The sequence below is a fragment of the Magallana gigas genome, chromosome 7 (assembly GCF_963853765.1).
Source record: "Magallana gigas chromosome 7, xbMagGiga1.1, whole genome shotgun sequence".
Lineage (NCBI taxonomy): Eukaryota > Metazoa > Mollusca > Bivalvia > Ostreida > Ostreidae > Magallana > Magallana gigas.
In genome coordinates, this window is record NC_088859.1 from 6,435,046 (window position 1) to 6,723,403 (window position 288,358).

Consider the following 288,358-nt stretch of genomic DNA (forward strand, 5'->3'; position numbering starts at 1 on the left):
CATGTTGGTATTAAAACGGGGGAGGGGAGCACTGAAACAAAAGCGGCTGTTGTCAGCGCTTGACAATCACCATCCTCGGTAAACGAGGAGAAAAAAATACTTAACAGTTATTTTTATAAATTTTTCATACAGGTAATTCATTTTAAAATTAATTATGCGGTTTAATATTTCGATATTGACTGCAAATTTGAATAACGAAGACACAATATCCCAGGGCTCTTTTCAGCTGCAAGCTGTTTGGATTAAATGTCATCCGAAAGAACCTCGAACTTAATGCTACTTGTGTCTACAGATTACCAGCAATAATTCCTAAAAATGACAAACACACATAAAGAATTAATTGAGATGATAGTTTTATACGTATGTATATAGCAATATAATCGATGCTGGAGAGCGCTTGTTGCACGACGCGCGGTTGATAGTGCTGACACCTACCGGCCAGTTTGTCTACATCAGCAACGCGTCGTGGCGCGTGCAAACAGTCGTCTGTTCGTGGAGGCAGGTGGATAAATAGGAGCACCATCAGAGGTAAGAAAAACCAGTCAAACATAACTGTTACATAAATATTCAATACTTTCTATCGATTTTTTTTTCCTTTGAAATAAGATCATTTCAATTTCATGCACAGTTACCGTACTAGCATACAAAATAATAAAACAATCTTTTCAATCTTTAAAACTAGAGCTTTTAGAATTAATTATTCTCGATTGAAAGTAGAAGAAATTCTATAAAGTTTCAGGGGTTTTTTCCACGTTACTCAAGGAGATTTTATTTATTTGGCGCGAGACAATGCTATGGATTTTTATTTCTATAGAAAATGATTAGTAGTCTTATAATATCTCAGAAATTAACACTACCAGAAAATCACTTGATTTCAACAATGTTTCATTAAAAATTAAAACTGTTTTGACGAATAACAGTTTACAAGGATGTAGAATTCACAACCAAATATGGATATTTTTAAGATGAGGGCGAGTCGTGACTGAAAAGCGATTATAACGCAATTTTAGTCTTGAAATTAATAAACTAGTTTGACATGAATATTGGGATTTTATATCTGCCGGCAAAACATTTCCTGAGGTAAAAACACAGTAGGCTTCATCTTGTATGCTCAAAAATTGGTTTTTGCTGTATAATTATTCCAACGCAATTTAATAAAGAGCAGTCAATATTTGTGATCTGAATTCAACTTTTTTTTCTTTCATGGAACTATATTTTATCATGTTTTTTTTTCTTTTCATACTTAATAAACTGAAGTTGGGGTGGGAAGGGGGATCTCCATCGCCGTTGGGAATATAAGATTGCCTGTTATATGTATTTACTTGTGGGCTTGTTAGAATCACCAAGACAACAAAGGCCTGGCAATTCTCGTTTTAGAGTGTTCATGTAACAAAACCGGACAAGGGACTCTTGCATTCCTCTAGTGATTTTAACCCTCTAAAGCATCCTGGCCGGGATATTATCGATATCCCATCATCTTGTCTTTTTCTGAACAGTTTAAACAACGTCTCTCTCTCTCTCTCTCTCTCTCTCAGAAATTACGATACAAAATTCACGTATGTAATACTAGTAAGCTCTCTCTCTCTCTCTCTCTCTCTCTCTCTCTCTCTCTCTCTCTCTCTCTCTCTCCGTGCAATTAAGGTTTTCATCTCTTGTACCCACATACTTTCCATTGTGTAAAGCGTAGTCAAATATGGTGCAAAAATTGACCTTAATTACCGTTGCATTCTCCATGCGATCAATGTTCGTGAAAGCGATTGCTGTCGTTATTTTTTAATCATATCCAACCTTCAGCGCATCGTTCTCTAAGATTTAATGATGTTTTAAAAGTTGATATCCGTCGAAAACAAGTTTTTCTTTTTAAAATGTCCATGAATCTCTGTTAACCGCGAACTGTGGATTTCCTACTGGATAGAACAAAAGGTGTTAAATAGATTGTAATGAAGTCAATTATCAGCAATTTGGCGTTATATCCCCCAATTTTGTTCATGGACAGCTGTCGGAAATATCGGGCCCCGCGACAATCAATACAAAGATAAAGGACAGGTATCTTTCTAGTGTCGATACAATTGCCGCGGTTTGGGGTCTCGGGCCTTTCTTACCTGTTTATTACAGGTTTTCCATGTGATTCTGCAATAGTTATAAATCAAAGCGTATGACGTAAGACCCACTACTGACTGAACTGTCAAGTCAATCAGAAGGTCAAGGCCAAATGTCGAAAGGTCAATGTTGTATTTTTTTTTTAAATGGCGGCCATGACAGCTTTTTAAGTAACAACATTAATTTTGTTATAGACTTCTCTCCATGAAAATATGCAGTTATCTTGAAAGAAGATGGGGGAATAAGATGGGGCAAATGCCCATTCGGTTTAGTAGTGAAATACAATTTTAAATTTATTTTTCCCCAATTAAATCTATTCAAATATATTATAATACAACTTTGCAAAAGCAAAATTTCTAACTATAGTCAGTTTTTAATATATTTAACAAAAAATAAGAAAAAAAAAATATTGTCGGAAATTTTGGTGGTATCGAACCCGTAACATAAAAACCCTAGATATATACGGTTAGCTTATGCCAGGTACTCTAACCACTGAGCCATTTCAGACACAACAACGGCGGCTTTTTAAATATTATGTGTGACTAAGGTCACGAATTACTGGACTTGTTTTATTTTTTCAATACGTTCAGTTGTTGGGATACAAAATGATATTTTTAATGTATAGTGGGTCATCTCTCCACGTTTTTGTTGATCGAAATCGGTTTGTTTTCCATTAGACCTTAATTAGACTAAGAGAAAAATATGGAGCACAGACCCACTCTATAAAAGAAAATGCCTTGAAGTTCTAAAAAATGACAATATTTGCAGATTTTGATACGTATACGCCTGTTTGAGTCAACATATTCCAAGTATTGAACATACCTACAGGTTACAAATCAATGATTCGTTAAATATATATTGTTTTAAATGATTTAAAAAAAAACCCATCAGATTTGTTGATACTTTAATTTTTTAGTAGCCTGTCCGACTGCGTATGGGCATTTTACACGCCTTATCCACCCATCTTCTTTCTGGTACTCGACAAACCCAAAGCCTTGTCAGCCTCTTCACCCTTATCAACATTTTGAAGACCTTTTTAAATAAGAGATTTTACGGAAAGAGTGATAATACATGTTTATGAATTAAAACAAAACTGCGCCCCCTTCTTTGAACCCTCAATTAATTGATGCATCAACCATTACAAAATGTTCTGGCTGTGTGGAATATGTTCCCTGACTGTTATTTGGTTCCGCTGTCTGTACCTATATAGAGCGCTTTGTTTTGTCAGAATGGATTGACGAATGGCGTGCTCGTTTACCGTGGTTTGAAGTGACTTCCATGTTGATTGAAAAGAATATGATGTTATATAACCATTGGATCATTACATTAGTATTTTAACCCCCATTTCAGTAATTGCCCGGATCGAATTGCAATAAACGAAAAGTGTTTTTGACTCTGTCTTTTCATGTTCACAAGGAGATGACACAATAAAAATATCGATGATAAAGTTTTGCTTGCGTTTAGGTATGGAGAAACCAAGGTAGGGTGGGGGTAGTATCAAATCAACATATTATCAATATTATATTCTTTATCTTTGTATTTTTTTCAAAACACAATATTGGTTTTACACCTCATGTTTTAACCGGTGGTTTTTGCATATAGGAAATTAAATTCATCACAAAGGAGATTATGACAAGTATATTTAATACTACTTTGTGGATACTTGAGAGAAAAAAATCCATTATTATTTAAAATCAATGACCTTTTCCGATGCTGAAGATTCTTTAAATCTATACAGCATTCTTTTATAGCCATGCTTGTTCTGGTTGATCTACATGACTTTTCATTGTTTTAATACCATTCCATGTTGTTTGCCCGGACAATCTATTTCTATTGCCCCTTTTGCACATTTCCGCATCATTCGAATACACTTCTGACCCACAGGAAGTAAGAGGCATTTTGTCAGGTTGATTTTGTGGAAAGTTTGTTGTCTTTTAAGTGTTTTTCATTGTGTCTCAACGTGTTACATTATCGAGTGAGAATTTAATGTGTCACATAATGCAGTCCCTATTGAGTGAGTTCCTCTTTTATACAAGAATCGAACACCATCGTACTACAAATACTCTAAACGCATTTGATGTTTTGTATTGTGCTAGGGAGTGTTCTGATCATATCAGCCTTTGATTTCCAGTTTTGCACAATCACCAAGTGGCATGAGAAGGCCCAATACAAGCACGCTATCATCCTCTATCGCCAGTCAACTTGTGAACACAATGCACAAATTACGTAAAGCTGTCCATTTGCAAGTGCCTTGCGTTAGACATATTTGGGCGGTAAAATTGTCCCCTGTGTGGATACTAGTGCAGGAGAACGCAGTCTGGCGAGAACACTTAATTTCTCAGACTCGTGTGTGTGAGTGTCGAAAGCAATGCAATGTTAATTAACCGGTACCGGAACAGTCCGGTCGTTAGCATTAATTAGAAGACTTTCCAAAGAGAGTGTTCCTAAATAGAGCTAAATCCCGCTCTGCATTAGAACTAGAGTGCCTAATCCCGGCCATGCCTTACTTAATGGTGTTCCGAGCCTCTCGGATATAGATCGGCCTGGAGGATTTTGGCCCTATTGATTTCATATATACAGTAAAGACGTCTATATTCAGTCTTACAAATGTTTAAGTCTGCAGACCTTGTAGACAAAGACAACACATACACGTGACATACCTAATTTATTGTTGTGAAGTACATCGGTTATGGACTGTGGCGTGATGACGTCATTGTCCTTTTTGTTTCCTTGCAAAATGTTATCTGTGAAACACCTGCTGTATAACATTAAATGAATCTGATAATGATAATTGATCAGTTTTTTGATTGAGACTGCTCATAAGTTACAGCATTAATCTCGTCGACTGCAAGACAAACGGTGTCTTAAGGAAACATAGCAAAAATCGCGACAGTCATGAAATATCTAGAAAAACCCCCGACAGTTACATGTATATGTCTTGTGTCAGAAAAAATACATAAATGACATGCAACACTACATGTATATATCCAATGTCACATACAATACGACATGTGTCAGATACTGTACAACATGTGTTTGTCATGTATTTGATGATCATGAACGACATACGTCACATGTGCAAGCATGTATGTATTCAAGCGTCAGGAAAAACCCTACATTGGTATTGTTTCAGATAAAATTATTCTTTGTAAGAGGAAATAAAACTTTTAAACTTTAACATTCAAATTTAATGGCCAAAAAAACTTCTAGTGTAGATAAATACAACAGAAACAATAGAAACATATGCAATCTAATGTCAGAAGGTAAAACGGCAGTCATTGTAAAAGTATATGCGTGAAATACAAAAGTAAAATGCCGATTTAATTAATAATTTCCGAGTTAAAGAAAATAAAATAAATATACAAATGTAAATGTAATATCAATATATTGAAAACCAGTATATATGTAATAGTTTGACTGAAGCTATAATGTCCAAACTAGTATACATGCATACCTAAAAATTATTAAACCTTCGAGTGCGTTACCATAGATGTTCAGTGCATGATTTGCTAACATATAACTTATCGGTAGAACACAAAGTAATATGATACTGCCATTTTAATCCGTTTGGAATAAGATGTGTGATTTTCGAGATATAGAAAAACAATACAGGATATTGACACTAGTATTGTCTGGGCGAGATAACGTCACACCCACTGAAGCAAATAGGAAGTCCGTAACTTAACATGTAACCCCAACCCCCGCCCTTCAATTTCCTGTCTTGATAGGTTTACTAAAAAATCAAACATATTAGAAGTCCATGTTGCCAAGAAAAAATCCCCAGTCTTGATATTTTAGCAGAAATGAATAAGGAATCATTCCTTGGAAGACATTACTAATGTGAAGCAGTTTGCTTTGGGGTCAATGCGACAAGCACGTCAATTTCGTGCAACAAAGATGGGCATATTCTTATTAAATATCTCTAATAAACCTAATCCTTGTGGCTTAAGTTTTCAGTATATAATAACATTTAACCAACAATTTTCATTTTTTTTTCATGATAAAAAAAAAATTGTTTTTTTTTTAAATTTTTATTTCGTCCACATGCATTCTAAAACTGTAAAACGTCGTCATTGAAAGGTTGATGGCAAATCGATATTCAGAAAATGTTGAGGTAAAGCCATCAACTATCAAATAAAGCAAAGACGTAGAACGGGGCATCAGGGAAGCGATCGTAAAACCCGCCGCCATTGTATTCCACTCCCAGGTGCGTTCTCTTAACTGTGCCTACCCATTTCCGAATAAGGTTGACATCTTTTTCAAAGTTGTGCATGAGAATTTCATCTAGTGAACTGCATACTCTATGAAACCAAATCCAAAATCGAACGAAAATTTATCAGCATTTTATACAATGACGTCGGAAGCAAATTGAAAAGGGGGGGGGGGGCTAGACATATAAGAAATTTTTACAAAAACGATAATGTGGAGATTGTTGGATGACGGTGTGCAAAATACACTAGAAACATTAGTGTTTTTGCACACTGTCAACCAACTATCTCCACTACGTCAATGGTTGTAATGTTATTGATTCATTGATTATTGTTTAGCTTCCCGTCGAGATTATATCACTTGTAATAGGCCTAAGGCGTTATCAGAGGTCAATGGAAACTTGGCTCACAGGGCCAGTGAAAGGTGGGTGGGGGTCGTTATCTTGTCAGTACATTCTATGGAACCTCCGATTTCTCGGTCTGATCCGAAAACGCGAGGAAAAACTTGTTATTTTTGGCTTTGAAGGGATACTGCACATCCTCAGCGACGTGAATTTGTGTGAGGATCATGCAAGGTGTTATATAGATATATTTCTTGGCCATACACTGACAAATAAAAATATGAAATTACGGGTAAAACCTATTCTGCAAATTTAATTATTAATGCTTGGTTGTTATTCGAGCCTAACAAAGATTTTTATTATTCGGAAAGTTTCTATTTCTGTTATGTACGGTATACCGAATGCAGTAGGTACACGCCGTTCAGTTCTGAATATCTTTAACACAAGAAGAGGTTACTTTTGGAGAGGGTTCGTGTACCATGATCACAAAATACATTTGTCTTATTTTCTGGAACTTGAAGTCATGACTATAAGAATGTTATTAATAGAAATTTGCGTTTAAGATGATGCCGCAAAATATAGCGAAAATAGCTCCCCGCAGAAAAAAATCTCGATGAGGTGCCTTAAAACTTCACTGCATCATCGAACGCACAGAATAAACCAAGGGAATTACTAATCTTTAAAAACGAATCCGTTTAAATTGAATTGAAATCCATGACGCTTCTTCTTTTTTCTTGTTATTGATCATAAAATTTCATTTAATGTCGTGAAATTCGGTAGAGCGAATTATAAAACAATATATTGATATCGTCTATAGCGGATTAACTATTGACGCTCTTTGGAAACACATAACGATAATTTTAAAATCGACTTGTCAGTAAAATCTAATTTACATCAGCTTTTAATTCGATTGGCTGAAGTTCCAAGAAATTCATATCTGACTTAGCCATTCTAGTAAGCAGATTTAGCGGGGATATTCGAAGATATATCATGCCAGGTGTAGAGGCTAAATGTTGAAAGGTCGCACGTGCGACAGAGAAAATACACGTGAAGTGTACAGCTACAGTGAATATAGCCAACAGTAACTGTACTCGCCCAAAGTCGCACTGTAATCGCACCCCATCAGCCTATTTCCATGGAAATAGATTTAAAGTGTTACAATCTGAGTATCCAAATCGATGAATTGACTTATGTTGGTGCAAACACAACATGAAATCTGATAGCGATTTAATCCGATGTTGGCTACTCGTGCAGAGTAACAAACAAGTTTTTAGTATAAAAAGGGTGGGGCTCTTTCAGTTTATTTCACCATTAAGTGTTGATGAAATTGCGGCAGATGAGAATTTAAACGACGATCAATAAAGGTACTTTAAGTTGCGACCTTTCTATACCAAAATATGCTTCCCCGTGCCTGATGCTTTGCGTGTTCATAATTAGTCTCAATTAGACGAAAGCAATCTTCAGTAAGAACATTTTCTTCTCTTCCTTTTCAGAACGACTCCCTCTCGTGGTGGCAAGGAGTAAACCCAACTGTCCGAATAATGTGAACTGAACAATGGTGGACGCAGAACATCGCAATAGGATAGTATTCCTGGGAGCCGGAGGGGTTGGCAAGACCTCCATCTTGAAAAGGTTCCTCAATGGGGAATACTCCGATACCTACGAAGAAACGGTGGAGGACCTTTATCCAGCAGAATATGACGTCAGAGACACCCATCTATTGGTGGATTTTCTGGATACGGCGGGAAACATCGCGTTCCCAGCAATGCGCAGACTCTCGATAGCCAACGCTCAGGCCTTCGTTCTTGTGTTCTCCATTACGGACATTTCAACATTCGAGGAAGTGAAACAACTGTGGGAGCAAATCAAAGAAGTGAGGACCACCTATGAGACCATTCCTTGTGTTATTGTCGGCAACAAGTTGGACCTAGAGAACAACCGGCAAGTAGAGAAGTTCGACGCCTTAAATTGGGCGTACAGTGACAACCTCGGCAGTGCTTTTGTGGAGGTGTCCGCCAAAGATGACGACTCCATTAAGGATATTTTCAAAATGCTTTTGGATCAGCTAAAGACTCCGCGCTCGAAATATCCGAACAAATTCATGATCCGGCGATCCAGTACAAATTCTATCGAGCCCGGGGTTCACGAGGAAACAGAGACCGATGATCTCAAGATGCAACGAAGTCGTAGCCTTATTCGACGGGGAAGCAAGCCAAAAATGAAGCGGTCCTCCCGTGGAAACAAAAATGATTGCTCTGCATCTTAGTGTCTGCAGCAATGCACCATTCACTACCTTTACTGATGCAGTAGATGGGAAATGGTAGTACCCCCATAATCAGCGGCGAAACATTCCATTCTTTGTCCGAGCTCTGACTTAACTGTGTATAGAACTGTGTTCGTATGGATAATTTTCTCGTTTTCAAATGTACTGGTGTTTTTTTTGTTTTGTTATTTTCACTGTTCAAGGACCATGAACGCTGCGTTCATTTTTTAAATGTATTTTGTATAATCGATGTGATTTTATGTATTTCAGAAGGTTAATTACACAATTTACTTCTTTATACGGATTTGTAACAATTTTAAACTTGCCAAATTAAATTATTGGTTCATCTGGGAATGGTTGCATGATTTCAGCAAATACAAGGGCAAAGTTTCACGGGACACGTATTAATGTGGAGACACTCAACAAATATTGCTTGTATCCTACATCGGATTACTATGGCGTAGGGGTATTTTGGTAGACGCCTTTCAAAAGTCTGGACTACCTTTATTGGCGTTTTATATTTTGACAGTTAATCAGTTCATAACCTAGAGATGATGGCGTTTATTTTTGGCATTTTATAATCAACCTGAAGTTAAAATTTAAGTGTGCGCCAGAACCCCATACATGCATTTATAATATGTAGCAGAAACTAATATACAAACGAATATAGGCACACATTTTTTGCACATGTATGTTTATGCAAGACATTTAGCAATGTATTTGTTTTAGCGGAAACTTTCCCGCCAAACAAAGATACGCTAAATGAATATATACACAGCAAAATGCAATAGTTTTCGGTACCTTAAGGCCAGAGGAAGCTCATGATGGACAAGGATATGGGTCGAACTTTAATGATAACCTTTGCACCAACGATTCCTTTCAAAATCTGTCATTATTTCTTGAAACTGCGAGTAAATCTTATTTTAGTTACAAAAGCAAGTAGAATCAAGATGGAATCACAGTTTTGTCCTTATTGCCGAAGCTCAACATTTGGCTTTGCATTTAATAATAGAATAAGCATCTTGCCATCTTAATTTTTAAACTTTACAATATCTAAGAGTTACCATTTAACAGGCTTTGAACCGAAGAAACAAAATAATTTGGATTCAACACCAACACATCTAGCTATACCCCGGCCCCGTAATAATGAAAAGAAAAATGTTTTGTAATTAATTCTCAATTTCTATGGTTAAAAAAAAAACAACTAAACTTTTAACTCATTCTTTAATAGATTTGATATATGCTAAATACACAGTTTGTTGTTTAGTTTTCCTCACATTTTACATATTAAGAAGGATTCAACCCAATGTTTATTAAACAGAGGTTTTCTAGCAAGTTTCCTTCTACATTTATTTATGTAAATATCACGTTTGCACAGTGAAAAAGTAGAAAAAATATCAAGTTCGCCATATAAATATCTACAATTTTTGTCATCAACATTTTATGGAAATTGAGTATATATACTGGTATATATAAACACATCTAATGATTTATTTACTTGTTTATTCATCAGTTATCTTGGTATTGTTCAATGTGCTTCACATCTCAAACAGAATCTTTTTTATATTGGATTTTCAGGTCTTTGCAGTCCGACATTGATTTTGGTGAAGTATAATAAAATAATTCAATATTTATATCAGACACTGTATAATAGTTAAGTGAATAGAAAATGATATCTAAAATAAATAAAATAGCAATGAGGATGAATAATAAATGAAATTCAATGCTTGGTTCTGGGTCCCTAGTATGATACAACTGGTTGTGAAACTTACATAAGATCAATAGAGACGAAATCAACAAGTCAGCTGATGATGAGAAGGACTGGGTTTTTTTTAACAAAACAGATTTTGTTGTCAATAGAAAATAAATCACATGATGTGACAGGTGGAGCAGGCAAACAAATCAGATTCAGTGAACATCAAAGGGACAAAAAAAATCAACAATTCAAGCTCAAGGAAACATGTACACAAAAATAGAGTCACACTGTGAAACAATTCTAATCTTAGATGAGTTCTGCAACATCTGCTCCTCAATTTATTACGCGATCTTAAAAAACGGATAGAGAGAAAAAACGAATCTGCATAGCAGCATTGATGGGATAAATAAAGAAAACTAGATCATAGAATACCAAACATGTACTTTAACTTTGTGTAACGGTAAAAAACTATCTACGAAGTTAACAAACTGGCAGCTGGCAAATGTCCCTGTAGCGACAACACACACACAGATTGGGGATGGAAGGATATTAGTATCACAGTATACAACTTGTTGACACAGCTTGTACAAGCACTCTCAAGCGGCATCATCCAAGTTCTGGGACGCAAATTGAAGAGCATCTCTTATCTTGGAGCGGCTGAAATCATACAATGAGATAAAAAAAATTCTTAATTATTTTCCATAAGGAGACATCTGATAAGTAAATACAATAACCGTTTCTTTTAAACATGCACAGAAGTTGTATGGAAGGATTTTTAAAAAGGCACCTTTTTTAAAGATTTTTTTATAAATAAATAAATCAAATTCGATAGAAAACTTGTCAAAAATACATGCATGTAAGCATTCATATATTTAAAAATCCCAATCAATGGATGCCAATAGTTTTCCGTCATCATAGAATTCAAAGTACTAATTCATGGAACATTCAATTCATTTAAGTGACTTGGTATGTAAAGCAATGTCAATCATGTTTGTTACATCTCTATTGTGTATATTGCATGTATCTTATCGATAAAGACCTGTCGGTGTAAATTTTTGACAAATAAAGGCAGTTAGTCAAATACTGTGGTTTCATCAACATCCGTTAAATTCCACCTTTTTGTGGATTTCATTGTTGAGTTGAGCCTCATAATTAAATGTTAATTAAATAGTAATTTCTAATACATGTAGCACATTGTATTTTAATATCACTGTCCAAATTAATACTGTATAAAGGAAACTGTTCAACCCTGTTTAATTTTTGCCCCATTCGCCCTCTTGGTCTGCAGTTGAATTTAAGACTAGCCTCATTGCTATGACTCAAACTATCTTTCTTTATTCACAACTTTGTTTTGGCCAATTCAAGACCGGGCAAAACCATTTGCAAGTGAAAAGATTCGAAAATAGCACTGGGCAAAAATAGCCGTGTATACAGTAGGTATCCTTGAAACTGTGATTGTGAAATCCATGAAGAATATATATGAAGCACAGAAAACATTTTGAAACATTGAATGCATAGTACAAGTGTTCATGCGACAACATTTTCTTTTAGCATCTGTATATATTCATGTAAGTCAAACAGTTACAGACTTGACCATAATTTCAAATGATGATGTCAGAAAAAGCAACTATCTAATTCTAGAGGAAGTTGTACATGATTTTTACATGGAGGCTGAAGTTTTATAATAACATTATCATGAAATGGCATTAAACTGGCTATATATGGCAACATGATGTTTTTCAGGGAACTCAACCTACTTAAATAAGTCAAGGACATCATTTATTTAGATATTTTATGATTACCCTGACAATTGGTTTGAACAGATGATTTGTCGTATATTATGAAGCCATTTTTTTGTGTAATTTGATATTGGTATAAGTACGATACAACATGCACTTTCCTTTCATGCATGTAAGTGGTTATACATGTCTATTTATGTGTACAAAAAATTTAGAAAATTTAAATGCCAACAATGCCATGTATATGAATAATAAAACTATTCATGGCAATTAACTGGGAATATGGGCTATATTTATCAATAAATTCTAAAACAAAACATGGCAGAACTCATTACTTGCTACAGTTTGAAAGTTTGCATTTGGAGTTGTCCATCATGATTAATTAATGACTGTTGCAAATACAGATGGCATTGTACTATAAATGAAATGACAGATGGTGTATTTTTATACCAATGTCAACTTTTCTTTGCTATATAAAATGGCTACCGTATATAAACATCAAGTAAAGGACCATACTGTTAGTAAGTTTGTGATCACTCACCTGCTACTTTTACTTGAAGGTCGTTGTGAGGTCAAGGACGGTGCTGGAACAGGATTTCTAGTTGAGAGAGGTGAACTGTTGACATCAAGGCCACATGATGACCTCAAGGACTCAAATCTAAAACAAGATGTGGAAACTACATAGTAGTTAATAGTTAATACACTGTAATATTAAAACCATACTCCTCATAACACGAGAGACATGTATGCAATGCATAACCATGGTAACAAAAACAGATGCTACAGAAAAGCCAAATTAATACCATTTACATGTAGGCTTGACCAATAGATTTGTTGTTCACCTGTACCAGTATTTAATTAATTGCAATAAAATCTATTGTTTCTGTTCCAGTAATATGCTTTGGTTGACAGTTTGTGCCAATGCGGCATGTGTCGTAAGAACACTGGCATTGAATTGTGCCGAAGGACACGGCTGTGGCCCTTTGGCACATCCCTTTGGATCTAAAGCCGTTTCACTGCTGACAGGAAGATAATGGATGATAAGTGAATACAGAGTACTGTAAATAGATCAAATGACAATAGCCTTAGTGTTTGAATTTATTTAATTTCCTTTAAATGATGAAATAATTGATCCCCGTCCTGCCTTTGATTGGTGCGTTTAGCTGTCCAGATGTTGTGATATTGATTTCACATTATACCATGATGAGCCCTGGCCTTTTTTCTTGTTATTAAGTGGGCAGGTATTAGAGAACCTCTGTGTATCAGATGGTGACAGAAAAGTCACTTCCTAACGGTAAACATGTCTTTTAAAGAGAGAGAGAGAGAGAGAGAGAGAGAGAGAGAGAGAGAGAGAGAGAGAGAGAGAGATGGAGAGAGAGAGAGAGAGAGAGAGAGAGAGTGGTTTCATGTACAAATATCCATGCAACTGGGGTATATTCATGGACCCCTATTGTTGCAGAATCAAATTTCTAGCTAAATGTACACTATCTGCACTTGAGGTAAACCATGGGAGATCTGGTGATGCCAGGCAACACAAGTATGGGCCACTAGAGACGGTAGCCAACTTGATCAGGATGAGAGTGGTTCTAACACAACCACTCCAGATTCAGCATTTAAACAAACCATGGCAACTTGACAAGCAGATGTTGCAGGATAGATCCTTCTCGTTAAAACAATCAAAACATGGGATATTTTATGACTATCAATAAAATTTAACTGGATACAAAAACTTCTAACATTAATAAACTGATTGGACATTTCTAAGCCAGCAACTGCTATCTGTTACCATATTTACCCTAATCATTGCCCTAACCACTTCAATCACTCTGTGTATTGTAAGAGGAAATAGTGAAAAAAGGAAAGAAAAATTCCGCAAGCTATTCAGGGAATAAGGAGCTGCCAAAAAAGGGATTCATGATATGCAAATGTAGATTATTAACCAAGAGATATAAAATACAAGCTTTATAATTGAATTTATTGACTAAACTGTTGAAACACGAAAAATCTATTCCACAGAACGCCTTGATGATCCAGCCCTGACACCCTCCCTTCTATTGGAACAGTTTATTCTTGTTTCAAAAATAACACCAAATAACCCCTCTTCTGTACGACATTTATCGATGGGAAATACTTCAGTTCTTTCCAGACTGTCTGAATAAAAAGAAGAAAAGCCTTATGCATGCGGCACACTGATTACAGAGTTCCTTCAGGGAAAGACTGAGAGTGATCAACTGAGCATATGATTTCCTTCACTCTAACCAATACTTTCTTACTGGAATGATTAAATTACATGGACCAGCAAATAATACAAAAGACTTTCCAAAGATGTATATGCGGCCAACCTCTTAAATGTGGCCATGTTCAGACGTTTTCCTCTGGTAAAACATACTTAATGACGATATATCATGTCACACTCGCTGATACAAAAAGTACATTGGGTCTGGGTCTCTCTTTCCTCTTTCTCTTAATTTCCTTATAATCTGGCTAAGATGTTGGGTGCTGACACCATTAACCTGTATGAATTGATGACTTAAATCTGTTCATCTACACAGAAAACCATAAGTGAATCAAGCAAGAAAATCTCATCTTCTACCAGTACTTGACAAGCAAATTCACTCAGTGATTCATACTCCAATCGTTCATCGATGCTTTTCTTCCAATGTGCTTATATTCACGTGAACGTGATTTTCTTTTTGCCTATAGAATTGTCTGTACTTTCTACGACAGGAAATTGAGACAAAGGTGGCTTACAGCTATTAAGTTTAATTCTTTAAACAATTTTTTTTAATTGTCAGTGCATGACATATGTACGGTATATACGCTGCAAGCATCTATCAACTTTTTTGGTTGAGATGTATAGCTAAACCTTATACTGGGAATTCTTTCATTCACAAAGTCTGCCATCTTGACAGAAATTTCTTAAAAATCAATTATGTGCTTTTGATAACAGGATAGTCAAACCTGTTGAGAATTCTTGTTTTAAATTCAGCTGATGAAATGCAAATGCTTGAAATAAGAAATAAAATCCTGACGCAATCTCCTAAATAATGGCAGCTCAGCGCCCAAAACTGGTCATTTTTTTCCATCAGTATTTTCCGAAAAGAACAAAGTACCATACATAAATTCATGCAAATTATTCCACTGGGTAATTTGAAATCAGACAACGTTTAAGCCCTTTATAATGAAACACTGCATCATACTACCGGTAAATGGGAAAAATACATCGAAATAACTGCACAGGGCGAAGAGGCTAGGTCAATAAAGGAATAGGCCGTATTAATCAAAATAAGCGTTAAAAGGGCAATCATGGTATCTGTTGTCTATTGAACTGTGTATAAAACCAAATAAATGTACAGTTTTTCTCACTGTCATTCTAGATACATAGAAGTTTATTGAGACCTGTTGTAAGGAAAAAGTGCTTAAAATCAATCATACAGATCTCAGTGCGTGGATGTACAGAAGTTTAAATATCTTATAAAATCACTATCATTTTGTGTTTTTGCTTTATACTCATACCTTGTAGCATTAAGTTCATATTAACTTTATCTTCACTTTTTAATGACTTAGACCTAAGTACATCACGTTCGTTTGTAATCAATATCCAGTTTATCAATCAAAATCTGATGGGATATATGTCTATTGATCCTAATTATATTCCATTATTCAATTTGCACTTAGAAGCAGTAGATTTCTTTAATCTACAAGCAGCAAAATTCAGACATATTGAATCCATCTTCAAAGGCGATCTATCCTAAACACATAAAGTAAAGCCGGGCTATTTAATGCAGTGCATGGAAGCTGCATGATAGATTATATTCTTCAATGAACTACAACACAAATTGAACTCCTCTTAATCTGTTAATTTGTGATTTCTTATATCACTGATTCTCCCCTAACTTTTGATCCAAAGCTTGACAATAAAATATGTTGTCCTAAAAGCAGATTACTAAATGTGAGATGCAAGTGATAAAAAGATGCACTTGAGTTAACTACTTCCTGTTTTGATCTTTGACATCTATAAATGACCTTTAACTTTACCTGATCTCAAACTTGCTTATCACTTTGATTCACTTCCTGTAAACTTTGATATGTAATTAATGGGTGTGTCTGTCATTTGCACATTTTTATTCTTATTACTCCTTTTATTGTAATACTGTCAAACTTCGTTATCTCGAATTAGATGGGACTGTTTAACAAGAGGCCCATGGGCCACAAATCGCTCACCTGAACAATAGTCCTTGTATCATTTTTTTTCGAAAGGGTTTATTATGAAGTGAACTCTGAATAAATATTGTAAAACTCATATATTTCAAGATTTTGCCATATATTAAACAATACACAAAAAGAAGAAACAATTTTATCTTTGGCATGTTTATATTCATAGTTATTTTACACATCAAATGAGATTGGATTTTAAGCTCTAAAATACACATTTCCAGTAAAAAAAAATTCCCATTTCACTGAAAAAATTGAAAAATATTCGTTAAATAATTAAAAGATGATATTGGCATCTCTTTTGTATTTCAATCATTAAAAGCTTTTTTATCGATTTTATCAAATAAAAATATTGCAGGTGTGATGAGGACATTAGGCATGTTAGATTTTGCATTCTCATCGATCATCTGTCTTATAGACTAAACTCAAAAAACATGAAAAGTCTATATATAGTTGATAAAGTCTATCAATGATTCCTACTTTTTTTCCATAACCATTTTTTATATTTTGTTCCTTTATCTTTCCTTACTGTGTGTTTGTGAATCAAAACTTCGTAAAAACTAAGATCCACACCTTTTTGAAGTTGTTTGAATTTATGATCTTTGATCCCGATCACTTGGATCCCGATATGTGAGTAATTGATGTCGGGATCGAAATTCCAAAAAAACAAAAAACTAGTCGATAAACATAAACATGCATTTCCAGATAATTTAACTATGATAAACTTATCATGGAAATTTCTTTTTTCTTTTTTTTTTTAATACTTCTTTTAATAAAAAATGATTTAAACAATTTAGAATCTGCACTATCTTAGAATGATTGCATAGTAATCTCACAACTGTAGCATTGTAATTCTTAAAAAGAACAGTTTAAAAACATTTTCCCATTATATAAGTCTATGTTATAAACTTTGAACATATTTTGGAGCCGTACGTAGTATTAGTCCGGGGATCACGGTTTTCACAATTTAGAATCTACACTATCTAAGGGTACTTGTATAGTAATCTCACTAATTTTAGCACTGTAGTCCTTGAGAATACATTTTTAAAAACATTTTCCCCCATATATTTGTATGTTAAATTTGTCTTTTTTAATCAACTTTGAACACCTCTTGGGACCCCAGTATTGACCCGGGGACCGCGATTTTTACAATTTAGAATCTTCACTATATATACAAGTTTTGGTGTAAATATTGGCATATCTGGTGCAGTGGTTCTTAAGAAGAAGAAGATTTTTTAAGACACCCACCCAATTTTCGCAATTTCGCAATTATCTCCCTTTTAAAAAGGGTTGTGCCCTTTATTTTAACAATTTAGAATCCCCTTTCCATAAGGATGCTTTGTACCAAGTTTGGTTAAATTTGGCTCAGTGGTTCTAGAGAAGTCAAAAATGTGAAAAGTTTACAGACGGACGGACAGACGGATGGACGGACGGACAGACGGACGACGGACAACCGGTGATCAGAAAAGCTCACTTGAACCTTCGGTTCAGGTGAGCTAAAAACTAGAGATATCCAAGTATTCTGTGAAAGTATATCACTTTGACATATCCATTGTATTATAGATATCAGTGTTCAAGGTATCGAAGTTCAACTGTAATAATTATGCAGTCAATGTCATCTGATGTTTGCTTCCAAATTGTGCATTTCATAAACACCAACAGATTACCTGGCCTAGCTTAATGATACATTAAAGTTACTCACTCAAATCAACAATTGGAGCTATTTTGAAACCTGAGATATCAGAAGCTGTCCAGTTAAAGAAGTGCTCCATCAGATAACTTGCATGACAGAGTGACTGTTTATGTATGATGTGAATTTAGACTTCAAGATTATTGTACAGTTGAACTTCGGTATCTCAAATACAATGGATATGTCAAAGCAATTTGTAAGTCCCAACCACTATACTTGAAGAAGTTAACTCTTGATATCTTTAATACTTGGACATCTCAAAGTTTTTAACCAGTCTCATCATGTTCAAGATAACAAGGTTTGACTGTATGTGTTAATAACATTTGAGACCCTTAATCTTCTTTGAAATCAGTGGGTTATTGAAGGTTTCTGTATTTGATACTCCACAATATCTACCTTATCATTTACATAAAAAAATGTCCCAGGCTGCTGACTTACACTTGGTATTTCAGGAATTAGTTTTTGTGCTAGCCTTGTTTTACTGTATACCCATTCAGTAGACTCTTGATAATCTGGAAACCTTTGTACCGAACCAAATTATCTTGAATATTGAAGTGCTTCTCAATAAAAGAATAACTAATTCTAACCTTTTTTCAAGTAATTTTAGAAATCATACTGCACTATAATTGTCAGGAAGATTTTTCAGAAAAGGCTCAGGTAATAAATTACTGCCATTCCACTGTATTGACAAGTTACCACAAACCAATTTATTTCAAGATTCTATTTTAAATTACCAAAATGTTTTTATATCACTGTCCCATATGGCCTGCATGCCAGTCACTCAATGACAACTACTATCTCCTGGGAAACATTTTTTGTGCAATAACACACATCTTCTAAAAATGTTTTAAATCATATTTAGTGTGTGAGAAGTTGTCAATAGTTTATCAATAACAGCTTCTCAGAACTGACAGTAAACCAAATTTTATTCACAACGACTTTATTTTGCAATTTACCCGAGATGAACTGGTTTGCAGTGACTTAACTTTTGCGACCAAGCCTTATCCACACCTGCTTTTTTTTTTAAAGGCAAATACTGGTCCTTGGCAAGAAATATTTGTGACATTGAGGCTCTCGCAAGCCTCACATAAATTTCTCGCGTAAAAGTTGGTTTACAGTCGTGACAATTGAGTCACTACAGAGTGAGTTTGTTAGTACAAGTATTTTCTTATGTGTGTCGCATTTCGTTTAGTACCTGGACTGTCAAGATTTTTAATTTTACTGTTCCTAGCCGATTTGACAAGCCTTGAACCTTTGACTTGTATGTGGGTTTTGGTAAACCCAGGCCATAAACCTAAGGCCTGAAGTTTTAGAGCCAGTATCTGGCCATATCATTTGCCAATTTTTGTATATCAGATGAATTGATTCATACTTTACAAAATTCTTGTCTTGCACCCTCAGTCCATTTAACGGATTCACGTACAACTTAGCTAAAATAACAAAGGAATGTAAGCATAACCAGAGACAGTCTATGCATTACCTGTCAAGGATATTCTTCTCAAAAGACGCCATCTCGTTATCCATGGCCTTCATCTGGGTTTCTACTTGTCTGACACTGATAACTATCAACATAAAAAAAATTGAAAAAATAGCATTAGATCTACATCAAGTACATGTACAATTTTTTGTTTGAAATACCATCAGGTACAGTTTGAGGTTCGCAAAGATAGAAAATTCTCATATTTCCTAGAATAAATCAAACATTGTTGTGACATGATTCCTTTGTTCTGGCAGTCAAGGAATTAACCCCTTGCAGTCTGATATTACTGAGTATAGGGTCAGTCTGATATTACTGAGTATAGGGTCAGTCTGATATTACTGAGTATAGGGTTGGTCTGATATTACTGAGTATAGGGTCGGTCTGATATTACTGAGTATAGGGTCAGTCTGATATTACTGAGTATAGGGTCGGTCTGATATTACTGAGTATAGGGTTGGTCTGATATTACTGAGTATAGGGTTGGTCTGATATTACTGAGTATAGGGTCAGTCTGATATTACTGAGTATAGGGTCAGTCTGATATTACTGAGTATAGGGTCGGTCTGATATTACTGAGTATAGGGTCGGTCTGATATTACTGAGTATAGGGTCGGTCTGATATTACTGAGTATAGGGTCGGTCTGATATTACTGAGTATAGGGTCGGTCTGATATTACTGAGTATAGGGTCAGTCTGATATTACTGAGTATAGGGTCGGTCTGATATTACTGAGTATAGGGTCAGTCTGATATTACTGAGTATAGGGTCGGTCTGATATTACTGAGTATAGGGTCAGTCTGATATTACTGAGTATAGGGTCAGTCTGATATTACTGAGTATAGGGTCAGTCTGATATCACATTAATATCAGATTATTGCATGTATGGTTTGGATTTTTCGAAGAGGATTAAATTTTATATATGGCTGATTATAGGTTCCAAAGATGGCTTTTGTGTCAAATTATCGCTTCAAAATAAATTAACAACAAATACTTTGCATTTGCTATAGTGTGAATCTGCGAATTCCCTTCTGGTGCAATAGAACTGTCATTATCCTATAGAAATGAGTTATGATTGATTTTTTTTCCCTGGCCAAATGTGACAATATTCATTTTTGTAATTGATTGTCTTAAAATTTCTTAGGCCCCAGGGATTGCAGCAGGTTTTCTTTTTATTGCTTTGAAATGAGGCAGAAAATGTAAAATCCATTTCACAATTATACTTTTGATTGATAATACTTGATATTCATATTTTATCACAGCGGAAACAATTTTTGAAATAGATGAGGACATTGCCAGATTTGTATGATTAAAGGAACAAAGAAACTGTCGGCAGCTAGCTATCATTAATTATATGAAGGGGTAAATTCTTAGGAAATAATAAGTGACAAAAGTTTATGGTTTCTTAGACATTGCAGAGCCATGATTGAAGATTTTACAACCAAAGTTTTTCCACCAGAGAACTGCCTTATATAACATCTTAATTCATTGGTTTTAAAAGATAATACACATTTATTAAATTGGAATTTGCACAAATTCTACTGTTTACAGCAGCTATATAAAATATATAATCTGCAAAATGAGATCAGTTTTAATACTTGATGCGTGTATCTTCAAGTACAGTCAAGCTAACTGATCTGAATTTGGAATTAGACCCCTACTACAATCAAAATTGACAATACAATTATTAAGCTATTCATTAACAAGTGAAAAGCCTGTCAATGTGACAGCAAACCGGGTTTTCTTTTATGTGAACTGTATCCATAATCCATGTCAACACGTATCCAGTGAAATGGAGTACCCTATATGCAACATTTTGCCGAAAAATGACTAAGTTCAAAAGCTAGTATTTTCTTGATAAATTATCGGAAATCAAAATCCTAGAAATATGCACACCTCTAAAATAAGTACAATTGATCTGCAAAAGAACAACTTCCTATCTTGAAAACTGTAGGAGGAGTTTTCCGTACAATGAGGGTACCCTATATGCAATATTTTGCCAAAAAATGACTAAGTTCAAAAGCTGGTATTTTTTTCATTAATTATCGGAAATCAAAATCCTAGCAATATGCACACCTTTGATATATGTACAATTGATCTGCAAAAGAACAACTTCCTATCTTGAAAACTGTAGGAGGAGTTATCTGTACAATGAGGGTACCCTATATGCAATATTTTGCCAAAAAATGACTAAGTTCAAAAGCTGGTATTTTTTTGATAAATTATTGGAAATCAAAATCCTAGCAATATGCACACCTTTGATATATGTACAATTGATCTGCAAAAGAACAACTTCCTATCTTGAAAACTGTAGGAGGAGTTTTCCGTACAATGAGGGTACCCTATATGCAATATTTTGCCAAAAAATGACTAAGTTCAAAAGCTGGTATTTTTTTCATTAATTATCGGAAATCAAAATCCTAGCAATATGCACACCTTTGATATATGTACAATTGATCTGCAAAAGAACAACTTCCTATCTTGAAAACTGTAGGAGGAGTTATCTGTACAATGAGGGTACCCTATATGCAATATTTTGCCAAAAAATGACTAAGTTCAAAAGCTGGTATTTTTTTGATAAATTATTGGAAATCAAAATCCTAGCAATATGCACACCTTTGATATATGTACAATTGATCTGCAAAAGAACAACTTCCTATCTTGAAAACTGTAGGAGTAGTTATCCGTACAATGAGGGTACCCTTTTGGCAGCCGCCCACCCGCCCGCCCGCCATTTTCACCATTTTAATAACCGGATATTTCCGTTGGAAAACCCGGTTAAAAAGGGAATGAATGATGAAATTGTATCTTTGATAAATTTAAAAGAAAGTTGGTTGTAGACATCAGGAGATAAACTATGAAATCAGAAATTCATTTAAAAATGGATATCTTTTCAAATAATGCTATATATACCCGGTACTAATATTTATGAATAACATTCACCATTTTAAGAATTCATTTTTCAACATACAAGGACAATTCCTCAAATTTTTGAGTGATGTCCTGGCCTGGATATAAATTGTATAGAACATTGAAATGCTACCCTCATGCTTCTCTTATGCTTGACTCAGTAATCCATAAAAAGAAATTGTCTCCATGGTTGCCATAAAATGATGGCATGTTTTGCCGTAGAATATGGAAATTCCAATTATTTGCAGCACTGGTATCTTCTAAATCCATTCTTAAGAAGATTTTTTTCACTTTCAATACACACTTTACATGGACCACTATCGGACTAGATTGCAATTGAAATCCCATCATTCAAATCTACTGTGGATTCCATATGTTACGCAAGTTCCAAATTCTACGACTCTAATGTTAAATGTCAAATTGCGAGGGCATAAAATCATGAGAACTGAACTTTTATTAAAAAATAATGAACTTCACAATTTACTGATTAAATAATAGCAAGATTTTAAATTCTGCCAAGGGTCCTTCTCAAAATTTAAGCAGATAATTCCTAGCGTTTTAACTAGGAATAGATTTAATACTATAAAGTATCAGGGAGTGAAACTTACTGGTAGAGGCAGACATGGGTCTCATCAGTGGAGCCCCGCGCTGGGTGTGTCTCTTTATGTGGGCCTACAAAGTAAAACAGTCAAATAAGAGCTCAAAGAGGAAGCATTTCAGAGATATGGCCTCTAATAAGACTCGAATTAATTCTTACATATATATACAGTAAGCTTCTCATGCATTCATGTCATTTTCTCTGTCCACCCTAGGGCAATTTCTTGTCATTGATTGGAAATTTTCAGTCTGATAACTAATTTGAAATGAGGGGTTGAATTACACAGAGTTAAAATGATCTTTTCCGACAGTTGGATTTGATGAGAGAACATACATGAATACCATTACCCATTCGACAGACTTCATCATTTGTTTCTCACACGTGATCTTGAAATTTTCAAAGCTGTCTACTGACAAGATTTATAACTACAGGAATACGTACTGTTAACCCACTTTTAGTTGCGACAACTTTATTTCGCGATTTACTGGAGATAAACTGGTTCCCAAAAACTATTTTCACCACCACGCTTTATCCACACGTTTTGATATAACACCCATACCGCAAAGACTAGTTTTGCGGCGAGAAATATTCGCAACGAAGAACCTCTTGAAAATCTCACGAATATTTCTCACTTGAGGAAAAAAGTTGGTGTACATGCAGTATTAGAACCATCTCCATGTATCAATTTAGTTATTATAATTTATAAGTAAATTACAATTTTTCATTATCTTCTGTGTTTTCAAATAAATGTATATTACAATAACAAAACTTTGAAGTATTCAACACTTGTTTTTACACATTCAATCCCATATCTGAACATATATTATAATTACAAGGAAAATTCTATTACCATATGCCTATTTATGAGATTTTGCCTAGATCTGATGTTCAAGTTTGTCTATAGTATATTTAAAATTATTTCATAACATATAAGATTAAATCAAAACCAATTTTGATAAAGAGGAGGAATAAAATAAATACTTGTTTATCAAAACCAGTGTGTTTACAGGGTTAAACGGAGCATGTGGTGTTTTGGTATGTAGAAAACATGGACCTTACATGGTAAAAAAGACTTGCCAATTGCTTGAGTAATGAATAAGTCCATGGCTGTGCAATCTGTGACATAGACACCTGATTATGACAGGAACCTTAATCAAACAAGAGGCCCACAGGCCTTGACAGTCACCTGAGCACAATATCCCTTGATATAACATGCCAGAGTCTCATGTTTGCTTTTTAAGCTTGATTTTGAAGTCTAAACCCTAATCTGAGATGCCTCTTATTGTTACCTTGCTTTTATTATCATTTATTTGGTGTGTGAAAAACATCAATTCATGAAAATGTGTGTGTGTGTGTTTGTGTGTGTAGGGGGGGGGGGGGGGTTTACAGGAGTTACAGTAATCACAGATTATCCATTCCTTAGCTCCAGGGGCTAAAAATTGTAAACTTTTTGGTAATGAAAGACCTGCAGGCCTTTTATAATAGTTTTACAATTTCATTTACCATATAATGCATACAAAATGCATAAAGCTTTTTTTTCTCATGAAAGTATACAATGTATAGGTTATTAAAGTAGATTTCCTAAAACAGAACACATATTTAATTCAATTTTGCTGAGTAACAATTAATTTGCCATGTTGTTATAAAGAATGAGTTGTTAAAATTGCTATGGATGACAAACAACAATTAACTTAACATGTTCAATATATGGACATATTTTTCAACTCTACCCTAGGGCCTGAACCCCTGACCCTTGGGCCATGAATTTCTTAATCTGGTAGAGGGTTTCATGGACATCATAACCATGCGTTAAGTTCCCCCCCCCCCCCCCCCCCCCCCCCCCCCACATATGTAGGAGTAGAGAAAAAGATTTTTGAAAATTGGACTATTTTTTTTGCATAGTTGTCCCCGCCTATGGCGCCCTGGGGTGGTAGAGCCACGAATTTCATAATTTAGATTCCTCTTAACATAGAAATGCGTCACACCAAAAATGGTAACAATTGGTCTTATAGTTTAAAGGAAGAAGTTAAAAATGTAAAATTGCACGACGAACACGCAAGACAATGGGCAAAGACCAATTGCAGTAGGTAACCTGAGGTGACTCAGATGACCTAAAAATTGATTGATCATTCAATCAATCAATCAATCAAAAGATCAATCTTATTCATTTTTTAAAACTCAGATAGCTCTAGGAAATAACATAGATACATTGTATATCTGATGAGGGAGAGAAAAAATTTGCACATTGATGGGGAGTTGGTGCTTTCAAGTAAGTTACTAAACATGTAATGTCCTGAGTAGTCATCAGCTTCTGTCTCGAGCTTGAATCCATATTTTCACAGTTATCGTCAAAATATTTTCAGCAGAAAATATGGTGATTGTATTATTAGTATGATTTACAACCTAGCCTGAATGTGAGTTATTACAACTTGACATTTAGTTTGATTAAAAAACATCTAAGTGAAATAAACAAGGGATCCAGGATAAATAAAAATTGTAGTTTTCCTTTTGATTCTGTGCATTCGTTATTATGATTATCCATCGTCAACAAACAAATAAAAAAACAATAGTAAAATAAATCTATCTCCAATAAGATGAAATACTTTCTAATGTATTTCTGTCACTGAAGCTCCATATAAAATTGGATAAAAAAGATCTCTCTTCATTGCACCAAAACGAGAAAAAAAAATCAAATGCCAATAAATGTATCTAGCATTATCGTGCCATCTTTAACAAATCTAAAGGGTTTAAAATAGTATCAAAAGCTAATCAATGATTTAATGAGATAACGAGCGCTGATCAATCAGCCATGGAGAGCTGATGCAGTGTTTAAATGATGGTAATCACAAATGGAGATAGCTGTATGATTGATTTCTACCCAGACTATTCGCAGACAGTTGACTTTCTAATGCATATTACCAATCTGAAATTGATTCAGTTGTCTCATCCTTTTAGCAATTAGGTTTTTTTCTCTCTGCTGATAAAACTCTAAGTGCTGTAGTTATAAGGGAATTGCATGAAAATAGCGTTTTGATATATTTAGCATTTAGAGAGCTGAAATTGTTTAGTTTTTTTCCAAATAAAGATAAGGAGAGAAGAATGTGAAGCAATAAAGAACATTATCTTTAGTTTATAGACTTGTACATAAAATACAAAGCAGCTAGCAAAGGAATGAAACAGATCACATGATATCGTAACAGTTGCATTGGTTGCATCAAATATGATACAAAGGAAATGTGTTATATGTTCACACATGATACATGGGGACCTAATGCATTACAAAAAAATACACAGGATCTCACATGATATGCAATAGTAACATCAGTTAAATTTCCTCTTCCAAGCTGTTCTGAGGTTGACTGTGCAACATTCCTAGCTTGATCATCACAAATCATGGGAGATTCTTGTTACAATATGTTTTAGCCTGCGATATGATTTATATGTGATTGTAAAAAAATAAGAAAATTTTTGTTAATTGCCTTTGAAATCCATAACACTTATGTTATTTCTTCAGCATTGTTGATGAAACACTTTAAAAACATTGCTAAAATTACATGTGTGTATTAAAATTCCCCACATTCAGACTGTTGTTTTTCAGTATCATCCGTTGTCAAGTAATATGACCTGTTGCTACATAATTTCACTCTAGAGTGAGTGGTTTTGCAATTAAGAAAATTCTCATCAGCTAGGTCAGATTCAGTTTATTTCTATGAAAAGTATGATAAATGATATTATTGTAATAATTTTTAATGTATAACTGTGAAACACCACAGGGCATAAGGTCAAGACCCCTTGATATTTTATATGTACTGGTATACACGTCCCTGTATTAGTTGGTTCCCATGCATGATACACTATAGCTGATGGAGTGAATGGGTCACACAACAAAAGATATCATATTTACAAATCATATGTGAATCCTTTGCAATAAGGATTAAACAGTCTGTGAGACAAAGAATTCATTGTCCTCATAATTTGGTATCAGCCATTATACCCAATCTAATATCCAGATAATGATGCTTCATTTACGACAGGAGAAAACAGTCTACAGGGCATACAGAGAGTCTTTGAATGAAAATAGAGACGTGATTATCAATGGAAATAAAATGCTGATGGTTTCTTTGAACTATCCCTTGATCTGTATACACAGCAGTATATCTATCCATTAACCACTGTCCTTTTACCATTGCTAAAAAGTTATTGAAAGAATATTAATTAATCAAAATTACTTATTTAAATAAACCTTCATTTTAGAGATTTTGTTTGGTTATCATTTCCCCAAAAATTTGTGTGAATAAATTTGTGTGCTATTTTCTCTAACTGTAACTTTAATTGAAATTTCTTTAAGTCTTCATGTTATGTATACTATGTAACTATTCTAGAAAGTCAATGAAAATTAACTCATGCAGTAAATCACGAATACACAGGTGACGATATGATACGCATATCGTGGGCCCTCACAATCACCATAATCGATATATCGCAGTATCGTTACAGCTCTAATGATACAACCAGCTTTATGGAGTCATATACAAAATATCTGGACTATGTAGTATAATACATGTAGATCCTGTATAAATAAAAATCCATTCCCCTGGATATTCTTATTTTCAATATCATTAGTCCCTTTTCTAACAGGATAATTTTATAGTCATGTCAAACATTGAGTATTGAAGTTCTCAAAAACATGACTAACCCCGTCCAAAATCTCCAGCTGAGGAATGACAGCTTGGACCTCGCCCATGTAATGGGAGTGCTCCGCCCCGGGGGCACAGAAAGGGTTCTCATACAGGAACAGCTCTGCGATATCCTCACACCTCTCCAGGACACACTACAACAATACCAGTATATTAGATGTTTGTATACCTATTGCACTCTCCATCAATGTTAATTCCACTCCAACAACAGCTGATTTCATAACTACTGCCCAAAAACTAATACATGTACAAATATAAAATGGAGGTCACAAATAGACAAACTGACATTGACTGTAAATTAAGTTGGTATTCATGTTTTATATGTTTAATGGAAATGCTTATTTTTACAATCAATTTATAAAGTTTGCAGGGGAATCACAATTTAATTCATTGAATGTTGCTCAAACTTCACTTTATCTTTGTTTGATATAAGGTTGAATTCTACTGAATGGACGTTTAGAGAATTTGTTTTAATGAATATGAAAATCCTACATACCACTTCATCCAGGGATTTTATGTTGTTACAACTGATGTTAAATATCTCAAGTCGAGGGAAAAAGTCGGGGATGAAGGAAAGATCAGATATTCTGTTTCCTGAGGCATACAGCTCTTGTAGACTTCTACAATAAAAAGATAGTGTGTTTAATGGCCATGACAAGTGATCAGGAAGTTAGCACACAATAAGATCATAAAATAGGAACAAAGCCTTCACATGTGACAGCGACAATGCTGTGGAGTAGTCAATAGTGCCAATCTTTGATGTTTACAGAACGGATTGTAAAACATCACACAATATACTGACTCATCCCGGGAAAATATGCAGGAGCAACTTACTTTGACTTTCCTAGAGGTTTCAGGCTAGCTATCTGATTGGATGAGATGTTCAAAGTCTGAAATAAAATCAAAATGGATTGACAAACTGTCGTTTGAAATGAATAAACATAAAATTTACTGCAATTTCAGGTGTTTTTCTAGAGTAGACAAAGGGGACTAACTCCCACACTGACTTGGAGGTTGGGAAGACTCTTGATTCCAGATAAATCAGTGATCCTGTTTTTAGAGACATCAATGTCTTGTAATTTTTTACACCGTGAGAGTTCAATTGTCTTTATTCTATTCCCTGCGGCATAGCACTCTTCCAAATTAGGCAAGTAGTTTAAAGCCTGAAAGTACATATTACAGAAAGTGTAATAACTTGTTAATTTCTTCCAATATTGAGATAATTTGAGCATAATCATGGCAGAAATCTAAGATTATATCTAAGGGGCATAACTCTGCCTTAAAAGCATTCCAATATAAGAAACAACAACGTGAAATTTATAATGCCAACATTAACTGGTCTTAGCTTTAAAGAAATCTCTGTACAAAATTTAGAATTGAGGGAACTCATCAATGGTTAATTTAAAAACAAATGAAAATAATTCTCTAAAAAAATAAAAAGTAAACTGCACCCACAGACAAACTATCCACCAAGTTGTAGCTGATATTGATGGACGTCAAGTGAACACAACAGGAGAGCTCGGCAGCATCGAGTCGGAGAATCTTGTTACAGTCGACCCGCAGGGTCCTCAGTTTGGTCAGGGCTGTTAGGCCTTTACCTAAAACAAATCCAAATAAACCTCCATTATTCTAAACAATTTTTACTTTTCAAAAGTGTGTGCTACAATTTCTATCAAAATAGGATTGCACATTGTATGATGCTTTGTACCAAATATTAAGTTTATAAATTTTTATACTGTAGATTTCCTAATTATATGCGAGAAATAAATATCTGCATGAAATCGCAAGAGTAGAACATCTTGCAAATTTTAAAAATCTCCCTTTTATTTTTCAGGCATATGTAAATTACATGAAACTAAGATAAAAATTCAACTTTTGCGATTTTATGTTCTCGCAATTTGATGGAAAACAATAGAATCGCAGAATTAAATTCTCGTGTAAAATAAGGAATCTACAGTAAGTAAATCATTAGGTTTATGCAGTATCAACATCAGAACCACAAAAGTTCCAACATGGTTCAGAAGTAAAAAACAAACCATAAAAATCAGGACAGGAATCAATTAATTATGGTACCTGTATTATAATAATATCAATGCAAAATATGAACCTACCTAATTGTTTTAGTTTATTGTATTGTAGTTGTAATGCTACTAACTCTTTCAAACTGCAAGAAAGTACAAACTATTACAAGTACACGTAAACAATTATGCATACATTGGCCTAATAAATTAATCAATCAGAAATCCAATAAAAAATAATTTCACTAAAAATATTACTTCAGACATTCCATATGTCACTTACTTTTTGAGATTTTCTATTGTGATAATTCTATTATCATATAGTTTCAGTTCCCGAATGTCCTTAAATTGAAAAAAGTACAATTATAATAAAAAACCTGACTGTTCAAAAGTAGCAGTTCTTTAATTAAAAGAAATAGAATATTTAGACTGTCTCTCGTATAAAGTCTCTATAAACTTACCCTGGATTGGTCCAGATTTTCTATTCGCTCTATGTAGTTACAGGATAAATCTAATACTCTTAAATTTGGAAACTGAGAGAAGAAAAGTAAGACTACATTAGTCCATAATCTGAATGGTGCACTCATATTATCAAGCAATAGTTGAATTCTTTTTGCAATAAAAATTTCGTATAGATCTACTGGAACCCTTTAAATTACATTGGGTTGGTACAAATAATCTTACTTGCTACTGTATTTTGTTATGCACATGGAAATGTTTATAAAGAAGCGATGTTGAAACATTATATCCTGAATCTAGATGAAAGTACTTTAAATTTTACATTTAAAAAATTCATGGTTTTCACTTGTGCTTGTTTTCATCCTCAGTTAATCAAACAAACTTGACGTTGACATACCAGTATCTTTTTTGACCATTTAAAGGGGCATGGTCACGATTTTGGTCAAATTTTATTTTCTGATTTTATTATTTATAATGCTTTAGAAGTGCATTTTTAATAATGAAATGAAATTTGAGAGTCAGTCTTAGAGTTATAAGCATATAAATAAACAGCTCCTAATGTTTAACATATTCATTATAGGTCTAAAACGAGGATTTTCACCTTAACAATCAAAATATAAACAAAAGCTTTGTTTACATAGCAAAGAATTGTAACCTCTGTAACTTATAACTCAACGAATGACAGTCAAGTTTTGGTTGCTTATTAAAAATGTCTTACATAAGCATTGTAAACATTAAAACATTAAAATAGTAAAAATAATTTTTGACCAAATTCATGACCCTGCCCCTTTAATAATCATGTTCACTGTAAAACAATGTATTTGACCTAAAATTCAGCCCTTGTGGAATACATTTCAAACACATAATTTATTTTCCATCTCCAGTGCTGACCAGAAAATCCCTACCTTCTCTAACTTGGGTACCACAGTTAATTCTGCAGCATGTAAGTTAATGTCATAAATTCTGCTAACATCTGTCTCCTGGTTTTGGTCCAACTAAAAATACAAAATAAGTTTCTAGATTCCATCTAGGTTTATCTTTCCTTTGACAATAATGATTGGTTTAAAAATAATCAAATCCTTTTACTGTATATATTTACATTTTCCAGTGTCGTTGCCTGTGATATCGATTTTGTAATATATAACCCATAATACAAATGACGCCAAATTGAGGCGCAAGCGGGGTTTGCTTATTCATATTTAAATATTTATTCGTACAACAGTTTAAAATTATATAAATATAAGTAATAAGGAATCATTCTTTGAATATTATGAGGTGATAATTTCGTCGTGGCGTGATCACATCTATCATATAGCCCTTCGGGCTTAATTGGATTTGTTCACGCACCGACCAAAATTATCACCTCATAATACTCAAAGAATGATTCCTTATTCCTTATATAATAACAAAAACAATTCTATCTTAAAATATCATAAACAAAATGAGGGGTTCATTAAATATTTCATTTCAACTATATTTGGCTCCCCTTACAATTTCTTGCTCCGTCACAGTTTTGGATGGTTTCTTTTCCCAGAATTCCTCCTCTCGTTCTGTCTCAATATCAGATCTACTTGCGGTACTTCTAGCACTAGACAAAGTGTCCTTGACCTTTGCAGATGACCCTAGTGACCTCACAGACCGAGAAGAACTTGGTGGACTAGGAACATATTTTTTAGACAATGGCCTTGAGGTCAAGTCACTAGTAGGAGGAGAGGTTTGTTTTACTTTCACTTTTCCTGATTTGGCACTTAGTTGGTCGTTTCGTGTCCTTCCGACTGACACAGTATTGTCATTTAAAGTAGCAGAGTTAGCTTCACTGTATTGCACCGGGCCACTAGACACATCTGCGAATTTTCTTTGTGGGGGTGGTGGAAGGACTTGTCTGCAGTAAAGATCAATGTTTTTATTTTTTAAACTTCAAAAATAATACATATATCTTAATTACTGTAGAAGCAGAAATATTCGATGAGGATTTAATTTCGTTATTTTCGTTGGCAGTATAAATTGACGAATTTAAATCCATGACGAATTTTTAACCCGAGTATCAATGAATACAAGAGATAACCATATGACGAAATTAAATGTCAATGAAATTGTGTTTGGTTTAAAAACAAAGAAGTTTTGACCCAATGAAAATATGTGCTTCTACAGTACATAGCCATGTTTATCTCAAATTCACATTCCTAATGTTATATACTTCTCCATAAAAGAATTTTCATAAGAGAAACCTCAAACCCCAGTCCCCTGAGAAAACTGTTTTTTGTTGTGTGTCATGTTGGGATACATAACATTTTAATTTCAAACAAAGTTAAAATCGTGATTTATTCAAAATTTTGGAAGTTAAGTTTGAAACAAATTACCACAAAATCAATGGCCGCTTGTTTGTTCCCTTTTCCCGATAATATTACTATATACTAGTACGTATCCCCTCCCCTTTTTTTGTTGCTCAAACTGCGTTAACGTGGTCAACCACATGATTCCCTTTATTTGCAACAGAAATTAAATCTTTCAAATGATCTGATATGATTCGTAGTCATACTTTATTGAATTGTACATCCAATACATATTAATCAATAAACCTATTATTAAGCACAACACTGACTTCACTATAACAGGTGGTTGATGAGGATGTATGACATTAATGACATACCTAGGATTTGGTCTTCTTGCTCTAGGCGGCGGATTGCCGACAGGTAAAACGCCGATTTGTCTTCCAAGTGTTGATGGGATAGACCCAGAGCTTCTTGCCTTCAATCTTCCTTCCATTTTCACCTTAATAACTATATGATTTTCATTGAATCATTTCGTTGTTTACCTTGGAGCTTGGGCGCCATGTTGGAATTTTTTAAATCGATATGAAGTTGTATATCGAGCCCGATTCAATTTCTGAGTCGAAATATTTTGCAGTGATAATTTCTCTTTTGATTGCCCATGCTATCAATTACACAGTAATATTTGTAAAATTTTTATTTTCAAATCAAGAACCAGAAATAATCAGCAAGAGCAAAAAAATGTTGGCCCCATGTTAACTTTTGATTCAGAACCTTAAAAGTTACAAAAATTAAGGCTATTAAATAATAATACTTACATGTACAATTACATGTATTCAGATTTTTATTTAATCATTTATATTTCACAGTTTTTCTCCAATTTTTTAAGTAAGAAAATAAACACCGGGATGTGTATGAAAAAAAATGATTAAGGATAGATAAATATTATTGTTTGCATGGACTTATACCATAAAAAAAAAATCTTAAGGTGGAATAACACACCTGGAAAAAGTCACTCAAATTAACAGGAAATTTTTTGATAATGAAAGATATAATGATAGATAAACTATACAAATGTAAAATAAGCGAAAAATTTGCAGTTTGGAGATAAAAAATGAATATCTAAAATAATTTTTCCAGTATATACCAACAAAAGTTCCTGCCGGATTCAAACTCTGGATGTACAGATCACAAGTCCGACACTTTATCCACTCGGCTATGGAATAAGTTACATGTTTAAGTCCATAAAATCCTTTTAATAAAACGAAATGTTGTTTCGATCAGCGGTCAGCCATTTTGTGATGATGTGTTATTCCACCTTAAAATATGTATTTTTTACATAAAGTTTGAATAAATCTCTTCTGATTAATGTAATCTTAATACAAACATAAGGAGAGGGAGATACAAGTTTGGAAGTTTGTGACAATACCATTGTTTTAACCCCCCCCCCCCCCCAAAAAAAAATAAAATAACAGGCCAAGGGGCCACATTGCTCACCTGAGTAACATCAGCCCCCCCCCCCAAAAATCAGCATTACAGTATCATCTCAAAATATCGCAACAAATAAGTACCCCAAAAGTTATATTATAGCAATATTATTCGAAAAAATGACAAAGTTCGACAGCTGGTATTTTTTTTCATTAATTATCTATAATCACAATCCAAGTAATCTCCACATCTCTGATATATATACAATTGATATGCAAAACAACAACTTCTTATCTTGAGAACTGTAGGAGGAGTTATCTGTACAATAGGAATTCCCCTTGGTGGCCCCCAACCCGCACACCCAACCGCTATTTTCACCATTTCAATATCCAGATTTCCTATGGAAAACCCACTTTAAAAAAAAATATTATATGATTCAATGTCATATATATTGAATGAACAATATATATGACATTGAATCATATATATTAAATGAACAATATATATTGAATGAACAGTATTTTCCTGGTCCAGAGTTGTTTGAACCCTGACCTTAAAAGAGGTCCCCTACTCCAAAAAGGGTATCAGTGTATCAAATAATTTATAAGATCTTGGAGTGGGTAACTTTTTTATGTGATTTTAGTAAAACAGTATTTGCACTATTGACTTTAAAAAGTTCTACACAGAGAGTGGACAATATTTAAGTCTACTCATAATCAGTGTTGTCAAGAAAAGTTTTAACATTGACTTTTGACCTCAAGGGGGCTGGGTCATCTACAAATAAACCTGAATTGCTGTCTGTACCATAAAGGGTTCTTAAACAATGATCTGACAGCACAAAATCCATGAAATGACTCTTGGCTTCTAGGGTTCTGCTCAGAAAATAATCAACTTGGTAGGTAAAGAAGATTAAGAAGACTACCAATCATTGGTTTATATTTATGTTTAATTTCCAAGATTCATGATCTATCACAGATGTTTGCAGATTCCATGCACGGTGATCAATGGTCAATGAATTCTTGCTGCATAAGCACTACCATCAAAGACATAAATAACATACTGATTACATCTCTAACACATACGTAACAAAACAATGAAAAGTGAAAGTAATGCCCATAAGGAAATGCAAATAACACAGAATGTACTATAAATATCGTCGTAAAAAAGGGGAGGCAAGTTTGACCCACATCGGCACGTATCTGTCCGTTTCTTGGAAAGTTTCCTCATTTGTTTCAACTCCATTGGCGAAAAAATTTACTTGCTCCTGTTTGTGAAAGAAAGAAAATATTTAAATTCTTAATGATATTGGATATACATGGTACAGGTATTTATTGTTTTATTTATTCTCTAGATTTTTACCTGATGTAGCTGCGTCTGTAGTTGCTTGTTCTGGGTAACTAAAGCTATCTGACATTCTATGTCTCTATGCACAGATCGATGGCCTACAAAATAAAAAAAAAAATTTGGATTAAGAATTCAAACAAACCATTGTATAACCATCTTTGTCATTCAAGGTGCACAAAATATATCATTCTGCGGAATCATTAGATTTCGCGGTGGCTCAATTTTCGTGGGATTTGTGGGTACCTCTTATCAATGAATTAACATCCCCCACGAAATAATAAATTAGGGTTATAAAGTCATATTTCTTTTGTAGAAATAAGATAATGCACGAAATTACATCCCCACTAACCTGTAAAACTTGAGCAATCCACGAAAATTGGCTCCCACAAAATTTAATGATTCCACAGTATATGTCAGGTTTAAACACCATTACTACTTTGACAAAATTCTTAAGAGATATGCTATGATGCCTTGTAATCAATCAAAGAAGAAAATAACAAGGAAAATACCATAAAGAATCACCAAAGCTAGATTTTGATTCCTTTTTTTCGGTGATGCTTTACTGTCCAATTAAACTGATCAAGTTAAATCTACATAAAAGAAATACAGTAGATTCCCAATCAAACGCAAGGAATTACATGTAATATCCGCGAAAAATCGCAAGAAGCACCTTTCGTAAATTTTAAAATCTAGCTATTATTTTTAGAGAGTTGAGAATTTTAAGAAAAAAAAAGTCGGCGTTGGCGATTTTATATTCTCGCGAATTGATACAAAACAGCAGGATTGCGGAATTAAGTACTCGCGCAATATAAGAAATTTACATCAGCTCACCAAAGTTGGAGGATCCCATCATGGAGAGGAAGGGGAGGTTCTGGTTGGGCAGGTAGTACCAGAGTCCCTTCACGTGGTACGTCCACTGATGGCGGTAGTACTCATACAGGTGGATCCGATGTTGCATGTTATAATACTTCACCAGGTGGTAAAAGCTGGAGGCGATATACGTGTAAGCATCAGGGATGTTTCCCATTACACCCCTTGCTCCATAAAACCCGTTCACCTGAAAGGAGAAAACAAATCTGTGTGGTAACTATCATGGCAGAGTAAACGATTTACATGTACATGTAGCCATGTAGTTGGAATAGTAATGCAAATTCTGAGGTTAGGGGTATGACCAAAAAGATTTCATATTACTCTCACATAGTTTTATTCAAATGCTGTCGCCATAAAAAAAGGTGTTTAAACAAGTACCTGAGGAGATGCAATTAAAAGATTGAAGTTTGCCAAAGACTCTAGCACAATAATGTTCTGGTATTGCTTGGTCAGATTGAAGTATCCTGTTGCTAGGGAGATTTTAACCCCATCACTGGCACTACGGAATAGTTGCTTCACAAACATCTCCTCTGTGTGGACACCAAACAGTGCCATCTGAAGGAGTGGATACACATAAGTGTCAAATTTAATTTTCTTCTTTGTCTGTCTATCTGCCTGGTCATCAGTCACAGATTTAATGTATTTTGAAACTGTTTTGCCTGCTGCCTCCTTGAAATCTTTGTGATCTCCTGAAATTGAAATCAATCATTACATTTAACAAAAATGTTTTCTACTTGAAAAATATGAAAAATCTTTTAGTTAAGGTCCACTTAAATACTGGGGGGGGGGGGGCAAACCATCTTAAAATGAATATTTCTCCAAACTGTAAACTACCCTGTAAACAAAAAATGGACTGTACAAATCTGCTCATTCACAATACCTTCATAAGGATGTATTTCCCATTCTGGATGAAGTTTTGTACTGTTGTCTGCAGTCAGTGATAAACTGAAAGTAGACACAGTCTTCACAAGTCCTGAGAAAAAGTTGCACATTTCTGGACAGTCATTGAATTGTACGTAGCGATCCTGGCGATTTGTGAAGTAGTTATCACTCAAGTTGGCTCTAAAAATAAATATCACATTAATATGCAACGTACAACTTTAAAAATAACAATCTTTAGTTTCTTGACCCAATACACTTCAAAACAGAAGGCATGGAGCATTAACTGCAGAGTTTCTGTTTCTACTTTCTTAAAAAATGAGTTATTCCCCTTTTCAATCTGATTAAATTTTAAAAGCAGTGCGTGCCAAAGAAACTTAAATTTAACAACCTTATACATTTACTTTATCATTATTATTCATAATAATACTTTATTTCAGTGTAATGATTGCTACAATATCTGAGTTTTGTTTTGCAAGTTGACTAAAGACATACACTACAATATATGTATTGTACAACGTCAAGTAAATCTTTCAGTCTAGCTATCACATTTGAAGAACTGTACATTAATATTAGTAAAGGTTTAACATATCAGACCCCTGATAACCATTGTTTGTTAACAACCTGTTTATCTATTAGTTCATCATGTAACAGTTGACATAACAAGATGTTTCTATCTTTACAACAGCTGCTTAGACTGAGCCCCACCCTATAGATGTTTATTTATTTTTGTTATTAAAGATGTATTAAGGAGGCTGAATGGTTAATAAAGTAACAATCAGATCTACCTTAAATTTTTAGAAATGATGTTTTAAGCAATAAACTTCTATTTTGTAAAGAAACACAAATTTTTAGAAATGATGTTTTAAGCTATTAACTTCCATTTTGTAAAGAAACACTAATTAGCTTTAAAATTTGATTTTTTTTCTATATCTTCATATAGAGTTCTTCTTTTTTAGAAGCTTTTAAAAATGGCGACCCCTCTTGAGTGGAAATTAAGCTACAAGTCTTAGCAGATGTCACTTTATGACCATATGAATTATCTTTCTCTATGAATAAAAAAGAGATGTACAAAAACATGCTCAACAAATAGATATATTAGATGTTTATATTTTTATATAATATTTTTTCTATCTCCTTTATAAGACTTTCAATTATTCTAGTTATTCTAGTTAAGTGTGGATTGAGAGACTTTTTGATGTCATTCTGTATCAGTAACATATTCTGTCAGATCTCTTTGTTTTGTGAGTCATAATAAAAGTTCCTAAGTGTATTATACCACAGCAAGTGGGTGGGTTGCTAATAAGTTGTTTTTTTTAACGTTTGTACATTTTTCTCAAATAATCAGTTATCATGATCAAAAAGGCAAAAATTCCCATTAAAGAAACAGAAGAATACTCCTACTAATTGTTACAAATAAATTTAATAAGACTGAAGTGTATTCATGTGCAGTTGCATCCTTGTATGTGTATGTATAGACTTGAGTACAGGTACTACACATTATATAAATCCTGACCACAAAATTAGCATCAACTGTCACTCACCCACTCATCACCAGACTGTCATCAAACAGGTACACCTTCATGTGCTGCACCCCCACGGTTTCATCCAGCTTGGGGGGTAGGTACTGCTTCAGGTAGCCGCTCAGGTCTGGGGTGTGGTACAAGGATACCTGGACCATTCCCTCAAATCTCTCCAGGAGGGGGGTCAGCATGGTGCGGGAGGATACATCACCCCCTCGGGACCCCCTGTTGTAGTCCAGCAATATATGGACCTCAAAGTCCTTGTTCCCAGATGATTTTGCCCTCTCACATGCATATTCAATGCCATTCACCTAGAGACCAAAATTTGCAAGAATCAATAACACATCTAAATAATGATTATACTTTCTTAAACCTTAACATATTTATTACATGGTAAGTGTTACTGTCTCTCTAACTCTTACTGTGAATCACTTAAAAGTTTTACACATGTGTATTCCTGTACATAATCCAGTACATTTTTTTAATTGTCTTTGAAATTTCAAATAAACAGTAATTATTTAACTTGCCGGTATCACAATTTATTTGTTCATTCACAACTAATACATTCTTTGCAATTATAATAAATTACATATACCGGTAAATATATTTTGCTCTTATATCCAAGGTGGCATTTTCAAATCAAAATCAAAGAGATACTTATAATTTCCTATTGTGCTGTTGTTTCTTACCAGGTCTTGCTCCAACTGGCCAGTCCCCAGATAAAGGGAGGCAATCACAATCCTCTTCTTGGCATTTTTGAAATTTGTCTGGACACAAATGTAAAGATTTTTGGATATGTAACAATAACTTTATAATTTGACATTGATAAGACATGTAATATCAACATTCATGGTTACTGGGTACATAAAAATTTGTTCTAAAACATTTTAATGGTAATATGTGCCAAATTATTCAATATAATATTACTACCAGGTAATATGATGTGGAGATTGAAGTTAATGATTAATACCTGGTTCTGTTTTCAAAATAAAATCATTTGAATCAATGTTATCATTCTTACCTTCAAAGTCTGATAAAATTCATCTGGAGTATTAAGAATCTCTACAGAATTTCCATGTATACCAAAGCATGGTGCATAATCCGAGACCCACGTGAGGGCGTCACTGCAGGGCCGTTCTTTGGGGTGAATAGTCTCCTCTGCTTTTACAGCTGCTGTACCATAGGAAAGCAGTCTGTAATAATATCAACAGACATTTTCAAAAGAGAGATTTAAATTCACACAAATAATTGTTAGAAAAAAGTATTTTAGTTGAAAACCACCTGGAAAAGGCCAATTAACTTGTAAAATTAGGATATATTTGATCAAAAGTAATTTAAATGACAAAAATAATAAAAAAAAAAAAATGAATGCCTGTAAAAATAATTTGATGAATAATAAACAAACAAATAAATAAACCTTGATGTGAAATTCCAAACATTAGTAAACATGGTAAATTTATCAGTATTGATCCAGGATGTTCTAGTGAGGAGAGAAGAAATCAAGTGACATTTGTAAGCAATAACAGTAGATGGTAAAAAGGATCTGTTTTGCTGCAGGCCAGAGTTGATACACCCTAGGCCACGATCAGCGAATCAGGAAGCTTGTTAGCTGTGCTGACTGTCCCTTACACTGTATAGGTTCAGGAACATTATCACTCTGTGTCGTACATGTATGTTTTCTTGTTTATATATGTATTTTTTGGTGGTGAATGAGGATGGACAAATAAGAACTTCCAGTCACAGATACTGTTATTTTAATATTGTATCACTCGGACCTTTCATCAACTTCCCCCCCCCCCTAATCCCCAGTAATCTCATTCTTTGTTTTTTAAAAGACAAATAGTAAAACATTCTACATGTTCTACATATTTCTTTTTTATTGAATCATTTCTGAAATCATTTTGCTTTTAATTAGGTAAATAATTCTTTATATGATATTACATGTATATATATTAAATAATTTTGACAGGATAAATAGCTGTTATGAAGACATGTATGCCTGGTTTATATATAAACACATCTATGATATAACAGAGGTTAAGGCTCGAGTTGTTTGTGAATATCATTACCGGTAGTATCAGGACACGAACAGGTTAGTATTCTAACCTTACGTAAAGAGGAGGCTGACGTTTACATATAATACTGTAAATTTATATCTATAGTAATTTATGTATTCAATACATAAATTACTATAGATATAAATTTACTACAGTATTTTGTGTCTGTCTAACTTTCAAATTTTTAAGAAGAAAACGTGGAATTGACATGCAAAAATAAATTGGGAAACAATTCATATGAAGAGTGATTTCAACAAGATTGCTTTTACCTGACCATGGATATATTAATGAATATCTTGTTTCAATCTGTATGATAACCTCTGGTTCGTTATTGACAATGTTAAAAAACCTATACATTTGGAAATATTTCATTCTTTTTCAGTTTGTAATACTGTAAATTTCTTATATTACGGGAGTACTTAATTCCGCGATCCTGCGGTCTGGATCAAATTGCAAGAATATTAAATCGCGATCAGGGAATTTCCATCCTTATTTCTTATAGTTTTTAACTCTTAGAAAATAATAGCGAAATTTAAAAATCTGCGAAGGGTGCCTCTCACGATTTTACGCGGATATTAATTCCTCGCGGTTAATTAGGAATCTACAGTGTCTATGTCACTGCATGACCTGATCCAGAACCATTTTGAACACTCAACATTGATACACTATCACGTAGTATATTTCATTCTCAAGAACAAAACACATGCATACTGTGGAATCAATAAATTCATGGAGGCCAATTTTTGTAGATTGCTTAAAATTTACAGGTTAATGTGGACGTAATTTTGTGTACTCTCTTATACCTACAGTACAAAAGGAATTATGACATTATAACTTTAATTCATTAATTCGCGGAGGATGGTTATTTGTGGACGAGAGGTACCCACGAATTCCGCGAAAATTGATCTGCCACGAAATCTAATGGTTCCACAGTAAATGCCAAGTCAGTTTCATGTCAACTGTTGGTTGTGGTTCTCATGTACAGGCAGAAAACAAGTTTACGCAACTCTGTAACATTGTACAATGTACCGTATTTTTCAGGGCATAAGCCAATATTTTTGTTCTCTGATACGCGAGCCTCAGCTTATACCCTGGATCGGCTTACCGTAGGCTCAAAGTTGAAAAAATTAAACAGAAAAATACAAAATCCAATGCTTTCATGAATTACATATATTATCAATAAAGATCAACAATATCATGCAGGTATAGAATTCTTACACTGTCCGTTATAACTTTTGTACTATGTATCTTCCTCACTATTACTGAAGAGAGATGTTACTTTTCAAATATTTTTTTTAAAACTCTTGTCCTTTTTTTTTTCCCTTGCCCCTACTTCTGCAGCACCTATATAAGCCTCTGACTTCTTCACTGTTTGAGTATTTCTCTGAGCAGACCTAACTACATGTATGACCCCTATACCAGATTGGATCAAATATTATATTGGTATGTCAAGCCACCTTAAAAAATTTCAGCAACAGAAAACCAATAAATTGCTCTCTCAAGTTAATAAAAGTTCAGACCCTTGTATATTGTATCCATATGGTACGAAGAGTTGTTTCAAAACAAGATATCTGTGAGCCAATGCTCACTAGTGATACCCCCGCTCTGATGTGAATATGCAAAATAAGCAAAGTCGACATTTAACAGAAAGCTGGCATCTGATTGGTACAGAAATATATCCCACAATATGGCATGCCTAAACAAATAGTTGTTAAAATTTCAAGCATCTACGATAAATAGCTGCTGAGAAATCTTTGACGGAAATTTGTTTGAAAATTTTGGCTAAAATAAACAAAGTCGTCATATAACAGGAAGTTGATATCCGATTGGTACAAAAATATATCCCACGATATGGCATGCCTATACAAACACTGTGTAAAAATTTCAAGCATCTGCGATAAATAACTGCTGAGAAATCTTTGACAGAGATTTGTTTGAAAAAACAAAGTCGTCATTTAACAGGAAGTTGACATTTGATTGATACAAAAATATATCCCACGATATAGCATGCCTAAACAAACACTGTGTAAAAATTTCAAGCATCTGCGATAAACAGTTGCTGAGAATTCTTTGACAAAAGTTTGAAAATTTTGGCTAAAAATAAACAAAGTCTTCATTTAACAGGAAGTTGACGTCCGATTGGTACAAAAATATATCCCACGGTATGGCATGCCTTAACAAACACTGTGTAAAAATTTCAAGCATCTGTAGTTGCTGAGAAAAATGCGACAGAAATTTTTGTTACGGACGGACAGACAGACGGACGGACAGATAGACACACAAGGGTAAAACAGTATACCCCCTCTCCTTTGGAGCGGGGGTATAATTATTGGTAATATACAATGTACTGTCTCATCTTTCATAGGTGTTCTATATTCAATATATTCAACCAATCAGTATTCATATATTGCAAGCATTTGAGATTACATAAGTAACAAAATAGAAAAGTTTGAAAACAAGAGGCTTTTCTGATAAACTGTAGATTGCAACTGAGAAGCTTTGATGATCCTAGGTCTCTTGATAACAAAAATTAGACACTGCATTAATAAATTTTAGAAAAAAAGGAGTAAAAAGTTGTCGCGGGGACCTTCTTTGGAGTCAATTTAACATACCGGTATCCGGAGTCCTAAGATACATCAACTGACAAAATCAGATGATTCTAGTCCTCTAAATGTCAAAGATAAAAGATGTAACAATAAATAGTGATAAAGAGTGAAATGTAGTTAACTGTGCCCTCATTTTGGGAAACCATATCTTTATGTTGTATGATGCATTAACTAATATATGCTTTGACAAATCTAGGCCGCATCTTGCCTAAAAAAATGCATCTTAAACAATTTGTAAAAAAACACTTGTAGGTAACAGTTAATACCTAATTTCGGGTCAACATATATCTTCAGGTCCTTAAAATCAACAACTTGCAAAATTTGATGAACTTAGTCCTAGTAGCTGGCAAAATGTTAAGCTAAACATGCAACAAGTTTTAAATATCTTTGTTATGAGTTAGAATTCAGTGCTGTAATTTACAGCATAATTAAGGTAACTTTTATAAGTAAACAAAAACATGCATTAACCCTGTCATTCAAAATTGACGCAAATTGGAGCATGTATAGCTTTAAAAGTTTTAAGAAAATGTCACTTGAGGTCAACTTTGAGGCAACCTTGAGGCTTGAAAGCACACATTTTGCCTTTGGGTAATGTTTTGAACAATATTAATCTTTATTTGTTAGTTTGGCAATAATCTATCCTCTGGTTCTTATGAAACCAAAATAAGATGTAAAAATGATAATGTCCTCTTCATTCTTTTTTTAACAGTTTTATATGGCTTTGTGATGGCAATATAGGATGAATAAACTGAAACATATTTATGGAATCTCGCAGCAAAATACATTTGAAAATGATATAAAGAAGAAAGTAACAAATTTCTTTTTTGGCATGTCTCCCCTCTTAATTGAAGACATTGGCAAATATCTCACAAAAATTATAATGCAAGATGTATGTGATGAAGTAGATTTACCATCAAGTGTAGCATAAAAAATAAGGCATTTCAAAAAATTCCAGTATGGCATTATATTGTATAAATATCATACTACAAGAAACTAATCCTTGTTGATTTACTTGTTTATCTACATGACAGGGATGAAAGTCATATCTTTATACAATGTAACTAAACCATGTCCTTCATATATGCTAGTATACTATCTTGTATATCTTGATATCTATTCAAAGAAGTTGACAGTTGCATCTTAATTGCTAACCAGCTATCTAGCATGTTGAATTGACAAATATGTGAGCAGATTTAATAGCAAGCGCAGGATAAAAAATTAAAACTCAGATAACAACGAAGAAAACTAAAGAGAAATAATACTGACGACCAATTTATTGTTAATTTTATTCAAATCTTCTCCGCTATAATAACACATGTATTTGCATGAAAAACAAACGACTTTGTATTTATCAAAATATTTATATCAGCCTTTTTTACATTTCATTAATGCAAGTTTACTCAGTGGAAGTTGATTAATGTTATATCCTGATGCAGTTAACAATGATGAGATATTATATATCATTATGTGTAGGTCCTTCTGTGCTGCCCCAAAGGTCATATTTATTTACTGTTTTAAACTATCCTGTATATCTTTAAATACATCCACTAATACTGATTGGAAACTTATTAAATATATATATATTGCTCAAACTTTACAAAATACAAAGTCATTAAAAAATGAATTTCTAGAAATCTCTAGAGAAATCTACATAACCATAAACATCAGTATTACACACAAGTTTTCATGCAGAATTTTAAATAAACTATTTTTTCTATATTGAAAAGAAAAAATAAAATACCTAATTCCTTTCTGTAACCCAAGGTATTTAAGTAAACGGCGTCCTGATCGCAAGGAACATCGAACTTTGCACAACATGTTGTTCATATAACATGATCTACTGCATGATGAAATGGAAATTACAGCAGCACGATCCCGATGAAAATAAAAACACTATCACAAAAAAAAAATATATCGATACATATTTCATTAAACCAGTAGATATACCTCAAAAAATGATTGAGATGAATTGATTGTAAAAAATTTTTAAAAAAAAATCAAAATGTGTAGAGTTTCATTACCTTTTGGACACTTTCGGGTAAATAGTCAAATTTTGCAAGGTGCCCATTCGGCAAACTCCGTCATATTTACGATTGTTTCCGAGCACGTGTTTACGTAGCAACGTATAGATACAGCCGACATTACTATTGCCATTGGTGACTCGTCGAACGCGCGGGTTGGACATAGGGAAATGTTCGTGTAGAAAAGAACTTTATTCAATAGAGTTCGTTTAGAATTAGAAATATGGCATCGGAACTCGAGTTAAACGATACTCGGGTGGAGTTTATCGCCGACTATGTCATCAAAACGCTCAAAATCAAGCCGGACAAATGGTCCAAAATGTACAGTGTTGAGGACACAAGACAAATGTTTATGGACTTCTTTGAAAAGCAAGATGTACCATGTCTTATCGTAACTGCAACTGCAGCAGGTGGACTAAATACTCAATTTGAATGGCCCAACAATCCGAAGGCTAAAGCTTGCTATTTTGTCAAAAAAGGGAGAGATGCTATTCAGAAGGAAACCAACTTTAGAAATGCTTACCTGTATGGTGATATGTCCTATCAACCGTTGGACCAACTGTCTGCATTTGTTGATGAGGTAATTATTTTGCAAATGATTGATTATGTGTGTAAGAAAGACCAATTAATGTTTAATCAGCCTAATTTATACATCATAAAGAGAGTTTTAACAAGATATTGAAAAAAAATCTTCAATTGGAAGAAAAAATGTCAATAGTTTTCTTCATATTTTAAGTTGACTCTTTATATAAAAAATAATGTAACAACAAAATTACAGCATGAGATAATGATCACAATCCAATTTGCCCCCCCCCCCCCATCCATTTTATTGCTGGGAATTTTGCAGACATGCAGTTGCCATATAAACAAACATAGGTTGCTGAGTACTTCCTTTTGCTGACTTTGCTTTAATTTAAAATCTAGTTAACTGAATTAAATATCATAGGCTATTATACCATTGAATTACAATAAAGAAATTTGCTCACAAATTAATATAATAATGAAAAGAATGTGCTTGTTCCGATATATTCATTTACATAGAAATGAGAAAATGCATTTAACTGGCAAAAGTTCAACCTGGGGGGGCCAAATGGTGACTCATGTCCTTTGAAAGCAAGCATTATGCAATAGCCATTTTCTCCAATCTTTGCCAATAGTTTAATATTTAAATGAAAAAGACTGCCAAGAATTTTTTTCACAGAATAGTGATGATTAATTGCTGCAAGGGGATATACTTGTCGTGTGTGATTGTCTTTAAAGTCTTTATACTTTGGCAGGGAGATTTTGATTAAAGATTTTCCATCATACCCATGCAATGTTAATGTGGCAGTCTTTCAAATTGATAAACTGCAGATATTCATGCAAAGCTCTGAATAATTTGTAAAACATATGACCTAGTATACTGCAGTTTATAATAACCCATTCTTCAATCTTGAATCAATATATTTATAATACAAAAATAACATCAGTGGATTTGAAATAAATAAAAAAGGAATTTTACAGATTATCAAAATGAAATACAATGCATTAAGAAAATATTATCACTTTTAAGATTACTTGTATTTTAAAATCGTATATATATATGAATTTTGAAACAATTTTGATTAAAAAAAAAGAAAACTCCCAATGATGAATACCGGTAGTACTTATTATTTAATTCTTTTTATAGGTCTTGGTGCCACTTCTGTCCAATGATAGAAATCACGAGCAGTGGCCTCATGTTGTCTCCAAGGATGTCACAAGACACGTCCATAACTTGAAGAGCAATGTGTACGTGGTGTGTGGTCAGGCAAAAGGCAAGACCCTCCTCCCCCTCCCCGTTGGGGCAGAGAAAGTGGAACAGGTGGAAGATGACAAGTAAGTTATTGCAACAAGGTGTAGAAATCCCAGCAAAACATAGCATAATGTTAAAGTTTGATAAATAATTAAGAGGGAATGTTTATATTTTTTTTTTTTTTTTTTTTTGCAGAGACTCACTTGACAGAGCCCTGATTCACGCCATTGAGTCTGTGATCATTGACTGGACCCACCAAATCAGGGATGTCCTGAAGAAAGACTCTGCTCAACCCCTACTGGAGGGACACAACCCCACCCCCTTTGTAGAAATCGAGTTCTGGAAGAACAAAGCAACCAACTTGGAATGCATTTATGACCAGGTAGAAACAATCAGATTTTGGCAGACATGTTATTTGAATAATTATAGCTAGGTACTTAAGATCAGGTCATAAGAATTTCTCTGTGTGAATTTCCAGCTAAGAGATCCAAAGGTCAGGAAGATGGCAGAAATTCTTGAGAGAACACAGAGCAGCTACTTCCCTACATTCAAGGACATCTTCAGAGATGTGGTTGCAGGTATAGGCATAATGAAATATTTAACCACTTTGTAACCAAACTTTTGTCGCTAATTAAAGGACTTAGTCACGTACATACATAGCAAGTATCTGATATTTGGGTTTGTTTTTTTTTTGCAGCTTTAACTGAAGCTCAAGACATCAACATTTACCTTAAGCCCCTGCGTCACCACTTTGAGGATTTTGAGCAGGCAGAGTTTGATGAGAGCATTCCTTTACTTGCTCCAATGATGCACACCACCTGTCTGACCTGGGCTAACTCAGAATATTACAACACACCTGCACGCATTATTGTACTTCTGCAGGAAATGTGCAACATGATCATCAATATGGTGAGAAAATCCATCACTTAAGAAAAAGTATTCCTTTGTAAATGTTCTGACACCCCCATCCAAACCCCCCCCCCCCCCCACCAATTAAAAAAAATCTTGAGATTTATTTACAATACATGTACCAGAACATCTTAATACAGCTGTCAACATGATGTGCAAAATAATTTGGAGATCTATATTACAGGCAAGAAACTTCCTTGATCCATCTGAGATTTTCAAAGGAGAAATTGAAGAGACCATTGAGAAAGTCAGGAAAGCTTGTAATGTTCTAGATGCCTACAGGAACACGTATGAAGACCACAAAGAAAGACTGAAGAGCTACTTCCCAGAGGGAACTGAACCCCGGCTCTGGGAATTCGCCCCCAAGCTGGTGTTTGCTCGCTATGACAAGTTTGTGGAGAGAGTTAAGACAGTCAGGGTGAGTTTCAGGAGGAGTTATAAAAGTTGCGAGTCTATTGTTTGGGAGTTATGTTTTGAATTAAATGCTAATAATGGTTTTTTCTGAATTTTTACTTAATGGAGATGTTGATTTTTCTGATTATTTTCCCAGGAACTGATGGAGACAGCTTTGGAGTTCATGAAGCTGGAGAAAGTTGAGCTCGGTGGCATCAAGGGAAAACTGCTGAGTCAGCAGGTGGTTCAGCTGCACGAAGAGTTCCAGGAACAGTATGGAGTGTTCACCAACAAAACCTACGACTGTCTGGACCCAGGCAGCAATGTAAGAGCTCATCATCTTAGCATGGTGGACTTGAGATCTTGTAGATTGAAGGTGATGGATAATGTAACTGGATTTTGTTGTCTATATTGCAGGAGTTTTTAGATGACTACCAGGCTTTCTTGGACAAGATTAGTGATTTTGACAGAAGATTGGCCACCATTATCTGCCAAGGATTTGATGATTGTTCAGGCTTGGAATCAGTATTCAAGGTATGCAATGTCTTATAGCAAGGGAGGTTTCAACATGGTGTTGGCTCTTTAAAAAATATGATGTCATTTTCATAACCTTGTATAAAATCTAACTGGTGTTGTATACAAACTGTTTCAGCTTTTGGACATCATGGGTTCCTTGCTTGAAAGAGAACTGATTAAGAAAGACTTTGATGAAAAATATCCACTCATTGTGAAAATGATAGACAAAGAATTAGATACAGCTAAAAGTATTTATGATGAACAAATGGCAGCTAAAAAAGAAGGTGGAAAGGCAGTTCTTCATAAGAACATGCCAAAAGTGTCTGGCAGCTTGAGATGGGCACAAGAACTCAGGGAAAGAATTACAGCCCCAATGGGCAACTTCAAAGCATTAGATCACAGGTAATTTTTTTTGTATCTTCATGAGACTTTTTTGTCACAACAGTGTTTTTATGTTGTTTTTTTTTATGTCAAGAATTTCAATAATTATATCATGATACTTCTTGCAGATGTATGGAAGAGGAAGGTGCCAAATTAGTTTTCACCAAATATGAAGAAATGTGTAATCTTCTAAGTCAGTAAGTACAATTTTTTTAGTTCTTCTGCAAATTTTTCCAAGAATTACACTTTAGACAGATAGCTATGGGTTGTTGGATGGATCATAATCTGTTTGACTTTTTCACCAGGTGGGATGAAGAGATTTACAAAGAGTGGGCAGCTGGAGTGAGCGAGGCCTGCTCGTTCAACCTGAGTCAACCTCTGGTGGTGAGAGACGAGGAAACCAAACTCATCAGTGTTAACTTTGACCCACAATTAACAGCAGTCTTACGGGAAGTGAAGTACCTAGAGTCAAGTAGTCAGGAAGACATTCCCGCGAGTGCCGCAGAGATGTACAAGAGTAATGACACCCTATGGAAGTACCTGACTAACCTTGACCTCTCTGTTCACCTGTACAACAAGGTCAGAAACACCATCCTGGAGGTCGAGTTCCCCCTTATTGAAGGACAGTTACAGGACATTGATGTCCAGTTGGAGCAGGCTGAGAAATCTCTGAACTGGGAGAGTCAGGGAGTGTGGGAATACATCGAGAAGACCAGGGACCAAATTACCGACCTTGAGAAGCGAGTTCAACAGGCCAAGGACAATGTGGAGGAAGTCAAGACACTAATGGCAACCTGGAGTAAGCAGCCTTTGTTCGAGAGGAAAGAGGACAAATACGACACACTGCTGAACCTCGACGACAGGAAGGAGAGACTGAACAAACGTTACGAAGAAATCAAGAACATTGGAGAAAAGATCCATGGTCTTCTACAGGTTGGAAAACATAAGCTAATTTGTGATTTTTGATAATCAAAGTATTCATTCACATCTGAAATCTAAGTTTCTGACTTTTTCTCTTTGATATTTTTCAGAAAAATTTAGAGTTATTCAAAGCAGATGGAAATGCAGACACATGGAAGGCATATGTGGATTATGTGGATGAAATGATTGTAGATGGATTCTTCAACACAATTCATTGCAGTCTTAAATTCTTGTTAGATCAAACAGACAATAAGAACAACCCTAACCCCCTGTTTGAGGCCCATCTTGAGCTTCAAGTGCCAGAAATGGTGTTCCTACCTTCTCTGGACTATGGTGTAGCGGATGGGTTCTATGATTTGGTGGATGGTCTGGTTGGGGATGTTTACAAACAAGCTTCTCTGATTCGAAGACTGGCCGCTCACAGTGGACAGGAGCACTATCAGCCTGATCTGGAAGATATGGAAGAGCTGTCTGAAATGAGGCAAGAGCTGATGGACAGGATACAGAACATCATGAACAAGGCCTGTGAGTATAGGAACACCTTTGACAATTACTCCTACCTGTGGGTGGATGATAGGAATGAGTTCATGCGGCAGTTCCTGTTGTACAACCACGTCCTCACCACTGAGGAGATCGAGGCTCACGCTGAGGATGGAGTACCAGAATGTCCTCCTACCCTGAACCAGTTCAAGGAACAGATCAACACCTATGAAAAAATCTATGACGAGGCAGAGAAAATCGAACCCCTCACCATCTTTGAGCACTGGTTTAGAGTGAACTCCAAGCCGTTCAAGCAGGCCCTTCTGAACACCATCAAGCGTTGGAGCTTCATGTTCAAGCAGCATCTAATTGACCATGTGACCAACAGGTACGAAAAATTCAAATTTTATGTGGAATTATTTTTCCTGTTAGAATTTTGGCAGTTTGGAAATTGACAAACAAATTTCCTAAATGTTGCTTTGTTTGACAGTTTGAAGGAGCTGGCCGAGTTCATTAAGACCACAGATTCTGGTCTGATGAAGCCAGTGGAGGAGGGTGACTACACTGGATTAGTCGATTGTATGGGTTACCTATTTGCTGTCAAAGACAGACAGGCCACCACTGATGAAATGTTTGAGCCACTCAAGCAGACCATTGAGCTGCTCAAAACATATGAACAGGAGCTACCTGAGGAGGTCCATCAACAACTGCAGGTAACAAAACTTGACTGAAAGTAAACTGTGAAAATAATTTTGTTGTAAATTTCGAAAGTTTCACAAAATTGATATTTGAAATGTTTTAACAGAATGATCATATTTGAATACTCTTTATCAACAGGAATTACCAGAGCAGTGGAACAACACAAAGAAAATTGCCATCACTGTTAAGCAACAAGTTGCTCCTTTACAAGCAACTGAGGTTGCTAACATCAGAAGGAAGACAGCCACCTTTGATGTGTCACAGCACAAGTTCAGAGAAAAGTTCCGCTCCATTCCTCCATTCAGATTTGACTGTGATAAACCATATGCACATCTTGATAAGGTAAGTTTTATTCAGCTCTTCAGATAATTCTAAAATTTATTGACTCATATTTTGTAAAATGAATAATTTATTTTTGGGAGGATCAATTATGACTTTTAATAAAGAGTATGAGAGAGTTTTTTTTTCCAATTTTAGTACCATGAGGAAATTTCAGCCATGGAGAAGGAGATGGTAGAACTGATGGACTCGGCGGGTCTCTTTGAGGTCAACATCCCTGACTTTAAGCAGCTCAAACAGTGCAGGAAGGAAATCAAACTTCTGAAGACTTTGTGGGATTACATCATTATGGTACAGAGCAGCATCGATGACTGGAAGACCACCTTCTGGAAGGAGATCAATGTGGAGCAGATGGATATGGACTGTAAGAAGTTTGCTAAGGACATCCGTGCCCTGGACAAGGAGATGAGAGCCTGGGACTCCTACTTGGGATTGGAGAACACAGTCAAGAACATGTTGACCTCCCTCAGGGCCGTCAGTGAGCTCCAGAACCCCGCCATCAGGGACCGCCATTGGCAGCAACTCATGGTGGCCACCAAGGTATGCACTACTTCAGAAAAGTATAGATTTATAAAATCTTCCATCACACAGTTTACACACTTATATTGAGGATGTTAATTGGATGCTGACTTTCTATTTCAGGTGCGCTTTGTCATGGACGACAGCACCACTTTGGCTGATCTGTTGTCGCTTAACCTCCATAACTTTGAGGACGATGTCCGTGGTATCGTGGACAAAGCCGTCAAGGAAATGAGCATGGAGAAGGTGCTGAAGGAGTTGGATGCCACCTGGACCACCATGGAGTTTGAACACGAGCCTCATCCCAGAACGAAGATCACCATGCTGAAGACAAGTGAAGAGTTGATTGAAACTCTAGAAGACAACCAGGTGAGTAAGCCTATAGAAATCCATGTCAACTGAAGAAAAGTCATAATCTTACATAATGGTGGTATCTACATGTATGTTTCATTGTTTGATTTTACTATACAGGTTCAACTGCAAAACATGCTGTCTTCCAAATACATTGCCCACTTCTTGCAAGAGGTGTCCCAATGGCAGAAGAAGCTGTCCACGGCTGACCAGGTCATCTCCATCTGGATGGAAGTACAGAGAACATGGTCTCACTTGGAGAGTATCTTCATCGGATCAGAGGACATCAGAAACCAGCTGCCTGAAGACTCCAAGAGATTTGATGGCATAGACACTGATTTTAAGGTACTGTTATGTAAAAGACACCAGTTGTAGGAATCTTTAATCAGTACATTCTATATTGCAATGAGTAATGTGCATTTTTATTATTTATTTTTTTTCCTAACCATTTTAGGAACTGGTGACAGAGATTGAGAAGTACAAGAATGTGGTGGAAGCCACAAACCAGCCCAACCTTTATGAACGTCTTGAGGGTCTGCAAGGGCAGTTAACTCTGTGCGAGAAGGCTTTGGCTGAATATCTGGAGACCAAACGTCTGGCCTTCCCCAGATTCTACTTTGTGTCATCCGCAGATTTGTTGGATATCTTGTCCAATGGCAACAATCCAACAGCTGTAAGTGAAAGTTGTTTCCCTACCTTTCTGGGTTTGCTTTTCTTCAGTACCTGTAAACATGTAATAAAATCAGTTGCATATTTCATTAAGATTACGTTATTGATGACTGTTTTAGGTTTCCCGTCACTTGACCAAACTGTTTGACAGCATGGCTAAGCTGAAGTTCAATGAAGACGACAAGGGTAACGACACCAAGATAGCCACCTCCATGTACAGTAAGGATGGAGAAGTGGTGGAGCTGGATAAACCCTGCGACTTGGCTGGACAAGTAGAACACTGGCTCAACAACCTCCTGGATGCCATGAGGAGCACAGTGAGGCACGAGATGACTGAGGCGGTAGCCACATATGAGGAGAAGCCCAGGGACCAGTGGTTGTTTGACTTCCCTGCCCAGGTGGCTCTTTGTGGCACCCAGATTTGGTGGACCACAGAGGTCAACATTGCCTTTGGAAGACTGGAGGAAGGTTATGAAAATGCTTTAAAAGACTATAACAAGAAGCAGATTCAGCAGCTGAACAATCTGATCACCCTGTTGCTGGGTAAACTGACCTCGGGAGATAGACAGAAGATCATGACCATCTGTACCATTGATGTGCACGCCCGAGATGTGGTCGCCAAACTGATTGCCACTAAGGTGGACAGCTCCCAGGCCTTTGCCTGGCTGTCTCAGCTCAGACATAGATGGGATGATAATGATAAGGACTGCTTCGCCAACATTTGTGATGCCCAGTTCCGCTACTCTCACGAGTACCTGGGTAACACCCCACGTCTTGTCATCACACCTCTCACTGACAGGTTGGTCTCAATATTTCAGATTATCTGGCTAAAGTATTTTATTTTGAATTTTTTCATTTGTACATGTATATGATATGGTCTTCTCTATTTACAATAATTATCATGACATTTTTAGGAAAAAAAGTCTTGAAAAAAATATTAATTCACCTCATTTACAAATCATTGACCTCCTCTCTGATAGTTAACCACTTTCTTTAATATTCTTGTATTGTTTTGCCAGGTGTTACATCACATTGACTCAGTCCCTTCACTTGATCATGAGTGGTGCACCAGCTGGACCCGCAGGAACCGGCAAAACAGAGACCACCAAGGATCTGGGGCGTGCCCTGGGTATCATGGTGTATGTGTTCAACTGCTCCGAGCAGATGGACTACAAATCTGTGGGTAACATCTACAAGGGACTGGCTCAGTCCGGCGCCTGGGGTTGCTTTGACGAGTTTAACCGCATTGCTGTTGAGGTGTTGTCTGTGGTGGCTGTACAAGTCAAATGTATTCAGGACGCCATCAAGGAGAAGAAGAAGGTCTTCAACTTCATGGGAGAGACCATCAAGCTCGTGTGGACCGTCGGTCTCTTCATCACCATGAACCCAGGTTATGCTGGGCGTACCGAGCTGCCAGAAAACCTAAAGGCCCTCTTCAGACCATGTGCTATGGTGGTGCCTGACTTTGAACTGATTTGTGAAATCATGTTGGTGGCTGAAGGCTTCTTAGAGGCTAGGCTGCTCGCCAGAAAGTTCATCACCCTTTACAGTCTGTGTAAAGAGTTGCTCTCCAAACAGGTAGGATGCTGAACACCTTGCTATGTACATTCTGATAGAGAAATTATGGATTTTAAAGACAGTGACTGACTCATCTGTTTTGTTTGCTTTGTAGGACCATTACGATTGGGGTCTCAGAGCCATCAAGTCTGTGTTGGTGGTGGCTGGTGCCCTGAAGAGAGGTGACCCTGACCGTCCTGAGGACCAGGTGTTGATGAGAGCTCTGAGAGATTTCAACATTCCCAAGATTGTCATTGATGACTTGCCAATCTTCATGGGTCTGATCTCTGATCTCTTCCCAGCTCTCAATGTGCCACGTAAGAGAGACATGGACCTTGAGAAACAGATCAAACAAGCCACTCTGGACCAGAAACTGCAGCCAGAGGACAACTTCATTCTCAAGGTATGAAACAGGCCTAAATAATACAGCTTTCAGCATCTTTTTTCCAAAGAATTTATTTACCAGATCTAATATGATGATTTACTTGTGTTATAGATTGTACAGCTGCAAGAATTGCTGGATGTCAGACACTCTGTGTTTGTGCTGGGATTCGCTGGTGTGGGCAAGAGCAAAGTGTGGGGAACCTTGAACAGGACCTACAAAAACCAGGGCAAGAAGCCATCGGCCATTGATCTGGATCCCAAGGCCGTGACCAACAACGAGCTGTTTGGTATCATCAACCCATCCACCAGAGAGTGGAAAGATGGTAAGCACAATTCAAGCTGGGGTTTGATAAAAAATATTCAAAGAAAGGTGGACAAATTTAGATTTCAGTTGCTGTGTCTTTTCTGTTTTATATGTGCGTGCTTTGTACATCTGCAGGTTTGTTCTCTGTAATCATGCGTGATCTGGCTAACATGAGTGGAGATGGACCCAAGTGGATTGTGTTGGACGGTGACATTGATCCTATGTGGATTGAGTCATTAAACACCGTCATGGACGACAACAAGGTGCTGACCCTGGCCAGTAACGAGCGTATCCCCCTCACACCCTCCATGAGACTAATATTTGAGATCAGTCACTTGAGAACTGCCACCCCAGCTACAGTGTCTCGGGCTGGAATCTTGTTCATCAACCCACAGGATCTGGGATGGATCCCGTAAGAATCTCTGATAGCTTTCTCTTCCAAGAAAATAAAAAGAAAGGAAATTATATTCTTCCTTTTACAGCAAAAAAAAAAATAATTTATAGTGGATGCATCAGTTAAATTATGGAATTGATATCTTTTAGGTACACTCAGAGCTGGATTGACAAGCGTGAAGTCCAGTCGGAGAGGGCCAACTTGACCATCCTCTTTGACAAGTACGTCCCTATGTGTCTGGAGACCATGCGCACTCGCTTCAAGAAGATCACACCTGTGGCTGACAACAGCCATATCCAGATGTTGTGTTACCTGCTGGAGTGTCTGCTGACTCCAGAGAACACCCCACCTGACTGTGCCAAAGAACTGTACGAGTTGTACTTTGTCTTTGCTGTTGTCTGGGCTTTTGGTGGTGTCACCTTCCAAGATCAGGTTTGGAATCTTTTTAGTCACAATCCATTGATTTTGTCAACCACTGTTGGGATATATTCTTGTAGATTTGAGAATTAACTCAAGATTCTTTAATAAGTAAATCTGTCACTAATTGAGATTTTCTGTTTACAGTTGGTGGATTACAGAGTGGAGTTCACTAAATGGTGGACCACTGAGTTCAAAACAGTCAAATTCCCCACCACTGGAACTGTGTTTGACTACTACATTGACCCAGAGACCAAGAAGTTTGAGCCATGGACCAAGATGGTTCCCAAATTTGAGTTGGACCCTGAGCTTCCACTACAGGTCAGTTTTTTATGATTTTTATCAACAAAGACTTGAAATCATCATTGATTAATTTTCCACATTGAAAAAAACAAAGTTTGAAATGATTTGTGATGCCAAGATCTGTGTTGTTTGCAGGCTGCCTTGGTACATACTTCGGAGACCACAAGAATCAAGTACTTCTTGGACATGTTGGTTGACAAGCGTCGCCCAGTGATGTTGGTTGGAACCGCCGGTACTGGCAAGACAGTACTGATGGGAGACAAAATGAACGGTCTGTCTGAAGACTTCATGGTGGCCAATATCCCCTTCAACTTCTACACAACCTCAGAAATGTTGCAGAGAACTCTGGAGAAACCATTGGAAAAGAAAGCCGGCCGAAACTTTGGACCTCCTGGTACCAGGCGTTTGATCTACTTTGTAGACGACATGAACATGCCAGAGGTAAAATCAACTTCAGACTTCAGTTGTTACTTGTAAATATCTGTGTCTTGATAAATTTTTTAAGAAAGTTTTCCAATTTAAAATATGACAAAGATGTTGATTTGATGGTTCTAAGGTTAAAGAGGCTGGATGGTCAACAAATTGACCATCAACTCTTCCTTAGATTTTTGAATATGAATTCTTAAGCTATAAACTACATATCATAAAGTAAAGAACAAATTGACATATGAAAGCTTTGAAATGTGAAGATTTTGCTTAATCCTTATATGGAACTCTCCTTCTTAAGGAGATTTTAATAGACTAAAAGTGGCCCCAACTATCCAGTCCTCTTAAGCACTCTTGTTTTTACCTGTGATTGCTTTGTGACAGGTGGACAAGTACTTCACAGTACAGCCCCACACCTTGATCAGACAGCACATTGACCACAGCCATTGGTACGACCGCGCCAAGCTGACCCTGAAGGAGATCCACAACACCCAGTATGTGGCCTGCATGAACCCCACTGCTGGTAGCTTCACCATTGACTCCAGACTGCAGGTCAGCATTCATCTATGACTTTAATATTCTTTTTTATGCATGCATTAAGTAAAATTATAGATTTAATTGAATAATTAACATCTTTTTGCTTCTTCTTCATTTTACAATTGTTCTGTTAATTATTAACATAAACCAAGTATCATACATGTGCAATAAATGTATGTGAACTTCACTAGCAAGCAATTGCTTGTAAATATTTAATACAAAATACAGTAACAAATAGAAACAAATGCAATTTTGGCAGAGAAAAATAATGGTATTCTAAATAAATAATTGACAAGCTATTTCTTAATTTACAGGTCATATAAGACCTTCAAGTAAAAGTAAATTGAATTGCAACTCTCAGTAATACAGTATTTTGTGTCTTCTTGCAGCGTCACTTCTGTGTCTTCTCCATCAACTTCCCCAATGCCGAGGCCCTGGCCACCATTTACACCAGCATCCTGCAGCAGCATCTGGCCATGTCTGGCTTCTCCCAGGGGGTCCAGAAATACTGTAGCACCCTCATCAACGGAGCCTTGGCTCTCCAGGCAAAGATGGCAACAACTTTCCTGCCAACAGCCATCAAGTTCCATTACATCTTCAACCTTAGGGACATGTCCAACATTTTCCAGGTGCTTTTCTCACTGAAAATGTCTAAATCTCCCCTCTTTTCAAGATGCACTGTAATGTGATTCAGTGAACATTCTTTTAATTCTGTTGTTTCCTTATTCAGAATAATCTGTCGAAGTTAATTCTATGTGTTTTTATTTGTTGTTTTGTTGTTATATAGCAGAGCTACATGTGGCTAATAGACTCTTTCAAATTATAGGGTCTACTGTTTGCTCAACCAGAGTGTGCCAAGACTCCCGTAGAACTTGTGCGACTGTGGTTACACGAAGCAGAAAGAGTATACAGGGACAAACTCACTGATGAGAAAGATATGGAAACTTTTGACAAGCTTGCCAAGGATATTGTCAAGAAGTCCTTCGAGGTAATATTAATTTCCTGCAATTACGTCAAAAAATATAGTTTTTAAAGGGATAGAGATTTGGTGATTGAGAGATTCTATGTGCAATTCTTCTTTTTCAGGACATTGATGAAGCTTTACTCTTCAAGCAACCGCTTCTTTACTGCCACTTTGCCCAGGGAGTTGGTGATCCCAAATACAATGCCGTAGAAGGATGGCCCGAGTTAAACAAGATCTTAGTAGAAGCTCTGGACAGTTACAATGAACTGAATGCCGTCATGAACCTTGTCTTGTTTGAAGATGCTATGATGCACGTGTGTCGCATCAACCGCATCCTGGAGTCTCCTCGTGGTAATGCTCTTTTGATTGGTGTTGGTGGTTCTGGCAAACAGAGCTTGTCCCGTTTGGCCGCTTCTATCAGCAGCTTGGAGGTGTTCCAAATCACCCTCAGGAAAGGCTACTCCATTGCTGATCTCAAACTAGACATTTCCCAACTCTACATCAAGACTGGTCTGAAGAATATGGGCATGGTGTTCCTGATGACGGATGCCCAGGTTGCCGACGAGAAGTTCCTTGTGCTGATCAATGACTTGCTGGCCTCAGGAGAAATTCCAGATCTCTTCCCTGATGATGAAATTGAAAACATTATCAATGGTGTACGTAATGAAGTAAAAGGCCTGGGAATGGAAGACAGCAGAGAAAACTGCTGGAGATTCTTCATTGAAAAAGTCCGCAGAACACTGAAGGTGAGTAAGGAAGCCAATGAGGCAAGGGAAGGCAGAACTCCTTGCTCTACAATCAACAGTTTGAGTTGTTGAAGATGTTTGATCTGGTACTTCATTGATCACCAGTTATCACTGTGCATTATCTTATTTCAGGTGGTGCTTTGCTTCTCCCCGGTTGGATCCACCCTTCGAGTCAGGAGCAGAAAATTCCCTGCTGTCACCAACTGTACCAGTATAGACTGGTTCCACGAGTGGCCAGAAGATGCTCTGAACTCAGTATCAGCTCGTTTCTTGGAGGAAGTCGAACTCCTGGCAGTAAGTGCTAACATTATGGATTTTTTCTTAGTAGATTTTTACCAGACAATATTAAAAACAATATTCCAATTACATGTACTTACAATTTTGATTATCACAGAAAAATTAATCATTGTCACCTTTTTTTAATAGCTGTTAAGTTCTATTTTAGGGTGAGTTGACATTGTTCTCTTTTTCTTTTTAGCCTGACATGAGAATTTCTATTGCCAACTTCATGTCCTATGTACACAAGTCAGTGAACGAGATGAGCTCATCCTATCTCCAGAACGAGAAGAGGTATAACTACACCACACCAAAGAGCTTCTTGGAGCAGATCAAGCTGTATCAGAACCTGCTCAACAAGAACAACAGCGAACTACAGGCCAAGATCATCCGTCTGGAGAATGGTCTGGAGAAACTCCGCAGCACTGCCACTCAGGTCAGTTTATATCATTATTGTTATTACAAAACTGGATTGTGTGAATTCTCCATGTGTTCCAGTCACAGATAGCTTACAGAATCTTTGATAATGACTATGTCTAAGCCAATGATTGTCATTAATGCAGATTTTAACACTGTGCAAAATTCCTGTAACAGATATTAAAACATTTCAAAATGCCTTCTAAAACTGTTCTTAATGTGGTTATTCTAAATACACAGGTAGATGATCTGAAATCCAAGCTGGCCTCACAAGAAGTAGAGCTGGCTCAAAAGAATGAAGATGCCAACAAACTGATTGCCATTGTGGGTGCTGAAACAGAGAAAGTCTCAAAGGAGAAGGCTATTGCCGATGATGAAGAAAAGAAAGTAGCACAGATCAACATAGAGGTCACCAAAAAGCAGATGGACTGTGAGAGAGATCTGGCCAAGGCTGAACCTGCCCTGTTAGCTGCCAAGGAAGCCCTGAACACACTGAACAAGGTATTATTTCAGAAAATCTGAAGAGAAACGAAAAATGAGCTTTATTATTCTCATGATAATCTGTATTAGGAATGGATCCCCTTACTGTATGTGGAATAATGAAAAATAGTAATTGTTCACATGCACAAATGCCCCCCCCCCCCAAAAAAAAAAATTAAAAAAAAATTCAAACTAATGAAATTCACATAGAAAAATTAACCTAAATTGCCTTAAAAACAACCCCCACCCCCCCCCCCCCTACAGGAAAAAAATTTCTGGATCCATGCATGGTCCAGATTGAGATTGTTCTAATGTTCATATTCATATGTTCATATTTAGGGCAACCTGACTGAGTTGAAATCCTTTGGATCCCCACCTTCTGCTGTAGTCAATGTCACATCGGCCTGTATGTGTCTGCTAGCACCTGGAGGAAAAGTGCCAAAAGATCGTAGCTGGAAGGCAGCCAAGAGCTCCATCATGGGGAAGGTACCATATTTTCCTCATTTCTACCATTACTTTGTAGTCCTGAAATAAGTTAAAAAGAAAGATGATAAATTCATTATATGTTCCAGATTGACCTTTTCTTGGACAATCTCATCAATTACGACAAGGACAACATCCATGAGGCCTGTCTAAAGGCTATTCAGCCATACCTGGACGATCCAGAGTTTGACCCCGAATTCATCCGAAGCAAATCATTGGCTGCAGCTGGTCTCTGCTCGTGGTGTATCAACATTGTCGGATACTACCGAGTCTACTGTACAGTGGAACCTAAGAGAATTGCCTTGGCCCAGGCTAATGCTGAGTTGGCAGCTGCCCAGGAAAAACTCCGTGTGATCACCAATAAAATCCAAAGTTTGGAGTCTGATCTTGCAAAACTAACCGCAGAGTTTGAAAAGGCCACCAATGAGAAGCTCCGTTGTCAACAAGAGGCTGAAATGACAGCCAAGACTATTGAACTTGCCAACAGATTGGTGGGAGGACTGGCCTCAGAGAATGTCAGATGGGCAGACTCCATCAAAGATTTCAGGAAACAGGAGTTGACCCTCCCTGGTGATGTGCTGCTTATTACAGCCTTCGTATCATATGTGGGATGCTTCACAAAGCAGTACAGATTAGACTTGATGGACAAACATTGGGTGCCATACTTGAAGGGCTTGAAGATTCCCATTCCAGTGTCTGAAGGGTTAGATCCACTGACTTTGCTCACAGATGATGCTCAAATTGCCTCATGGAACAACGAAGGTTTGCCCAGTGACAGAATGTCCACAGAAAATGCCACCATTCTTACAAACTGTGAGAGATGGCCCTTGATGATTGATCCTCAATTGCAGGGAATAAAATGGATCAAGACCAAATATGGAGCCGACCTTAAGGTTCTGCGTCTTGGACAGAAAGGCTACTTAGATGCTCTGGAAAGAGCTTTAGCTTCTGGAGATGTTGTCTTGTTGGAGAATATTGAGGAATCTGTAGACCCTGTACTAGACCCCCTGATTGGACGTAACACAATTAAGAAAGGACGTGCAATCAAGATCGGTGACAAAGAAGTAGAATATCACCCAGATTTCAGACTTATTCTGCAGACAAAGTTGGCCAATCCGCACTATCAGCCTGAAATGCAGGCTCAGACCACCCTGATTAACTTCACTGTCACCAGGGATGGATTAGAGGACCAGCTTCTTGCTGCTGTTGTGAGGAAAGAAAGACCTGACCTGGAGAAACTGAAGGCTGACCTCACCAGACAACAGAACGAATTCAAGATCACGCTCAAGAAGCTTGAGGACAACTTGCTAGCCCGTCTGTCTTCTGCGGAGGGTAACTTCTTGGGAGACTATGCCCTGGTAGAAAACCTGGAGACCACAAAGAGAACTGCTGCTGAAATTGAAGTCAAAGCTACTGAGGCCAAGAAAACAGAGATAGACATTAACTTGGCTCGTGAGAACTATCGTCCTGCTGCTGCCAGAGCATCACTGCTGTACTTCATCCTGAATGATTTGCACAAAATCCATCCCATGTACCAATTCTCTCTCAAGGTAAGTGGGTCCCAGAACACAGATTTCTTTTATCAAAATCTTACTCATTCACAATATTTTAGCTCAAAAAAAGGTTTTTACTTCTTTATTGGACCATTGTTATTGTTTTTCAGGCATTCAGTGTTGTCTTTGAGAAAGCCATTGATCGCGCTGAGGCAGCTGAGGAAGTTAAACAGCGAGTGTTGAACCTGATTGACTGCATCACCTTCTCTGTGTTCACATACACAGCAAGAGGCTTGTTTGAGAGAGACAAGATCATCTTTACTTCTCAGATGACATTCTTGGTGAGTGGTTTGTGAAAGTTGAAATTTTTCTTGCCATTTCATGATACGTTGTGTCGAAATTTACATTCTTTGAATTTTTGATTGATTTCTTCAAATTGATACTTTTCAGATCCTGATGGCCGCGAATGACATCAATCCAGTTGAACTGGATTTCCTGCTTCGTTTCCCTGCAGTTCCCAATGTAACCAGTCCAGTGGACTTCATGAGCAACAACAGTTGGGGAGGAATCAAAGTAACTTACCTTTTATATATCTGTAGAATTTCATAAGCTGGTAAACTTGAGTCTTGTAAACTTGTGTCATGTAAAATCTTATGAAAATTCCTTATACTGTAAACATGGTAATTTACGCGTGGGGTAAATTTACACTAGTTACACAATAAGCAAAAAACCATGTAAAATAAGCTTATTGTAAAATTTAAAAATCCAATGTTAAAAATGGTAAATCATGCAATTGCATATTTAATACCCACGCATATTGTTTGACTATAGAAAATCTTACTTAAACACAAGCTGAAATAACCACTTTTACAGTATCTGATTACCCTTTTCTTTTTTTAGGCGATGGCCAACATGGAGGAGTTCAGGAACTTGGACAGAGACATTGAAGGCTCTGCTAAACGATGGAAGAAGTTTGTAGAGAGTGAGTGCCCAGAAAAGGAGAAGTTCCCCCAGGAATGGAAAAACAAGACCTCCCTCCAGAAACTGTGCATGATGAGGGCTCTCAGACCTGACAGGATGACCTACGCTGTCACGTAAGTCAAAATTGTACAATCTGTAACCATAAGGAATTGTAAAAGTAACCAAAATTGTCTATAAATTAATCTGACAATATTATTTATCTATAGGAATTACGTAGAGGAAAAGCTTGGAACAAAATATGTTGAGGGACGTTCTGTGGAGTTTGCCAAGTCCTATGAGGAATCTGGACCAGCCACTCCCATGTTCTTCATCCTGTCCCCTGGAGTGGACCCACTGAAGGATGTAGAGGCTCTGGGTAGGACTTTAGGATTTAATGAAGACAAAGGCAACTTCCACAACATCTCCTTGGGCCAAGGTCAAGAGGTCGTTGCTGAGGCTGCCATGGATCTGTCTGCTAAAGAGGGCCACTGGGTTGTCTTGCAAGTAAGACATTCTAAAATATTATTCTAAAAAAAATTACTTAATGTAAAATTGGTACCAGTTAAATTATTTTTCCTATTTCTTAATCATGTTTGTAACTGAATTTGTTTTCTTTCAAGAATGTCCATTTAGTGGCCAAATGGCTGGCAACCTTGGAGAAGAAGTTAGAACAGTACAGTGTAGAGAGCCACGAAGCCTACCGCGTGTATATCAGTGCTGAGCCAGCAGGCACTGCAGACTCCCACATCATACCACAAGGCATTCTGGAAGCAGCCATTAAAATCACCAACGAACCGCCAACTGGCATGTTTGCCAATTTGCATAAGGCTCTGGATAATTTCACTCAGGTACAGTACTGTACTATACACAAAACACAAGACAGCTAAATGAATGTCTTTCTGATCTTTTCATTGTTGCATCGTTTAATTTGCAGGATACCCTTGAGATGTGTGCCAGGGAGACTGAGTTCAAGAGCATCTTGTTTGCTCTTTGCTACTTCCACGCCGTGGTCTGTGAGAGGAGAAAGTTTGGAGCCCAGGGTTGGAATCGTGTGTACCCATACAACACTGGAGACCTGAGGATCAGTATGATGGTGCTGTACAACTACTTGGAGGCCAATGCTAAGGTTCCATGGGAAGATCTGAGGTACCTGTTCGGAGAGATTATGTACGGCGGTCACATCACAGACGACTGGGACAGGAAGCTCTGCAAGACCTACCTAGAGGTCTATCTCCATCCAGACATGGTCAGTATCTACCACATGTTGGAGTTTTCTGATTGTTGGTGTTCTATTCAAATCCGAGTCTGAATGTTTTATCTGCCATCTTACTCTATACTGAAATTAGTGACTAAATGTTTAATATGCCACCTCAACCTATCAACAAAACTTTACTCATGAAAACTTACTGGATATTTGATTTCTTTGCATTTCACCTTGTGTTTTGTATTTTAGTTGGACGGTGAATTATACCTTGCTCCCGGCTTTCCTGTTCCACCAAACTCTGACTATAAAGGATACCACAACTACATTGATGAATGCCTTCCACCTGAGAGTCCCTACCTGTACGGTCTTCATCCAAACGCTGAAATTGAGTTCTTGACAACCACTTCAGAAAACCTGTTTAAGACAGTGTTGGAGATGCAGCCCAGAGATTCTGGTGCCTCGGCTGGTGGTGGAGTCAGCAGGGAAGAAAAGGTCAGTCACTCTGATTTCTTAAGAAAATCTTAAGGGGGCTGGGTGGTCAGCTAATTACCCATCAGACATTATGTACATGTACATTAAATTATGAAAATGGCTTGTTTAGCTACTGTAGAAGCACATACGTTCAATGGGTTGAATTTTCGTTTTCAAAACAAATAAAATTTTGTTGGGATTTAATTTCATCATGTTGTAATCATGTTTCAACTGTTTGGATTAAAATTCGTCATTGTTGATTTTGTTGATTAATACTGCCAACAAAAATAACAAAATTGAATCTTCAACTATTATTTCTGCTTCTACGGTACCGGTATATATATGCTATATTTAGTAAAGAAAAATTGCATATATTTTAGTTTAAAGTTTTGAACCTTAGTTCTTCTTAAAGAGATTTGTAGAGTCTAAAAATTGCCACAACCATCTAGCCTTTGTCATTACTTCTGCTGCTGATTTAACTTTTGCAACAAAAAAGTTATATTTGTTTATTATACTTGTAGATCAAGGGTATTTTGGATGAAATAGTGGAGAAATTGCCAGAAGAATTCAACATGATTGAGATTATGGCTAAAGTCCCACCAGAGGAGAGAACTCCGTATGTACTAGTTGCTTTCCAGGAGTGTGAGCGAATGAACATGCTGACCAATGAGATCAGACGATCACTAAAAGAACTCGACCTTGGATTAAAGGTAAGCACAGACAGGCTCTGTATTAAACTTACGTGGGTACACTCTGGCTCTGTATTGGACTTAGTTGGCCTAAAATCTGATTGTAAGAGGGATATGTTTTTAATTTCCGTTTTATTGTCTTATTCCTAGGGTGAATTGACCATCACATCTGACATGGAGGACTTAGGAAATGCTCTCTTCATGGACTTTATCCCAGAGAGCTGGAACAAGAAGGCTTATCCATCCCTGTACGGTTTGACTGCATGGTATGCTGATCTTTTGCTGAGAGTGAAGGAGCTGGAGACCTGGTCATCTGACTTCCAGCTTCCGGCTGCTGTCTGGCTCGGAGGATTCTTCAACCCACAATCCTTCCTCACAGCCATCATGCAGCAGATGGCTCGTAAAAACGAGTGGCCATTGGATCGCATGTGTCTGCAGTGTGATGTCACAAAGAAAGCTCGTGAGGACATGGCAGGCCCGCCCAGAGAAGGTGCTTACGTCCACGGCCTGTTTATGGAGGGAGCCAGATGGGACATGCAGACGGGCATGATCAATGAAGCACGACTGAAGGAGTTGGCGCCTGCAATGCCTGTCATCTTTATCAGGGCCATCCCAGTCGACAGGCAGGACACTAGGAACATCTATGAGTGTCCAGTCTACAAGACAAAGACCAGAGGTCCAACATTCGTCTGGACTTTCAACCTGAAGAGTAAGGAGAAGGCCAGCAAATGGGTCCTTGGAGGAGTTGCCCTTCTTCTGCAGAGTTAAACCCTGCCAAACTGACATTCAAAAAAATCTTTGATGAAGTAAAAGTTTCAAACAACAACAGAAACATTTTTATATCCAAATGAAGTATTTTTGAGTTTGTATGTGTGAATGACTTGTTGTGGACCAGTCTGAAGTTATACATGACTAACTTATAATATGTGATACGATTTATTTTTTCAATGATGAAAACAAAAACCTGTGTCATGAACCGTCCAAATTTAATGTATTTAATAAATTATATATTTAAAAAGTTTTACAACTGTTATGCAATTAAAATGAATGAATGCTGAATAAATTAATTGCAATTAATATGCATGTTTTTATTCTTTTCCATGTAAATTCATGAGGTTAACAGTCAAATGTGTCTACAAATTAGGAATGCATTGACAGTTTTACCACATACCATAAGTGAAATGCTCTGAATTGAGAGTATTAATTGATTGCAGGTACACTTCAGTACAAATCATGCTACCAAAATATTTTAACAAATTACAGTAAAACATGCAAATTTGAAAATTGAATTGAAATTTGAGGATTGAATTCACTTTATGCCAATAAATGGCTATTATCTCAAATTTGGAACCAATCATTTCCTATGTAGGACAGTTAATTATGAAACAATGCCCCTAGATCATAAAGCAGTCTTTTACAGAAGTCAAAATTTGAAACATTTAAAAAATTAATAAATTAACATTTAGTTTAAAATGACACCAAGACATAAAACATGAACACTTTCATAGGGGAAACTTTTGATCTTTTGCAAATACCGGTACATGTATCATGAATCTTCAATGATAAAACTTCTAAGTACAGATTGATCATAGTATTTTATGTTGATTTTATATGATCCACAGGCCAAAAAAAAAATCCAGACTAAATTTCTACATGTATTGGTAATTAAGTTCTTTTTCTTTCACTTTATTATATCTACTTTTTAACCAAGACAACTGCAACTTCATACTTTGTCATCTTAAGGGTCAAAGTTCAACATTTTTACATGAAACTTTCATTAATCTTCATGTTGCCTTACGTCACCCAAACCTGAGATTTCACTGTTTTTCAAGTTTGCAGTGAAATCTGTCAAAATTTTCATTTTATCAAACAACTGAATGCAGATATGAAACGCAACAATTTATACTCCATGTTTAAATTTCAAACACTGGCATTTACCAGATATTTATATTTTTGTGAAGGTGGGAGGGTGGGGTGGTGAATACATAAAAAGTAAATAAAAGTGCATTTTATGTTGGCAGAGGAATGTTTTATATATGTACTGTTTATTAATTATCAAATTGGTTTACAGATGTAATATTTACTATGTTTGTTTTACTAAATCTGTTAAAAAAACAAGAAGCCCATGGGCCACCACATTGCTCACCTGAGGAACAATAAAGGAACTGATAAAATCAGCTTAATGGAGTCAGAATACAAACTATCTGGACAATGTTCAATAATACATGTTGATCCTGTATAAATAAAATCCATCCCCCCCCCTTGGATATTCTTATGTTTATAATCATTAGTCCCTTTTCTAACAGGATGATTTTATAGTCATATCACGTGTTTAGTATTGCAATTCTCAAAAAGATCCTTTACAATTGTTTATATATGGGATATAAACCTACATCAACTCTGAACCTTCTTGTGAGACTGAAGAATTGTCCTGGGGTCAGTCTTAACAATTATAAAGAATCATCCGGCTGATCAGTTTCTGAGAAGAAGATTTTTAAAGGTTTACTCTACATATTCCTATGTAAAACTTTGAACCCCCCCCCCCCAATCCATTGTGGCCCCACCCTACTCCCAGGGGTGTCATTATTTTCACAACTTTGAATCTACACTACCTAAGGATGCCTCCACACAAGTTTCAGCTTTCCTGGCTGATTAGTTTTTGAGAAGAAGATTTTTAAAGATTACTCTATATGTTCCTATATAAAACTTTAACACTCCCCCCCCCCCCAATGTGGCCCCACCTTACCCCCAGGGATCATGATTTTCACAACTTTGAATCTACACTACATGAGGATGCTTCCACACAAGTTTCAGCTTTCCTAGGCTGATTAGTTTCTAAGAAGAAGATTTTTAAAGATTTACTCTACATATTCCGATGTAAAATTTTGACCCCCCCCCCCCCTCCCCATTGTGGCCCCATCCTACCCCCGGGGGTCATGATTTTCACAACTTTGAATCTACACTACCTGAGGATGCTTCCACACAAGTTTCAGCTTTCCTGGCTGATTAGTTTCTGAGAAGAAGATGTTTAAAGATTAACTCTATGTATTCCTATGTAAAACTTCAACCCCCCATTGTTGCCCCACCCTACCCCTGGGGGTCTTGATTTTCACAACTTTGAATCTACATTACCTGAGGATGCTTCCACACAAGTTACACTACCTGAGGATGCTTCCACACAAGTTTCAGCTTTCCTGGCTGATTAGTTTTTGAGAAGAAGATTTTTAAAGATTACTCTATATGTTCCTATATAAAACTTTAATACTCCCCCCCCCCAATGTGGCCCCACCCTACCCCCAGGGATCATGATTTTCACAACTTTGAATCTACACTACCTAAGGATGCCTCCACACAAGTTTCAGCTTTCCTGGCTGATTAGTTTTTGAGAAGAAGATTTTTAAAGATTACTCTATATGTTCCTATATAAAACTTTAATACCCCCCCCCCCCCAATGTGGCCCCACCCTACCCCCAGGGATCAACCTTCAAACCCCCATTGTTGCCCCACCCTACCCCTGGGGGTCTTGATTTTCACAACTTTGAATCTACATTACCTGAGGATGCTTCCACACAAGTTTCAGCTTTCCTGGCTGATTTGTTTTTGAGAAGAAGATTTTTAAAGATTACTCTATATGTTCCTATATAAAACTTTGACCCCCCCATTATTGTGGCCCCACCCTACCCCTGGGGGTAATGATTTTCACAACTTTTAATCTACACTACCTGAGGATGCTTCCACACAAGTTTCAGCTTTCCTGATCTTATGGTTAGTGAGAAGAAGATTTTTGAAAAATTTTCGAAAATTTTAATAAATTCCTAATTATCTCTCTTTGCAAAAAGGCGAGGTCCTTAATTTTCACAACTTTGAATCCCCTTAGGCCAAGTTTGGTTGAAATTGGCCCAGTGATTCTTGAGAAGATGTTGAAAATGTGAAAAGTTTACAGACAGACAGACGGACGACAGACAAAATGAGATCAGAATTAGCTCAGGTGAGCTAAAAAGGGATTCATTCAAGTCTGCGCCAATGTTACATTTGTAATACACCAATGATGCATTCAAAATGCTCTTCTGCCATTTACAAATGATTTGGTGGAGACAAATTTAAATCTATCCATACATTAACTTTCTAAATCATACAAATACTCGCTAAAGTCAAGAAATGAAATATTTAATTGGAATATAAAATGATTACAATGTAAAATGCATATAAAACAGCCGTTGAACACTCACTATTAACTTCAGTCAAAAGTAAACTTTTTTCCCAATTGGAACAAACATATATAAAGTGTATACCCGGTAGCCAAAATTTACAGAGCAAACACTCATCAACCAAAGGCAACAATTTTTCCAGCAAACTAGTGAGTTAATATACTGTAGTCATGACATTCCTGCAGCACAGTTAATGACAGCTTCCACCCTATCCACCAGAACCATGTCAGTGTCTTAAGGAGCCTCCCCATCAGTTTTTCATGGCACAGTCTTCAGGAGCCTCCCCGTCAGTTTTCCATGGCACCGTCTTAAGGAGCCTCCCTGTCAGTTTTCCATGGCACCATCTTTAGGAGCCTCCAGCGCCTGAGCCAACTCCTTCATATTGACTGACTCAATGTCCACGGCCGTGTTTTTGCCTTTCTTGGTCTGGTGCCAGTGTTTCTTTGGGCCTTTATTTCCCCTCCCCCTCCCTCTCTGGAACCCGAGGGCTGACCCTTGTCCAAAGCAAATTTGATTTGGTACTCTAAAAAAATAAGATAACAGTTCATAGAAAGTAGGAGGTTTTGTTTATCTTTGTACATGTACTTTCATACTTATTTGGGTTGTTATAACTGATATTCTATATTTCAACAGAAAAGAGATTGGAATGAGATTCGGGGTAAAAATTTAACAAGAATTAGTAACATCCAAGTAGTTCTGCAAGGATAATACTTAAATTGCTTGTAAGCTGAGAGGTGATTTATTAAAATGTCTGTAATCTCCAGTGAATTTAGATTCTTTTGTATGTCTGCTCATTTCCTTTGTCATCATAAGAAAAAGTTTCTATGAGTCGCTATGTTCCTTATTTAGCATCTGATCTTTTAAGTTAACAATAGTGTACGTTGTATAAAGTTAAAATATACAAAATCAACCCAAGACATCTATCTGAAGGCATAGTGAAGAAGAAAGTCTGGAAAAAACAGCAATGACAGACAGGGAGAATAGGGCCAGCACTACATGTCTTAGCCATATACATGCAATTGCCCAGAAATTGCCATAAAATCAGACAAAGTTTTCTTATACAGCTTTAATTTCATATATTTCATAACCAATTCCTTGTACTTACTTGTAACTGAATACCCTACGATTTTGTGAGACTTCTTCCCTAGATGTATTTACTTCCATATTCTCACCGTCTTTTGACCTGAAGAATAAATAAAATATTGCATTATAGTTAAATAGTCATAAGCAGAGCTAGAAGTCAGCTATCCAGAAAAAGACTGTCTTTGGTTTTTGCAATTGGACTTTCTTCCAAAAAAGTGTGCTCAGAAAGCTTAACTAAGAACAAAACTACCGACTTTTCTTTGTTAACAAAGGGATTGTGTTTGTTAAAACACTTTACCTTTAATGGTACAAATGCTATATTCAAGTACCAGTAGGGTGTAGATTCAGTCTCAAGCATTCTCATCATAAAAAATTAAAGGAAGAAAGCAAAAGGATTCCTTTAAACAGTTCCTATTTTGGGTAGATAATGTGGAGCACCTGCATCAATACAAGTCTATGTATATGCTTACTCTGTTTTTTGTCTCTTCTCTCTTTCAAATCTATAGTTAGATGGAAACTTATGGCACTTGATCATGTGGTTTTTCCTGTCTTTTGAATTCCAGAATTTGTCGCCACACAGTTCCAGCAGACATTGGTACTGAAACAATCATAACCAATATATCATATTTATTTTTGTTTGGAAACACAAACCAATATAATTTTGTTATGAATACATGTACATAAAATACTGTAGATTCCTTTTTTGAGTGGGTTCGAAATTCCAAAATTCAGGCATTTTGTATCAAATTGTGAAAATGTGACATCCCAAGTACAGAAGCTTTGTTATTATTTAAATTTCATATACCGGTAGTTCATGAATGCCTTGAAAATGATAGTGAGATTTTAATCCCCTCAAGAGGAGCTTCTCTCGATTTTATGAGAATAATTACTCATTTTCAGTAAGAAATATACAGTGAATGTTCCAATCTGTGCTTGTAAAGGTGTTGCATTTGTAAAATATTGGGTAATCAAAGAAGCAGATTGAAGTTGTTCCACAATGAAATACAAAAGGAATAAAGTTTTTTCATTGAAATACCGGCATGCTTTCTACTTCTGTCATCTTTCTCCAAAGTTCTTACCATTGGAGACTTTGATGCCAACAGATCAAACATGGAGTCATGCCACTCCAGGAGATGGATGTCCAGGAGATGAGAGGTCGGGAAGTTCCTTTTACACTGACTGCAGGCATTTCTGTGTGTGCTGTTGTAGTGTAACTCGTAGCTGCATATTAAAACATTGAACCTGATTAAACAATTACTGTCATTCAAAATCAAACAGTGTGTGTAAAATACTGTGTTTGTGAGGAACCAATGTTCGTGGCTTTCACATAATTTTACACCCCCACGAATGTATATACAACCATTTGTTTAATACCTATTTACGAAATAGAACTTGCTACCAAACTAGGTTCCCACGAACCAGAGAAATTTTGGCAACCCACGAACATTGACCCCCACGAAGAAAAATGATTCCACAGTAGTTGAAGAGAAAACCCTAACCTAGTCAGGGAATCCAGAATCTTATTGCAGCCTGAGATGCCACATGGAATGCCATTGGATTCACTGTAAAACAAGGTGTAGTTGTACCATACATATACAATTACATGTAATTTGTTTGTTAAAATGGCAGGCTAGCCCATTATTGCAGTAGTTTTGATTTTATGAATGTTTAAGCCAGAGATTTAAATACCAAATCAGAGAGGTATGTTAAATTGAGTCATTATTTTTTTTATACCAACCTATCATCCAAGAACTCTTCATCTGCTGCCAAATCAAAAGGTAACTGTTTTGCCAACATACAACACAAGATATTGCCTTCTTCAAACAGTGGATGGGAATGTTCTAGGCACCGTTTTGAATGAGTCCATGATAATTGATAATTTTCACACATTTTGATATTCAAATTCAAAGTAAGTCTAATGTCTAAAATAAAAACTCATCAGATTGAAATTATTTTTCTGCTAGCGGAAATGACAGTTTGTCCATCAGTCCATCAACTTGATCTTGAAGAGTTTCGAGAATGTCTGCTGAGATGAACAAGTGAGTGTCATCCAAATCTTTGATAACAAACTTCCTTCCAAGGGCTTTAGTATCATCCAGCTGGAGGAGAAACTGTTTCATGGCCGGGTCACATTCCACAAGAATCCCTTTATCTACATTGACCATTGTGTCCTATGTAAGAAAGATCCAATATCAACATGATGTTTTTTATTATCACATGTTTCACACCAAAGGTTAAATACTGAATACTTGCAGACTATTTTTTTCATACTAAATAAAATTTACTCCAAGCATACATTGTACCATCATCAAAACTCATGGTCAGTTTCGCTTCTCTTGAGGTAACAGAAACAAGACCAACTGTGGGTTTCCGACGATGACATGGTATAAGAATAATGATACATATGTAAAACAATGCAAGGAATCTAACTTCAAATACAACAATACTCTGGTTTAAAAAATGGAGATATTTTCACAAGATGAGATGCAATGGCAATTGAAATCTATTTAGGGCAAAAATTCTAAGATTTCTTCATGCACAAATTCCCTCTTAATAACCAGAGAAATTCACAGAAATAAAAATACATATCTTATGTGGATTCATACTGGCCCGGGAAAATCGAATGGTTATGTATTGACACTTGCAGCAATAGAGGGGGTGTTTCAGAAAAAAATTACATTTTTCATTCTAGTGAATTAATGTACCGTAGGTAATATGGACAAAAAGTCTAAGGTTAAACAAACATTAGTTAAAACTGAAACTTGGGACAGAGAAATTTTCTTGCTCTAAAAAGAAATTGGCTCATTTCAGCATGATACTCTCTCTCTCACATGAATTGCGCAGCTTTGAACAGGTTGGACACAGTTCCCGATAGAGGAATGATTACACTAAACAGGAACTATTCCTCTTTTAAGTAATAAAAACATTCTGGCAAATGCAATATTTGGACACATTTTTCCATTTACATGTACATCTTGTTTTTTTACTCCGAAAAATAGGCGCAAGAATATTTTTACATTTTATTAACAAAAAGGGCACAGCTAAGCGGAGCATCCCCTCGCAACATGAATTATTGTGTGGGGTGCATTATTTATGAATAAACAGTTATGTAAATGTGATTGATGAGACCAAATTGTACTCGCCCTTCATTACAACAAAAAGTTTTTTTTTTACCTGTACTAGTTTTAAATCCCAAAATATCAAGTTGTTGATTAGAACTGCTTACTTCCACTTTAGTTTCCCATTAGTGAAGCAGAAGTAGTTATTGTCAAGTCGTACATAAAATTTCTGTTTAAATTTGTGTTATTTTATCAATATATTAAAAAGTATTCAACTAATTGACTTAAAAATTAACAGTGTTTTTGTCATTTTACCATACAAGTGTATGAAGTTTGATAAATATCCGTGCAAGGGTTTTCGTTAAATCCTGCTTCCAAGCTGAAAAAGACACACATACATACACACACATGCACAGCAGCGATGCTATATCCCCTTCACAACAAGTTGCGCGAGGGGATAATAAGGACCCACTTACTACGTATATGCTTCAAACTCTGACATTTACAGCTGCGTTTCAGTGAAATCCAGTAAGAAAATAAATCTATTCAGCAGATTTCTTACAGTAGCCTCTATGAATAATAATAATGTGATTATTCCGTACACATGTTAAGGCATATATACACAGAATTATTTGTTCAATATTTTATTCGTTTTTATTGAAATATGGTACTTTAATTTTTATTAATCAATAACTTTTTTCTGAATAAAGATAGTTTTATATCATTTTTGTAAACAAATGACATATGTGTTAAAAATCATTGCTGGTACAAGTTTAAATACCCTCGTTACCATTGTAACCCCGTTTTAGAGACCCTGTTACAAAACAGAGGAACATATAGAAACAAGGGTCTGGGCCTGTTTCAGAACAGACATACAATTATATAGAAACAAGGGTATGTTACCCTCGGCACCCTTGTAACCCTGTTTTACAGAAGACACAGCTAGTTTTATACAGAATTTGAAGAATTGTTAAAGTTTAAATAAGGACGGGTGATTATCACATTGGTCTGGTTTCATTTTAACTGGGTTACTGATTTGCCATACAGTGGCGTCCGAAGCAAATTGAAAGGGGGGGGGGGTGTGCTAGACTAATCCTCAGAAATCTTGACAAGCAAAATAAAAACATTATTCCCAAAATCATGAAAATCCTAATCCGTGGGGAGAGGGGGGGGGAAGATTACCTGTAATTAACAAAAATTCTTCCCTACCAAAAAAAATGTTTTTCCCCAAATCATGAATTTACTGATCCGTTGGGGGGGGGGGGGGGGGGGCTAGGGCTAGTATACGTATACCTATGACTCCAACTTCTCCATTTTTCAATCTTTTCAAGGTAAATTTAGGAGCAATTACCGGTACGTTTGCTGCGAGGAAAAAGTGGGGGGGGGGGGCGCTGAACCTTCTGTGATGCTATGTGCCTAATGGTTGGGTCTAGCTTGGCAAAAAAAGTGGGGGGGGGGGCTAAACCCCCTAACGTTCCGACGCCTATGCCATAATGGGAAACTTTACTGTATTCTTGTCGTACTGTACTTGAGAATCAGATTCCCTCCTTTTTTTGGTCGTCTAGTTGACACAATATAGCGTGTTTAACCTGTTAATCGTAAAATATGATGATGATTTATCATGCTGACCCTACTTTGACGACAATAAGTCAAACTGCATCAAACAGAACTCTGTATTTAGTATTAACCGGTAGGAAAATGATTACCTGACGGCTGATGATCAATGAAAATGTTCAGTCATAACTGGAACACACTTGTTGATCAAAAAGTTGAAGTTGAAAACGGAAATTCATAAGAATCCGGAAAAAAGTACTTTACCACACATTTTTGTAGACGGGGGAGGGGGGTTACATATACATGTGATAAATTTCTGTAGCACCAAAACTTAAAAAGACCTCTGAAAAAATAATTGAGTTTTGATGAAAAAACTGTGCACTCCCCATTTGAAAACTGTACATAATTCGAACAATAATAATCAAATAAAGTTCACTTTATTGCTGTACATCAAATGTTGAAGTATCATTAAAAATATGCATATAAAAGTGAAGTATGTGTTAAATATGGTAATTTCCTTTCTTCCTCATTCCTATCAAATTCGGGGTGCGTCAAGGAGACAACTGATTTGAGCCCCACATTATTAAAATGTTTAGAAATGACCTCCCATCATATATCTACAGGGTTGTATTGACTCAGTCTATATATAGTTATATTTAAAAAAAACATAGACTGTTTAATGTATATGCTGATGACATATGGGTTTTTCATCATCACCAGGAGGACTTCAACATTGGCTAAGCTTGTATTATACAAAAAGAGATTGAAAGTTGATTTCAAACTACAGAAACATTTCTTTAATCTATACCCCGGGAAATCCCATAGTCCCTACAAATCGAAATACGTCATATGTCAAACGGCTTACTCATAATTTGATATACCAAATCACTAACGAAATTGTTGTGTCAAATAACTAAATTCAGTGAAATCATTAGTAAATATGGAAAACTGTATCATATTATAATATTTATTCATATTGTCACCCCCCCCCCTCCCAAAAAGAACCCATGAATCTGGGTTTCTCTTCAGACTTTACAAAATAAATCTGCTTTGCACAAAATACCTGTCCCGTGATGTGACACCCCCTCCCCTCCCTTTAAAATCGGGAGTGAGTGAGAGAGAGAGAGAGAGAGAGAGAGAGAGAGAGAGAGAGAGAGAGAGAGAGAGAGAGAGAGAGGGAGAGAGAGAGAGAGAGAGAGAGAAATCTTGCAGAATTTTAAGATACAGAAAATTCAACTCTTTTAAAATCATACTAAATATACAGATAGATAATGTGTATTCCATGTGAGCCGCAGGAATTGGACATTATTAATTGTCTATATATTTTTAATATTTTAGAGGTATTTTCCGAATATAAATAAAAATTGATATCAATAAATTTAATTACTTATATCAAATAATAATAACTGATATCAAATAATGATTATTAATATCAAAAACCTATTCTGTGATATCAGAAAATCATTTTTTGGTTGTATAAAAAAGTCGAGTTCTTGATATCAGAAAATCATTTTTTTTTTTATATAAAATGAAAAGTCATCATAGTATTTTCTAGCTGCAATAATGTAGCCTCTCCAGTAAACATCAGATATAAAAAATCGGAGAGGGCTACATTATTGCAGCTCAGTATTTTCTGATATCAAAAAATCGATTTTATACATCATAATTTCTGATATATATAAGAGAACCATTTTCTGATAACAAAAATTCGAATTTTTGATATCCTGATATCAGAAAATGCCTAAAAAGAATTAAAACGTAAAAATAATTGTTAATGCGTATGTTGTAAATATAACTGTGTTTTTAATCTCTACTTATACAAATAAAAAAAATGAAAAAGCAAGATTTAGTTTGCTATTTCATGTCCATCCTCTCTACCTACTTGGTCCAATCAGAATAGACATTAGATAGGTGCATCGTAAGTGTAAATGGGGACATAAAGGACACATTGTCATTTACGAAAAAAACAAGTCTTTTTCTTAGACAAATGCTCAGGAAGTGGATACATTTGCATAACTTTTCATAGATGATTAAACAGTAAAAGCAAAATAAACTAAATTTGGAAGAGGGGGTTTTAACATTTTTAAGGAAACATTGTGAAGTGTTGCTATATCTATATCAGGAAGTCGGAATCGAGAATCTTTTCCCATGTAGTGTAACTTCCGCTTCCTTCGCCAAGGTGTATCATTCCAAGGGTTACCTGAGTATATGTGAATTACCGGAGTTTGAAACAATTTTACAGCGATATCTGGACTTTTGAATTAGCAAGGATGCATAAAATATTCGGAAAAAAGAATAAAAGTAAAGATAATCTGGTCGAATATTCTCAAAATTCAACGGGAAACGACGGACCCCGCCCAGCCGAAGGTAACAACACACCTGACACTAATGGCACAACGCAACAACAGCAGCCAGCGGTACAGAAAAATGACCCCCCGGCACAGCCTCCTCGCCCGAAGCTTGTATTCCACTGTCAACAGGCTCATGGGAGTCCCACGGGAATAATTTCTGGCTTTACCAACGTAAAAGAACTCTATCAAAAAATAGCTGACTGCTACGATCTACCTGTTTCAGAAGTAAGTGCTGTATATGAAGTTATAATGTTGATGTCTAATTTGATCTTTATCGTATCACATTGTGTTTGTTGAAATTCAAGGGGCCAGTATTCTTACCCCGGTCTAGTTTGTTATAAATTCTCTCATTCCATTGCATTTTGGGTGCTGTGCCATTACCCCTGGAACTTGGAGGTTAACTCCTGCAAGCCTAGTGCAAGGGGAAAGAACCTAAAATGTTGATTCATCAAGGACCAATGATAATTTTTTATAGGGGAGAGGAATGTGACGATCAGGCTAGTTCGAACACCTTCACTTCATACCCCTGTAGCTCCTGATCAGTGGGTAGAGCTGCTAGAGCACCTACCTGACAAGAGATTTAGGGGGCCCTGGTTCGAATCCCAGTCTGATCTGTCATCATTTCTCCTATCCCTTACAATAGCTATCCAACAACTGTACATATGATCAGTAGTTCTCGTGACGATCTTAAATAAAATGTGTTGTATGAAACATTAATGCAGTCAGTAATATAATACATATGTATAGGCCTACTAAACCATTTAATGTTTAAAGACTCATGATAGATACATATACATTCAGGTACAAATACAGTAATTTTGTAATTAACTTAATATTTATAGTTACTTTAATGTTCAAAACTTGTACTTAATTGTGTTTAAACAATTATGTATTCAGTTCCCACAGAAAATAAAGCAGATTTTACGATTCAGTAATGTATTATAAGTGCTTGTCAAAATTGTAATACTTTACTTGTTCAATGTTGTATATATAAAGCTACATTCTAATAAGAACTAATAAGTTTTCAAGTCATGGTACTGCAATTAAGATAACATGAAAATAGAATGGGTACATTTTGAAAAATAGAATTTAAAACCTAATATGAAGGAAGCTGAGACCAATATAGTAAAGCAAAGAGGAAATTATACATATGAGTGATTTGTACCACTGGGAAACATGAAGGAAAAGAAATTACAAAATAAAATGTATGGCATAATTAATCTATTTGTGACGGTTTTTACCACTATTTTGATTCTCATGGGAAAATTTTTAAGCTAAACAATTAACATTGATTCTCTGTAAAGAACTGTGTTAAACCTTTTACAAGTTCCTATAGTATTGTAAATTTATAAATGGAGCTGCCTTACCCTTATATTAAGAATATGAGCAGTATTAAAAGGAAAAAAATGCATAAAAATCAATAAAGTGTGAATTTAGTTTCCATAGCAATATCTGATGTACTCTAGTAGCTAAGTCCACTATGATGAATTTTCCTCTTTGTATTGTTACTAATACAAGTTATTAAAAAAAATCCAGTAAAAGTAAGTCAAATTGAAAATAATCTATTGATAAATTGTAACAGAGAAATATGAGTATACATGTATTAGAATATCCTTAGAAAATTGAGTAGAAACATGTACCATATATTTTTCAATGGCCATAGGTTAATTGAAATAATCCATTTCTGGGTTTATGGATTGAATGACTGTTCATTTAGCTGACAGTTTTTGCAGTGAATGTAACAGATTGACAGACTAGCTAGGACTACACAATGTATCAATAAGGTCACATCTCCACAGATTAATTTCCCATTGATTAATTATGGATTGTGTCTGTCTGAATCAGATGTGTATCCTGAAAAATGCACACATGTAGGTAATATAGGTTGAGGTAGTTTATGGGAACTGATGTGTTACTGGCTGGCACAATCTACCTTTGGATAGAATCATTAAGAGATAGTGAGAGCTCATAGTAGTGCCGTACCTGATCATGCATTCAAAATTTTGAAGTACAAATTGCATTTACCCATGACCTTGACATGTTTATATTTCTAGAAGAATATTTAAATAATATTGAAAGATAAAGTTCTCTAATGTAATGTACCAGGTAATAGACTACTATTAAAGAACCTCATTGCTGTTTTAACTTTTTCTTAGCAACAATGTATGTGGTTCTTTTGTTAATATTATCTCTCTCTCTCTCTGTCATCTCTATCTCTCTCTCTCTTGCTCTCATGTGCTCTCTTGCTCTCATGTGCTCTCTCATTTCATTTTTTGCTTTTTTTGCTGCTACCAGTATATTAATATTGACTTTTGTAAACATGGTTAAAATACATGTATTATCTGTAGCTGTAAAACTGACCCTGTACTAATTTTTGTCATTTTATTTGAACAATTACAGATACTTTTCTGTACCCTGAACACTCACAAGGCAGACATGTCCCGACTGTTAGGGGGACAGATTGGTTTGGAGGACTTTATATTCGCCCATATCAAAGGTCGTCCGAAGGAAATGGATGTGACCAAATCACAGGATGCCTTAGGATTGACTATTACGGACAATGGTGCTGGTTACGCATTTATCAAACGAATTAAGGAGGACAGTATTATGGACAAACAAGAACTGATTTCTGTCGGTGATCATATAGAAAAAATTGATGGCAAAAGTTTAGTGGGGTGCAGGCATTTCGAGGTGGCCAAAATGCTGAAGGATATTCCAAAAGGAACTACTTTTACCATACGAGTTGTTGAACCCATGAAATCAGGATTTTGTAAGTTCATATGTATTTATATATACATAAGAGGTTGATATGATTTGATAGACTTGAGTTTCTCTAAACCCACAATTGGTAAGGAAATTTGGAACATCTAAATTTATCAATAAATAGATTTGACATAATCAGATATTGGTATTTACCAGTACTACATGTTATAAGTGTGTAGTTGCAAAGAATTGATAATTATAAACACAGATCTTTATTTTGGATGAAATTCTGCCACACCAACAATCGATAAATTTTTGAATTTTTACCTGGTTGGATTTTTGGTGATCTTATTTGTATTCTGTTTTTAAATTAACTGTCCATCAGATTAAGTTGTATTCTAAAATGATGAATTCATGGAGTATTCAAATGTTTAATGTAATTTGTCATTCTCATGCAGCAAGTATGGGTAAACATTTGTTTGGTATTGTGCTTTTATTTCATACCTTTTATTCATATCAATTTTACATTATTTAAAGCTCAAAACTTTACCTAACTTTCTAAAACACTAAAAGCAGAAGTATTTGAGTTGTTGCATTTTGAAATTATTGATGCATTGCAAAGTATTTATCATGTCTACTCAACTGTAGTTACATTTTAAGATTTCAAAAAAGTCATAAAAGTATAAAGTTATGTTGAGTTTTCAGTTTACTTGGACACAGAGATTAAGTTTCAGTTGTTATGAAATCTTCATTAGTTTTACCTACACATCTTAAAAATCTGCTTGCAAAATCACTTCAGTTCATTTGAAGGTTGTTGTCTCACAGAAATGAAAAATCAATAGAACGTACTAGCTTGTTCTCCAGACAGTATAAGCTTCTTAATTAGTAATCTGATATATCATGAAAAATAAACTGATTGTAAAGAAGAAAGCTCATGAGCATTTATTGTGTATCCACACCCTGGATGTTGTAAATCGGTGTACAATGTCACCAAAAATTCAACCCCATGCTCCATAGACTTGTCTTTTGCCTCCGTGGGTCCCTATTATGTTGTCAATGTGTCAAAACAGATGGATCTCTGTTATCAAGTCCTTAATGAGGTCTTTATAAAAGGTGCAGGTTTATTGAATAAAACGATAGAAATGATTACCATGAGTGATAAAACTCAGTTCTGACTCGGTGGTAAACCTCACTCTTTTTTCTTTGATATTTCATAGCATTCGTAGAGAAATCCAGCGGGAAGAAGGGCAGTGGAAACTTGGGATCAGGCAAGCAGACGTTACGACTACGGTCCTCAGGACCAGCCACAGTTGAAGTCGTGAGTACATAGATTTTGTGATTGTTCATTGGATATGTATTTTAACCGGACCATTTGTTTTGAACAAAATCATGGTATGATACATGTATACCAATAATTATACTGCTGGTATTTTCATTTCCTTGTTGAATAGTCTGTAGGTATAAAGCAACAGGTTCAAAGATAAAAATAGATGATTTTATAGTACATCTTTAACTAAAGATGTGAAGTACAGGAAATGAAGGGAGATGTTAATTAGGTAATTAATCGGTTGATTAAATGACTTTCCTACAGACCTTTTGTCAGACCTATAGAGAGAGAGCAATGTTCCATTAGGGAGGAAATGTTACCCTGTGTTCTACTCTCAAGATGGAGAGTGATACATTATTGAGATGATAACGGTGTTTATTCATACCTTAGCTATTCAGGTAAAATAATCAGGCTTAGATAAAAACAGGTTTTTCATTGGACTCTTGGCAAAGTCTTCAACAGAAGCAATGAAAAAAATACCAATGACTACCGGTCATAAAGAAACAGCTTTGATGGACATATTTATTGGGAGCCAAGTTCCTTATTTTGGTCTAACATGAGAATTATATGAGCATGTGATCTGGGAGTTAGGTTAGGGAGGATGAAAAGTTAAAGGCTGTAGACTTTAAGGGAATTGTATAATATAACAATGTTGATTGTAGCTTTACAATCACTGATAGCTTGCCTCTTGACCTTTAGTTTATTATGACAGTTTATCAGATATTGTGGACTGTTATAAGTGATAACGGCCACATTGTACAGCCATGTTGTTGTAATCTCGGCTCCTGTCTCCCTATCGGATAACTGTCAATGATAGGTGATACTAGTACATTGTTGGAATGTAACAATCTACCACAGAATATATTTACACCCACAATATTTAGTGATGAAATTGATGTTTCACTAAACTTCAAAAGCTGTAATGAAATCAGATCTCATTATGTTATAGGTACATGTATATGCAAATCAGGACTCATGCAATATTTCATGTACATCTGGTTAAAAACTTTGATGGTGAAATACAGCAATGTGCAAAAAATCAGGACATTCCTGATGTATGTTGTGTTACTAGCGTTGTGCAAGAATTTATCTGCAAAAAAATATCAGCCCAATCTTGATGTCTTTCAATTTAATAGCCTATATAACTTGTTGTAAATCAAATAAAAGTGTTTGTAAAACAGGAAAGCTCAATGGCAGCAATAGTTTGAAGAAACACGTTTTCTGTCTCCAAGTGTAAACATATCACTGTCACATACACCAGTTGGTCTTGTATTTATTCTTTTAGATTCATGCTTTTAGTAAATTTTAAGCTCAGTGGCAATAAAAGTTTGAATAACAAGTTTTCTGTCTTTCTAGTGTAAACGTTTCACACATATATCAGTTGACAGCATATTTATTCTTTTTGATCCTTGCTTCTAAAGTTTTGCTACTGGCCTAAGACCAATTCTTGCCAAAAACCATATAAAGTTTTATGTGTTGACAAAGTTACAAAACAATGCACTAGCAAAAAATGTTACTTGGGAGAATTGGTCTTTGGCCAGTGAAGATAACATGACACCGAGATACTGTGTAATGTAGTTAACTTGTTTTTGTTGTGTCTCCACAGTCGTATTATTTTTGTTTTTGTTGTGTCTCCACAGCCTGATGACGTGGTGAATGTAGCGGTGGATAAGGTCAATGGACTGTTGGAGTCCTTCATGGGCATCAACGACACAGAACTAGGTAAGACTCCCACACACTGACACTATACGACCCCTCGTCTCCCAACCGACCACAGAATACTGCGTAGTATCACGAAAATACCTCATGGTTCTTATTATTGCTATACACTGTATAAATGCATATCAAAAGACCATAAATGACGGAATGCACTTCAAATGGAAAAAAATTGTTACTGAACTTGTGAGCATTTTAAATGTTTATCGATGCAGATCAGGAGAATGAAACCACCATGATTTATATATAGTTAAAATATCTTGAAAACTTAGAATTTTGATCTTCACAAGGAGGTTTTGTTTCTAGGAAACAGTTTTATTATTTTTAAGGCAAAACGAACATTAGGTCTTGTAGATAGTGTAGATTAACTCCTGTTTAATGAAATTGGAAAATTAATTAGAGACGTGTTTTACAGCTAGTGTTCATCTCATGTCAAATGAATTTAATGAGATCAGATGCCCCTGGCATGAGTTTTACTTGCATCTATAGCCCCAGACAAGAGCTGATAAACTACTCTCTTTAAGCCAGACAGACATCAACTTTAAAATCTCCCAATACAATTCAAATTTACCTGAGGGCTATTCCAAGTGTGCCAGTGATTAATCAGATTGTAAAGTCTTCAATTAGACTAAGGATTTTTTATTCTTAAGACCTGTGTTGATAGTAAAATATTTATCTTCATTAAAAACAAATACCTCGTAGTGCATGGACTCGATCCAATAAAAAAGTTTTGTTATTTTCTAAAGAGAGATTTGAAAGAATTAGATTGCTTTGTCTTGATACAAAGGAATTCAAATCATGAGCTTTCTCCAACCTCTTTTTAAATGCACAAAAAAAGTTACATGATGGATTGGCGCTAAAAAATTGTTATACAGAGTGGCACCAGAGCATGCCTTGTCTGATATTACTAGTAAAAGCAATCTCATCAAGATTCTGAATGGTTTTTGTGTTTTAATAAAAGATGGAGGATAACGAAAAACGAAATACCTGTATTACAAATTCGTATCTTCATCTGAAAGATTTGACCATTTGTCCGAGAAACTTGATTTTGAGATATGAATTAAGTTTTACAATAATCTTTGAGTAATAGGATATGCTATTTAGCATTTATGTCCAACAATGTCCAACAAGCCGTTTTGTCAAGGATCATAGCTAGAGCACATACGTATTATATACATGTAATATCTAAGGTCTTTTTGCAAGTTAAAATGTATGTCTTTAAATGACATTATTTAAACCATGTTTTCATTTAATAACCATAGAGAAGGTAATATCCTAATCGGACTGAATAGGATGATACATTCTCGGTTATCAAAGGAAAACCATTCCCCTTCCATTGCACCCATCAGGGTCTGTCAGGTATCGATAGAAGGTCATCTTCATGCGACCTTTACTTCTGACCAATCAGGGCTATAGAAAATCTTTTGAAACTACCGTTACATGTATTCAAAAGGAGAATACTTAAAAAAATTAATTCATGTTTGTTTTATATGTAACCCCCAGTATTGAAGAGTTACACCTCTTTTAAAACATCTGCATGTTTGGTTGGGGAATATTTAGATTTGTATGCAAATGTAGAGGCCGTGTGAAGATGACCTTTCATCGATACCTGTCAGACTCTGTTGAGTGTAAGGAGATTGGGGGGGGGGGGGGGGGGGTTGTTTTAATCAGACTGCATCCTCTTATCAGTTTAACAATTAAACATTATTGGCAAAGTTCATTTTGACTTGATCACAGTGGAATATTAAAAATGTTATATCATAACTGATAACAGTGATATCAAGTTCAGTTGAACTTCGATATCTTGAACACTGATATCTCGAATACAATGCATATGTCATTTTAAGAGATTTGTAAGTCCCAACCTCTTACCGGTATTTTTTAAAACTATTTTATCCTAGCTCTATCTCCTATATCTCAAATACTCTGACATCTGGAAGTTTTTAAACAGTCTTGTCTAGTACCAGATAAGGAAGTTTGACTGTAGATACCTGATACTCAATCAAAACTACGATGAAATGAAATGCATGTACTATTAACCAGTGCATTGTTTTTTCACCACAGCTCAAACAATATGGGAATTGGGAAGCAAGAAAGACAACCCAAGTGATTTTGCAATGGCTATGGACAACAGTGAGCTCAAAGACTTTGGTTTCACAGATGATTTTATTTTCGACCTGTGGGGTGCAATATCCGATGCTAAGAGTGGAAGGCTTACAAAGGACGTGCAGGAATTTAACGAGCAGTTTTAAAAATGATTACATACACTTTCTTTTTACATGAACTTACACAAGTTGTGGTAATGTGTTGTGATAACTGTTTTGTCCACATTCCCCCTCCATCCCTTAAATTGTTTTTATGATACATGTACTTTCACATGAATACATATCACCATGTTCACATTTAATACTTATAGAATTGAAAGCTGTGCTTTTAAGTTGGTTCACATGTTTGTGAAAGTTGTGTACATATATTTTTTATCAATTACCTTTTCGCACATATTTAGTCTTAACATTCCTCAATCATATTCTTTGTTGAAAGTTGATTTTTTTATTTAAGATACTATAATTAAAATGTTATTTTTTTGCAAATTTTTATTGATTGTTACAAGCTGATTAATTGTTTATAATCATACAGTTAGTTATATGCTCGAAATGTGATCTCAATGCTCCCAAAAGAATATTTTGAGAAATATTTGATTCATTCACCTCTGGTTGAGTCAGTATCATGTTTTGATATAATTGGTATTGGTCACGAGTGCCTAATTTATGATAGTATTCTTTTTTATGAAAAGAAAGAATCGAGTTTTATAGTTTTCAAAATGTAATTACAAAAAATGCATGTTTTCAAAATGTAATTACCCAGGTACAAAAAACTGGATGAGGACGTTGTCTCAGCCAATCAGGGTGAAGTATTTGTAAAATAATTACTGGTACACTTCACATTCACTTTCGTAAATGTACTGAATTCCTGCAGATTTTAGGAATGAAATATTAAGTCATGCTAGTGTGTCACTCTATACAATGAACTTGTACAGGTTTTTTCCATTGATGCCACTTTTGAACAAAATGTTATTGTCTACACATGATTGTCCGCAATGCATGGTGCAAAATGCATTGTCATAATTTATTTTTAACATGGGCAACCTAATATTGTGTTAGGTTCGCTAAGTTTTCCATGCTTTTAGAAATGACTTCTTTGAAAAGAGAACTGACATATTTTTCTATAAATGAATATGGTGCCATTAATCCCACACTTTAATGATTTACACACACGTAGATTTTAGTATATACCACACAGTCCACACCTTTTACAGGGATATAGTCTAAGCTTTCCTATATGTTACACTGAGTGCAGTGTGTATACATTGGTCCAAATAGCTTGATTCTCTTCTGATGTTTTTTGTTAACAAACATTGCATAGACGTATATTTTTCCTCGACATTCCAATGATTTGCATCAATTATCTGCTCTATGGAGATGCAGATATCTTGTTTTTTCTTCAACATTGCCACATAGAAAGAAAGCTTTACCAGTATTTTGTAAAGAATCGATATCATCAATCTCTAAGCATGTTTGCATTGTCATTTGAAGGACAGAAAATTTATAATGAAATTACAATTTAAATATACAGTACAAGCTATCATTCCAGCAGACATTCATTTACACTTGGGTTTTATTGACCATTATAAAATATCTACCATAGTTAAGCCAGCTGAAAGTTTGAATGGATACAAAAGATTGCACTTCTGTAACTGGTACATGTATCGCAAGAATTGTAATTTATTCTGCACTTTTCCCATGTGTTTTGGTTTTTAAGGATAGGTCTAAATGAGGTATATATGATATTGTGTTCAGGACAATAGTATTAGCATGCACTGTGATATGAAATCCAACTTGACTAATTAGCATGTCTTACTTCCTTTGCTGTAGATTAAAGCTTTAAGTTCTAACACGAATAACATATTATTAAAGCTAGCTGCAAATAATTTCATTACTTGGAAAAACTCCAGGTTAGTGCCGTGTGTATTAAAACTTTAACATTGATAGCTTTCTAGATTTCTTTAGTTTAAAACTTTGTGTTGTGAAAGGAGTATGTGATGTTTCATCATCGAAGGTGGCTTAGGATGTAAGGAGAATTCTTTTGTCAAAACAACACTGAATTTATTTTTGAATTTTCATCTAACCCACTAAAAGATGTTGATAATGAATAGACTTGTGAAACAGACTTTGTTCTGTATTTTAGGATGATCTAGCCCCCATCCTCAGTGCGCCCATTCCAATGTTGTCTGAATGTCTCTGTGATCGATGTATGTTAAGTGTTATACCTGTAGTCATATGTCTTGTTTAAAATCATTCTGTTTTTCAACTTCTTAAGTTTGGAATTTGAAATATATGATTGGCATTCGTTTGATCATTCCATCTTATTGGCAGACAAAAAAATCTTCAGTCTTGAGAGGTGTAAACCCTATTTAGCAGATGGAATCAAGTGATTATATAATTTTACTTATGGGTAGACATTTACCTCTATACAATATATAGGTACGTGTACTTCCAGTTCGGAAGGCCAGCTAGCAAACAAAAATCATCACTGGATCACTACATATGTATTAATATTAAATATTCATCAAGGTTATATATAAATTCTAAAATGTCCTTGTAGAAATATGAGCATCTTTCTCTACATTTTTTTTTGTGAGGTCATTTTTTTATATCCATTCTTTTATAAGAAAGGCTTATCTAGTTATAGTTAATCTTTTATTTAAAGAAAAATGCATATCATAAGAATGATACATCAAACACCAGTGTTTGCTAAGAAATGAACTTATGCAAAACAAAACACGTACATTGAATCAGTTATGATTTTTCATCAAAACATAGCGAGGGTGGTGTGATTAACGACCCCTAACAAAAGCATGCTTTTTGCATCAGATTAAAGCCATTTTAAACAAAAATAGTTTATACCGGTTGTGACTTTTAAATTTTTAGAGATTTTAATTATTTTGTACATTTGGTAGACATGAAGTTAATTTATTCAATGAAAGCTGTAAGGAAGTGATGATGCTGGCTCATCACTATGTACAATAAATCTTTTCAATGAAACAACAGCTGTTGTGTTATTTATTCTTCAAGCAGTGGATCTGCTGAACTAATAAACCTATACTGACCGTTGGCCTGAATTACACTATAAAAGGGTCATCCCTTGAGCCATATTGGACCAAGAGGAGAGATATTATGATCCAAACAAGAATTGATCACATAATATATACTATAATATATAACCTTCACCTAGAGCTTCTATGAGGCAGCCCTGTTAAATATGCCCTATGATGAAGTTTACTCATAAGTCTTCATCTTCATATAAAAATTCCCAAGAAATCTAAGTCTTTATATTTTATTTCACTCTGGCTTCCAAGAATGTTTTCTTATGATGTTATGTACAAAATAAAATCAATATTACACAATGTACATAAGTTCTATGTGATGAAATTATATGTATAGTTACAGGTTTCAGTATCAAATATTCATAAATACACATACAAAATACATAGATATTCACAAGTACAGTCTTCACCTTCTCTTAAATACATTACTGACTTATACTATGAAATCCTGGTGTCTAGGCACCAAACTAAAACCATCTTTATTATTTTATTGTATAAACATCAAAATAACAAATATGAACTAGACATGTGTTACTGACTTGATATTTCATGAAATTACCATAATATATAAATGTTCAAATCCATTAACAGATGAATATTTAAAACAATGTAAACCACAATCAAATGACCACATATATCTCAGATGATTGTACATGTTGGCTGTGGTTTACGATTATGCTGTTACAATAGCTCTTCTGTAAAATCCCTGTTATGAAGGATATTCTCCCACAATTAGCTAGTTAAACCACCATTATAAATATGAGTGTAACCCCCCCCCCCCCCCCCCCCCAAAAAAAAAATCAAAGTACTGAAGAACTGACGGGAGTTGATTTTGTCGATGTTTATTTATTTTAAAATCAATGATATGTTATTTTGCATGACAAGTTTCTAATTTGAATTACGCACATTTTTATAATATGAATTTTTGGACTTTTTCGATGAGAATGTCGAGAAACCCCCATAGCAATCATGTTTAATTCAATCAAGCTACATGTATGTATCAGTAATAGAAATATTTCTCGAAAATTGTATGGATCCAAGCAATATTGAACTCTAGTCTCGTTCAACCAAACGCTCAGCTGACACCGTAAATCTCCGACAAGGATTTACGGAGACAGCCGAACGTCGAGTTGAACGAGATTATATTGAACTCTGGCGTAGGAATACTTACGAATACAAAAAATAGTCGTACCATTTAAAATCTGACTATTTTCAAGGTATTTATAGATAAGTTTCCTTGAAAAACAATGCTTTAGCATACATACATAGAATTTATCAATTTTTTTCAAGAACTAAGTCTTGTCAGCAGCAATGATTTGTGCTGAGGTCCAAACACTGTTTCACTTTCGGTTTGTCTGAGTAACTGCATAGGAGAGTTGATTAAAATCAACTCCCAAAAAGGAAGAAAAAAACTAATGAAATCACCAAGTTTAACTACACAAAGGCATGTATCATCTGAGTAGGTAGTGAGATGGCCATTCAATTTTTTTTCCAAACAATTCAAAGGTATTCATGGATATCTATCTTCAAATAATTCTTATTTTCAGTGTAATGCATTGTTATGACATTTAGGGATATAATGAGTTGAAAATGACAGATAAATTTAAACATATGTAATTTCAAAATCTAACCACCTTTTGACCACACTTCAGAGGGAACGCAAAAATAATACATGTGTTGAAATTAAAAATAGAGTTGCTGACAAAGCATAAATAAAACCTGAAAGACATCTGCTTTGAAACTGTATACATGAACAAGGTAATACAGGGTAATTCAAAAATAGAAAGCAGTCAGGGTAGACATCAGCACCTTTTAGATGATCTGGGAGTTTTCATAAGAAAAAACAAAGAACTTAAAACAATGCATTTAAATCATGTCATTTATCAAATCACATGCTGTTTAAAATGCAAGATACACATTTTTTAAAAATATTGAATACATATAATCATCATTTTGTTAAAACAAAAAAAAAAGTGAAATAAACTACATGTATTATAAGCTTTAATTAATATAAAAAACTAAAAACTTCCTGACACAAATAGGAAATCAATATAAATGACACTAGCTGTAAATATTCAACATTGCAGTATGACGTGGTCCCTACATGTAGGTAGTCATCTTCAAAAGCAAGAACTGAAGCTTTCCACAAAGTACTGATAATAACTGCTTGTGTATCATTAATCTGCTATGTCTGTGCTGTACCAAGAGCACATATATGTAAATGTAGTAAAATGAACAGATAAAACAATGCTTCTCTACTGAATAGTGTGATCATAATATTACACAGCAGGAGTTGGTCTTCCTTGCCTGTAGAAAAAAGAGAGTAAATTATGAATTTGTAGAGAACAGAGCAAATAATGAAATTTATCTAAATGTGGAAAAACACAGTAAGTCTCTAAGCTTTGTTTGAGAGACTTTAAAAAATTAAATAGATACATGTAATTTAACAGCATGCGTGATAAGTGCTTTTTTCCTGAGACAAGATTTGAATTAATTGTGATTATTGAAATAAATTTATAAAAGATTAATTAAATGGTAGGTACTATGTTTTCACCTTAAAACTTGACCTTAGGAAACCTGTGACAATATCCCTAATCGACAGCATGTCACAACATAGAGATTTATGTGTTTTATGAAATTGTTTAATTTCTAAATCTGAAGCTTAGCGAATATGACATCATACTACTGAACCTCAAATTCCAAGTTCTAATACAACCATAACTTGTTTTCATTAATGATGATAAAATAATGAAATTCACCCCCCCCCCCCAAAAAAAAAAAAGAAAAAGAAAAAAAACCTTTTTTCTATCATTTTCAAGTTGTGCTAATGCTGGAGTGTAAATTCTTTAAAAAAAAAAAAACCACACTTAAAGTTTGAACTAATTTGAAAGACTTATTCCGAAAGTGTGGATGACCAGCTTTTAAGAAATAATATAAGAAATGTAGGCAAACTTACTACTTGGAAAAGAGCTTTGGCCTGCATGCTGAGTCTATCCGACTTGTCCACCATATCTTCGAGCTTCTCCCCCCGCTTCAGAAACTTCTCTATCGTGTCGTACTGTCAAAATGTCATCATGAAATATCAATATAGCATTGAAATCATTAAATACTTGCATACATTAAATGTTTCTGAATGTGTAACGTTGGTACACCTTTATCCATACCTTTCATAGAAATACTAGTAAAGTACTACAGTAATGCTTCTTTAATCATTACTTGGACGAATCCATTGCATTACAAACTCAAAAACAGATATCTTTATTCACTGATCCACTGCTAAATGAAAATACTTTTGATTTGTATCAAAATTAATATTAACTTATTCTGCAAAGGATTGCTTGTGCAAGGGAGTGTTAACTACAATGGTCATTTTCTTGAATGAATTAAATCACCTACCAGAATAATTTTTGTTTCATCCAATTCACTCTGAATTTTGGTCATTGAATCTGCTTGCTTGGGATCCTGGTATTTCTGAAGGTAATCGGCTAACTCTCCATACACTATCCTACTTAAAAGGAATAAACCTAATCAATACTTAAATATCCGTATAAAATCAATATATTCTAGTGCCTTATTCATTCAGAAATGCTTCTTCTTATACAAACATGCAATTTCATAAAAATAATCCCAATTTTCATGGGACAGGAAATTGGTGCATTAATTTAAACACTCGCACAACGCCATACGCATTTAAACAATAAATATTTATACAAATATAATCATAAGAGAGAAAAGATTGCATTATTCATTGACAGAAAACCAGACAAAAACATAATTTTCTATATATTTACATCCCCTCTATTTCTTACGGAAACTTATACATGTTGTTAATTCATAGCTCTATAGAAACAGCCAGACTGAAATCTGCACGCCCCGTTTATGGATTGGTCGAAATTTACAGCGGCTGAAGCTGACAAGAAACTGACAGGACAGAAATTGATACGCCCTGTTTATCGATTGGTCGAAACCTACAGCGACCCCAAAAAAAAAAAATCGAGAACTGCACGAAATAATCATGGTGATGTCAGACTCAAAGTATCACAGGAGACGATTTGGCTGTTTCTTTTAACTAACGTACTTATGTACATTAACAGTAAATAAATGAATTTTACTTACTTTTCATAATCAATCCATTCATTAGCTAAATGAAAGATGTTAAAATAAAATGCTTTCTTTGGTGATTCATCCGAGTTATGAAGGTATCGATCATTGCAAACAATATTTACATAACCCGCTAACGCTAACGCGGGTTATATGTTTTTTTCTGCAATGTGACAACCTTCATATCTCAAATGAATCACCAAAGAAAGCATTTTATTGTTTAATTGAAAACATGTCAATGAAAAACCACATGAGATGCGGTAAACCATAAATATTAAAGCATCATGCAAATGCCAATGCTTCAAACTTCATACTTGGAACAGTATCAATGCACTCTGCAAAACAACTACCGGTATATCACAGATATAAGTACCTGTGATAAATAACCCGATATCATAGAAATAAGAAGTCTTTAAATTAGCCTAAGGGAGAGAATGACAAAGGTGACAAATCTTAACATCATGACAGCTCTCCCATTTTTTGGTCAAACTTTTTTTTTATTTTCAAAATTCACCTTAAACATATTAAATAACAACCATAACTTTAAACTGAACACCCATTTACCTCTGATTAGCTGTTGGCCACTGTGACTTAGGAACTTTACCTGTAAATTCTTCCAGAACCTATTAAATACATTAAAAGCATTAATACATACATGTTCTACATAATTGTATAATACCACATCTGAGGAGAAAAATGCCTATGTAGTTTATGTACCTGGATATTTTAGGATAAACTATAAATTTACAATAATCTTCATTTCCCAACAATTATTTATACATACTGTAGATTCCCAATTTTATGTAATTACTTAATTCTGCCGATTTGTATCAAACCCCATGGATATACATGTAATATCAGGATCACCAAAACTTTTCTAATAATTCCATATAGTTCAGGACTGTTAAAAAATGAAAGCCAGCTAGATTATATAAAATCCTAAAGGGTTCCTTCTTGTGATTTACCATAAAAATTATTCGCGTTTAATTAAATGTCAATTGGTATTGTTATACTTTCATGTTAAATACTGAAATCTGATTGGTTAAGACGCAGTTAATAATATTTTCTATTACCCTCAGCGTTAGTAACGCCCTTAGCAACGGGTAACATTAAAAAATGTTAAATGCGCGAAAATTATGCGCGTACGGTTCGCTGTAGAATTCACGTTATTCCTATATAAAAGCAGTAAAATTTTCTTAAAAAGACATTCAGTATAACAAAATAAATAGTGCCTTTTTGGGAGGATAACAGTTGAAATTGACACCCCTCGAAAACCATTGTCAACCTCCGCTTCGCGTCGGTTGACAATGGTTTTCTCGGGGTGTCAATTTCAACTGTTACCCTCCCAAACAGGCACTATTTATATATTATAACATTGTTACTTTAAATAAATATAAGATTTTATAAAGCTTTCAGGTGGTTTCCTGCAGTTTTGTAAAAGGATAGACTTTAATTCAATGTTCTAACATACCTTATTGATAAGAGTGTGGGCCACTCTCTGTGGGTATTCATGATCTGCAATCACTAATCCCGTTAGACAATCACTTCTGACATATACGTGGCAAATGTACTCTGAAAAATATTTAATACAACATCATTGTGGTACGTAATCTTAATTGTTGATGTCTTAAGACTCTCAATACATATGAAGCCATTAAACTTTGATATATTCATATCTTCTTTCTTCAAATTAAAATTTTCTATCTACATTTAAAAAGTTATATGTTATTCTCCAAAAAATTCAAAAATGGTTGAAGATCTCCCATTTTTTGTGTTTAAATACAGAAATCGTATTAAGAGGGGTGTGCGGCCATCTTCAATGATCTTGTAAACATTTCTTGAACTGGTTTATTCTGGCCGAAACTGCATGAGCAGAAGTGTTGCCAACAGATATAAAAGCAATAAATATGAAGTCCTACATATCATTTTGTTTGAAAAGTATGCATACAAGATCAGAACAATGCCCTTTCAATAACTTAAAACAGCTGTCGAACTGCGCTGCAACAGACTTATTTTGAAGAATTAAACATTTTAAAAAATATGAAGGAGGTTTATTGGTGTCCTCTTTACAACCGTTTGTTGAGAAAAAGGTCTAAGCTTGCTTGTTTAAGTTGTAACTTTGTCTCAAAGTAAGGTACCCTGTTCTTAAAATGGACCTCAAAAACCACAAGATATATTTGTCCGTGTCTATGGAGGTACGTTGCAGATATATTTTCATTGCAATATGTATACTTTGATTTAGACAATCACTTTTGGGGGCCCCGTCCCCTAAAATCTCCATATAACACACATGGGACAGATATAGAGATGTATATAAAATTCAAAACGTATTGTTTTGAATTGACATTAATTTTTTTCTATGAAAATATAACGTTAATGTGTTTCCATAGACACAGGAGTACTAAGTTTAGACTGGATTTTTCTTGTTCTAAAAATAGATCCCATGCCGACTGATATAAATAGGGTACCCTATGATGAGCCAAAGTTACAACTTAAATGAGCAAAATTCAAATTTTTCCTTAACAAATGGTTGTAGAGAGGACACCAATGAACCCCCTTCATATTTTTTCAGATTTTTAAATCTTAAAAATAAGTCTTTAGCTGTGCAGTTCGGCAGCTGTTCTGAGTGATTATAAAGGCGTTGTCCTGTTCTTGTATGCATATTTTTCAAACAAAATGATATGTAGGACTTCATATTTATTGTTTTTACATCTTTTTGGCCACATATTTGGCTACTTTCGGGTAGAAACAAGCCAGTTTAAAGAATGTTTACATTCTTATCCTCAAATGTATTAATACAAGATGGCCGCACATCACCCTTAAGTGAGTGAAATAAGAAATGAGCCTTGACCAAACCGTGTTCCTTCACAGATGCTCTAGATCCAACCATTGTTCTCTCTGCCACAATTTGACATGTGAAGTCCATAAATTCTTTTACACTGTTAAAATAAGAAACAATACTATATCATGCATAACCCATTAACCCACCCCTAAAATAAAGACATAAATGAAATTTCTGAATTTCAACTATTTTTTTTCTCCGTACTGAACATTTCTGTATAAATTAATATTAGTGACTGTAGAAGATATTAAACTCCATGATTTGTATATTGTTCTTATTAACATTATTTACATATAATGGCATAATTTAATATTCTCACAACAATCTGCAAGCACCGATTCATAAAATATCCACACATGAAAAATATGTGTACCTAGATCTTTGAAAATATCCAAATGATGATAATTCATGTGCTGAGGCCAAGGGGTTCACTTTTGTCTCCCCTTTATGAAGAACGGCTATGCAGTAAAGCTTCATGGTGGCTTGATCCTTTCAGATAAATATTGTACTCAACTGATGTCTAAATCTGAAAATACGATAAGTATGAAAATATCATGAGAAAGACTGTCAATTCTATGGTGGCATATCTCTGCCCCTTGTGTGCAAGTTTTTTTTCTATCAAATATGTCGACATGCAAGATAGATATGTTGACATGCAAGATAGTTATGTCAACATGCAACATAGCTATGTTGACATGCAAGAAAATTACAATCAAATAAAAATTATAAAAAATTTCAAAAAATCTTAAATATTGCCCACATGTGACATCCAAGATGCTAGATGCTACTTATTTATGTCGACATGCAACTTATTTATGTTGACATGCAAGATAAATATGTTGACATGCAACTTATTTATGTCAACATGCAACTTTGTTATGTTCACATGCTACTTATTTATGTTGACATGCAACTTAGTTATGATGACATGCGAGATAAATATGTTGACATGCAACTTAGTTATGTTGACATGCTACTTATTTATGTCGACATGCAACTTAATTATGTTAACATGCGACCTCCGTATGTCGACATGCAACTTATTTATGTCGACATGCAACTTAGTTATGTTAACATGCAAGATAAATATGTTAACATGCAAGATAAATATGTCGACATGCAAGATAAATATGTTGACATGCAACATACTTATGTCAACATGCAACTTAGTTATGTTGACATGCAACTTATTTATGTTGACATGCAACTTATTTATGTCAATATGCAACTTTTTCATTCTTGCATGCTGCTCGTTTGAAAGAGGGTATAGTTTAATCAAATCTGTGGTTGCAGTGATAGAGAAACTAACATTTTGGGACGTCATCGATCGTGTCTCTCCCACAACCGACAAGGTAAAACTCTTGTTTTAGATCTAATATAAAACTGATATTTGATGTAATGAAGATCTTTTGATTGAGCAATCTGGTCTTTTTTTAATCCTACCTGATTATTATTCTTGGTGTTAATTTCTCTTTTGGTCAGTGTCTAATTCTTAAATGATATGAGTACTTCTTGTAGCCATTATATATATATAATATAACAGCGCTTTTAGTACTTCACTACCTTACATGTTAATTTTATTTAAATTGAAAATTTTTGATATAATAATAAAACGCTTGCAAGCCAAATCGTGGTATACTAGTATTTATAGAATTACTTAATAGTTTGATGTACATTTACACATGTAGAAACCAAAACAAAAAATTCACTGGGTATAAAGTGTGTGTTTTATTTTACTTTTTTCAGCAAAAAAATAAAGATACAATGGGTGAAAATATCTATACACCTGCTATGGCTCAACGTTTGGTTGTGGACGGACTACCCCTCAGTAGAAATGATATGATTGCTGTTTATTACCACTCTGGTTATACTATTCAGGAAATCATTGGATTTCTTGCGAGCAGACATAACACTGCTTTAAGTGCGAGACAAATTCATCGAGTTTTAAGGGAAATGAATCTAACGAGACGAAATAACCAGCCACGTTTGGAGGACATTGTAACGGCTATTTTACATGAACTTTCAGGCTCGGGCGGTGACATTGGCTATAGAGGAATGAGGAGACGTCTGCTAGTCGACCATGACCTCAATGTGTCTTGTGAATTGGTGCGCCTTGCATTAACTGTTTTGGACGCAGAAGGTGTAATAAGACGTAGACAACGTCGTCTTCAGCGTAGAAGGTACATTAACGAAGGGCCCAATTTTTGTGTTCATCTAGATGGCTGGGACAAATTGAAACCATTTGGAATTTCCATTCATGGTTGTGTAGATGGCTTTTCAAGACGTATTCTCTGGCTTAGAGCTTGCAATTCTAACAAAAACCCTGAATATATATCCAGATTTTATATAGACTATATCAAAGAAATAAACGGGGTTCCTGTGGTCGTATACGCGGACAGAGGTACTGAGAACTGCATAGTTCGAGATTTGCAATACGCTTTGCGATGGAATCACCAGGATCCTCTGCAAGGACTATCAAGTTTTAGGTATGGATCGTCATATAGAAATACAAGAATAGAGCGATTTTGGCGGTGTTTACGGGAAATGTGTGGCAATTTTTGGATAAATTACTTTAAGGATATGGATAATCTGGGTGTTTTTGACACATCCGATGTAGTTCACCTAGAGTGTGCTAGGTATTGTTTCTTACCAATTATCAACAGGGAATTGTACAGAGTTATACAGCATTGGAATGAACACACAATTAGAAGAAACCGCAATGCAGATTGTCCGTCTGGAAAACCAGATGTTATGTATTTTCAGCCCGAAATTTACCAAACAAGAGATTATAAAATGCCTATACCTGGTAATCTGAATGGCATAGAACAAGAATATTGTGCCTACCCTCCTGCAAATGGTGTTTCGATGGAATTTGAAGTTATTGGTACTCAAATAAGAATTGAAAACGGTTTGAATTACCCACCAAACACAGTAGAAGAAGCAACAGAACTCTTTATCCGTATAACAAACTATGTAGATCGCTTATAAATTACATGTATATACATAGATTTGACTCATGTGGTTATAAGGAGGTATCTTTTTCGTATGTTATAAATATTGTTTGATAAAGGAATTAGAAATTGTATCTTTGTGAAGATTTTTTATTTAATTGCAAATTCGAAGTACTAGTAAAGTAGGACAAACTTGTAATTTAAGGTTAAAAATTTTTAAAAAAAAGTTCCTTTTTAAATGAACATGTCATAGATAATGCATTGTTAATAATAAAATCTCTAGATCTATTCTCCCTCATTCAGAACATACCTACTTGACATTAAAAAGGACATAGTTAGATTTTGGTCACACTTTATATTACCATTTTTATTGTTCAAAATATTAAATTAATTTACTGCGCTTTGCCTTTATATCTTGAAATTGTTCAAGAAGAACATCACTGAATTCATGAATGCTATGTTATATATAATTGAGATGGTGACCATCTCAAAGGGCCCCGCTCAAATATGGACAAATAATAGAATAAAAAGTATTTCACAGCATTTTGCTTCGACATTGACCTGTAACTTAAAAATTGTCCTGTTTTTATTATTCCAGTCTCATTACCCTTACCTTAAGCATTTATTTTTGGTTCTGAATAAGATTAAGCAAATAGAAAATATTATTCAAGGTCAGAGTACATCCTTTAATCACAAAAACTATGTGGGTGAAATATGAGCCAGACTGGACGAAAAGAAGAAAAGATGTGCTTCGGACAAAGATTTTTCATTTGTTTACAATTCTGCTATAACCTTGATCTTAGAACATAGTTTAAGGTCACTGTATACCCTTAAATGAGACCTCGGATGGACAGATGGACGGACGGACACACCAATTACGATAGACCGCCCGCAGAGAGAGGCCCTAAAATGTTTCATAGTCTACAGTCACGTTTCTCAATCGCCATGACATTTCATCTAAGGAAATGCATATATACCTTGTTGTCCACCTAACATTAGAGAAAATTATTTAAACTGCAACATCAGATTTAATGAATTTTCGGTCATAAACATCAACTTTACCAATGTAAAAAGACCCAAGATACGTGCCTCATTGCACATTGTCTTGGGTAGTAACAAATCTGCAGGCACGCACAATTGTTCAAAGTTATGTATCACACAATTTCTTTTGCATTCAAATTTAATCATTTGATTCAAAATTTTACCATTTTTAAAATCGGTCATATTTCAAAAAAGTATTTATCCAAAATGAAATCACAAATTGATCATATTGCCTGTGAATTTTTTGCCATTCCTGGGTCTTCTGGCACTTGCATCGATTTGTGATTTCACTTTGGTTATTTACTTTTTAAAAATTACACGCACACTACTGCTTCAGTGCGATAATAATCCGATAATTTAAAGTCAATATCATAATTTTAGGAGTGTAAATGAAGGCATATCAATGCACGGAACAGATCTATGCATAATTCATTGAATGAAATTTTTTTTTACAGATTTGGAAGCACAACTCATTAAAAAAAATCAAACATGGGTTATTAAGATTTATTTAAAAAAAAATTAAATGTTGCTTAACTATGATAAATTACAAGACTAACTGAAATAAAATACAAAAAAATGTGTTTGTTTTTTTACATTAATTTGCTAATTGGACTACTACAACCAAATAAAAAAAAATGGCAATATGGGGAAAAAATTAAAATTAATGACAATAAATCATACCAGATCACTTAGATATATCTTCAAGTGTCTTGATAAAAAAAATCAACTATTTATTTATGTTGAGGTAAACAAGCAAAAAAATTAATAATAATTGAAAATCATAAAAAATAGCTTAATTGTTTAAGCTATATGAGTCATTATAAACTGTTACTGGTTGCAGTCACTTGACTATAAACAATAATCATGAGTCCTTAACTTAACCTGTATATCAAAACTGTCTTCATAATTCATATAATGATCCATAGACATGCACTGTACCAGTATGAAATTTGCATACAGGTTAAAGGAAAGCTGATGAATTCCATGGCAACCAAGAGCATAAGGGGAGGGGGTTGCTAAAATTGGTGCTAGATTTATTAACAATAGAAGCTAAAAAAATTAGGTTTAGAAAAAACTTTTCAAATAATCCTTGAAACAATTCTTTTCTTTTTAAAATTATCAACTTTACATATTAAAAGCATGAACAGTATGTGCCAGTTTGGTAAAAATTTGACAAAATATGCATTAAAATTTCAACATCCTTTGTTTCTACATTTATGTGAATTGAAAAGCAATCCATAGCAAAGCTAGCACATGATGGAATCTTTTATTCACCAAAACACTATGCAATATGAAAAAAATGCATAAATGCATAAAGATGTTATAAAGAGGCTCTCCTTTTCCTATCAAAAAGATCACAACCTTACTGCTTATACTCTCAATATTTTATGTCCAAAAATTTCAAACATGATACATGTATTTCCTAATCAAATTGTATAGCGTTCTATACAGTCTACATATAAATGTAAAATATTGTTTTGCTCAAATTCATAATAAAAAATTTAAACAAGAGCATATTAGCTCATTTTTGGAGAAGCTAATATTTTTTCTGTTGTCATAGCAGTAAGTTAAGTTTTTTTATTTCGAGTTATAATTTTTTTCTCTCTTCAAATCTGAATTTCAGAGATTGTGAATCTAGAATATTAGTACAACCTCAACAGTATATTAAAGTAAATTTTGCTTGTATATTTCAACCACAATTAAACTCTATTTGCTTGACATTATTTAGCCTAAACAATTGAAATTCAGTCAATTTTTTTTTAACATCTACACTTAATCTAATAAAAGAGTTTTGAAGTTGATGTAAACGACTCTCTGCAGATGTGGCACTGACTACCCCGCTCCTCCAGTTCAGCAGTACACACTGCACAAGCGATGTGGCCGCATGGTACAAAAAATGTATCGCAGAACCGATCTGTACATATTGTGCAGGTTGGGACTTGTGGCATTCTCAACACCTAGAGATAAATATAAATATTCATAACATAACTGGACCAGTTAAGTCTGTTATCAGTACAAATTTACCAAGTTAAACATTTAAAATGAACAAAATATCTGTGAGCTATCTTTCACTCACTAGTGATATCCCCGCTCTGATTTGAATATACAACATCAGCAAAGTCGTCATTTAACAGAAATTTAACCCCTAATCATTACGTACAAAAATGGATCCCATTATATGGCATACGTACCTAAACAAAGTGTGTTTTGAAATTTCAAACATCTGTGACTATTAGTTGTTCACATGAGAAATCTGACGAAAATTTGTATGAAAAGGATGACTGCACTTAAGTACTAGTGCATGCAATATTTGCAAGAAAATAAACTGTTGAAAGAAGAATTTTTCTTTCAATTGCAGAAATTGTCAACACCCAAACTGCAACTTTACGTAATTGCGTTAAATAAAAGTATATTGTTACCAATTACGAATTTGTTTTCAAAGGTGGGGGTCTTCATGATTTCTTGAATCTCCATAATTATGATATTAAATGAGGACAACCATTTTTATAAATAATTCATACAAAGTCAGGACATGTTTGTCTATTGTTCTCCGTTAAACAGTAGTTGTATACCAAGGGTATTTGCATTATCTAAATTGTGTTAAAGGGAGATTAATCATAGACAAACATGCTCTCATGAGAAAAAACTGCTTCATCTTACTTTTGTTTTCTCTGTTGTAACCTGTAGGAAAAATACATGATTTCTCACCTCAGTTAACTTTGTGAATACTAGTACAAAATTATATCACATGATGTGTAAGGTAGCATGGTATTTGCTCACTATATAGGATAATGAACACAACAGAAGCAACCAAAAGAGACCCAAAACCCAGCACTAAGTGCAGTCATCCTTTAAGCTAAAGATAAACAAAATCGTCATTTAAGTTGACTGCTTATTGGTTCAAATAAGGATACAACAATATGGCATATTTGTTACGCACAGACACACAGACCAAGAGACACACACATAAGGGTAAAACAATTTATTTCCTATGTAGCTTCATTTGATAGGCTAATAAGCCAGGTGTAAATTTCCAGACACCGGCCATACTCGAGACGGAGGAAAAAAAAGACATGACATCATAATGCATTAAATGTGACATCACAATGCATCAAATTGAAATGCGTAAATGGCATACCTTAAAAGTGTATAACACCCTTGATTGGACATAGGAAATAGATTAATTTGATTTACATAGCTGGAAAATAAATTCTTTATAGTCAGGGACAATCAAGGCCGGTTGTATGGGGATTTACCCCGAGTTGGTACCTGATACACCCTTTGGCCTCAGGGTGTATGGAACACAACCCAGGGTGATTCCCTGTACACCTTGATTGAACGTAGATAACAAATAATATACCCCCTCTCTTTTGGAGCTGGGGTATAATGTTATGCTACATTGCAGTTTTAATGAAGTTAAAAGAATACTTACAACAGGAGATTGAAGATCAGGAAGATCCCAACTGTTTTCTTCATCCTGTGAGGGTGAATAAAAGCAAGACACTTTTTATGAGTTCCTAAACTTTTTCCATTTAATTTTAAGATACTAGATGATGCACTTAAATGTTATGAATATTTTTCCACTTCCTTTACAAAATTTGGATTGTGAAAATATTTAGCTATAGCTATGTGTAGTAGCAATATTTTATTGGATTAAATGGACCACTTGGATGTCATCAAATTTATTTGAATCATAGTTAGTACATAATATGTTCGTTCCTGGAAATTTTTATCTACAATTCTCATTGACACAAATACTGAAAAGATCCTCTTTTCAGAAAAAGGGTATGAACTTAGTTTATAGAATAATATATATGCAGTTACAAGAACAAACATCATGTGTTTTTGTTCTTGTCTGTATGTTTGTCTATAATATTTGTTTATTAAGTGAACTCTATAAAAAAGTTTCGAACTTAAATCCTAGATTTGCCAACAGAAAGACAAACTGATTTTTAATTATCCAGGTATAAATACCAATTTATTACTAATAGAACAAAAAATTAGGGTAAAAAATACTTGTTACATTTTGAATTGATTCCTGCTGATGTGGTGTTGACACTGCTGGACTGGGTGAATTAGCTGGACTTTGTGGATTCTGAGTTGAGACTCCTGGCGCATTCAGAATGGAAATGGGTGGATTAACATCCACTTCTTCCGCAAATTCCCAGCTTTCATCCTTGTATAAATAAAAAAAATAATAATTACATGTGTACATGAAAGCCACATTGCTAGTTATCTGCAAGAAACCAAATATGATTGAAATGGTCAGACCATCTTAACCATTTATTTTTTAGATATGGCCCGGTTCACCTGAGCAACATTAACCATAATAAAATCAGCTTTATAGAGTCATATACAAAATATCTGGATAATGTAGTAGAATTGATCGTGTAGTCAGTACAAAAAGGTTTTCAATTTGTCTACTTTTACTTAACATATATAGCCCCTTTTGCAACACAATGATTTTATAATCATATCACATGTCAAGCATTTTGGTTCTCAAGAAGATCTTAAACTAATGTTTTTATATATACATACAATGTACATGCATGTATATATAAACCTACATCAGATTTTGAACCCCTTGTGTACGTGTCACAAGAATTGATCAGGGGTCACATTGTAAACCATGAAGAAATAACAATATGTCAAAATGTTTGCATATCTAGGTAAATACTTGAATCATAATATTTGATGTTTTTCTAATAATTAAAAATCTTCCGTAGTGTAAAAATTCAACCCCTATTGTGTCCCTACCCTACACTCATGCATGCAGGGGTGATCATGATTTGTTTTAATTAACTTGAATCTACACAACCTGAGGATCCTTACACACAAGTTCAAAATGCAATTTTCTCAGGCCAAATGGTTTTTGACAAGAAGATTTTTTAAAAGTGTTTTCTCTATATATTTCAATGTAATACTTTGACCCCCTCCCCCAATGTGAACCCTCCCTACCCAGTTGTTCTGAAGAAGAATGTGAAAATGTAAAATGTTTACAAACAGACAGATGGGCAGATGCCTGACAAAAAGTTATTGAAAAGCTCACTTGATCTTTCAGCTCAGGTGAGCTAAAAGGGTTTGTACAAATTGAGAAAATTAGTTTCATTTGCTGTGGAATCAATAAAATTCATTATTTTTGTGGAATTCGTGGGTAGCTCTCTCCCACGAATTTAAATCCTCGACGTAAACAATCTTTAGTACTGAAACAGTAGGCTACGCATCCACGAAATTACATCCCCACAAATGAGCAAAAAAGTAATAATCCACGAAAATTGGCCCCCACGAATTTAAATGATTCCACAGTATCTTCTAAAAACTCATTTAAATCAATCTTCAATTCAGAGATAAGAAAAATTTGCAATTAGACAATATTTATACCTCATTTTCTTCATCTTTCATCTTTGATAAAAGATAGAGCCGTGGCTTAACTGTCATATTGCATGCTTTCATGGAGTTTATGTATATTTGAAGAGTGAATCCATCTTGGGGAATGGAACGGCCCTGAAAATCCCCAAGGTGGTGATCGAAATCTTCCTTCTTTCCTTTAATATTGGAACCTATAATTATATAATTGAAAAAAAGGCAGTGAATATTATGAAATGATCTACAGTCTAACACACAAATCACGATTTTTAAAAATTAACCTTGAATTATAACCAAAGCTTACATTAACTTGACTTTTCTCTCTTTCTTATTTATTTTTAATGCCCACAAACTGACAAAATTTAGTTAATTATGAAATGCCAAGTAACAATTTAATATCATCTATATGCAATAAAGTGGGTGGGTGTAATTTTACACAAACACAAAGAGAGAGAGAGAGAGAGAGAGAGAGAGAGAGAGAGAGAGAGAGAGAGAGAGAGAGAGAGAGAGAGAGATTGTTTGTTAAAATGAAGGAAAATAATTGTTGTTGATAGGTTACTGCAGTTGTTACATATAACACTTGAAGCATATACTAATGATATGGATAATTAATCTAATTATAAACTCAGAATTCACCAATTTTCTGTAAGATGTAAGTTGCACACATGCATTGATATCTGGCAGATTCAAAGATTTCTTTGAAATAATCAATTCTAAATATTGAACTAGCTACTTTACTATTATTCTAGTACTTTTTCTTTCTATAAGAATATAAATTGCAACTAAATTTCTTTTTAGTCAATATTTTTCATTCCAATATCACAATATTCTTTACATTTGATATTAATCTTTTTCTCTTACCATTTGGAAAGAAAATTTCTATCGCTCTATTTTTGATTTCCGCATATGTTGAAGCATCTGCCATTTCCACAATTCTCGTCCCCCCACCACTGGAGGTCCGCACTTGTGTAAACTTAGTACCTGTATGTAACATCCACCCAAGCTGAACTTTGTGGCACGTCATAGATGTAGACTTCTGCTTTTTCGATGGTCTCTGCTGAATTTAATTTAACTAAGTTTTTTAATTGCACAAATAATAATTTTCACTCCCTATTCACCTCCTTTTTTTAATGTAAAGTTTGAAAATTTTTCATATTAATCGCTAATCTACCAAATATCTTGGAATCCTCTTTGTTTTCACTTCTAAATAAGACATTGCTTGATACATGTTACTTCTAAATGTAAAACTTGTTAATTAAGTGTTTTAGTTGCAAGACCCTGTATTGTATGTCATTAAAATCTATTTCCATTTTTACATACATGTAGACAAGCAAAACTGTAGGAAAGCTCCATTTAAATTTAAAAACTAAAAAAAATCACTATTGATGTAATAACATTCTTACTTTCGATTGTTTTGAACGCAGTCTTTTTACTAATTCAGATAACTGTTCGCTCTTTGATGAAGGCATTCCTACAAATAAAGTAATTTTAATTATGAAAGGATTGATATCTTTTACAGTGGTTTATATATAGATATAGATACACTTGTGCATATGTATACAACATGTACATCTATGCATTAAATTATGCAATTTAAATTAAATGTAAAAAGTATAATTTGAATGTGAAACTCCTTAATTTTTAACTTTATTTTATTTCATGCATGTGCAAAGTCCTGTTAATAAAATATATTGTGCTACAAATCAATTAAGTTAATTAAGTTAATCTTTACCTTGAACACTTTCCATAATTATACCATAATCATTACTCATTTTGATAATAATATGCCAATTTTAAGTGTTTATATCCCATGATATTGAATAATGTTATGAACATTCTTTAAATCAACTGCATATTGCAATTGAAACATTATTGAGAATTCTTGAAATAAACATTTAGGAATGCATGCATGGCAGCACTCTTCCCAAGACAAGTTTTTGACTTGGGAAGATACGATTTTATGCATATTTGGAACACATCACACGTACCTGCTTCTGACCCTCCTGATGCAGTTGATAATGCTTGGGGGATGTTTAAAACTTCATCTGCTTTCAAGACATACAGTTCGTTGCTTTCAAGTTGTAGAAAAACATCTTCGTCATCTATTATACACCCATCACTTAAAACAAGTCGAATATTTCCTGTTTCTTCGCCCAATTCAAATTTTGTAATTACTGAAATTGAAAAAAGACTCGGTCATACTATTAAATAGAGTGCATATGCAGGGTTGTCTCTAAGAACCGAGGGGCGGAGAATTCCCCCGCCTAAAATGACTTAATTACCCGGCTATTATTGCATTTCAAACACAATCTAGCTATAAGCTAGACCCCCTGTCTTCTTTTACTTTTTAATTTCCTCATTCTACTTCAATTTTTAGAGACAACCCTGCACATGTACATATACAGTACTCTAGTACATATCATTATCAATAATTATTACGGTATACATCTAATTTGAAAGTAATTAATGATGAATCATTAATATATAGTGGCAAATACTAGAATGTAGTTTAGATTCAATTAAAAAAATCTAACCTTTGGTCTTTAATTCTTGAAATTTGCTGGCCCCCAACAATCGCCCCTCTGTGCGATTGTTGTTCCACACTTTAAAAACCTTTGTATTCTCCATCTAAAAGAAGTATCAATTTATGTCCTTTACTTATAAATAGGTCTTATTCAATATCCTCTCGGATGCTTTGTTAGGCCTAACTTTGCAACAACAAAAAGGGGGGGGGGGGGGGCCTAAGCTCCCCCTAATAATTTTAAAGTATTTATAATGCATATTGCTGCAAATATTTTCCCTATTTGCTTTTATTTTCATGGCAGATTGGGGGTAATTTCAACATGACTTAAAGTATTTATTAATCATATAAAAATGGTTCACACCTTGGAGAGGGGGGGGGGGGGGGGGTTGTGTTAGAATGTGGAAATATTTAACAATGTGTCTGTCAATTACTATGATATGTCTACAAAATTAAGTTTTGATTATCTTTTGTTTTTATTGAATTAGCTATTGGTCGTAACTTGGGTTTTTCTTGTTTTTTAGAAATAATTCGAAATCTGGGTACGAAATGACATGGGTTCAAGTAGGGCAGACTACGATTTGAGATGAAACCTGAAAAACGAAAGTAGAAGAAAAAAATCGTGTTTGGTGTTTTCAAAAAGTAATCTGAAAGCAAGCTCAATTAAAATAAATTATGTTATTTGAATAACAATGAAATAAAGCTGCTTAATTGTTGAAACACGATTTTTTTGGTCCAATCAGATGTCCTGAAATTTATTTGATCGGATCTAATGCATCTGTTGAAAGTTGTAGGAAACCGAAATTTGTTTTCTTAATTTAGAGTTCAGTTTTTCATCAAAAACACACTTAATAAGTCTGAATGTATTTATCACTCTTTAAACAAAGTTGATAGATTATCACCAAACGTGAAGTTTGTACGAGATCCAAATTGAACATGGAAGCCGTAGATGTCACTGCGCGTGTAGTGATCCTTTTTTCCTCCATCTTGGAAAAGTTTTTGTACTTCATCATGTTCATTATAAGTGCATGGGTATAGAATGTAATTTCAATATTTGGGCATATGTACAAGTGTTATCTGTAGGGAGAGCTTCGCTCTCACGGGCCCGTGAGAGGGCTTCGTCATTTACGAATAAATTAGGCTATATTTTCAACTTATCATCTACTTTTTTCTTCTTGTTAATAACCTTAACACGCAGACTCAAAATTATCTGGGTGAAATATCATGTAGGCTTAAAAACACATAACGTTTGCCAAGTCAAAATATATCATATACAGAAGTGAAAAAGATCAAACTACTATTGTGGTAATAAGAATATAAGCTTAAGTTGAATAAAATTACTTACGACAGTCCCATATAACATGCATTCACGAGCGTAAAGCGAAATAAATTATAACATCAAGATTGGTGGTTGGTAGAGAGTAAAATTCCGATCAGTTACGTTGGATGGAGTTCTTTGATGGATAACAATGTGAATAAATATTTTTATGATTTTTTTTTATATTTAAAAAAATATCTTAATATAGGTCTACGATTAGGCCTAATGACAGGTGTCGGAATTTGAAACCACTTAATTTTGTTTAAAAAATATACTCAGCACTGGCGTCGGAAGCAAATTGAAAGTGGGGGGGGGGGGCTAGACTAATCCTCAGGAATTTTGAGAAAAAAGTAATTCCCAAAATCATGGAAATCCTAATCCGGGGGGGGGGGGGGGGTATACCTATTTTTTTTTTCCAAAATCATGAAATTCCTAATCCGGGGGGGGGGGGGGGGGGGGGGGGGCTAGCATGCTTCTGAATCTAACTTCTCAATCCTTCAAGGTAAATTTAGGAACAATACTCTTTCCTGCCAGAAAAAGTGGGGGGGCTGAACCCTCTATCATGCTATGTTTCTAATGGTTAGGTATAGCTTTGCAAAAAAAGTTGGGGGGGGGGGGGGGGGCTAAGCCCCCCCCCCTAGCCCCCCCCCCCCCCCCGGTTCCGACGCCTATGCTCAGTTGTATATATATAATGGTGTACTCATGTCCCTAATGCGAGGGTATTCGACATATAAGCTTATAGCTTATGCTAGTTTTTATAAATTTATATTTTTACAAACTAAAATTTTACTAATGAACAAAGGTCCACTCCACATTCGTTTTTTGAAATCAATGAAGGAAATATGGTTTTGAGTTAAGTATTTCACTTACAAAATCGATTAAAAAGGAAGTCATTGCACACATGACAAAATAGGGGTAAAGGGTCAGTGGAAATAATAATGTATTTTACATTAATAACTATTAAAATGTACTGTTTAAAATATAAACTATCGAGATCGAGTTATCGACTATAGCTATTGTACGGACCAAAATAAATAAAATCACATACCTTGTGCTAAGCTTGTCACATGGATTTAGGCGGCAATTAACTTCAGCAGACTTCGTACGTCTTCTCTTTGGCGGTTGCAGATCAACATATTTATCGCGCATGTCTACATAAATAAGTTGCATGTAAACATATTTATCTCGCATGTTAACATAAATAAGTAGCATGTTAACATAACAAAGTTGCATGTTGACATAAATAAGTTGCATGTCTACATATTTATCTTGCATGTCAACATAACTAAGTTGCATGTCAACATAACTAAGTTGCATGTTGACATATTTATCTCGCATGTCAATATAACTAAGTTGCATGTCGACATAAATAAGTTGCATGTCAACATAAACAAGTTGCATGTCAACATATTTATCTTGCATGTCAACATAAATAAGTAGCATGTTAACATAACAAAGTTGCATGTCGACATAAATAAGTTGCATGTCAACATAATTATCTTGCATGTCAACATATATAAGTTGCATGTCGACATAAATAAGTAGCATCTAGCATCTTGGATGTCACATGTGGGCAATATTTAAGATTTTTTGAAATTTTTTATAATTCTTACTTGATTGTAATTTTCTTGCATGTCAACATAGTTATGTTGCATGTTGACATAACTATCTTGCATGTCAACATATTTATCTTGCATGTCAACATATTTGATAGAAATATAACTTGCACACAAGGGGCAGAGATATGCCACCATACAATTCAATACCAATTTCACCTTAAATAAAATTAGTAATTAATACTACAAATCTACATGTCAGATGATGTTTACATGTTTGGCCTTACACCGGTAGTTCCTTTTCTCACCACCACCTAATTTTTTAAATTCAACTGTGACACTTAAAATAGGTGAGAACTACATAGCACACGACCAGAATTGGTCCTATATTCTCTGTCCCACTTTACCATGCATTACCTTTTTGACAATATTTAATGAAAATACACATACCTGTCAAAGAGTTGCAATTGAAATTGGTGTAATGGAAAACTCAGAGATATCTTCAAAATATCATCACCCGAAGAAATTAGCAAAAGTTGAAAGCCAATTTCTTATGAAGATTTATGAAGGCAAAATCTGACATATCTTCAATACTTGTTCTCGGACACCTGGCACATTTGTCCTGAACTTATCATCCCAGTTTTTTGTTTTTTTGTTTTTTTGTTCCGAGCCATGAGCAATGCAAATTCTTTACAAGACTTTTCGTAGTTAGCCACATTCTTTAACCAGATAAGATAGAGGGGGTGTTCCACGGGAGAAATCTTGTGATTTTCATTCTTGGTAATCAATATCGACCACTCAAACTCTGATGTTTTTATGAGTATATGTATAACAATTTAGAACATTGTGCTGCATAAACATCTTGGAACATCTAGTATATAGGTCAGTATAGTCAATTGATAAACCTGCTTTTCCTATACAGGTAATATGGAAACCTCCATAGTGTGACGTACTTCCTAGCTATTGAAATATGCATATATCGGGTATTCAAACAATAAAATGCTTTCTTTGATGATTCATGCGGGTTATGAAGGTAGCGACATTGCAGAAAAATACATAACCCGCGTTAGCGGGTCGCTTGTACATGGTCGCTTCCTGTATCAGCCCCTTTCAATTAATTAATTAAACATACAAAAAAAAACAACTTTGAAAATTAAAAATCTCGAGACGTCTTTAAGAAAAGGGGTGGGGGTGGGTTGTGGGTTAATACAGTGTATGCAGGTACGTAGCATCGGGGTGGGGGGGGGGGGCTTTTTGCGCAACAAAGATTTTTCAGAATTTACATACAAAAAATTGAATTAACGTGGATAACATGGAGTTGCCCCCTCCCTCTTTATGGGACCATGTAAAAAATTGAATTTAAAATAAGGAAAAAAACAGTAAAAGGTGTTTTGACAAAGTCCGTCGAATTCTCTTGACTAGCAATTAATATTATCTTTGCTATCTTCCGCCACGAAGTAAAAAGGGAAATTAATTAAAAATAAGATTTTGAACATTATTGAAACTGATTATGAAAATTATTCATTTAATTATTGAAATTACACATTTTTTATATTTAATTTAGCCTGAACAAATATAATTCCAGGAAGATAAGCAGCTCCTCAACATATCAAATTAAGTACCCGGTATCTAAAAATGGCTTTAAAAAATCTTTTACAACAAACTTATCAGAAATTAGAGCACGATTTGGAAAACGCACGTTGCGGACATCGTAACATGGCTGCCTTAACAGTCATCCATTCCACAAGCTGACCGAACACATGCGCGGATCCAGAAATTTTTTCCAGGGGGGGGGGTCCGAAGGATAATTGTGTTTGCCAGGGGGGGTCCGAGGCATATTTTCGCGATAATTTTACTATGTAAATTTAATAAATTTTCATTTTCCAGGGGGGGTCGGGACCCCCCCCCCCGACCCCCCCCTCTAGATCCGCGCATGGAACACATGATTTTATTATACAATTATTTGTCAGTTAGCTTCATTTTACAATGTAAACACCATGATCTGAGCTATAGTTTTTCAGTGAAATTAAATTTACTGCATCTTTTTACTTTTTGGTGCTGTAATTATTCCACGAAAAAAACCCAATCTCTATATTTCTGTAAAGCTTTATAAAGATTTCACAAAAAGAAATGAGCTGCCATATTAATATCAGAAGCTTTAATTGTACAACTGTAGTACATTAATTTCCCAATATATTTCAAAGTTAAACATTGAACCTCTCCTGTAACCCCCAAGATTAGTCCAAGGTCACAATTCCACGATTTAGAATCTATCCTTTCTAATTATAGGATTGTACTTGTAGCACTGTAGTTCTTGAGAATAAGATTTTAAACATTTTCGCTACATATTTCAATGTTAAACTTTAAACCCCTCATGGGGCCCAAAGTATCAATCGACGATTTCAACAATATTTGAGGATGCTTGCATAGTAATCTCACAACATGTAGCTTGCAGTTTTTTAGAAAAAAGAATTTTAAACATTTTCCCTATAAACCGGGATTTCTATCTGTTATCTCACAAATTGTAACATTGTAGTCTTGAGAAGAAGATTTTTGAACATTTTCCCTTATACGTATAAGGGAAAATGTTAAAAAATCTCTTCTCAAGAACCAATCTGATTAAAATCAGATCCTTTGATCCGCTCACTTAGATTGTGTAGCGATCTAAGTGAGCGGATCAAAGGATCTGATTTTAATCAGATTGCTCAAGAACTACAATGTCCCTCGTATATGTTTAACTTTGCGGATGTGGGTTATGTATTTTTTTCCTGATATAATCGCTACTTTCATAATCTGCATTAATAATCAAAGACAGCATTTTATTGTTTATATTTACATCTTTTTTTGAACAAATTAATAAATTGATCGTAAAAAATAATTAAAATTCACTATAAAATTACTGTCAATGTACATCAGAACGTTAGCTAAAAGAAACTGCCAAATCGTCTCCAAAAGGAATTTGAGTCTGACATCATTCATGATTATTTCGTGCAGACCGTGATTTTTCTTACGTCGTTGTAGGTTTCCACTTTTGACCAATCAATAAATGGGGCGTGTAGATTTCAGTCTATCTGTTTCTATAGAGCTATCATTTAACTATAAGTTTCCGTAAGCAATTGAAGGAATCATGTTCGGTAGTTGTAAATATATAATTAACTAAGGGGTAAACTATATCACAGAAACAAGTGCCTGTGATACCAAAGTAAAGAGTTATATGTAAAGTAATTCCACAAATATTTGAAAATGGTATTTGAAGTTTTTTTATTACATAAATTATATGACGATCAATGTTGTATGAGGTACGTTGTTTAATTGTCAAGAATACAAATCGGGTTATCGTACACCATTTGTAAGTTCACTTTAGGTCCAATGAGTGTTCGGATGTCGTCAATTTTGTACTTGATCATGGTGGGCCTGTAAAATAAGGGAAAAACGATCAAAATATTTCATAAATGGCTGTCCTCATCTGTTCCAGTGGTTGTTTCGTTTTCACTTTATGATCAATTCACAATTATCAGTAGATAACCCTTCTGTTAGATTTAATAATATATATGAGTACCTTTCAAGTGATAAACCCCAGGCTATCACAGACACATTTTCTGGAAGTCCCATGGGAAGTAACATTTCAGGTCGGAAAATACCAGAATTTCCAATTTCTACCCACTTTTTAAGTCCTAAAAGAAAGGGAAAATGTTATATAAAAGACCATATACCGTAATCAAATACATATAAGCAAGTAAAAACTCTATTGCTACATGTCTGCCTGGCTATTCAGATTAAAAAATTCATGTTATGTCCACGTTGAATAGATATATTGTCATAAAAGGTCCTTGGGTGTAGAGGTAGTTAAGATACAAACTAAAAATAAAATAATTTTACCATTTAAAATCCTTATACTATCAGGTGAAACATATTCTAAATTTTATTATCCTTAACCCTCTAAATGTACAATGTATATGTATTATTTATACAATATTAAATATTGGGATTAAATTCCATGTGCAAGAAAACTGGTAATTACATGTATTTAAACATTGGAAATATATATCTTTTACCTTCATGGTAGCTGAAGATTTCCATGCTGGGTTCTGTATAGGGGTTGTAGGCAGGTTTGAAGCGCAGTTTAGTGATGCCCAACTTTTTGAAGAATTCCTGTATGATTCCCATGAGATCTCCGAGTGTGAGTCCATAGTCTGCCACGGAACCCTCGATCTGGTGGAACTCTGCTAAATGTGTGTCATCAACATTCTCATTTCTGAACACTCTGTCTATTGAAAAGTATTTCACTGGTTTGAACTCTTTCTGCAAAAAAGAAAATTCACAAGAATAGCTAAAGTACAGTGTAGTATAGGTTTTATTACATGGGGTCATCCTTTTATTTGCTGTATCAATGTTATCATTTTGTTAAAATGTACAGAGCTAATTTGATTTTTCAGTCCAATGATTTTTGGACATGCTCATCAAAAAAATTAAACCCTCCTCTCCCAAAAAATAGTGTCGTAAAATTCAATCCAATAAATTACTTGTTTCCTCAATTTTTTAAAAACAAAAAGAGTTATAAAAATGCTTTGAATGTTGCTGGGGATAGAAAAAACTTTGCTATGTCTTTGCAGTCACTATATCCATGTACCGGTATGTAAAAATAAAGTTTACAACATTTTTAACTAACCTGTTGGGCCAATTGGTATAACATTCTGGCTGAGTTTGCTGTTGTATGAGTTCTTAAAATATTCTTCTCAGCTTCCTCTATCTTCCAGTCCACTTTATACCTTTAAAAACATAAACATATGTACTACTGCAAACACAACTATTTTCAGATGGGTACAAATACTGTAAGTCGTTTTAATTCCACGATGTTAAAGTTTCATGATTTCTCAAAAAGTACCAATCACAATGGTTTTAATTTCACGCTCCAAAAAACCAATTGATCAAAGTATAAGCATTAACATGTTTTAAAAACTTTTGTTAGTATTTACAATGGGTTTAATTTTGCGGGAAAATGATAAATCGCGATCATGGTGAAATTAAAACCATCGAGATTATATGCCAATTTACAGTATATAAACTACATATTCTCTCTAGCACACACAATGCTGTTTTATGTTCTAAATAACTCTATTCCAATTGGCCACCATTTGTACATTTGGTCTTACCCTTGTGAACCATGTCCTCCTTCCGAGTGGATTTGTTTTACTCGATATAAATAATCCATTGGAAAGTCCTTGGCAACTCTTGGTTCTGTGAAACAATAAACATACTTTGGTCATTCAACCAACTGTTTTATGAGTTCATAAACACAATTTTGGTACATTGATGGTGTCTATTTTTGTAATAAGTGTACAGTAAACACACTTGCAGCAAACGGGCATAAAACAAATTCATATTAAAAGCAGTCACTTTCATTTTCCTAATTTTAAAAATGTCTAATGAACTTATAAATCAACAAATTCTGTTGATAATGAATCAAAATTGCTTGTCATGGCGCTTTGCTATAATCATGATTTGCTATTATTAATATTCTGCAGAAGTTATATCAAGTACAAAGAGCATTTTTGAGTAGTCCTGACCTGAGATGAAGAAGGTGTCATGTGCGTCCCTGGCCGGGTGTTGTTGGGGTTGGAACAAGGAGTCAAAGTTCCAGAAGCAGCTCTCCACAAAGTTCTGTGTGGGCATCTCCGTGAACCTTCAAACAGAACAATACTGAAATCAAGCTAATAATTTTATCAAAAGAACCACCTAACTAACTGCTAAGTTTTATACACATTTAATTCAGTTTATATCAATATAAAAAAAAAGAAATCTTTGAGGTTGAAAATTTTTTCATCAGTTTATTCCAATATTTAAAATGTGCCGGTCCTGTTAATTACTCAAAATTTCAATATTTCTTCTTTTAGAAAAAAGCTAGAGCGATTTTTGCCATGCAATCTTTAAAAATGAACAACACATTGTAGTTTTTTTTTTTTTTTTTTAAAGAAATCCTTGTGGTTCCTATTTCCTGGAAATAATAATTAAAACTGTGCGTTTAGTGGAATTCTAACCCCTGTGGTATATTCAAATATAAAGGAACTGATAAAGTTCCATAACTGATGAAATACTAAACCTATAGATACAACCATGCACATACCCCATTTCAAGGAAGATCTGTCTGTACTGGGCCCTGACCTTGAGCAGGGGGTGAAGGTGACCTGCTGCAGGGGGCACCCCAAGGGCGTCAAAGTTGTACTCTTTGAAGGTTTTAGTTTTCCAGGATCCACTAAAGATTTATTATATTAATACAGACAATAATCACAGGTAAATTTTGTTCATTAATTTATACATTTGTCAATGAAAAGTGAAAAAGTAAACAGTTAATGTTTTGGTAAGGCATTCAACTGATTCTACACATTATATACATGTATGTGTAACTAATTTAATCAAGTCTTATAATGTCATATTTTAGGCTTATCTAATACAAATTAATTCTATATAATTCTATCAATTTAAATTGTATTAATGTAAGGTTAAGAAAATAATTTTACCTCTGTATCATTTCAGGAGTCAGGTCAACTTCAGCCTTACTAATGGACAAAGTGAAGTTATCTCCCTTGGAGACTTTATATCCAACTTCTTTCCTGTGAAAATAAAATAAAAAGTAGTTTAATAGAACAAAATTTAACATAGATACAAACACCAGTATGATTTTTTCCCAAATAATAGTCATCAAAAAACCAGTTTATCACCTATAAATCGCAAGATAAAGTTGTCTCAAATAAAATAAAAGTTGCATAACGGTAACTAATAATTTTTTTCTCTCCAGTTTTGATCATCTTCATTAAGGAAGAATCATTTTATCCTAAGGAAGAGTCATCATTTTATCCTAGTAATTCATAAAAGTTCCTGTTCAATACACTTTTATCAAGTTCCTGACTTCCATTTACAGAGAAATAAGACTAACACTTCTGTGATGAGTTTCCTCTTCTTGAAGTCAGCTTTTTGGTTATCTGGTATGCTTCCTGAATCTTTTGCTGCAAACTTCAACATGCATTCTTGGACTGCATCTTTAATAGAGTCAATCTGAAAGCAGACAATACTCTTAATAAATGTACATGAAATATAATAATTTTAAAATAGCCACACACACAAAAAGAAAATATAGCCTATATTGTAAACAGATCTAGACGAAATGTCTTTGGTACAAGATTTTTCTGATAGAAATTTAGAGTGAAGAATATCTTAGAATTTCTTGATAAACGAGGGTTGTCCCAAAATAGCGTAGACAAGTGGCGTTATTCAGTTAATCGAAGACAAAAGAAGATGAAATGTGTGCCACAAAGGGTTCAAGAAATTTGTATTCAAATAATGTTTTAAAATCAAATATTGTTTGAGATTAAATTAGTGAAATGAAAGCAAGTTAGATCAGAAATTCGACATGCGGCGCAATGTCAAAAACAAAAAGTTAAAATCAACATAATGAAATGAAAATTGCGAGGAAAAGTACTTTTCGAATGAAAAAATTCAAATACAGCATACATTGATATTTGATAATAATTCTATTAGTTACTTAGAAAATGTTTTGGCTATAACAAAACTTTTAAATATTTTATAGCGCGTTTTGTGACAAGTTGAAAAGTTAACTCGTAATAAAATGACGATGTCAGCGTTTAACGCGGCGCAGCAGTAACTAAGACCATGAAATAAATCCTAAGCGACTTTGGAAGTAAACGAAATTAACAAAATCGATTAAAAATGCATTTTTTGAATAAATAGTTAAGCAACATTAAAAATATTTGAACAAATATGATGACAATAAGTGGAAAAAAGAAACCCCGAACGATATCAATGGACGTCAAAATGCTGAACGACACATTTCGGCAAGACGGACGTTAGACAACAAGTAATACAGGGCAAGTTTGGAGCCGACAGATCGTTTGTACTAAGAAAATATTAAAAGAAAAAACAAAACTAGAAACACATGTTGAATGTGTACTCAGGTTACTTTTTCAAAGATAATATATATATATAAGACTTTTTCGGAAATAAAACGTAAATGTTATCGTAAACGATGTGGAGGGTTTAGCAACAACGTAAAACTGGAAATTTTCAACGTCGCACATTGCGCCGCCTGACAAAACTTGTTGTTACTAATTATTCATTTTCTCGAGAAATAAATAAAGTACAGATTTGAATTTTTCAGTATTGTTTGCCAAAGAGTCATTGAAGAAAACATAGAAGTCTAATGGAATTGCAGTGAACAGATTATAAATTATGTGTCCTGTCTACGCTATTTTGGGACAACCCTCGTATATTATGGTATAATAAAATGTAAGTATAAAGGTGCTGTCAAGCGATGCGATTTTTCAATCAATTTTCAATCAATAAAGCCTATATAATACATGTATTATCATTGTACAGGAAAAGTCATTGTGACATCAGATTCTCACCAGAGAGTTGATTGAAAATCGGATGCTCATTTAATTTTCAATCGACTTTCAGACTTTGCTTTCGACTTAGACCGTCACACAGTACGATTTTAGTCACTAAAATATCGCATGTGAGAATCGGATGGAAAATTGCAAAATTTTTTAAAAGAGAGTCAAATGAAAGAAGGAATACACTAGTTAGTCTCAGGCATGTTACTACTGTAAACCTATTTTATTTAGCATTTATGATATTTGGTGGAAAATGATTTCTCACCAGGTTAGCATGGATTTGATTTAGCACATTTCTGAATACCCGTTTATCTACAATGTAATACGTTTACAGTACATGTATTAAGACATGTAACCCGGAAAAATTATATTCTCTCTACAGAAAAAAAACAGGTGTACAAACCTGTCAGGCTTGTCTCACAGGTCAGTAGGCTAATTTACATGCATGCACACTATTAAAAACAGACCTGCTCTTGTACAAACTAGTCCGTCAGATACACACACACACAGCCACTGTAGTCTAAACAAACCTTTTTGAATACTTTGGGTCCACCCTCACAACTTTTATCCATCGCTACCCAGCCAGCCTGCATTGCTTTACTAAAACCTATTTTTGCATTTGGAACACTTTTCTAAAAAGAAAGAAATAGATGTAATTAAAAATAAATTTCTAGTAGATCATAGAAAAGGAATTTAATATTCATAAATCCTACTTATATAAATTAACCAGGATTTTATAACGGATAAGTAATAAATACACTTTATGTTAAAAATAAGTTCATTTTTTCAAATATCATTGTAATAAAACTCCTTTATTTACTTATTTCATCTCTTATGTTATATCCATAGGGAATAATGCATGGCAAAATCTGTATCACATCCCATATCACTGAGACTCCAATATCAGCCAGAGGGCTTATATTGGTCGAAGGTTGACATGGGATGTGATAAAGATTTTGACATATAATGTTGTTTTTCTTATAATATTTGAATTTAGAAAACAAGTTTTTTATTTTCACGTTGAAAAAAAACCTTTCAGGCATTTAATCACCATCTTAAAACCGCATATTTTTGATGTTCAAATGTATTGTGACATCATCTATACTAAAAATGTTCAGATCTCGACGCCAAAGTTTCGACTTCAGTAGGGATGGGACGATCCACCGTTGCATTACAGTATTTATTTTGAAGATATGTGAATTGATACATTTACCATTAATACAACGATACCTAAGCAAACTATTTTTTATTTTCAAAAAATATCCGAGCTTCATATATCAGCTACTTTTAGTCTGCGCACCTAATATGAAAGTACAAAGATAACGGAAAACCTCGTAAAGTTGTCAAAACTGTTAGGAAGCTAAATCTGGAGTGTGGAAAACTTTTGGATTACTTGTTTATGAAAAAGTAGTGTATACGAGACTTAGTAATTTGTAAATTGTGCAACGCTCATTTTAAATATAATAAAATAACTTTGGACATGCGGAAATACATCGATTGAATAAATTTTAAGCCCTTATTCATGTTTTCATTTAGTTGCGATGTATTGTGATATGATGATTAATGTATCGCATCTCATGTATTGTGATATGTACCGAATCGGTTAAGTACAGTATCGTCCCAGCCCTAGACTTCAGATATGCACAGAAAAAGAGAATAATATCTAAGGTAATTCAAATAAAAAGTGCAAAACAAGTTCTGGAAAGGTGTAATAAAGGGTAAAATAAAGGGCGATGATAAGGGGTGTGATAAATGCACATGCTACTTTTCAAAGCTTCATATCAGGGGTGCAAACAACCTGTATTTTATACCAAGTAAGTAATAAATGTTTGTATTGGATGCTACCATTATCTGAGCCTGGGGAATCCCCTCTGGTGGTACTGCATTGTACACCCTGGCCTCATGGCTGCCATTCGCTGCGACATCTTTGCCTTCATCTGTTAACTCCCAGTATTTATTTGTGTACTGCTCTACTTTGATAATCTTTAAAATAAAGCAATTCAAATACTTCATAAAATATACAGTCATGAATTGTAAGAAGCACATGGTGAAAACCATAGAATGATTACACACGGCCAAACGTGTATCTATGTATCTTAATATTAATAAAATATCATAAAATAACACTACTCTAGTGTATTGTGGACTAATAATATAGATGTAAATATGTAAAAGTCTTAGTTCGAATTTCCTCTACTTCATGTTTCAGTTATCACGTATATCACATAACTTACAATATGCTCATCGTCTTTTTGTAAAAACAGCAATTTTATAAACTTTATCACATATATATGCAAAGTAAAAAGATTATTTTAGAAATATATTGCACATATGGCACTGGTGTCATGTTGCATCATAACCGGTTTGAAACGAAAGCTAAAAAAATCTTACATCGCCAAGTGACTGTAGACTCTTAACCGCCCCAACAATCTTTTGATGATCCTCCTTAATCGATTGTGATAACTTTAGTGTGTCTATTTCACCTTGTTTGTCGACTTCTGTCAACACTACTTGTGACAAGTCGGCCATGCTTGTGTTTGGAAGGATTTTACATCGGGCGTGGGATTCTTGTACGAGTGGTTTGCAGGACAGAAGATGGCTTCCGCTAGACTTCTGTGTGTTGTTAGGCAGGACTTTTACCAGCAAGTGCACGGTGTTTTGAGAAGGAACCTACTCCGAAAACAACAAGTTAGTATTTTATTGACCTTTCAAGTAGTTTTTATTCATGAAAACACAATCTTGTTCACGGATTCTTTGATTGTTAACATTGCAAAATCCCATTGGTACACAGTTTGTGTCAGGTCGGGGCACCTGAAGTGTCCTATATGAACTCATTGGCAAAGCCTGAGTGAACGTTGATAGATTGTTTTGTCACATTATGTCCCACTACCGATTATATAAGTTGTTGTTTAGTAAAAAAAAATTCTTAGTTTTTGATGGAAACAGGAAGAATATATATGCTATCAAGGGAAATTAAATGAAGTGGATTTTAAAAGCGATTACGTGCGATTTCTCTTCCTGATTGCGACTGTTGTAAATCGTAATGAAAAAAAACCCCACTCCTTTAATCTCTAAGACTTCTAAGTCATTTTGTAAAATTGCTGCAAATAATTATTTTGTATCTTTTATAGCATGAAATTGTGTTTAAATAATTATTTACCTAAAGCTACATGTACTCTTAAAAGAAAATGAGTAATTTTTAAAAACATCCTTCTTCTTTTATAGAATAAATCTTAGTATTTTTAACCTAAAAGATAAATTAGAATGGATCATGAAAATAATGAGATGATTAAGAATGCTGATAGTCTTTGAAGTATAAATTTCAGTGTTGGCAATTCAAATTAAGTTTTTTTTACTTCTGAATCTGATGCAGAGATAAACTTTTTTGAAATTTGAATTAATATGAAATTTAGAAAAACTTCGTCTGATTTATGATAGTTTTGTAAAAGTCTGTAGTAAAGTATTTTATATATGTAGAAATGCCTAATATGCTTGATACTTATAGATGTTCATACCATATGCAAAGCCATTCAAATTATGTGCATGTAAACTAAAATAATCAATAAATACATGTATATCTGTGATTGAATATGCAGCGTTGAAACTAGATATTTCAAGATTTACTTCATGCACTTTATTACTGTATTATAGAACCGAACAGTGAAATCATGCAAGAAAAAACAAATCCATTTATTAGCTGCTTAGGATCAGTCAACTCATGAACAAAGTATTGCCAGGTATCTGATTTTTCAGGGTCCACCCTCACAATTTTTAAAGGTTATGGTAACAAAATATGCCATTAAAATGCTGTACAACTGTGTACACTTGAAATAGTGTCACACACTGTTTTGATTTTATGATAAGACAATCTTTTAAAATTAAATGTCTAGACTATTGAAATGCTAGGTTAAGCCATTATTGATAAAATACACAGAATCATTAATAAGGTTTTCTGGAACACAAGTGTAAGCTTTAGTATATGACCTAACATATTACATGTACATGAAATGTTGACTTGACACCATATATGCGTAACCTTGCAAGAGAAAAGCTTGCTGCCTCCCACACCTCCTACTACAAATCCATGGGATTTAAATTTCCTCAGCCATATCTTGCACACACTGACACAGAAAGGAACTTATTCAAGTGAACAGTACACAGATTGTGTATCAGCTGAGTGATTTTCTAGTTTACTTTCAAACCAGTGAAGATTTACAAGGGAATTGAAACGAGAATGATGTAGCAGAAATACACTGCTTGTAATATATGTACACAGAGTATAAGATGCTCCCAGTTTTTAAACATGAGTTAATGACAGCTGTCTGGATTTCATTAGCATGAGGTTAAGATATAAGACCCTTTTTGCTGCATTGTTAATGTTCTGTAGTGGTAATTATTATACTGGTGCTCAGAACAATATATTGCTTCCAGTGTATATTATGTAATGATGTACACACAGATTTTGCTGTACATCTTTAAGTGTCCTTGTGTACTTGGATATAAATGCCAAAATAATGAAAAAATGGAAATATCTCAAACTTCCTCATACCATTAGATTTTTAAAAAAAAAATTCACTCTTACCGGTAATTGTTTAGGAAATCATAAAAAAATGAAGATGGGGATATTTGAAGTGGAAGTACATTTACTCCAGAGTAACTTATGTTTTACAGCAATGTGGTAGTACCTTGCCATGTAAAATGAATAACAGAGTTTAAACAAATGTCATCGTAATTTTTATACATAGGTTCAGCCAATTGCATATACCTGTACTATTCTCAAAAATCAACCTTTTAATATATTTAACTGTATACCTCAAGTTAGACAAATTATTACACTAAATTTAATGCTATCATAGTCATAAGGATATGAAGTGTCATTTTCAAGTGCATTTGTCAATCTGTAGATTACATGTATTGTATGTATTGTGTGTTTATCTGAAGCAGCAAGAAATAGTCAAAATTACCAGTAAGTATGCATATTTACAGTTTGAACATTTAAAAAAAAATAATGAATACATCAGTTTTCATTTTATTTTTCAGATTAAACCCCTGATATGTCCATGTAGTTTTTATTCCTCACTTACCAAAGGTAATTGTGTTTTAAATCTATATCTATCAATATGCATTTCTCAGTATACCCATAAATGCAATGTGTTATTCTTTTTTATCTTAGTGCTCAGCAGACACTGGGCCAGATAATTAACATACACACATGTAGTTTGGCACAAATTCTAACTATGCCAGTGATGGTTTCCCATTCCAAGCATATTCATTTGCATATTAGTATTGACAGATAAGCATATTCTATGGTAGTCAGTATCAGCTACGATGTGAATCATACAATGATGTTATTATTGCGGAGACCCGAAGTCTCATTGTGGAAGCTCTGAAAAATCAAATTTCATATTTCCCTCGATATTTCTCTTCGGCGTCAAATAGGTTGCTTTAAATTTCTGATGCTTTTGGGTTATGAATAATGCATATTTATAAATGTTTGATTTGCACAGTATGCATTTAGAAGGTACAAATTGCTTCTATGACAGGACATGCAAATAAATTATTAAGCCATTGGCATGAAAAAGGATATCTTATTTGAGTACTGTAGGTAATTTGTATGTATAAGCTCTATTTACATTTAACTATTTTCTAAATCTGTCCAGACTGACACAGACAGGTGTGATGTTTGGTGCATTTCACTGAATATGGTACAATGATTAAACTGGGTATGCATCTACATGTACATGCTTGTACAACCATTGGGAGTAAATCAGTGTGTGTACATGTATTAAGTACTACTCTATAAGTAGCAGTACATGTATGCATGAACAATCACATATTTAAGTAAAACTACATATCAACACTCAAAAATTTGTGTGAAAATATGGGTGAATATTTTAACAATTATTCAAAACCAGCAAACAAATTCAGAGGAAAAAAATTCCAATACTGAGTTGATACGAATAGTGTTCCTACACTGAGTGGCCTTCAGGCTTCATTGGTTAGTTGTTATCATGCACTTGAATGCTGTTTTATTGTTGTCATTTTATCATTAAAGGACTTAAAAGTTACAAAAATTGTCAATTATCTGTCATCAGGAATTGATTAGAAGCGCATTTTGTCAGTGGGAAAGTGCAAACTGAAATTAAAAGATAAATGAAAATGGTCGACAAAAGCAATTGAATTCTCCAGATCACAAATTTCATAGTTATTGCAAAGATTTATGGTGAACAGTCTCTACACTTGTAGATGGAATTTTAGGTTTCATAAGATACATGTACAAAAGAAGCTATAAAATGACTGCTACAAGTAAAAGAGGCCGTGCTGGAGGTTGGTTTCCATCGTAATTCATTTTAATACCAACAGTTTTGTGGTAATGACTCGGTGCTATTATTGACTAGAATTCTGCCAGTGGTAATACGATGCTCAGGATCTATAGGTTTTTTTGCTATTCTCCAGAGGTCCCTTTTTTGTCTTTTATGATATTATTATGATGGTTAAAGCAACAGACATATTCAGTGATTGCAGTGTTGGTTGGTGCCTTTGAACTGTTGCAATTTTCATTCCCAGTATTGTCATCTAACAGAAATGTTGGTTATTTAGTAATTCATTGACATTTTTTTTTAGATGTTGGATCAATAAAATTTAGGATTTATTGAAGAAACATGAAAAAAAATCTTGTGGGTTTGAGAGAGAGAGAGAGAGAGAGAGAGAGAGAGAGAGAGAGAGAGAGAGAGAGAGAGAGAGAGAGAGAGGGGGGGGGGGGGAGAGAGAGAGAGAGAGAGAGAGAGAGAGAGAGAGAGAGAGAGAGAGAGAGAGAGAGAGAGAGAGAGAGAGAGATATGTATGTACTGGTATTGCATTTTCAAGAATGATACCATTGTTCATTTAGGATCAAATTGAATATACACATGCACTTCATAGACTAGAATTTTTAGGGATGGCTGGAGCTAGATATGGAAAAGAAATTGAATAGATGAAAGAACATTTTTGAAAGGAAAAATTACAGAAAACAAAGTTAATTGCTAGATAAATATATATGTACAGCCTACTGGCACTAAGATTATTGTATTATTCAATTTGAGTCACAAAAGTAATTCTTTTAGAATTGAAGTAAACCAGATGTGTTTCCAATGACTGATATATCTTTATTTGATAAATTTTTTTTTACTGACGTCTTCTGACATAGCAAAAAACATTTTTTCTTTAGGGTGACTTAGTGGCTCTTTGTAGATTTTTGAATTTTAGTGGCAGCTATACTTAAAAATTTTCTATTCTCTATAAGCTAAAGTTTCAATAAACTCTTCGAGTACCCCCCCCCCCCCCCCCCCCCCCCCCCCCCCCCCCCCCCCCACCCCCCCCCCGGACGGGCAGGGAGAGAGGGATGGGGAGTTTATTGAAACTTAAGCTCATTAAACATTGACATAAAAAAGGGTTTTAATTGTCAAATTCTAAAACAGAATATGTGCTACTTTAATGTATTTTTTATATGAAGTGTCTATGACATCTTAATCTGATTAACGGATACTTTCATAAGTTACTGCTCAGACAATTGGACCAGTTGGCTGTGTACCTACAGACTCCAGGTGTGATACAAGGTGACAGATGTGGCTCTTCTTAACACCTACACTCTAATCTGATCCTGGGGTGTACTGGCTGGGGGGTTACTCTGTCAAGAATGATATCTCCATACATTCATAAGTCTGGCAGCCAGGTATTAGTTTGGCCAGCAATGATTCTGTAGCAATGAAGTGGTTAACCATACATACATACATATATTCGTAAGATTTGATTGCCCCTTTTTTGGCATTCACAGCCTTGTGAAGCTTTATCATAATGGAAATCTTTCAGATAGGAGTAGTAATTCAGGGACTTATCATTTCATATTTAACTGTGAGTAAATTTAGTCCTTGCAGATTCAATCAAATACATGTATTGCCGAGCTTAGGTAATGGTTTTGAAAAAAAACTGTCTATTTTAAATGGGTACACAGTAATCAAATTTTGTGTCTCTGTTTAAGGAAATGGTAGGTAATCATAATAATCAAGTTGGACTGTAGGGTTCAGACAATTCATGCTGGACTGTCATTAATCAAATGTCCAAAATACATTGTCTGGCTGTATATAGCCAAAGATCAGCAGCCTTATGAATAATCTGGTGAATAGTCAAAAATTTACAATGAATCTTTTCTTTGTTAAGAAGGGTAAAAAATAAATAATTCCAGGACGAATCCTGCTCAAGACTTATGCTGATTGTCTGCTTATATCAAATAAACACTCAAAGATCAGTCATCAGTAGAAATGGAATGACAACTGCAGATTTGTAGTGGGAAACAAAATTGATTGAGTAAATTCTCAGGGGGGAAAAGTATAGTAATATTATCAGATCCTAAATGTTTTATATCCTTGCTTTCAATTAAAACACATAATTGCCCTTTCCACATAGCTCTGTATCTAATTTATGCATTACTGGGTAATTGTCAAAGGGAAAGCAGTTCTCATGGTATTCTTGCTTAGCATTTATTGAAGCATAATACATATATATGGTACAATGTCTTTTTTTATGAACTTCAGAAGTATGACATGATTGAACAAAGCTTGTTGAGTAGAGTGAATAAACTTATCATGCATGTTTCCAGATTTCTCAGAAGCCCGAGTAGAAGTCAGAGATGGCCTCTCGGTGTTTACAGTGCCTTTACCATCCCGAAGAGAAAACTGTGAATTCACGCTTAAACCAGTGTCTCAGACAGTGGGGGATCTACTCAATTACATGACAAAAGAAGATGGGGGCATTGACAGGGCAGCTGTGTACACTGATGGTAAGTCAAAGGGGGCGAGGTCTACCCCGCATACCCTGAGAATGAGAGGTTGAATGAAGGGGGTAAAATTTATTGGATAAGTAAGAGAGGTTGACATTGTACCATATATAAAGGATAAGAAATTAAGAAGGATAGAAGAATATTTTTAAAAGAAGTTAGAGTGGTAAATTTCCACCACTTAGAATGTTTAACTTAGTTACAGGGAGTGACATTTTTACCCCATATACAGAATGCAATGACAAGTCAGAGGGGTTGACATTTCTACCCCACCATATGCAATAATTAAGAAGAGTTGACATTTTTACCCCATCACATACAATGGTAAGTTAAAGGGGTTGACATTTTTACCCCGCCACATACAATGGTAAGTCAGAGGAGTTGACATTTCCATCTCACCGCATACAATGGTAATGTTAGAGAGTTTGACATTTCTCCCCCACCACATGCAAGGGTAGGTAAGAGGGGCTGACATTTCTCCCCCACCATATACAATGATAAGTAAGAGGAGTTGACATTTCTCCCCCACCATATACAATGGTAAGTTAGAGGGGTTGACATTTCTACCCAACCATGATACAATGGTAATGTTAGAGAGTTTGACATTTCCAACCCATCACATACAATGGTAGGTAAGAGGGGCTGACATTTCTTCCCCACCATATACAATGGTAAGTTAGAGGGGTTGTCATTTTTACCCCACCGCATACAATGGTAATGTTAGAGAGTTTGACATTTCTCCCCCACCACATACAATGGTAGGTAAGAGGGGCTGACATTTCTCCCCCACCATATACAATGGTAAGTTAGAAGGGTTGACATTTCTACCCCACCACATATTATGATAATTAAGAGGGGTTTGCATTTCTACCCCACCACATATAATGGTAAGTTAGAGGGGCTGACATTTCTACCCCACCACATACAATGGTAAGTTAGAGGGGTTGACATTTTTACCATACCACATACAATGGTAGGTAAGAGGGGTTGAAATTTCTCCCCCACCATATACAATGGTAAGTTAGAGGGGTTGAAATTTCTCCCCCACCACATACAATGGTAAGTTAGAGGGGCTGACATTTCTACCCCACCACATACAATGGTAAGTTAGAGGGGTTGACATTTTTACCGTACCACATACAATGGTAGGTAAGAGGGGCTGACATTTCTCCCCCACCACATACAATGGTAAGTTAGAGGGGTTGACATTTCTCCCCCACCATATACAATGGTAAGTCAGAGGGGTTGACATTTCTACCCCACTTTATGCAATGATAAGTAAGAGGAGTTGACATTTTTACCCCACCACATACAATGGTAAGTTAGAGGGGCTGACATTTCTACCCCACCACATACAATGGTAATGTTAGAGAGTTTGACATTTCTCCCCCACCACATGCAAGGGTAGGTAAGAGGGGCTGACATTTCTCCCCCACCATATACAATGGTAAGTTAGAGGGGTTGACATTTCTACCCAACCATGATACAATGGTAATGTTAGAGAGTTTGACATTTCCAACCCATCACATACAATGGTAGGTAAGAGGGGCTGACATTTCTCCCCCACCATATACAATGGTAAGTTAGAGGGGTTGTCATTTCTACCATACCACATACAATGGTAAGTTAAAGGGGCTGACATTTCCACCCCACCACATACAATGGTAAGTTAGAGGAGTTGACTAATTATACCCTACCACATAGTACAATAAAGTTAGTGATGTTTGTTTGATGAATTTATGATGGTCTTTGTCTCCCCTCCAATTGCACCTCAATTATGACTAGAGTTCATGTAGTAATCTATGGAGTGTGTTCTCCTTCCTTCCTTCCTTTTATGAGCGGTTCAGGACATGCACTCAGGCAATATTGTGGTATTTTTACAGTGGGTTGGAGATGGAAATTTGTCAACAAAATATTTTTTTATTTTTACCAGAAAGCTTATTGTCTGTTAGTGTGTGTCTTTAGTTTTAAATGTTAATTATAAAATACCTTCCTCAACATGTTCTTGAGATAAAAAAGATCAAAGAAAATGTATACCTCATGAGGAATACAATTTTTTTAACATGCAATTTTGCTGTGAGTTATGCTTCTATGAATCGCAAAGTGAGTTTGATAGATCTGAATCAAAATAAAAAGAAAGGTGTTTATTTTCATTATCAATGAAATGCCAGGCCTGTCTCAATTGGATAAAGAAAAGAATGAAAATTTGTTATTTTACATGACACTAATATCTGCTTAATTCAGGAAAGCATTTTAACAGTGTAGATTATATCTCAAGTAGGTCAAGATATGGCTCAGCCCAAAGTAACTACAAGCTCCACTTGTCTGAATGGAAATATGATTGACAAATATCTACTGCTATCTTACGGTCATCTATCAAAATGACAGTGGAAGTCTGAGATTGAACCCCCTTTAGGCAGAAACAAAGTAAAAACAGTGGTTGACCTTCAGTTAAGATGTTGGTGTCTGATTTCCTGTATAAGGATATTAAATGTATTGTATGCTTTAATCACCCATGATGATCATTAATTAAAATACAGAAATAGACTGCTAGATAGACGTTGAACTATTGGTATATTTTGTTACTGTAAAAGTGGTTATTTACACGTGGGGAAATTTACACTAGTTACGCGGTAAGCTGAAAACCGCGTAAAATGCCCTTGTGCATATGGTAAAATATTAAACACTTTAGAGTGGTAAATCGCGTATCCGCATATTTAATACCCACGCGTATTGTTTGACAATAGAAAACGTGTGCTTAACCACCAGCGTAAATAATCACTTTTACAGTAGGTTATAGCTGAAAGATTTTTGATGTTTCACAGATATTATTTTATTTGACCAATCTTTAGACCTTGAACTTTTGACCATTTTAAGATATATAATTTTATTTCAGATGGTGTAACGATATTCAGGTCCACCATTACTGAGTGACATTCACCACTTGACCTTAACCAGTAGAAAATGTATGATATTTTATAGATATAATATTTTGTTTCAGATGGAGTATGGATATCCAGGTCCACCACTATTTACTGACCTTTTAACATAGACCTTTTGATCTTAACTTCTTTGTACTGTAGCACATGAGTGATATTTTATTGATATTTAATAGATATACTGGTAATCTTTTGTTTCAGATGGAGTAAGGATATCTAGCTCCGCCATGACTGACTTTTGAACCTTGACCTTGAGCAATGTACCTGTATGTTACTTTATGATATAGATACAATGTTTAAGATTTTATTTCAGATGGCATATGGATATCATGGTCCACCACTATTGACTAATCTTTTGACCCTGACCTTTTGACATTTGATCATTTGACCTTAACTTCTCTGTACTCGAGTAATTTTATGATATTTTATAGATATTTGATAGGTATAATCTTTTGTTTCAGATTGTGTAAGGATATGAAGGTCTAACACGACTGACCAACCTTTTGACCCTGACCTTTTGACCTTTTAACCATCTGACTGTAATTTTTTCTTAACTGTAGTAATTTTATGATATTTAATAGATATTTGATAGATATAATCTTTTGTTTCAGATGGTGTAAGGATATCCAGGTCCACAACCATAGATGTCCTACTGAGGCATAACTTCAAACTCGTCGTTAACAGCACAGAGTATGATATCAAAGCTCCAGAGGGATTCCGTACGTCTAAATGTTCTTTTTTATTAATCTCACATATTTTGATTTTTAACTCTTTTATTAAAGAAATATCAATCTAGAGGTTCCCTCTAAATTATGTAAACATTATATTTAGCATGTATGATATTAGAGGAAATTGGCTTTTCAACAATAATTGGTACATATATTACATGTGTATCCATCAAATACATGTCTGATGATTATGGAGGATTATGGATTATGATAGTAATGATTGATTGATATGTTTATAGGGCAGCATTTCAATTTGTCTCTTATAATCATTGGTATCATTTATAAATAATTGTTTTATATTTGAATGAAGAAAGCATGCGAAAATAGAAATGCATTATTTTTTCAAGACTCAAAATCAAAAGGGAGATTACGTCTTAGAGAAATTTTTACTGGTGATAAACTGTTAGGATTGTTAATGAGACCAAAATCTCCTCTTCAATATGAGGTTTATACCTAACAAGGCAGAATCTTTGTGTGTAGAGCGGTGATTTATTGGATGCTGCAACCAGCTGTTATTGATGCCCCCTAATTAAGCTCCCTCAGATGTATCTTCTGGAACAGATTGAGACCCCAAAGCACAGATCTGAGTCAGATTATTGACCATAAACATGGATGTCTGCTGGTGATCACTGTCTGGTTAACGAAGCACAGCAGCTTGTTTGGACTTGTAGGGTCTCCGCCTGGTCAACATAGTTCTCTTATGGCACTAAGGCCAGCATTTTTTGAAATTTCGATTTACAAACCCGCCGACCCTATTTTTTTAAAAATTCAAATAAAAATAAAAGGACCATAACTAGCTATTAATTTTATTTTTTCCTCCGACCCGAAATTTTCTTTCTGGTAAAAATAAAAATAATGTTGATGCAATCACGTACGTGTAGTCTGAATTATTGTTTTTCATGCATTGATTAAAAAGACCAAGTTCTTTCCGATCAAGTCACAGGCACTAGAAGTCACAAAAAAACACCATTGGGCCTACTCCTGTTTGCTTTCGTCCAACCCTACAATTTACGACCCTATTAAGTTTTGTGATCGGCAACTTAGCCAGAATTTCCTCAAGAAAGAGAAGTTGAGTCTTTTTCTATCACAATTCCGTAAATTAAAAAAAAAAACCTCATTGGCGCAAGAAAATGATAAGTTACTTATTTAAAAAAACATTTTTTGCAAAATAAATTCTAAAATAATCATAATTTAACCGTTTGGAAATAGATCCTCTACATAACGGTTGTAAGTGGGTCATAGGGTTGGACTAATAACCCTAAACAGACTGAACACAGGAGCCTTATGACTGAAGGAAAGAGAATGATTTTATTTGTCATTAAGCTAACAAAATAACGAAACATTTCCTTTATTAAAGGTGTAATTACATAAATAAATAAAATTTTAAAAATAAGTTCGTCTTTTTTAAATAAAAAAAACTTGTTTGATTTTTTACTGACATTTATGGACATGCTTCTAATCCAATTTATTTTCAGTAACAATATTTTATATTTTGAATTTGTGAATAGCATTGTTAACTTAATCAGATGAATGATTTCTCAAACTTCTTCCTATTTTTCTGCAAGGAAGAAGTGAAAACTCCCTTAATTTTTTTGGTCTTAATGTATAGGTACAGTATGTATTTGTATATATATACATGTAATTATATATAAAAAAAAAAAAAACCTTCGTTTTTATACATGCATATACAATATATTAACACAAATTGTTAGTGCCCATGGATAAAATATGTTATGATAAGAACATCATCAACAACCAAAATTACTTATACATGTATATTTAAAAAATGGCAGCTCCTGGACATGTGTTCTTATTTTAAAAATAAAAAAAATATTGTTGAAAAATTGTTTTATTTTTATTTTTTTTTCTCGACGGACAAATTTTTCAATTTTATTTTTATTTTTTTTCCCTCCTCCTACCCAAATAATTTGAAAAATATTTCGTAAATCTAAAAATTAAAAAATGCTGGCCTAAAGCACGATTCGCAATTGCTTTCCTAAAAATTAGATTGCTCCTGGAGGTCTACATCGTATACATAATGAAATCCACTCAGATATTGGCTATTTCTCTGATATTAAAGCCCTGATTCAATAATCCAATACAGTTCTACCAGAAAAATATATCATAGGAAAAAAGGATTGCAAACGTTTAATTTTAATGAAAGCTGATAGTCTAGTACCGGTAATCTTAAATGGAGGCTGCCTCTACAAGTTGAATCAAAGCTGATTGACCATCATAATATGCCCTATGATTGCATTCTGCATTGCAAATATGCATTGGACATATTGTGACCACGATTTTGTCACATGTACCTGGTTAATTTCCACTGATATCTTGAGAGCTTTTTACCTGAATAGGAAAGACACTATTTGATTAATCCGCCCACATGAAGACACTTAAAGGTGAATAGGGAAATAAATGAGGTCCTTGAAAAATGCATATTTGACTATAAGGTTTACATAACACCTATATGGAAATGTTATGACGGCCATCAGTCACCGATTTTTTTTTTTAGTGAATGTTGGTCTTTTCTGAGAATTTCAGTTTTTTAGAGAGTATACCTGATAAGTTTGATTCTGAAGAAAAGAGAACTCATCCTATTAATTGCAGTATTCCCCTGCATGTAATATTTATTTATGAGCATGCAACTCTTAAAAGGATTCTCAGATTTGATGTTCATTGACAACTGGTATGTCTAGACTCTGACTGAAAGCCTAATGCATGTTTATATGTTGTGAGACATGCTGCATAAAACCTTCACATACCAGTGAATGGAGTCATCAAATGTAGGTGGATTCCTCAGTCAAACAAGAGGGGCATTGTTTATTATTTACTTCCATGGAAAGGAGCTGCTTTTGATATTTAATTAAACCAAAACATTAGGTACCATACTTATAATAAGTGTTTAGAACCTAGCTGCTTGCTGTATCAAGTAAATGAGTAGACAGCCTTATTTGCTACAATTGATTTAAAGTTTGTATTGAATATACTGCAAAGTAAAAACCATCTGTAACACTTTTATAATACACGTAATTACCGTATATATGCAAAGCTTACTTCTCTACCTTCCGTCTAATCAAGAACTTGAAAGTGATTCAGCAATAAATATGCTAAAAAACATTTCCTTCTGTGATAAGATTCCTAAATACAAATTTAACATTTTCTAAAATAACATTTCTTTCACCATGGACCTAGCTATCTCTCTCAGGATATCTCAGGTCACTGCTCCAAAGATTTTCTTTTCTGAGGCATCCATCCATATTTCTTAGTATGTATTTAGGCTCTGATCAGCAATATGTGAGATATATACCTGGAACCCTCTCTTCTATCATGCTGGGGATGAAATGAACTTAATTGTGGTTCTCTACCACCACTGCCATTTTCCCTGTTGTTTGTTCATGTCAATGTGTGACAGCTATAAACCTCTGGAGGCATCAGTTTTTATCTGCTACCTGTTTATTTACTATGACAGAGATATGTAGGTTCATTTTTTTTCTTGCTGAAATGTAAATTGATTTCGCGGATCTAGATGTTCTATCCCAAGTTGATTAGTTGGGCAAGGATTGATGAAATATATTAATACAGTAGTTTGATCAACAGTAACCTCATCTTCGCTAGCCAAGGGTTTTCGGTCCGCTCTGCTCCCTATATGAGGAGAGGTGCAGATCAGAAACCCTTGACTTGGGAAGATGGAGTAATCTCTAATATAATCTTGTATATGTACATGAAATAAATTTTGAATGTATTTTTTTTTAAAATTGGAATTTAGTTGAAGTTTTCTATCTGTACGTCTTTTTAACTCTATTTCCAAACACCCCCCTCACCCAATTATTGTAAAAAGAAAGTAATCATGATATTTCCAAGTCATTAAAATTTCAAACCTTGTAATACTTTAGGGAACTGAAATAATCTATGCAACATTTAATTCACACAGAGGAAAGCCAGTAAGTTACTTTGTGCTAACAAAGCATTTATAACAAAGCCAGCAATCTCCAGTCTATGGAAGTGTTTTACCAGCTGTCGCCCTTTCTGCATTTTGTGTAGGCGGGTGTGTCGAACTCTGAGGGGGATCCTAATGACCTAAAACTACTGCTGACTCTGAATCAATAAGGGGAGCATATTAGTATCATGTAATATTGATACTCTACCTGAGAATAATGGCTTACTGAGAAGTGTCATTCCCAGAGAGTATGTCGGTTATCAATTCCACTTCAGTGTTTATCTACCCATGTGAATTGATTTATTGCTGATAGAATATACCCCACTCAGAGTTATTGTTTTAGAATATTGATTTGTTGCTAAAGTGGAAACATATGCATGGATATTTACAAGAAGTCAGTTGTAAAAAATTCATGTTTAATACATGTAGCTAATGTTTGCATAATACAAAGAAATCTTAAAGTGAAATTTTTTAAAGGATCCTCTAGCAAAAATATCAAGTGGCACTGTCCATTTGTCAATGTGCATTGTCTATTCATCTTCATATACATCTTATAATTGATACTGTGGTTTCATTAATGTTCGTGGGTATCAATTTTCATGGATTTTCGGAAAAACACAGTTTCAAGGATACGTAATTTCGTCGCCAATGATCCTATCAATACAAAATATAAGTTGAAATTGAACTTCAATGAACATTTAATTTCATGGATCAACTTAACAACGAAATCCACAAAAATTGGTATTCAACGAATATTGATGAAACCACAGTATATGGATGTTCATACTCTAACAGCAAGTTTTAGTATCATCAAGACATGCAATATGTGTATACATATATAATGTAGATACAGCATATATAAAGATATGTGTAAACCTTTGAACAAATTTTGAGATGGTAATGAGTACCTTTCAATATTTTAAAGTAATTAAGAAATATACAGTATAACCTGGGAGATATTATTACTTCAAGATATCTCAGGGTTTGAGATATTGAGGGAAAATTGGTCGGGACTTCAAAATCACTTAGACATATCCATGGTATTCAAGACATCTGTGTTTAAATGTAGTATGAAATTTTTAAGGATTAAAAAAAGAAAGAAAGATGCTAAATATTTGATAATGAGATTTTGGAGGGAGTAAATATGGCATATAATCATTATGCACACTGTATACGATGGAAATATAAGATGTGTGACTAATTGTTTGCAGAAGCTACCACCAGTGAGGACCTGAAGGAGCTGTCTGATGCCAAGAACTTAATCGCCCACCTCTACTCCTCAATGAATGTAGAACAACATCAGATAGAGCAAGAGAAAGAACTCCTCAAGAAACTAGAACACCTGAAGATGGAGTTAGCTCCCATGGAAGAGGTATATGCAGCAGACTGTTCAATGATTTTCAGGGTCAAAGGTGATGATTTTATTAAAAAAAAATTTAAATTAGCCACTACATTTGATGTTATTGGTTGAAGAAACAAACACAGTTTCCTGCTTGTACATAGCTGTCATTGTAATTGATCAGAGTGTTCTATTAAATGGCAGATTACCAGAGTAATCAAATTTCCCTACAGACAGTCATGTTTTAGGCTCCAAAATATCCTCATCAAACTGTCAAATCAACCACAAAAAGTAATTAGGTTTTAGATATATCAATGTGTGTGTCCAATGTTTGTCTCAGATCTTGTCTACCAGTATTTGAGGTATCTGTCGTACAGGTGAAATGAAGTTACAATGCAATGTGTTCAGATCTACATATAGATATCTTATGTGAAATAAACTGATGTGATATACAATGCAATGTGTAATAATTTATCATGAAATTTATCTTACTCAGTGAATAATATTAAATATCATTTAGAAACATAGGAAACCTTTAACCTGGTCAAATCAAGGGTGCACAGGGAATAACCCCATGTTGTATTCCATACACCTGAAAGCCTGGGGTCTCTGAGTACCCGGTACATGAAACACAACTCAGGGTTTATCCTTATTCACCTGTACATCCCAAATATTGGACCTGAATTATAATGTTGTAATGTTATAGATGTAATATTTCTGATTTGATAATTGTAGAAAATGAACAAGCTGAATGCTGTGGCTCAGCGGCGGACCTCGTTCTTGTCATGGGCGGGACTTGCAGCTATGGGGGTCCAGTTTGGGTTCCTGGCCCGCCTGACTTGGTGGGACTACTCCTGGGATATCATGGAACCGGTCACCTACTTCGTGACCTATGGCACCACCATGGCAATGTTTGCGTATTTTGTTCTCACTAAACAGGTAAATTATCAACATTATTTACACCTTTAATTTTACTTTTCGTCGTGTGTAAAAATATTCAAGTATGTTTGTCTTAAACATTCAAGTTTGAATCCTCATAACATTGGAACCTACAAGTTTTCTATATGATATACTGCTTTTAGTGTAACAGGAATTTTGGTGGTATCAGGTCAAATGCTGCTGCATTGAAAAGGGGAACAACTCAATTTTTCTATAAAAATTTTAAAAGTGAAGATCAAATTATACCCATGTTATCCATGTACAATATTCCTAAGCATTGGTTTCTCCCCATCTTTTTCAAATATTTTGCTAGTTAGGACACTTATTGATATACACAATAATATATTTGTAGGAGTATAAATTTGCAATGTGTTTCATTATAGAAAGACCTAAAATACAAAATCCCTAAACATTGCTTTCTACCACTAATAATTTTTCCAGTCATGAAGCTGAATATTTCACTTATATCATACCGATATATTTTTGTAGGAATATAACTTTGTGGAAGTCAAAGACCGACAGCATTTACTCTCCATTCACGGCAACGCCAAGAAGGAGGGAGTGGACATCAGCAAGTACAATGAGCTCAAGGAGGCCTCGGCCAAACTGGAGTATGACATCCGGCGACTGAGGGACCCCCTGCAGCTTCACGTACCCATGCTGAATCCGTCCAAAGACAGCAGTCAGTGATCACCATGTTCCTGTGTCAGCGGGCATTAGTCTTAGCAGTTGAGAGGATAGGCTGGGTTGATAGTTAGTCTGGTCAAATAGCATAAGAATATACACCTTCAATAATATAGTCAATTATCTTCTCTAACTCTCCCTGTAGCCTATGTTATTTTTTCTTGTTAATTTTGGTAACTGATTTTTAATGAAATTTTTTTCCACTCGGGACTGATATATATTTTTCTTTTTTAATGTCAAAGTAGAAAGTGTTAAGTTGGAGAGAATTAATTTAAACTGACTGAACAAACCTGTGATAAGACAGTCCTGTTGGTAGCTCGCCACTTCTTTAGGGGAACAGTCTTAAAACCTGTTAAATCCCTTGGCCATAGTAAAGAGAGAAAAACTCGATCTATCAGCAGACAAGTTTGGGATTAGTAGAGGCAGCAATATATCAAATAATCAGCTATTGATTTTGATAGCAATTATTATTAACCTTGTGTTGTGAACAAAGAAATCAAAGTTTTTGAAAAGAGGAATTTCTAGGCTTTTTTCATAGAATAACAAACAGCAATTGCAGGGTTTAAATGTAAACTTACAGCATGTAAAGGAGAAGTGGTTTTGTTTTTTTTCCCCAAAAGAACAATAGTATGAGAAAATTAAGTCATTTTCTTTTCTGACATGAAAAGGATTTCAACAAAGGTTGGACAATTGTGCTTTTGTTTTAAGCAGTGATATAATTGGCCTGTCAGCGTCCAATCAGATTTCGTATTTTCGACGACCTTCCCCTCCCTGATGGTCCTGACTAGCTCTTGGTTGTCTGTGATTATTTCATGTGATAGGATGTGTGCTTGTCCAAACAGTGCCTGGTTATAATGATGGTGTGTATTAAAGCTCTCTCCCTTTCACTCCATCCCTCAAAACAAGAATAAAATGGAGAGAGAATTAACTAAGTTAAGCAATCACTAATGAATTAAAAGAGAGAGAAGTTCCATTTGCAAAGTTTCAGACTCGAGTTGAGTTTAAGTTCTTTGTTCTTGAATTGAAATCATAGTTATCCTCCTTATTCCAAGAATAATCTCTTGTACTGTCGATGTTAAAGAAAATAAATTCTACTTAATTCTTTTTTGTGAAAGATCAAAGTTCCGTTTTATGCAATTTATGCATTTTTTAAAATTATTTTCCTGTTAATCTGTATGTAAGCATGTATATTTTATTATATTCTTTAAACTCCACAAATACACTGTACAATCAATTTAAATGCATTATTTTTTCTGTTAAGCTATATGTAGCTTGTATATTTATATGATATTCTTTAAACTCCACAAATTGTCCAATCATTTTAAAAGAAAGTATATAACAGAGGTTTGGATTATTTTTCATATAAAAAATCAACTTTTTGCATTGTATGTATGTTGAGTTGTTCTTCATATACTTCTGAATTGTGCTTTGATGCTCATTAACTGCAGTATTCAAATTTTTAATATTAAAGCATTTTTTAAAATGTACAATTGCTTATATGGAGATTAATCTTACAAATCTGTACTTATTGCTTCAGAGAACTGAGCTGTAAACAAAGAATATCGCTATAGCTATGTACCTTGTATACACCTTTTATTAAATATTGGATGGATGAGGTCAATATAATGGTTTGTGTAGTTAAGGGTAAACGTTAGTAGAATTAAGTATAACAATAGTATCATAGCCAATTTTTATGAGCACCCACTTTGATATATATCATAGTTTTTGCATGAACCATTAACTGACTGTAGTAGCAGTAACACACACATACTAGTACATGTACTTCAAAACTATTGGATTAACATATCATTGTTTAGAATTACATCTTGTTTATTATTCATATGAATATATCTAGAATTTGCTTGGAAATATCCAAACTGTGCTTGGAATTCATTTGGGTCAATCAACGATGTTTTGAGGAATCTGCTTAGAAATATTCAAACCCTAACCCTGTGCTTGGGAATCCATTTGGATTCATTCAGAAAGTGCAATGGAATCTACATGGAAATACCCAGACTGTGCTTGGGGATCCATTTGGATATATCCAGAAATGAGAATGTGCTAAAGAGTCCACTTGGAAATACCAGTATTCAAACTGTGCTTGACCTGTTCAGAATTTGCTTAAGAACCCTAACTGTGAAGTTATCACAACTTTTTGAAGTCACTGCCTACATCTAGGACCGATGTTGTGTGTTAGTTAGCATTGTGTGAATAATACACTAACGAAATTAATTTTGACCTGCACTGTTGTGCATGAATCCAGCACAATGTGATACAGACCGAGATATTTTTCTACACCTCCTCTCATTGTAAATCAAGTCCACCGTGTCATCTGAGACGATATAGATGGCTCTATCAATTTCGCCCGTTTTAAGCGATAGTTAGAAATTTCCCGGTTCATTTTTCTGTGACTTGTTTCAATGTTTCTATTGTTAGACCAATACCTTTGTTGTTATTTATTCTTTCCATTCCTTTTGTAGGATGTATTCGTATTTAATCCCTTTTTGTTCCGCACCCTATAAACTTGCACCCTTCTCCTCACTGTACGTCTTCTGACTGGGTTGTGGGGGTATTTATAGAAATATTTATATATACACTAGTGTCTCAAATCATTTGTCCTTTATGTGTTAGACTAATTAAGATTGAAAAAAAAAATGTGGAAAAATAAAGGTTTACTATAAAACATCTTGCTTTTATTTATTAATATTTACATTTTGCAGTTCTTTTGACTGTGGTTATACATATACTACAAATCAATTTTGTTAGAATATATGGTCCAATACATTTCATCAAGGATTTATTTTTTGGCACAAATGGATTTGCATAAATATTAAGAGTATTATCGGTTGATTGAATACTGTTGGGCATAATCAAAGTATGCAAGTACTATAGATATTTCATTAAAATGTGGAAATGTTTGCTGGGAGAAAGTTGCAAATTTTACAATGAAAAAAGTATCATTACTTAAAAAGTTTTGTATAAAGATACAAGAAAACAATTTGCAAAGAAAACAGTAGTTTCTTTTTCAAAATACGGTATGCCCTAAAATTAAAAAGATGTTCATATGACAATGTAATAAAGTTATGCACTTGCATTCTATTTTCGAAAGGGAATACACATAATTACTTTAAAAATATGTCATATATTCCCAAGATTTACTTAAAGGTGACAAAAAATTGCAAATTTTCTAATGTTTTTTTAATAGGAAGGAAAATGTGTCAGCAGCTGTGACCCATGAAATCACACAATTAAGTTATAATGTTAATTTTATTGTGGGCAAAGACTGCAGATATAGTTCCCTATTCAATGAACTATTGAAAATAGTGATTTGCTAATTTAAGTTTTAAGGAAATGCTAAGAAAGAGCTACCAGTATACTCTGTGCCTAGTTTCTGCTTCCACCACTCTTTGCTTTGTTTCGATCATCATAAATACCTTTGTGTCCAAACTACATTCATCCACTAAGATGAAAAAAGTCCAGATTATCCGTTTTGAAATGCCCCCTCTACCACTTCAGGTTTCAATACACAATGCGGATTTTGCATTGCGAAACTGTGGAAGTACCCCAGATGATAACGTTAAAAAAACCTGTGCAAGATATTGCAAGCGACTTTCAAATGCAAAAAGGATGTAAACATTTCCCATTATACCGGTCAACGCCTGCAAGAAATCTCTTCTTTCTTTTGAATTTTCCCCCCTCCGAGTGAAAATAATAAGACACTGTCGATGATATTTAGTATATCTTTCCTTTCATCAATTTCAATTGCACTTTTTTTCACAGATATGTGTATTTTATCAAAAAATCGTCCAAATGTGACAGAAACAATAACTTGGGACAGACTAAAGTAGCTTAAAATTTTAAAATGAATCCAAGGAAGATTTGGTATGCCATACAGACAATTCATGAATAAATTAAAATAACAGTCTTTCTTAATGCCAATTCAGAAATAAAACAACAAAAACATTCTTTTCTCCAATTTTATCCATTTTCATTTCATTCATAAAACAAAAAATTAAAAGAGAACAATACAGTTCTAATAAACCGCGGAACACTTGAACAAGACAGTTTTACAAACACAGCACTTCCTATCCAATGGTTACTGATGGCAAATTCTCACTCCACTCTGTCATACGCTCTCTAAATGCAAGAAGCTTATACACATAAATATATAAAATGACATTCTACAATGATCTATTCTGGATACACATATTTTACATGGTATATGGTACCCTTGACAGCATGCATATGGAATTTTGTGATTTATACCAGGCAAAATAAAGTCTAGTGCAGATTGATATATGTATATATATATGTTAGTTTTTTGACAAGTTGTATATTTCAAACATAAGCCCAAATGTTATGCTGTCTTTATCTTTTAACACTGTCTTCACATTGGATAACTGACAAACATTATTAGTAACACTGAATATAACTTAATGTCCATAGATATTTACAATAATTCAATGCTACAAGTAATTTCCAACCAAGAAAAACATTTGCTCAAAACACTTATGTACTATAGAAATTTCTTTATAAAATAAAATACTTTTGCATTTTAGTTCATGTAGTAGAGATATAATTAAGCATTCTGTAGCAACAGAAAACAATAAATATTAATTTAATGAAACAGCCTCATGACAATTCAAGGTATAAACATGTATCAATTGTTTGTTACAGATGTCCAGTTTATACAAATATAAAATTCCTCGGGAGTGATAAACACATATTGGGTTATGAAAATTCCAAATTAACACATCATTTTACCAATATTCATTCAAAGAAAGTAAAATGCACCCCCAAAATAGAAAAAAAAAGTTATGGAAAAACCTTCACCTATACAAGAGAAAAATCTTATCTTATTTTCAAAAATCTAAATTTAAAAGAAAAGTTTGATAAACTCAATTGTTACAACAAAAAATCTTTTGACTAGTAGTGGACTGACATTATGGATTTCTCCTGAAAATAGGAAAATCTGTGTTTCACAACTTAAACAGTCTCTGAAAACTTTATATAGAGCATTTTAACATTGTAAACCATCACTCATACACTTTTGCATGCTTGAAATGATACGTGAAAACCTATGCAATACACAAACTATACATTAGTGCAGTAACTGCCAATTTGTATCTATATAATATTCACATTTGCATGAAACCCGAACAGGATAGTTCTTGTTGAAGACTTGGCATAAACTGCTATTTTAATCGGTTCAGGCGATTTGTCTCCCATACACAGACAAACTCGAAAAATTGTTTTATCCAAAACCCACACTAAATAACTTAAGCTGGTAATGAAATCTTCTTTCCTTTAAGCACTGAAAAAGAAAAGATTAAACAATGTGAATATTTTGAGATTTGCATGTATTGTTTCTTTGAGTTTATTACTAAATAGTATTGCTTCATATTGAATCATTCAATTTTACTACCAATTTTTACAAACAAAAATGAGAAACGAAAGTAAATTCAAAGTTGTGTTATAAATACAGAAATTTATTTTTAGGATAAGCAGGCTTTTCCAACTGGACAGAACTGCATACAATGTATAAGTGTAGTAGATGTATATTATCAGCAGTATGGGAGGCCACCATTCTAATCATGTTTATTCTTGTTAAAAGTTACGAGCATAAGAAGTAATTTAAAAGCTTGTTTTAAGAAGAAAAAGCTATAATTTAAAATAACACCATAAAGCTCTGGAAAAATAAAAATGCTCCCACATTTAAAAAGAAAGAACTAGGTACAATTTCAGACATATTTTGCCCTATTTTAGAGTGAATTTAAAAAATATCACAAAAAGTTGAAATGTATCGTTTATTTACACAAAAATACCTGTAAATTAAGAATCTATAAATAGTTACGTGATTAGACTTTCACAATGTTAATTGTGACGTCATAAACAGTGCATTTTCCCGTAATTTTCATAAAACTGAGCAGAAGACACAAGTTCCTTAGTGGTTTCATGAATAGAAAAATATGCCCGCAGCCGTCACCCACGATGAAACTCATATTATAACTTTATAATGTGATATCACATAAAATATATCAATTTCATTGTGGGCCATGGCTGCGGACACATTTTCCTCTTCAAAAAACTATGAGAAAATGTGCCATTTTTCATCATTTTTGACTAAATCTTAGAAATATGCCAAAATTTAATGTCTAAGTCATAATTATTTTTTTGAAACAAGATAAAAGTTTTTAACCTGGTGCTTTATATACACACACGTTCAAGATGGTATATGTGTATTTTTATGAGTTTAAACTTTTTAATTTAAGGGCAAATATTGAAAGAAACTGTACTTTCTTCTTTCCCACACCATATTCTACACTTCTTGGAAAATGAAATTATAGAAGATAATCACACGATTTCTTTGTGCATCTTGGAGGATTTTGATAAGCTACCTTGTAAGCAACTGTAAAATTTAGTGAATAAAAAATCTGAAATCATGCACAAAGGACCACGATCATCTATACACAGAAGAAATGGTGTGAGTACCTGCTCTACACTTCCAAAAGGGGCGCCGAGTCCTTGAATACGATCTCATTATTTGTAAACAGAAGCGAGCCCTTTCCTGAAAGTCACAAAAGTACTTTACTTACCTTAACAAAGATACAAACTCTATGTCTATTACACTTCAATACTTTTGTGTTAGTTTGATAGTTACCGATAAGCATATCTATATGGTTAAATTTGGGCCTCAAGTCATATCCCATCAAAATAAGCCTTGATGGGTATGATTTCAAATTAAGTAATAACACTATAAAGAAGAACTTAGCATTTCATTTTGTGTAAACAGGTACTGTTTGCAAAGCAATGAAAGTATTTGAGGGCATGCATATTCATTATTTCAAAAAGCACAAACATTTTTATCTGCATCCATTTCACGCCTTACACTGATTTTGGTGTATAGGTGTATTGAGAAGCATTTAGAGGAAAGTGAAAGGACACTGGAAAAAGAAGGTTGGCTATTGTTCACAAGAAATCAACCTACCCTTGGTAATATACAAATAGAAGAAATCACAGTATAGGATGGTCTGCACAACTCCAGCAACGACAGCGATGAGGTCAAAGAAGCCTTCAAAGTAGTATCTGTAGATCCAGTTCAGGAGGTACAACCCTCTGTAGGAGCCCAGGGCGAACAGGTAGTGGCTGGTGATGGTCTCCGCCTCGCCGGTCTTGCTTACCATGAACAGCTGGGGAAGAATGGCCACAGATTCCAGGTAGATGGAGAATGTCCACAGAATCTACAATGTTTTGGGGAACATTAAACCAAAAATCGTTAAATTACCTCGTGGCTGGTAGTACATGCATCAATGAAGTTGTAGACTTCTTCAGTTGGTAGTTAAATTTTTTTTTACAATGTCAAAGGGATATGAATATGAATGTAATATTTCAAGAATGCTGAATTCATATAAGTAAGCTTTGTTATTGAATAAACTTTTTTTTAACAGTATTTACTGAATTAAGTATACCATACCTCAAGGGGAGCAAACTCATGGTTGACAAGGAAAGCCAGACCTCCGACGGGTACGACCAAGAACTCAATGCGGAAAGTATCGTGGTTGCTGTCGTAGGTAGCCTTGAACTTGTGGTACATCAGGAACAGGGTAAAGTATGAAGCAGAGATGAAAAACACCTTCATACATGTGTTATAGATGGATACAAACGATGTAAATAGATCTAGGTATCTTGTGGTAAATACTAAGGCAAACAAAATCTGGCTCTTTCCTGATATTCCTGTAATAGGACAAAAAGAAAAATTTAGTGATTGAACCTGAGCTGGGAAGACATTTCGAAGTTATCATAGTCATTCATTATATTGCTAGTCTTGAAAGATCATACAACATCAGTTGCTCATTCATGCATCCGAACACTTAATCTTCACATCTGATAAAACTTGATAATATCAACTATTTCCGCAGTGCATAACATATGGAAAAGACAATTATCATATCTGATGCAGCAGTGACATTGCATTGAGCATTTCCATGTATCACCTCCATCCCTAATTAGAAATTAAAATATATAAAAGATCATTATATCAGCCGACTTTGAATTTAAAAGAGAGAAGTTAAATACGACAGTATAGACGTAAACAGTGATAAACACGTATATAGTAGACTCGATTGCACCCGAAACACATGGACTGCAAACGCAAAAATGTGCAAGCAGTTTAACAATGATTCCCACTAAGCTAAGAAAATTAACAATCGATTTCCAGTCATTAAGAACTCAAGATTTCACACAAAGCCGTAAGCGGCAATTTAATAAGTGATCGGGAAAGGGTTTATGTTAAATTTTAGACCAACATTACTTGAAACATTTATACTCACCTGCAACTGAACGGGTTTTCCACATTTTAATTAGCAATATTATAATTGCTAATAAATGGGACATGTCCCCAATTAACCTAAAAATGTTCATTTTGTCGGAGTATCTGTCAGTCGCCGGCCGTGTGTTTACACGTTTCAACAACTATGGCGAATGCGACGTGGCCCGAACTGCCTTGTGGGTAATTTAGAAAAAAACCCCGATCCCGATCCATTAACTTCCGGGTGTTACGTGGAAAAACAGATGTGTAGCCCTCGGAGTCCCTGTTCTTGTTAATTATTCGTACAACATAGTTTCATTGTATATCAATAAAGGGAAGATATTAAGGTCGACAAAAGAATAATTATGTTTCAAAACGAACTTTGATTCATTTGATGATTTTAAAATTAAAATATGATACATGAGTATGTATTTTCTCTTGCATTACCTGATCTATACTTATTCTTCTAATTGATTTTATTCAACGGAGCTATAGTACCTTTTTAATCATATTTCAAGAAATGTGTACTTAAGAAACCCCCGAAAACAAACCATGCAGTTAAAGCATAATCGATATCATAATTAAGATAATCGAGTAGCAATTTAACTTAATAATTTTAATATCATTTATTTATATTAAGCCTTGTTTAGTATTATCTATTATTGACATGCAGTAAACACAGTCCATTATTACCCCCCCCCCCTCCCCAAACCAAAATGAAACGGTACGTCTTCGCTCATGTAAGCATCAATGACCAGCTAACCTTCATTCTGAACAAATTAAAAGCATCTTAATTAACAAAATCAAATACAATACAATACAATACAAAAAAACCTGGTACAATTCATATATAACATTTTTTTTTTTTTTTTTTTTTTACATTTCTGTGTTAAAATTGTTCCAATGTATTTGACTAAATTTTTAAATCAAGGCCTTTTTAAAATTCTTTAAAATAAACATTTTAAAAGCTTGTTTTAGATGGTTCATTACACCTTAAAATGGTTTCTCAAATTATCATAAAATTACTTGATTTTGAATGGTAGCACGATGCACAAAAATATACAAGTCAAATAGGCGAGAAAAATATGCAATTTTAGATAAAAAAAATATTATCTTAAAGGTGGATCTCTACACCAAATAAGTGTAGGAGATTTTTGTTGCATGCATTTGTTACTAATAATAGGCACAGTATTCAACAATCATAGACCTCAAAATACAATACTCTATTTTCTAGATAATTTTGGAAATATCAGTCTTGCTCCGTGTTTCAGATAACCCCTTATTTCTCAATTTTTCAAACATTTCTGCTTTAAAATTCTAACGAAAGTAATATGTTATAAAGTTTTGAAATGAAAAACCAAATAATCTTGAATGAAGTTTGTACAATTTTTATTGGAATCCACATAAATTTCAAAAGTTTTAAATTGATGTCAGACATGTTGTGACAATGCAGCGATCCACCTTAAACTTTTTAATTCAGTAATTATATACAAAAGCCCCTAGCGGATTCGAACTCACTCTATGCGGTTCACAGCTAGACTCGATATATTAACCACTTAACACCCCCCCCCCCCCCTCCAACCAAAAAAAAAAGAGCCCCACATCATGTTCTTAGTTTATTTCCTCTCTTTGTAAGTATGAAATTTATCATGACCCCTTTCACACCTCACAGCCTTATTAGCATAATCGGAGCATTTCTGATTTTTATATTTACGAAAAGCTAAAAAAAAACCCCGAGAACTCCTAAATACGTCATTCACGGGATTTTAACGAGACCAGTTCAAGACTCTTGAAAATCGAGAGAGGAGATTAAATCGAAAAAGTAAGTAAAAGTTTATGTTTATTCTATCAGCAAGCTTTTTAAATTATTTAAAGTTGCAGAACAATTGTTTATTAATGTCAATTCGAAGTTTTGGGTGATTAGCCTTATCTCGTTAAATATTGTTCATGAAACCGTCTGAACAGCAGTTTTCGATTTTGTCAACAGTCTGAAACGTGCTAGGGGGTAGCCATGTATCGGTAAGAACATGCTCACTTACAATGTTAAAACTAGATAAATACCTTTTTAAAAACCCGCAATGCAATAATTTCACTGCATGTGTTACCAAAATGTTAATAAATATTGTTATACTTTCATGTTAAATACTGAAATCTGATTGGTTAAGACACAGTTCATAATCCGTTCTATTACCCTCAGCGTTAGCAACGCACTTAGCAACGGGTAACATTACAAATTGTTACATGCGCGAAAATTATGCGCGTACGGTTCGCTGTAGAATTCACGTTATTCCTATATAAAAGCAGTAAAATTTTCTTTAAAAAAAATTAAGACATTCAGTATAACAAAATAAATAGTGCCTGTTTGGGAGGATAACAGTTGAGATTGACACCCCCCGAAAAACCATTGTCAACCTCCGCTTCGCGTCGGTTGACAATGGTTTTCTCGGGGTGTCAATTTCAACTGTTACCCTCCCAAACAGGCATTATTTATAGAATGGTCGTTGTGAAATATGACTTGAAAGACATGTTTTAGTATGAAATGGGTATGCAGGTGTATTATAGTCAGTTTTTACACATATTGGTACCTAGCATACGTTAAAAAAATATTGTATGTTTTTCCTAGAATATTGAGTTTGTGTCAATCATGCTTTCAGTGATCTCCATACAGAACCTCGACACGTACAATGTACATGTAGTTTTGATACATGTATCTCATTTAAACTGCTAACTTGTCTAATTATTTACAGTATCAATTAACGATGAGAGTGTTTATGAATCAAGGGTCTGCATATAACATTATACGACTTTGAAAGTAGATTTCATTATGTTTGTAGGGCAGAGAGAGAGAGAGAGAGAGAGAGAGAGAGAGAGAGAGAGAGAGAGAGAGAATGAAAAGCCATTACAAATTTTATAGTTATATGTCATTTTCCACTTAATGAGTTGTTACAGCTGTTATCATGGTAATGTTTTGAGCCATGTCTCAGATACTTCATGTGCCCATAAAAAAGTGTTATCTGGGATACACCCTTTTGTTTTGATAATGACAGCATTTAGCTTTGTAATGATAGCTAGTTTATCTTTTTTCTTCTAATCTACAGGACTGCGGCCTTCAGATGATCTGAAGATTAGGAATATAGAAAATATTGTCAATTTGATATTGCTTATGACCCAGTCAAGTCTGCTGAAGCCCGGAAGGTACTTCTTTGTCATGTAATAAACTTACAACTTGTCCTCCACATGTAGATATATTTGGTTTAAGCTGATTGAAAGCCAAGCAAGGTCATCTAAATAGCTACAATGTCTTGTGTAAAAAGGAAAGATTTGTATGGGCATCTTGTTGCAACTCTGCATGATTATCTGTATTTGAAGTGGTGGGAACCTCTGAAAGGAATACTAGGAGTTTGAAAATATTATAAACTTAACGAAATGTCTTTTACACTCTCTGAGAAAATGGGATTCGCAGAAATCTAATGAATTTCTCATGCTGGTTAGTTATTCAGTTTAGTTTTTGTTATTGACGCAATCTTATTTTGGTGTACATAGAATGTTGATACATTTGTAGTTGCAACTCATACAGACATTCATATGTTTCATAAGTGTTTATGACTTTGATCTTTGTTCAATATATTTAATATCTTTCTGTCCACTGGAAATCTAAATATCTTTGAAGTTACACCAGTTGGTAACAGGGGCAGATGGTTTCTAGTGATTCTATTTAAACTATTTAATTCATAACATTTATCATATGCGTGCAGAATTGATTGAGCCTGGTTTCCTGATTGTAATGAAGTTCTTTTTGGATTTTGTGGAGGTGATAGCGAAAACGACAAACAGTAAAATAAACAAAACAAAATGAATTTATTTATCAACAAAACAAATTAAAATAATAGAATATGAAGAGATTCACACTCACAAACACACACTCTCACTCTCTCACTAAGAAAGAAAATATAACTTTAAAAAGTTAATCAATCAACACTGACAATGAAACAACAGTGAATTAATCTTTAACACATTCAATTGTCAGTATATATATATAAAACAAATGCTTTAAACGTTGGCTAAATATAGCTATAACAGTATGTAAAGGAATAAACCAACAAATCAAAATTACCAATACTGTTATATGTAATTTCACAGAAAAAGTAAATTGGAATGTAATCAAACAATCAACTTTTATCACTAGATAAACTGATAAATCATTTAATCATTGAATAGAATTGAAAGTTTGGCTTCAAATAAATGCAAAAGCCACCCTAAAATAGTCACCACTGGGCCTCCATAGCACACAAAACACATAAACAGAACGTTCCGTCTCCAGTCCCGGACTCGAAGGTCTCTCACTGGAAACTATCCACACAGGGCCTCCTGACAATAAACGTTCAAACACGAGCTTCCGTGCGTCCCACTTGCGTCACGCGTCGCTCCGTCAACTGCCCTCAGTCAAAGTCCTGCCCCACAAATGCTACGCTAAGCCTTCAACTGTGGTTGCACCACTGACCCACCGGCTTTAACGATATAACTATCCCTGCACTGAAACAATAATAACCTATTCTAAAACCTATAGACATACTTATTTATACAACGAAAATAACAAAGACCACACCCTCGTAAATATACCATGAAACTGAGAAAATATATACAAAAACTTACCGGCTGGAGAAAATCAAATGCCCAATCAGATTTACAGTAATTTAAGGCTACCCGTCTACCAGACTAACTTCTGGACTTCGCCAAAATTAACAAACTGGAGGACGAATTCAACAACGTGGCCGCACACTTGACAAGCAGCCACTGCTCTCTCTCACCAAACCGGTTATACTAAAAATAGCCCTAATACCGAACACTCTCGATTAACAAATATGGAACACAACTTGGTCCAAAATTACAACTATTTACACAAACAAATACAAAACTGACATAAACTGAATTCAACTTCATCACACTGATTTTGTCGTATAAGTGATACATTGTACTGCTTTAAAAAGTATATATCACTTGTGACTTACTAGTATATTAGTACATATTTCATTTGTAAAATCATTCGAAAAATTTAAAGTGTTTTGTAGTACTGAATTGTTTTTTATGGCTTTTAAAATTACTGAAAGTACATGCACATGATGCAACTATCTTTTGACGTTCTATATATAACAAAAAGAAGCTGTAAGCTGGGTTAAAAATTAGTGGCGAAATGATGTAATACATGTATGTACAATATTAGAAAAGATTACATTTTCAGTATCGCTTTATAGCACAGTCTTGAAATAATTGCATTGAATTATATATAAGTATTTGATGAGTGCACAATGTTTGCAAAAATTACATGTATTTCTCTTAACACTTTATGTTAATTCTATTTTAGTTTCCAGACCATGACATTAATGAATATTAATGAATAATTCTTGAATGGAATGCATGAGGAATAGGATGGAACCTTATTCTGCCTCTTTACCAACTCACACCATCTTTTCAAGATTTATGGAGCCAACCACAGAAGAATTTGTTCTATACACATCATTCATAAGATTCTTATTTATGTTACATAACTTTAAATGTTACTGGATGAATTGTTTCAACAATAAGTGTTCACATAATGAATACCAGCAAACTTTTTATCGAGTGCACTTATTTTGTATTTTTCCTACCCATCCATCTAACATATGTTTTTATATAACATATTCATTAACATGTAACATTTTTGGAAACAGCTATCTTTAATTGAAATTTAGCCTTGCTATTTTATACAAGTTTTTTAATATACTCTTTTGTATACAAACAGAACAAAAATACTTAGTTATAATGGAAAATGGACATAATATATATAAAAGGTGTCCAAGTAGCGTAGTGGTCAATGCACTCGCTTCTCACCGCTGCGACCCGAGTTCGATCACTGTGATCGACAGTGGTTGTATGTGACAGGATATGGCGGTCGTCCGCTTGGACACGTGGGTTCTCTCCGGGTACTCTGGCTTCTTCCTACACCAATGACCCCCTTGCGCTAACATCCGTGCCGACGAGGGATATTAATATAAGTTGTAGAACTTGTTTATCAATCGTTGTAAAATAAATAAAGTTTATTTTTTTAATATATATATGACATATATAAAAGTGTCTGATAAATGTATAGGTCTTGTTCATGAACAGAAGAAATTGACAGAGAAATTTTCAGTTTTAGCCATCAAATATAAACATTAATATCTTTTAAGAATATTATTTAATTTAAATAAGAAATAAAAGTTTTTTCCCTGTATTTAAATGTTTGGAAACAAATCCAATATATCTAAAATTGCTGTACAGTATATCCTATTGATCCCTGTAATATATCATTTTAGTTTCTTAAACATCATGTTTATTACTTTGTTTTCTTAGAATGATGTATACAGGGTCATTAATTTATTTTCATTATATTCAACTAGATACAAATAGGCCTTCTGCAACCTTAATGAAATTAAAACTCCATACCATTAATTACCTTTCATATGAAAAATGACATCTAAATCTAAAATTGCTGTACAGTATATCCTATCCATCTAATGTATCACTTTATTTATGTTGAACTTCATGTCTATTAGTATTATAATTATGATTATTTAAAATTGATATATGCAATTTCATTAATTTATTTTTCATTTTAAGAAAATTCACTTAAAAAAGATCTCTTACAACCTGTGTATTTTTTTTTCAATTTACATAATAGAGTGTATTAATTGAATGTAGTTGTGTAGATTTATACATGTACCTACAAGCAATATACATTTAATATTCACCAGGTACATGTACCAGCCTACTATATTTGATAATGTACTTCTTTCATGCATTTTTCATGCCTTTTACTTATTGTTATATGTATTATGTATAATTAAAATACTTTGAAAACTTTTCTCAATTTATTTATTTTAAAAAGATTAAGAAACGGACTATAGTCAATGCACGTTTTCAAGAGTTGTCTCTCTTGGGGACAATAATGAATGCTCCCCAGGGTTCATGACCCTGAATATTGAGTAGGCTGTGAGGTGTGCCTTTGGTACATGTAGCTTTCAGTTTGGGAGTTACTTCTCTTTTCTTTTCTTTTCCGCATGTATCTTCTTTTTGCATCAAAACAAGTTAAAAATGACGCTGGTTTTGAGTTAAATATGCATAGATTGCGTAGTCTTTGCTCAAAAGCCAAACAATTATATTCTTGTTGATTTTAAAGAGCCATGACCGAAAACCTACGTCACGTTGCTGTTTGACCCAGCTACCCAAAGTCCAAGCTCTTGTGAATATGGTTCCATCTGTTTCTGTTGGTTTACTTTTACTAATAATTAAAAAAAAATAGATTTGTGTTTAATTTGGATATATATTTCTAAAGGAAGAGTTGAAAGAAGTGTAAGTTAGTGATGCGCAAGTCATCAATCTTTAAAAAAAAAAAATGAGATTTCCAATCCATTCCTTAAACCATGGAGCGAATTGAAAATCTCAGTTTTAATAAACTTAATAGGTACCAATTGTTTATTGTCATCATTATTTTATTTTTAAATTACTTATACAAAATTCTTAAATGTATTTCATAATGTTTAAGGCCTATTGTTTAAATAATGATTTACTTTTTCAAAATCGCTGGAATTTATATCATTCAAATAATACTATTAGATACTGATTCCGACTGCTTTAAAGTCAATTCGTTTCATTTTTCTGTTTACATAAAAGAGGCGCGTCACGATCCAATGAAATCAAATACTCGAGATTTGATTGACAGGTTCAGCCAGATAGCCGATGTCCGATACATGTTATGTGTGGTATTTGTACACAATATTATCGTGTAAAAAATGCATGCTTATTCCAACATCACAGCGTCATTTATGGTTGATTCATATTTTGTTATAACTGTGTAAAGCATGTTGATGTATTGTGCATTCCACAATTGTACCGATACGGAAACATCGTAGTCAGACTTTATCGACAGTCTCCATTTTAAAACTGACTCAATTGTTTTGTTAAAAAAGGATATAATTTTGAGTAAAAGATAACACAATATATATTGTTTTCTATGAGTAAAAGGTTTGGAATGAATTCTAATAAAACATTTCACACGGTTCGTGCACGCTTTGTTCGTAACGCTTTACACACCTGATGTGACCCGCAATTCACGACTTCGTTGTATTAGTAACAATATTTTTGTGCAAACATTTTGCTGAATGAAAAAAAAATTGAACAATTTAGATATTTAATTCTGAAATTACAAGTTCTCAATCGTAAAGGAAAATTACCAGGTAACGGGAATATGCGTTGGATTATGAATGCGACGGCTAACGTGGGTGGGGTGGGGGGGGGGGGGGGGCTTAAAAATCGTGTGAGTCGCCATGGTCATTGTAAAAAAAAATTCGCCAAAAAAAAAGAAAAAAAGATAATGATAAAGGAAATCAATTTATTAAAAAACTTTTATTTTTTATTAAAATCTGTTAGCAATATTTATTTGATAAATATTATTAATGATTTCACATGTTTTCGTCAAAGAAAAGTAGTATTTTACCATGCGTGATTTGCAGAGCTAGAGTTACTTCCCCATAGTGATTTGGCGGGAAAAACATCTATTTTTAGAAACTACATATCCTTACCTATCAAACGAGTACATTGAATATATACCTTACCAGGCATCATTTTTTGGTCAATTGTACATCGGATACCTTAATTATGACGAACTTTCACAGTCATTCTTTTTCAGTGTCCCATTCCACATAAAGAACAAAAATAAATTCTTGCATACCTAAAAATCCACAAGTTGAAAAACGGGAAAGTGAGATTTAATAATGGCCCCAATGTTGATTACACGCCCCTCCCCCCTTTTTTAGCCTAATACAAATGTTAAAAGTGCACGTGACAAAAAGTTTGCGTTTGCTATCCCTAATCACCTCTTTTGGCCTTTGACAAAATCCACTGTTTTAGCACTTTAATAACGAATAATTCCTTCAGAGCCATTTTAATTCAGGTACATGTACTTTACATCACGATACATACTATAGTATAGCAATTCAATTTAGCATCACACGTGGTAGAAGAAAATTTGTCCTATTAGAAATACTACTGCCTTAAGCTTGCATGATAGTTGCAAATATTTACTTAAAGATATGATTTCTTTTATTTTATGATTTATAGTGAATGAATCTTACGAATAGAAAATAATCAGGAAGATTATTAAACCAATATTACATATGTTTTACCCACATTATTACCCAGGTATAGCAAACAAATATACAAATCATGAAAAAAGAAAGCCATTACAATGTATATAATATAAACAGAGGCAAAGGACCCCCCCCCCCCCCTTGAAAAAAAAAATTAAAATATTGATATGTCAACAGATTAAAAACAATCTTTGTCGCCGTTTTAAATTCGGTTTTAAAGAAAATCGCTATCTGTAAAAAAAAAAAACCCCAACTTATAACGAAAAAGAAATGCTTAATAATTTTATATCATCATTTACTGCGCAATCAAACACAGCGCGTGATCTGATGTTTTAATCCTGTTCCCCCTTCATCTACGTCTGCTTCTTAATCTTATCTGTCCTGTAGAAAAACAAGCCTCAGTGCCGTCATCTTCCGCCGCTAATAAATGAACCATTATCATTCACTGCACCAATAACTCCGACGATTGCGAGCCATTCTTTGGTGTGAGTTTATGATGATAAATGCTGTATTTCTCTCATCTCCTCGCAATTCCTTGCGCTTTAATCGCTGTATTTTCACTTTTTATTAACTGTTTTAGAGGCGACATAGCACCCGTTTTTATAAGGGAGATTTATTATGTAATGCGATAGTGAAATCTGCACATTAAAAATCCTTTTCATCTTATTCTCTCAAACGCAATTTTTTGGGGGTAAACGAAGTTTTGATTGAAATGGGAAGGGTTATGAGGTTATATACACATTGTAAGAAAAGACCCATAGGACTCGGCATCAAAATCTTAACCCATTAACACCGTGAAATATTCTGGCAGATTTTGTCGGAATCTAAAAAAAATATTTCATCTATTATTTAACAAAAAAGTTCGCTTATTGCGTTTTTACGATAAAAACATAACAACTGAATTTTTATTCATTTCAAATCATTTCTGTCTTTTAACTATTATCCTTGTAACATTTTTAAATACTGCATGAGTATCTCGTACAACTCTTCGATAATTCAAAAAGGCTTTCTCACAAGTTATGTTTCAATTTGAAAAGGGCATTCACTCGTATAATTTTAGGAAAATTACATGCAGATTCTAAATTGCCTTAATTTAATGAAACACTGCAATATTTTTCATCTTGTAAAATAACATCCCCGTGAAAATACACGATGTATAGCCTAGAAGCGTCTGTTTTCATATCAGATATAATAAAAAATATATCTGAATTTCAATAATTGTCAAACGTCAAAACTTCATGGTAACACCCCACGTACATAGAGAGTGAAGGTACCACTGGGCACGTGACAATGTAATTGACATCTACATGGTTCCTATTGTGTACTATGTCGGGTTCGATCAATGAACCTGTACGTGGGCAGGCGTACAGAAACCTCGGGGTTGGCTGACCCACCGATATTCTCGCCAAAATCTCGCGTACTCTCACTCTCTGAATCAAATTCACATCACACGGTTGCCAAATTGGTCTAGAAAGCGACAGTACCGCAAATGCACTGTGTGAATTGCACAGTTGGCAGCGGTATATCTTCTGACAACTTACCCGACTATTACAGATGTTTTTCAGGGTTTTTTTTTGGAGTGCATGGTTATGATAGAGAACAATAAATTCCAAGAGCTATCTCAAAGCTCGCACAGCAATCGTCCCATTACATCGCCATTGCTCATCTACACCAAATCAATGAAATCTTGTCAAATATGAGCTACCACAGCTTGCTTTTTAAGATACGGATTTAAAAAAAAGGAGGGGGAAAAAGGATACCTGATAGCGTAAAGGAAGTTAAATATTTTGTGTATCAGCCCTGCATTGCTAGTTGCTCCCTGAGATTCGCGTGTTGGAACATTGCCGCCTCACCGCTCTCTACCAAACCATGTGTTATTTTATCACTACGGATAACAGTCTATAGGAGAATCCTTTTTTTTGACGTAGAACTATATCGAAATCCTATTATTTTGTTTTAATAAGAGTTAGTTAATATGGCAGAATATAAAAGATGTTTACAGTGTGCGACGCATCGGCGGAAAACGGTGAAATTTGAATCCAGTATCCCGAGTTAGAACCCACTGCGAGTGTATAGGACCAAAACACGCGACCCTTGTTATAAGGCCTTTTATCAAATCATCTTCTGGAAGATTGTGCCTTTTATTCGGAATTATCACACAGTTTTCGTCCATGGATTTACACAGTGGCGGGGTAATCTTACAGCTTTTGTTGAAATGAGTTAGGGACATTTAAAAAGATTCAGTGGGACTCGATTTCTTGCATTAAAGGAATAAAATCATGGAGAAAGGCAGGTCGGTAGCGACCAAGAGGCGTCTAGAGACGGACAAGTGTCTGCGATGTTCTCTATGGATGTTTTCGGGAATAGCCATCTCTCTGATGGTCATACTGCTGGGGTTCACGATATGGACGCTAGTGTCATACCAAAACACAGTTACCGCCCTTCAATCAAGGGTCGATAAACTGGAAGTGGACCTCGATTTAATCCGATCTGGCAAAGAGGCCTTAATCGCCAAAACAGTTGAAGAAGAAGTTTCTAAGGTAAAGTTTCCTATAATGACTTATCTTATATCTAGATTTTAAATTTCATTCAGAAATCGTGGTAAAAAAACGGGATTTTGTTTCAAGTGTATATAAGATATCTGATAAGAGGCTCGGAAGCAGACGAATAGACTGAGATATCCCTAATAATTGATGGCAATACATCACGTTAATTGTGAGTACTAGAGATCACCTGACACGGGTTATTTGTGGACCTGCCTGTTACAGTTTGATATATGTATCTAGAGAAACCTGGAAAAACGCATCAAAACTACTCAGTTTTATTCCATTGCCTAGAAACTGTCTGGTAATATTAGTCCTCTAAATAGAGTTTTTTGAAGCATAAAACACTGTCTACAAGGAGTGTCCTTTCTTAATGTTGTATTCTAGTTATTTATACATGTATGCTTATTGGTAACCGGTCCCTTTCGTCTAGCCATTATTATTATAATAATGTGAAATAGAAAATACTCTTTTAATAAAACAATGAACATCACCGACTCTTCGAAAAAGGCGTAAAATATTCCCGCTGTGAAGTTCCACTCCTAATGTCTTAGTATTGTTATGTACTATATGTTTATTTATACTTAGCCCCTTTCATTTAATCATTATGTACGTTGACGTATCTGTTTCATCGACCTACTAATGGTACATGTACCTATTTTTATTATTACAGAGGTTAGAAGTGATGAAAACGCAGCTACTAGCATTCTACACGCATTCCCAGCCCAGGTATAGAAGACAAGCCTGTAATTGTCAAGGTAGGTGTTCAAAGCTCGTGTTAAACTTCATCTGAGAAGTCCAATGAACCCTTAATATTAAACCCAGGGACCAGGACCGTCAAGTAATATTTTGACTTAGGTCAGAATTTTTTAGTTGCTCTATGTTTAACTAAAGTTGACAAATAGAAGTTGATATCGATGACTATGTCCCTCTTATGTCGTAATTTGATGTGCATTTCATGGTAAAAAAAAACCAAAAACCCAGTAATTTAGTCTGTCTGGAAGGTATGGTGTTTATCAACCTTAAGATCAATGAGCAAATTTAAGTTCTGTAATTTCTACACCAGTTAAAGAATGACCAAAAGGACCACATGTGAAAGGCCGGGTCTTGGTATCATTAGGTACCAACAGTAACATAGTTCATAAGTCATAGCTCTGTGACGGACTAAGAGGTATATATAGTGTTCCAAACTGAATTCTTGTCTAGAAGAGACCAACGTTGTCTCGCCTCAAAGGATGGCCTTGATATCAAACAAGGAGGGTTCTGTGAACTTAGCAGGAGAAGCACTGTTTGGTTGTGTTTGAAGTTGCTATGATTAGAAAACATTTTAGGTTCTTTGGACGCATCACATCTCTCTGCGGCATCAGAGTCTCCTAACTTTGTGGTTCCATCCATCATAAAACCCCGGCACACCTTCCTGATAGCTTCCTTACTTAATTAATTGTCACGAGGTTTTCAAAAGATCGACATCTTGTTGCCATAAAACATTTGCCACCTGAGGAGTTTTTTTCCTTGCATAGAAATACACTCCAGGTACACCACTAAGACCGGCGCAATAAGACTTAATTACAGTAATTGTCTCAAGCAATCAACTATGTTGGTGGTATTCCTTAATCTTTAAAGTCAAGGTCGTTTCACCGAAAAGCCCGTCTGCCTTACACGAAGTGAAATTTTGCGTCAAGATGTAGAAAAATGTCGTCACTGCCTCCAGGATGAAAGTAGGCACAAGAGCGAATACTGTAAATTGCGGTAGAGTGTAATGCTTACGATCGCTCTGGATTGTTTCAACACGAGCCTTGTTTATGCTATGCAATTAGCCTCTACTGGTATTATGAGATAAGAACTGCGAATGTAATTTATTGACATCGACTTTACATACAGATCCTCTTAAATTCGATTACATTCGGGAAAAGCGTTTTACTTAACAGTTTATTATTAACTAATAATATTTACGAACGACCCAACAGCGCTTCCACGCGCGCGAAAACTGCCGTTTTCTTCACGTGTAAAGCGCTAACAAGAACTTCAATGTCATCGAACCATGACATGTTTAAGTTCTGGATGTCAAAAGAAAATTTGTGTTGTGGATTATATGTTGTAAAAAAATGGGCATGCTCGCGATCAAATTAGGTCTGTAGACACTAATTAAAACCATTTCCTGTTTTTAGGGTTTAAGCACTCTTAATCCGTTTCCCTAATTGAATAAACGCATTTTGGAAAAGTGCAAAATATTGTTTTTGTATTTCAGATTTTTATTGGTTTCTGGAAGAGAGAGAGAGAGAGAGAGAGAGAGAGAGAGAGAGAGAGAGAGAGAGAGAGAGAGAGAGAGAGAGAGCACGGCTGAAACAAATATAAACGTATTTAGAATGACTGAACTTTGGCTACATTGTAACTTGAAACCAGTATAACCCCTTCTTTATCCACAAACAAGACTGTTCTCTGTTTAAACGGGTATCAGGTTTTATAGACACAATTAGTTCTCCCTTTTGTATTCCTGTAAGCGATCTCTATCAGAATCGCACCTGCAGAAAATGAACTATTGTAAAAGCAACGTTTATTGACTGAAAAATTTAGAATTCGGGAAATCTAAATTACTGTTGATCCATGAAACACTTGTCGTGAGTGATAAAATTCAAATAGCAATTTAAATTAAAAGGATCCACCAGTTTGCTACCATTAACTGCTAAATTTTACAGCCCCATTATCCCGATTTAATAAAAAATGTTGCCCCTTGTAAAAAAGTGTTATGTCTCCTGCTTGGTTTCGTATTAGTTACTATACATATCACATATAATACTAACTAACCAAAAAATGTTATAGAATGGATATTTTGAATAAAAAATAAATTTTTGGGCTTAAACCTTGAACTTTTCAAAGACTATGCTCGACCTTAAGTTTTTCTGTATCATTAAAATCGATTTCACCAAAATTAAATACATGTAGTTTGACGAAAAGAAATGGATTAATGAAATGATCAGATATAATTTTATAAAACGTCAAAAAAAAAAATCCCGAACTTTATCTTCCCATAACATTTAGTTAAAGTAGCTTGCGGTCCATTGTATTTTCTTCTATTTTATATCATTTCTTCAGACCAAAAGAGAAAATGCAAAACGCTGTAACAAAAACTTTAACACTTGTCTGACAAAAAACCCTTTACTATAGGTCATAAAAGACAAAAAAATCTAAAGTATGTGGTCGTTCAATCACCGAAACATAAGCCAATGTCTTCTTTAGAGTTGGTTTTATCAGAGTAGTGGGGTGTTTAGCCAGTGGTATACAGGCCGGACCACCTCTGTACGTGTTCGATGGGAATTCTTGTTTGATTGATGAGGAACCACTAAACCGATTCTGGTATCAATAATCAACAAGAAACCCGCCATGTTGTGACTCGAAAGTGATAAACAAGCATCGCATTCTGTAACCAAACACCGGTCCGTGCTCTATAATCGAAGCCGACAGACGCTCAAGACGTGGGGAGATTGTTTATGTGGTCCTGCTAATAGTTTTTAAATTTTTTTTTATTTTAAAAGTAAAATAAAAATTTTGTTTAAAAAAATGCCAAAAAATTTCTGACTGTTGTGTGATTGTTGAAGGAAGGATTAAGCCTTAAGCTGCCAAGGAACTTAAATCTGCGCGCTGTTAAAAAATGATGACAGATAAACATATTTTTAACCCAGATTTATTTGACTGTATTAGATAGCATAGGACGGTATAGCTTAATCATGAAAAAATTGACATGCAATATAAAACGATTTTATTCCTTCAGTATGATTTAGTGTCAAGAACAATGTTTGATATGCAAAGAATGTAAGTAAGTTCTCCGAAGGAAAACATTTATAAACATATTTTACAAATCATAAAAATCGGGTGAAATATCCCATTTATTTTATCAGAGAGCTGAAAGAAGAAATGGTTCAAAGTAAAGCGGATTAAACTTGTATTTCTCTTTTGTACATGTACCCCTTCTTTGAATTGAAAACCACATGTCCGAAATGCCTAATGAACTGCCCCTAAAAAATATACAAGCATAATTCAGATTTTTGTAGCTATGCCATGAAAATATACAATACAATCAAGTTAGCATCAGAGACTCTTTCATTTAACATTATAGAGACTACAACAACGCAAAATACCCGTCTCATTCATTAACATTTTTATTTAATTTAAACACGCTTTGCAAAAATGACTGAAAAAAAGATTCGTTTCAAGGTCCGTGTTTTGTTTTTTAGACTAAATGTATTCAAAAGACATGTATGATTATGTCCTTGGACCTATAATGTTTTCCAGCCAGAAAAGGCGTAGAATGACTCAGCCCCTCACGTTGAACTGTTGTTACATTATCTAAACAAAACTTTAATGGTATAGAATTATGAGAAATCTATCCGCGCTTCACCCTGTCCATTCATAAAAAGGACCTCTGGATATAAGATACGATGCCGTTTTACTTTAACCGAATCCTCAACACAACAAATTGCGAAACAAGGGATATTTGAAATCAACAAAAACAACAACAAACAACAAAGCACTATATAGGAATGAAATTATTGGCATTATCACTATTTTATTAATATAGATCTATGCTTTAAACCATATATTTTAGTGCATGACAACAGCAATTCACGTTAAAAAGACGCACGGGTTTTGAGATGCTAGTATACATGTACCTGTGAGGACAACTGAATGAAAACAGAGAATTTCAAAAGTTTCGATGTGATATTAGGGTTGGTCTTTACGAATAAGAAATTTTTCTTGAAACTTGAACAACTGCCCGGAGGGAAATCCTGACGGAGAAATTACAGCCGTGATAAGACAGAAGTAGATTGCTCATTACGCTTTATTGGTTCATGCTCAAAACAATTGAAAAAGGTTTACAAACTGCTAACATGTGTCTTATTAAAATGCGGCAACTGGGGTTTCTGGTGGATTAGTGAGCGTTCCTTGTTCACAATAACAGGAGAAATTAGCTTATTGTCCTTCCCTGGAATTAATAGAATCAAATTTTATTCCCGCTTAATGTGATAGCATGCATTGCTATTATTAAAATAAGGAGATAGTGAATTAAATTTAAACATTAGATTAGTTGAATTTTGGCAAAGCAATGATACGAATTAACGAAGAGTTAATCTTAAGGAAAGTGATATATGGCATTAGTCTTGAAAATAGTGTTTAAAATTTTCGTTGGGTAAATCTTAAATGTTAAAAAAAAGACATATGCTAAATACACCTATCTACGACAATTAACGGCATAGCTATTGTTCACCAGCTGTATTCTGGCATACCTCGGATATCTAACTAACAGTTTAGATCGATATTAAAGAGAATGCCAGCCAAGGGGCCAGATAACTAGTCTATTTTTGCCCCAGTGTGTAATAATTTTAACAATAGAGAACATTTATAATAATAAAGTAGGAAACTGGCAAAACGACTTGTATGCGTTTGTACGCTTCTCTGTAAATTTATGATTACAGGAGCTAGGGTTATTACATCAGAAGCAAGTGCAAAAAACACTCCCCCCTAAAACTACTCATCAACAGGTGCTCTTGGCGTAAGAACCGGCGATAAAGCGAAAATGGATTCACCAAGACGCGTGCGCTTTTGATATCCTTTCATTGAAGAATCCCTGCGCACTAAAATGGGAATAGCTTCACGTTATGAATGAAGTAAAATGGGTCTGTGGTCTACAGAATATAAGCTTTTGTCTGGGCTGTCTGGGAACTGAACGAGTTTCTTGCAGAGTTGTTGGGCTTTATGGGTTATGACGCAACACACATAAAGCTAAGGAACCACGTGGAACAAAAATCTAGCTTAATTCAATTGCAGAATCGGTTAGATATGAGTTTTTAAAAAAAATCTATGATGGTAAATGTTTTAGTTGTCCTTTGGAATTACAAATAAACAACCTGCTCTTTATAAAGAGAATATTAAAAGAGATAACAACAATTTTATCATCAATACAAACATTATCAATGATAAAAAGTGAAGTATACGATATTTATATTAAAAAAAAATGATGTGTGAATCAATACATATTTTGCTGATCCTTGATAGCTTATCACAACTTCATGTCTATAATACTTTGGTGAAAATTGTCGATGTTTTGCCACCAGGGCTAAAACAGTTTTTATTAATTAGTTAGGAGATCGACCTAAGTGAAAGAGACAGAAACTGTAGAAAAAATAGTCTACAATTAACTAAGGGGAGATTTTTACCGTTCCATTTGCCATCTTGTACTGATTTTTCGAGCTTTACACAATGTGTTTTAAATTTGACCAAATAATTCTGGAATGCGCTCTAAAGCATTCCTCTGATGCTTCCTTTGTGTGAACACCAACCCTTTGGTAACGAGGGAGTTTTGTACAAATTGTATCAGTCAAAAAAGGCGGGTATGGAATCTCGGAATTTTATATTGATTCTTCTTTGCATGTGTTTTCTATGAAGAAGAAATTGTTTTGCTTAAACGAAACAGGCAGATAATTGTAAATAACTTAATGTAAGTATTAGATTTTATATAACAATATTCATATATCTAACAATAAAAGGTAACACCTGTTAATGTAAAATATCAACTGTACATCCAAATACATGGAACAACTTTTTTTGGTTACTTTTTTGTTATTTTGACTTCTTTACCTTGTGTCCTAAAATCATGAGTTAAACTACATGTATAACCAAAATTTATTTAGTTCGAAAATATATCCATTCAGACCCCGCCCTTTCCACAGAGCCCCCTTCTAACCAATAGATTGCTCTGTGTGTTTTCTAGCTCCTGTTCTTAGATATTTATTTATTTACGATGACATTTTGAATGTGTTAAATAATTACATTAGTATTACTTTGTATTTTGTAGGACAGAAAGGAGACAGGGTAAGCCGGTTTAATTTTTATCTTCCATTCCTGACTTTCTCATACATTACCAAAACATAAGAAAGTATAAAATGAAATTTTGTCAAATTTAAAAAGAAATAATCATTGTACATTGACTGTCTGTATGTTTCAGGGAGATGTTGGGTTTCCGGTAGATTTTTATTCCTAAAAGTTCTTTATTCTGATGATTTTTATCCCTATATACTAACAAGTTTGGGGTTAAAATAGCTATCTTTAATATATACATGTATATGAAATATATAGCCAAAAAATCAACATTTTATCATCTTGTAGACACAATAGCTAATATTTATTAGAAAAACGTTTATAGTTCTAAATCTATGTATGTAGATGCATTGACCTGGCTGTGGTTTCAGATATATTCGTGGACGTTGATATGTGGATTTAGTGAAATTTACAATTCCATATATAACAGTTCGTGACCAGTGAGCCTAACAATAGTATATATCATCATATATCGTACTTCTTTGTACATTTATTTAGTGAATAGACTTAAGAGCACCAAAACATGCTTTTCAACGAATATTGATGAAACCACATTATCCATTGCAAGCTTATTGGTAAATTAGTTAAAAAACTAATTAGTCATCATTAGCAGTTTAGTGATAATTTCATTACAAATTGAACCATTATTTTTTTCTTTTCTTTTTGCAAGTTTAAATTACTGATGTTTCTTTAAAAACTGTAAGACGTCCTTAAACAATTGACGCAAAGTAATGTAATTTCCGGCAACAAATTGGTTCCACTTAGGGTATTTTACGTCAGACAAGCCTATAGGTGTACAGACACCTAGAAACGTATACCTCCCATGCCGAGACAAACGTCTAATCGCCCTATCTCCCTGTGAGCTCTTCTTGGAGGTCACCCAATTGTTCCGGGTAGGGTGAATGTTAATGTCACTTTGAGGGGTCTGGGCTTTCTCAGCGCTTCTTTCCAGACAAGCCCTGCTGCAGTTAACAAGGCATAAATGCACTTCTGATAGCCTCCTCTGTAATTATGTCGGTTTGATGGCGTATAGTGATGTATGAGTGAGGATGCTTCCAGTTTGACAAATGTCTTTATTCTGTTTCGAATGCACTGAACATGAAACAGATTTGAATTTGAAAGGGGAAATCGCTAAAAATTAGTTCTGCCATTTGTCTGAGAATTAGGTAGAATACGCACGTGTTAACACAGCGTTGAATAGAGACCCCTGATGGTATATTAGAGCTTCTATCCATACAGATAGACAGACAACTGCTGCAATTGCAACAGTTGACAGATGCAGTGAAAAATTTCATTTAAATTCACATGAAATTGATGCCAAATACTAGTACCCGATCTTGACCCCCTTATTTTAAATTAGATCTAAGTCTAAGTCTATGATATACAATTTTTAGATATATAGATATGAATTGACAAAATAACTTTTATTTCAGGGACCTAAAGGTGATTCCGGCTATCCCGGGTTCCCGGTCCGTCTGACTTTTACATTAAGATTATTGTTATACGCACTTTTTAATTCACCAAAAAATGTCTGCATGATAAGAGAAAACAACCAATATTACGTTTAAAGTGTCTGAAAAATGTCGATGCACATTGCACACGTTATTTGAATAATCATTTTTTGTTTTTGTTATAATTATGTTGATATGAACTGTCCAAAACTATTTAACAATGCCTTGATTCTAGCTATTGGTAAATAATTTGAACCAATTCATTCATATAATTTTTTCCTGTCAATTCTTGTTATGCATGGTTCTTTTTTTCAAACAATACACATAAACAGTTTTAACAATGTAAAGTTTGTTACTAACATTGAACTTAACAAACTTTTGCCATAATATCTTTATATCTACTTATAATTTTATTTAGTCATTTGCTAATTAAAAATATACATTATATCTTATTATGCTTTATTGTATTTGTAAATAGATTTTCTTAGTTACATGCTTTTAGTAAGATTGAGAATAAAGTTATTAATGAGAGGCAAAGATGCAAATGCAATCTAATTATGAGTGTTTCTGTTTAGAAAATAAATGCAAGTAAAATATTCGATCCATTTCCTCGTGTTGCATGAAAAAAAACTAATCCTCATAAATTACTAGTATTACATATTTTTCTAAAAGAATTGATTTCATAGGATTTATTTGTTGTAGGGTTCTATTGGGCAAACCGGACCGCAGGTAAAGATCTACGCATTCAGTCCTTTGGTCTTAAAGCTTTTATATTGGAGACCTTTAAGTTACATATTTTTCTTGATATTTTTAATACGTAATATTTCTAGGGAGAACCCGGTCAACCAGGACCCCCTGGACTGAAGGTAACATTCTTTATACATTGGTTTACCTATATGTAATCAGATACACAAATTTAGAACAATACATTAGTTTATGGCCACAAAACCTATGACCACTAACGTTATACATGTACAGTATATATTATATAAAATGATGTAACCAGATATATATGTAAAACAGATCTTTTCATTTTATATATAATATATAATATTTTCATCCTAGGTTATATCAAATATTGTTATAATTCAATGTTGTAGGGAGAAAAGGGGGACAAGGGTAATGAAGGGTTACCTGGGTACGATGGAGCGCCGGGCCCAAAGGTAAAAAATATACACTCCCAAAATTCCTATAAATCTATATCTTCTGCCAAACATATTTGTTTGTAAAACCATCCTACTTTATGAGATAATTCTTGTATCACGGTAATTTTATTAATTCGGAGATTAATTCAGAGATTATCTCTGATCAGAGATGAACACGTTTTAACATTAAGTATATTTCCTTTTGAACATCTTGTAGCAGGAATGTTACCTCCATTTATACATCTCTTCTCACCGCAGGGATATATAAACAATTATGAATTGCTTTTGATAAATTAGAAGACTCGCAACATATTCCAGCTTATCGCATCTATTCTGGTTTTGAAAACATGAATTTAATTCTGATCTACAGGGGGTCAAAAGGTCAATACGATTCCAGGACGAAACCTTCCGAAATATAGTAGACCTAAAGGTATCGCCGTCACGTGACTTAATTGAAAAATGTTGATCGGATTTATTTTAAAATTTATGAAACAATTTTATTAATTATCACTTAAAACCAACCATTAAGGATTTTTCTACCCCTGACCTTTTGGATTTTATTAGGGAGCGTCTTATGAAGTTATAACGATAAAGGTTTGTATCGGACGGCGCATGCTCGAGTTTGTGATGTAGTTGCATGCCAGACTTCGTTTAAGCGATGCTTTTTGTTCGAAATATTTTTCCTCCTGGAAATTATTTTAAAGAATATATTTAATAGCTAGACTAGTAGGTATTATGATACATAATATTGCTAAAGAACATGGGTTTTATGGGAAAAAAAATCACGTGTCCAGATTTCGTCATTCTAACGGTAAACATATGCATGAACAAATAATGATAGACACTAAATCACAAGGAGAACAGATTAAGAATAAATTTTGTTATCTGCCTGAACTTACATCAGATGAGAAAGAAAACCGCAACATCATGAAACACAAAACATCATCAAAATAACAAAGAGTGTTTATTCAATAAACAAACGTTGTTTGGAAAGCAGCTGTAAAACAGTAAGGATCAGACGAAGGCTGATGAGTTTCTCAAACCACAAGGTTACGCAACTCCCAAACTACAAGATATTAACGCATGCATCCGTTATCTCCTTGCATGCTTCTTGTGGGGGTATGTGTGTGCGAGCAGTCAAGTTTTTCAATATCCCTTACATATCCCTAACAATGTTGTCACAAATTTTGTGGAGTAACCTGCGATATGATGCATGTTTTATGATTTTTGTTTTCCTCAGTTATGTCTTGGTGATATTATTGCTTATGCATGACATTGACCTTTAACCTGCATGTCATTGAAGGGTGATCGAGGACCTAAGGGTGTACCTAGTTCCGCTCCAGATGGTGCCGAGGAACAGCTGGAGTTCCTTAGGGTAGTTTTAGGTTACCGTTGTCACAAGTGGTAGAACACTTACATTTTTACTGACTTCTAAGTTATGTTTGATTGTGAATATATTCATTACATTCATTTGATCATCTTCACAATGTCAAGGTTTTGTGATTATGAAACTCCACACAAACTGTGGAGTTCCGTAATCACAAAACCTTGACATTATGATGTCATTTGATTATGGTACGAGTATTTGTGTGTTGTAATTAAATTTAGAGCATTTGAATGTTTTTGTATAATTCAGAATATTTTGAATTCGCATTTTAATTTTTTCAATAAAAGTGTATAACTATGATAAATATTGCCATTCATATCATATAACTTTTTAAACATTCTGGTTCTTTGATATAGGGAGAGCCCGGAGAACCTGGGGCTAAGGGCATACAGGGAGACCCGGGCGAACCCGGACCCAAGGGAGACACGGGACTCCCTGGATTTGACGGTTTACCTGGACCAACTGGACCACCTGTAAGTATAGAGCCGATATTAGATGTTTAGTGTTAAGTAATTACATGTAGCTTGTATCAAACGGTAAATAAATTTAATTTAAAAATATTTTATTATGCAATATATTACATAAACGAATAGGATAGCAAGCATTGCCTATACAAATCCTCTCCGACATACAAGGTCAAGGTCATTTATACAAAGTTTAGTGCCATACAATATTGACAATAATATTACAAAAGATATTATATTGATAAATATATGCATATACGTATATATTTGAAATATATGACCAGAAATGACAATAGGTATAATAATACCTATTATAATATTATAATTTGTAGTAACTAGTAATGATAATAATTAGAAAAAAAGAAAAAAATACAGACAAAAGGTTTTATACACAGGTAAATAAATAGGTGATATAATAGCTGATATCCTACTTTAATAGTTGATATCCAAAAAAACTGATTGCTATCAAACGTTACATAAAGAGCAGCTGGTATCCAATATTAAAAAATAGATATTGGTACTCTAAATCTATTAAAAATTATACAATGTATGAAAGTTTTGATTATAAGTCATACAGTAATTAATTATTTTTTCTAGGGAGAACCTGGGCCAAAGGGAGATCGCGTAAGTTTTCCACGTTGCATCTTCACTCTATTCACCGTTTTCATATACTAATATCTCGACTTTTATCACTTTATATTGTAAACAACTTTTCAACATTTTGTCATCCTTTAACATTGTAGGGTATACCAGGAAACCCTGGAGTACCGGTGAGTTTTTAAATCCTTGTTTCGTTTGACAGAATATTGAAATGCGATGTTGAGTGTGAATTAAGAAAATGTAAAATGCTTTTAAAATTACATTGGGCATGTCCTCGTGACAGGGAAGTAAGGGTATGATTGGGGTTCAGGGGCTTCCTGGTAGGGGTGATCCGGGACCTCAAGGTCCAAAAGGTCAGCAAGTAAGTCTCAATGCATGCGTCTGCGCATGACGTCATTTAAATGTGCCTGATGATGACTGCATGGCGTCAAAACAATTTTTACACCCCGTGAAATATATGTATGTTATTTGCTCAGAAATGAAATTTGATGTATGTAGTGTATTTGTCTAAATAATCTTGTAATATGCATGATGTCTGCGACGTGAAGAAGGCTGCACTTTAAGTTTTGAATTTGTATCGGGGTACAGATGAACTGAACTTTATTTCAGGTAGTGTTATCTGTCTCCGATTCAAGGGGGTATCCTGCAGGGTATATTAAGGGCGAAAAGGGGAATTTAGGAGAACGGGTGAGATGAATCATCCCTCCTGTGATGATCATGCTAGGTTACTAATCAGCTATACTCGAATGGTTTTGACGCTGTAACCGAGACATGCACTCTATGAACAACTTTCCAGTAGGCTGCAGCAAATACAATTATTAATGAACTATTATGCTACTTAATTCTAAACCTTATCTGCTCAAAGCGCCACTCAAGGACATGTCGCATGGAGGTTTTGTCCAGTTCAGAAAACGCAAATGATCAGTTAATTCCAAACTCACGTGATGTCGAAGAGGATCAATCACGCCAAAGACGGTCGCGAAATCGAGGCTGTCTCACAAGAGGGCGCTCAAGAAGGCGGCAATTAGTGGAGGTATTCGACAAAGCCTTGGTGGCGGGATATATAAGTTGCTCTCTGCATGACTATGTGTTTGCTGCAGTCCTTTAACACTGTTGTACCAACTAACATCTTTTAAGCTTATGGGAAAGGTTTGTATTCATGGCTAGATATGTACATAATAACTTAGAAATGTTCGTGTTTATTGAGCAAACTCGTATTCATCTTTATATACAATATGTATGTACACCTCGTAATAGAATATTGTATCATTGATCAGTGCTCACATTTAAAAAAAACGCTTATGTTGAAAGTTGCACAACAAGAGTAAGTCAATTTTCAAGGAACAGAATAAGCTGATGATCTAATGCTTCATTTGATTTAAAGAATTTGTTAATCATAAAAGGGAGAGATAGGCCTTCCGGGCTTACCAGGAACTAAAGGCTTGAAAGGCGACAGAGGACGACGCGGGAAAAAAGTAAGTCGTCTGCCTGATTCTGTTGTCAATGAATATTCATGAATGTGTTCTATGTCATTATTGATTTGGATGTTTTTAGCATGCATCTTCCGTTTGGCATGCTGTGTGTATATAGAGTTTCTTTTCTGTAGCTACAACAGAAGATATGGTAGAAGTTTAGTGTGTGACTTAGTGAGTATTCAGTAGTCTTCAGTTAATTTTTAAAATATTGCATGTTTTGGAAAATAGAAAAGCATGCTCAATGCGTGACTACTTTATTCATGTTATATACATTTTGTTTGGTATTCCCAAAATAAAAGCTTATTTGCATGTACTTTTAAGATTTTGATTAAAGTGATAGTTTGTAATGAATGAGGATGCTTTAAAAGCATGTCTCCTGCAACTGAATTTTCAAAACACGTTTCACTAAAACAGAAAGTCCGTTACATCATTTTTCGTTTTTGCATTGTAATCTGTATCTTAATATGAACCTTTTAAGGGAAAGCGTGGAAAGCGTGGGGTTGGTCGACTAGGACCCCGAGGTCCCATTGGTAAAAGAGGCCTTCCAGGGCTACAGGGTTCAAAAGGTGACAAGGGTGCCCCAGGAGAACAGGTTTGTCTAGTTTTAAGCATCCATTCGGTGTTTTATAAAAACGTGTATGCAGAAAAGGTCAACACAAGGTATTGTTAAAGACATATGACAAAGATGATAAATTATGTTATATTAAATAAAATAAAATTATTATCCCTTTCGAAAGTCATAAAAATAGGGATGCTTTTATTTTGCAATGATACCATGAATTTAAAACAAATACTAGCATATAGTTTTGCTTCATGTTTGTTGCTATGCAATTTATAAAGTTACACGTTTTTTGCCAAATAAAAACCCCAAGTAAATGAAACAATCTGAATTGTATTACAGGGAGACAGGGGCCTGGGTATTCCTGGTAAAGATGGAAAGCCCGGCACAAGAGGGATCCCTGTAAGCTAATTATACCCACTGAATAAACATTTGAAACTTACTTTTAACAACTTTCATGTTTCTTTTAAATTTAAATTTTTAAACACTATCAATCATTTAAAGAGTCGAGAGCAGCACATGTAAGTAACATTTTGTAAGTTAAACTAGATAATGTATAAGAGAGAGAGAGAGAGAGAGAGAGAGAGAGGTTATTTAGTACCTTTTTTTTCTTAGGGAGATAAAGGTGAAAAGGGTGATGAAGGTCCGCTAGGACCTCCGGGAAATGATGGTCAGATAGGACCTCCGGGACTACCTGGGCCTCCGGTAAATACTTGATTGCATTAATTCGAATACTGTCAAAAACTCGGGTTTAATTGATATTCATTGCATTACAGTTTCTGTGGATTCCATTAATATTACAGTTATGAGGAAAAGCAAAGTCGAGGAGAATGGTCCTATTTATAGATCTAAAACCAGACATTTTACTTCGTTGTAATTCTGAAATCATTGATCGTATGAACAACGAAAATTGTAATTCAATGAATAATAAACAACATGATATAATTGTAATGTGAAATTTGTTTGGTTTTTATCATGAAAAAAATATGAATATCTGTATTTGTAGAACAAAAGTAACAAAACGAGAAATGATAACATTTGTAAACTATGTTACTTATGTAGAATAAGTAAATCTGTTAATCAATGATATTACAAATGCTTTTATTTCAATGTATGAAATGCATCTAACATAGACCAATACTTTTAATTTTATTTTTAGGGAGACACCAGCATTATAGATACCTCTGATTATAAAGGCATAAGCCGTGTTGTAAGTTATCTTTAAGCAACTAAACATAAAAAGTGTAAACACAAAGTTCAAAGAAAGTTGTTACCAGAAGGTTTTTATCTCCCGCTCAAGGTGTCGTTTTCTAAAATATACATCTAAAATTGAAGAAAGTAATTGAAAATTGGTAGTTTTTTCTTAAATTTCCGTTAGTTAAAGTTTGCAATTTAAGGGTCATTATAGCACACAATTACAGCCATATTTTCTGCATTGTTTAAAGTGTGTTGCTTTAAAAAAATATGATAAAACATACATATTTTAAGCACGCGTTTATGATTTTTGCTGTTTAGTTAAGAATGTAGTATTATTTGCATTTCATCAGTATAAATTCATATAGCTCCCTTGAATGAAACGTTCTGTTCTATTCTCAGATTCCTGGTCCCCCTGGTCCCCCGGGTCCTCAGGTAAGTAGTTTTTGCTTCATCTTCATAAACAGGTTAGCACCAACAAATTTTCAAACAATTTCATTGGTAAATTTTTGATGCATTGAACAATTTTCACATTTCACAAGGGTCAACAAGGAGTACAAGGCAGGCCTGGAATCAAGGTGAGTATTGAACATGATACTCTTATCATTACCTTTTTTCATGTAGTCTTGTAATTCTTATAAATGAATGTATCAAACTATATACCATATTCTAAAAATTGTTTTTCATCTTTGTAGGGCGAAAGAGGTCCTGTTGGTAGCAAAGGTGAAAGGGTGTGTAAAATTCGCTTAGTTGCTATGATATTTTTCATGTTTATATCTAGATTCCAAAGTGAATTTTGTATGTTAATGACTATGTACATGTATCTCGGTCATATTCCATTTTCAATTAAGAATTTAAAAAGGGAAATTTGTCACTTAGATATGACGTTTATTGGTCAAATCTTACGAAGCCCGTGTTTGCTCTTTACTACACATTTAAGGAAATGTATTTGCAAAGGTATATTTTCATCGTTATGCCATTGCTACTCAACACGTTTACCGTTTTTGTTTAGGGTGATAAGGGAGAGGAAGGACAATTGGGACCCATGGGATTGCCCGTAAGTAATTCATTCTGATACTGAAAAGTCAGAAAGTAAAGTTTGCTTCAATCATCATTAGTCCTCGCCAAAAACATTCTTTTTAAATGTTCATTAAGGCTTTGAACAACTGATGCTTTAATGTTCCATACCTTTGTGTACAAAGATATTAGAGAAAAAGTGTTGTTTTCGTGTCTGGATTTGTGAAGCCATGCACGTAAATCTAGGAATACCATCAGCTGTATTACCGCCATGTACAGTGTAGTTTACTGAATGGATATTGTGAAAATTGTATTAGCTGCTATTGTTGTTAGAATATTGTTGTGAACGTTTCCTGAAGAAATAGAAATGAAATCTATATGAATGCATTGCAAAATCAAATTCAATTAATCAAGGGGAGCTTTGGGCCACCCGGTGTAAAGGGAGAACTAGGTGACACTGGTTTGCCAGGCCCGATGGTGAGTCATTGATTTAATACTTGTACTGCCGTTCACTTTCAAATTTTTACAATTGTTTTCCCACAGATTCTTGAAAAAGCATGACAACACAAACACAAGTATAGTGGTTTGACGCAATCCCAATAAAATGCATGATGCACCACTATGATATGGTCTTATTAAATGGTTATTTTAATTTTAATTTACTTTTTTGCATCGTCTTTGTTACTACTTTGGAGAGAGACACAACTGACTTTTAATTATACGGGTATTTCTTTTAAAAATTACTTTGGATTATTTTAGATAAAGTTATTGCTGTATTTAAACCTATTACAGAAGAATCTATTATAAAAGCACTGGATTCTGTTATAGTTTTACAATTGTATGATTGGCACAGTACATTAATGCATAAGGGATTATAGTGTTTGGTGCATGATGATTAGCATGACTTATCTTTCTTTCCAGGTATTCTGTGATAAAGATTTGCGGTTTCAAACTTATGGTTGCAACTTTCAACACAAATGTATTCTCAATATAACATGCAATAATAATGTTTTAAGCTTGAACTAACCACAGAATATATTTATCTTGCACAAAATCGTAGTTTAAATAAAAGATACACACCATCCTATTTGTTGATTGCTCACAGAAAATGAGAATTTTTCAACCTTTTGTTAATGTTTAAAAAAATTTACCTCTCTTTTGTTTTTGAAACCATTCCTGTTCTTTTTTCTTCTGCTGAAATGACATTATTTTATGTCCAGGGTCCACCTGGTCCCCCAGGACCTGAAAGTGCAGGTGCTTGTTCCTGTCCGAAAGGCGAAAAGGTCAGTGCTTCAACTCTATGAACTGTGTTCGATTGATCTTTCTGTACTGGTTTTCGTTGGATGTGTTCGTACCCTATTTAATCATTTTCAATCCTTGTGTGCATTGTTTGTTTGTTTAGGGGGATAGGGGAAGAAGGGGGAAGCGTGGACCAAAAGGAAATCAGGTAGCAACCGTACTTGTTTATCTATGTTTACAGATTGATGCTTAAAGCTGGTGTAGTTCAACAAGAATGCAATAATGCATTATTTCCCTTTTATCTCGGATTACCCTTAATAAGTTTGCGATTTGCATTGTTGTGATCATTGACACCCAGGTCCATTATAAGACTAAGAGCACTATTCACTATTTGTCATCACATTCAGGCATTTCATTCACCCGAACACATGATATTAAACGGAAACGCGTTTCGGCAAAATTATGAAAATTACTGTTCTGGTAAGGAATATCCATTGAAAGACGAAACAAAAACAGGCGCTGAAATCCATATTTCGAAATTTTCAATCACTGAAGAACCTATCTGTTTTCCTTTTAATAATCGCGATGCGCAAACCTCGCATTGTAGTAAATCATGCAGTGGCCGCATTGACCTTAGAAAACGAATATTTTTGTAGAAACAGAAAAAAGAACAACACGTTCATTCTTTCTTAGATTTACTATCTTCTATTTACTATGTTGGAGGTAGTGCGGCTGTTGACGGTCTACTAGATATTGTAGACGTTATGACCGTATGAACAACACTTGTTCCATGTGCAAACAACGTAAGGCAGCGCTATAGGTGTAAGAAAAAACCCCCTTTTTTCAAAGAATATACCCTCTATTATCGTTTTATTGATTGCAGCTTGTTTTTTTTTCAAACATATTAGTACATGTACAATATGTAGTTCATGTAGTCCGTACAACCTGAATGCCTCGTTAGGAAACATTCTCGACCGCTTTATATACGCCTGTAGCAGATAAGGAGCTATTAAAACTAATATGTCGACCAAATAACTTTTATGAGTTGAAGTTGTGATAGGCTTTGAAGCTTTCAGAACGTCATTAAATCTCATTTTAACATATTGACATGCCTCAAACAAATCACATCAAATGTAAATATGCATAAAAAATTCTCCGATGATAATTGCAATCAAGTTTTAATGCCAGGAAGGCAACCACAGTTTACAAAAATATGGACATATATTATAATTGTTCCCGTTTTATGGGGATTCCTTGATCGAGCGTATTATTATTGCTAACTGTAGCTGAATTTTGTCTGGTCAGGGGATTCCTGGATTAGACGCCCCCTGTCCGGTGGGTGATAATGGCCTTCCATTACCTGGTTGTGGTATTCAGTATTATAATAAGGTAATTGGCATGCCATTGTCATGTGATCTTTCTTAGCATGAATATCCCACCTCCCAAATATCACTTAAACACACTCGTTGGTTGAACTAAACTTATTAACCATTAAACTTTAGTTTAGTTGCGCACATGTTGAATACATGTAATTTATTGATTGTTGGATATTTTTTTTTTCAGTTTGGTATTAAATGTAGATAAAAAATGCACATATATATTTCTAACACGTCCCTGAGTAATTAGATGTGTAGAAATGTTTACATTAATGAGTTTTTATTTACAGCGTAAGCTTACTTTGTTAGTGTATAATTAATATTTTTCTTTTTGTAAATGTTTGATTTTATATATCATAGGGGGCCCCTGGTTATTCATGTCCCATTGGGCCAGACGGCATACCGCGCTGTGGAAACAACGGCAATACCAGAGGATAGAGATGCGGTAAAACTTAAAAGTTTAAAATATTTTCTTTTTAAAATTATATTTGATGGTTGAAATTTTGATAGTAATATTAAAAATTACATCTTACATCTGGGTTATTCTTTTTAAAAAATCCCATCGATTTGTTCAACATTTTTATGTATTGAAGAATTAGAATCATACAAATACTTAAAAACTTGCTTCTTTTAACCAGTTGTTTTCCATGGTGCTGTTTTCATCTTCATCCATGATGAATAACAGGGCGCTGTCATCCCAGAGAAGTTTGTCAAATATTGAATCATTGTTTCATATTTATGAATGTAAAGTTCAAAGAACTTTACTATTTGACATTATGAGTTGAGTAACTACATTTTATCATATTTTATAATCCCACAATGTTACTCGTTGCTTGTTTAATTTTTTTGAATTTTCTAATGTAAATTCTACTGATGTACTTGGAGATATTTTGATACTGATAACATCAAAATATATTTGTCAAAAAATTGAATGTTAAAAATGTATTTTTGCTTATTTTTAACATATTTCTACAGATTTTCTGTGACTCTTTAACACATTATTCTGAATTCAAACTTGCTTGATTGCAAAAGTACAATAAACGTCTTTGCGAACAATATGAAAAATACAATAGCAGCATACACAATTGGTTTAAATTGATATAAAGATTATAAAGAGATTTTTAATTATTTTTTTCTCGAAAATACGAATTTTAATTAACTGACAGTTTATATTTCTAAACTGACTGAATATAGCTGATGTATATTTTGATGAAATATATATACGAAATATCATGCTTCTTAGTTAATCAAGTTTCGTATGTAGGCAAACATGCCACTTTAAAACAATAGCTCCTAATTTATAAAATGTTTAACAGACAAATATTTTTATTCAATTATGTTTTATTTTAAAGCTCTACCTGAAACAAAGTTGTACAGGTATATGATATATATACAAAGATAAAATATTCAATTTGTAGCATCAAAATCATACTTTGTTGATGTACATGTATATCCTTTTAATGTATATATACAATTCAATTAAAATGACGTAAAACACTAAATAATCCCAAATTTTATTGATGTTTCATTGATACGGATTCAATTTTTCCTAGCCAGGGTTTTGTCAAATGAATAATTAAACATTGAAATGAAATATTTACAGCAATGTTATCTAATAAGTCACTGTATTTTTCAAAAGCCATTATCTCAATAAGACACGTTTTTTAAAAATCTAAAGACATGTCAGATATAAATGTATTTGCAAATAAATATCTTTCATACCAAATTAGACAAGTTAATTGAGAAAATATAAAGCATAAATCGATAGATGTACAACTGTTCATTTAAATTGTTTATGCTTGTTTTTGTTAATGGTGTAGTTAACTGCACTTGATTTTTCAAAATATACATTTTTATCTTAATAAAATAATAATCAATTTATTGCAATCGTTTTTATTTTTTCCGAATCAATGTTAAATGAGTTGTAACCACACACTTGAAATGATTGAATACTTAGTAATGGAAGGGACATTAGATTAAGAAATGAAAAGGAACTAATAATTATTGACTATAAGTGTAATCCAGCAAATCAGTTTACTTTTTATACCTTGTATACATGAAATATACCATTCACGAAGAATCGACTATTTGATGCAATAACATTGTAACTGACCGTTTCATCCAATGAAGTTACGTATTTTCCTATATTGTAAACGGTTTTAATGTATTGTACTCGTGCTTCTGTAAGAACGATCTTGATAGAGGATTTCTTTCAAATAAAAGTTTTGCAAGATCTGTTTGAGAGATTGATGCCGGCGTACGTGACAAAATAGCAACATCATTTTCTACTCAATCCGAGGTAATTTCCTTTTTTCTATGTGAGCATAAAATATCACAATTGCAGTTTATATTAAACAAAAGACAGTTAAAACTGTGTCAAGTGTTTATAATTTTAGTTCTAGGAAATATCACCAGTAAGTGTCGAAAAGATGAAAGTAATAGTTGACTGTGTCACTTTCTCGGCGCATTTGAATTTTTTTTAAATCGATGGAATACAAATAAATGAATTTCGGACACAGTGCAGCACGCTTGAAGTCGGATATTGTAATTTTCATGAAATAATCGGCCCCAAATCTGCGAGGAGGGTTAAAACCTTGACAACTTTATTTCGCGATTTCCTTGAGATTAACTGGTTTGCAGCGACTAATTTTCGCGACAAAGCCTTTTTTTAAAATAACGATTATATGGTAAATACTGGTCCATGGCAAGAAATATTCGCGACATTGAACATCGCGAAAATTTCTCGCACGCGAATAAAAGTTGGTTTATAGTATATCTCTCTCTCTTCCCATACATTTAACTGCATATCGATAGAAATTCAGAGACCTGTGGAAATACTCAGCCAAATAAAAAAAAATAAACATGTATACAGAAAACACAACATAAAGAACATGATTATAGTAGTAAAAGGAATGTGTGCTATACTAGTGCACAAACAATTATGTAACATCGTACATAAAAATAACGAGGCCGATGGACTGTTAGCTCTAACTTTAAAGTCGATGGTCTTGTAAATAACGAGGCCGATTGCCTGTTACAATGTAGCTATAAAAATGAAGGCCGATTGCCTTGTCGATAGCGGCCGATGGTCTTCATTTACCGACGGTCAGATCAAGGCCGATAGCTTGAAAGCACTGAACTGTTGGCAGATGACCTGTTTATATAATGACCGATGGCAAAAGTGACCGATTGTTTTAAGTACAATATATTTTTGTTTTGAGCAGATTAACACATGTCAATGACTTAGCAATAAGATTGACCATGTGTTTGACCCCCTTTTTGAGTAGTTTTCCTTGATCAGACACCAGAGGTACATCTAGTGGGGTAGATAGAAGTGGATAAGTACTTGACAGCAAGGCGTAAAAAAAAAAGCAAGAAATTGAATCGAACTATTAATTATAACTGGTATAGTTTGAATTGCACATTTTATCACTTGATTGCATTTTGACCTATAGTGCTAAACCTATTTTTATATTTACAATTTTTAATTTCATTGAAACATTAGATAAAGAACACGACAATGAAAATAGTTTTAACTACTTTTATATAAACAATATTTATATTTTTATGGCAAATTATTCTATACAAACATGTTTAAGTCTGTCATTCTTTATTCAAAGCACCTCTTTTTTGCCGTCATGTAAGTAGCATATTGTTGGATCGAAGGAATTGTTTTTGAATTGTGAATCGTATGTAGGTAGATTTAGTAGTGTTAGGTAGGCCAGGTGTTACATTGGAGTTGAAACATTGGACGATTACTCTTGCATAATATAAACCGTTATTCATAACCACTTGCTTTGTTGATGCTTGTAAAATATTGCTTGAACTTGTCATCAGAACACTTTGCTTCATTATTAGTGTGTTGGTGGTTTGTTTCATGAACTGTAACAGCACAATGTTTATCGTTTTGAATCTTGAAAAAGGATTTCTCTCAAGCAAAATGAAAAAAAGTGATCCTGTTTTATCAGCTGTTGTGTAACAAGTTGATGTTTTGCAAAAAGTAGATGTTCATGAATAAACTGAAATAAAGGATAAGTGTTTCAGTTTAATGTGATCAATAACCTTTTGTTTGTCTAGAATATTTTAAATGTGCAATGATGGTACCCTACTAAATTAAGTATTTATTATTATCCTACCAAATATTAAGGACGTCGGACTTAATTCGCTTTGCGCAGATATATCGCACACCTAAAAGGGGTATTGTTACGAGCATCGAATTCTCAATATTAAGTCACAATCACTTAAACCAAAACTTAATAAAAAATCGCTTATGACAAAAATAACGACACTTTTGCCCAAACAAACAGAATGTTAACATGTAATGTTTATTTCTAAGTTTAGAAATTTAATGTTTATTTCTAAGCATAAAAATTTAGAAGTTTAGATATGTTTTCTGTAATCATTTCTGAAACAAGTATTTTCCAGGTTAACTTGTATGATTGCAAAAGTACAAAAACGTCTTTTCGAACATTTACGAAGATTATAAAAGCATCACACAGAGTTTTTTCAAATTGATATGAGTATTTTTAATATATTTTATTTTATATTATTCCTTTATACGATTTTTTATACCGACAGATTATATTTTTAATTGAATAAACAAATTTTGATTCAATAAAGCTGATTGAATAAAGCTGATGAACATTTAAATGAAATATATATTTATATTGAAATATCATGGTACTTGGTTATTCAAGTATGATATCATGTGTCGGCACACAGGTCAATCATTATTGAAAAAATGGTTCCGAAAAGCCTCCTAAAATACACAACAGACAAATATATTCATGCAACAATATTTTGTTTCAAAGCTATAATTACAACAAAGTTGTCCAGGCATTTGATATATACACAAAGATAAAAAAAGACAACTTTTTGCATCTTAATCATATTTTATTCATGCATATATTTTAAATGTGTATATGCAATTAGAGGAAATGTAAAACACTTACAAATCCTATATCATATTGATGTTTTTATGTTGATTTAATTTAAGGTTTTATCAAACAAAATCTAAACAATGAAATTTAACAAGACTGAGTATTTTGCAAATGCAGTGACTATTAATTTGTTTTGGAATAAAACCCTTTTTCAAAATGTAGAAAAGTGTCAGATTTAAAGCTATTTTATCTTAAATACATGTATTTTATAAGACAAAGTAATTGAGAAAATATATTAAGCATGAATGGATAAATTTACAATTGTTCATTTAAATTCGTTACGCTTGTTTTTAATTTGTGTTATTAACTGCACTTCATTTTTAAAAATATGCACTTTTATCTTAATAATATTAAAATCAATTTCCTCTGAACGTTTAATTTTCTAAAAGGATGCTTTTGTATATTAAAAACCAATATGTTGTCAATGCCTAGTACAAGTCATATATATTGTTTGCAATTCACCTTTGCAATGCAGTTCGTGTAACAGTTTCCCAAGAATTTTACAGTTTCTCTAAAATTAGTTGGAACGATCTCGGCATGTTGGTTAGGCCCAGATTTCCCTCAAAAGGTGGCAAGCAATTTGGTTTCTCTGGTTTTATCTTAAACCACTGTAGAAATCTTGTCAAGAAAAGAAATAGTTCCATTTTGGCGAGGGATTGTCCGATACACGATCTTGGTCCTATAAAAATAAAACAATAGTTCAATTTGATTTAATGCAGAAGTTTTGAAGATGATCTTAACAATAAATTAAAACCAAATTGAAATATGTTACCAGTAGAAAATGGAATAAGCTTTTCTTTCTGTTCCCCATTGCAATTCCCCACCTCGTCCAGAAATCGTTCTGGTTTAAAAAGGAGAGGTTCTGGAAAAATTGCTGGATCCATCATAACAGAATCGATTGCAAACGTTACGCATGTCCCTTTTGGAAAAAGGTGTCCATTATATTTAAAATCCTTCTTAGGGGCATGCGGAATCCCGAATGGCGCAACGTTTGCATAGCGTTGGACTTCAAGGATGAAAGCCTCAACATTTGGCAAATTTTCCTTGTCTTCCATCTTGGGTTGACTCTGACCAATGGCAGTTTCAATATTTTCCCGGAGGGTTTCTTGCCATTTTGGATAATGAATTAAGGCAAGAAGTGCCCAAAGTATTGTATTAGATGTTGTTTCAGTTCCTGCACCAAATATTTCCCGTATAACGATTGTGAGTTGTTCATCTTTAAAAATTAACACATGTTAGAAGCAAATCAAGTCAAATTACACTTTTTACACAGAAATTTAATAGTACAATTATTTTTAAAAAGTCCAAAATATGTTGCACATAAGGATGAAGCCTACTATTGCAATTTCTGGGTCCTTCAATCATCATTATTCTTACAATTTTCTAAGTAAATGTCTAAAAGAAGAAATAAAGAAATGTGGGGAAGGGATAGTTCCCTTTCATTGACAATGATCTTTTAATCATATTTATAGATATTTTATACATGTATGTATAGTGAAAAAAAAAGAATCAATCGTCTTTTTAAAAAATCAGTCTATTATTAAGGTGTTCCGTGTCCAACGAAAGACCTTCTAGGGATTGCAGAGTTTATTAGGGTATTCTGTTTCTAACGGTAGACCTTTTTGTTTTCGTTCTGTTTCTTTTTTTTCCTTTTCTAAAACAAGACTTTACCGTTTTGTTTGGTTTCTTTTTCTGTATTTTTTGTTTTGTTTTCCCTACATTTTTTAAAGTTGAGATGGAATTTATCATAAAAGCGTATATCGTGTTTTAGAAAATTTTAGAGATGATAGATACATGTAGTAGGTAGTGCTGTATGTAAATATCTTTGTTTTGTTGATTTCACTTGCTGTCTACAAAATCGTCAAATTTTGGTTATTATTAAATCTGACTTTGTCAGATTTTTTACGAAACAAAACGAGAAAAAAAAATCGGTGTTTCGAATTTTTGCTTTTTTGAAGAGTTTTTTTTTTAATTTAAGACACTTAAAGCGACCTTTTATAATTAAATATATTTGACTTTTGTTGAGATATCGGATACAATCAATTAATATGTCTCTTTTTCTGATTTTATTCACGCGAGATGTCATAAACGCGGTAAATGATCATGGTTGAGCAACGGAACTTTCCTGTACAATAAAACTTAACATGTGAAAGTGAAGAATAGTTATTGATATTTCCTCCGTAACTTCTAGTTCTTACTGGATGCAATAAAAATACGTATTTTTGCTACTCTTTATTTTGTTTTAATTTTTTTTTTTTTTTTTTTTACATAATATGTATGTTACTCTTGCAGTTCTGCGTCCATTGCCACCGTGGTCATACATTTTGTCGAATTGATTGAATAAAGTTTAAATTTTATAAAAAATAATTATATTCATTTTAATTGAGTTGAAATGAGTTCAAACCAATTCTAAAACATCTTGATCGAATCGATTGGACGAGTTAAATAAAATAGATTCATTTTAATTGAGTTCAAATAAAACTAAAGCGATTAAATCCAAAACGATTTTAAAACTTCAGATTAAAGTTGCTTATGCAACTCTGCGCCTGACGACATCTTAATCGATTTGATGGGGTGAAATTTAAACTTTTCAAAATATTTGAATTCATTTAAAGTAAGTTGGAATGAGTTCAAAACGATTCTAAAAAATCAGATCTTAGTTGCTCTTGCACATATGCGTCTGATGATATCTTAGCAGAGCTGACTGAACGAATTTTTAATTTTTTCCAAAATGACTATTATATATATGATATTGGCCTAAAATGGTCCCCTAAAATGAACATCGTCGTTTTACTGTAATTCCTTGTTTTCTTTGTACAGATATACATGTGATATTTATACATAATGTTTATTTTGATCCAAGTGCACAGAATATAGAAATATGACATCATAAAGACAACCTTTTCCCGCTAACTTTGCATTTTTAGCAAGAACAATTTGTTTTCAAGCAGTTTTTCTTTCAGAAAACATAGAGAGCATGCTTGAACAAACAAAATATTTTCATCAGAGATGTATCAACCCAAGACTTATAAGTGACGAAATTTTTTTCCTTGGTCAAGCATGCGCTTTATAATTCCTATTCGTAAAAAGATAAGAAAAATGAAAATTTTTGACTGATTTTGATTGAATTATAGAAATAGCGTCACTTCTGACGTCATATACTGCAATTTAGTGCAAATAAATCAAATAAAAAGGTGAAAAATATATTTTATATTAACTCTTCTAAAAAATAACATAATATTTTTTGTACCCGAAACACTTAAAATAATGGTGAGTTATGGGGGCCTAATTTAACTCATATCATATATAGTTCTTTAAACTCATTTAAATTGAGTTAAGTGACATTAAATTATTTTCAATTCTGCGTCTAATGATATCAGTAAAATTAAATTACTGTCCAAGGACGTCTTTGTTTGAATGATTGAATGGCGTTTTAAATTTTCAAAAATCCTAAAATGAATCATAATCTAAATAGAAAATCTCGAGAACAAACGAAAGACCAACTCGTTGTTCGCAACGAGATCGCGTCTAGTTATTATGATTATTATTTTTATTTTGGAATTTGTCAAGTTCTTTTCTTTAGTTGGCTTGCTGTGCTTTTTTTTTTTTTTAACAAAAAGACACTTTGTATCTGTAATAATATGAAATATGAACCTGTAAATGTTGAATTTCCTTCAGTCCCTCTCCGCTTCTTTTCCATCAGAAAACTATCTATAAAATCATTTATGTTGTTTTCATCAAATTTTCGTCTGTGCTCTTGAATCATCTCCTTAGTAAATTCGTCTATCTCTTTAAAACTTTTTTCCATTTGGCCAAAACTAGACATCGGCAAATGATGTAACGTTGGAAAAATGAACACTGGTGAAGATGGGTTGGTACTGGCAAACATTTTCTCTAGAGATATAACCAGTTCTTTAAATTTGGCATCTTCGTAATCAAATCTCCTTCCAAACAAAATTGAACAAATAACATTCGATACAGAGGCATCAAGAGTGCTCTTTATGTTAATTGATTGTTTATCTTTTTTTTGTAGTTCACCCATAAGACAATCTACTTCCTCCATGATTTGACCTTGTAAACTATGAGTTCCAAAACCAAACTTTCTCAATGTTGCCATAGCAAACGTTGCATGCTCTTTCCATAGTACCCCAGATGCCCACATCAAACCTACAACAAAACGATGTACTAATAATTAGGTGAGTGCTATCTATCTATCTATCTATCTATCTATCTATCTATCTATCTATCCTTTTCTTTCTTTCTTTCTTTTTTCTTTCTTTTTTTCACCTGTATAGCTAATCTTTGAATTTAACCTTCCAATGAAACTTTGCATACCTTTCTGTTTGTTGAAAACCCCATTTATTATAGTGTTTGGCCGGTCTGAAAACAAGTCTCCTTGCGTACATAGTAACTCTCGAATATTTTCATATCCGTGAACTATAATCATTTGGTGGTGGAAGATCATTAAGGTGTATATGTCTCCATACTTCTTTCTTAGATTTCTGTGTGCCCGTACCGCTTCTGATGGTTTAAAAAGCCCGGAATTCCCGATGACAGGGTAACATGTCGGACCTGGAGGCAACCCTCTCGGTCGCCCTGTAAACTTCCAAACTAAAGCAACCAATACAACTATAATGGCTACCGTCACCAACATTCTGAACTCGATTACTGATATTCGTCCACGATTACTTCTATTTATACAGAGGTTTATGGCATTGTATCAAAATTAACTACGACGTAAATCATAATTCATAACATAAGTTTATTTAATAGATATTGCCTGTTAAAACAAACCCTCTTTTTTATCTAATCAGAAACTATGTTTCTGTTTTATCTATTTTTATCTAAAAATGTTTGATAGCTAGTTGTCAACAAAGCTTTTGCTTATTCATCACAAAAGCAAGTGTTGTTTTATACAGTTAACATATAAGTGTGGTATTCGTGATAAAAAGCAGTTGATACTGATTAGACGAAAAATGCATATTTGGTAATAAAGCCGAAAATTGATAAACAAACTAATAAAAAATAAATTAAACAGTTGACAAACTTTTAATGCATTGAAACTAACAGTAAACATCCTAAAATTCGAAAAGCTCATGATTTAAACAAGAGGCCAACCGGTGTTGACGTTCTCTAAGTACTTTAGCATCAAGTTCGATGGATGGACCTGTCAAGGAATCTCATGTTCGCATATTTAGCTTCGTTATAGAGTCTAAACCCTCGTTGATGACTACTCCGACTGTCATCCCTGGTTTTCTTATTTGTTGTTTGCAAATATCAATTAAAAAAGGAACGGGACAAGAGTCGGAAGAATACCCGGGTGTCTCAAGTGAACTACAAAATACATGTTTACTATATGGCCATATATGTTACCCCCACCCCCAACAGAAAAGCCCGAACTCCTGCTCCATGGGCAGTTATTTTTACAATTTATTGATATAATAACAATGAATTTAGCTTATCTTCCACAGCTGTACAAAAACGTTATTAGATTTACTATGCAACAATATTAACCATACCCAAGTCCCTTAACCCTTGATCCAAGGGCCTTGAATTTCAAAATTTAGGTAGAGGGATTCATGGACATGGACACGACTTCTATTAAAGTACTTATCGCGATGGTTTTTATTTCACGCTGCTTAAAAATCAATTGATCAGAATATAAGCATTGAAACGTTTTTGAAAACTAATGATAGTATTCACGATGGTTTTAATTTTGCGGAAACATATTAAATCGCGAACATAGTGAAATTAAAACCATCGTGATTATTTGCAAATCTACAGTATATGCATGGGCAAGTTTCTAGTGTTGTCACTTCGTATTTTGTCTTAAATAATGTATTTTCTGTTCAGTAACCAAGTTGTATAGAAGAACATGGCACGAATCTTTTTTCAGTCTTAGTCACAGCTGGTCGTACGTTTTTCTACGCGTGGTCTACTGGCAGATATCAATGAAAATCTTGAAAGACACACAAGTGCATCTTACAATTTTGGAAGGATGTACGATTCCCGTAAACACGCACGGTGGCTGTTGGGCATGCAGGAAATAACCATGGTTTCCTAGCGAGATCGGAAAGCGTACATGGCACTTGTGCTTTAACCAAGAAACCCGAATGATGACCGTACGATTTGAACTGCATGAATAACGTAAAAAGATCTCACTTGTAGCTTGAATTATACGTGCGTTGACTGCAAGTGGCATCTGCACACCAAGAACATATAAATTGAACGCACAGTAAACGTACGTTACACTTATGTCATGCTCACACCAATTGGTAATAGTGCGTGCAAAATGACTATAAACAGGGTTTTAATAAAAAATGATGATGAAAAAATCCCAAAAAGCTTAACTTGTTTCGAAAATGTAAATGGTTCTATCTTAGCATGCTTGCAGATCGGAGTGATTGGGAAATTTTATGCCTTTTCTCTACTTCAATTACTTCTAATATCTACTTCAATATACAGTTCCTTCTTTTCCTCTTCTTTTTTGACTCTTATCTTTTTTTTTTCAAAAAGAACGTACACTGTATTTGTTTGTTTGAATTTGGGTTTTTAAAGGGATTTAATACTAGAATCTTTGATTTGATTTTGATGAATGTGGTAGAATTTGGTTGATTCCGGTGTAACGAAGAATTTTGACCCGGGTTGAAAATTGACCCGGGGGTCATTTTTCCACGTTGAATATTGAGACCAAAGGTGTTGAATAAAGACCCTAATCCGTTGAAAATTGACCCGCATCGTTGAATTTTGATCATGAAACCGGTTCAAAATTCAACAGCAAAGAAGCACAAATTAACGAATCAATATTAAAACTTGAGTCTATTTAATTAAAAATTATCAGTTTTTATTTATTTATTCTTTAGATTTACATCTTTCAACGTGGGGGGGGGGGGGGGGGGGGGGTTAAAATGAGACTTAAATAATTATGAATTTACATAGTATCCCTTTAAATATGTACATGTAATAACTATTTTATTCATAATAAACTTATCGCGTATAATTGATGTTTTATGTGATATCTATATATTTTTAAAGAAGTATGTGTTTTTTAATAATATTAGTATACATGGTTACACGTTAAAATATTCAATTCCGTAAAACTCTTCTTTTTTTAAATTACAATACGTCATATTATTTAATTTTGGTTTTACGTTCACCCAGTAAATTGAAACTTTGATATTGTTCGTTGTAAATTTTCTGAGTGGGTGTAAATAAAAAAAAATTACAGTTTGTCATATTGAGATTTTTGTGTTTGCACCCACTCAGTTTGTTAAAACTGTGACTACCTGAATTTTGTATTCACACCCATCCAGCCAATAACAGTTTACAAAATTATGATATGCTAACATGATTGTACTCTTTCATGAACAATGCTGTAGTAACTATATCTTGAAGCCGATTTTTGGTGTTTTATTTGTTCCGTTAGAATAACTTCTGATGTAACTAAATATCATCAAATCGCAAATTCTTCTAGGCATTAACAATTCTGCTTCATGGAATCTGTAGCAAGTTAGTAACCTAATTTTTGTACAGGATGACAATAGAATTTTGCTTTAACGTTTCTAAATTGCTTTGATCACAAAAATTTATCATAAATTTACTAACAGTAATTGTTTTCGTCAATAAATTGGTAAATTGCATTTTTTGAATAGAAATGAGTAGTAGAAGATCATACAGCAGCGTTGGAGTAGATGAGTGACCTTCCTTTCACTGCCACCTACATTATTAATTTAATTCAAACGTGTTAAATGTGTATATAAGACATGAGGTACTTGAATATTAAATAATTATCTGAATATTTATCATATATGATTGTATGACATATCGTTGGTAGAATTGTTCACTCACACCTATATTAACAAACATATCACCTTCATTTATACCTGCAGAGATACAAACATAAGAATGAGATTTTCTTGATCCAGCCCATTTGAAAAGAACAGTAAATAAAAGGGAACTGTATATAAAGTAAAAATACAGGTAAAATACTTAAATAGGTTTAAACAGTGTACCTTAAGAGAATCAAAAACGCTTTGGAGATCTAATATAAGTATAAACATGGGAAACAATTATATGAAATATCAGAACTACCATAAAGTATATAGTTCATATAAAATGGTACACTAATGTCAATAAGTTGTTTAAAAAGTTCGTCTCTTTGTTGAGTGTATCTTGGATATCCAGGGGAAAAATCACATTTCCTTCAGATTCAGACCCACAGTATAAACATCGACTCACATCAGATAAAAAAAAAATCCTTAAATAAGTAAGCTTTACTAGCTTTATTCCGTAATTGACGTAAAATAATATTTCCTATTGTCTTAACTGAAAGGTTTGTAGGCTGTAGGTATATTTTGTTTTTGAAGTTTTGATTTAAAAGAAAGATAAATTTGATGAAATTTTCTTTTCTGCATGAAGATTATTCCATAATTTACATGTAGACGCGCGAAACAAAGCTATTGTAATAAGTATATAGTGGTAGATAGTAAAAAACTAATTTGATCTATGATTATATGCATGTTCAGTAAGAAAATATGATTGAATTCAATTTAACATATCTTGTGGTGCTAAACCATTTATATTTTTGTAGAATATAATTAGTTTATGGTTATCCCTTCGAGAGCAAGGTTTCCAAATTAAGCTCACTATATAAATTATTTTAGAAGAATTAACTATTATCCCTGTCACTGTCCTGGTTGCTTCAATTTGTACATGTTTAAGCAATTCGGATTTTTCCTTGATACAGCTGCTCCAAACAATATATCTATCAGTTTTATACTTTTCGCATACCTTTTCATGTACATACCATTAATATAATTAGATCAACAATCCTCCGACTGTATATTTATATGCAAACCTACTTGTTTTTAAATTGATAACATTTTTGCTGTAGAGGGTATATGTTTTTAATTTTGAGAAAATATATTACGTCAGTTGCCTGTGTTTCTAATTTACAGGTAAATAATAGAATTGAAAACTCAAAATAATAGAAATAAATTGCATTTTTAAGAAGAACTATTACTGTATATGCAGAAAATTGTATGGTGCTTCAATAAAGTTAATCAGACAAGTTTATGAAAAATTATTTTTAAGTCGTAAAAAATTAAAAACATGTGTAAATATGTATATGCTGTATATATACGTATAAAAAAAACCCAGTATATATGAAAAAGGATAAAAATATGACAACCATTCATTTATTATTTTGTCAGTGAAATATTCTGACTTCTTCAAATTAAGCATAGGTATCTGACATTATATCCTTTTGTCTTGATATAAATACATGTATATATATACCCTTTACCCAATAAAGCAGTACAGAGATTATATATTTTCAGTTATTAGAAAAATATACAACGTCAGGTGCCTGTCGAATAGAGTTCTGTTGAATTGCCTTAAAAGTGACGATAACGGGCAATATGTTTGTTAGATATATTTATCAGAGATTGTGACAAGTTTAAACTTAAAATTCTGTCACATGAGGGAATGAAAACCATGTCATCTATGTCAAAAAGCATTCTAGCCCTGCTCCATTCCGAATCAAACGGTCATCTTCTTAGCTTTATTTACATAGTATTGTAATAATAAATGGATATCATTGCATATTTTCAATCTAAAAATTAAATGATTAATTGGACATATCAGCCTAAAAGAAATTAGCCACGTCCGCATAAGTATCGGACAGTATGTACATTTTAAAACTGAAACTTTCAAATATGTGCATGATTGTACATTTAAACCGTGTAGAGTAAGTTCCAGTTCAGATCAAAACTCTGAGGTTTGGGTCAATTCTCAACAGGATCAATTTTCAACGGGTCGAGGTCATCAGAGTTTAGAAAAATCTTTCTCATACCGTTGAAAAATGACCCCGGGTATAAATTTCACGATTTTGGTCTCAATTTTCAACGTTGAAAAATGACCCCCCGGGTCAATATTCAACGTTGAAAAATGACCCCCGGGTCAATTTTCAACCCGGGTCAATATTCTTCGTTCCTGTAACGAAGAATTTTGACCCGGGTTGAAAATTGACCCGGGGGTCATTTTTCAACGTTGAATAGTGAGACCAATGGTGTTAAATAAAGACCCTAATACGTTGAAGACTGACCCGCATCGTGGAATTTTGATCATGAAACCGGTTCAAAATTCAACAGCGAAGAAGCACAAATTAACGAATCAATATTATAACTTGAGTTTATTTAATTAAAAATTATCATTTTTACATATTTATTCTTTAGATATACATGTGCATGTTTCAACGGGGGGGGGGGGGGGAATAATGATTTTTTTTAAATTTACATATTATCCCTTTAAATTTGTAATAACTATTTCATTCATGATAAACTTTTCGCGTATTATTGCTGTTTTGTGTGATATCTATATATTGTTTTAAAATATATATGTATTTAAGAATATTTGTGTACATGGTTACACGTTAAACTACTCAGTTCAGTAGAACTCCTTTTTTTAATTCGCTGGAGAAGTGTACAAATATAAATAATTTTTAAAAAATTACAATACGTCATATTGTTCAATTTTGGTTTTACGTTCACCCAGTAGATTGAAACTTTGATATTGTTCATTGTAAATTTTCTGGGTTGGTGTAAATACAAAATTTATAGTATGTCGTATTGAGATTTTCGTGTTTTCACCCACCCAGTTTGTTAAAACTGAGACTATCTGAATTTTGTATTCACACCCATCCAGCCAAGAACAGTTTACAAAATTATGATATGCTAACATGTACTCTTTCATGAACAATGCTGTAGTAACTATATCTTGAAAGCCGATATTTTTTAAGTGTTTTATTTGTTCCGTTAGGATAACTTCTGATGTAACTAAATATCATCAAATCGCTAATTTTTCTAGGCATAAACAATTCTACTACATGGAATCTGTAGCAAGTTAGCAACCTAATTTTCGTACAGGATGACAATAAAATAATTTTGCTTTGATAGTTTCTAAATTGCTTTAATCACAAAAAATTGAACATAAATTAACTAACAGTATTTGTTTTTGTCATTAAATTGGTAAATTGCATTTTTTCAATAGAAATATGTAGAAGAAGATCATACAGCAGCGTTGGGGTATATGGTTGACCTTCCTACCACAGTCACCTACATCATTAATTAAATTTAAACGTGTTTTATTGAACGGAACGTTCAAACTATTAAATGGATTGGATAACACTCTTATCCTATGTAAACCCCATCAAGCATACAAAGTCAAGAAGAAATTATCTATGGTCATAGGAATATAATATTACAAGTATACAGAATATCATTGATATTATGTGTATATAAGACAGGGGATACTTGAATATTAAATAATTATCTGATTATATACCATATATGATTGTAAGACATATTGTTGGTAGACATGTTCACTCACACCTACATTAACAAACCTATCACCTTCATTTATACTTACAGAGATACACACATAAGAATGAGGTTTTCATGATCCAGCCCATTTGAAAAGAACAGTACTTAAAAGGGAACTATATATATTAAGTAAATATGCATGTATAATACTTAAATAGGTTTAAACAGTGTAAGTTAAGAAAATCAAAACGCCTGGGAACTCTAATATAAATATAAACATAGGAAACAATTTTACAATTGTATCTTAATAAAAATTCAGAACTACCATAACGTATATAGTTCATATAAAAAGGTACACTAATGTCAATAAGTTGTTTACAAAGTTCGTCTCTTTGTTGAGTGTATCTTGAACATCTAAGGAAAAAATCACATTTCCTTAAGATTCAGACACAGTATAAACATCAACTCTCATCAGTTAAAAAATCCTTAAATAAGTAAGCTTTACTAGCTTTATTCCGTAATTGACGTAAAATAATATTTCCTATTTCCTTAACTGGAGTGTTTGTAAGCTCTATGTATATTTTGTTATTTAAGTTTTGACTTAAAGAAAGATGAAGTTGATGAAATTTTCTTTTCTGCATGAGGATTATTCCATAATTTACGTGTAGAAGGAGCAAAGCTATTGTAATAAGTATATAGTGGTAGATAGTAAAAAAGCTCATTCGACCTAAGAAAATATGATTGTATTCAATCTAACGTATCTTGTGGTGCTAAACCATTTATAATCTATGGAGGGTAATCGTGTTCAAAAATCCAGACATGTAAACTTGTAAATCCGAATATGCAATCGTTTTGATGTGTGAGCCTGAGTATGAATATGTGTAATTCTGATCGTGTAACCTATAAAACTCGGGCATAAACACGTGTAAGATTTGACTCAGTTCCTTTGCATGATGCACATTTTGTAACCTTATTGTTTACATTAGTTAATTAAACCTTCAACTTTGCACAATTTCAATCCGTAGTTTCTGCATATGTAACTTCAGGCTCGGCAATAGCACATCTGACATGATACAAATTGACAAATGTAAAGTCTACAAGTTTGTCGAATTTTGACATGACCTTATATGGACATGGTGACGTCACTGATAGAAAAAGGCTAGCTGCAGGTAAAGGCATGCCATAATCGCCGGAATAGGGACGGAATAAATAAAAATATATATTAAATAGGCCTATAATCATATTATCTCTGGATAACAACATTTCATAGAGTATTATTTTTCGGAAAATTAAATTATGAGATTGGTGTACATTTTATCAAGACAATTTTTAAAAGATGCGAGTAAAGAATTCGTTCGACTTCAGACATCCTCTTAGAACTGAAAAAATTACATTTAATGACTTTGTTTGAATACACGTGTATAAAGATATATACGCGTTTTTATTCATAGGCGTCGGAACCGGGAGGGGGGTTGGGGGGGACTTAATTAGCCCCCCCCCCCCACTTTTTTTGCCAAGTAAGACCTAACCATTAGGAACATAGCAACATGGAGGATTCACACTCCCCCCTACTTTTTCCTCGCAACAAACAAAATTGTTCCTTAAAAGACCTTCAAGAGAATGAAATATTAATAGTGATATTGAAAATTAGAGTCATAGTAGGTGTACTAGCACCCCCCCCCCCCACTACCACCACGGATTAGGAATTTCATGATTTGGGGGGGGGGGATTGGGCAGGTAAGATTGGAGTTATTGATATACCCTCCCCCACGGATTAGAATTTTCATGAATATGGGAATTCTTGTCAATATTTTTTATGATTAGTTTAGCCCCCCCCCCCCCCCGCCTTTCAATTTGCTTCCGACGCCACTGTTATTAGAGTACATGCAACAAATTGTTACAGTATAGGCCTCGGCTGAATTAAGAAAATATCTCCAAATGCATCCTTATTGCTACCACAAAGTTGTGACAAGACCTTCCTCCCCCCACACCCCCGCGAAAAATTACACGGGGTCGGCCAGCTTAGTTGCAAAGTTATCGATAAGAAAAACAAACTATTTAAAGACATTGGTTTTGAGATTGTGATTAATATGAGACATAAGAGGCGACACCCTCTTTAAAAAAAATGAATAAAAATTCTAAAGATAAGGTTAACAGTCGTGAAATTAAAATATGTATATATATTATTCTAAGAAATGTTTCTTTGCATTGTCGGCAATATATAGGGGGGGAAAAGCATATCATGCAGGTAAAAATTGACATTTTTAAAAATTATTTTAAGCAATTATTACGGGATATGAGTATGACGTCCTAGATGTCGGTTCAATTCAGACTCACTTTGTGAAGTTGGTTGATAAAAATTTTCTGGAGAGCTATTATAATACAGCTTTACAGCCACTTGTGAACTAGCTGCAGGTCTGTAGCTCCCTGTCTAAAAATACAGATGGACGATCTTTGAGCTACAGTGCCTCCCATAGTAAAACTTCAATTTACGGCGCACAAAAATACGCGCAGTTTTATATTACTATTGAAGATTGTGTTATTCTTTATCTTTCACTTACACAACAACAAAAAGTATAAATACATGTAAAGTAACATAATTTTTTCCGCGAAAAATTACCAAATCCTTGCAGGTCGTTTATTCTAACTAATTCAGAAAAATAACAAGAGTAAAAATGGGGTACTCTATATGCAATGTTTTTGCCCAAAAAATGACGAAGTTCAACAGCTGATATTTTTTCATAAATTATCAGAAATCAAAATCCTAGCAATTTGCATACCTCTGATATATATGTATAAATGATCTGCAAAAGAACAACTTCCTATCTTGAAAACTGTTCGAGGAGTTATCGGTACAATAAGGGTACCTTTTTGACAGCCACTCGCCCACCTGCAATTTTTACTATTTCAATAATCGGAAACCTGGTTAAAAATTCTCTCTCAAAATTCTTAGAATCCAGATGCAATGGAGTTACATGGGACCTCATGGCGGTCTTCGAACCCTATGCCACTCAAAATATATTTACCCCCTTAGGAAATTTCTTGATCCGTCTCATTTCTAGAAAAGAGTACGCATTTACTTATATTCCAGTTTAAATTACATGTCAAATTTTATTTTTTAGAGAAATAAGATATTAGGCATTTCCTTTTATAATACGATGAGATTTATATTTATACGGAAATTAGCGCATTCGTCACATCGGCAACGATTTTTTTTCTACATGAACCTCTTCCTAATTGGTCCAGCTTCAATCATACCTCAATTTTTTTTTTCTAAAAATAATACCGGTGTTTTCGATAGAAAAGGTGTCGTTCATTAAAAGCTTATTGCAACAGTTTAGCTGAATATTCTGTTTATTTTTCGTCCATTCCGGTGGTTACGGCTTGCCTTTTCCCGCAACAAGGCTGTGGCCATATAAGGTCATGTCAAAATTCGACAAACTTGTAGACTTTACATTTGTCAATTTGTATCATGTCAGATGTGCTATTGCCGAGCCTGAAGTTACATATGCAGAAACTACGGATTGAAATTGTGCAAAGTTGAAGGTTTAATTAACTAATGTAAACAATAAGGTTACATGTACAAAATGTGCATCATGCGAAGGAACTGCGTCAAATCTTACACGTGTTTATGCCCGAGTTTTATAGGTTACACGATCAGAATTACACATATTCATACTCAGGCTCACACATCAAAACGATTGCATATTCGGATTTACTAGTTAACATGTCTGTATTTTTGAACACGATTACCCTCCATAATAATCTTGTAGAATATAATTAGTTTATGTTTATCCCTTCGAGATTGTAAGGTTTCCAAATTAAGCTCACTATATAAAATGATTTTAGAAGAATTAACTCTGATCCCTGTCACTGTCCTGGTTGCTTCAATTTGTAAATGTTTAAGCAAATCGGAGTTTCCCTCGATACAGCTGCTCCACGCAACATCACAATATTCCAATCTAGGTCTGATAAAAGACGAATTTTAACAAGTGTTTACATGTATCTATCAATTGTGTGCTTGAATAATCTGAATATATTCAACTTTTTGCATGCCTTTCCATGTATACCATTAATATAATTAGATCAACCATCCTCCGACTGTATATATAGATGCAAACCTACCTTTTTAAATTGATAACATTTTTGCTGTAGAGGGTATATGTTTTTAATTTTGAGAAAATATATTACGCCAGTTGCCTGTGTTTCTAATTTACAGGTAAAGAATGGAGTTGAAAACTCAAAATATAGAAATAAATTGCATTTTTAAAAAGAACTATGACTCTGCGTATGCAGAAAATTAAATAGTGCTTCAATAAATTTAATCTGACAAGTTTATGAAAAATTATTGTTAAGTCGTAAAAAAAAAAATTAAAACATGTATAAATATGTATATGCTGTGTATATATGTATAATACAGTATATATAAAAAAGGATAAAAATATGACAACCATTCATTAATTATTTTGTCAGGGAAATATTCTGACTTTTTTTAAGCTTAGCATAGGTAAATGACATTATATCCTTTTATCTTAATATAAATATATATACCCTTTACCCAATAAAACAGTATAGAGGTTATATATTTTCAATTATTAGAAAAATATACAACGTCAGGTGCCTGTTGAATAGAGCTCTGTTGAATTGCCTGAAAAGTGACGGTAATGGGCCATACATTTATTAGATATATTTATCAGAGATTATGACAAGTTTAAATTTTAAATTCTGTTACACGAGGGAATGGAAACCAATTCTATGTCAAAAAGTGTTCTAGCCCTACTCGCCTGTTCCATTCAGAAGCAAACGGTCATCTTCTTAGCTTTATTTACATAGTATTGTAATAATAAATGGATATCATATTTTCAGTCTCAAAATTAAATGTTTAATCGGACATATCAACCTAAAAGAAATCAGCCACGTCCGCATATATATCGGACAGTATAAACTTTTTAAAACTGTTACTTTCAAATATATACATGATTGTACATTTAAACAGTGTAGAGTAAGTTCCAGTTCAGATCAAAACTCTGAGGTTGGGGTCAATTCTCAACAGGATCAATTTTCAACGTGTCGAGGTCATCAGAGTTTAAAAAAATCTTTCTCATACCGTTGAAAAATGACCCCGGGTATAAATTTCACGATTTTGGTCTCAATTTTCAGCGTTGAAAAATGACCCCCCGAGTCAATATTTAACGTTGAAAAATGACCCCCGGGTCCATTTTTAACCCGGGTCAATATTCTTCGTTACACCCCCACAAAAAACAAAACAGTAAGTTTTCATCTTTGTTGAATTCGCTTGGTAAGTTGTAAACTTTTCCAAATGGAAATCATTGACTTTCTATTTTCAGGTATATCGATTTGTTTAACACTTTTATCTAAAAATATGAATTCATTTAAATTATAACACATTGTTCTTCAAAATAATTTTCTCTTGACCCGTTTTGATAAACAGATACTGTTATTCTAAAGAACCATGTCCAATGACTTCAATGACTTATGCTTGTATATGAAAGAACTTTGGTATGAAGATTTAAGTAGTTACGTTCTATAAAGTTTTATAAAAAAGATTATGCTTAAAAATTCTGTAATGATACTAAGATGTTTGAAAATATCAAGTCCGTCAAGTCAAATATTTTTTTTCAATACAAACTATGAAGTTTGATAAAAGGTATTTCACTATGTGAAAAAGTTATCGAAGTTTGTGTACATTTGCGCATGCATATAGGCAATTTGACATTTTTCTTTATGTTTTTTGAATAGTTACTCCTTTGTTTTCTGTAATACAACTAGACTTAACAAACATCTAATTCTCAACAATTCGTCACAAAAACTAAAACTTAATGAACAATCGCTTATAACGCAATTTATTGATGTTCTATGTAAACAATACACACTTTATGTGGTGCAAGTAATGGCTGACATTGCTATAATTTTATGGGCAATGCATAAAATGAAAACATAAAAAACCCAAAGTGGCAACTACATGTATTTATCTATGTTATTATTTATATGAATTAGTTGATTTAACTTTATAATAATACAAGAACCGTATAAAAACACAAGATTTTAAGTTTAGTTCAAACAAAAACAATTCTGAAAATAATTAGCAAACTGAACAGCTGTGATCTTGTCCTTTTTGAGATGGATGATGAGTGGTTTCAGTTGACGTCTTGTGATTTGGTTTAGGTTTCTTGTGCTCCGAAACCGATTTTTTCTCTTTTATAAATGGTTCCCCGTTTTTCATCCTGCAAATAAACTGATGTTTTCTCGTTCCACTAGCGATCTTGTACATGTTGTCGTCCTCGTCATAAATGGTTATGGATGCATTCTTCCAAAATCCTGCAGCCTCTGTTTGAAGGAAGTCAATGCAGGCCTGAAGAAGACGGCGAAGGCCTGGTTTCTCATCAACTCCTTCATGACCTATGTAACGTACGATCATTTTCCCCAGATTTCTTTTGTTGATTTCTTCGACATCCAACAATTCGTCTTGGAACTAACAAAATTTATTCAATGATTGATTTCTTTTTAAAACAGCACTATTATAATAATTTTTCTAATTTACAAATAACGATATTTTCACTACATTTTTATTAGATATTTAAAAATGTAACCCACTTGAACAATCTGTTGAATATTATTATATAGATTATGAACAAATCACGTACACTTAAAGTTCCCCGATGCTCCTTCATTCTTTCTACTAGACTTTTCAGATGTCTGTCATTGGGGTTGCTCTGAGTAACAGTGACATGAATTTAATATTTAATTCATATGCAGACGAAATAATATCATTTCAGTTCAGACTTAATAGTTCAAGATAGTGTGAAATTTGATTACAAAACATACTGTTATTATGCCTTGAATTATATTCGTGGTCATGGTCAGAAAATCCATTATGTCTTTTTTTTCTTGTTCCTGTGACAAAGAAAAGCAACTACAATTCTATAACGGATTGGTTATTACCATTTGAAAAACAATTCCTTTTGCATAGATCATCCCATTTATCAAACCTTCATTTTCTTTCGAAGCAGCTCTTGTTCAGCTACCTAGGAGATAGAATTCATTTATTTTTAGTTATGAAAAAATCAAGATTTTGAATTTCATACTTAAAATGTATATAAACGCTTAAAAATTCTATAAACATTAGGAAACCTGAAGGTTGCCTCTACAAGTTGTAATAGTTCTGTGAAGACTGCTCAGTCGCTCTTTCTTTGCTTCCTGGAAATAAAAATAAACAGAGACATTTTTATTACTTTTTTTTCATTAAAGTTCCCTTTAGTTATATGTACCTGCAAACTTACCTGTAGCCTTGTTAGATATAAAATAACTTTTTCGTGCTGTTGTGACTGCTATAAAAGTAAAAAAAATCAGTCAGTTAATGTAAAACTTTTCTGTAATTGTTTACACGCAAATATTTTGTTTAAGCAATGCACCTTATTTAGGCAGCTTTGTGTTTTGGCCATTTAGTGTTCATTTTATCATCTTCCTACGATAATTTATGCATTGATAATAAAGAAAACGGTCTTGCCTTAATATTTTCCTATTTTCAACAAATCGTTCTATGATATTTGCGTAGACTGTGTGTTTTTTAACATGTACATTTTTTGATAGTTTGGTCAGATTAAGTCGAAAAAAAACCTTTTAATGGCAAATGATTACTATTGAGTTTTTTGTCAAAATTAAATTGTGCTGAGTCCGAAAAAACCTGCTGGTTTTCATAAAAATGGCGTTAAGTAAGTCAAACTGGCGATTAAATATGACGGACGACTAAACTAAATATTTTTTCTTTATGTCTCTTAATTATTGAAAAACAATTATGAATTGGTCCAGCATTATAGACCAGCATAATATTTTATTGTACCTAAGTGTGCTGAGTCTGAAAAAAATATGCTAGCCTCCCCCCAAAAGCGTTAATAAGGTGTAATGACGATTAAAAGTGGCGGACAGACAGATTTCATCAAGTTTTTATAAAGTTTCTCAAATTGGAGAACAATGAAAGAAACATTAATAATTCAGTTTATTGAAGTGTTTTTTTTAATAAGGCGTGCCTAGTTTGAAAAAAAAAATATGCTTGGTATTACAAAGCTGGCGGTTTTTTAAGCTCACCTGAGCTGAAAGCTCAAGTGAGCTATTCTGATCACATTTTGTCCGTCGTCCGTCTATCCGTCTGTCCGTCTGTAAACTTTTTACATTTTGAACTTCTTCTCTAAAACCGCTTATCCAATTTCAACCAAATTTGGCACAAAGCATCCTTATGGGAGGGCGAATATAAATTGCAAAAATAAAAGTCCGATCTGTATTCAAAGCGGAGAAAACCTTGAAACTGTAGAAAAAGGGGGGTGCATTTTTAAAAATCTTCTTCTCAAGAACCACCGAGGCAAATTCAACGTAGTTTAGCATAAATTATCCTTATGGGAAGGAAAATATAAATTACAAACATTAAGGGGTAATTCTGTTTCAAATCTGAGTTATTACAAAAATAATAATATAGGAAAGGCGTGTTTCTATAAGTTTAATAGCCTCGGGTTCGGCATCCGGTAAAATGGGTAGGCAAGACTTGGCCTGGGCAAAACAAAAGATTGGCAGTTATTAATCTGCCAATCTCATTAAAATTTCAGGATATTTGATGGACTTGTATATTTGTATTCGCTGTGAATATTGCTGCAAATTTAAAATAATGCGTATTTGGAATTGACGATTGCCGATTTGCCCCGGCTTTTATTTTGCCACGGCCCGGGTTTGCATACCCATTTTACCAAGACTCGTATTCCATACTTCTGAAACGAGGTTCTTTGTTTAAAGCAGCCATGACATTATACGAAAAAGGGTCGATCTGACTATGATGAATTTGCTTGTTGTGCAACAGTTCGCATACGAAGGGAAATTTTGAAACATGCAAAATATATTGGTGCCGATTTTGGTAAATCGAAAAAAGTAAATAGAGGCTAAATATTTCAATGCGTTGACAGTTTTCACACATGTTCTGATTTTCGTTTCGTTTTCATTGTTTATGCTTTGTAACCTGGAAACTATTATCTGTATTTCGTGATTTTTACGTATCAAATCAAACAGACTTCGGTAAATCAAACAGTTAATTAACTGTTTACCTGCGCAAATAAAGCAAAATCTGATGTAGGGCTACTGAAATACAATTCATTCTATCGGTAATTCGGCATTATCTTTTGCGTAATGGTAGATTACTGCAATAGGTTTTGTTGAGATGCTCGGCATTTTCTCGAGTTTATTCAGTTTAAATAGAGTTTGATATCGCTGACGGAAATATGTAGGCATATACATGTATATATATGATTCATTTCGATAAAATAAATAGTGTTTTTTATTTGTTATACAGTCATGTAGTGCATGTTTCTTGTGTTAAATTGTTTACAATTTTTATTTACTAACCATATTTGAGTGTTAAGCTTCGAATTATAAGCAAGATACAGAGATTTGCTCACAATTCTATGTTTGTACACAGATCTTAAAAACTAAAGATTAAAAAAGTAAAACATTTGTCAATATTTATTAAGAAAATTTTCAAAGTCTGTTCTTCCAGAAACCAACTTTAACAACTTATTGTATTGTAAACTTAACCTTTTTAGCTCACCTGCGGGTTGGGCAACAATGGGGGGGGGGGGGGGTAAAGTTTAACAAATGAATATATAGAGTAAATCTTTAAAAATCTTCTTCTCAGAAACTAATCAGCCAGGAAAGCTGAAACTTGTGTGGAAGCATCCTCAGGTAGTGTAGATTCAAAGTTGTGAAAATCATGACCCCCGGGGGTAGGGTGGCGCCACAAAGGGAGGGTCGAAGTTTTACATAGGAATATATCTAGAGTAAATCTTTAAAAATCTTCTTCTCAGAAACTAAACAGCCGGAAAAGCTGACACTTGTGTGGAACCATCCTCAGGTAGTGTAGATTCAAAGTTGTGAAATTCATGACCCCCGGGGGTAGGTTGGGGCCACAATGGGGGGTCGAAGTTTTACATAGGAATATAAAGAGTAAATCTTAAAAAATCTTCTTCTCAATGACTAATCAGCCAGGATAGGTGACACTTGTGTGGATGCATCCTCAGGTAGTGTAAATTTAAAGTTGTGAAAATCATGACCCCCGGGGGTAGGATGGGGCCACAATGGGGGATCGAAGTTTAACGTAGGAATATATAGAGTAAATCCTTAAAAATGTTCTTCTCAGAAACTAATCAGCCGGCAAAGCTGAAACTTGTGTGGAAGCATTCTCAGGTAGTGTAGATTCAAAGTTGTGAAAATAATAACCCCTGTAGGTAGGTGGGGGCCACAATGGGGGGGGGGGTCGAAGTTTAACATATGATTATATAGAGTAAATCTTTAAAAATCTTCTTCTCAGAAACTAATTAGGCAGGAAAGCTGAAACTTGTGTGGAACCATCCTCAGGTAGTGTAGATTCACAGTTGTGAAAATCATGACCCCCGGGGGTAGGTTTGGGCCACAATGGGAGGTCGATGTTTTACATAGGAATAAACATGATCCCCAGGGGTAGGGTGGGGCCACAATGGGGGTCAAATTTTATCAAAGGAATATATAGGGTAAATCTTTAAAAATCTTCTCAGAAACTAATCAGCCAGATGATTCTTCATAATTGCTAAGACTTTGGCCCCAGGACAATTCTTTGGTCTCACGAGAAGGTTCAGAGTTTGATGTACGTTTATATCCCATATATAAACTATTGTTAAGGATCTTTTTGAGAACTGCAATACTCAACATATGATATGACTATAAAATCATCCTGTTAGAAAAGGGACTAATGATTATAAACATAAGAATACCCAGGGAAAAATGGATTTTATTTATACAAGATCTACATGTATTATTGTAGTTTGTCCAGATAGTTTGTATTATGACTCCATTAAGCTGATTTTATCATACCTATTGGTCCTCAGGTGAGCGATGTGGCCCGTGGGCCTCTTGTTTACATGCAGGTCAAAATGGCAAACAAAATGGCCAACATCCAAATTTTATATAACTATTAAAGTCGTAGCTGGTCTTAAGAAATGGCGATTATCAGGTACAGTGGCAGAAAATCAGATTTCATTATTCTTTTATAAAAATTAATGCCCCCCCCCCCCCAAAAAAAAATAGCGATACAAAATCATAAATTGGTCTAGCAAACATTTTTGTCGTAATTAAGTTGTGCCAAGCTTACAAAAATGTATTGCTCTCTACGACTATGGTGTTAATTTTTTCAAATTAATAAATCTCTCTTAAGGGCCCCTAAAAGCGAAAAATCGGCGAGTATTATACTATTGATACCAAAATGTAAGTGACAATTAAATTTGAGGACTTTTACAAATGGAAAAAAAATTCACCAGGGGGTTTATTATAAAAGTCTTAATTTTTGGGAGTTGATTTTAATCAACTCTCCTATGCACTAACTCGGGCAAACCGAAAGTGAAACAGTGTTTGGACCTAAGCACAAATCAATACCGCTGACAACACTTAGTTCCTGAAAATAATCGATAAATTCAGATGCAATGTATTCTGAAGCATTGTTTTTCAAGAAAACCTATTTATTAATACCATGAAAATAGTAAGATTTTAAATGGTACAAACAGTTTATATATTTTTTGAGGTCGTAAGAATTCATACGCTAGGCTTCAATTTACTAGTCTCGTTGAACCAGACGCTCGGCTGTCTCCGTCAATATCCGACAAAACAGAGTCTCTCTTGCTTGTCGGAGATAAACAGAGACAGTCGAGCGTTTGGTTGAACAAAACTAGAGTTTAGTCTTGCCTGGATCCATACAATTTCTCAGAAATATTTCGATTACTGATACTACTTGCCATACAAAATCACAAATCGCTGTTTTTAAAATAAATGATAATCAATAAAATCAACTCCCGTCAGTACTACAGTACTTTGATTCTGCTTAGTCTCATCAAGCTACAAAATATATACTATTTTTACAATCCTTTTTGGAATGATAAGTTTTTGATTTAGAATTTGCAAATGCCTTTACACTGCAAGTTGGCACGTTGTGCTCACATATAAAGGTTCTACAACCTGTGGGACAGTTGCAAGGTATAAAATCAAAGACAGTTTCTGAAATAAGATCGTAGGTAATTTATTTCAGCAGCAAACAACCATTATTCAAATGTTTCATCCCATCTCGACTGGTCACGGCAATATGGGATTGCATATTGATGCTTATCTCCCTATCATATTACCTTGCAGAGTGTGTGTTTCATAAGCAAGTGTAAGGCATTTCCTAAGCTGGTGCATACTCTCGGGCTCTGTGATTTTAAAAATAAAGCAAATTAGTCCGTGTCAGTGGACAAGATTTCTTTATAAACAATTAACTAAAGAACATCTCGAATTCTTTGATTTTCTGGTAGTAGTTGTTTCTGCACACTTTGTAAGTCTTTTTCCTCGACATATTTAGAAATAATAAGTTTTGTCCCATCATATAATGAAATGAACCAAATGCTAATAAGCAGTTCTAGAGTATTTTCTCTACAACAGCATTGACACGAATGAATATGGCTTTAAAGAGGTTTGAACATCCATCAGCAAGCTTAGTTGTGAGGATGTGGTGGAAATCGACGCTGGCATGGTCCAGCATAAAAGGTCTTAACTATTCCTCTGAATAAGGATACACATTGCATCTTTTTCTTTTCCTCAGAACATTTGGACTAAATACATATTGACAGTTTTGCAAGAAGTTGTTTTCTCCTTAAGGTGTTACACCAGAAATTGTTTGAAGTATATAAGACTTTAAAGGAAAAAATCTTCAAAAATCAGTTTTTATTTCTCTTGCCAAAATATTCGGCGAAAATGTTATTTGTTATTTATCTCATTAGCTAACACATCAAGGGCAACGATACGGCATATCTCAAAATATTTAGCTCTAAACAGGTCTACCCTATAAACCACGTGTTTGTCGTTGGATGTATACAGACTGCACACTGCCCAGGAAGCTGCTGCATGTGCCTTGAAAAAGTAGTCCCCATGAAAAATTATCATCATTTAACAAAAATAACTCTATAAAAATGACCGGGTGTGCCACATCCTCTTAACTATTTCTACGGCAGGTCGAAGAAACCGTGGTATAAAGTAAAATAAAAAAAGAAAGGTTTATGAACAAGAAGGATATATACAATCATGGAGTTTTACATAACAAATACGCCTAAACAAGACAAAATGGAGAAAATAAACATTTTTAGTAAGGAGTGATCTTTTTTAAATTTGTTAAAGTGTTCCAGATTTGCCAGCTTTGTATAAAATGACACTCGAACACTTTACCCCTCTAAAAGGTATGAAAAGAGGATCATGAAATCTGGCTGTTGGCTATTTTTAAAGCCCCTCTGATCTAAATAACGCCATTTTAGTAAAAGCCGGATATATATCCTCAGAATCAATATGCCATTTTAAAAATAAAACCTTTGTTTGACCGGACTATAATTGTTTGTTAATGCATGCTACGGTATAAAAAATCCTTAAGAAAGATATAAAATCTGACTGCCAGTCTATTTGAAAAACGTCAAATTTGTTCAGACTCAGCACGCTTAATTGTGTTGATAAACCTTGATGGATCCGAATTCTATTTGTTGGTCTCATGCGTTTCCATTTAAGAAACTTTAGGAAAAATTACAAAATCTTGCTATCCTCTTTTTTGATCTAACGAATAACGTTTTCGTAGAGACCAGTACGATTCCTTAGACTTAGCACACCTTATTTACAGGTATAATGTTAAAATTTGCTGCCAAGAATTATAATTGCTAGATTCGGTCTGTTTCTCCATTTCAGAAACTAAATGCCTACCATAATGAATCGCCATTTTTAAAAAAATATTTAACGCCGTTTTCTTGAAAGGCAGCATATTTTTCCTGACTAACCATACCTTCGTTAAATGTATGATTAGAATTCTGCTGACCTAGCTTATAATATTCGTTTGTCGCACCCCTATTCCCCATTTTAGGAATTTAGAAAAGAATTCCAAAATTTGTTACCTAATTCACGCCATTTGTCAAAAGCCAGCATAATTTTTCAAGAATCAGCACACATTTGTCAGATAAAACTCTATACTACACCAGTTCAATAGTATGTGTCGTGATTTTTCCTTATTTTATATATTTTCATAGAGAATTTTAAAGTTTGGCTCTCCGTCATTATGAATCGGAATTTTGACTTATTTAACGCCATTTTCATGGAGGCCAGCATATTTTTTTTAGACACAGTATCCTTTATTTGCCGTTAAAAGATAGTGCTGGAGCCAGGACAAGACTATGTTGAGTAAGCCAGAAATTAAATAAAAATCAAAGTACTGAAGAACTGACAGAGTTATCTTTTTTATTATTATGTATTTATAGAATATTGTCGACCTTTTTTGATAAGAATGTTGAGGTATAGATAGAAAAACCAAACTGAATCATATTGTTTAAAAGATATATTAAGGCCACAGAACTCTACAACTCTGCATTATGTATCAGTAATCGAAATCCTTATGGAAAATTGTATCCAAGCAATCGTAATTGCTCCGCCATATCCGCTGGCGAACAATAACGTTATTTTTCGCCAGTGGAAAAGCCCGAGTAGTTACAACTGTAACAGCGAACCACATTGGAATACATATGACAACAAAAATATCTAAGTTGCTCGTATCATAAATCTATTTATTTTCAGGGTATTTATAAATAAAGTTCCTTAAAATCAATGCTTCTGATAAAATTACATTGAATTTATTGATTATTTAGTTCTAAGTTTTGTCAGCGGTGATTATTTTTTGCTTAGGTCCAAACGCTCTTACACTTTCGTTTTTCCAAAGTAACTCCATAGTTGATTCAAACCAACTCCCCAAAACAATGGCTATCATTGTTTATCAATGGATGTTCTCTGTACATTTAGATTGAAGTGTTGTTATCATACGTCATTGATCATATTTATGCCTAAATTGGAATTTCTCTGTTAGGAACAATCCACGTATATATTAATGTATAGTTTCATCTATGTACACCTTTCTTGAATGCAAAAAAAATATTAATAGATTTGATGGCCATGCAGACAAACGAGTGTTCAAAAGTATCTATATACCGACCATAGTTATTTTCAATAAAGTTTACTTTAAATTTACACATTGTTTTAAATTTGCTCCGTATTTTTGCTAGATACAAGGAATATATCGGTGGACATCTTAAGTGTAAAAGAATCTTAATCGAACCGATTGTTTAGCATTGTAAACTGTTCGTCATAAAAATGTTTATGGACAATAATTTGTAATTTTAAAATTCTTTTGTACTAATCATGAGGCTTTTTTTTTAATGAGACTAGGATTTTATTTTGTGAAAAATATGTCCAAATAAATTTGAATTCATCTCTTAGTTTACTTATGTGATCAATTAGGTATCGGCAAAATAACTTACGAATTCGATCGCGAAAATCAAAACTACATATGTATGTTACCTGAATATTTAAAAAAAAAAAAATATTTTTTATTTATAAGACTTATGTCGAATACTCTGTATGAAAATGTACATGTCTACTTATATTTAAAGATCCTATACATCAATGTGAATAATTATGTAGTAAGTACTTTTGTGTTTGTTGGAGAACAAATGTCAATAAATAAAAAAAATTACCTGAATATGGCAACTTAACTCGACAATGTCTTGGAAAAGCAGTTGTTTTATATTGATGGTATCTGTAGGACCAACTGATATATGTAAAGCCATAAGTATTTCCTGCAAAGACATAGCAGTAATAAGCACAATCAAGCATGACTGAGTATCGGGAAAACCCTAATTACTGGCTTAACTTACCTCTACATAAGTACTAAACGATTCCAAAAATTCACTTGTTAGAGATCGCTGTTCTGCATTACATGCCTATAGTAAGAAATATACTAGTATAAAGTATCAACCTGAAAATAGTCTAATTATGTAAAGAAGTCCTCAAAACTAATCAGATAGAAATAAAAAAAACCATTTACCTCCATTGTACGAAAAAAATTCAATACTGTCAGATCAAAATTTTCCATCTGAAATATAATAGATGACCTGTTATAAAACATAAACGACTTGAAAACAATGAAAAATAAAATTAAATTCTATTTATTTAAAGCATACCTTTATATGTAATATTTGTTTTCTAAAACAAATTTTGCATATCCTTTTCTCAGTGAAATATGGTTTTAATTGATCAGGAAAACTACTGTATTGTCTATTATAATACACAAACACAGAATAATCGTTGTTTAAAATAGAAGCGTACACGGACCAAGCATCTTTAAGCTTGTAATCCGACAAATAACATTCAATTTATGGTAAAATCAAATCTTTTTCGAGTTCAGCCTTGTAATTATTAAAATTAGTAAAGTAAAATTTTAAGATTATTTCATTAACTCGTGTCACTGTCCCTTTAACTATACCTATGTTAGCCAATATATTACTGAATAAGCAACGCGTCACACAGTGACGAAAGAGTGGTACCTTGACAACAGATACATTTCATTTTAAGGCACCGGAATGCAAAATTAAGAGAGACCGAGATAAACATTTGAGCGACATACACCAAAATGGTAAGGTAATTTCTTAGATGCAACAAGTATAATGAAATATGCCAAATGTATTGACCTCCTATCTTTTAATCATTATTTGTTGTATTTGTAGGATTTTGATTATATTGATGATGAAGTCTTTCAAACCGCTATAAGAAGGATACCACCCAGCGTTAGAAGAAAAAGATACATTTCCGATGCCTTAGCAGAAGTGCGAGACGACTTGGACCAGAGACTACGAGGATGCGCCGATAATGTTACTGTTGAAATCCATATGGATGATTACTTATACCTACCGATCACCCTGAGAAGTGGATCCGGCAGCAACAAAATCCTTATAAAAATCGACGAGTGGGGAGGAGTGCGGTATGAATGGGTCAGAAAAACTTGGTCAACGTATTTCAACAATGCAGTTGATACAGTTAAGAGCATTGCCACAAGAATTGTGAGTGGGATAGGATCGTTCTTTGGATCATTGTTTGGTTCAAACAAACGCCTGGAAGGATCGTCTAGACAGTACCTAACTTATCGTTGACTTTTAAAGAAGTGCATGTGAACAGGACTTTGACTTTAAAGTAAAAGTTCTCATTTGAAGGTCACTTTTCATAATTATTAACACAAAATTGTAACAATTTATACTAATAGACTTGTTTCGCATAATCAGTTTTATTTGATTTGTTTGTACTTCATTTGTCTTTATAATTAAACACATGTCTTTATAAATAAATGTGTTTGCAAAACAGAAGTTATGTTTTGTTTTTACTTCGACAATCTTTTATATCGTAAAATTGTCTTTTAGTATTTTCTTCATGTTTCTGGATTTTGTTCATTTTAATATCAGAAGGAATAAAAACTCAGGAGCTGAATAGTAATTTGTAAACACAGAACATTAATTTCCTTTCAAAATATACAAGTTTATTTACATATGTTTAATACAAAACAGCAATGTCTTACAATCCAGGGACATCGGTATTTGAAATATAAAATAAAATGCCCTGACAGTAAACAAAAGAAATGCACGCAAAAATGTGACATTCATTTAAATAATTTTTTTAAGAGGTATACATTTTTTTCTTCATTTTGATTAACGTACCTTATCCGTATGATTAAAAGCACAAAGGTGCTTTTTGCAGACAAATAAAATACACTTTATATGCTTGTTCGAAGCCTGCTTAGTAACAACTTACTCTCTGAAGTTTGTTTGAGAGGAAAATCATAATAGTTATATGAATGTTTAGTGTGTATTAATTACACACCAAAGATTTTCATTTTCTTGATAAGAAATGGGTATGCTTATTTCTTCCTATATTCACGGGATAGGTCCCATTTTTCTCTGTGCAATGATAAAAAGATGTCATTACATAACATTTTTTAAACATCTTTATATGAGCCCGTGATCACATTTCATTAGCTCGACAAAGATTGAAGGCTGATAAGCACCAATTATTAAGCAGTGTGATATCTGAAAAATGTTAACGACTGTACAAAACTCTTTGTGAATTAAAGTCCATCATTAGTATCTTGAAATCCGAAAATTTTTCACAGTTTATACAATTTCCTAAATATCGTTATTTTTTTTTTTTTTAAACTCATTTACTTTTTGTCGACTGTATATATAAAATAACTTCAACGTGAACATATCACATCATATTTGGATACTCGGAATTGAATGTTGTCTGAATCATGATAAACGGCACATAATGAATAAAATAAAAACCGAAGAAAGTTAGGAAATGATTTGATATATGATTAGTGATTATATATGATTTTGTTCAACGAGTTATGCTCACAATAAATTGGATGATAATAACAAATCGTTCAGTACGAAGAACGCTCTTTAACACTTGTATATATCTTTTTTGCAACTAAACAATTTTGGTGGCTTTAACATGCAAAAGATCATGACACTTCTTAACCGAAATCCGTGAAAATTTACAACATAACCAGAATATTGTTAAAAAATAAAAGATATAATTCTTCAAAAATATGCCAAATTGGTTGATTTTGTATAAAATACATTAATTAATAAATTTTAAACCAGTTCTTGTGAAAAACTTAACATACCTTTCTTCGTCAATATTCCAACCACCTAACTCTAATGAATGAGACAAAAAGGGTCTTGCGTTTGAAGCGGCGACTGCTATATTCTAATATTAGCTGTATTTAAACATACTCTTTACACGAACCAATCATTTTCAAAAATCATTTGGGTACAAATAACATGGTAAGTTCTATGTGGTATCTTGCTAATGCATTTAAAAATATTAAGCAAATGTATTAAAGTTTGCCAATAAAATTTCTTCTTTTAGAAATGTTTCTAAAATCATATTATAATGAAAATGCAGAAAAAACCGACTAGATTAATTAATTAAAATTTGTGGTCAACAATACTTGTTAACTTTTTTTATGTTATTCCCTGGTTTTTTTTTGTTTATTGCTAAAAAGCAATTTCTTAGAAATACACTTGTATGTTGTAATATTCTAATGACTTAATTTATAATTGACGTCATTAACGTCATTAAAAAAAACATTGGTTACATGTGCCATAGAGTTAACTTGCCAGACAAGGTATACCGGTATACATTATATGCTTTGGTAATTTTAAATGAATTAATGTGATTGCCTGAAATCATTTTCCGTTTTTTTTCTTTTAAGGAAAGGGGGGAAGTCATCGATGAAGAATTGACAAGAGCCTTTGCAAGGGTGAAGCGTAAATTTAATGATTACGACCAGCTCAGAGAAGCGTTTTATGACGTTCGAGACGATATCACCGAGGTTATGAAAACTTGTTCCGACAATGTGAGGGTTGTTGTATACATAGATGATGTTCTCGATGATCCTATTATCGTTGGTATTGGAGCCGAGGAAAACCGCCTCCGGATTTCTATCAGAAGTAACGGAAAAGCTTCATACAGCTGGACAAAGGAAACGTGGAGCAAAGTCTTTCGTGATGGTTGGGAAGGAGTGAAATCGCTCACCAAGAAAATCCTGGGATTTATTGCTTCAAAAGCAAGAGCGGTTTTTGCAATTGCAAAGGAAATTCTCCCAGCATTAACCTTTCTTTGAAACAAGTACAATGGAATGTAACTTGATTGGTTATAATGTTGGTAGATACATTCCATGATATCCAAAACTTACATTAATTCGTATCTAAGAAAATATACAATGATAATAAAAATTTTATTCTGTCTTGTTTTTTCCTTCCTGAACATGATTTGAAATAACTTATTTTGATAAGATCATTACAGCAATATAACTGCCTGTTAGTGCATTATGTTAAAAAGCATGTCTGTATTGAACGTTACCAATAAAACATTAAATGTTTATCACATTCACCTTCGTATTAATCATTTTTATCAAAAAGTTGTGTATCAATAACGTTAACGAAATGGGCAATTTCCCTCAAATCTAAAATCAAATTAAAAAATGTTCTAATTGTAGGATATGTTCAACTAAATTTTGGATATGTATTTTCGTTTACTAATAACCTGACTTACAGCATTATATTTGTTTGGAAGACTTTAGAACACCACGTAACTTTAGTATTGATAAGATTTTAAAATTCCAATGTAACTTTTAGGACTTTTTAGTTTGACAATTAGTATAAGTAAATCAGTTGAAGAATAATAATTTATTTTTCGATAAAATAATTTGAACTTTTAATGCTATAACTGGTGTTTTAAATGGATGATTGAAAGAAAAAATGTTTTAAAAATTTAATCAAATTTAATTTCATCATACATAAGTCAACATTCAAGTTATCAATAGCGTTCATGATTTTTTATTTTTTTCCGACTAGAGGACTACAGTATTTAAATGTTAAAAAAATACGGATTAGCAGTACCGCCACCACCCACGAAATATGGAATTTCTTACATTTCTTCGTCAAATGTGTTCATGCCATTTTTTTGGGGGGGGGGGGGGTAGGGTCTATTAATTATTTTTAAATAGAGTTGGAACTGAAGAACAATAACAGTCTACTCAACCATGCGAGCATATAAATACGTTTTCAATGAGTGCAATTTTAGAAAAATCAGCCAAGGGATAATCAATTCAAATAACGCTTTTTAATTACGCAGCACAGTTAAGGCTGTCAATAAACTCCGTTCAGACAAAAAGTACGAGAAATGTGCATTATGACATCACAGTATATTACAAACCTCGAAAGTACTTATTAATCTATTTATTAGTAAAATTAACTTATACTAATCTTTTAATTAAAAACAATAAATGCTATTACTTACAATTTAGATGTCCGTTATATCGTACACACTGAAAACTAAGCGAGATGTCGTTCTCGCTGTACTACAAAATATGACGTCATATGCTTCAAAATGACGCATTGAGTTAAATCATTGAAGGCTATCGTGCAGTTTTATAGCAAAGAAAAATAAATGTCATACATTAACGAAAAAGTATAAATGAATATATGTTTAAAATTATTATTAGTAGAATGCTACCTATATAGTCTTATTTTCATTTTGTTAAAAGTATGCATCGTATTATAAAGAAGCCACCTCGGTTTTGTATAAAATATCGTATATCTAAAATCTGAGTACCTAAATAAATCACTTAATTGCAAGGGCATACACTTACCTGATCCCGACAAACTTTTACATGTGAATTTGAAATATGCTATGTAACTTAAAAACTTCTACGATCCTTGTAAAATCTTACAAATTAATTATTTTTTAATGAAATTAACCCTGTGACATTCAAAATTATTCAACGTATGCATTATAAATTACGGTTTCTACTAACAAATATTCTTATCTTAAAAAGTTCGCACCGTTTTTCAAAATCTACCATATAACATCAAGTTATTTCATAATTCAGTTGTGAATTTTGACATGATTATGCCCTTGCAATATTGAATTTTTAAATGACCTCAAAACCACAAATACATCTGCTTGTACCATGCGACTGCCATATCACGTGACCACTATGAACATAAAATATTGTACTGTTATATATATATTTTAGAAATATATTGCATTTGAGTGACTGTTATTGATTTTAAAAAGGACATGCCAGTTTAACTAAAGTATACGTGTTTTCATCACAAAAATTTGCCCATATTTTTATTGACCGCCTTAACTGTACTGCGTAACGTTTTCTAAAAGGTTTATTAGTTTTTGAGAAATAATCTATACGAGAATTACAAGAATAGGGATTCATTACATGACGTCCTATTCTTTTAATTATTTGAATAATAGCTAGTGATTAGTGACTTGCCTCATGCAAAGGTAATTAAGATCTTCTCGATAACTATTCAAAGTGAAAATTATTCGAATATGAAATTTGGAATGCTACAAAAAACATAAAACCCCATAATTTGTATCTTTATTTGCATAGCGTAAATGCCTACATACATGACGATAAAGTAAACAGGAATAACGGTCGCCTCAAGTTTTATTTCAGGTAGAGATATTCATAACAAACAACATACAACTTGTCTACGGGTGTAGCAATTTCCATCAAGTCAGTACATTCTACGTCTAGGAAAATTGAACTACCGTTGATTAATGATCTCCTGTTATGTTTTGTAAGGGAGAGGGGATTCTAAGTATGCAAAAGTTAGACATTTAAATATCGTAATCTTGATGACCATACAATTAACAATCAATATTTTATCATTAAAAAAAAAATTCAGTCACATTAAAATACATTAGAAAATGCACACGTTTTTCAAATTAGCTTGATATAAAGAAATACTGTCTCGTAATGCGGAAATTATTATTTCACCATAAAACGAGTTATTTTCTGATAACGAGTGAATTCGGGTTGTATGAAGAATGCAAGAAAATCGCTCAACAAAATATATATATTATTTCTAGATACATTTTCCTTTAGAAAAAAACTATGTGAAAATGAGCAATCTTTGGTCATTTATGACTAAATTTTAGGAGTATATTACGTATTTTGGAAGTAATTGTTCCCTTAATAAAACGGAATATGAGTGAATATCTAGGTATTTAGTACACAAATGTGTTCAATATTGTAAAAGATTATGATAACGACACTTTAACATCTTTTTAATTTTAGTGCATATTTTGAAAGAAACTGTACAATCTTCTTTGCAAACTGTTCTCTTGTATTTTTATACAAATCTAAGTGATGATACTTTTTTCATTGTACAATTTGTAACTTTTCTCCCAGGCAAACATTTCCACATTTCAATGAAACAATTAGTACTTGCATCCTTTGGCCACGCCCGACAGTATTTGATAACCTCATTATTTTCAAAGCATGATTCTTTATCGCTCATATTTATGCAAATCCCATTTGTACCCCACAATACATCCTTGTTGAAATGTATTGGACGATACATGTATGTTAAAATATGACTGTGTACATGTATAACCAGTTAAAAGCACTAGCAAATGTAAACATTGATAATAAAAGCAAATTGTTTTATCGCAAACCTTTATTTTTCTACATTTTGTCTATAATCTTAATTAGTCTAACACATATAGGACAAATGATTTGAGACACTAGTGAATATATAAATATTTCTATAAATACCCCCACAACCCAGTCAGAAGACATACAGTGAGGAGAAGGGTGCGAGTTTATAGAGTGCGGAACAAAAAGGGGTTAAATACGAATACATCCTACAAAAGGAATGGAAAGAATAAATAACAACAAAGGTATTGGTCTAACAATAGAAACACTATAACAAGTCACAGAAAAATAAACCGGGAAATTTCTAACTATCGCTTAAAACGGGCAAAATTGATAGAGCCATCTATATCGCCTCAGATGACAAGGTGGACTTGATTTACTATGAGAGGAGGTGTAGAAAAATATCTCGGTCCGTATCACATTGTGCTGGATTCATGCACAACAGTGCAGGTCAAAATTAATTTCATCAGTGTATTATTCACACAATGCTAACTAACACACAACATCTGTCCTAGATGTCGGCAGTGACTTCAAAAAGTTGTGATAACTTCATAGTTTGGGTTCTTAGGCAAATTATGAACAGACCCAGTCTAAATGGAACATATATTTTTAAGTTGATTCTTCAGTACATTCTCATTTCTGGATATATCCAAATCGATTCCAAAGCACAGTATGGATATGTCCATGTAGATACCATCGCACTTTCTGAATTAATCCAAATCGATTACCAAGCACAGGTTGAATGTTTTAAAGCAGGTTCCTCAAAACATCTTTGATTGATCCAAATGAATTCCAAGCACAGTTTGGATTTTTCCAACATTCTAGATTTATTCAAGTGGATCTCATGATCAGCTGAAACATTCTAAGTAATGATTAAGTGGATTTCAAAACAACATGTGATTCTGGACAATGATATGTTTATTCAAAAGTTTTGAATTACTAGAATGTGTGTGTTACTACTGCTACATTGGGTTACTTGTTTATGCAGTGACTAAGATAAAGTGGGTGCTCATATTGGCTATGATGCTATTGTTATACATATCTCTATTAATATCTACCCTTAGCTACACAAACCCTTATATTGACCCCATCCATCGAATGTTTAATACAAGGTGTATACAAGGTACATATCTACACAATTTGTTTACAGCTCAATTCTCTGAAGCAACAAGTACAGATTTGTAAGATTAATCTCCATATACACAATTATACATTTGAAAAAACCGTTTTAATTTGATAACTTTGAGTTCTGCAATTAATGAGAATCAAAGCAGAAATTAAAAGTATTCGAAGAACTACTCAAAATTACGAAAGCCGAGAAGGATCATTCGAGATTCGAGATTCAAAATACGAGATTCGAAATACGAGATTCAAGATTCGAAATTCGAGATTCAATATCCAAATTAACCAATCAAATCAAGGATCTGAAAATATGTATCCTAGCGACATCAAACTGTTCTAAATAAAGATCATCCGTACATGCTCTTATATACAAATAAATGCTATGTTCACTTCTCCCTACCTAACTAAATAATTATTTGTATTTACTTTTACATAGAATATCTAAGTAGACTAGAAATAATGCAGTGTGCTTCGCGAATCTAAGTGATTTTGTTTGCACTGATGCATTTCGACCTGATGCAAACCCTGGGGTATTTCACCACCAGTAATAGTTTAAACCCCGGGTTTATTCACCCCTTTTGTGTAAGAATGCGGTTATGGTAGAGAACTTCATAAGTGTAGCTAATTTTTTCTGTAGGGGGGTCCTAGGCCAATTTTAAATAATTTTACTATGTACATTTAATAAGCTCCAATTTTCCCGAGGTGGGGGTCCAAATCCCCTGACCCCCTCCTTTCTAGATCCGCGCATGAAGATTAGTACACGTATCTAAATAATCTAAATATAAATAATCAGTCCGGTTTCACCAATAAATATAAGCATTACTTATCGTTTTTATGTATGCATACAGTCATACACTAGTGCTATGATTATAAACAAATCATTGAGATATTATCACATCATAAGGAATTATTAATTATTACAATTTTTTTTTCATTTTCCTCAGTAAACAACTTATTATAAGTCTTACTTTTGGAATTGTTTTCAATATAGAAGGATACCTACTCTCTAAAATTAAAGGTAGGGATGATAGGGTGCCAATTTGTTCACATTGCCGATTTCTTGTGCAGAGAACAGTAAAACTTTTTAAAAATTTGATTGTGCATGAATATTTCAAAATTAATTGTTGTATTATGTTATAATTCATTCATTGATATATCAACAAGAAAGAATAAAAGGTATAGACAAGCATATGTATCACAGCCAAGTTAAGTTTCTCTGTAGTTTCCTACCAATCCCCCCAACCCCAAACCCCCCGCACCAAATTTGACAATAATTACATATAAATCATACAAATGTTTAATTTGTATATAAGTAAATCTCTAAAGATGTAAATAAGCACTGCAAACAAAGATGTGTGTATTTAATATACTACTACATTACACTCAGCCAGATAAAATGTAATCAGGGTGAAGCTACAAGGGGCGAGTGGTGCAAATTTACCAATTTGTCGCCATACACACAGAACACCAAATAAAGAAACAGTGAGTGGTGTGTGGAATGCATAAAAGACGGCGGCAAATTATCTCAAATAATCAGTGAAAAAACCAACAAATAGGCTGTTATTTATTACCTATCCTGCAAAAACATTGATAAAAATGTTATCGTCACATAATATAGCCGATTAAGTAAATGTGTACGTATGGTCACCGTACATGAAATTCTAATATACAAGAAGGCGGACGTATCAGGCGGGGAAAAATAAATTTCAAAAATGATCGGTTGAATTACATTAAATGCTTTGAAAATTGTTTTAAACTATCGCACGGGTCAAAATAAATGATAGAAGCTATGTACAGTGTAATTGGAAACTTCATTTTATATCATTATGTAGTATTACCTATTATAACAAATGAGAGTAGAGCACAACTGCCACAATCAATACATGTCCTTTACCGGCACTACCTCCCTCCCCATAAAAAATGAAACAATTGTCGTTTTATTTGCTAAAATGTGTGTTGTTCAAGATTTTTCTAAAGGACATACCCGATTAGAATTGAAAAATGAGTCGTACGTTTAAAACTAATTTTGTCAAAGTTTTTAGATTCATTTGGTTATATTTTTGTCCATTTGGGTAAATAGATGCACCAGTGCAGCTCTAATATTTAGCAGCATGTCAAATCGAGTGAAGTGGAAATGGTGGGTTCACTTAAATGACCATATATTTCTTAAACCTCAATGGAATTGGCAATATGGGGTATACTTTTTCTCAGAATTGCATAAGTTTTCTTATTCTAAGACAAGATGTATTTTCATAGAATGTTAGTGTAAGTTAAACCCTATAAATTAATCAGAAACATTTTTTGAGCCTCTGGACCGTGTTTTAAGATACATATATCTTATTTCTGGTACCTAATTTACATATTGAAAGGAATTTATAATGGTATTTTAAAGATATATGTACTTTAACAGTGTTATATAGACAACAAGAAAAGAAAGGATTTGGAAAATTGCAGACTTTATATGATGGAACCCCGGAAATGATATAGATGTTCAACATATAATTATATATTAATAATATTTTACTAAATTCAAACTTATTGAAATTCCAAAGCAAAATCTTCTTTTTTCTTCATAAATAGGAAGTAGAAATGAATTATGCGTAACCAAGTGATTACCAAGTGGTTAACTCAGTTTACACAGTGTTAGCTAACCAATGCGTTAAATTGCTTTTGATCAACAGAATTTAACCACTGCGTTAGCTAATCACTTGATTAGGATTTAACATGTCGTTATCCTTAACACAGTGTTAAATTTAACCACCTTTCGAAAAACCGGGCCCTGATGATTTAATTAAAATGAAACTAGTATATATATACTAGTATAACCATTCAATGTAGAATAAATTCGGGACAAAAATTGAAGTACTTCCGGTCATAAACGGAAGTTACGACAAACAAAACATAATAATTTATACACGTCTACAAAGTTTGTCAAAAAAAATAGATAGATCATCTTACATACTTTGGATACATAAGTGTTGATCATTTGTTTATTTCGATGTGATAAAAAATACCAACACTGAATGAAATATCCCGCATATATATATATATATATATATATATATATATATATATATATATATATATATATATATATATATATATATATATATATATATATATTCAATAAATCCCTTTTTCTTGGTACCGGGGATGAATAAACACAAAAATAAGTCCAATGCTCAAACAACTTTTATCTATAGCGCTTTCGCCCTACCGGGCTCTTCAGTAGATTTAAAAACAAAGTAAACAAGAACATTATGACGTCAATCTCGTGACGTTAGGTAGGCAACGTTATACAAACAAACTGTTGAAGACGTGATTATGACGTCAAAACATAGTGACGTCAAAACATTGTGACGTCAAAACATTATACAATGCATAAAAAGAGTCAACACAATTATAATGATAAAAGTCCAGTGTCTCTTGTACATAATTATATATATGTATATATATGCAGATGTTAAAAATACAAAATATTAAGAATTTAACTTGGGTTTAAACAGTTTAACAAAATGATTTTCTTTTGCTTTACGCAATTGTTCATTGTTTTTTCTTTCACTTTATAAAAAGGGAAAATATAAAACATTCCCTTTCCGCATATATCGAAATGGCCGCTGCATGGTGTGTTCCTCACAGATGGGTCTCTAATCTGCTGCTTGTGGACGCGCACTCTATCTGCCAGTTTTGTTCCAATTTGTCCTATATAGGTGTCACCACAAGTAGGGCACGTCATGCAGTAAATCAGGTTCTTGGATTTGCAATTCATTGTTGAATTAACGTTGAAATGCATACCGTTCTTGAACATTATGGATGGGCCGGTTTGTAGAAAAGGACAAGTCCCGCATCGTGGATCCTCGCATTTAGATACAGTTGGTTTTACGGGGTTTGAAGTGAATTTGGCTTTGGTAAGAATGTTCTTCAGATTTGGAGGTTGCCGTCTGCTGTGAAGTATATCATTAGGCTGGATCAGTTCTTGTAAGTTTTCCGATTGTTGTAGAATAGGGAAAAACTGTTTGGCTGATTTAAACATGTTGCGATTCCTCGGGTTGTGGGCGAGAACAAAAGGAATTTTGGTATTGTTGCTTTCCTCACGTTGTTTAATTGATCTTAGTTCTGCAATCGGTGTTTCTGTCGCCTTACGTATTGCTGATTCGATGAGCTGTGTAGGATATTTTTGTCTAGTAAGAAATGTTTTAAGTTCGGACAGTCTTGATTTCCTCCGTTCTTCATCTACAACGATGGTACAGATTCGCCGGGCCATATTAAAAGGGATGTTTCGTTTTGTATGAGAAGGATGACATGAATCAAAAATCAAATATTGGTGAGAATCTGTATTCTTGTAGAAAAGATCCGTAGTAATTTTCATTCCCTCTTTTATCACTAAAATGTCCAAAAAGGGTAATTCTTTTTCACTAATTTCTATTGTAAAAGGATCCACGATGCGGGACTTGTCCTTTTCTACAAACCGGCCCATCCATAATGTTCAAGAACGGTATGCATTTCAACGTTAATTCAACAATGAATTGCAAATCCAAGAACCTGATTTACTGCATGACGTGCCCTACTTGTGGTGACACCTATATAGGACAAACTGGAACAAAACTGGCAGATAGAGTGCGCGTCCACAAGCAGCAGATTAGAGACCCATCTGTGAGGAACACACCATGCAGCGGCCATTTCGATATATGCGGAAAGGGAATGTTTTATATATTCCCTTTTTATAAAGTGAAAGAAAACAATGAACAATTGCGTAAAGCAAAAGAAAATCATTTTGTTAAACTGTTTAAACCCAAGTTAAATTCTTAAAATTTTGTATTTTTAACATCTGCATATATATACATGTATATAATTATGTACAAGAGACACTGGACTTTTATCATTATAATTGTGTTGACTCTTTTTATGCGTTGTATAATGTTTTGACGTCACAATGTTTTGACGTCATAATCACGTCTTCAACAGTTTGTTTGTATAACGTTGCCTACCTAACGTCACGAGATTGACGTCATAATGTTCTTGTTTACTTTGTTTTTTTAAATCTACTGAAGAGGCAGTCTACGATAGAACCATGCAAAATCAAAATTTTATAATGAAGGGTGTAGATTAATTTTCATAGTTTATCTGGATATATCTAAAGTATATTGTCTATTTTATCAAATTTTCATGGTTAAATTTATCTGCACCACTGAAATCCCCCAGATAAGACCATTTCTATTTTTAGCTCATTATTCATAATAAATTTCATGCATGAATAAGGCTAATTTCATAGAGTCATTTAAGTATTAAATAGAGTTTAATCATACATGGAGTTAGATTCACATAACATCTGATACAAATACCTTTGATTTGGTGCACACATATTTTTTAATTCATTCGTTGATTTTAAGCTAGATGATCAAATATTATAATAAGATAGGTAATGTCCAAAACACACTACTTCTCTTAGTAGGATATAAAACCTCAAGAAACGTTTTAAATTTAGAGTTTCTTGGTTCAAACAATAGAATTATCCATAAAAATATATATTTGAATGGGAATTTGGTTGCAAATAAATATTAAGCTTATATTCCGGTGTTTAAATTCGGGATTTTTACAAATTAAATTATCTCCCTTTGTGGAACTCTCGTGTAAAGAAGATAAAGAAGAATGATTGGAGAAAGCCAGATGTCAACAAATGGATGGTTTGACTCACTTTGAAATGTAGTTTTGGTGAAAATTGTAAAGAGAAAGCAGATAATATACTTTAGGATTGTAAGAAAAACACTTCAGCACACTTGAGATTTTTTAAATGTACCTCTGAGTCAGATTTTGTACAAATACCAGAATCATCGTGCTGGTGTGCATGGGTTGAGGCTGTCAATTTTCAGCGGGCGTACATGTGCTAAACACAGGCAGGAATATGGAATTCAGTGGAAAAGGAAAAGGAGAACATGCTGTCATTCACTACATAAACAATCTCAATCTTGCATAATCGCGAGTGGAATTACATTCATTCAAAGCCGAGAGATATGGATGAAGCTGAGCACACATTTTCCAACTGGTTCTGGTCAGAAAAAATTGCCTTTACCCAATGACATAATTCTTAACAAACCAAAAATATTTATATAACAGTACTCTTATGTGTACCAGTAAATATTGCTAGGACAAACTACATGTATGTATGCATAAAATAAATGCACATCAATATCAGATTAAAACTGCCCCCCTCCCAATTTGATTAGATATCTATGGAAAAGATATACAGTTCAGTTTTTATAGTGGTATAGTGTTCTAAACTTAAAATTTACTTGTTGAAATACTCATACAAATTTGAAAACCTATTTTTATTATTCAAGGAATGAATTAGTGCTTTTATAAACCCATGCTTGATCTCAATTTCCTTACCTGTTGTCACTGATAAATTATTGTTTTGATTATGAACAAAAACTCTGTTAAATGAACCAACGTTTACGGGGAAATTAATGCATAATGGACACATCAGAATGATCAGATGTTTGGAATTTTACCATTAATAGGTGTTCGCAGAAAACGCATTGAGAGAAAACTGTGTCAAGATTAATACAGATCTGAAGGAGGAGTTGAAAGGTGTGTTTTTTACACAATTGATTGACTGAATTATTATGATGTATTCAACTCATAAAACTTTGTTGTACATTTATTACATATGAAACAGAAAATATAAATACAAAGGAGTTGAGGAGTACTACATGTAAGAACAAATGTTGTCCAAAGATATTTAGGGGGGGGGGGGCATGCCAGGCCTGGATCTTTCATTTAAGTATTTAAGAGAAAAACAGGTTTATACATAAAAATGTCTTAAAAATCAAAGGGAATTTCAAATGGTTAATGTATTTGTCCCATTAAGATAGCATTATAGTTTGTATTCATGCTAAAAACTTATTTAGCTGGACAACATTAGATTAACTGATAATAACAGTGTCTTTTAATGGTTAAAAATCTTTAATCATCTACACTTTATATTTAGTTATTTTACAATATGTCTATTGAGAGTTCAACTAATCAACATTTGGGATATCCAATTGGCAATTGATACTTGTATATGTACATTAGATATTGTGTATGAAAATCAGAAATAAGATTTGGCTATATTTTTGTTAATATATAGACTACATATACATTACCGGTATATTAGATATACATTAAATGTACTCTTTTGTAGAAATATGCTGTTTATTAGAGAGAACTACAGATTCTGAAGCAATGGACGCTGATATATCTTTTTCTAACCCAAGAGGTATAACAGTGAAAAAATATTACATGATGTACAAGATGATTAATGACGCATACTTGGCATTATTATCATAGATTATCATAGATATTCCAAATATGAATTTTTTGACCCTTTTCATTATTGCCGCATGGGTGGTATATATGTTTCTTGAACTGTATGGTTGAATTTCAGTTTTACAGTTCAATGAGTTTAAATGTGATTCAGGCACAAGGACAATGCTAAATGTAGATAATAGTCACTGTGATCATCTTAGGGATCGAGGTCATTCAAAGATTGGCTGCCACTTGAAATGATTATATGTAAATTTTACAATGCATATTTTTTTCTGAAATGTCATATAGTTGTTATTAAAGCTGTCAATGCTTTACATGTGTATTATAGTGGTACATATATGTGTGTATCCAACAGCTGAGTTTAGTCTAATACTTTGAATACATATATTTTAATGAATATACCGGTATATATTTATTTTCAGATTTTGATCTTCTGTGATCTCAGAAAACTGTGGGGTCTGATCAGTCCAAAGATAAAAGAACAGAGCATGAAATCTTAAATGAAGCTGTGAAATTATTGTCATATGGAAAGTACTCCCCTGTAAAATCACAGCCATCTATGAATCTTGATCAACTTCAGTATTCAAAGAGAATTGTGATACATGCATGAATTCATATTATTATATTTTCATGTTAAATACTACTCGAAAACCATTGTCAACCTCCGCTTCGCATCGGTTGACAATGGTGTCCTTGGGGTGTCAATTTCAACTGTTACCCTCCCAAACAGGCACTATTTATATAATGTTAGTCCTCTAATAGCACTACATGTGTATGAGTTGATGACGTAAGTCTTCTAATAGCGCTACAGGTATAAATTGATTTTTTTAGGCCATTAATAGACAAACATGTATCAATTGAGGATGTAAGCTAGATAATAGCACTTCATTTATGATTTGATGATAAGAGTTGTCTAACATCACTTGTATGAATTGATGATGTTATTTGGCCAAAAGTGCTACATGTATGAATGTTGGCTAGTAGCTCTACATGTATGAATTAATGATGTTAGTTATTTAATAGTGCTACATGTATGAATTGATAATTTTATTTGTCTAATAGTGCTACAAGAAGGAATTGATGATGTAAGTTTGCTAAAAACATTACATAATTAATATATGAATTGATGTTGTCTGTTCTATAATAGCATTTCATGTACGAATGATGATGTTAGTCCTCTATTAGCACTACACATATATGAATTGATAATGTTTTTGTACTAATAGCGCTACAGGTATGAATTGATTGTTATTTGGCCAATAGCGCTACGTGTATCAATTGAGGATGTAAACTTTATGAATGATTTGATGATAAAAGTTGACTTATAGCACTAGTGTGAATTGATGGTGTTACCTGGCTAGCTAATTGTGCTATACGTTTGATTTGATGATGTTCTTAGACTAGTAGCACCACATGTATGAATTGATGAGGTTACATGTATTTGGCTAACAGCGCTACATGAATTAATGATGTTATTTGGCCAATAGTGAAACATGTACCCGGTACATACATGAATTAATGATCATTGTTGTCTTAAATTGCTACATGTTTAAATTGATGATGTTATTTGGCAAATAGTGATTCATGTATGAATTGATGTTGTTTGGTTATCAGTGCTATATGTATGAATCAATAATGTTATTTAGCTTTTAGTGCAACATGTATGAATGATGATAAAGGTTGTTCAATAGCACTACATGTATGAATTTATGATTTTATTTGACTAAAAGATAAGTGCTACATGTGTGAATTGTTGGTGTTTGGTTATTAGTGCTACATGTATAAATTGATGGTAATACATGTATTTGTCTAACAGTGTTAAATGTATGAATTGAAAATAGATGTCTTATACGGCTACATGTATAAATTAATGATTTTATTTGACTAATAGCACTGTATGAATTGATGTTGTTATTTGGCCAAAAGTGATACATGTATTAATTGATAATAGTTGTCCACTATTGCTACATGTATAAATTGATGATTTTACTTGACTAATAGCACTACATGTATTATTGATGATGTTATTTGGCTAATAGGGATACATGTATTAATTGATGATGAAAAATTTCTAAATTTAAATTAATCGCACATCTCTGTCTTTTTTTCGTATGTAACTGACTAATGAATATTTCAATTCATTGATTTTGTATCTTTTTTTCTGAAATTAAAATTTTCTTTCTGATGTATTCATTGTAGGTTGAAATTTGGTTGTATTGCATATTTTATTTCATAGCTTTGTAAACAATGGCTTTTCATATTTCATGAAAATAACTGCAATAATTTGGTCTTTGATTTTTGCTCCATTTGAAGCAAAGGCTCATTACAAGTATTTCTTATAAATGAGTGTTACATGTAGGCTTTTCAGGATTTTTTTTTTCATATCAGGTGGTTATATGTACATTTTGAAGTTTATAACTGTAACAAATAATCCATGAATATTAAACAGGTTATTTATTAAGTTAAAGATTGTTATTTGCTGTGTTCTTCTCAGATATCATCTTAACAATATACTTATGTTGTAAACTCTGCTCAAAAATACAAATGTATATGATGAAAAAAATGTTTGATATGTACATTCATTTAAATTTGAATACATGTAACATGAAATCCATTGTTATTGTATTTTAACAGTTTTATGTCAAAGCGGATGCTTATATAAATTGAGGTGCTGTGGGACATAATTCCGTTTTAATATGGATTAATGTACATTGTGATTGAAATACTTTCACCGGTTTAAAATTTTCAAATTTTACAATATTTAACCAAAAAAGAGCTTTTAAAAATATTTGGAGAGGTAAAAATTGTAAAAACCCAGAGCGGGAGTCAAACTCATGACTTACAGATTCGTAGTACATCCTCTAACCCACTGCGCGTCGCTGTTAGGTGACAAACTTAATGGTCCAAGTTTCCTTTCAATTGCAGCCCCCCCCCCCTCGACTGAGGGCAATTCATAGTAATTCTGTGTGTTTAATTTTTAAGACTACTTAATTCTCCATTACTACTTGTTTTATTTGGCAAGGAAAATCTAAATAATTATGTAATAGCATTTTTCTTACCCTAGATAAAAGTGCACCATGTCCACCCCAACCCCCTCCCAAATCCACCCACCCCCAAAATTTCCACTGAATTTCATTTGCAACCAAATTCCCTCAACCAGATTAAAGACAAATAAAGACCATATAAGCTGACAAAATATTATATTAATTGATGCGTTTCTTGGGCAGTTATGCCAGTTTTAGTGCAAATAGGTCAATTTTGGTAAAATTTCAGTATTTTCATGAAGTTAAGGCCAACATATCTTTGTGTATTGTGTTTAGAAATTTAAATTCCTTATTATTCAGAATACCTATGGGTTTTCACAATGTGAAGAAACGGGTTTTATTCAATTGACGTGTGTAATATTTCCAGTAAACTAAAAAGAATTGTATGCTGTCTAATTTTTCAAAAGTTCTATAAATAGAACAAGGGGAAAACCCAAGTGCCATCCGTTTCCATAGTTACTGATGTAATGTAATAAAAATCATTCTCATTATAATCAAGTTAGGTTATCATGAATATCTGTGCCAAGTCTCATGAAATTTCGATATACTTCCATTGATAGCCATTTGCATGGTTCTATGGTAGACTGCCTCTTTAAAAAGATATTAATTTGGAGTTAATGTAAGGTACATCGTAAAGAGCGCCATTTCCAAAATAGATGTGAATATAAGTATAATCCTCAAACAGAGTAACAAACCTCTTTAAACCCCCCCCCCCCCCAATTTCCAAATTTTTTAAAATTTACATTTAAAAAAATGAATTATAATGGAGTTGCCCCCCCCCCTCCCCCCAACTTTTTTGGAAGTATGTAAAAAATTGATATGAAAATAAGGAAAAGAGGAGTCAAATTGAAGTTACCCCCCCCCCCCCCCCCACGGATTAGGAATTTTAAAAATCTACTGAAGAGCCCAGTAGGGCGAAAGCGCTATATATAAAAGTTGTTTGAGCATTGGACTTATTTTTGTGTTTATATATATATATATATATATATATATATATATATATATATATATATATATATATATATATATATATATATATATATATATATATATATATATATATATATATATATTGAAGGTCCTATAGTCGTGCGTGTCCTGTAGTCGTGCGCCATCTTGTTTGTTGTCGCATTTGGTCACGTGCGAAAATATTACGTCATAAACGGCTGATTTTGAAAGGTTGATATCAAGTGCGTATAAACAGAAACGAAGAGTTAAATATGCGGAATAAACAGGTAGGAAATTATACAAACATATATTTTATGTATAATATCCGCCATTTTGTTAATACCAAATTTACTATTTATAAAAATGCATGTTTACCGGGTTGAAGCGTACATTCCAGACATGAAAGGCACATGGCTAATTAGCATATCTAAATGTAGAGGTCACAATGTGTATTGTTTCTACAGGCCAAAACATTTTAATTGTTGGGTTATGAAAATGTTCATATTCCTTACATTTTTTTGTAGACGTAATTATAACGCAGGAATAAATTTAATTGAGAAAGGGGCTAAAAACAATAATTTTATTTGAGGGAAAAACACTTTTATACCTTTAATTTGAATTTAATACTTAAGAAATGTTCAATATTCTATTCATTAAATAAAATAATTCCTTTGTATTCAGAAGAAAAATTAAAAAGTCAAATTAAAGATCCCTTTTCATATTTTTAGACCCCAAAGAAAAAACCCAAAAGTAAATTCAGACAGTACAGTCCAACTCGACTCATAAATGCATATCTAGATGTCAAAGAAAAAGGGACAAGTGTTCGCAAAGCTGCAAAGCAGTATAATGTCCCAACCCAAACTCTTCGCGACCGGGTCAAAGGGAAGGTAGACCTGGAAAAGGTAACTATGGGGCCAGCACCATTGCTTGGACAAGAAGAGGAGGCTATGCTTGTTTCGCATTTGAAAGCAATGGCCTCATTTGGTTATGGGTATACCCGAAAAGAGGTGACCAATATGGCATCTGACTATGCCATTCAGCTACGCAAGAGAACCAAACAGCAGAAACCTCTCACATTAAAATGGTTTAGAGGGTTCATGAAGCGTTGGCCAGATCTGAAGGTTGTTAAGCCACGGGCATTGGAGTATCAACGCGCAAAATCATCAAATCCAGGAAATGTACAACGATACTTTGTTGAACTGTCGTCGATTCTCACAAAGTACAACTTATTTGATAAGCCCCATAGAATTTTTAATGTGGACGAGAAGGGGATCACACTCAACCATGCACCTCCTCATGTAGTATCCGGCACTGGAGACACGCCACAAGCTGTAACAACAGGAAAGTCCTCTACGGTTACCATACTGGGATGTGGTAGTACCTCTGGGGTTGCCATTCCACCATATTTTGTCTTTCCTGGCATGCGGATGAGGTCCGAGTTGATGGAAGGCTCAACACCTGGAGCAACTGGTGATGTCACAGAGAGTGGATGGTCAAACTCTGTTATATTTCTTCAGTATTTACAGAGCCACTTTGTTCATTATGTTCCTGGTGGACTGCTGCTATTAGATGGACATAGGCCTCACGTTTCAGTTGCAGCTGTTGAATGGGCAAAGGAACACAATATCGTGTTGCATGTTTTGCCAGCGCACACTAGTCATATTCTTCAGCCCATGGATGTTGGTTGCTATGGCTCTTTACAGAAAATTTATAACAATTTGTGCCACCAAAAGATGAGAGCAACATCAACTGTAATCACCAAACAGGATATTTGTGCCCTAGCATGCCAGGCATACATCAAAGCTTTATCAGCTCAAAATCTTCATTCTGCCTTCCGCAAGTGTGGAATTATCCTTTTAATGCTGATGTGGTGCCAGCAGAAGCTCTTGCCCCTTCTTCGGTATTGACTCAAAGGAACGAGGAAGAAGACAAGAGCGACTCTGATTTGGATGCAGATGAAAACAACAACAGTCAGGATTTTTTTGCAGAGCGAACTAGAGAGCTTGTTCGTATAAAATCAGAGGGATTAAAGGCCAAAAAAGAACGCAAAACCTTGAGCAAGATTACATCAGGCAGAGCAATTACTGAGCCGGAGGTATCAGCGAAGATTATGGAACATGTTTCAGCAGCAGCAGCCCCAAAAGCGCACGACTACTGGGCACACGAGGATATATATATATATATATATATATATATATATATATATATATATATATATATATATATATATATATATATATATATATATATATATATATATATATATATATATTCAATAAATCCTTTTTCTTGGTACCGGGGATGAATAAACACAAAAAATAAGTCCAATGCTCAAACAACTTTTATCTATAGCGCTTTCGCCTTACCGGGCTCTTCAGTAGATTTAAAAACAAAGTAAACAAGAACATTATGACGTCATAATGTTCTTGTTTACTTTGTTCTTATTTACTTTGGTAACAGTAATTCCTTTAAAATGTTAATATAATATAAGACATGTTTTAAATACATCTATTTTAGGGAGTTGAAGAAAAACACATGATGTATCGTATAGTGGTTTAAATTTATAACGTCATTCAAAAGTATATGACGTCACACCTTTATGACGTCATAGTACGCCAACAGTTAGGTACATAAATCATGGTATAGTTAGGAAGAGTTGTCTTTCCTTATACTTTGAATTTTGTACATGAAAATATAAAAATTAAACACTTTCGTTTCATTTAGGCACATTTTTGTTATACAATAATAAATAACATTAGTAATTGATTAAAATTAAATGTGAATAAAACTAAAATACCTTGTATTTTATTTTAAACTTAAGATAATTTATATTAAACACCACATATTTTTTTCTTAGAAATATTCACTATATATATGATGAGAATTGGCTACCTGAAAATCTACGGGGGCAATTGCGCATACAAACAGAGCATTTGCGATTATAGAGTAATAGAGAGTGCAGCTCCTCCGCACGGGCTTACAGTGGGAAAGTACAATGGATATGCAAATATAACAGGATCAAAAGTTTTTTCCTAAAGTATTTTTTAGAAATATACACAAATAGCTTAACCAAAATTCAAAACAAAATTGTGGGGTCTATATGCTTCATTTGGCGCTACGGTGTATCTAATATGGCCTTTCTGCACTCAGATTGCACATAAATCATTTTCCCTTTATATTTTATTATCGGAATGAACCATGGCACCAAATACAAATTTATACTATTTAAAATAAATAAAATTAAAATTATCGTAGAGAAAAATGTTACAATTTCTTCCCCTAATTGATATTTTGACCTTTTTGCACTGATAAAACGCTATTTTTATCAATTACAAATTCAACATGTAATGAAATTATTCAACAGTCTCAAACTTTTTGTCAAACTATGATAAACTTGTCGGAAAAAACTATAAATTTCAGAAAATAAAACAAAGAGTATGGGTCTATTATGTAAAATTTGAGATATGGCATGAAATAAGCTGATTTTAGACAAAAATTGGGATTCATTTTTCCTTGACTTTTATAAAATATATGTTAAATTTACCAATATGTGTCGATAGAAATATTGAATCATTGTAAAATTATGTTTTTCGTAACAAAATTAAGATATCCTTAAGATATAACGCCATCCTTAAGATTTATGCACAAACTATCTGGAAATTTTGTTTGAACTGAAAATAAGGAAGCTAAAGTGACGGTACTCTAATACAAGTGAGTTATGAAAAATGTTCATTTTCTTCTTAAAAACCTTCCACCACAAAATATAGTCCCATATTAAACTCTGTAAATATGTAATTTTTCCATTACTATTTCATTTAAAATAGTTAAATTGGCATTATAACATTTGAATTTATGGATAGAATCAATATATGATGCATAATTTCTAGAATAGAGGTGACCCAAAATGGCTACCCAAAAAAACAGAGGAACGAACCTCTTTAAGGTCAGACGACACGTTCCTCGAGAATCTTTTCTGTATCTCCTTGTAATAAAGAGTTGTAATAAAAATTAGTATTTTGTTAATGATTTTTAAAATGATTAAAATTTACTTGTATATGGATAAATGCCTAGATGGCCTAGTGGTAAGAGCCGTGGCCGGTCTTTTCCAGGAGCATAGGTTCTAGAGGTTGTGGGTTCAAAGCCCGGCCCAATAGTGAATTTCGCTGTGCTGTTTCTTTATTAATTTTTATATCAGCAATTCAAGTGTATTTTCAAGAAGATTATATAGGAATTGCATTCTCTAGTATTTTGCAGAAATGCCTGGTAAGGTATCCTAATTTTTTGCAAGAAAGCTTGTCATAGTAGTAGTCCATTTACAAATTCCTGAAAAATGTTATGTAAAATTGAGGAACAATTAAGTAAATATATGTATTGGGTAAATTAGGACAATTTAAACTGACAAGATTTTAAGGTAGCTCGTGGGTTTACATCGTGTTAAAAAAACTTACCCTGAAAATTTGTCCGTGTGAGTTTTATTTCTAAAATTTATCTAAGATTCGTCTGCAAGGTATTAATTTTATCATGTTTCAAACACAATGTCGCTGTTAAAACAAATCAACGCAATTTCAATGAAATATATAATAGAATGCATATCTTAGTCGGGAAACGCGTATCAAAAATGCTCCAAACTTTTAAACGATTTAGACGAACCTAATTTTACTCAACACAATAACAGAAGAGATAATTTTGAATCAATACATAAAATCTATAAAATGTATATGTGTTCTCGCTCAATTTTTTGTAAAACAACTTTAAATATTTAAAAGATTTCACAAAACCTTGAATTTTCATAATGACGTTAGCCCGACGTCATCATTTTCTTGCGTCCGAGAATAATAAAATGAAAATGCGTTGATTGACAAGACTACCTGATTAACACATTTTAAAACATGTAAATCTAATTAACATTCCTATGAATGTTATCGAATGCACTAATACAATTAATGTAAGGTGGTGAAGAGAAGAATTATGGCTCCTTTTCACTTCATGAAACTCTGAGTCAACCAAAGCTAAAATAATAACGACACAACTATTGACGTTTTAATAGGTTTGTAATCGTATACGATATACGATAACTAGCTAAAACCAAAATAATTTTGAAAGTAAGATCGGCAAAATACAGAGGTTATAATTTTAAAAGAAACAAAGCTAATGCATACGGTTCAATTTATTCACTTGTCTTAACATGACTTTAAATGGAAGCGTTCCGACGCACACTTATTTCTTTTAAAACTGAAGGAGACAATGTTAGTCAAGTCTTTAAATTTTGAGCACTTGATAATTATAAATGTTAGCATAACTGCAACCTTGCTTTTTCAAATATTTTATTTTATGTTTCAAAAGATCATTAAAAAATTGTTATTAAAAAAAAGTATGAGTTATCTATGACGGTCAACTCTTTACGTCAGCAAACCCGCGAGCTATGTTAATCTAACACATATTCAACCAACCAAACCACAACCAAGTGAGGGTTTATCGGAAGAAAGATAACTCCGCTCAAAAACAGATAAAGTACAGTATTCACGAGCATAATGAAATATAAAATTGCCAGGAAAACTCGAAACAATTAATAATTCATTAGTCGTAAGGATTCTAAGCATACGTTGAAGAACTGAAATCTTTTTCATCGTTTTGAGTACTAAAAATTTTATAAAAAGACGACATCAATCAACCAAACTTGTTGTAAATTTATTAAGACCCGACACTCTAGACCACATTATGAGTACACGTTATACACTGATATTGTTATTATGGATGCATAGAGTGTTTCGGCGGTTTTTGTAAGAGTTCTGGTTTTAACTCTTAAGGCCCGCCTCATGAGGGGTCTACCTATTATGATTTTCTCATTATTGTAATCGTGATTGAATTATCATTTCGCCGATATTCTTGTGTTTACTGTAGGCGATTATAGGTTCATTGGTAAATAGTTCTTTGCATATTTCATCATTTTTAAGGACATTCCAGTATTTCAGGATGCGCTTTTTGAGACCCTTCAAGTGTGGGTTGTACTTGGTTATCATGACATTTGGTTGTCGTTGTTTGCATTTTATATCTGTTTTCACCAAGTACTTCTTTCTATTTGTGTTTTCCATTGTACGTACAATGGGATCTATTTCCTTATCAGAGTAACCTCTCTTTGATAGGTGTGTCTTGAAATCCGTTAGAATTGTAGATAGAATGCAAGGATCACTGGTATTCCTTGTATGTCTGATGCATTCGCCTTTTATGAACCCTTTAAAGACAGAAGGACTATGGGTGCTTTTTCTGTGTAGATATTGAAAATTGTTTGTTGGTTTTATATATGATTTAATATCAAGTATGTTATTTTCCTGAAACCTTACGCCTTTGTATATAGTAGTGTCCAGAAAATTGACACTTTTTTCTGAGATTTCATACGTGAATTTCAGGTGTTTGTGACATGTATTGCCGATGTCAAAAAATTCTAAAATTTCATTTTGTGTGCCGTTAAAGGCTATAAAACCATCGTCTCTAAATCGCCCGTGGTAAAGAACTTGATTGGCGAATTTGAATTTTGACATTATATAGTTGGTGATTTGATACATTCTTGTATCTGAAATTTCTGGAGATGGTATTGCACCTATACTGCATCCTATGATTTGTTTAAAGTATTTTCCATTGAACTCAAAGTAATTGTTTTCCAAGACGCATTTCAATAAGAAGATAAGATCTTCGCTCTCTGGATAAGGAATGTCGATTTGTGGTTTGTTTGCGTTTTTGTAAGTTTCATTGACGGCGCTGAGTAATTCGCCGAATTCCATGTTGGTATACATACTAGTTACATCATATGTAATTAGTAACACCTCTGCTGGAAGTTCGAGAGTCTCAATTTTATTGATAAAATCGGCGGTGTCCTTAATATAAGTTGATTGATTTTGTACTATGGGAATGAGAAAGTAATCGCAATATGCGCCGATTTTACGTGTTGGCGTATCACACTGTGAAATAATCGGGCGGCCAGGTGGTAATTGTCTGATGCTGCATAGGCCGTTTTGAAGGGCATATCGGACTTCATCTTTGATTTTGTGTATTTTAGGGAGCAGGTATAAATGACCGCATTTAAGCGATGGTTTGTTATCGCAGAGATAACGATACGTTTCCTTATCTATTGAGCCCTTAGAGTACATTTGCGTTACTCTATTTTGTATGGTATGATGCAAGTTCTGTAGATCTGGTTTATCAACTTGCATGTAATGTTTTGATTTGAGTTGGCGCATGGCCTCTGCAATATATTGGTCTTTGTCCATAATAACAATTGTATTGCTTTTGTCCGCTTTTTTGATTACAATATTGTTATTGTTTCTCAGAGACGTCAGTGCTTCTCTTTCAAGCTTAGACGTATTATTTTGAATTTTCTTGATTGGAATAGATGACAATTCTAATTTAGTTTTGTCGATGTAATCCTCTAATGCATAACATGTGAATGAGGGGTTGTAACCAGAGGGTTTTTTGAATGGGTGAATTGGAAGAGTTCCCCCTTTGTCAAAATGATACTTGCATCGGAGTTTTCTAGCAAACTCGTCAAAGTCGTTCAAGATGACTTTTTTAGTGATGCTGTTTTGTGGAGTCGGTATCAATTTTAAACCTTTACTGAGCACTGTGGCAACGCACTTTGAAAAAATTACGCACTTTGAAAAAAAAATTCAAAGTGCGTTAAATTTGGGACCAAATCAACGCACTTTGAAAAAATTTCTCAAAGTGCGTTAATTTTTGGACCAAGTTAACCCACTTTGAATTTTTTTTTCAAAGTGCGTTAAGATGGTACATCAACATTTTTTAGTATCGACACTCTTAACGCACTTTGAAAAAATAGATATAAATCACAAATTCTGGAATTAAATTTCTAATTTGTTGATAGTATGATGATTTGTTAACACTGGTGAAACTATAATTTACCGTATTTGAGATCGGGGATGATGGTGGGGTGTGGGTTAACCAAAGATACCGGTCAATCACCAGTTCATCATTTACTTAATTACAGGAAGAAGGACCCCTACCCCTCATTTTTCCTTCAAAAAATAGGATATTCAGCAACTTAAACGCTTAAGAGTGGAAAAAGAAATACCGGTATACTCTGTTTTAAATTAAGTACTGGAGTGATATTGGAAAAACGAGCTTGCCAAACAATACCGGTATTATCTCCATTGATATATTAAATTATTTTAAAAAAGAGTTTCAACATTCTGTTTTTATTTTCTAATTAAATAAATCACTTAAAAATAAAAAGAAATTACATTAACAAACATTAAATGATTATAAACTTAAAATTAGCATTAGGATGTGGGGGTTTTTCCTCGCACTGATCTTCTAAAAGATCATATTGTTTTTGATAAACATAACTAACGTATCCTTTTATCACATTATGTTTGTTTTCAAGCACATGCAATAAGCCAGTTAAAATATGTTATACATTGATCTCCATTATCAGTATATACAAATCATACTCGTTCTTGCATAGCTCAATATACCAGATAAGAAGTAAAGTCGCTGCATACTCAAAATAGGAAAATGCAGTTGCTAAGCGATGAAGTTTATGTCATATTTGGATAATTCAAATCTCCCGAATTGTTCTTTGTGTGTAAATTGTAGATATTGTCTTATGAGAAAAAAATTCTCATATAGAAACTGTTTATCAAGTTAGCTGAGAATGCAGTGGGTTCTTTTTTAAATTAAGCTACACAACGTTAAAACTATCATTTATTGTATATAAACGTATCAATTATTTTGACTAAACCCTGAACAATTTTTTTTCAAAGTGCGTTAATATCGACGATATCAACGCACTTTGAAAAAAAAATTATTTTTTTTCAAAGTGCATTGACTTGGTCCCAAAATTAACGCACTTTGAAATTTTTTTTCAAAGTGCGTAATTTTTCAAAGTGCGTTGTAACAGAGCACAGAATACTCGTGTTGGTTGACTTTGTACTTTGATAGATTGAGTACATACTTCTGAGAGTTGTTCTCGTTATTTTTGTATGTATTTTTAAATTGTATTATATTAGATTGGGATCTACGACAGTTTTTTCTGGTTTTGTTCCGTTTATTAAAACGTCTTGCCATTTTAATAAAGAATACCCAGAAATGTAGTAGATCTTTGTTACTTATGAGAATCAAAGGTTCCGTCTACTAAACGACTGGTCGATGTAGTAGAGGAAAGTAACTGGTTTGTTAAAATCCTTGGGAAGATATTAGTGAAGATAACACTTTTTAAAGCCTGAAAGAACGCACTCACACTGAGTAAATTACAATGTAAGACATGAAAGGGAAATATTAAAGTAATGTTACGAGTTATCTTTCTTCCGATAAAACCTCATTTTTGTTGGTTTGAAGATGGATTGGTTCCATAAATTGCAACTTGTCGGTAATAAGTATTCCAATTATACCAATAAATGTATTTACATGGGCATGACATGCAGATATTCAGTGAGAGGAATAATCGGGCTACGACAACAGGTCACCGTTTTATTTGTAGTTGTAGTTTGATAACACATTGTAACAGAACTTCATTCGCTTTGCCTATCGGTTGGCAAACGAAGTTAGCAAACTTTTCAGATTATAGATATAACAGGTTGCTGTTCTTTAAAAAAGTACTACAATACCTGGACCATTTGCATACGAAAGCCGAGAAGGATCATTCGAGATTCGAGATTCGAAATACGAGATTCGAAATACGAGATTCGAGATTCGAAATTCGAGATTCAATATCTAAATTAACCAATCAAATCATGGATCTGAAACCTGTATCCTAGCAACATCAAACTGTTCTAAATAAAAATCATACGTACATGCTCTTATATACAAATAAATGCTATGTTCACTTCTCCCTACCTAACTAAATAATTATTTATATTTACTTTTACACAGAATATCTAAGTAGACTAGTAATCATGCAGTGTGCTTCGCGGATCTGAGTGATTTTGTTTGCCCTGGTGCATTTCCTCCTGATGCGTTTGAACCCTAAGGTATTTCACCACCAGTAATGGTTTAAAACCCGGGTTTATTCACCCCTTTTGTGTAAAAATGCGGTTATGGTAGAGAACTTCATAAGCGTAGCTAATTTTTTCTGTAGGGGGTCCTAGGCCAATTTTAAAAAAATTTACTATGTAAATTTAATAAGCTCCAATTTTCCCGAGGAGGGGGTCCAGATCCCCTGACCCCCTCCTTTCTAGATCCCCGCATGAAGATTAGTACATGTATCTAAATAATCTAAATATAAATAATCTGTCCTGTTTCACTAATAAATATAAGCATTACTTATCGTTTTTATGTATGCATACAGTGATACACTAGTACTATGATTATAAACAAATCATTGAGATATTATCACATCATACGGAATTATTAATAAATACAATTTTGTTTTCCTTTTCCTCAGTAAACAACTTATTATGAGTCTTACTTTTGGAATTGTTTTCAATATAGAAGGATACCTACTCTCTACAATTAAAGGTAGGGATGATAGGGTGCCAATTTGTTCACATTGCCGATTTCTTGTGCAGAGAACAGTAAAACCTTTTATTTGATTGTGCATGAATATTTCAAAATTAATTGTTTTACATATATTTTGTTATAATTCATTCATTGATATATCAACAAGAAAGAATAAAAGCATATGTTTCACAGCCAAGTTAAGTTTCTCTGTAGTTTCCTACCCCCTACCCCCCACCGCACCAAAATTGACAATAATTACATATAAGTCATACAAATGTTAACTTTTTTTGTAAGTAAATCTCTAAAGATGTAAATAAGCACTGCAAACAAAGATGTGTGTATTTAATATACTACTACATTACACTTAGCCAGATAAAATGTAATCAGGATGAAGCTACAAGGGGTGAGTGGTGCAAATTTACCAATTTGTCGCCATACACACAGAACACCAAATAAAGAAACTGTGAGTGGTGTGTGGAATGCATAAAAGATGGCGGCAAATTATCTCAAATAATCAGTGCAAAAACCCACAAATAGGCTGTTATTTGTTACATATCTTGCAAAAACATTGATAAAAAATGTTATCGTCCCATAACATAGCCGATTAAGTTAATGTGTACATATGGTCAACGTACATGTAATTCTAATATACAAGAAGGCGGACGTATCAGGCGGGGATCCAGAAAATTAAATTTCAAAAATGATCGGTTGAATTACATTAAATGCTTTGAAAATTGTTTTAAACTATCGCACGGGTCAAAATGCGTGATAGAAGCTATGAACAGTGTAATTGGAAACTTTCATTTTATATCAATATGTAGTATTACCTATTATAACAGATGACTGTATAGCACAACTGCCACAAGCAATACATGTCCTTTACCGGCACCACCTCCCTCCCCTTAAAAAAATGAAACAATTGCCGTTTTATTTGCTAAAATGTGTGTGGTTCAAGATTTTTCTATAGGACATACCCGATTAGAATTGAAAAAGAGTCGTACGTTTAAAACTAATTTTGTCAAAATTTTTAGATTCATTTGGTTATATTTTGGTCCATTTGGGTAAATATATGCACCAGCACAGCTCTAATTTATATATAATCAGGCCATAAATTCAAAATATTTTCAAAAATTAATAGCTTTAAATCCAGTGGATGAAGAAAAGGAAAGCAAGTCGAACTCGATGAGTGCTAATACCTGTGTTGAATGAATGGTACAGTAGGATATGCGCAAAAAAGTCCCGTCTACTCTTTCCTACCCTATAATTATTTGAATATTAAATCCGATTAAAAGAGTCAAATTAAAAATCAAGTACGGATATGTACCTGTTTATCAAAAGTAAAACTACTCATAATTTATCTACAGTGCATCGTTATGGAGCTACACAGAAAGTTTTATATTAATTTGCCGAGCCAAATTAAAAAAAAACCTGGAAAACGAAGAGAAAACAAAGCGGGGACAGAATGACTGAAAAATTTAATTAGGACTATATAGCCCCCCCCCCCCCCCCTCTTGAAATGTATAAACTGAAAACAAATTTTTGGCGTACAACATCCGCACACAATTTAAAGAAAATTTCATGTTTTTTTTATCATTTTCGCTGGCTAATGTAAGACATCACAAATACCCCAAACCCCCTCATGGAAAAGGAAATGCTAGGTGATGAGAGAGAGAGAGAGAGAGAGAGAGAGAGAGAGAGAGAGAGAGTGAGTCGAAGTAAATCACAGGTGCGCTAACACCGTAAAAATTAAAGCTTGCTAGTTGGTCTGCCCTACCCTAGCTACCTCCTCTCTTTTCTCGTTTTAGAGGCTTAATTATTGTCTATATATGCTTGTAACAAATCAAATCAATTTCAAATTCTAAATCAAACTGAATTTGACACTACAAAACTCTCTGTCTGTCTGTCTGTCTGTCTGTCTCTCTCTCTCTCTCTCTCTCTCTCTCTCTCTCTCTCTCTCTCTCTCTCTCTCTCTCTCTCATATCGACAATGGCATTGTCATACCCTACAATGTACTATTCTTATCTGGATTTTTGTCTTTGAGGTTGTAAATCATTATATCTTCTATGGTTTAAAACTTTATCATAACCTATATTTTGACATGTCGATTATTTCATTGAGTTTCGTTTCATAGCTAAAACATTTAGATTAAACAGATCTTTCTTCGCGAGCCGATTTTTACACAGTTGGGGCGAATACACTTCGGGTTAAAATTGTTCGGGGGGGAATACATACAGGGCAAACAAAACCACTTAGATTCGCAAAGCCAACAGTGTTATTTCTAATTTAATTGTTTATACTGTGTGGGGTTAATTCATCAATGTTAATTTAACCATTTTATAACCACTATATAAGAGCTATTAAGACATTTATTTGTAGGAAAGAGCATGTACGAATGATTTTTATTTAGAACAGTTTGATGTTGCTAGGATACAGGTTTCAGATCCATGATTTGATTGGTTAATTTAGATATTGAATCTCGAATTTCGAATCTCGAATCTCGTATTTCGAATCTCGTATTTCGAATCTCGAATCTCGAATGATCCTTCTCGGCTTTCGTATTTGCATGTGTTTCCAACGAAAACGTGAAAGCCTTAAGATTATCAGAGAATCCACCAACTCTAGCCCTCTGCTTTTAACCACTAAATTTGTACGTTGTATTACGTATAAATGTATGTATAGCCCTGACTTTTTATCTCAGAATTTATAGGGTTCATACTTCTAAAAATAATAAGATCTATCTATGAATGAAGTCTGCATGAATAGTATCAGGCATTCGGTGCATTCTACTATTTGCGCACACATTACGATTCGCACTTCTTTGTTAACTATGCAGTGACAGCTTTTTGTAAATTAAAAATTTCATATTTTGATGCATTTTTCTTGAAATTTAAACTTTTATACACTGACATTATTATTCAATCATACTTAAATGCTTTAAAAAATTTAATCGGGAAGTACTCTAGCCTCGCCTACTATAAAAGTAAAGTTAAGCTACCTGTGTATTCGGAAAACAACAAAACATTGCAAATTATGCTATTAGCTTATTTCATAATACTGATAGTTCATATCACATGCCAATCATTTTTTTAAAAGGAGTACTTTGTTTCTGTACTGTTTACTGACAACATTACAATTACAGGTATCACACCGGTAATTGACCAATCAAAATGAATATAGTCAATTGTAGTTCCATATATTCTTCAGAATTATTTTTTTCCTTGACTGCATTTTTACATTTTCCTTTTCTCAGTTTTAATTTTTTTTTTGTACCACTGAGAAGGATATTTCATGTATTTTGTTAGGTGATGATCTTTTTTCACAGGGACTACTTTTAGGGCACATGCAGCAGCTTTCTGGGGAGTGTGCTACATGTATCTGTTTACATACAAATGGAAAACACGTGGTTTTGAGGGTATACCTGTTTGGAGCTAGATATTTTGAGAAAATGCCGTATCGCTTGCCCTTTTTATGGTATTAGCAAATAACATTACCTTCGAATATTTTGTCCTGAAAAAAACTGATTTTTAAGAATTTTTTCTCCTCTATAGTGCTATATAGTGAACAAGCTTATCTTTTAAAAAGATTGGTGAGCTAGCGCTGCAGCAATCATAAAACACAGAAGCAAATTTCTAAAACACTGGTTTAATTTTCTGAATCGATTTATTAACGATAGGAAGTTACAGTGGTGTACTGGAATTGTTCTAGAGTGGGGCCATGGGGTCTCAATTCTAGAGTTGGCTACAAATCCGCAATGGCATAGCACATCATTATGTATCTACTGTAATTTCAATTTCGATGTGAAATTTTTCAGGAACCATTGGTACTGTTTAGTAGCAATCGTATCTTCTCGGGCCTTTCCGACAAGCTCGGAAAACATATCCGAAGTTGTCTTCCGAGCTTGAAGGAATTTAAGATAAAGCTAGATGCATGTTATTTATTATAATATTGAAAATAACTTTGCATTATAAGACCGAAGCTCCTGTTACTTTTTAACATTAACGATAAAACACAAAACTTCACGTGGAGATGATAAAACGAAATTCAAATGGTACAATTTATCTACAGTACTACAGTATTCCCAGAATCCCCTACTATGGAGTCGAGCATGCGTATTCCAATGAAAAGGACTAACGTAGTGTGATACCTACAGCGCCTTTGAACCCATACATATGGCATGGAATCCCGATCCAGATTAACGTGTGCTAGCCTGGGTCCCTGAGCTATTACGCACAGGAATCAGGCTAGCTCATGCGCAGGCTGAAGTTTCCCCATAGCATCCGGTTTAACCTCGCTTATATACCGTATAACGGGTAATTTTTACTGCTGTGATTTTTTTTACGAATTTTGTCATAAAATAGGGTGATTTGAACTTTTACGCGTAATTTTTTTACGAATTGGACATGTCCGTAAGAATTAAAATCATCTGTGGTAAAAGGGGGAAAATTTCACTGTGACTTTGTTACAATTAACACACATAAAAATCAGAAAATCGTTTTTCTGTTAACGATTCCTTATATGTGTTTATACAATTACCTTTATTTCATATGTGATATACACTTTACTTATTCCTATTTATCTGGGTATCATCATTGATGTACATCATGTGCTCATCTCAGTTCGATTTACCGGGAAAAAAAGAAAGATAACTCCATTTCAATTTTATTCTCTCTCTCTTTTTCTTTCTCTCCCAACCATAAAAGACATCTAGCTACATTGTACTAACGTGGCATTATACGTAGTTTTAAAAATACTCAAGACTGAATAGAAAGATCTGAACTGTTATAACCATGTGACCAAAAATGCTCAAATACACCTACATGTACAGCCGTCAGGGACTGAGCTGAAGGTCATTAACATTTCTCTCATACGTACGATGTAGAAAATTTACGTGCGGTGTTTTTTTACTTCTGTAAACATTTACGCGTTTAATTTTTACGGATTTATATAACTCGTAAAAATAAGTAAAAATTAGCAGGACGTAAAAAATACCCATTATACGGTAATTTCCTCGCGGACCTCGGGGTCCACGCAAAAATATTCATTTTTTACAAAAATTGTTTGTTTTGGGTTATTTTGTGCAATAATTATATGACCTTTTTTATAAATATGTTATCAAAGGATAACTTAATGAAAAAGGAGTAAAGTCTTGGGGTCTAGAAACTTGGTGGTGGGGGACGAAAAGGGGGGGGGGGGGGGGTCGGTATTGTCCTCAAGTACTTGTGACTCCGATATGAGGGTTTGGGGTTTGAGAATAACATTTTTGAGAGAAGGCGAGTTTTTATAAAGTTGAAAACTAGCCTCTTGTATTAAAGGATTCGAGATTTTCGTTTGATTACTAATTTTATGAGTAAAATGTTAAAGATACAGATGAGAAATGCCACAGCGTACGTTTATACAGCAAAATAAATTTCTAAAAGATAACAGAGTGCCTTACTTTGATTCTAGATTTGAAGGGATTTAGTTACAGTTTGGGCTGAACGTTTTCATTATTTTTGTATCTAAAAGAAGATACAGTGCTGCCCAACTATCCTTTTTAACAAGATTTGTGGACATTTCAAAAAAGATTTTACATGTTTATATACTAAAATAGTTCTTATGCGATTTTTTAATGGGACGAATCTATCATAGAGAAAATATATATTTTTTTACCCTTTTCGATATCAAAATTGATATTTTATAGAATTATTTTCGTGGCCGTATGAGGTAATTTTGTTACATTACAAAACGGTGGTGGGATTGATAAAGTTCAGCTTTAAAAGACCAATTATTATTTAACGAAGTTATGTGTTGAATGCATGTGGTGAATGGTAACAACGTTTTTGTTGACAAGTTAATTGCGTTAAATACTTCCAGTTTACACACCTCGTGTCTTGTTTAGAAGAAAAGACATTTTTAATGCACAAAAATAATATTGCGCACCCAAACAATTATCATGGGTTTAATTTTCTCAATCTCAATGTACGGTATTTCCTGCATCAGACGTATAGTACAATTAAACGTACTTTATTTTCTATATCCAATTTATAGAAATAAAATCTTTGAAAAACGTATTCGTAGTTGTAAAGAAGTTTCTTAACTTGAAACATATATGCTTACTACGGAAGCCCATTTAGGACCTATCAAAAAATATTTTTGAATTTGATATAACGAATTCTTGAATTTGTTAAAACGAATTTAAATCGTTATAACGAATTGTTGAATCCGTTATAACGAATTAAATTTGTTATAACAAATTTCAGGAATTCGTTATAACGAATTTAATTTGTTATAACAAATTCGCTGAATTCGTTATTTCAAATTTTGAAATCTGTTTGAACAAATTAAATTTGAAAAACGAATTTTTCAAAGTTTGAAATAACGAAATCTTGAATTCGTAATTTCGGTTTTTTGAAATCGGTTATAACATATTTTCATCCAATTTGTGGTAACAAATTTCATGTTATGGGTGACAAATTAAACGGGGCGGACTTTATTTGTCCCATATCGGCGTACGACGAAATGTGCCGATCAATTGATCGGCGTTAAACGACGAAATGGTAAATGAAGTGAACTGGCGTAAAAACAAAAGTGGAGGGACATATTGTCACAGCTGTTGCTGTAACCATGGTAACAGATGTAACAAATCCAAAAGACACCTTACTTTATCGGCTTTGCTAGAATTCTTATATTGATAGAAACACAATATTTAATAACTGCTATACATTATCACAAAAAATACCATGCAGGATATACAGATTTGTTTTGACGGGTTTCTGCGCAAAATATTCCCAAAATTTGTTTAATTAATACTATCAATCAATGAGCATGCTGATTTATTAACATATATCTGCATTTTTCATCTCATTTCATCACCAAACCGTGAGATTACGCCATTCTTAAAAAAATACCGGTTTGGAATAGAATTGATTAAAGAATAGGGAATCAGTCTTTGAGTATTACTAGTCTCAGGTGATTTTGGCCGGTACGTGTTCAAATCAAATAAAGCTCGAAGGGCTTTATGATAGATTTGACCACTCTCTGACCGAAATTATCAACTCAATGGCATAATATTCAAAGAATGATTCCTTATTACTTTAATGCTTACATTTATATTATTTCCAATTTCTAGACTTTAAAGCAGCATTCTAAAACACTGTTTTTTAATGCATAATACATGCTATGTATTATTACTCAGCGCAGCCAATACTGTATTTCGGTTAGTGTGGAATCATTAGATTTCCTGGTGGCTCAATTTTCGAGGAATTCGTGGTTACTTCCATCCTCGAAATAACATCCTCCACGAATTGTTAATTAGGGTAATAAAGTTATAGTTCCTTTTGTAGATATATGAGAATACACGAAATTACGTCCTCATGAACCTGTAAAATTTAAGCAATCCACGAAAATTGGGCCCCATGAAACCAAATGATTCCACGGTACGCCCATTTTTTGTCGCTCGTTTTTTTATGAAATTATTAGGCAGGGTTATCAAAGTAAAGGATATTTAAAAATATAAATATAATATTTTATATGACGTAGCCAGGCATTATAACAAGGATGTGCGTCTGCGTGAACCAACTTTCCATCAGAACGATGTATAGAATAGGTTATTTTTGGGAGTTGATTTTAATCAACTCTCCTATGCAGTTACTCAGGCAAACCGAAAGTGAAACAGTGTTTGGTCCTAGGCACAAATCAACACCGCTGACTACGTTTAGTTCTAATCAATAAATTCGATAAATAATGAGTTCATAAGCATTGTTTTTTAAGGAAATTCATTTAGAGATACCTTGTAAATAGTAAGATTTAAATGGTACTAACAATTTAGGTATTTTCTGAAGTCGTACATTTTATGTATTCCTACGCCAGAGTTCAATATAGTTTCGTCCATCCAGACGCTCGGCTGTCTCCGTGAATCTCCGACAAGCGGAGAGTCTCTCTTGCTTGTCGGAGATTAACGGATACAACTGAGAGTCAGGTTGAACGAGACTACAGTTTAATTTTACTTGGATCCATACAATTTCTCATAACTATTTCGATAACTGATACGTAGGTTGATGGAATAATTCTTTGAATATTACATAACATGATTGATATTGGGTTTTCACGAAATTCCTGTAAGAGAATTCATATTGAAAAAATGTGCATGATTCAAATACTTATAGAAATTTACTTGCCGTGCAAAATAACATATTGTTGATTTTAGAATAAATAATAATCGATAAAATCAACTTTAGACAGTACTTCAGTATACTTTGATTCATACACATAACCAGGTAATATAACCAAATATGTGCGCAATTTGAAAAAGTATAGGAAAATTCGATTTTTACATTATAAATGTTCATTAAAAGTGATAGGAATGTTGTGTAAATTAGATTTACACCAAAATGTTGAATATTAAATGGAACAATAAAGAGCAATGTTACGGGAAAACAACAGGCACTAAGCATTGGAATGGGGGAGGGGTGGAGTTGAGCAGTAGCAGAGGGACGAGACTACCCCCTTCAGCACACGTTTTCTCGCAGCATGCATTTTTTTCTTAAATTTACATATAAAAGGTGAATTAACAAAGAGTTGCCCCCCCCCCCACCCAATGTTTTTGGGACCAGGTAAAAACTGAAACCAAACCCCCTACCCCCATGGATTAGGATTTTTAAATGTTTTAATAGCATAGTGTACATGTCACCAGGGTCAGTGTTCGTATCACTAGGGGCTGTATACCCATAACGTGGGTCAGTTTTACGATTATCAAAATGTCTGTATCTATTACCAGGGTCAGTGTACGTATCGTCAGTATCTGTGTGCCCATCACCTGGGTTTGCATACAAATAACCTGGGTCAGTGTACGTATCATCAGGGTCAGTGTACGTATCACCAATGCATGGGTGCCCATCACCTGGGTCTGCATACAAATAACCTTGGTCAGTGTACGTATCATCAGGGTCAGTGTACGTATCACCAGGGTCAGTGTTCGTATCACCAGGGCTTGTATACCCATAACCTGGGTCAGTATTACCATTATCAGGATGTCTATATATATTACCAGGGTGAGTGAACGTATCACCAGGGTCTGAGTGCCCATCACCAAGTCAATAGACCCATCACCGGGGTCTTAATGCATATCACCAAGGTCAGTATACATATCACCAGGGTCTGGGTGCTCATTACCAGGGTCTCAAAACTTATATTGTTATAGGTATTGAGGCCCAGGTGATGGGTATACTGACTCTGGTTACGCGTATACATGTACATACACTTGTAATTGGGTACACTAACCTTGGTTATAGGTAAACTGACCCTGGTGGTGGGTATATTGATTCTGGATATGGGTAAACAGACGCTACTGATGTGCACTTTGACCCTTATAATAAATACTAGTATACAGACCGTGGTGTAAGACATATAGACCCTGGTGAAACGTACACTGACCCTTGTGATAGGCATTGAGACCCTGGTGATGGTTACGTTGATTTCTGGCTATGGGTAAACAGACCCTGTTGATGAGCACAAAGACACATTGACCCTCGGGGTAGGTATTTAGACCCTGGTGTCCTGATGATGGGTATACTGAATCTGGTTATTTGTATACAGAACCGGGTGATACGTACACCGACTCTGGTATTACGTATTTATTCTGACCCTTGTGATGGATATACAGACCCTGGTGATGGGCACACAAATCGACCTTAGTGAGGTGTTATGGATAGAGCTACATGGGGTTGGTGTTTTGACCACCCTTACCCCTCCCCAATAACCCCTGAAAAGAAAAGAAAAACAAAATAATTTTTCCCTCTCCTCCTAACCTTGGATTTTTTTTCATATTGAATCTAAGCGTAGGTTTTTGTATGAGATACAGTAATATTGGTTTATATAAAACCCCAATTCTTTCTTACTGGTGTATGTAAGGAAACCGTTATATTTTGAAACAGTGAAAATTGAACACCGTGGGGGTAACTATAGAAATGCTAAGTTTACCTCAAACGTAAATTTCACTGTTTATTTCCTCTCAGTCCCTTTCAGTTTTTTTTATATGCCCCGAAAATGCTATGAAAGGGGGGGGGCATCTGCATTGGGACAGGCCCCTCCCTGCCACCCCCACCCTCCAACCCGTTTGAAGTTACGTGTCTATTGTTTTCCTGTAACATTGCCTTTATTGTCCTCGCAAATATTTGATTAACTTTTTTTGTGTAAACCAAAGGTACATAACATTCCTATAACTTTTAATGACTATATGATATAAAAATCGCGGTTTTTTGTTTGTTTTTGGGGTTTTGTTGTTGTTGTTTTTTTTTTTTTTTTGGGGGGGGGGGACCTATCATCAGTTCAAAGTTCCTCCAGGAAGCTATCGAATTTCCTCCCGAACGTTTTCCAATCCCGATGGAAAGTTGGTTCTCGCATGCGCACATCCTAGTTATAATACCTGGCTTTGTCATATAAAATATCATATTTATATTTTTCAAGTGTCCTTTACTGCGATAACATTACAAATCAATTTTGATAATTATAGCCAAATAATTTCATAAGTATGATCGACACAAAATGGGCGTGTCCTACAGCATAACCGAGAAACAGTATTTGCTGCAATAATACATAACATGTGCTATGCATGAAAAAAATCTGGTTTTAAAATGTTGTTTTGAAGTGTAGAAATTGAAAATAATATGAATATTTATAAGCAAAAAGACACAATTCTTTGAAAATTATAAGGTGGTAAATTGGTAGGAGCGTGCATATCAAATCTATCATAAAGCCCTTTAAGCTTTATTGGATTTGAACACGCACTGACCAAAATAAATATGAATAACGAACATAAATCTGCAAGCGTTTAACGTATATCGTATTCATCGGTAAAAGGTGATTAGAACAGCAAATAAAATCATTTAAAAAGAAATCTGACTGTAACAAAATAATTACGTATTCAACTTTCTAAATCAACGATACTTAAAATAACTAGATACGTCAAAACATCAGACCTCTATCAATCATTGTTGCTGTAAAATCGAATTTATTTTGCATAGCTTTATATGGAAATTTCCCTCGTGTTGACTTCGTGACGTCACTGAAGCCTCGTTATCGCCTAATTTCATTTTCTCTTGATTAGATTTCTAAAAGCAGGTAAAAATAGGCAATGTGAAGATGCGTAACTCCATTAATTTTGCATCTATTTCGATGCGGTTTTTGCATTTAATTCTGGTAAATAAATTCTATGACATAAGTTCAACATTGGCTGGGCTGCAGGTACCTTTTAATAAATCAACATGTTCATTGATTAAAAGCGTTAACTAAACAACATTTGGGAATTTTGCACAGAAATCCGTCGAAACAAATCTGTATATCCTGCATGGTATTTTTTGTGAAAATATATAGCAGTTCTTAAATATTGTGTTTCTATCAAAGTAAGGAATTCTAGCAAAGCCGATAAATTAAGGTGTCTTTTGGATTTGTTACATCTGTTAACATGGTTACAGCAACAGCTGTGACAATATGTCCCTCCAATTTCGCTTTTACGCCAGTTCACTTCATTTACCATTTTGCCGTTTAACGCCGATCAATTGATCGGAACATTTCGTCGTACGCCGATATGGGACAAATGAAGTCCGCCCCGTTTAATTTGTTCCCCAAAACATGAAATTTGTTACCACAAATTGGATGAAAATATGTTATAACCGATTTTAAAAAACCGAAATTACGAATTAAAACTTTGAAATAACGAATTCAAGAATATGTTATTTCAAATTTAATTTGTTATAACGAATTCAAGAATTCGTTATTTCAAATTTAATTTGTTAAAACAGATTTTGAAATTTGAAATAACGAATTCAGTGAATTTGTTATAACAGATTAAATTTGTTATAACGAATTCCTAAAATTTGTTATAACAAATTTAATTCGTTATAACGGATTCAACAATTCGTTATAACGATTTAAATTCGTTTTAACAAATTCAAGAATTCGTTATATCAAATTCAAAAATATTTTTTGATAGGTCCTAAATGGGCTTCCGTAAATTTGTGATTTGCAGAAATAAAATCATTTTGTATGAAGAAGCTGACTTAAAACCTGCGATATATATCAATCATTTGAAAGATAATATTTTTTTTTAAAAATCACGTAAGACATATAGAGTTTAATCTTTATAGTTTTCAGTACAAGTAAATAAAGATTTACAAACATTTATTTATATTTACAACCTTTTCAGGGCAAAAGTAGCTCCTGTTAACACCGAAGCCTAATTTTTCTTGGAATTTTCCAACGTTGCTTTTTCGCATGAAAAGTAAATGAAAACTCTGGTAAGTGTCGAAATACATAGCTAATTGTTTAAATAGTAACAGAAAACAAATATTGAATCCACCTATTCATGACAAGCGAAAGGTTGAAGATGATTTGCTGTATACCTATAAGCTTAAGATGAAGACAAAGTAACACAGGTAATATGTCATATTAGCAGGGATGTCAATGACGAGCACAAGTCATGATTCCAATTACTATAACATATGTTCTAGCTACAAAATGGTACGAGGATTGGCGACAGTATTCCCCCCTGCCCGATTTATCATTTTAAAGAATTTCATTGATATTTATTGAAGTAAAAAATGCCCATTAGGGCAAAATATTGATGGGTGTATATCATTAACTCTAACATTTTAATTATTTTAGAATCATGGACAGTCCGAATGAAAGTGAACATGAGTCAGTTGCAATCATTGATTTTTTAAAATCAAGAGGGTTGAACAAAGACTCATTGCATAAAATAAAAGATGAAAAGGTACGTTGTTTCAATTAGTATTTTGATAGACATAAAAACTTGTGCATTACCAAACTTTGTTACATAAGACTTCTATTTCGGTATATATCATCTGAATAATCCATATACTTACACATGTGCAGTGTATACCATGTGTAACCTGCAGTGACATCATTGTTTTACAAAGTTTCATAGAAGTTTATTGTTTATATATTATTTTTAGGGTGGGGTTGGGGAGGACTCAAATTGCCAGCACATTTATGATATATTCGAAATTAAATTTCTATTTTTTGAAACTTGATAGTAATTTGAATTTAAATACTTGCTTGATTATATTGTTTATTACTTTTGGAAGTATGTCACAATATGTAGGGTTCCCATACGATCTTAAATAGTCAGATATAAAGTGATGAAATGTAATAATTTTAATAAAAGGTATATGGCATTTTGAGAGTTGTTGCAAAGTTTGTGCCTATTTTAACGATAAAATGCTTTCTATTATAACTCACGCGGGATATGATCATTGCAGAACAAAATTACATAATCCGCGTTAGCGGGTTACGTATTTTTCTGCAATGTTGCCACCTTCATATCCCGCATTAATCATCAAAGAAAGCATTTTATTGCTTATATTTATATTTCTCATTTAGCACATTAATGAATTGATTGTAAAAAGTAAGTTAAATTAACTAATTTACTGTAAATAATGATTATTTCGTGCATTTAGTGATTTTTTCCTTAGATAGCTGTAGGTTTTGAACAATCGATAAACGGGGCGTGTATATTTCGATCTGGATGTTTCTATAGAGATGTGAATTAAGTATAAGTTTTCATAAGAAATAGAGAGAATCACACTCGGTAGATTTAAATATATATGTTAAAATCTTTGCAATGTGTAATTATATATCACTACAATTCATTTGGATTGCCGGCGCGCTAGGTTCCGTTCGTTATCGAGAGCAAGGTTTTAAAGCCTAGATTGCCATGCTTAGCGCGCTGGAGTGAATGAATTTTAATGTGCTTTATAATCAAATATTTACATTTTCAAGTGTCTTTGCCTGTTATAACTCTACGTATCAATTTTGTATTATGTATTTCACATGACGCCAAATTGAGGCGCCAGCGAGGTTTGCTTATTCATATTTAAATATTTAATTGTACGATGACTTAAAATTATATAAAAAAATAAATTTGCTTTTATTTTAGGAATAAGGAATCATTCTTTGAATATTATGAGGTGATAATTTTGGTCGGGGCGTGATCAAATCTTTCATAAAGCCCGATCAAAATTATCACCTCATAATACTCAAAGAATGGCTCCTTATTCTTAAATCAAAGCAAATTCATATATATATATATATATATATATATATATATATATATATATATATATATATATATATATATATATATATATATATATATATATATATATTTATATATATATATATATATATATAATGTCTAACATATTGCCACAGTAAAAATATTGTCGATTGTGCATGTTACAATCTGGATATCATTTTTTGTATGCACCATTCTAACCTCCGGATACACCCTTCCACTAAGGTGAACAAAAATTCCCATGTTTTTTAAAAAATGTTTTAGTCATAAAAATAATTATACAACTATTTTATGTTTTGTGTGTAACAACATTTTAAATTTCTTTACAGATAGACTTTGCAACATTTATCGATTTAAGCGACGAGCAACTAAAAACAATCATTCCTGTGACTCTTGGTGACTTGCATGCTACAAAAAGATTTTGTTCTGATGCATTAAAAAAAAACCAAAAAGCAAGATGTACATCACTGATCAAAAAATGGAAGAGGAAAACAAAAGCCGCAATGAAACTGAAAACGGACAAATCTGACAGTACGACAGGGAGTGACGATGATGGCCAACCCGATCGTCGACGTATAAAATTAGTTGGAAATCAAAATGCTTCAAAGATGGAGAGGAAACTAGAACTAGGATGGTTTGATTATGATTTTAAGAGTATGGAGTATCATCAGGTGAAAACATTAATCAAAGGAGGTGGTACTAGAGGTGTAAGTGCTCTTAAAACATGGAAACCCAAGGATATTCTAGAACATGGGAAAAAAATCTTCTTTCCAAAAGGTGTTTCTAAACGAGGAAAACTGTCCGATTTTAACTTTGAATTGAGGGACTTTTCAGCGCAAGCAATTCCCAGTGAATCAACAGTTGGAGATATGTATGAGTCCACTGATGTAAAAATGCTGCGGTACTACATATTTACCAAACGAAAGGCGGATCAGTGTTACGATTCTGACGAAATGCATTTACCAAAATTAAAATCTTCAAAAAACTTAAAAGCCAAAAACAGAGTATATTCCGATGATGAGGACAGTTTACCTGAGTTAGAACTTTCAGCAAGGAAACTCCAAACGTCTGATGAAGGAAAATCGCCCAATTCGCCAGGCTTTGAGTTAACCAAAGGAAAAACTACGCCTACTTTGAGGATTTTCCATACCGTTGAGGAGAAACATCTGTATAGCTTGCCAGATTTGGAGATACCTGTAGAAAATACTACACCACCTCCGGGTAAACCTCAGTCAAATGTTGAACGACACTTGCAGAAAAGTGATACATCAGCGGTTTTTGGTCCAGATGGGCCATCAACGTCAACGACATACATGATTGTTGACAAAGATGTAAATTTTCGTCTTACAGACGAAAATGCTAATGTTGTGACTGTGAACAATCCATCAGAACTAGTGTCTTTTTACATAGGCAACTATGGCTCAGAGGATATTACTTTACCATTGGATTTTGCGATCGAAAATATCGGAGAAGATCTTGCTATTTCGTCATACACATCAGTTTCAACCGCTCGGAAAGTAAGATTCCATCAAGGGAACACGTACCAAGAGTTGATTGACCATTACAAAAATAAAGACTTCAGTATAGATGTGGATGAAAACCTTTGCAAAATTGAGCGGGTATTACCCAATGGAGAAACTGAGAAGGGTGAAGGTATTGGGCTACTAAGGGATATCTTCACCGAGTTCTGGGATGGATTTTATTCCAAATGCAATGGGCATGATGTTAAGATACCCGTTCTTAGACATAATATGGGTGAGGAAGAATGGAAATCAGTCGGTAGAATTATCGTAGAGGGATACGCACTGATGGATTATTTTCCAATAAAATTAGCTAAACCATTATTTGAAGATGCCCTCTTTGGGGAGAGTCGAGCAGATCTAATAGAAGAATATCTTCATACTGTATCCCCTGTGGAGCAAACGGTCCTAAGAAGTGCTATGGACAGTTTTAAAGATGTCGACTTCGAGGAGCTTTGTGACATACTGAGTTCCCACGATTGTCTTAAACTGCCAACATCTGAAAACATTAGAGGAATTATCAAGGAAATTTCTCACAAAGAAATTCTGCAGGAACCAAAGTTTGTAATAGAATGTTGGAAACCAGTCTTTCAAACAGCTCTGCATATCACAAGTTCAAAGCTTGACGAGATCTATGACAAAAAAAGCCCACAGTGAAAAAATTGCTGCAACTCATGAAATTTCCCTCAGACATGGATTTCATTCAACAAACAACAGCAAACCATTTAAAGCGATTTGTTAGAAGCTTGGACAAACAGTCCCTAGAAGCATTTATCAGATTCTGTACCGGTTCAAATATACTTGGGGCGGACATAAGTATTGAATTCAACAAAATGAGTGGCTTTGGAAGAAGACCTATCGCACGGACCTGTGGTTGTGTGCTTTCAATTCAAACAACATATGACAGTTTTACAGAAAGGAGAGAGGAGTTTAATAACATTCTGTCAAGCAATGTGTGGGAAATGGGATATGTTTAAATTATGCAATTTAAATTTGTAGGGATCGTACCTGAACCAAGTGTGAGAACGCTCACTTTTTCTCGTAAATTTTCCCTAAAAGGGCAATAGTATTCTATGATATTTTTGTTGCTACTGGAATTTACCAAAAGTTTTGTTTGGAAATTACATAACATTGTGATTGAAACTGTCAATATCAGTTTTTTGCATTGAAATTAATATTGTTTTCAGAAAGACTTTTAATTTAGTTTTCGTATGGTTTAAAAAGAATGAACACATTAGTTTAATCTTTTTTATTTTGTGTTTTGCAGTACATATTTTTTTAAAGAAGACAATGGAAAAAAGAAATTTTGCATTTTATTGTATTTGCTTTTTTAGAAGTTAAGGTAGACAAATAAAATGTTTAAAATTTCAGATGAGTGCTGCAACAGAGACAAAAAACAGTTTTGTATATGTGTTTTAGTTGTTTTCCCTAAATGGGCAATGGTATTCTATGGGTTTTTTTTGTTGCGATTGGATTTTACCAAGAGTTTTGTTTGGAAATTACATGATATTGTGATTAAAACTGACAATATCAGTTAATTGCAGTGAAATGAATCTTTTTTCTCAAAAACCATTCTTAACAACATCACTCATTGATATTGTAAAATCATTATCTATATGTTGGTTTATGTACAATCGTCAGAGAGGATGGTTGCTTTTTTTTCCATGGTTTCAAAAAGAAAAGAATAAATACATTTGTTTTTCTTTACTTTGTGTTTCTCTTTATTTTTTCAGAGAGGACAATTGAAAAAGTTCATGGTAATGTAAATGATCTTTAATTATATGATGCATGAATTCAGAGAAAACCCCAATTTGTTATAGTCGCTTAAGGTAATTCTGAATAAAAACTCCACAACGAATAGAAAAAAACAATTTGTATCTTAAAAAACGATAAATGGTATACAATTCCAATGTAAACAATTTTAATTTTTTTCTTTCAAAATCCTGATACAGTAAATGATTTTATTGTTTGCATTACATATGTCGTTTCATTACTCATCTAAAAAATCAGTAAAACGCTTGCTTAATAAAATAGTGCAATTGCTTTTAATTTAGTTTAAAGTTGAATTAATTTGTCATTTTTTTTTTAAAAAAAGCACATATCATACTACAGTAATTCAGCATTTCGTACTCTTAATACTTTGATTCTTCTTACCAAAACACGGAATAAATTTTAAACCCGCTACCGACCTGAATACAGTCACTATTTTTAATAAAAATGTGTTAATTCCTATCACCATAATTATAACTCACTCTGCAATTTACTGTGAATAGACCTATAAAACTAAATCTCTCGTAATGCATGTAAAAACCAAAACAACCTACATAATCTCACCGTTGACTAGCAAGCCTATTATGAAAATGCACTGAAGCATAGAAATGTCAAGCTTTTTTCGCTCACCAATATTTCTTAGTATTCGATAATCTTCAACCAACGCTATAATGTTGGTATATTATAGTATTGGATGATTCATTTTTGACGTGGTCGTAAAAATAACTACCGCCAGCTGAGCAGACAAATTGAATAACGCGCGTTAGCACGTTATGACAATTTATCTGCTCAAATAACGACAGTTATTGTCATGATGACGTCAAAAACGAATCATTTATGTTATCTCTACTACATGTACTATAATGAAATAATGGACTCGAATTTTTGACCTTTAATACCGATAAATCGAAAGAGTACTGTTTTTGTTATATATATTATAAACATCATTGGTACTTGAAGATTATCGGTTTTTTTTATATTTTTTTCTCAATCAAGCTTTGCTTATTAATAATCAACGAACTGTCCTTAAATATTCCGGATATAATCTCCATTTTTTTGGATTTTACAATCTTGCGCATGCGCATTACATTCACGCTAAGTTACGGGAGGCTCTATACTAAATGTTTCCACAATATCACATTTGCATGGATAAACTGAGATATGATAATACAAATACGTGTAAATTTTCATTGGAAATTTGCTTTATATTCTGTGCATCAAAGAAAATAAGGGAGATAACTCTAACACAGTGCATTAACAATGAAAAATCCCGAGAATTCAAAATGTCAACATATGGTGTGTAATTTGAAGCGAGTAAATACGTTGGTGAATTGGTGAAAAAGTGAAACAATTCTTCAATAATATGAATTAAATTTTTAGATGATAGGTGTTTACAGCCCCAAAATCGTTTGTTATGAACAATTCGATTGTTATTTTTAATGCAACTTCATTGAATTTCTTCATAGTGTTTCGGAGCTATTCTTCTATTTTCTGCTACATTACGGGTATATGTCGAAATTTGACGGAAAAGACCGAGCGATGTTCCAGACTGGGGAGTCGTTTTAACTGTGGTTAAGGCCTGTCCCGAGACACAATTCAATTATTCTAACTAAGCAGAGTGTAGTGAATTAATAGCATTAGTGTAGGCTTAAATCTTGGTTATGTAAATGTCAACCATACGTTGACAATGCGTCGTTGTATCTATTTTGAAAATGTCCGATATCATATACAATGTCAACCTGTGCACGCACGGGTCAAAGTCTAGTTTAATGCTTATATTTATATACATTCCTTTACTGGTGAAATGTTTTACTTAATTAAATAAATCGGAATGAATAGCAAACCACGGATAGAGTAAATTAGAAACATCAAGAACATCTGTTTCTAAGTAATAGTAAGATTATATCAATTAAAATTTACGCGTACATCTTACTTACTATGCTCTAACTTACCTAGAACATAACCCACTTCTTTATTGGCTGATCAAAAGTTCTACGCCAATCAGACATTATCTTTCTATTGCTTTTTTCGGCACATGACTCAAGGAAGCTCCGCCTTCTGCAGTTTTTTAAATGATAAAACCGAAGAGTAAATGTAAGCTGTGTTATTGACGCGACATTTAAAAGGATAAGAAGTGAAAAGCTCATCGTGTATAACATGGTAAGGGAATCAATATATATATATATATATATATATATATATATATATATATATATATATATATATATATATATATATATATATATATATATATATATATATATATATATATATATATTATAATGTCAATGAAGTGCTTCCTTTTTTTTTTCTTCATTTTTAAACATTTTGTATTTTCAGGAATTTAGTGTTATTAACGACGAAAATTTCCACAGAGTCATTCAAACAATTCCACCTGAACTTCGAAATAAAAGTGAAATCTCCAGTGCTCTATATCAGATACGCGATGAATTGAATAAAAAATTACGTGGATGTGATGATGATGCCACAGTGAAGATCTACATGGATGAATTCTTATTGGCACCAATTACACTGACGAGTGGTGCTGGCCGCAACATAATCGATATCAGCATCGACTCTGACGGACAGGTTAATTATCGATGGGAGAGAAAAAAATGGGAGACACATTGCAAAAATGCCGGAAACAAGGTTAGAGCCATCACCAAAACTATGGTGAGCAAGTTAGCATCTGCTTTACCTCGAAGACGCACTAAATTAGCTATAAAGTCGAGTTGAACACTTTAACTTTAACAAAATCGATTTAGCTAGCAATTGTCCAACGAAGCAAAGATTGTTGACATAGCTTAAAACATTTGCATATGCATGTGAGTTTCGTTAATGAATTATTTTACTTGTATTTTGAAATTGATTTTGTATCTAAGTTTCATATAATGTTTCTCTTTATATTGATATATGATATATAAGTGTGCAGAACAACTGTAAACAAAGGCAAAAATTACTGCAGTGATACCATGTAAACCTTAACAAAATGTATGATCTTATCCTATGTGCAACATTTGTATAACTCTCTTTCTGTGACTTAAAATTATCTGGTGTATTCATTTTGTTTTTTAGTTCAACTTTTTATATACAGCTGATTATTAAAGAAACATACGTATCACATGTATATTGATTAAAATTAAATTACTGGAATATTTTTAATTTTTCAGTTAATTCTTGATATACTTCATCTTGCTGCTTGAATCACTTCAATTGATAACTCAGTAACTTCAGTGGATCTTTAGAAACATTTATTTTGCATTTCCAGCTACTTGTTAATCTAAACTTAGAGTTAGAAAAAAAAGACAGTTTAGAGATTAAAAATGAATTTATTATCTTGAATGATTACATTTAGATTTATATTGATGCCATTCGTCTGTGCTTTAATAGTTTCTGAAAAAGAGAAAAGAAATTTAACATTAAATTTTATTTTATGATAAATTACAAATGCCTCAGTTGCTTTTTTATCTAACAATATTGTTAAAGAATAACAGGATCCATTTAGAATTTATTGCAAATACAACATGAAGAAAACTTACAATTGTTAATAATTTTGTCTTTTATTTGTAAGCTATCAGAGAGAGAGAGAGAGAGAGAGAGAGAGAGAGAGGCAAATAAGAAAGATTAATTTGACAAAATAAATTTTCATCTCTAGTATATTCATCCTGATTTCTGTCCAACTCCAACTTCTTCCTTTTTTATGTTTTCCCGTGACAATTCTTGTTTGAACTTCTTTCTAAAATATTAAAACAAACAAAGTTCATACAATCATTAGAGTTTTTAAATACAGCATTATTAAAAATATAATTAATACATGTAAGCGGAAAACAATGTATACAGGCAAATATTTTTTATGCCAATAAGCTTGCATCATTTTGGTGAAATGATATTCTAAAGTACAGCACCGATCAGACCCAACCTAACACCAGAGTAAACCCCAACTAAACCCTTGGTTTACTTTTGGGGTTTACTTGGGGTTTACTCTGGGTATACTTTTTGAAAATTTGGGTCCACTCGGGGTTTACTTTGGGTTTACTCGGGGTTTACTTTGGGTTTACTTCGAAATAGCTTTTGAGATCAAATTTATGCATTGAAGTGTGAAGCAGACCTGTCTTCTATCTTACCATACCACTGCCTGCAATTCCTGACTCTTGCATATTCCTAATACACAGTTAGCGTCTGCTTTCAGGGGTATACTTCTGACCGGGTTTACTCTCTGTGTCCACTCTGGGTTTACTTCGGGTTTACTCTGGGTCCACTCTAGTAAACCCATAGTAAACCCGAGTAAACCCAGAAAGTAAACCCATGGTTTATTTGGGATTTACTTTCTGTTAGGCTGGGTCTGATCGGTACTGTACATAGTTTCACATAGTCCCCAAAAAAGTGCGTGTTTGTGCATAAGGAGACAACTCCTTGATAATTCACTTTTTATATGTAAATTTGAGAAAAAATGAAGGGGGGGGGATAGGGGTGGGTGGGGTTGACTTGATACATGCCTGTATTAATCCTTATCTAAATTGAATTTCTCTATTCTAACTAAGCAACCACATCGCAACTGTCCTTAAACTCGAGAAGAACTTTTGAATGCTGGATCATTTATCAACAGATCTTTGAAACTTCTGTATTATATCCATTTGTTATAAAATATAATACATGCATTAGATAAATATAGATATATCAAAATGAGTTGTATTTTCAGTACATTTGTTTTCATATTAAAACATGATGACATTCATGCACACAAATATGAGTATGAAAATGTCATTTTACACTTAATTACTAAGAAGTACAAATGTAGATGCCATGCAACAGATTAATGATCCTGAACACCCAGTGACTTTTACTTTTAATGAAGTACGTCACAACCTGGTGATTTTTATTCAGTATGAAACAGAATCGCCCAATAAAGTTGTATATATCTTTAACGCAACGGTTGTCGCTTTAATCTACTAACCCACAGGTCCCGATTTTGAATATTGCAGGGTATTTTGTTTTTATGAATAACATTGAATTTTAAAAGTTATTTTTTCTCCAAAGTTTGGTAAGTTGAGCACATGCAAGAAATCTATACCTTTGAGTAATTTATCAGGTTGGGTTTGTATAGAAACAATTTTCCCAGCGGTGTTGATGACCCTTAAAATTGTTTAAATTGTGAATAGCAATGGAATGTGTATTTACATTATGATTTTATAAATTCAGAGAGACATCTGTCATTGACAGCAGCCAATGCATGCCTATAAAAATGTGTAAATTACCATGCAATATAAATTAAACTTTAAAAAGGCAATCAGTAATCATTTCACTTAGTTGCAATGGAATACCTACTCGTTACTTTGCATATAATTTGCTCTAGTTTTTCTCTACTTTCAATATTTTAGTTTTTTAATGCGTCTGATCCAAGATCGACACATATTTTATGGGTTTCAATAAGTGTTAATTCTTCTAAATTAATTAAACCAAATAGCTCCTGAGATGTATCGCTCTGGGTAAACATCATTTTTATCATTAATTCAACAGTTACATATCCGTGCTACATGTATTGTTTACTCTTTTGCCATCGGTAATTGTACGATATAATTTTCAAATGCAAGTGAATAAATACGAATGCTTGACAATCATTACCTCTGCTAAATTCATCCTGTAGTTTGATCTTCTGCCTCCGTGACGTAAAAATGTGACGTATATTTTGTCATCAACAAAATAAAACCGATTCCGTCTTAAATCCGGTTTTGATATCGTATTAATTTAAAGAAGACACCTGGCTTCTGTTAATGAAACAACTTTATTTATGCATATCTATATAGAGAGTTTAAACCAATAAACATGCACATTTGCAATGCTTCTTTCTTCACAGATGTTCACCTGCATTCATTTCAGACACATGAGTGATAAACCAACATCAGTCTAACATGTACATGCAGATCATTCGCGGATCCAGATTTTTCTTCCGGGGGGGGGGGGGGGTCTGAAGGATAATTGTGTTTGCCGGGGGTGGGTCAGAGGCATATTTGCGATAAGTTTACATTTTAATTTTTATTATTAATTACTTTATTTTAAATTTATGAATTTTCATTTCCGGGGGGGGGGGGGGGGGGACCGCTCCGATCCCCCCCCCCCGTAGATTCGCGCAAGCAGAAAATTTTAATGTTATTGAAATGCATGACTTCACACATATTTAAAACATATCTTACTAACGCACATGATACATTTAGTTGTTAGAACCCATGTTAACCGTGTGTTTATTATTTATGGAGACATACGTCTCAGTGAACAACCACATATTATATATATACAAGTTTATTTGAACAAATAAAACATAATTACAATTGTTGCCTAGCTCCCCACTGTCATTCGTTCCCCTCGCACACACATCTAATACCAATCTTATTCCAGTGTGAGATACTCTTCCTTAAAGTCACCCTACACATTAAGAAGTAGATTGGATGTCAAGAACGTCCCTGTCCGACGAACCGTCGTCCGGTCTTCTTTTGGTAGAGAACTGTCGGCGCGAAAAACGATCGAACGTGTCCGGTTCGGTCCTATAACCTCCACGAGATCCACCCCTATAGTATCCACGATTGCTAAATCCACTATGTTGTCTGGTTGGTGGTGGTTTGGCCGCCGCTGATAAGGAAGCCGCCGACCGTAACGTCTCCAAAGAACTGGCGTTAAGTCCGGAAGTGTTCTTTTGCAGTGCTAGAAAGAGTTTTGATGTCGTCGCGTCGAACTGGCTGTTGACTAAGATGGATGCGTATTCATCCTGTAGATACTGAATCTGAGCTTGGTTTATCAAAAAGAATTGTTCGAGTGTTTCCGAGGAATTTTTGCTCCTGACTCTATTGTAGGAAGTAGTTTTAAGGAGGTTTCTGCATATCTAGCACATTTTGTCAAAACGGGGTACACCGCTTGATCCGCGCGCTGGATCCCTTGACGTGATTCATTTAGCTGAAGTTCGGAAGGAAGCTTTACTCTATTCAAAGTATCTTTTAATGTCTGAAATTCACCCTGGGTATCCGGGCCTATCCCAGTGGCACATACAAAAGTGGGACTGGGTTGTTCAGTGCAGCCAGTGATCGGGCACTGCCACGTTGCGGATCACGATTGTCCAAACTATCACATGTAATCGGCTCCCAAGCGAGCTCGTGTAATTCTTTGCGATAACTCTCTAATTTGCAATTGATTTTGTCTTCGAACACTTTAAATTCTTTCAAAATAACTTCCGAAAGGTCCGCAAATGTGATATTTTCCTCTCCCATTGAAAATGGCGTCCTTGCTCGAGGAATGAACAAGCAGAGAACGTCATCAGCGATACGTCATCACTTGTTGTGTCTATGACGTATCGCTGATAAATTTACACATGAGGTTTTTCACGTGACTCCTAACATATCTGTAACATGAGATTGAGATCTGCATATGTAAAACATGGTTCACATACGTTTAACATACGTAAAATCTAACATATGTTAAACATATGTGATGTTGAACGTATGTTATCGCACGTATGTTAGCCATGCATTTCTCAATGCTATTACAATATTGGATGTTTTTTTTTTAATGAAACGGTCAACCAGGGAAACAAGTACTGAGCCATTTTGTTACTGAAGTTATCTCCCAAAGATAACTATGTTTGATTTAGATTTTTTAATAATTTTTTAAAATTCATTTAAACAAAATTTAAATCCCTGATGTTTAAGCATTATTCAAAATTTCGTATGCATGTACACAATGAAAAACAGTTTACAGTAAAACTCGTTTAGTACGAACACGGATATAGCGAATTCTCGGATATAGCGAAGTTTTTTTTGAGTCCCCGGTAAAATGCTTTACAAATCTTTGCAAAATTGTACGGTTATAACGAATTCGGATATAACGAATTTACGGATATAGCGAACTGATTTTGAGTCCCGTAGACGTGAATAATAACGAAATGTAACACCTTTATAACGAATTTCTTTACAGTTTATAAAATTGTGCACTACCATTTAGAAAAATAGTTTGAAAGAACTTATTTTCATATTTTTTTTAGATTCACAGTCCGATTATTCAAGGTATCTAAGTAATGTAGTTATAATTTATGCATCAATTACAAATGATATAGTGTGGTGAAAGTGAAAGACAACATGTATATAGTGAATTCGCTATAAATATTATTACGAATTCGTTATACGGATATAACGAATTACGGATATAACGAAGTAATTCCATTGGTCCCTGGAACTTCGCTATAACCGAGTTTTACTGTATATCTATACAGTAGTTATTATAATATAGTATTTCATATTTAATATAATATTTTATCTAAAAAATATTTATCTCATAGTAAATCATTTATTTCCTTTTTGCATCTGCCCAGGCCTGAAGTTAAAAATTAAAACTACAGAGGAATTTTTTTGGCAAGTTTATTAGTACAAAGCGGGGATGCCAACAATTTATTACCAGTACTTATTTTACTTTCCATTCGCCTCGGATACAGATTGAAAAACATAACAAGAAATGTAAGAAACTTACTAAACATAGATATACTGCATTTTACTTCTATTGCAATGGCCATGTGCTGTGTGAATGTGTTTCGTTATTAGGGTCTTCCGTTTCCAACGGTAGACCCTCTTGTTATTCTACGGTTTCTTTTTATTATTAGGGTCTTCCGTTTCCGACGGAAGACCCTCTTGTTATTCTATTGTTTCTTTTCCTTATCATTATTTTATTTTTTATTTTTTTTCTGACTTTTTTCAAACGCTATTTCTCGTGAACTACTCGACCGATTTGCATGAAATTTACAGGACGTATTGAGCATCAAACTTACTGGATATTATAAAATTTCTGGCTGATGACGTCACTTCCGGTTTGAGATTTTGAGGATTTAGTAAATTTTTAAGGACCATTTTGTCCACGTAACTTCTCAAAAACTAATTGCGATAGAAATATGAAACTTTCAGGGATAGTAGAAGAATGTTTATAGATGATCCTATTTTTTTTTTTATTTTGAAAAATGCGCAAGGCGGCAAAGCTCGCCCGAGCTCGAAAATTGGCACCAATTTTTTACACGAAATTTTCGCACATATTCGGCCCTAGCTTTCAATGTGTAAATATTTTGTTAGAACATGTAATGCAAATGTTGTTTAGATTAACTAGATCTTTCGTTTGATTTCAGAAAAAAGGGTCTGGCCCCTCAAATTAGGGGCCAAAAGGGCTCTAAAGTATTTTTGCAATAACTCTTTACTGAAAAATAATTTGTTATCAATTATAGAACCAAAAATGTTCATTGTACATCTGTTTATTTAAACAGTACCATGTCTAAGTCATATGTTACGCCAAAAGTCCGAAATTTTGATCTTTTAAAAATATCTAGAAAAGGAGAAATATTTTGATAAGCATTATAGAACAAAAAATGCTTAAAATAATGTTCTTAACAATATGCTCCCTAAAAAATTTTTGTTGGTGGTCCCAGTAAGGATTTTAAGGGTCGGCCCCTAAAACACATTTGTTCAGATATCTTTAGAACGGTCAACAATTTCTGTACACTTGTTGAACAAAATGCGTTTATATTTACAAGACCTTTTATTTGATATCAAGAAAAAGGGGATGGCCCCTCAAATAAGGGGCCAAGAGGGCTGTAAATTCTTTTTATAATAACTCTTAACTGAAAAATAATTTGTTATCAATTATAGAACCAAAAATGTTCATTGTACATCTGTTTATCTATACGGTACCATACATATGTCATATGATACGTAATTAGGGGTTTCATGGGGCCATATGTCCAAAACTTTGATCATTAATATCTAGAAAAGGAGAAATATTTTGATAAGCATTATAGAACAAAAAATGCTTAAAATAATGTTCTTAACGATATGGTATCTAAAACATTTATGTTGGTGGCCCTGGTAAGGAGTTTAAGGGTCGGCCCTTAAAACACTGTTGTTCAGATATCTCCAAATCGGTCAACAATTTCTGAACACTTATTAAACAAAATATGTTTATATTTATATGATCTTTTATTTTATATTAAGAAAAAGGGACTGGCCCCTCAAATTAGGGGCCAAGAGCGCTCTAAAGCCTTTATATGATAACTCTTTACTAAAAATAATTTGTTATTAATTATAGAAGCAAAAATATTCATTGTAAAGCTGTTCATCTATACTTGACCATAAAAAAGTCATATGTTACATAATTAGGGGTTTCAAGGGGCAATGTGATACCTAAACATTTTTCGTTGGTAGCCCCGGTAAGGAGTTTAAGGGTCGGCCCCTAAAACACAGTTGTTCCGGTATATCTATAACGATTAACAATTCGTGAACACTTGTTGAACAAAATAAGTTTATGTTTGCAAGACCTTTAATTTGATATCAAGAAAAAGGGGCTGACCCCTCAAATTAGGGACCAGGTGGGCTACAAAGTCTTTTTATAGTTACCCTTTTAGAGCGATAATTTGTTATTAATCATAAAAGCAAAAGTAAAAGCTTAAAAAATTAAAGTTTAATGTAAAACTGAAATACCGTTTTAAAATCGGCCAATGCATTACAGAGATATAGGTGTTTGACTTTTCTGGAAATTTTGATTCCACATTCTTGGTAAAGAAAAAAGTGTTATGTTCATAGTTTAATTAACTCGTACCTAAAATAATTGTTAAATCGTACTTAAACACATTCTGATTTGTTTTTGCTAAGTCGTTCTTGAAATTGATAATGTTATTGCTAATTCGTACCTAGAATCATTTTGATTTTGTGAACTCGTACCAAAAATAATTCGATTTTTTTCCTTTGTTTTATTTACTTATGTTTATTGGTTTAAGAACTCTGCTTCTTAGAGAAAGTTTTAGCTTTACTTTCGACATTATCGGAAGACCAACTCGTTGCTCTGCAACGAGCTTTGCTCTAGTTTTATCTATTATCGAAAGTAAGTTTTAGCATGCTATAGTCGTGAAATCGTTAGCAAGTTAGCGTGTGAAATAAATATACTTGAAGTAACAAATTACATCATATGACCATTTTTGTATCCAAAACTTTATATCATTTTTCTCTTTTTTTTTTATTGCAAACCTAAAACGTTTTCGATTTGAAATACTCTAATCAACAGATATCAAACAAAACCATTGTACGAGGGTTGTCCGAAAAGTTCGTGGACAAAGGCGTTTTTGTTATTTTAAATGGGTTTATATGTACATGTTGTATACCTCAAATTTTCTCATAAAAATTTTGAATCAAACTGAAGTGGTTTTGAATGTTTTCCATAGAAATAAACTAAAATTCTAATGTATTAAAAAGTCGCGGAAAGTACGCATGTGCAAACTTTGTAATTGCGTTTAGATATAAATATTCAAAGTTTTTACAAAACATTTCAAAATGTCATACTCTTCTATTACTGTATGTTATAGTCTGTATGTTGAACGTTATTTCCATACGTCATTTGAAACTATTATCAAATTAGCAGAGGACTTTTAAAAGATATAACGGCAAGAACATGTCTTTAAAAACGCCTAAAAAGCGACGTCTGCCAAACACACGGAACGGTGCGACATCATAAAATTGTGTCGACTGGAATAAAACAATATAAACAGAACTAGAGCAGAGCTCGTGGCAAAGCCACGAGTAGGTCTTCCGTTGTTGCTGCGGGTTGAAAATATATGTAATATGTTGTCAGACGATTATAATGACTAATGACTAAAATTTCACTTTTGAAACGCAGTTTCTAGTTTTTTGTTGTATGCGATATCGCATGATTATTTCTGCTGGTTCCGGTTGGGGTACAATATGTAAACAATGAGTATTTTAAATGTGTGCGTGATTGGACATTCTTACATCAGAAGATTAAGAGATTATTGTATGCAGACAGAAACAGACAATCTGAATTTGGACCCTAAAGTGTTTAAAGTATCATTTACAGGAAAAGGCGGTTTGAGATTAAGCAAGCGTGTCTTCAGGGCGGAGATTCTGCATTTTGACTCAATTTCTGATGTGGTGTTTTTTACGGATTGGTGAAAATGATATCTGTGAAAGTACAAACAGTGAGAAAACTAGAGCAAAGCTCGTGGCAAAGCCACGAGTAGGTCTTCCGTTGTTGCTGCGGGTTGAAAATATATGTGATATGGTGTCAAACGATCATAATGACTAAACTTTCAGTTCTGCTTTTGTTATAAAAACGTGTTGTGATTGAAAGCCTGTATATAAAACATGTTTTGAAAAAGAAAGGAAGAAAATATTTTAAGAAAACTATTTGTCAAACACAGTTTGTATAATCGTTTCAAAAATTCTTTAAAAAATGAGAATTTATGCAAAAGCGAGCATCTAAATTGTACACCAGATGGTGCTGTTTCATAGAGACACCGCTATGTAACGTGAATTAAATAACCTTATTTACATAAATGAATATTACATCTCTAAACGATGTAATAATATGCAAAATCCTTATTTTTATGTTAGTGGGTTGGTTTATAAAATTGAAAAAGAAAACTTCAATTGCGCTTGCGTAAATTGGAATTCTGGGAAGGAATTAGACAGTCCGTGTTAGAGAAATTCGAAGAAGTTATGAAACTGGTCAGTTTCTAGATCAAACTGCGCATTGATGTATTAAAATCCGTATGTGCAGTCATACATTGTATGTATATCGATACACCTTAACCTCCTCACCTACAGCTATACAAATGAGGGTGCAACCTTCATATACACATGCATAGTATTATAGTTCTGGAAACTATTTATCTTGTATTTCAATATATTGGGTATTCATTGTTCACCTAAAATTAGTATTCCACTAGCTGGCTGTAGCTAACCTTGTAAGTAAATTAAACTGCATTACAACCTCATAATACACAACGTCAATTAAAAGGTTGTAACATTTTCTCCTCAATGTGTCAAAGTTTGACTTCCAACTTTCAATTATAATATATTATGAATTATTCTGTTCAAACAGAAGTTTAGCGTGGTCAACAGGTTGATTTATTAGCCACATTCTCAGGTAAGAATTTCACATCTTTAATGTGAAGATGATTGACTTCGAATAATAGTCTTATTGTTAATAAAAGCACCTTCCAACTGTTACTCAATTACATATGTTCTGAGTTGTGTGCGCTAAAGCGACACAAGATTTTCGGTCGCACGTGGCGATTGAATTAACACAGGCTGACCGAATAAACAAACGGGTGGGAAAGTGAAACACGTTGAGGAGAAAATGTTACACATAAGAAGAAGTCGCCAAAAATGATTTTCGACATATCTGGATATCTTTTCGCCAATTTAAAAAAAATACAGCGCGAGCACTTGTCAGCGGGGCGGGAGGGAGGGGGGGGGGGGGTAACGCAGCAATGAGTTCGCGTCCACGCTCAAACGAACAACCATGTATTAGAAAAAGTACAGAGTGATTAATATGTGACTGATAGAATCTAATCTTAAGTTGTTTAAAACACAATTGAATATTCTTTCAAATAATCATCAAATGCCTCAATTTAGGACAATTCAGGACATTCTTTTATCGTGCTAGCACCTACCGCAAACATGTAACATTAGATCATAATTTGAGTACCTTGTACTCTATCGTATAATTAGATCAATGCTTAATCAGCTGTACAAGTAAAATAAATTTATCTTTTCATCTTGAACCTAAATTATAGTTAAAAACATAATAAATATAGTTCTGTCCGTGCAAAATATGAAACATGAATGCGTGATTAGGTACATGTAGAAGAACACGAGCCGACCGCGGATCACTTGTCCACTCGCGCTGTATATCCTCGGCCATGTGCGAGGGATGATCATCATTTAATATTTCGGGGGGGGGGGGGGGGTTAAATTTTTTTTAGATATACAAACCAACCATTAATTTATTTCTGACGATGTTTCCGATTTGGAGTAATATCGTTCATTAATATTCATTTTCAATCAAATGTTTAATTAAATAAATACAAGATGGGCAAACTTTTATAACATAAAATTAAAACAGTTCTTGTATTTACGACTATATAAACTCAAACACGTTCATATTCATCTAAGTGTGCGTCGCGGTGTGTGAATCTTGTGTATGAGATAACCGCTTACCGCTAGCCGTGGACGAAGGATAGATTACGTATAGGTACATCGCGCAGACACGCACAGTTCGGAACCCAGGACGATTTGTAAAGTTTGCAGTATAATGACCATATTTTATCATATAAAAGTTCTTTATTTTAAACTTAAAACCCACAATTGATCTATGTCTGATATTGCTTTAGATTGAGAATGACATTGCTTTTATTAACTAACTGAACAATCTATTAATTAACACCGAATCGTTTAGTCCATAAACTTTTATGTGTAATCAAAACTAAATCAATTCTTGAGTTCGCGGCTAAATAAACTCGTATATGAGAGACGCAACTCTCGTGTATTAGATAACCGCTGACCGCTAGGTAGCCTAGCCGCGACCATGGTGACCGATTTTCTCGGCAGCGGGTGATGGAGAGTTTCGTTAATTTGGCCAAATTGCCGCGAGTACTGGTTAACACGTATTACTTTTTCCCTCACATTATGCAATATCCGAACACAAAAACAGTTTAATAGGTTCAATAAAGTCACAAACAACATTTTTTGCAGCGACGCCCATATCGAAAAATTAACCGTTTTAGAGTTATGAAGCAAAGACTTTAAAGGGCTCTAGACCCCTCATTTTAGGGGCTAGCCCCTTTTTTAAGCTATCAAATGAAAGCTCGTAATATTCTGCACAACTTTTGTTCTATATGTGTCTAGAAAAAATTTACAACTTAAAAGTTATTGAGCAAAGATAAAAGCAAAATTTAACATTTTTTGAAACATAAATTTCGATGTTATTTTTTAAGGAGTATACGTGGGTTAATCAAACATATAAAACTAGGAGGACAACGTTCAAGATGTCTACATTAAAGATTTATAAATTAAAACTACTTGCTATGGATCAACTCGGAGCCTTTGCAAGTACACGAGACCCACTAAAAAAATATTCAAAGGGGAATAACTCAAAACCGGAGGTAGCGATTTCAATATTTTTTGTGCTATGGTAAGCTATTATCATTTCCAATTAACCCTAAAAATTTGAATAAAATCTACTGACAAACAAGCGAGATATTACAGTTTAAAGAAACGTCTAGAAGAAAAAGAAGAAAAACTAGAGAAAAGCTCGTTGCAAAGCAACGAGTGGGTCTTCCGTTAATGTCGAAAGTAAAGCTAGAAGTTCCTGTAAGAAGAAGACTTCTTAAACCAATAAATATAAGTAACTAAGACAAACAGAAAAAAAGGCGAATTATTCTTGGTACAAGTTAACAAAATTCGAATGATTCTAAGTACGAATTAAAAAAACCTTTTCGATTTCAAGAACGACTTAGCAAATACAAATTCAAATGTGTAAAAGTAAGATTTAACAATTATCAAATAATTTTAGGTACGAGTTCATTAAACTCTGAACATAAAACTACTTTCTTAACCAAGAATGTGGAATCAAAATTTCCGGAAAAATCTTTTTTTTGAACCACAATATCTCTGTAATGCATCGTCCGATTTTAGTTTTAAATTATGAATAATAAGCTCCTTTTTTTGCTTTATGATAAATAACAACTTATTGCTAAAAATAAGTTAAATTAAAAAGACTTTGTAGTCCTCTTGGCCCTTTTCTTGATATCAAATGAAAGGTCTCGTAATTATAAACATATTTTGCTCAACAAGTATTCACGAATTGTTAACCGTTCTAGAGATATCCAAAGAACTGTGTTTTAGGGGCCGACCCTTAAAATTCCTACCGGGGCCACCAACAAAACTATGATCCCATATCGTTAAGAACATTATTTTGAGCAATTTTTCTTCTACAATGCTTTTCAATACATTTCTCCTTTTCTAGATATAAATGATCAAAGTTTTAGATATCTGGCCCCTTGAAACCCCTAATTACGTATTATATGACTTAGATATGGTATAGATAAACAACTGTACAATGAACATTTTTGCTTCTATCAATGATAACAAATTATTTTTCAGTAAAGAGTTATTAAAAAAAGACTTTAGACCCCTCTTGACCCCTTATTTTAGGGGCCAGCGCTTATTTCTTGATATCAAATAAAAGGGATCCGAAATTGTTGACCGTTCTCAAGATATCTGAACATATTTGTTTTAGGGGCTGACCCTCAAAATCCTTACTGGAGCCACAAACAAAAATTATTTAGGTAGCATATTGTTAAGAACATTGTTCTAAGCATTTTTGTTCTATAATGCTTATCAAAATATTTCTTCTTTTCTAGATATTCAAGATCAAAGTTTTGAACTTCTGGCCCCTTGATACCCCTAATTACATAACCTATGACTTACATATGGTAATTTATAGATAAACAGCTTTACAATGAACATTTTTGCTTCTACAATTGATAAATTATTGTTCAGTAAAGAGCTATTGTAAAAAGCCATTAGAGCCCTCTAGGTCCCTAACTTGAGGGGCCAGTCCCTATTTTTAAATATAAAATGAAAGTTCAAGAAATTCTTAACAACTTTCATTTTACAAGTTTTAACAAATTATCAACAGGTTAAAAGATATTTTACAAAACGTTTTAAAATTTTGCAAAAACTTTTGGTGCTTATTTTCGACCTCGGGCGAGCTTCGGCGCCTTGCGCATTTTCCACAGAGTCAAATACAGAGGATCACCTACAGACATCCATCTACATATTCCTGAAAGTTTAACGTTTTTATTACAATTAGTTTCGGAGGAGTTACGTGGACAAAATAGCCCTTAAAAATTCACAAAATCTTGAAAATCAAAAACCGGAAGTGACGTCATCAGCTCAAAATTTACTACTAGCAAGAACGTTAAATGCTCTATCAGCCCTGTAAATTTAGTGAAAATCGACCAAATAGTTTTTGAGTTACAGTGCTCCAAAAATGTCAGAGGAAAAATAATTTAAAACTAGAGCAAAGCTCGTTGCAAAGCAACGAGTTGGTCTTCCGGTGGTGTCGAGAGTAAAGATAGAAGTTCCTGTAAGAAGCAGAGTTCTAAAACCAACTACAAAGAAAATAAAAAAAATATTTTTAAAAAATCGAATAATTCTTATTACGACTTAACAATGTCTAAACGATTTCAAGAACGAATTAACAAAAACCTTTACAATTTCTAAAACGACTTAATGAAAAAAGTCCCGAATGTCTTCAAGTACAAAGTAACAATTTCCGAATTATTTTACAGTGCTGCTATCGTGAGAGTTGACAAAACTATCCTATCCTATCCTATATCCTGTATCCTGCATCCTATCCTGCAAATAAGCTGTATCCTATCCTATCCCATACCTTCAAAATATAGGAATGCAAGTTAATATAAATGAAACGAAATTTAAGAATTAAATGATTTTATCAATTAATGTAATACATACAGTGCTGCTATCGTGAAAGTTGACAAAACTATCCTATCCTATCCTATATCCTGTATCCTGCATCCTATCTTGCAAATAAGCTCTATCCTATCCTATCCTATCCCATACTTTCAAAATATAGGAATGCAAGTTAAATGAAACGAAATTTAATGATAAAATGATTTTATTAATTAATGTAGTACTCAAAATGAATAATTAAATCTTAAAACCGAATATTCATCGAGCGGGATAACTTACTTACCTGTGCTACGGTAAAATTAAATCGTACGCGGGATGGACACAATAACGTAAACAAACAGGTAAGCGATTAGATTTTTGATTTAATTATATTTATGCATAAAAAACAGTTAAATAACTTCGATGCACTTATTGAGGAACTGTTTAGTCACATATTTGTTTTCAAATTATTTTCTTATCACATACAACTGAGAGTAATTCTCATTATTCGAGCGATTCGTTCGGCGATAAATGTAAACACGATCTGAAAATAAGTAATTCCTTTAGGAAGTTTATATCGTTTATAGTTTAAACCACTCGGAGGTATTTTTAAAGTATAAATTCTTAAGCATTTATAGCTAGCTAACATTTATTAATTCGATATGTTCAGGTTAATATCAGACAAAAATATGCGTCCCTGTTACTGGGCTTCGAAGAAATTATATTAAACGTGAATCAATGTCTGATTCTTGTATACATGTTTATCTTTTAAAATGCCAAATAAGTCGTTTATAAATTCAAGCTTTTATTAATTTGCAGACTTTAAATGAAGTAAATACAGAAATATATTCTGACGTTGTCAAATGTTGCAACGAATTCTCGCAGTAACTCCGTACTTGCGTACGAATTGACAAAGATGTAGCGCCGACATTTTAGCGCGCATTAATGTTATGCAACGCGTTCTTGATATAATAATTATTCTTAAATGGTTTAACTTATTAAACGTATTAAATTGACGTTGAAAATACATTGTTTAGCCAATTTTCGTTTCGCAAAATAACTCTGAAATTTATACTCGAATCTGATTGGCTACAGGATGCAGGATAGGATAGGATAGGATAGGATAGGATAGGATAGGATAGAACTTAATTTTTATATTTCTATCATGTATCGTGCATCCTGCATCCTATCCTATCCTATCCTTGTCAACTTTCAGGATAGCAGCACTGTACTCAAAATGAAAAATCAAATCTTAAAACCGAATATTCTCCGAGCGGGATAACTTACTTACCTGTGCTACGGTAAAATTAAATCGTAAGCGGGATGGACACAATAACGTAAACAAACAGGTATGCGATTCGATTTCTGATTTTATTATATTTATGCATAAAAAAACAGAAAAATAACTTCGATGCACTTATTGAGGAACTATTTAGTCACATATTTTTATCAAAGTATTTTCTTTTCAAATACTACTGAGCGTAATTATCAGTATTCGAGTGATTTGTTCGGCGATAAATGTAAACACGATCTGGAAATGAATAATTCGTTTGGGAAGTTTTTATCGTTTATAGTTAAATCACTCTGATTTATTTTTAATGTATAAATTCTTAAGCATTTATAGCTAGCTTATATTAATTAATTCGATATGTTCAGGTTAATATCGGACAGAAATATGCGTCCCTGTTATCGGGCATCGAAGAAATTATATGAAACGTGAAACGTCTGTTTCTTGTATACATTTTTATCTTTTAAAATGCCGAATTGGTCGTTTATAAATTCAAGCTTTTATTACTTTGCAGACTTTAAATGAAGTGAATACAGAATTCTATTTCTGGCGTTGTCAAATGTTGCATCGAATTCTCACAGTAATTCCGTACTTGCGTACGAATTGACAAAGATGTAGCGCCGACATTTTAGCGCGCATCAATGTTATGCAACGCGTTCTTGGTATAATAATTATTCATAAATGGTTTAACTTGTAAAACTTATTGAATTGACATTGAAAATACATTGTTAAGCCAATTTTCGTTTCGCAAAATAACTCTGTAATTTATACTCGAATCTGATTGGCTACAGGATGCAGGATAGGATAGGATAGGATAGAACTTAACTTTTATATTTCTATCATGTATCGTGCATCCTGCATCCTATCCTATCCTATCCTTGTCAAATTTCAGGATAGCAGCACTGTAGGTACAAGTTAATTTAACTTTGAACATAACACTATTTTCTAAACCAAGAACGTGGAATCAAAATTTCCGGAAAACTCAATTTTTAAATCCCAATATGTTTGTAATGCATCGTCCGATTTTAAAACGGATTTCAGTTTTAAATTAAGCCTAATAAAAGCTCCGTTGTTGCTTTATGATTTATATCAAATTATTGGTCAGAAAAGAGTTAGTATAAAAAGACTTAATAGCCCTTCTGGCCCCTAATTTGAGGGGTCAGCCCATTTTTCTTGATATCAAATTAAAGGTCTCGCAAATATAAACATATTTTGTTCAACAAGTGTCCACGAAATATTAACCGTTCTTAGGATATCTTTACAAATGTGATTTAGGGGCCGGCCCTTTATCTCCTAAATGGGGTCATTAACAAAAAAAATTAAGGTGGCATATTGTACAGAACATTATTTTAAGCCAGTTTTGCTCTACAATGCTTTTCAAAATATTTCTCTTTTTTCATATATTTATGATCGAAATTTTGAATTTCTGGCCCCTTGAAACCCCTAATTACGTAACATATGACTTAAGTTTGGTACTGTATATATAAACAGCCCAACAATGAACATTGTTGCTTCTATAATTAATAACAAATTATTTTTCAGTAAAGAGTATTGTAAGAAGACTTTACAGCCCTCTTGGTCCCTAATTTGAGTGGCCAGCCCCTATTACTTGATATCAAACGAAAGCCCGTGTAATTTGAAACAACTTTTGCATTACATATTTTAACAAAATATTTATACATCAAAAGATATTACAGAAAATGTGCAAAAATTTCGTGAAAAAATTTGGTGCCAATTTTCAGGTTCAGGCGAGCTTTGAGGCCTTGAGCAATTTTCATCATTGGAAGCATGGGGGTACATCTACATACATTCATCTACAATCCCTAAAAATTTCAAGCTTCTATCTTAATTAGTTTCGAAGGAGATGCGTGGACAAAATGACTCTTAAAAATTTACAAAATCGTCAATATCTGAAACCGGAAGTGACGTCATCATTTAAAAATTTTATAACATGTAGCGCCGATCATGCTTTATCCGTCCTAAAAATTTTGTGCGAATCGGTTAGATAGTTTTTGAGAAATAGCGCGCCAAAAAAGAATAACTAGAGTAAAGCTCGTTGCAAAGCAACGAGTGGGTCTTCCAATAATGTCAGAAGCAAAGCTGGAAGTTCCTGTAAGAAGCAGAGCTCTTAAACCAATAACAAGAGTAACTAAAATAAAAAGATGAAAAAAATCGAATTATTCCTGATACAACTTAACAAAACCCGAATGATTTTAAGCACGATTAAACAGAAACCTTTTTGATTTCAAGAACGACTTAACAAAGAAATCCGAATGTGTTTAAGTACGACTTAACAACTTAATTTTTGGTACGAGTTAATTTTACTATAAACATTACGCTATTTTTTAAACCAAAGAAGCGGAAACTAAATTTCCGGAAAAATCAATTTTTAAACCTCGATATCTCTGTAATGCATCGTCTGATTTTAAAACGGATTTCAGTTTTTAATTAAGCTTAATAATAGCTGCTTTGTTGCTTTATAATAAGTATCAAATTATTGGTCAGAAAAGAGTTATCATAAAAAGACTTAAAAGCTCTTGTACCCCCTCATTTGTGGGGCCAGCCCCTTTTTTTTGATATCAAATAAAAGGTCTCGCTAATATAAACATATTTTGTTCTACAAGTGTTCATAAATTGTAAACCGTTCTCGAGATATCTGTACAAATGTGTTTTAGGGGCCGACCCTTTTACCCCTTACAGGGGCCACTAACAACAAAAATTTTGGTTTAATATTGTTCAGAACATTATTTTGAACAACTTTTGTTCTCCAAGCTGTACAATGAACATTTTTGCTTCTATAATTAATAACAAAATATTGTTCAGTAAAGAGTTAATGTAAAAAGACATAAGAGCCCTTTTGGCTCCTAATTTGTGGGGCCAGCCCCTTTTTCTTGATATCAAATAAAAGGTCTCGCTAATATAAACATATTTTGTTCAACAAGTGTTCAAGAATTATTAACTGTTCTTGAGATATCTGTACGAATGTGTTTTAGGGGCCGACCCTTAAACTCCTAAATGGGGTCATAAACAAAAACATTTAAGGTAGCATATTGACAAGAACACCATTTTAAGCAACTTTTGTTCTACATTGCTTTTAAAAATATCTCTCCTTTTTCAGATATTAATGATCAAAGTTTTGAATTCTGGCCCCTTGAAACCCCTAATTACGTAATATATGTCTTAAGTATGATACTGTATAGATAAACAGCTGTACAATGAACATTTTTGCTTATATAATCAATAGCAAATTATTGTTCAGTAAAGAGTTATTGTAAGAAAACTTTAGAGCCCCCTTGGCCCCTAATTTGAGGGGTCAAGCCCTTTTTCTTGATATCAAAGGAAAGCTCGTGAAAATTAAAACAACTTTTGCATTACATGATTTCACAAATTATGTGCACATCGAAAGGTATTACAGAAAATGTGCAAAAATTTCGTGGAAAAATTTGGTGCCAATTTTCAGGCTCAGGCGAGCTTCGAGGCCTTGAGCAATTTTCATACTTGGAAGCATGGGGGTACAACTACAGACATTCATCTACAACCCCTGAAAATTTCAAGCTTCTATCTTGATTAGTTTCGGAGGAGATGCGTGGACAAAATGACCCTTAAAAATTTTCAAAATCGTCTATATCTGAAACCGGAAGTGACGTCATCATGTTAAAATTTAATAATATGTAGCGCCGATCATGCTTTATCCGTCCTAAAAATTTTGTGCGAATCGGTTAGATAGTTTTTGAGAAATAGCGCTCCAAAAAAGAATAACTAGAGTAAAGCTCGTTGCAAAGCAACGAGTGGGTTGATGATGATGTTCTATCACTCCTACAAATTTCGTGCAAATCGGTTGGGTAGTTTTTGAGAAATAACGCTCCAAAAAAGTCAGAAAAAGAAAAAAAAGAATAACTAGAGCAAAGCTCGTTGCAAAGCAACGAGTGGGTCTTCCGTTAATGTCGGAAGTAAAGCTGGAAGTTCCTGTAAGAAGCAGAGCTCTTGAACCAATAACAAGAGTAACTAAAATAAAAAGATGAAAAATCGAATGATTCCCGGTACGACTTAACAAAATCCGAATGATTTTAAGTACGACTTAACAAAACTCTTCCTGATTTCAAGAACGACTTAACAAAAAAATCCGAATGTGTTAAAGTACGACTTAACAATTATTTTTGGTACGAGTTAACTTTACTTTGAACATTAGGCTATTTTTTAAACCTAGGACGCGGAAACAAAATTTCCGGAAAAATCAATTTTTAAACCCCGATATCTCTTTAATGCATTGTCCGATTTTAAAACGGATTTCAGTGTAAGATTCAGCTTGATTAGCTGTATAAAACACATATTTATTTTTGATTTGATCAGAAAATTCATTTTTTCGAAAAATTTGTTTCACTTCCGGTTTCGACCGGAAGTGACTGATTCTTATTTCCAGCCTTATTGCACATGTAAATTGCCAAATTCATAACCACAGAAAATTTCAAGACTATCTTAAAGCGTTTTTGAGAAATGTCGCGGACAAAATGACTTTTTTTAAAGTTTAAAAATGACGTAACGTCAAAACGGAAGTGACGTTGTTATGGAAACTTTAACTTCTTTGATGCATTATAATTGCACATAATCCCTGAATGTTTCCTTTAAATAAGTTGAAAACTTTGTGAGTTATGAAGCCGAAAAGGAGTCAGAAAAAAAAGAAAAAGAAAAAAAATAATAATAAAAAGAAACCGAAGAATAACAAGAGGGTCTTCCGTTGGAGACTAGAGCAAAGCTCGTTGCAAAGCAACGAGTGGGTCTTCCGGTAATGTCGAAAGTAAAGCTATAGGTTCCTGTAAAAAGCAGGGTTCTTAAACCAACATAAGAAACTTAGACAAAAAAATCGAATTATTCTTGGTACGAATTAACAAAATCCGAATGATTCCAAGTACGAATTAACAAAGCTTATCGATTTCAAGAACGACTTAGCAAATACAAATCCGAATGTGTAAAAGTACGATTCAACAATTATCGAATAATTTTAGGTACGAGTTAATTTAAGTCTGAACATAAAACTATTTTCTTAACCAAGAATGTGGAATCAAAATGTCCGGAAAAATCAATTTTTAAACCCCCATATCTCTGTATTGCATCGTCCGATTTTAGAACGGATTTCAGTTTTGAATTATGAATAATAAGCTCTTATTTTCTGTTATTATGATTAATAACAAATTATCGCAAAAATAAGTTATTATGAAAAGTCTTCGTAGCCCCTTTGGCCCCTTATTTGAGGGGTCACTCCTTTTTTCTTGATATCAAATGAAAGGTCTTGTAAATATAAACATGTTTTGTTATACATGTATTCACGAATTGTTGACCGTTCTAGAGATATCCGAACAATTGTGTTTTAGGGGCCGACCCTTAAACTCCTTACCAGGGCCACAAACATAAATGTTTTAGATACCATATATCGTTAAGAACATTATTTTAAGCATTTTTTTGTTCTATAATGCTTATCAAAATATTTCTACTTTTCTAGATATTAATGATCAAAGTTTTGGACATATGGCCCCATGAAACCCCTAATTACGTATCATATGACATATGTATGGTACCGTATAGATAAACAGATGTACAATGAACATTTTTGGTTCTATAATTGATAACAAATTATTTTTCAGTTAAGAGTTATTATAAAAAGAATGTACAGCCCTCTTGGCCCCTTATTTGAGGGGCCAGCCCCTTTTTTATGATATCAAATAAAAGGTCTTGTAAATATAAACGCATTTTGTTCAACAAGTGTTCAGAAATTGTTGACCGTTCTAAAGATATCTGAACAAATGTGTTTTAAGGACCGACCCTTAAAATCCTTACTGGGACCACCAACAAAAATTTTTTAGGGAGCATATTGTTAAGAACATTATTTTAAGCATTTTTTGTTCTATAATGCTTATCAAAATATTTCTCCTTTTCTAGATATATAAGATCAAAATTTCGGACTTTTGGCCCCTTAAAGCCCCTAATGACGTAACATATGACTTAGACATGGTACTGCTTAGATAAACAGATGTACAAAGAACATTTTTGGTTCTATAATTGATAACAAATTATTTTTCAGTAAAGAGTTATTGCAAAAATACTTTAGAACCCTTTTGGCCCCTAATTTGAGGGGGCAGCCCCTTTTTTCTTGATATCAAACAAAAAATCTAATTAATCTAAATAACTTTTGCATTACATGTCTTAACAAAATATTTACACATTAAAAGCTAGGGCCGAAAATGTGCGAAAATTTCGTGAAAAAAATTGGTGCCAATTTTCGAGCTCGGGCGAGTTTCTCCGCCTTGCGCATTTTTCAAAATATAAAATAAATAGGATCATCTACAAACATTCATCTACTATCCCTGAAAGTTTCATATTTCTATCGCAATTAGTTTTTTAAAAGTTACGTGGACACAATGGTCCTTAAAAATTTACTAATTCATAAAATTCTCAAACCGGAAGTGACGTCATCAGCCAGAAATTTTATGATATCAAGTACGTTTGATGCTCAATACGTCCTGTAAATTTCATGCAAATCGGTCGAGTAGTTCATGAGAAATAGCGTTCGAAAAAAGTCAGAAAAAAAATAAAAAATAAAATAATAATAAGGAAAAGAAACAATAGAATAACAAGAGGGTCTTCCGTCGGAAACGGAAGACCCTAAATAGAGAAAAAGAAACCGTAGAATAACAAGAGGGTCTTCCGTTTGAAACGGAAGACCCTAATAAAGAAAAAGAAACCGTAGAATAACAAGAGGGTCTTCCGTTGGAAACGGAAGACCCTAATAATAATGAAGAATTTCCAACAGAATCAGTACAAGGTCTTCCGTTGGAAACGGAAGACCTTAATAAACGATGGAAGAAACAGGAAAAACATCGAAATGGTTCGAGTTTACTTATTCACGAGTGGCACAAACGATACTATGATGGAGAATGCGATTGAACCCTCTGACCAAATGGAGAATGCGGCATATTACTCTCAGGTAAACCCAGGACTACGACGTTATAAAAACATCGATATAACTCGACGTCAGACTGGGCCGTGTGGCCTGTATAGGGAATGTATATATAATGATAACTCCAATACAAAAATGAACATTGGTCTGAATTGTATACCTATACATTTTTATACTCAATATTAAATTATTATAATACTTTCCTGATATTGGCGCAGTTATTTTGAATAAAATTACATGTGTCCACGAACCCTCATATATTTGGAGAAAATTTAATTGCATTTGAAATTTATGGGTGTGTTGTGAGAAATATAAGACCTTCTTTTCACTTCGATCATACACAACATTTAAATATTCATTACGGAATTGCATAAATTTTTAGGGACCAATATTTGTGGATTTTGGGGTTTCTTTGCTTAATTGTCGTCATATAACTTCATGGATTCGTCGGTGTATTGTTTCAGTAAGAAAGATAACTCTCTTTCATTTTGTTCTCGTCGATGATATAAATTCTTGGGGTAGCGTTAAGAACATATGCCACTATGAGTTTTAATGATACTACAGTATCGAAAAGTCCTGTAAATCTAAGATCCCTGATAATTATAACACAACATGTACGGTTAAACTTCGGTATCTCGAACACCGATATCTAGAATACCACGGATATCTCGAGGTAAATCTGTGGTCCCGGCCAGTTTTACTATATATATGATTATAAAAAAAACGGTATGTCGAACACGGAAATCTCGAACGTCTCGCATATCTCGAAGTAAACTTACTAATTTACTAACTAATTTAGTCACTAAAAGACATGCGTTATCTCGAAGTCAAGTCAATTAACCGCCTCAGCAATTTTACACCTTCAGTGCATTGTCTCTCTTTTACGCCAATTTTTCGGTCTATTGAACAGATCCGTGAGTATAGCACGTGCTATTACTGAGGTCACCTGTGATTTCCACGCCTTAACAGTCCCAAGCTGTTGAAACCCTTTCTTTATAATTACGCAAGCCAGGTTATCGACGATGCTTACAGAGTGACATCGGATGACACGATAATTAAACATAACCAGGAATGATTCTTTTGTAAATACATAAAAGTGAAAAAGAAATCAAGAAATTAATTAAATATTACTTGAGTTATATGAATCCACACTAGATGAAAATTGCTGACAAACAAAGACGATCGCATGTCTCCTTTTAAGAAATATTGCTTTTCAAGATAAGTTAAGAACAGTTCAGGTTTATATATTTATTTTACAAATGAAATAAAACACATTTGATCTTTAAGTCTTTTATTATACACTATGAATTACGATAACATAAATGACTATATACATGTGTGTATACATGTATACAAAAAATATGTGCATTTGCGTGTCTAGAAACATAAACGACCAACTTTCATCAACTTCGATATCTCGAACCCACGGATATCTCGAAGTTTTTACTCAGTCCCGCCAAGTTCAAGTTACCGAAGTTGTACTGTAGATGTACTAGCCATGAACACACGCAAACTGTAGATCGAAGAACCTTCATCATGTAAGGAAAACATGTAGAAAAACATGTAAAATTTGAACATTTTTCATGGAATTTTCCTTCGTCTCCAGCTACCGAGGTTTGTTTGAATTTAATTTAAATTTAAGGCAAATGTCAGACTTGTAGATCTTACTGTTTTAGCATGGTTAAAAGGAGACAAAAACCCAGAATGGATAAGATATTCACTAAATATGATATTAGCTTACTTTTTTCATAAAAAAAGAAATCACATGCAGGAATACTTGTCTATTCGATAATTAAAATGCTACAAATCATTCAATAAACAATAAAAGATCAAAATCTAGTAATTGATATCAAATATGTTTGAAAAATGACTCAAAGAAATTGCCACAAGTTTCATAAAATTAGGAAAAAGATTTCAAACCATGACTTTTTATGAAAATCAAAAGATTAGGGGTGTGTGTGTGTAGGGGGGGGGGTATACAATGTACATGTAGGGGCATTTCTAATATCATGTAGATGTATGTTGTATTGAAAAAGGTTTCTTACTGAAGGAGGTTGAACAACAACTGACCTCTGAAAGGTTAGGTAAAGATGTTTTGCTATGGAGAACCTAAAGCTGTGTTGAATAGAGGAAATATGAAATGGTAGGTTCACTTAAATGGCCATTTTTTACTTAAACCTTGATGGAATTGGCAATATGTGGTATACTTTTTCTCAGAATTGCATTAGCTTTCTAAGCTAGACAAACCTTTTTTTCATAAGATGTTAGTGTACTAATTGAAAGGTAGCACGGGACATTTTCGAATAAAGTACCTGTTAATATGTATGTATAATAGAGAGTTGCTGTACTTGAAGGCTTATGAATGTTGTAATGATTCATGAAATGAATTTTAATGATTATCTTTAGTTAGAAGGATGTCTTTTGTTTGAATTGGTATGCAATATGAAAGCTCCTAATAATAAGTGTATGAGAAGAAGAAGTAAATTGTGAAACTTGCAGCTATGACTGTTTTGTTGATTAAACAGAAATATTGCCGGTTACCAATGGGAGGTTATATAACTCGCAATGTAGGTGAATGGGACATTATATACCTTTTTACTGGCTATGAAGATGTAGTAAGTTTATTTTACACCAAGACAGCAACTAGCAGTATATCATGAGGCGAAGTTGAGGAAAATAGTTGCTGTCGAGGGAGACAATAAACTTGCTATCATCCGAATAGTCAGTAAATATGTATAATATTATCAAAAAAAAACTTTATTTGTCGGCAATGCAGAATTTTTCTACGATAAACAAATCAGAGTTATCAGACTTAGAATTTAATTTAGTGATCGGATTACATCAGAGGTTTCCGAGTTTGAAAAGGAGGGAAATCGAATGCTGCTGGTGAATGGTTTTGATGACTATTCATCATGGACAGACAGCACGGAATCTATTTTCCAGTGAGATAGAAAAGTATATTTATGCGGTGCCCTATAATGATCAGTTTGTCTGCTATTTGTCAAAAACTATCCAACCGATTCGCATATAGTTGTCAGGACTGATTAAGCATGATTGGCGCTACATTAAATTTTTAATTGATGACGTCACTTCCGGTTTCAGATATTGACGATTTTGCACATTTTTAAGGGTCATTTTGTCAACGCATCTATTCCAAAACTAATGGAGATAGAAGCTTAAATTTTTCACTGATTGTAGATGAATGTATGTAGATGTACCCCCATGCTTCCAATGATGAAAATTGCTAAAGGCCTCGAAGCTCGCCTGAACCTGAATCTTGGCACCAAATTCTTCCACGAAATTTTCGCACATTTTCTGTAATATCTTTTGATGTATGAATATTTTGTTAAAACATGTAATGCAAAAGTTGTTTCAAATTTCATTGGATTTCGTTTGATATCAAGAAAAAGGGCATGACCTCTCAAATAGGGGCCAAGAGGGCTCTAAAGTTTTCTTACAATAACTCTTTACTGAATAATAATCTGTTATCAATTATAGAAGCAAAAGTGTTTATTGTAGAGCTGTTTATCTATAAAGTACCATACTTAAGTCATATATTCCGTAATTAGGGGTTTCAAGGGGCCAGAAGTTAAAACAATTGATCATTTATTTCTGAAAAGGAGAAATATTTTGAAAAGCAATATAGAGCAGAAGTTGCTCAAAATAATGTTCTGTACACTATGTTTTTTTTTTGTTGATGGCCCCATTAAGGGTCGGCCCCTATAACACATTTGTTCAGATATCTCGAGAACGGTTAACAATTGGTGAACACTGTTGAACAAAATGTATTTATATTTGCAAGACCTTTAATTTGATATCAATAAAAAGGGGCTGGTCCCTCAAATTAGGGGCCAAGAGGGCTTTAAAGTCTTTCTATAAAAACTCTTTGCTGAAAAATAACTTGTTATCAATTATAGAAGCAAAAGTGTTCATTGAACATCTGTTTATCTATACGGTACCATACCTAAGTCATGTGTGACGTAATAAGGGGTTTCAAAGGGCCAGATGTACACAATTCTGATCATTAATATCTAGAAAAGGAGAAATATTTTGAAAGCATTGCAGAAGAAAAGTTGCTCAAAATAATGTTCTTAACAATATGTGATCTAAAAATATTTTGTTGGTGGCCCCAGTAAGAAGTTAAAGGGTCGGCCCCTAAAACACAGTTGTACAGATATCTTTAGAACGGGTAACAATTCGTGAATACTTGTTGAACAAAATATGTTTATATTTTCAAATTTTTTTATTTGATATCAATAAAAAGTGTCTGACCCCTCAAATTTGGGGCCGTCTTTTAATCATAACTTAATTTTTAGCGATAATTTGTTATTAATCATAAAAGCAAAAAATAAGAGTTATTATTCATAATTCAAAATTGAAATCCGTTTTAAAATCAGATAATGCATTACAGAGATAAAGGGGTTTAAAAATTTATTTTTCCGGAAATTTTGATTCCATATTCTTGATTAAAAAAATAGTTTTACGCTCAAAGTTAAATTAACTCGTACCTAAAATTATTCGATAATTGTTAAATCGTAGATTTACACATTCGGATTTGTATTTGCTAGGTCGTTCTTGAAATCGATAAGGTTTTTGTTAATTCGTACTAAGAATCATTCGGATTTTGATAACTCGTACCAAGAATAATTCGATTTTTTTCCCTTTGTCATAGTTACTTATGTTTATTGGTTGAGGAACTGTGCTTCATACAAGAACTTCTAGCTTTACTTTCGACATTAACGGAAGACCCACTCGTTGCTTTGCAACGAGCTTTGCTCTAGTTTTTATTATATCTTGTTATTCTTCGGTTTCTTTTTATTACATGTATTATTATTATTCTTTTTCTTTTCTTCTGACTCCTTTTTTGCTTCATAGCTCAAAGGTTTTTAACCGATTTTGATGAAAATTTCAGAGATTTTTGCACGTTAAATTTTTATTTTAGTTACTCTTGTTATCGGTTAAAGAGCTCTGTTTCTTACAAGAACTTCCAGCTTTACTTCCGACATTAACGGAAGACCCACTCGTTGCTATGCAACGAGCTTTGCTCTAGTTATTATACTTTTTCTTTTTTTCTGACTTCTTTTTTGCTTCATAACTCAAAAAGTTTTCAACCGATTTTGATGTAATTTTCAGAAATTTTAGCAAGTTAACGTCTTTCAAAGATGTTTTAAGTTTTAAAGACAAGGTCACTTCCGTTTTAACGTCACGTCATTTTTAAAATTTTAAAAAAGTCATTTTGTCCGGGACTTTTCTCAAAAATGCTCAAAATTGCTTTAGGATAAGGGCTTGATATTTTACATGGTTATATATTGGTCATTTTACCTTTGTAAATAAGCTATATAATAAAAATCAGTCACTTCCAGTCGACACCGGAAGCGAATCAAATTCGAAAAATTGAATTTTTTGATCAAATAAAAAACGTAAACGTATGTTAGAGAGCTTTTTAAGCTGAATCTAATGCTGAAAACTGTTTATAATTCAGAGGATGCATTACAGAGATACCGGGGTTTAAAAACTGATTTCCAGTCGACACCGGAAGCGAATCAAATTCGAAAAATTGAATTTTTTGATCAAATAACAAAAACGTAAACGTATGTTAGAGAGCTTTTTAAGCTGAATCTAATGCTGAAAACTGTTTATAATTCAGAGGATGCATTACAGAGATACCGGGGTTTAAAAACTGATTTTCCCGGAAATTTTGATGCCACGTTCTTTATTTAAAAAATAGTGCAAAATTCACACTGAAAGTAACTTCTACTGAAAACGATTCGTACTAATCATAAAATTTATTTTAAAAAAACATAAAATTGTTTGCATATTGTAGAGTTTGCAAAGCTAAATACAAAATTGAAATTCGTTTTAAAATCGGATTATGCATTGCAGAGATATCGGGGTTTAAATATTGATTTTTCCGGAAATTTTGATTCCTCGTTATTGGTTTAAAAATATTGCAAAATTCACACTGAAAGTAACTCCTGTTGAAAACATTTCGTACAGGCCATAAAACCGAACTCTTTTTTTTATATAGTTAATTAGAGTGTTTATTGAAACGATTTCCTTAATTCGGTCGATAATTACATTGTTAGTTTTTATT

At 33.7% G+C, this 288,358-nt stretch overlaps 16 protein-coding genes and 4 long non-coding RNA genes across 38 annotated transcripts; 11 read left to right on the forward strand and 9 right to left on the reverse strand.

The window, feature by feature from the left end:
• Positions 1–363: 363 nt before the first annotated feature.
• On the forward strand, positions 364–9,266 carry LOC105332475 (ras-related protein Rap-1b). The gene is made up of 2 exons (XM_011435093.4): positions 364–528; positions 8,143–9,266. The coding sequence occupies exon 2, from the start codon at positions 8,205–8,207 to the stop codon at positions 8,913–8,915; it is 711 nt and encodes a 236-aa protein (XP_011433395.1). The 5' UTR covers positions 364–528; positions 8,143–8,204; the 3' UTR covers positions 8,916–9,266.
• Positions 9,267–10,351: 1,085 nt separating this feature from the next.
• On the reverse strand, positions 10,352–33,275 carry LOC105328726 (protein phosphatase 1 regulatory subunit 7). Its single transcript, XM_034457265.2, has 15 exons — positions 33,062–33,275; positions 31,903–32,293; positions 31,317–31,406; positions 30,414–30,485; positions 30,236–30,294; positions 30,046–30,098; positions 29,390–29,532; positions 28,942–29,097; positions 28,769–28,824; positions 28,431–28,554; positions 27,934–28,068; positions 23,248–23,311; positions 19,733–19,814; positions 12,889–13,005; positions 10,352–11,265 (listed from the first exon to the last, which is right to left on the reverse strand). Exons 1-15 carry the CDS (start codon positions 33,175–33,177, stop codon positions 11,205–11,207), a joined length of 1,719 nt encoding a protein of 572 aa, XP_034313156.2. The 5' UTR covers positions 33,178–33,275; the 3' UTR covers positions 10,352–11,204.
• A 1,758-nt stretch (positions 33,276–35,033) lies between these two features.
• LOC105328727 (CDP-diacylglycerol--glycerol-3-phosphate 3-phosphatidyltransferase, mitochondrial) lies at positions 35,034–45,290 on the reverse strand. Of its 2 annotated transcripts, none has more exons than XM_011429723.4 (9): positions 45,130–45,290; positions 39,747–39,918; positions 39,415–39,492; positions 38,747–39,036; positions 37,204–37,385; positions 36,702–37,012; positions 36,285–36,510; positions 35,469–35,551; positions 35,034–35,373 (listed from the first exon to the last, which is right to left on the reverse strand). In XM_011429723.4, the coding sequence occupies exons 1-9, from the start codon at positions 45,213–45,215 to the stop codon at positions 35,254–35,256; spliced, it is 1,548 nt and encodes a 515-aa protein (XP_011428025.3). In that variant the 5' UTR covers positions 45,216–45,290; the 3' UTR covers positions 35,034–35,253. The 2 variants fall into 2 exon arrangements, with proteins under 2 accessions (XP_011428025.3, XP_011428026.3); XM_011429724.4 differs by lacking the exon at positions 45,130–45,290 and adding an exon at positions 40,143–40,296.
• A 227-nt stretch (positions 45,291–45,517) lies between these two features.
• LOC105328728 (dynein beta chain, ciliary) lies at positions 45,518–66,942 on the forward strand. Its single transcript, XM_011429725.4, has 44 exons — positions 45,518–45,989; positions 47,079–47,266; positions 47,379–47,565; positions 47,662–47,761; positions 47,881–48,092; positions 48,277–48,510; positions 48,643–48,810; positions 48,903–49,019; positions 49,138–49,403; positions 49,511–49,579; positions 49,688–50,315; positions 50,414–51,171; positions 51,274–51,496; positions 51,621–51,824; positions 51,960–52,361; positions 52,464–52,709; positions 52,812–53,036; positions 53,146–53,364; positions 53,480–54,159; positions 54,380–54,938; positions 55,033–55,320; positions 55,414–55,624; positions 55,741–56,017; positions 56,149–56,431; positions 56,564–56,737; positions 56,855–57,160; positions 57,530–57,697; positions 58,072–58,311; positions 58,509–58,670; positions 58,769–59,392; positions 59,525–59,686; positions 59,871–60,104; positions 60,326–60,586; positions 60,905–61,051; positions 61,138–62,598; positions 62,712–62,882; positions 62,992–63,114; positions 63,442–63,635; positions 63,729–64,005; positions 64,122–64,349; positions 64,436–64,747; positions 64,955–65,197; positions 65,698–65,886; positions 66,016–66,942. The coding sequence occupies exons 1-44, from the start codon at positions 45,633–45,635 to the stop codon at positions 66,631–66,633; spliced, it is 13,395 nt and encodes a 4,464-aa protein (XP_011428027.3). The 5' UTR covers positions 45,518–45,632; the 3' UTR covers positions 66,634–66,942.
• Positions 66,943–70,015: 3,073 nt separating this feature from the next.
• On the reverse strand, positions 70,016–75,973 carry LOC105328729 (zinc finger protein 511). The gene is made up of 7 exons (XM_011429726.4): positions 75,922–75,973; positions 72,895–73,327; positions 72,656–72,718; positions 72,236–72,377; positions 71,627–71,754; positions 71,179–71,256; positions 70,016–70,596 (listed from the first exon to the last, which is right to left on the reverse strand). Exons 2-7 carry the CDS (start codon positions 73,044–73,046, stop codon positions 70,398–70,400), a joined length of 762 nt encoding a protein of 253 aa, XP_011428028.3. The 5' UTR covers positions 73,047–73,327; positions 75,922–75,973; the 3' UTR covers positions 70,016–70,397.
• Positions 75,974–77,912: 1,939 nt separating this feature from the next.
• On the forward strand, positions 77,913–86,727 carry LOC105328731 (PDZ domain-containing protein GIPC1). The gene is made up of 5 exons (XM_011429727.4): positions 77,913–78,345; positions 80,521–80,890; positions 82,041–82,141; positions 83,791–83,872; positions 85,931–86,727. Exons 1-5 carry the CDS (start codon positions 78,040–78,042, stop codon positions 86,116–86,118), a joined length of 1,047 nt encoding a protein of 348 aa, XP_011428029.1. The 5' UTR covers positions 77,913–78,039; the 3' UTR covers positions 86,119–86,727.
• A 3,087-nt stretch (positions 86,728–89,814) lies between these two features.
• On the reverse strand, positions 89,815–111,608 carry LOC105328732 (synaptobrevin homolog YKT6). Its single transcript, XM_034457273.2, has 8 exons — positions 111,178–111,608; positions 96,347–96,499; positions 95,988–96,070; positions 94,603–94,703; positions 93,696–93,754; positions 92,427–92,535; positions 91,987–92,088; positions 89,815–91,337 (listed from the first exon to the last, which is right to left on the reverse strand). Exons 2-8 carry the CDS (start codon positions 96,448–96,450, stop codon positions 91,302–91,304), a joined length of 594 nt encoding a protein of 197 aa, XP_034313164.2. The 5' UTR covers positions 96,451–96,499; positions 111,178–111,608; the 3' UTR covers positions 89,815–91,301.
• On the forward strand, positions 97,856–99,152 carry LOC136270197 (uncharacterized). Its single transcript, XM_066067059.1, has one exon. It carries the CDS (start codon positions 97,927–97,929, stop codon positions 98,959–98,961), a length of 1,035 nt encoding a protein of 344 aa, XP_065923131.1. The 5' UTR covers positions 97,856–97,926; the 3' UTR covers positions 98,962–99,152.
• Positions 100,464–110,400, reverse strand: LOC105336716 (uncharacterized). Of its 3 annotated transcripts, none has more exons than XR_004602610.2 (9): positions 110,220–110,400; positions 107,867–107,960; positions 107,321–107,506; positions 106,736–106,803; positions 106,194–106,389; positions 105,348–105,526; positions 103,990–104,142; positions 103,399–103,443; positions 100,464–101,923 (listed from the first exon to the last, which is right to left on the reverse strand). It is a non-coding gene; the product is annotated as an uncharacterized lncRNA (long non-coding RNA). The 3 variants fall into 3 exon arrangements; XR_004602611.2 differs by lacking the exon at positions 110,220–110,400 and adding an exon at positions 109,199–109,379 and having other exon boundaries at positions 106,194–106,386; XR_010707986.1 differs by lacking the exon at positions 110,220–110,400 and adding an exon at positions 109,199–109,379.
• A 2,355-nt stretch (positions 111,609–113,963) lies between the features above and the next one.
• Positions 113,964–121,664, reverse strand: LOC105328734 (phenylalanine--tRNA ligase alpha subunit). The gene is made up of 12 exons (XM_011429730.4): positions 121,527–121,664; positions 120,981–121,118; positions 119,666–119,767; positions 117,662–117,780; positions 117,246–117,338; positions 116,852–116,980; positions 116,295–116,410; positions 115,881–115,965; positions 115,397–115,496; positions 114,783–115,029; positions 114,287–114,401; positions 113,964–114,141 (listed from the first exon to the last, which is right to left on the reverse strand). The coding sequence occupies exons 1-12, from the start codon at positions 121,662–121,664 to the stop codon at positions 114,036–114,038; spliced, it is 1,488 nt and encodes a 495-aa protein (XP_011428032.3). The 3' UTR covers positions 113,964–114,035.
• Positions 121,665–121,687: 23 nt separating this feature from the next.
• LOC105328733 (calcium uniporter protein, mitochondrial) lies at positions 121,688–141,200 on the forward strand. The gene is made up of 7 exons (XM_011429729.4): positions 121,688–121,823; positions 124,176–124,224; positions 127,770–127,949; positions 131,497–131,604; positions 136,765–136,925; positions 137,628–137,831; positions 138,321–141,200. Exons 1-7 carry the CDS (start codon positions 121,731–121,733, stop codon positions 138,519–138,521), a joined length of 996 nt encoding a protein of 331 aa, XP_011428031.3. The 5' UTR covers positions 121,688–121,730; the 3' UTR covers positions 138,522–141,200.
• A 1,278-nt stretch (positions 141,201–142,478) lies between these two features.
• LOC105328735 (ER lumen protein-retaining receptor 2) lies at positions 142,479–147,015 on the reverse strand. 2 transcript variants are annotated; one of them, XM_011429731.4, is made up of 5 exons: positions 146,846–147,015; positions 145,990–146,249; positions 145,504–145,756; positions 145,008–145,083; positions 142,479–143,829 (listed from the first exon to the last, which is right to left on the reverse strand). In XM_011429731.4, exons 1-4 carry the CDS (start codon positions 146,934–146,936, stop codon positions 145,013–145,015), a joined length of 675 nt encoding a protein of 224 aa, XP_011428033.1. In that variant the 5' UTR covers positions 146,937–147,015; the 3' UTR covers positions 142,479–143,829; positions 145,008–145,012. The 2 variants fall into 2 exon arrangements, with proteins under 2 accessions (XP_011428033.1, XP_011428034.1); XM_011429732.4 differs by lacking the exon at positions 145,008–145,083.
• A 10,440-nt stretch (positions 147,016–157,455) lies between these two features.
• Positions 157,456–179,191, forward strand: LOC105336585 (collagen alpha-1(XXIII) chain). 15 transcript variants are annotated; one of them, XM_066089339.1, is made up of 28 exons: positions 157,457–158,527; positions 159,204–159,288; positions 165,381–165,397; positions 166,837–166,872; positions 167,557–167,583; positions 167,685–167,720; positions 167,955–168,017; positions 168,370–168,429; positions 168,564–168,593; positions 169,743–169,859; positions 170,448–170,474; positions 170,594–170,620; positions 170,734–170,811; positions 171,854–171,925; positions 172,404–172,517; positions 172,827–172,886; positions 173,100–173,189; positions 173,644–173,694; positions 174,081–174,113; positions 174,221–174,256; positions 174,374–174,409; positions 174,691–174,735; positions 175,110–175,172; positions 175,916–175,978; positions 176,098–176,142; positions 177,240–177,323; positions 177,671–177,755; positions 177,949–179,191. In XM_066089339.1, exons 1-27 carry the CDS (start codon positions 158,267–158,269, stop codon positions 177,746–177,748), a joined length of 1,734 nt encoding a protein of 577 aa, XP_065945411.1. In that variant the 5' UTR covers positions 157,457–158,266; the 3' UTR covers positions 177,749–177,755; positions 177,949–179,191. The 15 variants fall into 15 exon arrangements, with proteins under 15 accessions (XP_065945424.1, XP_065945411.1, XP_065945416.1 ...); XM_066089340.1 differs by lacking the exon at positions 166,837–166,872 and adding an exon at positions 165,531–165,548 and having other exon boundaries at positions 157,470–158,527; XM_066089344.1 differs by lacking the exon at positions 175,110–175,172.
• Positions 178,870–186,922, reverse strand: LOC105336634 (cytochrome P450 2C3). The gene is made up of 4 exons (XM_011441029.4): positions 186,586–186,922; positions 185,905–186,417; positions 183,023–183,466; positions 178,870–182,929 (listed from the first exon to the last, which is right to left on the reverse strand). The coding sequence occupies exons 1-4, from the start codon at positions 186,902–186,904 to the stop codon at positions 182,751–182,753; spliced, it is 1,455 nt and encodes a 484-aa protein (XP_011439331.3). The 5' UTR covers positions 186,905–186,922; the 3' UTR covers positions 178,870–182,750.
• A 12,418-nt stretch (positions 186,923–199,340) lies between these two features.
• On the reverse strand, positions 199,341–209,578 carry LOC105336767 (uncharacterized). Its single transcript, XM_011441207.4, has 9 exons — positions 209,533–209,578; positions 209,363–209,428; positions 209,183–209,284; positions 200,873–200,920; positions 200,724–200,789; positions 200,582–200,617; positions 200,418–200,486; positions 200,237–200,305; positions 199,341–200,064 (listed from the first exon to the last, which is right to left on the reverse strand). Exons 1-9 carry the CDS (start codon positions 209,536–209,538, stop codon positions 199,675–199,677), a joined length of 852 nt encoding a protein of 283 aa, XP_011439509.3. The 5' UTR covers positions 209,539–209,578; the 3' UTR covers positions 199,341–199,674.
• A 453-nt stretch (positions 209,579–210,031) lies between these two features.
• LOC117684551 (uncharacterized) lies at positions 210,032–210,431 on the forward strand. The gene is made up of 2 exons (XR_004598282.2): positions 210,032–210,120; positions 210,212–210,431. It is a non-coding gene; the product is annotated as an uncharacterized lncRNA (long non-coding RNA).
• Positions 210,432–223,327: 12,896 nt separating this feature from the next.
• LOC117681868 (uncharacterized) lies at positions 223,328–227,613 on the forward strand. Its single transcript, XR_010707915.1, has 4 exons — positions 223,328–223,675; positions 224,145–224,214; positions 224,810–224,884; positions 225,357–227,613. It is a non-coding gene; the product is annotated as an uncharacterized lncRNA (long non-coding RNA).
• Positions 227,614–229,198: 1,585 nt separating this feature from the next.
• Positions 229,199–230,833, forward strand: LOC136270353 (uncharacterized). The gene is made up of 2 exons (XM_066067807.1): positions 229,199–229,213; positions 229,655–230,833. Exons 1-2 carry the CDS (start codon positions 229,199–229,201, stop codon positions 230,831–230,833), a joined length of 1,194 nt encoding a protein of 397 aa, XP_065923879.1.
• Positions 230,834–251,369: 20,536 nt separating this feature from the next.
• Positions 251,370–256,504, forward strand: LOC105321819 (uncharacterized). The gene is made up of 3 exons (XM_066067674.1): positions 251,370–251,647; positions 252,015–252,123; positions 253,776–256,504. Exons 2-3 carry the CDS (start codon positions 252,019–252,021, stop codon positions 255,621–255,623), a joined length of 1,953 nt encoding a protein of 650 aa, XP_065923746.1. The 5' UTR covers positions 251,370–251,647; positions 252,015–252,018; the 3' UTR covers positions 255,624–256,504.
• Positions 256,505–258,758: 2,254 nt separating this feature from the next.
• Positions 258,759–259,893, forward strand: LOC136270097 (uncharacterized). The gene is made up of 2 exons (XR_010707784.1): positions 258,759–258,896; positions 259,077–259,893. It is a non-coding gene; the product is annotated as an uncharacterized lncRNA (long non-coding RNA).
• Positions 259,894–288,358: the final 28,465 nt, after the last annotated feature.

Excerpts from the sequence above, each read along its gene's own strand:
- LOC105321819 (XM_066067674.1), top strand. The coding sequence starts at position 252,019 with ATGGACAGTCCGAATGAAAGTGAACATGAGTCAGTTGCAATCATTGAT. Across the intron at positions 252,124-253,775 it reads ATAAAATAAAAGATGAAAAG|ATAGACTTTGCAACATTTAT; the intron begins GTACGTTGTTTC and ends ATTTCTTTACAG.
- LOC136270197 (XM_066067059.1), top strand. The coding sequence starts at position 97,927 with ATGAATCTAACGAGACGAAATAACCAGCCACGTTTGGAGGACATTGTA.
- LOC105328729 (XM_011429726.4), bottom strand. The coding sequence starts at position 73,046 with ATGTGTGAAAATTATCAATTATCATGGACTCATTCAAAACGGTGCCTA. Across the intron at positions 71,755-72,235 it reads TGGCATCAAAGTCTCCAATG|TACCAATGTCTGCTGGAACT; the intron begins GTAAGAACTTTG and ends TGATTGTTTCAG. Across the intron at positions 70,597-71,178 it reads CGTAGGGTATTCAGTTACAA|AGTACCAAATCAAATTTGCT; the intron begins GTAAGTACAAGG and ends TTATTTTTTTAG.
- LOC105328728 (XM_011429725.4), top strand. The coding sequence starts at position 45,633 with ATGGCATCGGAACTCGAGTTAAACGATACTCGGGTGGAGTTTATCGCC. Across the intron at positions 47,566-47,661 it reads TGGAATGCATTTATGACCAG|CTAAGAGATCCAAAGGTCAG; the intron begins GTAGAAACAATC and ends GTGAATTTCCAG. Across the intron at positions 62,883-62,991 it reads CTTCTCAGATGACATTCTTG|ATCCTGATGGCCGCGAATGA; the intron begins GTGAGTGGTTTG and ends GATACTTTTCAG.
- LOC105328726 (XM_034457265.2), bottom strand. The coding sequence starts at position 33,177 with ATGGAAGGAAGATTGAAGGCAAGAAGCTCTGGGTCTATCCCATCAACA. Across the intron at positions 32,294-33,061 it reads GCAAGAAGACCAAATCCTAG|ACAAGTCCTTCCACCACCCC; the intron begins GTATGTCATTAA and ends TCTTTACTGCAG. Across the intron at positions 23,312-27,933 it reads AGCTGGAGATTTTGGACGGG|GCCCACATAAAGAGACACAC; the intron begins GTTAGTCATGTT and ends TTTACTTTGTAG.
- LOC105328734 (XM_011429730.4), bottom strand. The coding sequence starts at position 121,664 with ATGGCCGACTTGTCACAAGTAGTGTTGACAGAAGTCGACAAACAAGGT. Across the intron at positions 116,981-117,245 it reads ACTCCTGAAATGATACAGAG|TGGATCCTGGAAAACTAAAA; the intron begins GTAAAATTATTT and ends ATAAATCTTTAG. Across the intron at positions 114,402-114,782 it reads AATCTTCAGCTACCATGAAG|GACTTAAAAAGTGGGTAGAA; the intron begins GTAAAAGATATA and ends CCTTTCTTTTAG.
- LOC105336585 (XM_066089339.1), top strand. The coding sequence starts at position 158,267 with ATGGAGAAAGGCAGGTCGGTAGCGACCAAGAGGCGTCTAGAGACGGAC. Across the intron at positions 167,721-167,954 it reads CAGGACCCCCTGGACTGAAG|GGAGAAAAGGGGGACAAGGG; the intron begins GTAACATTCTTT and ends TCAATGTTGTAG. Across the intron at positions 177,324-177,670 it reads GTATTCAGTATTATAATAAG|GGGGCCCCTGGTTATTCATG; the intron begins GTAATTGGCATG and ends TATATATCATAG.
- LOC105328735 (XM_011429731.4), bottom strand. The coding sequence starts at position 146,936 with ATGAACATTTTTAGGTTAATTGGGGACATGTCCCATTTATTAGCAATT. Across the intron at positions 146,250-146,845 it reads GAAAACCCGTTCAGTTGCAG|GAATATCAGGAAAGAGCCAG; the intron begins GTGAGTATAAAT and ends GTCCTATTACAG. Across the intron at positions 145,084-145,503 it reads CTATTTGTATATTACCAAGG|GAAAGGGCTCGCTTCTGTTT; the intron begins GTAGGTTGATTT and ends TGTGACTTTCAG.
- LOC105328727 (XM_011429723.4), bottom strand. The coding sequence starts at position 45,215 with ATGAACAACATGTTGTGCAAAGTTCGATGTTCCTTGCGATCAGGACGC. Across the intron at positions 39,493-39,746 it reads AATTTTATCAGACTTTGAAG|ACAAATTTCAAAAATGCCAA; the intron begins GTAAGAATGATA and ends ATTTGTGTCCAG. Across the intron at positions 35,374-35,468 it reads TACAGACGCAGCTACATCAG|GAGCAAGTAAATTTTTTCGC; the intron begins GTAAAAATCTAG and ends TTTCACAAACAG.
- LOC105328733 (XM_011429729.4), top strand. The coding sequence starts at position 121,731 with ATGGCTTCCGCTAGACTTCTGTGTGTTGTTAGGCAGGACTTTTACCAG. Across the intron at positions 136,926-137,627 it reads AGTTAGCTCCCATGGAAGAG|AAAATGAACAAGCTGAATGC; the intron begins GTATATGCAGCA and ends TGATAATTGTAG. Across the intron at positions 137,832-138,320 it reads ATTTTGTTCTCACTAAACAG|GAATATAACTTTGTGGAAGT; the intron begins GTAAATTATCAA and ends ATATTTTTGTAG.
- LOC105328732 (XM_034457273.2), bottom strand. The coding sequence starts at position 96,450 with ATGAAGCTTTACTGCATAGCCGTTCTTCATAAAGGGGAGACAAAAGTG. Across the intron at positions 96,071-96,346 it reads GGATATTTTCAAAGATCTAG|TGTAAAAGAATTTATGGACT; the intron begins GTACACATATTT and ends TTATTTTAACAG. Across the intron at positions 92,536-93,695 it reads TGGCCAACAGCTAATCAGAG|GATAGTGTATGGAGAGTTAG; the intron begins GTAAATGGGTGT and ends CCTTTTAAGTAG.
- LOC105332475 (XM_011435093.4), top strand. The coding sequence starts at position 8,205 with ATGGTGGACGCAGAACATCGCAATAGGATAGTATTCCTGGGAGCCGGA.
- LOC105336767 (XM_011441207.4), bottom strand. Across the intron at positions 200,618-200,723 it reads CTTGTAGAGGCAACCTTCAG|GTAGCTGAACAAGAGCTGCT; the intron begins GTTTCCTAATGT and ends TCTATCTCCTAG. Across the intron at positions 200,065-200,236 it reads AGCATCGGGGAACTTTAAGT|TTCCAAGACGAATTGTTGGA; the intron begins GTACGTGATTTG and ends AAATTTTGTTAG.
- LOC105336634 (XM_011441029.4), bottom strand. The coding sequence starts at position 186,904 with ATGTTGGTGACGGTAGCCATTATAGTTGTATTGGTTGCTTTAGTTTGG. Across the intron at positions 186,418-186,585 it reads GGTTTTCAACAAACAGAAAG|GTTTGATGTGGGCATCTGGG; the intron begins GTATGCAAAGTT and ends GTTTTGTTGTAG. Across the intron at positions 183,467-185,904 it reads AGGAAATTCAACATTTACAG|ATGAACAACTCACAATCGTT; the intron begins GTTCATATTTCA and ends TAATTTTTAAAG.
- LOC105328731 (XM_011429727.4), top strand. The coding sequence starts at position 78,040 with ATGCATAAAATATTCGGAAAAAAGAATAAAAGTAAAGATAATCTGGTC. Across the intron at positions 80,891-82,040 it reads ACCCATGAAATCAGGATTTT|CATTCGTAGAGAAATCCAGC; the intron begins GTAAGTTCATAT and ends GATATTTCATAG. Across the intron at positions 83,873-85,930 it reads CATCAACGACACAGAACTAG|CTCAAACAATATGGGAATTG; the intron begins GTAAGACTCCCA and ends TTTTCACCACAG.